At 39.8% G+C, this 288,358-nt stretch overlaps 1 protein-coding gene across 1 annotated transcript; it reads left to right on the top strand.

Annotated features, from left to right (window-relative positions):
* Positions 1 to 93,583: 93,583 nt before the first annotated feature.
* On the top strand, positions 93,584 to 270,157 carry ADCY1 (adenylate cyclase 1; the record flags this gene model as incomplete). The annotated part of the gene is made up of 20 exons (XM_082015514.1): positions 93,584 to 95,299; positions 141,700 to 141,849; positions 172,901 to 173,019; positions 186,954 to 187,065; positions 205,556 to 205,683; positions 216,268 to 216,426; positions 217,865 to 218,006; positions 230,789 to 230,944; positions 234,670 to 234,864; positions 236,299 to 236,396; positions 241,402 to 241,486; positions 245,429 to 245,518; positions 251,349 to 251,605; positions 252,231 to 252,357; positions 261,260 to 261,376; positions 262,517 to 262,663; positions 263,050 to 263,148; positions 267,092 to 267,206; positions 268,818 to 268,942; positions 269,819 to 270,157. Exons 1-20 carry the CDS (start codon positions 94,637 to 94,639, stop codon positions 270,155 to 270,157), a joined length of 3,423 nt encoding a protein of 1,140 aa, XP_081871640.1. The 5' UTR covers positions 93,584 to 94,636.
* Between the last annotated feature and the right edge of the window lie 18,201 nt (positions 270,158 to 288,358).

Below are 288,358 nucleotides of genomic sequence, written 5' to 3'. Positions count from 1 at the left end.
ATTCTGAGGTAGTGCAGACTGAGTTTTGTAGGAATAGCTGTTGAATTTTAATTTTGGATTGTGTATCATAGTGGCATTTTAGAGCTACATTCAAAACTAGTCTGGACAAGTAATTGAAGTGCGAGGAGATGTATCCAGAGCACCCACTTTTGGGCAACTAATTTAGCTACCTAGTTTCCATTTGTTCCTCCTAACTTCTCCAGGTCAGAATCCCCATATAGGGTGTCTGCACTGGATTGCATCCTGGAGAAGTTTTGTTCTCTCTGCAGCCCACGGGGAAGGTGGAGATGCTCCAGCTGGGGTCCTGAAGGCTCTGCTTGCTAAGTATGGGAGATGTGCTCAAAGCTGCACCTGCACCACGTGGGATGTGCACTTTCCTGAACCCGCATGAGTGCTCTAATTGCATAAAGACTACATCCTCTTGTAAAACTCCTATGCTTGAGAAGTAACCATCTACCCCAAGTGTGAAACCTGATTTCCTCATGGAAGAAAGGACTTTGGTTTTGAAAAGAAAAAAGTAAGTACTGTGAAGAGAAGACAAGGCAGTATAGTTCCCAAGGTAACTAATCTTTTCTCTTTTTGTTAAACCCTAGAGCTCATGTAGGCAAAGAACAATCCTCACACCTCCACAAATGTATTCCAATTTTTTTGAAGAACAATCTCAGACATTGGATAACATTTTTGTCCAAGATAGAACTTGTCTGTTTAAAGTGGGAGAGATTGATATTTCCAGTGATGAAGGATTATGTACCTTATGACTAGTATGCTCTCTTTAATCCATTTTATTTCACATCTTGAAATTGTACTCATTTTAGTGGTACCTCCCAGAAGCCGAGAGGGATTTTAACAAAGTAATATCAGAATGCAAAATCACAATTACTCATTCAGGTATTTTAGTCTAGTCTTTTTAAAATATAAGCCAGGTAAGTCCTACTACAAAATCCCATGTGTAGAACAGTGCTAATGTTAATAAGGTAGATTACTCAAATACAGTATAGTCTTACCCATTCTGTCACCTTAAACTAGGAAACATTATGATTGCTATCATGAATAGGTAATTCTATTCCTATTCAAAACCTCAGCCCCATTTCTTGAGCTACTTTTATTTCATGCAAAGTGTGTGTGTTTAACTTGCAATGGAGAAGAAAGTAGTATTCATTTCTGACTGCAAAACCACATTCTACCTGCATAAACAAAACCTTACTTTTTGCAGTGTGTTTAATGTAAGGATAGGAACAAAAGAAACAAAATTCATTGATCTTTTTAAAGTTACCTTAGTTGTTCCTGTTGAATGCTTGCTTTTAGAAACTAACTTATAAATGTAGAGGACACATGTAGAGTAACTGAGCTGGCAGCAAGGACAGTTTGGAGCATCCATCTCAAGAAAAAGTAATGAAAGGAACTAGGATGAAAACAGGTTTAAGACAATAGGAAAAATCTGTCTGAGAGAGTTATCTGGGGGTTTTTTGAAGTTCTTGCATATGTCTTTCCAGCTTTCTGGAGGACAGATTGACTTCAGTGTGAACTTGTAAGAACATTGAAGTGGGATTTTGGTCACTCATCTGTTGTTTGCAAGAACCCTTAATTTACTTGGTGGTTTCTTGCTAGATTTTAGCTCAAGACATTTATATTTTAATGGAGAAGACTGATCCACAGGGAAATGAGTGAATTGTCAGTGTCAAACTGTGGACAGGCTATAAAGTGTAGAAGGTAATCAACTACCTTGAACTTCTAGTCCTGGTCCCTGATCATTGCACAACATAGTTTTCATCAGTTTATACTATACTTTGGATTTTAAAGAGACACATACTTTTTTTGAGGTTTTATTAATAACAGGAACTGAGTAAAGGCATCCTCACTGTGGTTCATTACACTAAATACTTCCATCCGCTGCTGATTTTCCTGGACATTATTAAATCTGACTACAGTAATATAAGTCCATCAAATGAGCAATATTCTAGTGGTAATCCACTAACAATATTTATACCTCCATACTTGTGGTTACCTTAGTCCAACGCAGTGAGCTAAACAAGTAGTAAAATCACAAGACTTTCCCTGCCAAGAACCTCTGGCTTAGAAAAATGTCCAACAACTCATGATGGATCTTAAAATCTATTACTAGGAGCCTGTAGTGTTGGTTTACTGCACCATTCCCATCAAAATTAGGAACACTATTTAGCATCATCTGCTGACTTCCATTTCTATATGAACCTTTCACACACTGCTGAAGAGATACCTTCAACAGTAATGGGCTAGATGCTTCATACTGTTCTTGCAGTACCAGGACAGAGTAATAACATGAAGAGAGTACTAACCAATTAATAATACAAAGTTTTTGGACAGTGGGATCAGGGTTGAGAGACCAGGAGCCATCTAATCCCATTAATTGTCTTCATTTGGTAATATGAAAATGTTAATATAAATAAAGAGAGCGATATATGTAGGAAGAGCAACATTATTGCTTACTGCTTAGGGCAAATTTGTGCTGTTAAATTTTGTGTTTGTACTTGGCAACAACCTTTCATATACTCAGCAATTTCATGATGATATTAAATCTACAATTAACCAGATCACACAGTGTAATGAAAAGTTAGAAATTTATGAGGACCTACACCATGGATCCTTGAAATATATGAGGGTATTTTCAACAGCTTCTGTGGCCTTAGGGTCAGGTTGTGAATGCAGAGATGTATTCAAAGTATACTTGTCCCTTTTGTTATGGTTTTAAAAGACTGCTGTTACATTTCCTGTTCTATCATTTTACCCTGTTATAGCCTATGTCTTATAATAGAAATGCTGTTTATTGAGGAAGTATCCAAAAGCATGGGGTATTACAGGATTTTTGTTATACTAGATCTTGTGATAGGACAAGGGCTAATGGTTTTAAACTAAAGGAGGGCAGATTTAGACTAGATATACGGAAGAAATTTTTCACAATGGGTGTGGTGAAGCACTGGAACAGGTTGTTCAGGAGTAAAACTATCACTTGTTAATCTAAGCTGTTAAACATCGTAGTGTTATGTGATGATACAAGAAGGCTAGAGGGCAAGGAAAGGTTTTTCACTGACTGTCAAAGTATATTTAAAATACAGAGCAATCTGTACATCCACAATTTTTATTCATATATGAAAGGCGGGGATTTGCAAAAATTAAAAACTATTTTTAGATCTGCTTTTCTCTTCAAAATAAGACAATAAGCAGGGAATAAAATCTTTGAAAATTTCATGTTCTTAAAATTAAAGGAAGCAAAATCTTTATAGAACTCTCAAGCTGATTGTCTTATGGAAAATGTTTAATTTGGAAAGCAGACATAATTTAAAAACAAAAATTATTTTGGAAATTAAATATTTTTCAAAATCAAGTCTGAATTGCAGATTCATATCTTTTGTATGTGGCGTTTATATCTGACTTAGGTTAACTTTATTTGGATTTTTGTTGTTGTTGCTCTATTTTTCATTTTCTAACACAGATATGGCCTAACATTTTGCTATATGAACATAGCATTATTTTCTCTTTTCACCTCAATAATAAGATGACTCCTTTTTCCTTCAAAAAACTCAACTCCTGGTTACAAATTAGCATGATGGTTAAAGCTGCATTTCTCCTAGGGGCTTTTTTAACTGGAATTTTTCCTGAAGTTAGTTGACTGCCAGGTAAGTCACAGTAGAAACTGTGGCTGGAACTGCTAGGACATTCCTTAGTAACAGTAGAACCAGGACACAAATAAAACTCAAAAGTTTGTATCACGGAATGGACTTTTAAAGAATTTCCAGAACCTTTATAAATGCATTAATTGGCATTTCACTAACCTGTGGTAGGAAATGCCAATGCTAGGTCTTGTCCCAGCTTCAGCCTTTAACCGCTGACGTCAGGTACTGCATATGGTGTCTAAGGCCACAGGAGGATGAGGTTGTCCACAGGTGCCTCTGGAGCCTGTTGGCAGGGCTCTGCTCCTCCTGGACTTCCAGGACAGCCACATGGTTTCATAGCTGATCTGATATGGATAGTGTCCTTGCACATTTGCAGGTCACTCATTTTCACTTGCAACCTAAACCAGTGTAGAACAGGATTTCTCATAATCCAAAATAAACTCATACATCCCTTAAAAGGAGTGCAGCTGTAACTTTGTTTATTTTTTTCCCACTAGTTCTTAGTAGAGAAACAATTTACCATGACTACTCTTTGGATCCTCATAATTCATTGTACAACTATAAAAAAGCTGCTTTTATAAATGACACTTAAGTGGGACAGCAACCCTGAGAGACTGAATGCTGGTGACTATGGTGAGTTTGAGTAATTTCAGCATTGAGAAATAGCCAATCCATTGCCACAGGGAGACAATTTTTTAGTGCTGCTGCTGCTTTCTAAATGCTGTGACCTGGCTCCAAGCCTGGCTGCAAAGGCTTCAGGATTTTGGCAGCCGTGCTGTTTTGCTGTAGCTTTCCTGGCATTACTTTCCCAGTGGCTTTACCTATCATATGGACTAGAAATCAATTTACATTCCCACTCTTTCCAAGAGGGCAATTCAGAAAAACGGAACCTGCAAATGGAACCATACTGTTCCTGACCTGCAATTTGTAAAAGTCCTTTGGTTTTTCATATGTTCTTGTTTGTTTGTTTGTTTTGCAGCTCACTGTAGCAATTTCATGAGAACGCCAGACTTTAGGGATTTTTTGGCCCCATCTCCCAACACTTGAGAGGTTTGGATGGCTCAGATAAACATGAATTTCTGAGGTCAAAGCCTCCTACACTCACCCACTTAAAAATTACTAACTGAAATACAATATTGCACTGACAGAAGACATTCTCTTTAAATGTCACAGAGATTAGTGGTGATGTTACATACAAGTAAAGTCAGTGGGGAAGCAAGTGAGTAGGCTCCTTGAGCTGTGTAGGTCTGTAGGAAAATGTTATAGCTAAGTACATGTTTCATTAATGTTTATTGAAAGTATTGTACCCACCACATTACTGTTAATTTCTTAAAATGAAACTAATCATAGTTCTGTATTTGTGGGTCATCTTTGCCTGGAAAAATGCCTCCTTTTTTCCTACTCACTCTATTTATGAAGCAGATGACTGACACAATCTGCGTGGAGTAAAATAGCGCTTTCAGTTAAAAACTCCATCGCCCCTCACTGTTAAGAATAAAAAATTCCATTAAACTTGCTTTGATTTGAACATGAATTCTTTGTAAGTTCTAAAGACTTTAGTGTTCTTTTATATTTCCTTGGGAAAATGACAACTGAATTTAGATGTAAAATTTCTAACCCTCTTATTGCACAAAGAGGCAATTTTAAAGAAAGAGGACAGCAGCTCAGTAGTGACAGCCTTTACTCTGTCACTATATAGGTCAGTGGATTATATTTGACAACAGATGTCTGTAGAGAGTGTACAATTTCTCAGTGTTTTTGTGTTTTTAAACAGAAAGACTAAATGCGTATGTGCATAAGGGTGAAGGTGGTTACACAGCCATGTGTATATAACAAGCACAGAATCATGGTATGCATTAGGTTGAAAGGCACCACAGGAGGCCTCTAAACCAACCTCCAGTTCAACCTCCAGAGCCAACACTGACCTGAGACCAGGTTGCTCAGGAATTTATCTGCTTGAGTCTTGAAAATCTCTAAGGTTGGAGACTACATAACATCTCTAGGTAGCCTGTTCCACTGCTTGACTGTCCTCACAGGGAGAAAGATTCATCAAACTGAACCTCTCTTGTTTCAATTTTTATCTGTCGTCTCTCATCTCATAACAGCAGCAGAGCTTTTCCATAGCCTTCCAGTCCCCAGCCTGTACTGCTGCAGGGTTAGTCTACTCAAAGTTGCCAGAAATGTCATTTGTCCTTCTTGACTTTCTTGCAGTTCCTGTTGGCCCATTCTCCAGCCTGTCTTGCCCTCTCTGAATTTCTGCCTTGCCTCTGAATGTACTGACAGTTCACTTCTGTTTGTAATACTCTACAACTTGATGAGAGTACACTCCATCTCCTGCAGGTAACTGGTAAATATATTGAAATACTATAGGCCCCTGTAGTACTCTGCTTTTAACCAGTGTCTGAGTGGAGTGCAAACTGTTTACCATTTTGAACCATTTTTTACCTGTCTAGTAGTCCATCAATCTTGACCATAGTGTTCTAACTGGGTCTTAAGGATGCTGTGAGAGATCATGTGGGAAGCCTTGCTAATGTCAAGGTAATCGACATCCACTGCTCACTCCTCATGCACAAATATCATCATTTTCATCGGAGAAGGCAATCAGGTTGTTTTTGCCTTATTGATCCTTGGTAAATGGATGTTAGTTATTTCCAGCTACCTTTTTTTTCCTTCATCTGCCCAGAAATGTGCGTCAAGAGGACTCATTCTGATTTTCTGGACACTAAAGTGAGACAAAGAAGCCTGTAGGTCCCTGAGTCATCCTTTTTGCCTTTTTTGAGGATGAGTGCCACATTTGTTATTCTTAAGCCATTGTGGGCCACTCCTTTCAAAGATCATAGTGTTGCAGCTTTCTTAGCACCCCCAGATACATCTCATCAGCTGCCACAGATTTGCATAGGTTGAGATTTCTCAAGCAATCACTCACTTGTTTTTTTTCCACTCCTGGTAGATTGTCTCTTCCATGAACCTTATGTCTAGGCAGAAAGGCCTGAGAGACTTTGTTGGTGAAGACTGAGACATAGAAGGCACTGAGTACCTCAGCTTTAACTGTGTCATTTGTTATATAAATAAATATTGCAACAGATATATATAGAATAAAGGGTGAAACTGTTGCTAAAAGTCTGACTCTAAGTCTTTATGGTAAAATGTGTCCATGCTACAAGAAAATAATAACTATGTTATCTGAAGCTTCCATGTTTCTAGAAATAAGGAACAAAAGAGGGCAACATTTTTAAAGATTAAAAGCTTAACAAAATCCTTTTTTCTAGGGATTGAAAAAATCCTCTTGCTGTCGTGTCCAAGCCATACTTTTCCAAAGAGGGACATTCTCACTACGTGTAGGTTTCAGTCAAAGACAGAACATGTTATTGAGTACGTTGTCTTCACATATCTATCTGACCTATTGTCTGCATTATTTATCCACGTGTATTCATGTTTACATATATAAACGTACACACTTACATGCATATATACACACATACAAATTCCTATATACTTGTATATAAAGGTGGATCTTTTAGGACATGCTGAGAAGCACAAGGAAGGTAAGGTTTGAGCATGTTTTGAGTCACGAATGTGTTCTGAAGGGGTTGAGCATGGCACAATTAAGGCTTTTCATGTTATGACTTAATTTGTCAATGGGTATTCTGAGCTTGTATCTCTGTAAACGCAACAGGGATGCTTGAAGCCCAGTCCAAGTTAATCTCATAAGTATAATAATGATAGACAGGCACTGGCTGTGGGACTTAGCATGCTTAATCATTTTCTTAAGACCACCCATTAACACTGCAATATAAATATAGCAGAAGATCTATATTCTTATACAGTTCTGAGGGTCTAAAAAAGAGTAGAAAAAAGCGGCAATGGAGAGGAAACAAAATGTTCCAGCCAAGTTAATGTCAATATATCCTGTCTGCTATATGTGGGGAGAGGGGAATTTAAGACACTGGAAATTCTTTCTCATGTGACTGTTAATTTGTCCACCTTTATTCGCTGGCCCCTTCTCTAGGCCTCCACAGTGTCTTAATGAAATTTTTGCGAAACATTTCCAAACTTTTTTTATGAGGAATATTTTTCCTTTTCCAGCTACATCTGAAAATGATTGTTTGAAAAATACGGACTAGCTAAATTATGCAATCTATCTCCTATATTACTGAATCTGTAAAATATTATAATGCTTTTATAATGAAAGTCTGGCATAGTTGCAATAAAGTACTCCTGTTGCAGTTATATTGCCCCTGTGTGAGAGGTTTTGACAATAAAACAATACATTGAGAACATATCTGTGTAAAAGACAAGATGATGACATGTGTAGGGCATGACTGGGATAAATGTGGAGATTAAATTGGTTTGGCAGTTTAAAGTCAAGCTTCAAGGTATGTCAGAAGCTGAACAGTACACCCAGGAACCATGAATTTGTATTAAGATTCATGTCAAGATTCAGATCTCAATGAGGTTTTTCCTTTTCAGATGACAAGAGAGCATCCATTACAAGGTTCAGGAAAGCTTGTCTATCTATCTGCTAAGTTTTGTGCATCTGTATGCAAAAGAAAGTTTCTAACATTGGATCAGAAGATTTTTTCTTCTTATTGCAATAGAGAACATACTGCAAAGACTGACATTGTTGTTGTATGACAAGCAAAATGTGGGTTGCAGAAAATCTGGAGTACTACTGTGTCTTGGCTTATCCATACTCTGCAACCATCTGCATGCACAATACTGTGGTGTTGTGAGTAAAGAGAAGGAAGCAATTTGGGAACTGGATGGCTTACTGTTAAAGGAACTGCCAGAGAGAGTTGCATATATACTGTCTAGGTAAACTGAAGAGAACAAAATAGCTTTCCAAAGAAGAGGACTATAAAGATAACCAAAAGCGTCATGCCATTCAGCTCTTCGAAAAGACATCCAAGCTCAAACAATGAATGTTTCCGTTTGAAGTATTTGTTCTGTGTATGAGAATGGTTTAAACTAAAAAAATCTCTTTCTGCAGAACAACGGGAGCCTTACCATCTAAGCAGGAACAATAAATATACATTTTGTTTATCAGTGTATATGCCTATTTTGGTTTTTGTTTTCTTACTATACCTTTGTCGTGGTTTAGCCCCAAACAGCAACTAAGCACCACGCAGCCGCTTGTTCACCTTCCCCTTCACCAGGTGGGATGGGGGAAGAGAATAGGAAAAAAAAGACTCATGGGTTGAGATAAAAACAGTTTAATAGGACAGCTAAGAAAGAAGAATATTAATATTAATAATAATGAAATATACAAAAACAAGTGATGCACAATTTCTCACCACCTAGTGATTGATAGCCCATCCCTCAGTGATTCCTGTCCCATGGCCAACTCCAGTTTTATATACTGAGCATGATGTTATTTGGTAGGGAATATTCTTTTGGCCAGTCTGGGTCAGCTGTCTTGGCTGTGCCCCTTCCCAGCTTCTTGTGCTCTTCCCTGCTGGCAGAGCATGGGAAGCTGAAAAGTCCTTGACTTAGTATAAGCACTACAACTACTTGGTAACAACTAAAAAGATTAGTGTGTTATCAACATTATTCTCATACTAAATCTAAAACACAGCACTATACCACCTACTAGGAAGAAAATTAACTCCGTCCCAGCTGAAACCAGGACAGCATTTTTTTATTTAGCTTATTAGTATGGAAGAAAGAGCAGATATCGAGGCAAAACAGAATTATTTTCTTCTTCTTAACCTATAACTTCCTGTACTTTTGCTCTCATCTCTTCATATTCCATTACTCCAATCAGAACAAAATTGCTGCTGTTATTGCAATCAAACAAGAAAATTGTGGAGGTTTAACCTGCTGGTTTCTTCTAGTGGAAGAGTGGTAAGATGCTAATAAAAGGCTCTCAACATAAGGGAAATCCCTTTTGTGTGCTGGTTTTAGAAATTAATATGATGACCTGTCCTAAGGTACCACTACTGTTATGTATTAAGAATGTCCTCATTATACTGTTTATTTACAATATTCCTCAGTATATCTAGGGATTATTAATACCTGCAGAGCTACCTTCAGCAACAAGAGATTGCTTCTGAGATGGAAAAAAATGGGATGTGAAAGCAAATGTTTCATGCAGAAGATCTTGGCAGAGAATGAATCCCATTTGTGCACCAGAAGAACAAAATTGCAAGCTACTTGTGCAACAGCAACAAAAAAACCTCCTATTTAATATATACTGAATTTGATGGAAGGCTTCTGTTGATTTACATGGGCATTGAGATTGTGTTGTCAGTTTTTCTCACATTTCTGAGTCTGTGTACTTATAATAACTATGAAATATGTTTTACTACCCCACATTTGCAGTTGGCATTGGAGGCATTCTACCTGGGCTTACTTCTTGGGCAAAATGCTAAATGCTATTCCAAGTTCCTTTCTTCCATGAGAACCAGTGATCTTCTAGTACTTGGTATAGTCTCTTCTTAAGGCGTGTTTGAAATAACAGGAAAGGGAAGAAAGAATCAAGGAATGGTAGGAGCTCTGCTGGCACGCAAGCTTTTTTTAGCGCCAGTGCTATTGTTACGCTTTAAACACCCTGGCAGATCTGGCAGGCTCGGAACTGTATGCAAAGAATTGCCACCAGTGTGAGGTTTACAACATGAATGGTCAGCAGATCCGGGTTTTCTCATGGGTTTAAGTGTGATCCTACATATCAGTTCGATACACCTGACCGCAGAATTGTTCTTCTTACTGTTTCTTACCTTATACACAAATTCTAAGCCCAAAGCACCAAGAAAAGTAGCAACACTAAATTAGAAAACATTTGAAAGGTCTACTACTTTTAAGTGTCAGGTGATCCAGAAATTTCAGCTCTGCCAGGTTCCCAGCTTCAGAAGCAGGCTGGTGTTTCAGTGGATGTTTAAATTAAGCTCCCTGTTCTTATTCATTATAAACCTTCTGCCAGAGATTTTTTTCAGTCTACTCAGAGGTGGAGGTAGAGTAAATTAAGGACACAATATCTCTTCTGTTCTACACCCTGAGAGACTGCTTGTCCCTGACCCCCTGGAGTACACAGAGTGGGGAAAGTGTACGTACCTCTATGTACCTGTTTTTTCCAGTTCAGATAAACTGTTTGTTATAGAATTTTTGGAATTAAGGTAGTGATAAATAAAATGAGAAACCCATTATACCTACAGCAATTGTACTTTCACTGCCCAGTGAAGAATTATCTGTTCCAAGTAAGTTAATGTGAAACCTGTGGAAAAGCAATTAATTATGTGAAGATGAGAGCGATCTAATCTGCGAGAATAACAAACTGTATACCAATTAAGAACCCAAGCCATCTGGCCCTTCAACAAGACTTGCTTTGTCTCCACTTGCTGCAATAAATGGAAAAGCTGATTCTATATGCATAGTCAAGCCAAACGTATTTCCTTCAAAAATATCTGCTGTCTTAGCCACTCATTAGGTCAAACAGGATTTTTTAATCTTGTTTTGGTTACTGTTCTGTATGCTTCACATTCTCAGTTGACATCACCTCATGCTCACTTAGATAATGATGTGAAACTCATTGCTTTCTTTTCACAGTAGAAACTGTCTCTACCTTTCCATAGTGAGAAGTTACAGCCCTTGACTTTCACTGTTACAGAGTGGGAATTTCCTAGAACTAGCACTATGATAATTAAATTACATTCTCCCTGAATAGTTATTCACAGCTCCAGGTTCCTTCAGCAATTGAAATCTTTGGATATATATGGAAGCTATACTCACCTCACTGCTGCATGTAACATCCAACCCCAAGCCAGGTATGCTTTCTGCGAGAGACTTGCCTGAAGTAACCAGTAAAAGGTAGAAGTAGGACTTGAGTAGCCAAGTGCAACCTGAAGTGGGATGCCTCCTTTCCCTCAGTGTTGACAGCCAGCATGTTTCTCCTTGACTTACAGATCTAAGTCTTTCTTACACAAAACATAATGTCAAGCTAGCACCCATTAATCCTGTAGTGAGAGAAACAATCTTGCTGTGTTCAGAGAAAGAATTTGAATTTGGCTTTCCATTAAGAGCGCTATAGTCACCTGCTGACAGATACGTGCACACCAGGCTCTACTGCTAAAGCTCTTTGATTCTGTGTAGATAGTTAAATATTCAGCAGCCCAGAGAAAAGAAGAGAGAAAAGAATTCTAACTTGGTGGCTAAGTGCTGATGTGGGTGAATCAAATTCTTGTTTTGATGAATCTTCAACTGTTTCTGAAATGAAGAATGGTTTCAGTGGTTTTGAGCTGTATATTAAGTAGCCTCATGATTTCTGGCACTCTATCTCTGGGTTGAGAACCTTGGCCCAAAAGGAATTTTGAACAATAACTTGAGAGGCATGATTTCAGTGAGATCTGTAATGCCTGAGCTATAAGTGATGACACGAGCAGCTTTTCCTAGCTCTGTGTCAGTGTGGGAGTGACTGAGGGCAATGGAGCACCAACAGTGGAGAATTAGGGCTAGCTTTTATAGCTCTTCATCCAGGAGCAATAGCTATTCAAAGGACAGCTAAGCTTGTATATCCACAGCCAAAATCAGCTGTCATAGCAGACTTAGGTCACAGAATTCAGCATCCAGTAAAACTAAAATCTCAGCCCAGAACAGACTGGTAAGGCTGCAGAGCCCAAATTACTCCTCCCATTTCCATCAGCAGTGCAGTACTGATTACCCTAGTGAGATCATCCCAGATCTTCCATTCCCTGAGGCTTGCAGTGGGGCATTTTGTGGTTCTTGGCTATGCAAAAATATTAGCCTGCAGGTCAGATCAGGAAAGCTGGTCACCCTTCTGAGAGTGTGCACACCAGCTCATGCCCCACAGATGTCCATTGATCTTTCTCACTTCATTGGTGAATTCTGCCTGAACTTTAGGAATAGGGAAGCTTAATGTGTTTGGAGGATGACATACTTACACATTGAGAGCAATGTGTCTGCCCTGAGACAATTCAAAATTTGTGCCTCAGGAAATACATCTAAATGCTGCCGGGGCATTGCCTGAATAGGAGTGTTAATGTTTAAATTTTGAATATTGGTATTTAAAGGGAAAGTTAGTTATTATCTTTTTGTTTATCCATTTCAAAGAGATTTTGTAAATCAGGCAGGAGGTCTGATTTAAAGACTCAGGCTGCTGCTGCTTTTATCTACCTTAAGTGTGCCTTTAAGTAATTTTTAACATATCTCCCAAACCTCCACTACTCTAAGTCCTCTTGGGCATACTGTGTCTCTATGGAAATAAATATTTCAGGATTTAGAAATGTATAAAAAATTGTTAGGTATGATTCCATTGGTTTCTAAAAAAGGTATTTGGATATCAGCAAATATTTGGGCTTGCCCTGCCAGAAAAGGTGTGGATTCAAAACTTCTCCTTCTGTGCCACTACTTCCAAAAATAATTAATAACATCTAGAACAGTTTCCCACTAAAACTGAGATTTGGGACTTGTTGCTCATCCCTAGTAACTTTACATTCATAGGAGAAGTTTAGAAATTTTTATCTCTTTCTCCTAGTTAAACGTGTCTGTTGAAGAAAAAAAACCAAAACCCCACAAACCAATAACGCTTCAAGGAAACTGTAACAAAAGGAGGCTGTGGTGTCGTGGTTTAGCCCCAGCTGGCAACTAAGCACCACGCAGCCACTCGCTCACTCCCCCTCCCGCAGTGGGACGGGGGAGAGAATTAGGAAAAACCTCGTGGGTTGAGATAAACATGGTTTAATAGGACAGAAAGAAAGAAGGGAACAATAATGATAATACCAACAAAGGAATGTACAAGAACAAGTGAGGCCCAATACAGAAATTGCTCACCACCCCGTGATCGACAGCCCGTCCCCGAGCAGCGATTTCCGCCCCCCGGCCAACTCCAGTTTATGTACTGGGCATGACGTCGGATGGTAGGGAATATCTCTTTGGCCAGTCTGGGTCAGCTGTCCCAGCTGTGTCCCCTCCCAGCTCCCCATGCACCCCCAGCTTGCTTGCTGGCAGGCCAGCACAAGAAGCTGGACTGTCCTTGACTGCTCAGCAGCAACCCTAAACATCAGCACATTATCAACAGTTCCTCATCCCAAATCCAAAACACAGTCTCACACTGGCTTCTGTGAAGAAAACCAGCTCTATCCTGGCTGAAACCAGGACATGTGGTCATCAGCCAAATAGTTTACCAAGGCATGTCAATGCAGTCTTTAAAATTTCCAGCTTTAAACTTGGCTAGATTGCATATTTATGATACACATACCGCTCTTCTTCCCTTGCTCTCATCTTCATAGCACCAATAGTCAATCTATTATTATGCCTCTGAAAATAATATGCATGTAAATAGGAACTGTATGAGTAGTTCAGAGGGTGTAATTTTTCACCTTAGTCACTGTTTTCTGGTGCTTGGACATGACTGTCTCAGATTTCTTGTATGGCATGTGCCTAATTGCCTTAAGTCTGCTTTTGCCATTATCTTCAAAACAACAGATAGGAAGTAACCTCAGAAAAATAGATTAATTCCCAGTCATTCTCTTTTACTCTTGACATGCTGCAGGTCATGAGTTAGTTAACAGTATTAGAGGTAGGTATCACCATTGTGAAAGGTTGGAATCAAGTGGAAACTCTGAACCTGATTGCATGTAATTTTCAACTGAAATACCCATCTGTGCCCTTGATTTCCTTAGAAACATTTTTTCTTTTCTAAATGTCCCTTTCCCCATGTCCCACTAGCATGAGATGAGAAGATGGATATATATTATGTACCAGTGAACCATCTGCTTATTTTTCGTTAAGAGCCTCTTCTGCACTGACTGGCCTGTTCACCTAAATCAATCCATAACATTTACATAGAGTAGCTTGTATGAAACTGTTTTCTATAACAAAATATCAGTTCTATTACACTGTAACTATACACTATAGTCATCTTTCACAGCATTTCTGCTTAACTTATGGAAGATGCTTCTACATTGCTTGAACATGACCCAAAGCATGTGGGATGCTGGAAATATCAAAATCTCCATTTTAAATCATACTCACTGATGTAAGTGTGGTAGAATTGTTGTCCATGTGTTTCCAATACTTTTGAGAAACATGTAAGCCTTGTTTGCCTGTCATTAATGTATAATTTTGATTGTGTTGCATATGAGAAAGGAGTATGTTTCACACAGGTGTATAGGAATATGTGTTAGCATCAAATCTCTGATTTTATTCTGAATAATGTCAATGGAAAAACTGAATAAATAACAGAATATTTGCCTTGAAACTAAACACTTGTTACTTAAGAAGCGTGTTTTTGAAAGGAAATGCTCTGAGAGGTTTGGTCTTAGAATAATCTTAAAACACAGTGAGAAAATGTTGGCAGCTGGAAGATAATTAAAAGTGCGTACTGGAATATAGTCAATATAAGTAATTTCATTTGTAATAAAGACAAGAAGGGAGCTTTTAAAAAGATAGATAGTAAATTATTTCTTACAGACACCCGCATTACAAACATGAAACATGACTTTGTCCCTGTTGAAGACAATGGCAAAGCTCCCATTGGCAGCTGTGACAGCAGCTTTGAGGCTGCGAGCTGTTACAACAGTATGAAATTCCTCATATCCACACTGCAAAATGTACTGCTGATATAGTAAGTTAGGTAGAAATTATATATTAAAAAAATACATATTTGCTTTATGCTGTACATCAAGAAAATGAAAAGTGAAAATAAAGATTTAGTTATTCTGCACATAAATGACAGACAAGCATGGATCTTAGCATGTCATTGCCATTATCTTCAAAACAACACTTCAACAGATAGAAAGTAACCTCAGAAAAATGGATTGTGTAGAACACTGTGATAATGTGCAGAGTTCCAGAGAATTCAGAAGTCAAATTTGGCGTATGAATTGTGCAGTAAAATCTACACCTGTTGCCTGTTCAGGAAAGCTAGATCTGAGGGTAGATGGGAGAAAGCATACAAAGGAGGCAGAAGGAAAATAAGGCTTTTCAGGCTCTGATAGCACAAGTTTAAAATGACGAGGATACTTATGCTAATGAGTCTGTTGTACTACACATGCTCCACTTCTGTCTTCTGTTAGAGCCTGTATTTACTCTTATGGCATCATAAAATGTTGAGAGGGAAGGAAAGAAGAGCTTGGTATCATCTCCCCAAACCAAAACCATACGTGAGCATTTCTGTCACCGAAATAGCTTTACACTCTAGAAGATGTTGCTAGGTTTGTTGTGCTGGACTCCATGTTTCCCAAGTCTTCAACCAGCTCTGAGCATAGAAATAGATACTCAATGCACACCACCAATGACAAAAGTGGATCTGTCCTCCATGTGGTATTATGAGTAGCAATGCCTTCCTTATAATATTGACAGCATTGCCTGAAAAGAGGGTCTTTGATTTCACCATCACCTGTGATAAGATCCTGTTATGTCTCTCCTAGAGAACCCTTGTACTGCAGTAAATTGTTTGGGCAATACGTGCACAAAACAACAAAGTCTGGGTTTTATCACTGTTCGTAAGTTGTTACGTAGGCAGCGCACATGCATCTTTAAGTTCCTTTGCTGTCACATATTCATCCAGTAGATGTTTTCAGTTGGAGCATTATCTGCAAATCTCAAAAACAGAGATTAAAAAAAGAGATGGGGAGTGTTTTGTTACTTGTATGCAGGGTCCCATCTTTAGCTGTTTGAATAAATAAATAAATAAATCCTGGTTTGATCTTTGAAAGCAGGTGGCTTATTTATATTCAACAATCTGAATTACTCTGAGGGGGTTTTAAAATGTTGACAGAGCTATTGATAAACAGGCAGCCTTCACTGAAAAAAGGTAATTGAAGCAGGAATAAGCAGGCCTGTTCAGGCTGCTGCTTTTGTAATTCAAGCTTTCTAGCTTGGCTCAATGATTTCATCAAAAATAAGCCATCAAGGGAGAGTCCCATGTTGTGCTTTGTTTGTTCAGGAATCAGGTGTGGCACATGTTTTTAATTTTAAAGTGCTGATATTCTGCAATTTCTGCAGTGTAGGTAAAATCTGCTGCAAAACAGACCTCACTGTCTAACTTGTTTATCTTTCTGCTAGTCAGTATGGTGCCTTTCTATCAGCTAGGGTTCTCTGAAAGAGCTGACTCTCTAAAGACACATCACACAGAACAAATTATTACATTAACATTCTAGTTTTGCTGGATATAGATATTCATGGCTTTTGTATTCATTTTCTGTTCCCTTATTAAACATGGGTGACAAATCATGTCAAGTCAGTGAAAATGTTAAAATGTTCTTTTTGTGGAAAATTGAATGATTAACCTCTGACATTTTAATGATAAATAATCAAATAGTCATCAATAGTGATCAATAGTGATAAATAATCAAATATTCTCAGTTTCTAATTTTCTTCACCTTATAATTAGTACTGACAAAGCTGGCATGTATCTCCAGCTAACATAAAATTGATATTGGCTCTTGAAGTCAAATAGTTAATTTCTAGCAATTAGTCAATTAAGAGTCCCACCACAATAATGTAGAGCACGTATTTACAGAGTTATTGCCAAGAATTATTTCCTCTTGTTTATAATATACATCTTTGTAATTAAAAAACACATACAGATGTTCACTTACGGATTTCTTTCTTCTAGACTAGAAATTATTAAACAAGGAAAATGAAGGCTTCACAGCATCAGGGTGAAATGGCTCTGCAGGGGAGGAGGCAGGAGGGAGCATATGAGACAGCCCTGTGGTAAAGCCAATGTGCAGTGTTTGCTAGTTGGCACTGGGATCTCAGCATCCTTTGGGAGCCATGTCCACCTCTTTGTTTCTCAGTAGTGTGAGATGTCCTCAGCACAAGACGGATGGGTTTAGGAATGAGGAAACCAGAGCAAAGTTGTACACCAAGGGCAGCTACATACCACTTGTGATGTCTTTCACAGCACATTTTGCTGCACTTGCCTTCAGTTTTCCTACCTCTAAAGTGGAGAAAACTGCTACTTTTATCATAAATGATGTCTTTAAGAGAAAAAGATAAAACATCAACCTTTACTACTAAGTATTGCTATTAGTTACTAAGTTTGACTTCAAAAAACTCTAGGTGTACAGTACATTGTAAACTGTAGAAAAGGTAAGAATGCCTGCTTTCACCTTGTGAATATTTATTTATATTGGTGTTTGAGATTCTCTGAATGAATCTAGCTTATGAGAGTAGCACAGTTGGATGAGCTTCTTTTTAACATTTACAGTCACCAGGATACCATAGAAATAGCTTTTCTAAGGGTGCTTGCACCTTGCACTAGCTGCAGGGGTTTGAAAAATATTACAGAAGCAGTATTGAAAAGTGGATTCTGGGTCCTCAGCATTTTGCTGCTTTACTGTGGGGCACGCCAGCTTAAGGGTTTAGCATTTCTAAGAATGTACCAGAAGGGTCTGCCTAAATCCACAGTAAATCACCTTATGTGTAGGGTACCAGGTATTTTTATCTCTGACCTTATGATGATCTTGCTCTGTACCAGTCTGACATGCTATTGAACTAAACTCTTTTCTTTCACTTACACTTTGCCAAAATATCTCTTGATTGTTTTGTTTCTTTTTCTATTTTACTCACAAATGCAGACATACATAATCAATATGTGCCTTGTGTTAAGAACAGTATTACAACACACCAGGGAACATTTAAAATTAATTAGGAGGTAAACATATATTTTAAATTTTCTAAGAAGGATCATCCAATGTGAATAAATCTAAGTATATCTTCTACCATAAGTACTATACTAAGTATATATTCTACTGTAAGTACTACTATAACTATTTCTAGAAAAGTTGTATAATCCTAAGGCTACCAAAGTATGTACAATTAAAGATATGTAAACATTTTGCAAAATGGGGAGCTAAAGGACAAATGATCTGAAGCATGTATTTTCATGGTCATTATGCCTGTTTAGTATCTGTTGTGAAGGATGTTGGTTGCAGGTGCTTAGTGAAGCCAAGCTATGCCCTAAATATTTACTTAGATATTGTAAGAATCTTTAGATTTTTGAAACATAAGACCCTAGAAAGTTTCTTGAAAATGTTAAGTCAGCCAAAATACCTACTGATCTGTTACAATCCCATTAACCTAGCAGTTAAGATATCTAAGATTCAGGCAAGTTACCTAACTATTCAACTCTTTGAATAGTTTTATCACAGGTGTGTCCACAGGCAAGAAAAATCCTTTTTACACCTCTTTATAAGAGCTGAAGTACAGAGACAAAAGGCCCAGTCTTTGAGACTGTTGGGATGTTGAATGTGAAAGAAGGTGTGAGACTAAGGTCTTCCAAGCTTCAGGCAAACACTGAATTTCCTTGCCTATTCTTTAAGCAGATCTTTTTAGAGTACTGTTATTATTTTCATTAATGCTCCTGCAATAAATAAAGGAGAAAGTTCCATGAAGCCTTTTATTGCTGCTTTTCATGTACATATATTTTTTAAAAAATTCTTCATTTCCTTAGTCGTTCACTCTATTGAACCTGTACAGACTATGCAGGTGTTATAGCCTGTAACTAGTAAGGAGTTGAAACATTTCTAAGTAAAGCACATCATATTGACACAGGTTTACATGATTTCCTTTATGAATGAGGAGTATGACCATGCAGAATCCTTTGAACACTAGGTACTGAAGTAAACATTGTGTGAGTAATGACTCAAAGTCAGAACATTGCCTGTAAATTCTCTAGGCCTTGAGACAGTTGTGGGTTTTTAATCTAAATCAAAGAAGTTTGTAATGGGGTAAAAGAGTACATTGCAGGGAACCTAACAGAGATCTTGGAGTAACGCATACTCTGGGGTCAGAAGTTACCCTTCCCTGTAAGGTTTTTGGGTTTTTTTGTTTTAACAAAAGGACAATTTGAGATTCTTACTTCAAATCAGTCTATGTATACCTGCATCATTCAGAAACTTTAACTTTCATGACCTAGAGGACTATTTCGATTTTCCTGGTAGGATTCAGATGGAGTCCAACAAGTCCTCTCTGTTTACTAGGAGTAATTAGTTGTCAGCTCTCTGCTTTAACAAGGCAAGCTGTTGAGGAGAAACTTAGGGAAAAAAATTTAATTTCTACAGTGTTTTGATATTTTACTTTGTGGGTGAAAATAAATATGTTTAAAAGCAAAGTCGATAGTCAGAATTGATGTTTTTCCCTTCCTAAGTGAAATACAGTAGTGAGGTCTTCACCATGACTCTTAGAATTTTCATACATAAAGATGAAAGTCTGACCTTGCATTGTTGTGTTATTAAATCACTGGTACACAAACATGCATCCAGAAAGCATCGTGTCAGTACTATTGCATTTGTTAAAATCAAAAGTGGTTGGCTAAAGCATAGGCTAATACACAAGCTGATGGAGGCTAAAGCTAAACATGCATTTTTTTTTTGCAGGGTGAACTGAAGAATGTCTCAACTCTTTTTATCTTCTCAAATGCTAATTAATGTATTAGTCTTTATTATGATAATTACTATAGTTAGAGACAAGTGAGTTCATCAAGTTCTGTCTGGTTTCATCCCAAACCTTTGATCTGGCTCTGCTCCCTGTCCCTGAACAAATATAAGCTGAGGACAAGAAGAACCAAGCCAGAAGAATATTCAGACATTGTATTGATAGTCATAGATGAAGAGTGTGTTCATGTACCACACTCAGGACAAGGTTGTCCTCAAAGGTCTCAGATCTACTCTACTTTCTGCCAGTGTTAAGATTTTTTTTCTTTGTATTTAGGGCTTTCTGAATAATGCTATGTTAACAGGTGTGACCTCCATATTCTGTCCTGATACCACTCCCCTCCTCATCTGTGACTGAGCCAGATGAGTATCTCTCTGCGAGGAGGACCACCTCACAAGTTTGCAGTCAGGAAAACAGCAGAGCTGGGGTCAGGGCAAGAGCATCCTCGGGGAAGAGATGAGGGAAGAGGTGGTGTGGACAATTGTGCAGGCTCTGGGTCTTGTCAGCAATGTATGGAGACACTTTCAAATCATTATCAACAGAACATCTTTTTAAGACAGAGAAATATTATGCTCCTTTGATAAAGTGAGACCTTGAGGCACAGAAGTAAGACTAGACTCTTGAGTTTCACTGAGTACAGTCTTCCATCTCAGAATACAAGCAGAATAGCTTAGCTTTCCAGTATTCCCAGTTTAGCATGCCTGTATAGCTAGTTTAGCACCATAAGCACTAGTAAGAATTGATGAACTCTGTTTTTCTTCCATCTGGAAACAGGAATTCAATTATGCAAAATAAATGTAACATTTTTTATCAACTCAACTCACACATTCATGGAAATAAAATAATAATTACATTTCCTTCCAAGTCCCTGTAAGTTGAAGTCCCACATAACGTATTGTTAGTGCTTTACTGTCATTGACCCAAAAGTCTCTCAGACATTCAAGGAGTTATATTCAAAATTTCTGAAAAATATCTGACTGTCTTTCTCAGTTTTATGCTGACAGCCTCCCCTTAGCTGACATTTCTTTCTTTGGATGTCACTATGGGGATAAGTTGTCATGTTTTCACGTCTTAAAGAACTGTAGATAGTGGAATGGGAAGCCTGTTCTCTCCTGTGTCTTGCCCTTTTTGAGGAGGTCATAGCACAGAATGCAGGAAGTTGACCTCCATGTGTAGGAATCTCCTGTACTCTGCTGATTTTAATTTTTTTTCTTTTTTTTTTTTTTTCCAGAAATATATTCCCCTGCAAACTCTTAGAACATTTAGAACCATGGTAAATATTGAAAACAATTTTCATAAGGAAAATTGTTTAATATATTCTACTTGTTAAATCAAATCCTTCTTTAGCTTTACTCACATGTGCCCACATGGGCAACAGAGACATACTGTAGTAATTTTTACAATGTGTTCATCAACAGGAAGTTAGTGAGACAGTAATATTGAAATCTAAAGGTTACATGACTTTTAAAGTATTCACTCCTGTTTAAGGTTACAAACTATATTCAGAGAGGAAACAAAATGGTGTATGGAAATATCTGGATATAGAATTTTTTTTTTTTTTGGCTATTAAGTTTGTGTGGTTTCCTTGGTGGTTATTTTTGTGTGTTGTTTTTCCCATAAAGTTCATTGCAAAGCATGTGGATCTGAACACAACATGTAAGCCGAGGGTTTTAGTTACAGGAGTTAACCTGCAACTCTATAGGCTGCCTGTTAAATATCAGTTAAGTCAACTGGTGCGTGCTTGAATGTATTTCCTACCAGTAAGCATTCCAGACTCTAGTAAATGAAGAGGATCTAATAAACAAATTGCACATACAGACAGACACACATGGTGTGTTATATACAACAAAAGCAGGAAGTAATGTATTAATATTACAGCAGGATGAGAATTGCTCTTGATTTACATGTGCAGAATGTTGAATGATACCTTGTATACATGGTATTATATTTAAAATTATCACCTTTGAAATATAAAATGAGATCCACCAGGAAGCAGACAAATTACACCTTGCATGGAGGATGTGCAGAAGAAGGGGATATATTTAGACTGACAATCACACAATATAAACTGTTATTGTGGCAAATGAGCCCTAGCAGTTTTAAGTGTCTTGCTGGTTGTTCTGATGTTGTATGCTTACAGTCAGTTAGTTGTGGATTATGTTGCTCATCACAGGTAATGATTATCTATAGCTATAAAATCTGCAGTACACCAGAACTCTCTAAATAGCTTTCTGCAATGGACACCTGAAGGAACCCTTTGTTATTAAAAGAAAATTTTAGTCTGACTAATTTTCAAAAAATCCTAAAGCCTTTCAAAGAGATGCATAGGAAATATGTACCACAGTGACATTCTGTATCTTATTCCTTCCATCTATTTGTAGCTGCTAATCTTTTAAAAACTGTGTTTTGGTAAAGTCCATTTACACATTCTGAAGTTCAGAACTAAGGCAATTCTAAGAAATTAAAAATATCTGCATTTTTTTCCATTCTCAGGAACTCTTACTGAATTCTGCTGGCAGTTCCAATTTGTTTATGAGGCCAAGACTTTAAAAAGAACAGATGCTGGATATTCATGCATAGTCATTTTAGACCAGCTCTTGTAGGTCCCACAACTGAACACTTAACATTCAGGAATCAGACAGCCAGGTTTAAATATAGCAAACCTCAGTTCTGTGCATGTGGTTATATGGAAATACTAGCTACTAGGTATTTGAGGGTGTACTTGGTAAATGATAGCTTGCCAAGCATATTACTTGCATAATATTTTGTGGCAGTGGAATGAACATAAAATGTTTTATGGACTGTATTGTATATGGTTAGGATCACACATGCTCTGAATGAAGTGCAAACCCGTTTGGCAAAGTTGGGCATTATCCAGCTGAAAGTTAGTTGGACATTTCTAAGAACACTTTTTTTTTTTTCCCTTTCTTCCCTATTCTCTACATTGATGACACACAAAAAATGTAGCTTTTTTTAGTACCCAGACATTTTAGGGCAATCTACAAGTTGCTTAAAGTATTCTCTCCACTGTCTTCATTATGAGGACTGCAGTGCCAAGTCACTGTTGTTGCTGTGGCTGGAGTCTCACAAAAATCATGAGTTGTGTTCTGAGTATAAAATATACAGTAGAAGTACAAGAATACTTTTGGGCAAGGTAAGAGGACCATTATGATGTCTGCTGCTGGCATGCCTGATGTCTGTGCAGGAGAAAAAGTTCCAGTCAACAAACATGGTCTGAATGGTGAAGATCAGTTCAGCTGTGTCCAGTCTGGGGAAAGAAACACAGTAGGGTTTCCAGCTAAAGTCTTAGAGCTAACACAACATTTCTTTGAGAAGAGGTGCCTTCAGATATAGTAGCCAGTCAAGACTGAAGAGAAAAATGCAAAGCCAAAAAGACTATATTTAACAACCTGCCATGCAATCCCGAATGTATATAATCATACCAGTGCGTGTAGCTGTGCAGAAAGGGTTATGACAGACTCGCCAGTAAATTAAAATGCTTTGGGGGGAGAGAGGGAGAGAAATCTATCTTTCTGCGTGTCAGCCTTCAGTATACCCTGCATGACTGGCCTCATATGCTGAAGAACCAGAATGAAATCAGACTTCCAAATGTATTTGCAATTGCAATGTTCATGATCCAGAGAGACACTGATTTTTTTTTTTTATCAGTTTGATCAGTTTCAGATTTTAAGTACTGTTTTAGAGATGTCTTTTGCTTTTTTATCTTGGATCTTGCTAACTTTCTAAATTGCAGCAAAGAAATTGTTTTCCATTCTTTGTTGTATTAAAATTAGCAATTAGCTACTGGAAAAGAAGCTAATTTTTCAAGCACATCCATTTCAAGGGGTCACATTCAGCATCGGAGCTGTGTTATTTTCTCTGTAACCTCGCAGGGCCTTCAATATGTAGCTCTTACTAAAGTTTTAATTTCTCTTAGGACGATGCAAAACACATATTTGTAATGATGCAAAATATACTCAACTAGGATTTTTGGTCCTTCCATAAATGTGAAATTAGACTTTACTGCCAAGAAGGGATGGTATAAATAGCCCAGATTTTCACTCTGGTTGTCTGCCTGAAATCCCATAAATTCCATTTAGTTGCCCACCACAATTATTATTCTAAAATAAAGTAATCTCATCCTCATCTTCTCTTAGTGCCACCTTCTTAACCCTGCTTTAATCAGCTTCAGTTCTGTGGGGTTATTTAGCAGCTGGTAAGGACTGACAAATATGAAGAATACAAAAATGATGTTGTAGACCTTACCACTGAGCTTAAGAATGCATGATGTCATGAAGTGCACATGCAGAATTTGGCCTGTGAACTCAGATATTGGTAGCTAATAAATGTCAACAAACGTTCAGATAAATTGTCAGCAATTAAGTGGTAGTCACTTGACATGTTGGAAGCACTGTGAAATGAAACATTTCTTGGAATGTATAATCTCCAATTGCCAGGTAGTTCAAAGTTTTTAAAAAAACTAATAAATTGTTGTCTACTTTGAATTTTGAAATCCATTTTGCTTCATAATGCTTTGCTATTTATCTTTCGATATGAAGAATGTCAAAAGGGCTTATCTGTAAGCTATAGAAATTCATCTTTAAAGAATCACCAATAGTCAAAGGTAACCACAAGCATGGTTAAGGAAGGCAAGGGTGTAAACCAAGAATGTCTCTGATATCACAAGATGAACCAGACTAGGCAGTCATGATAGTCTTTTGTTAACCCCCCACTATAAATACTCATTTCTGGTATTTAGGAAATTATGAATTCTTTTTAGAGAATTTGGAGAAGTATCTCAGCAGGCATCTCTAATAGATACTAATTTTATAGCCTTTATGATATGGAACCATATAACAACTAAATTAAAACATGTTTGATGGTGCAAATAAAGAGAATTTTTTTCCATTGTGGGGATTATTCTAGCCAACGATGTGCAATGTTAAAATGCTCTCAGTGCTATAATTAGTATAGAAAAGTACTCTTGTTGCTTTAGTTACAAAATGCAAAGCCAGTGATGACAAGGGTATCCAAGGTACCTCTATGTTAGTGTTTTAGTTTTGCTTGGGTGTTTGCTTTTGAAACAAATCTCCTGATCATACTCACCTACTGTGCTTTTGCAGAGCAGTCTCATGGCACATGCACTGGCTTTCTTTGGGGTGAAACCTAACACCCTCCAAACACCAGTATGAGTTCAGTGAAAGGCACCAGAATACATAAGTCCTAAATAACCCTTCCCTCTCCACACCCAAAACATGTGTCTGTGTTGGCATTGTGCTGAGAAGATCCAGGGCTCTCTATTACCTGCTGCACTGGGTCAATGAATAATATAATTGTAATATTATAATGATATAATGATATTGTTGTTGTTGTTGTTATTCCGCAGCCACTTTTGCAACATATTTTGCACTTATCTTATTTTTCCCCATACATAATGTTTGCAAATTCTTTTTGTCTTCAGCAGTACCTGCAGAAAGACAAAAAGTAGCTTCTTCCCCCTCACAGAATCCCCACATATTCAAGCGTTTTTGTTGTTTTTCTACGGTTTTCATTAGTTTGTATCTGAGCGCTGGGTGACTAAACTGTCATCTTCCTGTGCCTTGTTTAAGCACCAAAGCACTAGAATTTTCAGATCGTAAAAGGAGCCACTGAGAAGCATTCAGCTTAAAGGTGCAAGGGCTTCAGTGTGGGACTCTGTTCATTGGAACTCGGTAAGATGTAGCACGAAATTTTGAAGGAACTCAACAAGAAGTATTTTATTTAAATGGATAATTTGACATTTGGTATTGATTCAAAGAAATCCAAATGCAATAACTTCAAAGTGTTATTAAGGGGACATCTTTATTGCAGTGCTGGACCCATGGGGGATATTTCCTCCTAACATGCATGCGCTGAAACAAAAGTTCATCCTTTATATACCTTAAAGACATGAATATTCACACATTTTCCAAGAAATCATTGCCTCCTTGCTCATCTATTACATTTTACATTTACATAATGCTGGCATTGCAAAACTACACTACGCATGCGCAGGGGTCTCAGGTGGTCATTGGTGGTCATTTGGGGAGTTAGCCCCCTACTCCTTTTTCCCTTTTATGGTCACAGGTCTCTTGAGGATAATTTCTTCTCCTTGAATGTTCACCCCTTCTGTTGCTCAGCCAAGCAGTTCCTTCTTATCACCCTTGTTAGACCACTCCTGCCACTCTGTCTCTATACTCAAGGTTAAGATATCTTTGTTTTCTTCAATCTTTCAGTCCTTGCTCTTAACTCTTCTTTGTTTTAATTTTCAGGAGGCCTGCTTTCCTCATGATTAACCATTTACACATAGTTACAATGTTAGCATTGAGGCAAATACAGCCTAAGGACTATGAGAGTAGGCCGTTAAACATAATCACACAGTTATTAGGCTAAAGAATTCTATACTAAAGTCAAACTAATCATGTAATCAATAGCCTTCCATATATTAAGAAATTTGCAAAACTTACAGTTGATTAGTGACACATGCTAAAACCTTATAATTGTTTTAGATCCCCGTTTCTTTCCCCCCTTTTCTATTATCCTTGCGAATTCTTTCGCAACCTCTCACAACATACCATTATTATTTGTCCATCGATTGAAGTATCTCCCTGTTGTGACTTCATGTTTGATCTTATTCTTTTTCCAGGTAACATAATCATTCACATTCTTTTGACAATACCATATTGAACATTGAATCATACAACAAGTACATAAAACAAATATGCTATCAACTAATATGAGTACAAACCACTCTTTGATCCATTTAAAATTTGGTAACCAAGAGGTTAATTTGTTCCAAACATCTTCAAATCCCCAAGAGGTGTCATCTAAAGTTATTCTTATCATGACCTACTCCGTAATGGGGGTTATTAAATAGAGAGATATTAACCGAAACCGGAACTCCTATTAGAGAGAATGTCTGGCTAGAATCTCTAGGTATTTGCAATCACTCTTGTTTAGAATTTTCTAGCATTACTATGTATTTCTGTAGATTATGTTCATTTAACTGGGTGAGATCTTCCCCTTGGTATTGGGATTGGTACAGTCTCTCAAACAAAATTGCAAATGGACTTAAATTCTCTTTAGTTCTCTGTTTTACCTTGATTCGTAATAGAGTTAGTGGGAGTGTTTGGTACCAATGTAGATTTGCTTCTTGACTGATTTTAGCCAGCTGTTGTTTAACTAACTGATTAATTTTCTCAACTTGTCCACACGTCTGTGGCCGATATGGGGTATGTTGCTGCCAGTTTGTTCCTAAAATTTTACTAACTTCTTGCACTATTTGTGCAAAAAATGAGTACCCCTGTCAGAAGATATTACTGCTAGCACTCCAAATCCGGAAATCATTTCATTTAAAAGTACTCATGTCACTTCCCTAGCCTCATTAGTCCTGCAAGGGAAAGCTTCTGGCCAGCCCAAAAAGGTATCTGTTAATATTAACAAATACCGAACCCCCCCTCTTTTCTTGTGAGTTCAGAAAAGTTTATTTGCCAATTTTGTCTTGGAACTTTCCCTTTATCAATGCTTCCAAATTTTACATGATTTTCTACCTTTGGATTATTCTTTAAGCATATTTCACATTTATTAACCGTGGTTTTTAAAGTTTAAAACAAATTCCTGGCTATTATTTGCTTCATAAGGTAATTATATAAGGTTTCAGTTCCCCAGTGAGTCTCATCGTGTTCTGTTTTTACCGATTTCCATAATATTTTAAAGGGAACTATTATTCTGTTATCTTTTAATTTTGTTCAACCTGATGATTCAACTTCTGTTTCCAAATCTTTAATTAATCTAAGATCCTTCTTATCATAATCAACCAAGTCTGGTAGTGGTAAAGCTTTTTCAGGAATCAAACTTAATACCTCACCTTGTTCCACAGCTCTTTTTTCCTCATAATCTGTCAATTTATTCCCCTCTTCCTGAGCAGTGTTACCTTTTTGGTGCCCCTTGCAGTGTTGGGATCACCCTGCATGGCTTGACCTTAAGGGGGGGGAGCTGTGGCGTTGGGAAGCTGGTAAGCAGCTGGACATCTGCACGGCTCGGCCTTGAGGAGAAGGAGCTGTGGTAGACAACTAAGAAGAAGCGAAGGAGTGCAGGAACACCTGCAGGCAGCGAATCCTGACTGTGTGAGAGGCGCATGGACAGCGCGTGATATTTTGAATATAGCCAATTGCAATAATGTGTATAACAAGCTGTAACCAATCATGAGTGTGTGCGCAGTGACTAAGCGAAAATTATGATATATATTGGAGTCAGACAAGACAATAAACGGCTTCGGAATATAACTCTCATAGAGTTGTGAAGTCCAACCTTCTCCCGCAACTGGTGACCCCGATGTGATATGATCTATGGGATCTCATCGTTGAACATGGTCGCGCGCAGAGGATGCCGCAGGAGAAGCCCGCTTGGAAGAATTGCAGTCAGCAGGACTGACGCAAGGAAAAAGCAAAAGGAATATGTTGCAACAGAGGAACACCCAGCGAGGTGAGGTGAGCAACGGGGGCGGCATGGGGCAGAACACATCGTATGAAGAAGGGGCGATAGTCAGACTCCTGCTGCATATGCTCTCTAAGAGAGGACTGAAATATGATGAATATACACTTAGAAGGCTCCTAATTTGGTGCCGAAAGAAAGGGTACCTCCCCTATCCGTCTGTGGCGTTTAAGGCAGAGACGTGGGAGGAGATAGGAAAAATGTTATGGGAACATATCGAGAATGGAGATAAAACCGCCGCAGAGTTAGTGACGGCGTGGGAATTGATATTAACCACATTAAAAGCCTTGAAGGCAGAGAGAAAAGCTGCAGCTGGTATGGAGGAGGCTGTTAAACCGCCTTCAACCAATCCCTTCTTAACCGAGTCAGAGAGTCCAGGACCTTCAGCGACTCCAACTGCACCTCCTGAGGTGCCAGATGCACCGGGTGAACCGGCTGCATTAGATAAGTCAGAGAAACAGGTCTACAACGATATATGTGAGGGCAAGATGGGACAAAGTTGCCCAGAACAATGTACTCAATGTGTACACACATCCCCTGTGTGCCCGTGTGAAAGATTGATGGGGCGGGCTTTACCACCCCCAAAACCACCCAGACTTAACTGATCGAAAGCCGTAGTTTTGAAGCACTCAGCCGAGCCCCTACCACCTTTACGGCCCCCGTTGCCTAATAGCCGCAATGAAGAAGAAGAGCCTGTTGTAGAGACTATAGGGAGGCAAAAGCCTAGAATGAAAGGCGACCGTAGAGAGCGACGGAAAGATGTTTTTTTAGGAGCGATGAAAGACGAGGCAACTGAGTTACTGATAGCATTCCCCGTTAGTGTACAGCCTCACGGGCCCAATCGCTGGGACTTGATTAAGGAAGTGCGGAAGGCAGTACAAAATTATGGCTTGCATATCTTTCACGCAAGCTCTATTAGATAACATATTCATGGGAATGATTCTTACACCATGGGATTGTCGACAAATGATAGATATGTTGTTTACACCAACCCAAAGGTTATTGTGGGCAGACAGATGGTATAAACTCTGTATGCAAGAAGCCCTGAGAAACCTGGAGTGTCAAGACGGCGATCCACTTCAGAACATTACTATGGAACAAATGACAGTCCAGGGACCGTTTGTGGATGTTAGATTGCAAGCTCAGCTGCCTTTAGAAGCCTTGCAATTAGTTGGGCGACTAGCGTTGAATGCATTGTGAACAGTCCCTGAGGAGGGAAAGAGGTAACCATCTTATACTCAAATTAGACAAGGGAGAGATGAACCATATATGTCTTTTGTTGATCGTCTGAGAGATGCTTTGAATAAAGTGTATACCAATGAAGACGAAAAACTAGCAGTGTTGTTGAATTTAGCGGTAGAAAATGCCAATGTAGATTGTAAAAGAATTTTGTTAGCTTTGCCAAAAGAAGCAACGTTAGTACAAATAGTAGAAGCCTGCAACAGAGTAGGCTCTGCCACACATCAGGCAGAGACACTCGCAAGTGCCTTTGGAGCAGCAATTAAGCCATTTATAAATGGAAAAGGGGAGAAAAAATGTTTTAATTGTGGAAAAACAGGCCATTTTAGAGCTCAGTGCAAGGCCACAAGGAAAGGACCTAGGCAGATTGAGACAGGTCATAAATCCTTCCAACAAGGACCCTTTCAGCAAGGAATAGGCCCAGCAGGAGCACCATGTAGTCGATGTCAAAAATTTGGTCATCAAGCCTCAGAATGCTGTTCAAAGTATCATCAGGATGGTATGAAATTGGGAAATGGGGGACCGAGCGCGAAGGCACCCCGTGCAATGACACAAATGGGGAAGCACCACCAGGCTGCTTGGCAAGCCTTAGCACCCGAACCAGAGGGAGCGCCGGAGTGGACGTGGAAACAACAGTAGAAGTTACTTTATGGGACACATCGGTTTATGATGTCCCAACTAATGCGAATGGACCATTAGGATATGGATTGAGTGCTTTGTTATTAGGACGATCTTCAGCAACAAAGCAGGGTCTTTTTGTTCTCCCTGGAGTCATTGACGCTGATTATACGGGAACCATCAAAATAATGTTGTAGACTCCATCTCCTCCTGTTGCGGTTCCTGCAGGCACACGTATTGCACAATTGGTGCCTTTTACTGCCTCTGTACCTCAGGCAGCACAATCAGGGAGGGGGAATGGAGGGTTTGGCTCAACAGGAAGACCATAAATCTTTCTAGCATTAGATAACAGCAGAAGAAAACCGACTTTGAAAATGAAGTTTAGACATCCTGACCCCACCGTGCGACCGTGACAATGGACCATCGATATGTTAGTGGATACAGGAGCTGATGTGACCATAATCAGTCATCAAGAGTGGCCGCCAGGCTGGCTGGCTCAGTCTCCAGCTCACGGACTTGTAGGGGTCAGTGGGTTTTCTGCAACACAACAGAGAGTAACAACTCTAACCTGTGAAAATCCAGATGAGCTAGTGTGTTCAGTATGACCCTATGTAGCCGTATTACCATTAAGTCTGCTTGGGCGGGATGTACTGAGTCAAATGAATGTATCACTCTCTAGCGATCCACAGGGTTTTCGGTAGCGGTCATTGAAACGCAACCTGTGCTCAAACTGAAATGGAAAACCAATGATCCAGTGTGGGTAAATCAATGGCCGCTGACCGCAGAAAAGGTTGCCCACCTGGAAGATTTGGTAAAAGAACAGCTAGAAAAAGGCCATATTGTGCCAGTTACTAGTCCTTGGAATACATCTGTTTTTGTGATTCCAAAGAAAAGTGGAAAATGGAGACTATTACATGACTTGCAAGAAGTCAATAAGGTTATAGTGGACATGGGAGCCTTGCAACCAGGGATACCATCTCCCTGTGTGATACCGAAGTATTGGAAGCTTTTGATTATAGATCTCAAAGATTGCTTTTTTACAATCCCTCTGCATGAAGACGATGCCAAACATTTTGCATTCTCAGTCCCAAGTACAAACAAGGCACAACCCATGCAAAGATACCATTGAACAGTATTGCCACAAGGCATGAAAAATTCACCCACGATGTGTCAAATTTATGTAAATTGGGCTTTACAGCCAATCAGAAAAAGGGGCCTCAATATTTCATCTATCATTATATGGATGACGTATTGTTGGCCGGTGATCAATTAAATCTGGAGGAAATGATCGGGGAGCTCGTTGATCTTTTGAGGCAAAGTGGGCTGCAAGCGGCACCGGAAAAGATACAAGCTGAAGCACCTTGGAGGTACTTGGGGTGGATGATCACTGAAACGTCGGTGACCCCCCAAAAGGTTGAATTAAGAATTCAGATTAAAACATTAAACGATGTACAAAAATTGGTAGGAGATGTTAATTGGATTCGACCTATTTGTGACAAACCAAGATATGGAGCCCTTGGTTCAGCTCTTGCGAGGGGATAGCAGGTTAAACTCTCCTTGACAATTGACCAAGGAAGCCCAGGAAGCAGTAGCAAATATTTCTGAAACGGTAACTCAAGCATTTAGTTCTAGGATAGACCCCTCGATAGGGATCACTTTGGCAGTAATCAATCACAAGCAACATCTCTATGCGCTTATAATACAGTGGATAGCAAAGCTAGAATCAAAAGCGGACCCATTCAGAATTTTAGAGTGGGTCTTTTTGCCTCAGCAGCAGAGAAAAACCATCACCACGAAAGTAGAGTGTTTTGCAAATTTGATTATGAAAGGGCGCAACAGAATTATTGATATATTGGCAAAGGACCTGAAAACGATTTTAATACCATTACAACAAGAATATTTGACTTGGGCTTTGCAGCACTCTGTTCCCTTCCAAACTACATTAGCAGGATTTGAAGATGACATTCAGATTAATTATCCATCACACATAATGTTTACCTTTTTTAAAAACCATGAAGTAGAAGAAAAATCAAAATGTAGTCAATATCCAGTTCAAGGTGCTACAGCATTTACGGATGGTGGTGGGAAAACAGGCAAGGCAGCAATAGTATGGCGAGAGCACGGAAAATGGAAAGAATGGGTACTTGTCGTGCCAGGATCAGTTCAAAAGGTAGAACTACAGGCAGTAATTGAAGCCTTTAAATTATGGTCTGAAGAACCTGTGAATATAATTACTGATTCTTTATATGTAGCTGGAGTACTCCAAAGATTGGAAGTTTCAATCCTCAGACAAGTACAGCAGGAATAGCTATATCAACAATTTAGAACGCTTTGGTTTTTATTGCAGAAAAGATGACATCCTTATTACGTTATACATATACACAACCATACCAACCTTCCAGGGGAATTGGTGGAAGGAAATGCAAGAGCTGATCGGCTGACTGCCGCAGTATGGGCTGGACCTGCCCTGGACCGTTTAGGTCAAGCACAAGCCTCTCATGCCTTTTTCCATCAATCTGCCAAAGTTTTAGCGAGACAATTTAATCTAAGTGCAGGTGACGCTAGAGCTATCATACAGACTTGTGCTGATTGTCAACAAATAGGCCCAGGTATCGCGATTACAGTAAATCCCCGAGGATTGCATTCGTTACAACTATGGCAGATGGATGTGACACATGTCACTGACTTTGGAAGATTTAAATATGTTCATGTTTCAATTGATTGCTATTCTGCAGTAGTTTGGGCCACTGCACAAACAGGAGAAACTAGTAGGCATGTACAAAAGCATTTGCGAGCTGCATTCGCAGCCCATGGTATACCGCTACAAATTAAAACCGATAATGGTCCTTGTTATGTAGCCCAGTCAACTCAATGATTTTTTGCTCAATGGGGAGTGATGCATGTTACTGGAATACTGCATTCCACAACTGGACAAGCTATTGTTGAACGAATGAATCATTCCCTGAAGTGTTTATTGCAAAAACAAAAAGGGGGAGAGGCTACCACACCACCCCAAGAACGTTTGAATAAAGCCTTATATGTGTTAAATTATTTGCGTCTAGCAGAAGGAGAAGCAGTGCCTCCCATAATAAAACATGTAAAAGGAATGACAGGAAGTCTGTTTGAGTTAACACAAAATGTGCAAGTAAAAGTTAAAAATTTGGAAAAGAATATGTGGGAAGGACCTTTTCAACTGTTAACCTGGGGACGAGGTTATGCTTGTATCATTACAGATTCTGGAACTTGTTGGGTACCTGCAAAATGGGTAAAACCATGGGTGAAACAGTCACCATCGTCATCATCGGACACATCTTGACACTATCAGGTGTCATCGCAATCTGGATGCCACCTCAGCCAAAAGAAAATGTATGGGTAACATTAGCAAATCAAACAGGACAGGACACCATCTGTCTGTCTCTTTCCTCCCTGGGCAATCCCTTTTCAATCTGCCAGAAGGGTTATGGTGGCTGTGCGGAGATCAATTGGCTGGGAAACAGCTGCCCGGGAACTGGTCAGGGGACTGTACCATGGGCGTCCTATTTCCTAATTTGCAAATAATTAATCACACTGAAATTAGCAGTATCATTAGATGAACATGGAAAGCTTTTAGGGCGAAGTGCTCTATAACTACAAATCCTTTGGTAAGATACAATGACGCGGAAGTCTCGGACACGACGCGTACGACCAATGGTCAATGCCATTTATTGTCTTGTCTAACTCCAATATATATCATAATTTTCGCTTAGTCACTGCGCACACACTCATGATGTGTTATATTCCGACAGCTTCTCTCAAGGAGTTGTGAAGTCTGTCCTTCTCCTGCATTGCAGTGCATAATTGCAACAACTGAAGGCGATTGTACCACATCCAAAAGTCTTAGGATCATGTCAGTATGCTTATTATGTTTTCCTTGGGCCGTCAAAAGTCCCAGTTCCTTCCAGATAACCCCATGGGCATGAACTACACCAAAGTTGTATTTTGTTCTTTGTGCAGATGTACCCTGAGGGAGTGACTTTGCTTCCACCACTGGGTCTGGGGTGATCACGGCATATCCCGCCGTTCGAGCTCCATCCTTTACAAAACTACTCCCGTTGGTGTACCAAGCGTGTTCAGCTTCCTCCAGTGGCTCCTCCTTCAAGTCAGGCCTGCTTACATACATGGTCTCAATGGTTTCTATGCAGTCTTGTACAACAGTCTCCATATCCTGCTTATCACTGTAGAAAAGAAGCAGGGTTTATAACAGTAGATGTGACAATTTCTACATCATCCTGTTCCATCAGGACTGCTTGATATTTCAGGAACCTTGATGGAGAGAGCTAATGTCTTCCTTTTTGTTCCAAAATGGAAGTTACAGCATGGGAAGCGTGCACAATCATCTTTTGCCCCAAAGTGAATTTTCAGGCTTCTTGAATAATCAAAAAAATGGCACCCCCTGCCCAAAGGTATCCTGGCCATCCTTTTCTGACTTCATCCAATTGTTTGGTAAAGTACGCTGCTGCTCGCTTGTGAGGACCCAGCCTCTGGGCTACAATTCCCAAATCCACTCCTTGCCTTTCATACAAGAACAGCCAGAAGGGTTTTGTTATATCAGGCAAGCCCAGAGTTGGAGCTATCTTTAGCTCCAATTTCAGTTTTTTGAATGCCCTCTTGGCTTCATCAACCCATATTAATTGTGTTCAGCTATTTTTCAGTAGTTCATACAGATGTTTAACCAGAAGTCCATTATTATAGATCCATAACTGGCACCAACCTGTCATTCCCAAAAATGTTCAAAGCTCTTTTACTATGGTTGGTTCTGGAGTCCTGCAAATAGCTTCTTTTCAGTTATTCCTGAGCTGTTTCTGTCCCTTAGAAATCACAAATCCCAGGTATATTACTTCTTTCTTCAAGATCCGAGCATCTCTGTAATGACACTCAGTAGCCACTTAGTCCAAGAAAATCCAACGAACTCACAGTCCATTCTTTACATTCTTCATCCTTTTCTGTGGCTATCAAAATATCATCTACATACTGCAAAAGAATTCCATTTCCCAGGAATGGTCTTTCCCAGGTCTCTAATTCTTTAGCTAATTAATTTCCAAAGATAATGGGGCTGTTTTTAAACCCTTGGGGTAGCACTGTCCAGGTTATCTGGGTTTTTCATCCTGTATCAGGGTTTTCCTATTCAAAGGTGAATAAATTGCAGCTTCCAGGGACCAAGGTGAGGCAAAAGAATGCATCTTTCAGATCTAATACTGTGAACTATTCATAAGTTTCTTTTAAGTTAGTCAATAAGGTGTATGGGTGTACCACCAGGTGTAAATCTTCAACTATCTTATTTATTGCCTGCAGGTCTTGTGCCAATCTGTAGGCTTTGCCATCGGGCTTTTTGACAGGCAGAACAGGAGTGTTACACTCTCAAGAGCATTCTATTAATAATCTAAATTTTATAAATTCTTCTATAATGCTTTTCACTCTTCGCCTGTCTTCCAATTTTCAGGGGATATTGCTTCACCCTAACAGGTTGTGCTCCCTTTTTGAGTTTAACAACAACGAATTCTGCATTTTTAGCCTTTCCAAGTATTCCTGAAGCTCATACTCCTGGGTATACCTGGCCTTTTATTTCTTGTATAATTTCTTCTTCCCTAATTTGGGGTTAAATAAGAGCCAAACTTAGAATTTTAACATTGTTCTAATAAGTCCCTTCCCAAAAGTGGTTTAGGAGGAGAGATCTTAAGATTTTAAGCAGAGATCTTGCAAGGTTTCATTTGACCTACTCCTGCAGGTGTGTTCTGCTGGAAAAGGCTTTCCTCCTTCCAGATTCCCCCAAACTTTCTGCTATTACAGTGATACCTGAACACAAGTCAGAGGAGAACCAGTAAGTGATAGATATTATCTCAGCCTCTTAAACTAACTATGAAATTCTGGCAGCCCAGAAGCAGAAGTTGTACACCTGCCCTCTGCTATGGCTTACTGATAAAAGAAATACATTATGATACTTACTTAGCTTTCAAGATATAATACTAATATTGAAACATGAGAAAATAGAATTTTCCAAGCTTCTGTAGATAACTCAGTATGGTTACCCTTTAAAGCAAAAACTGCTAGCTCTTTAACTGTTAATTTACCAGAACTGGGGAGAGGAATAGTGATGTTGGGTGACAACAGAATATATATAAGCAGATGTGAAGTTTATGTTACATTGAAGTGAAACCTTTTAAGATTAAATCAGTACTTTTGCTGTGAGCTGCAATAGCAGCTCACCAATAGACACAAGCTAGTGATGGAGGCCAAATTATCTCCTTCATGAGTAAGCCACTTGTTTCCCAAAAGGCTTTGATCTCTGATATATGTTTAGGCACACGTGCACTGCTCTGTCTGGAGAAAGTAACTTTACTCCTCCACCCACCTCTCATTGTAGCACAGGTAGACATTTGGGCTGTGTAATTGCAGTTCCCCTGAGAAGTGTTGATATTACACCTAGAGAGCAAGTCTGAAATGATGTAAATTTTTTGTAGCACATCAAACTGTTTCTGTTTGTTTTATTGCTTTTGGAACAAATATTTGAGTTATTTCTACTTCTGAACAAAATACAAACTTCAGACAGAAGCAGAATAGCCATTCTGTGCATTTTCACTGTTCATTGCAAGCCAAAGTTTTGAGAGTGGTTATTGAATGTCAAAGTAGTCTTTCAAACCCCTGTGGAGTAAAAGATTGCTGACTATAAAGAACTAAAAATGTTTTTTCAAAGTAGGTTGAAATGCATCTGGCTAGCACAGTCTGGATTAAAAATAAAATTATGTTTCTAGATATGAGTGAGCAAACAGGAGAGTAGATAAAACAAAAAAGTAAAATGTTATTGTTGCCAAGGTGATGCATCTTCATAGAGCCAACAATTTGTGACTTGTGCTTGCCATCTAGGAATATTGTTGGGCCTGAGCTATAATGAGATGAGCTTAGCATAAATGTTTTGGGGGGATTTTTTTTGTCTTCCTGCATATCCGTAAGAGCTGTAACAGCTTGTGTACTGAGCTGGGGATAAAGGAATTACTGGCCCTAGCTACCAGAGCTTCACTTGTCTTGAATAAACTGGTGCCTGCTTCCCTTCAACAGACAATTCAACTGACTATCCCAACAGACAGCTAACTTGGAAGTAAAATAAATAAATAAATTCAATAAAAGAGAGAGAAAAAATAATATTTTGTTGGTGTTGTTTATTGACTTGAATAGTATGAGAAATAAAATATTTGATAGGATGGGACCATGTGACCAAGATAGAGGAGCTGGACCAAGGGAGGACTAGGGAAGAGACAAGTGTTTGTCTAATTCAGTCCCTAGACAATAGTACTTGTTAGTTCTTCAGCCTACTCAGAAATCAAAACTTAGACTCATCATTTTTGAACAGGGAAGTTATCTCAGAACTTCTGTTGTTTAAACTTGTTTCATCTGCAACTGGACATATAGTAAGTCTAGCTCTCATGATGAACCAGTTCAACTCACTGACCAAACAGAAAATGATCTGTAGGGTTTTGGACTTTTTTCTTGTATTGGTTTTTGTGTAATTAGTTTTAGTTAGTGAGCTGTTTTGGTTCATCAACAGATCCAAAGAATACCAGAGCTCTTACATAGTTAGCAGTATTTATTTCTCTACAACAGCAGAAAAGTAGAAATAGATATCATATTATCTAACTTTCTTACACAAGTACAAACTTCTCTTTTTGCTCATCCTTTTCATACAAAGGATGTTTGTCAGACAACTCTGCTTTATAAAATTTAGTTTAAGGGTTATAGGTGATGTAAGGAGTGTAATGCTGTAATAGAATCTTGGGTGGAATAAGCCTGTGGGACCTGCTGTTTGCTCTGGTACAAGCCTAACCTGGATGTTATAATTATTCTATTCTATTTCTAATTGCTATTATTCTACAGTATGGAGAGGTCAAATGCTGAAGTAAATCCAGCAACAGCTACAGCATGTGAAACTGATAAAGTGTGTGATAATTTGAGGAATAGAAATATTGAAGCTACGGTTCATTTTTATTCAGGTCATGTTTCTGATCATATCATGTTCTGTATTTATATAGCGATTTATATATTTATTCGGTGATTTATATATTTATTCATTCACTTATTAAACAGAGCGGTGTGGATATAAAGTCTCTCCATACAAAGGAAAGTCTGCTGAAGATCGGGAGAAGAATGGGAAGGAGCAGCTAATGCCTGACTGCTCACATGGAAAATTATTAATGAAATCAGAACAAACTTTCCAGGACGTCTTAGCAAAGCTCAGAGAGAAAGCTAGGCGAGAGGGAAAGACAGCCCATTACTCAGGATTACTCTAACATTGTCTTACTATCCAAATGACAACAAAGAATTAATCTGAGCACAGTGGGGCTGCTGAGGGCCAAAGAACAACAGGTGCCGATCACTACCACAACAGTGCACAGATGGCACAATATTGCACAAACCAAGGTTTCCTGATTCCCATCCATAAGCGGATTCATCAGGTGGAGAGCCAAGGAGTGATCAGCAAGGCTCACTCACCCTTTAACAGTCCCATACGTCCAGTGCGAAAGTCCAATGGAGAGTGGTGACTAAGAGTGGCCTGACTAATAGACTATCATGGCCTGAATGAAGTCACACCACCACCGAGTGCTGCCATGCTGGACATGCTAGAACTTCAATATGAACTTGAGTCAAAGGCAGCCAAGTGGTACGCCACCATTTATATTTCTAATGTGTTTTTCTCAATCCCTTTGGCGGCAGAATGCAGGCCACAGTTTGCTTTCACTTGGAGAGGTGTCCAGTACACCTGGAATCGACTGCCCCAGGGGTGGAAACACAGCCCTACCATTTGCCATGGGCTGATACAGACTGCACTGGAACAGGAGGAAGCTCTGGAACACCTGCAATACATCATTTATATCATGTCAGACTCCAGATGACTGGGCTAATCACAGAATCACAGAATCACAGAATTACAGAATTACTAAGGTTGGAAAGGACCTTCAAGATCATCAAAGTCCTCCTTGTGTGGGGCAACACAGCAGAAGAAGTTTTTGAGAAAGGGAAGAAAATAATCCAAACCCTTTTGAAAGAAAGTTTTGCCATAAAAGAAAGTAAGGTCAAGGGATCTGCACAGGAGATCCAGTTTTTAGGAATAAAATGGCAAGATGGATGTCATCAGATCCCAATGGATGTGATCAACACAATAACAGCTATGTCTCCACCAGCTAGCAAAAAGGAAACACAAGTTTGCTTAGGTGTTGTGGGTTTTCAGAGAATGCATATTCCAAATTAGTCTCTATCAAGTGACCCAGAAGAAGAATGATTTTAAAGGGGTCGCTGAGCAATAACAAATCTTTCAACAAATAAAACAGGGAATAGTTCATGCCATAGTCCTTGGGCCAGTCTGGGCAGGACAAGATGTTAAAAATGTGCTCTGCACGGCAGCCGGGGAGAATGGCCCTACCTGGAGTCTCTGGCAGAAGGCACCAGGAGAGACCCGAGGTCGACCTCTAGGGTTTTGGAGTCGAGGATATAGGGGATCTGAGTCCCGCTATACTCCAACTGAAAAGGAGGTATTGGCAGCATATGAAGGAGTTCGAGCTGCCTCAGAAGTGACTGGTACTGAAGCACAGCTCCTCCTGGCACCCCGACTGCCGGTGCTGGGCTGGATGTTCAAAGGGAGGATCCCCTCTACACATCATGCGACCGATGCTACATGAAGCAAGTGGGTCACAATCATCACACAGCGGGCTCGAATAGGAAACTTGGATTGCCCAGGAATCTTGGAAGTGATCATGGACTGGCTGGAAGGCAAAGGTTTTGGAATATCGCCAGAAGAGGAGATGACACATGCTGAAGAGACCCCACCATATAATAACGACCAGAAAATTAAAAGTAATGTGCCCTGTTTACTGATGGGTCCTGTGGTACTGTAGGAAAACGTCGAAGGTGGAAAGCTGCTGTATGGAGTCCTGCACAACAATTCGCAGAAGCTGCTGAAGGACAAGGTGAATTGAGTGGGTTTGCAGAGGTGAAAGCCATCCAGCTGGCTTTAGATACTGCTGAAAGAGAAAAATGGCCAGTACTTTATCTCTATACTGACTCTTGGATGGTGGCAAATGCTCTGTGGGGGTGGCTACAGCAATGGAAGCAGTGCAATTGACAGCACAGAGGTAAACCCATCTGGGATGTGGAATTATAGCAAAATATCGCTGCCCAGGCAGAGGACCTAGTAAAAGTATGCCACGTAGATGCCCACGTGCCCAAGAGTTGGGCCACTGAAGAACGTCAAAACAACCAGCAGGTGGATCAGCCTGCTAAGATTGAAGTGGCTCAGGTGGATCTGGACTGGCAACATAAGGGTGAATTATTTATAGCTCGGTGGGCCCATGACACCTCAAGCCATCAAGGAAGAGATGCAACATATCAATGGGCTCATGATCAAGGGGTGGACTTAGCCATGGACACTATTGCACAGGTTATCCATGAATGTGAAACATGCACTGCAATTAAACAAGCCAAAAGGTTAAAGCCTCATTGTTATGGAGGGCGATGGTTGTAATGTAAATAAGGGAAGGCCTGGCAGATTGACTATATCACACTCCCATAAACCCATCAAGGCAAGCACTATGTGCTCATAGTCGTGGAAACAATCACTGGACAGCTGGAAACATATCCCATGCCACTGCCAGGAACACTATCCTGAGCCTTGAAAAGCAAGTCTGAAGCCGACATGTCATAAGAATTGAGTCGGACAATGGGATTCATTTCTGAAACAACCTCGTAGACACTTGGGCCAAAGAGCATGGGACTGAGTGGGTAACTCACATCCCCAATCATGCACCAGACTCCATGGAAAATTGAATGATACAACGGTCTGTTAAATACTACACTGAAAGCAATGGGTGGTGGGACCTTCAAACACTGGGATAATCATTTAGCAAAAGCCACCTGGTTAATCAGCCCTGGAGGCTCTGTCAATCGAGCTGGCCCTACCCAATCAAAATCTTACTTATTGTAGAAGGGGAAAAAGTCCCAGTGATGCATGCAGAATATCTTTCTAGAACATGTTGTATGTGCTCTGCTTCTCACAATGTGAGACATCTGTCCATCTGAGTAAGCTGAGTCTTTGTAGTTGAAATAGTGATAAACAGAGAGAGAGAGAGAAAGATTGTGATATGTTTTGCTTAATTTGTCAAATTTCATAACTGATTTAATTGGACAAAATGCTTGGTTTAGGATTTGTCTCTTTCTTCAGTTTGGAGGAGGATTGATAAAAGTTCTTTGAAAATTACTTACAAGAAATATTACCTTGAGAATATCTTATATAGATAAACACAATACCTATATCACTTCTCAGTGGACTCTTCGTACTTAAAATCCTGGTAACTTTTGTCTCCCTATTTCTCCCACTAGACATGAACAGAACAAGCTTATTAAGCAGTCAATAGGGACATTTCTTTGACTTTTTTAGGGCTTTGTTTTCAATAAGTGAAGATTTTTTTTTAGATGAAGGTACTTGTACTTGTAGTAATTGTGTATATGTGCAGTTGTGTCACTTATATGACCAAAGATAAAGGGTGCTATGGGACTCCTTCTTGTTTTTTCTCATGTGTACCTCTTTTTCTGTAACCATAATTTAGAAGATCAATTAAATTAATTCATCGTGTATATATATTCTACTGAAGATGGTTGACACGCTTTGAAATACTGTGTAATAGCTAATAGGTCCAGCAAAGAAACTAACCAAGAGTTCCCATGTCTGCAAACACTGGTAGCTTTTTAGAAGGTGTTTACAGTAATTTTAAGCAGATTAATAGAAATGAAAATGTGTGTCTTTCTGTCTCTCCCTTTTCTGTTCTCAACCTATCACAAAATCTTGCGCAAGCACCAGCAGAAGAGTAGGAAGCTCATATGGATCAGAATTTCCAATGGAAAGTTAAACTTTCATATCCCAGCATAGATAGAAAACAGCGTGTGGTTACGAGGTGCCACTGTGTCATTTCGTCATCTCTGTCAGACTGATGCCCACATCTTCTCACCCTTTCCAGTGCCCCACCCTGCTCACAACTTCCTTTTGTCATACTCCTTGCACAGTCCCATATTGTTCTTCTCCCTTTCTCACCCTACTTAGGATCCCTCTGTAATTAAGTTTTACCTCCCAGAACTTCATGCTCACCTTTTCTAATTTTTCTGGTGGTGATTTACCCATGCAGTTTTATTCTGTTTGAAAATAGACCAAAGGCCTTCTGAATGTACTCTAGCAGCAGAAAAACAATTCACAAAATTAAACCAGAACCAGTAAATACTGAACAGGAAGATTCAACAGGACACCACAGATATTGTTCAACTCTGTTCTAAAGTTAGATTCCAGTTGGCTGTATATAGGTTCGGTGGGTGATGGTTAGTCTGGGCTCAGTGGCAGCCATGTGTGTTGCCAGAATACCCAGCTCACATCATGTGTGCTTGGTGAAATCCTTTTAGACCATTCAGCTAGTCCCTGAATACTTCAGTTTTACTTCTCCAAAAAAATTTATATCTAGCCACATCTGTAGCAGAAATCCTGCACACTGAGGCATTACTTCAGCTCCCTGTGTTACTATATCTACTGGAAGTAAATGTTTGAGCAACTGTGGCCAACTTGGTCACGCTGAAAGATGCAATTACTTCCTAAGACATAAGAAGGGAATAATAATGAAATAAATAATGAAAAGAGGTATTGTTTTTTAAAAATATTTTATTTGAATTTTATTTCAGAAACCCATTGATCAGCTGACTTTTGGACCCCTCTACTCTACATCTTCCCAAGATATGCTAAATATCACCATGGACCAAAGAGAATGTGATTTGAAAGTACTCAGCAATTAACTTTTTAAGTGAAAGTGTCTTCAGCCTTTGCTATTGCAAAGCAGAGCTCTGCGATTGTGCAAAAAAATGCTCCAAGGTGTCATTATGTTATATGTTCCTGACCTGTATCACTGAAATCACAATTATAGCACACAGACTCCCAAGTGCAAGCTGAAGAATGAGAGGCTCTCCACGGTTTTTATTCATGAGACACAGACAATTTTGTGAGATGAAAACATTTAGTTTCTCTTATTTCGAAGGGAAATAGCTAGCTACAAAAGTTTTGGGTTCAAATGATGCTAGTTTTATTTTCAGAGCAAATTTCTATGTGTAAGAGTGTTTGAAAGCACTCACAGTTGCTTGAGTTCATCCTTCCACACTTTCTCATGGTGAGAGAAACATAAATTTAAGCTGAGATGATAAAACACATTACAATGTATGAAGAAGCAACCTTATACATTCAACAATGCTTCCAAAATAAATACCATTAAACTGTGTTAAAGATAATATTTAATTTTGATGCATAATATTTAATTTTGAAGCATTTCAAAAAAGGTGTGGCTTTTTTCAAAGTAGAAAAACATCAGTGTATGTTTTATAATTCAATGTTTTTGTTACTACCACACTTCATGTCAGGGATGTGATGGATTGAGCCAGTCCATGATGAAGAAGATTTTAGTTCTGTTTTTTAAAAAATGTTAAGGGAATTTAGTGAAGACTTGGTAATGTCAAGGAGAATGAATTTTCCCTTGCAAGTCAAATACATTCAGGAAACAAAAACTAACAACCTAGTAATGTCTTATATATGTGCATATCTGACAGCTGTTGTCCAACTGCAACATTTTAATTTCTGAAGACAGATTTCAGCAGAGCTGTACTGACTTGGAAAGAATTTTGCAATGGCTATGTGTCAACTTCATTGCACTGCAGAACAGGTACTCTTAACCTGGATATGTTAATGTTAGAACTGTCAATTTGGCCATGCTGTAGAACATCAGGAGACCGAAGGAAAGGCATGCCAACTTTCCTCATTTCTGTGCTGTGAGGCCTGGATGATATAAGACTTGGATGACACTGACTGTCCTGCGTCAAGAATGGTAAGAAATCTGGGCAGGTTAGAGGTCTAGTTAAATTCTCCTTTTGCCTGAAGCATCTCCCTTTTGTCACTCTTGTAGTAGGATTTCTTGCTTAATCTAAAGAAATCACCAGAACTACAATGTTGCAGAAGCATTACTCTTCCAGGGAAAAAATAGTGTATAAATTTATTTTTGGGGGGAATGTATGTGTTCTTCAGGGAATTCTTCCATCAGAGAGATGTAAAGGTTTTGTGAGACTTAATGGTGATAAAGGAACACTGAGACGGTCTAGGGTTGGTTAAAAATCTCAGATGCTATAATACAAATAGGATGTATTCCATAATGTTTCAACCTTTAGTTTTCAATTGAATCCTATACTAGGACACTCAATACAGATGTAGGTTCTCAGGTGTTTGGTTTATATGTTGTCATCTCTATAACGTCATTTGTTTAAAGACAAACAATGGAGAGGACAGAGATGTACTGAATGTGCAGCGTCCTTAGATATGTGACCATTGGCTTCACTGTTAAACCTTAACAAAGACTTGCCTTTTTTTTCTTTTCTACACTTCTTTCTGCTGTCCCTTACTTCTTCACTCTTCAAACTGTCCCCTCAAAAAAAAAAAAAAAAAGAAAAGAAACAGAAGAAAAAAAAAGAGTAAAGTATTAAAACAGATCTTCTTGGTCACTGTGTCCAGTTTCCTGCTAATACATGAATGGGAACAATTTATGTTTTCATTAATGTTTTCTACCCCTTTCTAATATGCATATACACATATGCTTACCATGGAAAGGTTAGTTGAGAACATCACTTCGTTTAAGAAAATACCAGATTTCTCTCATTTCCCGGCTAAAGCAGTTCATTGTCATTTGTGCATTTCAGTTATGTTCATGTTTGCATCCCCTGGTAGTTTAAAACTTATTTGCTTCCCTTTTATTTGCCCAGTAACCACTTACAGAGAGTGTTCATTTCAGTAAGCTGGTGTGGTGTGTTGAGCCTGGCTGGACACCAGGTACCCACCAAGTCTCTATCACTCCCCCTACTCAGCTGAACAGGAGAGAGAAAATGTAATGAAAGGCTTATGGGTTGAGATAAGGACAAGAAGAGATCACTCACCAATTACCATCACAGGCAAAACAGACTCAACTCAGGAAAATGAATTTAATTTATTACAAATCAAATCATAGGAGGGTAATGAGAAATAAAACCTAAATCTTAAAAAACCTTTCCCCCACCCCTGCCTTCTTCCCAGCCTCAACTTCACTCCTGACTTGCTCTACCTCCTCGCCACCAGCGGTGGAGGGGGATGGGGAATAGGTGTTGTGGTCAGTTCATCACACGCTGTCTCTGCTGCTCCTTCCTCCTCAGGGGGAGGACTCCTCACACTCTTCCCTTGCTCCAGCATGAGGTCCATCCATGGGAGACAGTCCTCCATGAACTTCTCTGATGTGAGCCCTTCCTGTGGGTTGCAGTTCTCCACGAACTGCTCCAGCCTGGGTCCCTTCCACTGGGTGCAGTCCTTCAGGAACAGACTGCTCCAGCATGGGTCCCCCATGGGGTCACAAGTCCTGCCAGCAAACCTGCTCCAGCCTGGGCTCCTCTTTCAATGGATTCACAGGTCTTGTCAGGACCCTGCCCCAGTGCAGGCTTCCCACAGGGTCACAGCCTCCTTCAGGTGCATTAACCTGCTCTGGTATGGGTCTTCCATGGGTGGCTAGGTGGATATCTGCTCCACTGTGGAGCTCCAGGAGCTGCAGGGGGACAGACTGCCTCACCATGGTCTTCACCAGAGGCTGCAGGGAAATCTCTGGTCCAGCACCTGCAGCACCTCCTCCCCCTTCTTCTTCTCTGATCTTGGTGTCTGCAGAGTTGTTTCTCTCACATATTCTCATTCCTCTCTCTGGCTGCTCTTCCCCCCAACAGTTTTTTTTTTCCTCCTTAACTATGTTATCACAGAGGTGTGATAATCACCATTGCCAATTGTCTCAGGTTTGGCCAGTGGCTCTGTTGGACATAGGGGAAGCTTCTAGCGGCTTCTCACAGTAGCCACCCCTGTAGCTGCATGGCTACCAAAATCTTGCCACACAAATCCAATACAGCTGGAAAAGCTTCCTTCTCCTACCATGGCTTCTCCATTCTACTGACAATTTATGATGGTTTCTTCATAATTTTTCCAGCTTCCACTCTTCCACTCTACATTACCAGAATTTGTGATGTTCTAAGCACAAATATTGTGCAGCAGACATCCCTCATTCCCTTACATCCCAGAATTAGTCTACTCAGGCTTATGGTGTGAGCAGAAGAGAAACATCTTCTTTAATAGATGTGGTTGCTTTTTCTTCAGGTTTCCAAACAGAGCTTTTGTATTTGTTCAGAAGACTTCCTCTTGACTCATTAGCAAGTCACAGCAGTGCAAGAGAGTCTCCTTTTAACAATAAATTTAATTAATTCAGTAAATAAGTACAAAGATAGCAAATGAAAAAGATGCTCTACTGTCTCTACAAGGGTAAAAAGTGAAAATTTCACTGGGGCCATGTCTTCCCTCCATTATCAGATGTGATGCAGTGAAGCCATAGGATTCCTGGAGGTAGAGATAATGCTTAATACAGCCAATTAAATATAACATCAGAGGATTATCTAATCTGAATTTGAACTTTACAGTTTTGGCCAACAGTAATAAAACTCTTGCCTGAACTGTGGTGTTCTCTCAGTAGCTTATCAGATTTGCAGCTCTGAGAAAGGCAAAAGGATAAGTGCATTTACTTTTATATATCTCAATTAAATAATGTTCTTGTAATTTGTAGTAAAAGATAGTATAAAGAGTTTAACTTTTCATTTGGATGTCCATTTTCTTTGAAAGTTCAGGGTTCATGTTTTCTGTCACAACTTGCTCTAGCTTTTAGTAGTTAGAAATATTCATGAAAAATGTCTCCAGACTGAAATAATTTTTATGTCTTCTCTATGTGTATTAGATAGAAAAAGAGAATGCTTAAAAGTAAAGTCTCCTCCTATTCAAGAATAAGATTTTGGGTATCTAAATGTTTTAGACATTAAATTATCACCTACATTTTTCTCATTTGCATCATCTATAATAATTTCTGTAATCAGGAAGTTGGGTGAAATACATTTACATAAACCAGTATAAAAGGGCTGTTGCTGGGAATCAGAGCTGGTTTCTAGCACAAGATGATGCAGACAGTGTGAACTTACAGGACAGGACACAAGTAGGTTGGAAATCTAGAGAGTTGTGTATTTGTAGCCAGGAAGCTACTGTTAAAAAACATCTTTTGTTACACTTATGTGAAAAAAAGGAAGAAATTTGTTATCATATTGTTTAGACCAGGACTATCTCTCCAATGCTTAGCCAAGTAAGTGGTGTTTTCTTCAGTGGGTAGTTCTAGTAATTTGAACAGGACAGTTAATATGAGTGTTATTTGCTCAGTATGTGAATTTCAGATAATTTAACATAGCATGATTAAACAGCTCTAGATGACAAATTTTTCTGTGCAGCTTTAACTTTCATTGTAATGCTGTGGCTGAGATTCTTCAGTGAATAAAAAGGAGAGTAAAGAGATGCTTTTTATTGCTACATACAGAACTGAAAATGCATTGGTTAGGGTAATGCTGGAGTAACCTATAAAATCCCTGTGTTGACATTTGAGAAAAATATATTAAAAAGCTCTAGCAGATGAAGAAAAGATATTCACATGATTTGAGGTTTGAAGAAAATACTAACTTAAGAAGAAAGACTTGAAGAGTATCATCTGGAGAAGATAAAGTAACAAGATTAGATTGCTGCATTCAAGGGTATTGTCAAGCTAAAAGTAACTAGAGCACAAAGTTAAAATTGAGGTATCATTCCTGGACACTTCCAGATCAAGTTTGAGTAAGTGGAAGAAAGAAGAAGGTAGAGTGCCTACTGTAAAATGACACTTCCTAGAAGGGAAACAGGAATGCTGGGAGATGAGTTTGTTGGAGAAAGCTTTTTAAGCAGACCTCTGCATGAGCTAGACTGGCCCTGTTTCCATGGGGACATGTCATTACCAAAGGCTTTTTGAATCTCTCTGGAAAAGATATCTGAAACCTTAGAAATTCAAAAGGAAAGATACGATTTTTTTAGCAGTGGTGATTCTTAGCCACAGGAAGAAATGTTGAGAGAAGTGATGGATTCTCTATCATTTGATATATTCAGAAAGAGACTGGCTACCTTTCTGAAAGACATGCTTTAATTAGCAAAAAGCTCCTGGGCTTAGTGTAGAGGTGACAAGATGAAAATGGCCTGACACCAATTCACCAGGCAGGATGAACTATATAAAAATCGATCAGCTCTGGACAACTAACTAAAGTTTTCAGTACCACCTTTTTCAGCTGGAAGAGCTAGTGCTTCATCATTTAATAGAAGTATTGAGATGTTCAATTCAATTATGTCTGTAAGATACATGGACTCCTTCCTGTGGAAACTACCTCAGAAACAGAAGACATAATTAGCAGCAGATGATTGCACTATTTGTGTGCTCAGGAACACATCTCTCTCAGTGTTTCCTCATAAAGAAAATGCTGCATAAGCAGAGTTCGGATGATGAACAAATCATACAGAACAATTCTTCCCATGTCTTCAACAAGACACAGATTATTATGGAGATTACAAGCTGCTCAGTGACTTTCATTTCACCTTTTCAACCAACTGTTATATCTATGCAAGGGGAAGGAGGCATGTTTGCAAACTCATGCTTAAGAAAAAAATGTGTGAGTGATACAGCAGCTATTGTGGTATCATCTGTGCATTTGTTCCCCTTGTACTCTGCTTAGGGAAAATGAATCATGGGCTGGATGATTTGTAAAGGATATTTTACATAAAATTATAAAGGACATTTTGGCTTTCAGATAGAATTACTGTCTGTCTTTCATTCAATGCAGAATATTTACCTTCTCAATCATCACTAACCACAGCAGTATATGAACCTCTGCCTTGAGAACATCCTGCCTTTTGCCCTCAGTTTGTTTGGGATTAAATCTGTCCCTATGCTCATGCCTACTAACATACAGGAAAGTAGATTACTTGATGATGTGAATGTCTGGAGATCCACCTGCCATCTGACCAAGAAGAGAGAAATATATGCACACGTTAGTTTCCATCCTCATTCAGTCATTGGTCATTTTTTGTTCTATTCCTTCCTTTCTACATGTTGCTTAGATGATAAATTTTTCAGGCCACATTCGCGGTGCTCATGTGTGTCTGTAATGACAGAAGTTGGTATTGATGTTATTTCAGTAACAAAACCTCTTGTCTGCTTCAAAACTAAGACAGTGGCCCTTCATACCCATGACCTTGAAAAAAGAAAGGGAAAAGGACGGACATGTTCTATGTCCTTTTGTCCCTTTAATGTGCAAGCTCCATAGCAAACTAATTTATCAATATTCAGTTAAGTAATTAAGTAAAATAAGTGTTTCATTTCATACATGTTATAAAGTTATCTCTGCTGGATGTAGATTGAGGTGGTCCAGCACATGCTTGGAAAAAAGAGTTAAGTCTTAGCAAGGCTTCTGCTGAGTGCTTTTAAAGATGCCTTAGAGAAAATATATTAGAGGCATGACTGCTACTAATATTTCACAGTATGAGGCAAGGTTATTACCTTGCTGTTCATGGTAACTTCTGCTCTTTACAGAAGGCAAGCCAAAAAAGTAAATGTGAACTTTAATGAATACTCTCTCCTGGAGGCTCCAAATCTGAGTGCAAGAGCATGGGACCTACGGGGAAAAAACCCAGAAGTTACCTGGCATTAACATAGCCTACCTCTGCATTAGAACCATGTCAAAAGGAAAAGTGATACACGTTGCAGCATTAGTGCAGACATCAAAACTGCAGGGAAAGAAGTTGAGTGATGGAGTAACGTATTGTAGACATCAAAGCAAGTAGATTTTTCCCCAGATTACTTTAGGAGTATTTAAAAATGCTTGAAACAACTCAACCAGCCAAGCACTAAGATGGAGATAAAGTATGAGTCCAGGAAGGCAGTTTGTGTGTAGGTCTCGGTCCCTGTAATGTTTTCACTGAAAACTCAAGCCTCTCCATCCAGCCTGCAGCAGCCTTGGGTGTACAGGAAGGAATTGGACTTCTAATGTAGGGTGCCTGTCAAATCTCCTTCCGCAGGGATACAGGAGTTTGCTGCCTGTACTGTATTTTACACATGTCCCTAGTTCTCTGCATGCACCCTCCAAGGCCCTGGCAGCATGGATGACAGAAGAGGCAGCTGTGAAGCAGCCTTTTGTTGTATTGCTAATGGCCTCTTTGGTATCACCTTTTTGGGGGGATGTTTGGATATAAGGTACCATTCCTCTAGGCATTTGTCCTTGAAAAAAAAATATGCTACCTATACCAGCTCCACTTTTTATTTATTCCTGCTGCAATTCCCTGTAAGAAGGAGGCTCAGTGTTCTCTTTTAAAGATTTAGGGCAAAGACCTCACAGAGAGCTCCAAAACTGCAGGAGAAATGTCCTTGAACTTAAATATCTGGATAAAAATAGGTCTTTCATGCAGTGAGGCAGCCACCTGAAATGTGCTTTCTGACTGACACTTCATCAACCAACCTTGAACACTGCTGCCACTGCCTCCCAGCATCCCGCAAGCAGGCAATGGGGGATCCCTTCCACCTCCTCCTGCCAGCGGCAGTGCCAAGGCCAGCAGTGCCCTGCACAGAGGTGCCTTACCCCTCCATGCTTGATACCTAAGAGCAGTGTTTCAATTCCCTTCCTGCCCAAAATATGCTCTCGTGATTTTCAATCTCCAGGTTAAATCACCTGAGAATAACCTAGGTAAAGATACAAAAGAAACAGAAACCCAACCTAGTTTATTCAAAGCCATGCAGACAGAGACAGGCAGAAGCTGTGAATAGATTCCAAGTCTTCTTGCTCATATTCCTGTGTCTGTTGTCCAAGACCTTGTTGCTTATGTTTTAAAAAAGACAAAAATTTTTGTCTTTTGGAAGCCCCCCTGCATTTCTCCTTTCCCTTCCCTTCTTTCCCCCACCCTGCTTTCTCTCCCAGATGCTGGAAGAAGTGAAACTCCTGTACAAACTGTCCCTGCACATATGAGATGTAGAGGAGCATGATCCTACATGAAGGAGATGCTATCTGATGTGCTGGCAATGCGTAGGTCTTTTTCTGTCCTCTACCAGAGTTCAAATGGATTACCTTGGCCAAAGTGAAGGATCTTTCTGGGATCCAGTTTCCCCTTCCAGGGAAGATGATAAATCATAACACTGGGGATATTTTGAAGCTTAGTTCTGTTACATTCACTGCAATAGTTTGTGATTAGTGGAAGTAAAGACATGAGAAGAAATTAATCAGTTCTAATGCAGCTGTCTTGTTGGCACAATATTAAAGCAGCTTATTATGGAAACTTAACTGAAGGAAATGACAATTATGATCAGTTAGCACAGAAGAAAATATGTGATTCACAGCCTGATGAGAATGTAACTCCATACTTTTCTGTTCTGAAAAGAATACTGAGCCATGACATGTGCATATTTTCTGTGTGAGTTGAAGATGCTTTAATAACTAAATCTAGGATTTCCTTTTTGTTGAACTTTTGCTTTGGAAGAACTGTTGAGGTTCTGCAAAGCACATCCTGCCCCGCACAAAGAACTTGAGCTGCAAGTACTATTACTAGGCTCACCAAAGGCTGATGAGAGAGAGACAGACTGAAACTGCACCTGTTTGACAAGAAACATTGCTCTTTGATATGCTCTTCACAACCTGACCCCCTGTAGGGCAATCAGTGATCTTTGAGGATGATGGAACAGTCTCTTCCACAAAATAGTTTGTTTTAACCAATATGTTCTAAAACCTCCTTTGCTTTGGTAGTTTCTGTCCCCTTATTTGCTTTCTCTCTGCCTGGCTAAGCATTTTCTAAAGGAGAAATCTCTAACAGAGAAACATGTCAGTGTGTCAGTCCTGTTTCTGGATATACCTGTAGGGTACTTCAGAGCAATGTTTATCACTATATAAACATGGTGGTTTGACATTCTTCCCTGAGGTGAATGCTTGGGAGAAATCAGAGCAGCATTTTGGTTTCCCTGAAACTATTAGTGAACCACGGGCCTCTTTAAAGAGCATAAGAAGTTGTCTTTGAGGATGGAAGGAGGACATAAAAAGTCATAGTTTGTTTTTTTCACATCACTTTTATCAAGTAAGTTATGAGTAGTGATGTTTGGCAGGTTGGGTGTGCTTGACTAATATATAAAGCATGAAAGCACTTCATTAGCGTTTTTCTTCTCATGGGCAGACACTTTCTGCCTCTGTGCCTCTTGCCTCTTCCTACTCTCTTTCATCCCCTTTGTTGCACAAGGCTATTTATTGCCCTCCTTTCCTCATGCTCCTCTAAACATTAAGCAACGCTGTAAAGCAGGGGAAAAGGGATGGCCACTTTAATAGTTCCATGCTATATGTTTGCTTTTAATTAGTGTTATCCCAGAAAATTGTATAACATCTTCTATTCCACTTGTGTACCATCTACCAAAGATTTCTGTCAACAAGGCTTGTATTATACCCAGGTGAAGGCTTCCAGACACTTGCTGGTATTTTATAGCAAACGATACAGAGGACGAAGGAAGAAAAGGGCATTGTCACCAGCTTACAATGATGTTAATGACTTATTATCATGTTAAACTTGAAATAATTTTTAGTCTTGAGTCATCACAGTAACTATTGTATCTGATAGCTAAAAAATCCTGGGATTTTATTTCCATAGTGTTGTCACCTTGTTCACATTAATTTTTTATTAATGCACTCTCAGAATCCCACATCTATTTCCTTCAAACACCTGAAGACCTGCAGTCCCTCAATCTAATTTCATGATCATCCTATCTGTCTTGCATTGTTTCCCTTTAACATTGATATAAGTAAGGAGGGACCTTGCTTACGTTCTGTAATTCTTTTTTTTCAAGTATACATACGAGCAGGGATGTTTACTTAAAAGCTTTTAAAGCAAGGCACTGAAGTACTGGTAGCAGATGTAAATCTAGCAAAACCTTGCTATGAATTGAGTGTGACAATCCTTGCTGTTGTGCTGCAAGTTACAACAGTAATTCCAGGGAGATGCAGAAGACTGGAGGCTTTGATACTGTGGTCAGAGAGATGTGCATTAGGTGACATCCACAGCTCTGAATCCCTTCCATTATAATCAGCATGTATGACTGTAAAAGATGGAGGTAGATTAATTTTTTCTTCCAAAACCAGCAATGATTCAGAGGGAAGTTTCTGAGAGTCAGTATTTCTTGGGCCTTGTTCCATATTAGTCCATCTTGGTCAGTATTCTTTGCTCTACATTGTGCAAGGACAGCTTAGTACTAACAAAACAATTAAATTTTGACTTGCTTAGAAGTGTTTCATGGGCAAAATAACACTTGAAAATAATTCAAATCCAGCCTTATTTCTTTAATATTTTGCTTCACTTTCATTGGTTGGATTTTCAATTAAGTTGAACTTTTCAGGTGAGTAATATATACCTACTGGAAGATGAATGCAGAATACAAAGATGCAACCTAATTCTGTCTGATTTGCTCAGGCTACCAAGTACAGAGGGGTGCTAGAAACAAACCAAGCATACTACCTGAACTAGATCAAATGGTACACCTTGGCATAGGGGTAGATGGGAAACTAGACTGCAACTGTCTAGGTTTGAGGTTGATTTTGTACTTCATAAGAGGGTGATGGAACACAAAAAAGATTTTGTTAAGGCTCAGATGAGCAAACTGGGCTAATTCCAAGTCTAAGAGTTTATTTTCTTCAGAAAGCTGTGCTTCCTTTAGAAATCTGTGGGAGTTAATTCCCCATTCACAGAAGATATTTGTCCTGTTCCTCAAATCTTGGCACAAATACTGATAAAATAGAGATGCCCAATCTAACTATCGAACAGAAAACATTACCACAGGTTAAGAAATTCACTGGTTTTCATCGCTTCTTTAAAAACTAGCATGTGAAGTGGATGCATGTGCATAAATCCTTCTACGAAAAAAAAGCTTGCAAAAAGCCACCTTACAGCTATTACTGAAGAAGGAACTTTTTTGCTTTTATCTGCTTCCTTGTAAGTAAACTTTAACTACTACTAACTACATTTTGGTGCCAGAATATCTCTGCAGTGTGACCACCATTTTGGTCAGCTCAAATTGGAAAGCAACATTCTGTTGAAATGCCTGAATATCAATGGAGAGCCTTCCAGCACAATGCCTGAGCCTTCTACACAGGGTTTATTTTGGGTTGCTGGGTTTGTGGAAAGCAAAGGAAGGGACAGAGGTTTCAAGTGTCATTCACTGTTTGTTCAAGAGAAAAGGAAATAAAATAAGGAGGGAGTAATTATATTGCTGATGATCATTTCTTAGCAGTACAATGTGGAGAGCTGTGACAAATGCAGAGTGTAGTACCACTGAGGCAAAGTAACCTCTGTCTGGAAGACTAGCTGCCTGCAGTCTATGGTTCTAATTTTAGCCTCTCCAGTGCCTGTGTATAAGACATGTTTTACCATAAGCTTGAGATGAGACTTTCAGGTTCCCAAATCAAAGATAATTTATGGTTTTCCCACTCCCCTTTATCATCTCTCCAACTAAAAGATCATTCACTTTCTCCACCATCACCAGCCTTTTGCAATCAGGGAATCTGGATCTCTCACAGCACTCTGAAGATACGGAAAACACTTTATGAGCTGCTGCTTTAGTGGCAGAGCTGGTGATTTGTATACTCTGACAGACTGAAAGCATATTGATTAGGTTTGTTGAAAAGAGGCTGAGCATTTAATTATATTACAGATGCATAACTTCCTCCCCTAAGCCATACCTCTCTTGCTGGGTTGTAAATAGGAGCTATTTAGAAGAGGGATTGTCATTCTGTATAGTTCCTAACTATGGTTAGGTGCCTATTCTTAGTTAATAACAGTAGTCTCTGAGTACTATTAAAAAATTTTATTTAAGTCTGTTATATCTTGGCCCATTGTCATGGATTTGGAGTGAGGATTATTCCCTTCCCCCTCTGAAGCACTCACAGAGAGATTGTGTTTTTTCTCCATTCATCTTCAGACTTTTTTATAGTCTTTATGTTTTATGCCACTTCCTTAGGCTGTTGAGTTTCCTCCTCTGGATTTCTTGACTTCTTCCACATCTTTCTTAAAAATGCATTTTCCCAAAGTAGATATTGTTCTAGCTGAAATGGGCCAGAGATGTCTCAGGTGTAAAACTTTTGTTTATAATTCCAGTCTCTAGGAGGAAACTTGGTGAAAATATAATAGTGTTAATTCATCCTGGGCTTCTGTTCCACTGTAAACCCTGGCTGCTTTTTTTTGCAGAACTACTCCCTAACCTCATCTTGTATTTATATAGCCGAAGATTCACAGCAACCACAATTTACAATAATACAGAGACAGTGAAGAGCTCAAACATGATATAATTTCAATTAAAGAGAATAGTGAACTATCACAATCTTGGATCTAAACAAGGATATCTGCAATGTAGATCTATCTTGCATTGTAAATGTGTCATCTGTCAGTGGCTGAGAAGAGTTTAGTAGGAAATAAAATTTCAGAAATCCTCTGTGAGCAGCAAGCAGTACAGTGTACATGCAGAAAGGATGAGGGAGGAAGTGGGTTCAGTAGATATTTCAGCATATTCTCTTCCTACTCATTATAAGCAAAAATTTAAGGTGTCTTTTGCTAAGCTTCCTAAAATTGATATCCCCATTCTGGTGTACTAAGTAATGATTAAGCTATAATGCTGGTGAGGTACTTCAAATTAAAATTAAAGGTTGGACCAGATGATCTTTCAAGGTCCTGGGCTTGAAACCAACCTGGGTTTTTCCAATCTGGGCTGTTCTATGGTTCTATGTTTTTATGAAAATAGAGAAAAAAAAAATCATTCTTTAAAATTATATTGGTCAGGAAGGAAAGGGGAAGAGGGAAGATCGAGATAATCATTGTGCTCTTAAGCCATGTAAAATCTTCTTTTTCTTTTTAACCAGAAAGCTTTCTAGTTGTATCAGGTTGTGCACAATAGGAAAAAATAGAAAACAGCACATTGGCTGTGCTGAGCAAAAGTACCGGTGTACTGATGAATGCAGAGTGGTTAATAACCCTGCCCAGCGGCACACAACTAGCAGCATGTAGGTCAAGCACTGGTTAATAGGACCCAGAAACTGAAGCTCATCTATTATATAAGTAATAGATATGAAGGCACCTGGCACAAAAGAGATAAAAAGGACTTGAATACTTCTGGAAAGTGTCTTGGACTGCACACTCGCTAGGTATCTCAAGACAAAACAGAACTTACTGCTGGGCTCCCAAATGTCATGGTTTGTCCGCCAACATTGAAAGAGTGTACCCAGCATAATAATATTCAACTCAGATCTATTGCTCTCTGCCTAGACAGTATGGTGTTTGTTGTTTGGCAGCATCTGTAGAGGGAGGAAACAAGATGCATGGTTCTGGAAACACACTGGACTGGAGCTGTAATGGCTGTGTGTGTATGGCAGCTGCTGAAACAAAGGCACAGTCGTTACCCCCACTGCAACTTAGCACAAAATAAAAACCAAACAAAATCTCCTTCCCCAAACAGTGTAACCAATGGAGTTAAGAGAGGAAATCTCAGTATGACCTTTCTACCTTTGTGGTCTGCAACATGCTGCATTTGTAGGTGTCTTGGTTTCAGCTGGGATAGATTTAATTTTCTTCATAGAAGCTAGTATGAGGCTATGTTTTGGATTTGAGATGAAAAGAATGTTGATAACGTAACTGATGTCTTCAGTTGTTGCTAAGCAGTCAAGGACTGTCCAGCTTTTTGTGCTGGCCTGCCAGCGAGAAGGCAGGGGGTGCACGGGAAGCTGGGAGGGGACACAGCCAGGACAGTGACCCAAACTGGCCAAAGAGATATTCCCTACCATATGAAATCATGCTTGGTATATAAAGCTGGCGGGAAGAATGAGGAAGTGTGGGGGACATTCAGAGTAATGGCGTTTGTCTTCCCAAGTAACCATTACACATGATGGAGCCCTGCTTCCCTGGAGATGGCTGAACACCTGCCTGCTGATGGGAAGTAGTGAATGAGTTAGTTGTTTTGCTCTGCTTGCGTGTGTGGCTTTTCCTTTACCTATTAAACTGCCTTTATCTCAACCCATGAGTTTTCTCACTCTTACTGTTCCGATTCTCTCCCCCAGTCCACTTGGGGGGGAGTAGGCAAGTGGCTGTATGGTGCTTAGTTGCTGACTGAGGTTAAACCATGACAGTAGGGAAAAGAAAAACCCAAGGGGTGTTTTGAGGTTGAATTTGTCAGTTCGGTGGCATTTCAGCAGTAAGTGTGATCTGCTGCAATGAAGAGGATATGTTTCCTCTCAGTTTTGAGATCCATTACAGTGCAGCTCATTTGGTTTATATATTCTGTTTGTTTCGATTATTTTTCTTTCTCGCTCTACTTCTCCTATTCTAGAGTCAGCTAGGATAAAACTGTTCTTTTCTCAGGTAGTTATTGATGTTTTATTATGGTATAATGAAGCTAGTTCTGCTTTAGGAAACATAGGGAGATTTTTCCTTCAGGATGTCAACTAGAGCCTACCTGTATATTTTTGTGGCTTGCTGGTAAATCATCTCTGGGACAAAAGCTGATAAAACGCTTCCACAGAAGAGATGCAGATGGAGCAGCAAACTTGTCCTGCAGATGGATTGCTTTGATCCTTAGTGACAATGATGAGAGCGCTGGCCATTTCTCATGCCTAACGTCCCTCTTCAGAAAACTTGCAAAACTCGTCTAGTCCTATAAATTGCTACTGAGCCCTCATGCTCGCCAAGCAGCCACCAGGAAAGCAAGTGCATGAAAACCAGCAGGCCCAGATCATTGCCTAAACCCGAAGTTTCCCATTGCAGCTGTTCTTGGTGAGTGCATAAAAATGTTCAGATGAGGTCTTTACAACTATATTTCTAGTGCCCATATTTCAGAAATTGCTTGCGAGACTGCTCACAAACATAATTAACATGTTTTTTCACTAGAAACAACGCATGCAGATTCTGAGGCCTGAATGAGAATTAGAAAAAGTTAAGAATACTGGAACCCAATTAATAGTAATTAAGATAGTAATTAAATAGTAATTATATAATTAAATAGTAATTAAGTAATTAATTAGGAACCCAATTAATAGTAATTAAGAAGAAAGATATTTGCAACAGACAAGATTTTTTTTTAAATCAAGCTACAGTTCAAAAACATTTTAAATTTTATTTATTTTGATATTATGTCACTGATATCAGAACATTTATATTCCACAAAACTTATTTAGACAGTAAGGGATGAAAGTATACAGCACACAGATTGAAATAGACTAATTGTTAACACAGCCCTGTGTCCCCTTAACCTTACTGACTATTACTTGTTTCTAATACCAATCTCCAAACTGTAATCTTAACTTAAAAGAACAATTTATGATACTTAATGTGAATGAAATAAAGGATTTGTGTTCCTATGAATATAATTGCATAATTATATTAATACACATAATTATATTATGTATATAATTATATTAATTATATATTAATTATATTCATATATACGACATAGTTATCAAAGACTTATAAACTTAAGGATCAGAATCTGGAGATTTCTTTTCCATTCCTTTCCTGGCTTCTGCCATCTTCTTAGCTTCTCCCTTTCCTGCCCCCATAAAAGGATAAAACCTAGTATACAACTGCTAGTAAAACACTGCTTCATTATATGGAAACCAATCAATGACTCTTGGATGCTCACAGGAAAGAACAAGACACCTAAACTGCACTTCTGTCATGACAACATACAAATATACTTTCAGGAAAACTCTATCGTCATCCAAAGGGAGTTAGCCAACTCCTCCTTTCCCTTTGTGTAGGAGAGTGCTTTTCCCTGCCCTTTATTCTTAGAGTGTTGTGGGCTCTGCCAACACTGAGTGCATTCACTGTCTCTGTGTCATTTCGTTTGAACTGGTTGTTCTGCAGGCTTTCAGGCAGCAGCAGATCAGCTGGTATTGCTGGTGCCTGATTGCCTGATAACCCTGGGAGCTGAGTTAGTGTCTAATTTCGTACACCCCTTTTGTGTACACATATCTTTATGAAGAATGCAGTAGCTGACCCCAGTGCTGAATAAGAGGAATAAAGCCAAAGTGGAAGGACAGGCTGGGCTACTTGGGGTAGCATGTCAGACAGCACTTTGCAGCCTCTCACTAGCACCAACCATTGTGGGATCCATTCCATGTTAGGTGAGGTGGATGAGCAGTTGCACAGCGCACACCTATGGCTATGGCTGCATCTGCATCAGGACAAGAAGCAGAATTGGACTGTGGCTTGCACAGTTATAGAATTGAGGGAAGAAGGAAGAAGACTACTTGTCACATGTTTGCATAAAAGAAAGCTGTAAGAGATATTTAAAAGTATTGCCAACTTGGATAATTTAAATAATATAAATTGCACCTGAAATCAGTGATTGACTTTTTTCTGTTGTTGTTTATTTTCTTGTCATTTCCTTCACCTTCATTTGCAGAGCTTTTAGGGCAGGTTTGCAAACTTCTTTTGACACTACGGAAGCTAGATGGGTGTTGCTTTGAATAAAACCTAAGATGTTTATGCAGTCACTGGACTCCAGGATCTGTAGCTTTAAGAAAAATATAAAAGAATTCCCAATGGCTATAAAACCTTGAAAGAGGAAATGAGCAAATTTTTGCTTTTGTGTTTTCTGTCTTTTCATGGTAGGTAGTCCAAATTAAAAGGCAAATCCTCACAGCTCTGAAATTAGTAACACAGAGATAACACTACACTTCTGACGGCAGTTTTATCTTTTGCTCAACTTCCTGGATGAGCCAGTAACTACTGTTTCAAATTTTCTCCACATCATCTTTTACTATCAGGTGGAAACAGAGGATGTTGCAGAGGAATAAGCAAGGGAACTTTGCCTTTCATAAATCTGTGCTATTCAATATCTGCATAGCATAGTGTTGGCAGTATCATAACAATGATGTGCCAATTTTTTTTTTTAAATCTTTTTCTTCCATCCTTAATTTCTGTGACTGATTGTGGGTTGAGCTAGAAAATAAGAAGATTGCAGTATTTCCTATGTTACGAATAAAATCAGAGTTGAATTTACAGTGTTTGCTTGGTCCATAGCTCAATTTTACAATATCTAGGAACCAAAGGAAGAACTGACAGGGAAAAAAAATATTCTTGTTGCTTTTTCTCTGGGGTCTTGTTCAAAACTATGCAATAAGTGTGCTGGGCTATGCAAGAAAACAGCTGATCTCCATATTTTGTTCATTTTTCAACTTCAGTAGGTAACCAGTGTCACAGAAACTTACATTATAAGACAATCTGTGAACAGAAAGGTTGCTGCAAGCAACAGATAGTTGCTCCTGATGTTTTTTCTTCTGTAACAGAAAATATCACAGACTTTTCTTTCTGTATCAAAAAAGAAAGAGCTTGGCTTTGGGGAAGGCAAGCAGAAAACAATTACTGTGCACTTTTCTATGTATGGAAATTTTCTTTTAATTCTGTACTAGCAGTAGTTGTGTAATATTGGATAAAAATTTAAAAATAAGGAACAGCTGCCTTCAGGAACAGACTGTCCTTTTATGCATATGGTAGCAGCATGCTCGTAAAGGGCAAGAAAACACAAGGAGCATGTTTTTGGATTGGTACACCAAGTTAGCACTGTGCAAAAATTTCATACTTAGCTGCAACACATTGCACTTTAGTCAGTATTAACAATGTGTTTTTCTTGAGCTCAGCCCCCTTCTGCAACAGGTTGACTGAGAGGGCTGGAGAGTTTGTGGTGTGCTTGCCTGAACACAAGACCCTTTCAGAATATCCTGCCAGGAAATACAGCATTTTCATTTGGATCAGAGGCAGACTATGAATAACGTGACAAGAATACAAAGCAAGTGGGGAGCATGTTCCTCAAAGTATCTTGAAAGGATCAAGACAGGAGCCTTTTCTGGGGATGGGAGTGTCCTGGAAGAGATTTCATAAGGGATTGTGAAGATTACAGGCAGAGGGGAAAAATTAATGATTGACAGCACTGATTGTACTGCCATAAACAGCTCATAATTATTTGGGGAGAATATTTATTTGATATATTATCAACAATGGAAATTTCTTTAGCAGGAAATTTATTTCAGTCCAGTGATGAAGAAAACATGGATATCTTTCTGAAATGAGCAGGAAGATATGTTTTTGTCCTTTAAGGATGACATACATTGTTCTGATGCATCTGTAATTCAAGAAAAGACAAAATGCCTGTCCAAGATGGGCATTTGGGAATGATGGATAGCTTGTGCCTCAGACTTTCATGCAAGTTGGCTGAGCAACTTTGTGGCCTCTTGAGGAAATACTTTAATACTTTCATAAATCTTACAATAATTGGTAAATTCTGGAATACTGGAAGACAGCTACCACTGTGATTATGCTAAAAAAGGGCAGGCAAACAATACAATGAATTAAAGCTTGTCACCAGTTCAGGCAAAGAAAGCAGTAGAAAAGCAAATATGGGAGTAGTTTGATAAAAAATTAAGGGATCAGACTGTAGCTGCAACCAGCAACACAATTTTATGGAAAACAAGTCTCCTCAAAGAAACCTAACTTAATTCTTGCAACTGCTTGGTTAATTCAGGTACCTAAAGGCAGATTTTAATAAAACATTTGAACAGGAAATTCTGAACAAAGTGCTGACTTTGATAACTTCTGTAAGCACTAATGAAGCTTGTGTACCTAAGAATGTGTGCATGTTACCTGAGTTTCTTCTCTCTTTTGTATATTCTTTGATGTCTACTAAAATATGAGTTCACATTGAGGTTTTTTTTCCTCAACCAAACATTTTAAACAAGCTGTCTCTCTTGCCACCAGGGAGCATGTTTCCAGAAAGCTATAGGAAGTTAACAGTCTTTGAGCCTTTCAAACCAAAGTTAAAAATGGTTAAATGATCCAGAATTACTACAGGTTGTAAGCACACAGGCAGATGAACAACACAGACAACACAGAAGCCATGCTAAAAAAAATGAAATTAATTAAGTAAGCACATTTTGATGAATTTAAAAACAAGTAAAATTAAAGAACCAAATGTGTACCCATACCTGAATGGGATGCAGGATGGCAAATGAAATAGTTATAGTAATAGCAATCTATAATCTTTATAAACCTGTGATAATTTTTGTCCCTTTACAGGTCTTCAGCTACCATTTTCAAATCTATTTCTATGCCTCACATAGAATCACAGAATCACTAGGTTGGAAAGGACCTTCAAGATCATCAAGTCCAACCATTAATCCAGCGCCATCATGTCCCCTAAACCATGTCCTGAAGCACCACATCCACACGTTTTTTGAACACTTCCAGAGATGGCGACTCCACCACCTCCCTGGGCAGCCTGTTCCAATGCTTGTCCACTCTCTCAGTGAAGAAATTTTTCCTAATATCCAATCTAAACCTCCCCTGGCGCAACTTGAGGCCATTTCCTCTTGTCCTATCACTAGTTACTTGGGAGAAGAGACCAGCACTCTCGTCTCCACAACCCCCTTTCGGCTACTTGTAGAGAGCAATGAGGTCTCCCCTCATCCTCCTCTTTTCCAGACTAAACAACCCCAGTTCCCTCAGCCGCTCCTCATAAGACTTGTGCTCCAGACCCCTCACCAGCTTCGTTGCCCTTCTCTGGACACGCTCAAGCACCTCAGCATCCTTCTTGTAGTGAGGGGCCCAAAACTCAACACAGTATTCAAGGTGCGGCCTCACCAGTGCCAAGTACTGGGGCACAATCACTTCCCTGCTCCTGCTGGCCACACTATTCCTGATACAGGCCAGGACGCTATTGGCCTTCTTGGCCACCTGGGCACACTGCCAGCTCATATTCAGCCGGCTGTCAACCAGCACCCCCAGGTCCCTTTCCACCGAGCTGCTCTCTAGCCACTCCTCCCCAAGCCTGTAGCGTTGCATGGCGTTGTTGTGGCCAAAGTGCAGGACCCTGCACTTGGCCTTATTAAACCTCATACAGTTGGCCTCTGCCCACCGATCCAGCCTATCCAGATCCCTCTGCAGAGCCCTCCTACCCTCCAGCAGATCAACACTCCCACCCAACTTGGTGTCATCTGCAAACTTACTGAGGGAGCACTCAATTCCCTCATCCAGATCATCAATAAAGATAGTGAACAAGACCGGCTCCAGAAACAAGCCCTGGGGAACACTGCTTGTGACTGGCCGCCAGCCGGATTTAACGCCATTCACCACAACTCTCTGGGCTCGGCCATCCAGCCAGTTCCTCACCCAGCGAAGAGTAAACCTGTCTAAGCCACAAGCCGCCAGTTTCTCCAGGAGAATGTTGTGGGAGACACTGTCAAAAGCTTTACTAAAGTCCAGGTAGACAACGTCCACAGTCTTTCCCTCATCCTCTAGGCAGGTCACCTGGTCATAGAAGGAGATCAGGTTGGTCAAGCAGGACCTGCCTTTCATGAACCCATGCTGGCTGGGCCTGATCCCTTGGTTGTCCTGCAGATGCCCTGTGAGCACTCTCAAGACCAACCGCTCCATAATCTTCCCCAGTACAGATGTCAGGCTGACAGACCTGTAGTTCCCAGGATCCTCCTTGCGGCCTTTCTTGTGGACCGGCGTCACATTGGCAAGCCTCCAGTCTTCTGGAACCTCCCCTGTTAACCAGGACTGCTGATAAATGATGGAGAGTGGCTTGGCAAGCTCTTTCAGTACTCTTGGGGGGATCCCATCAGGCCCCATAGACTTGTGCGTGTCCAGGTGGTTTAGCAGGTCCTTGACTGCTTCCTCCTGCATTATGGGGAGTTTATTGTGCTCTCCATCCCTGTCTTCCAGCTCAGGGGGCTGAATATCCTGTGGATACCTGGACTGGCTATTAAAGACTGAGGCAAAGGCGGCATTAAGTACCTCAGCCTTGTCCTTGTCCTTGGAGACAATGTTCCCCGCCATATCCAGTAGGGGATGGAGATTCTCCTTGCCTCTCTTTTTGTTGTTAATATATTTGTAAAAACATTTTTTATTATCCTTTACGACTGTGGCCAGACTGAGCTCTAGCTGGGCTTTTGCCTTTCTAATTTTGTCCCTGCTTGACCTGACGAGTTTCTTGTACTCTTCGTAAGTTGCCTGCCCCTTCTTCCAGAGATGATAAACTCTCCTCTTTTCCCTGAGTCCCAGCAAAATCTCCCTGTTCAGCCAGGCCGGTCGCCTTCCCGCCAGCTCTTCTTACGGCACATGGGGACCGCCTGCTCCTGTGCCTTTAAGATTTCCTTCTTGAAGACTGTCCAACTTTCCTGGACCCCTTTGTCCTTCATGACTGTCTCCCAAGGCACTCTCTCAACCAGTGACCTGAACAGGCCAAAGTCTGCCCTCTGGAAGTCCATGATAGCAGTTTTGCTGACCCCTCTCCTTACTTCACTCACAACTGAGAATTCTATCATGTCGTGGTCGCTAAGCCCAAGACGGCCTCTGACCACCACATCTCTCACCAGTCCTTCTCTGTTTGTAAACAGCAGGTCCAGTAAGGCACCTCCCCTGCTGGGCTCACTCACCAGCTGTGTCAGGAAGTTATCCTCCACACACTCCAGGAACCTCCCAGATTGTTTCCTCTCTGCCGTGTTATACTTCCAGCAGATGTCCGGTAGGTTGAAGTCCCCCACAAGAACAAGGGCCAGCAAACACGAGACCTCCGCCAGTCGCTTATAGAATGTCTCATCTGTGTCTTCATCCTGGTTGGGTGGTCTGTAACAGACTCCCAGCAGGATATCTGCCTCATTGGCCTTCCCCCTCATCCTTACCCACAAGCACTCTACTTGGTCTTCACAATCTTTGATTTCTATGCAATCAAAACACTCCCTAACATACAGAGCCACCCCACCGCCTCTCCTTCCCTGCCTATCCCTTCGGAAGAGCTTATAGCCATCCATTGCAGCACTCCAGTCATGAGAAGCATCCCACCATGTTTCTGTGATGGCAACTACGTCATAGCTGTCGCGCTGCACAATGGCTTCCAGCTCCTCCTGTTTGGTGCCCATGCTGCGTGCATTGGTGTAGATGCACCTGAGCTGGGCTATTGATTTCATGGTGGACTATCTCTGGTATTACTACTAGGTATAATTAGGTGATACTGAAGATCCAACATGCTGATATTACATGCACATGCAAGCATTCATGCGTGTGATACTGCCATTAAAGTTGTGCCCAGGGGTAAATACTTGATTGATGAGGCTTTAGCTACTGTTCAAGGTGAAGGCAAAAAATTTACCTGAGGTTTGTCGTAGTTTGATATGTGAAAGTGTTGATGATGTAATTTCACATGCACATTGACTTCAAGAATAGGAGGGATTTTTGGTTCTTTCACCTTTGGCTTTTTGTCTATTTTATTAATTACTGTAGGAACAGAGCATCCTGGCATCTTCACCTTGATAACATTATAGTTTTTCCACAGGTTTGCACCCTCAGATTCACCCAGAAGAAAGAAAAGGTGCTGCCCTAGTAACATAGTCTGGTCAGTATCAGTAAAATTACCAGTGAATATTCAGTAAAAAAAGTAAAATAATGCAATAAGAAAGCTTTTAAAAAATATCGATATCACTGAAACTGTACTTCAAGCCTCTGTGAAAAAAACAAAACATTTGATACATATACATACACAATATGTGTATATCTTTATCATTTATCAATCTTTTGTACAGGTCTATGCCATGATTCCACATCATGCTGTCAAACAAGAACATCTGTGGCATGCTTTGTGCATGTGCCAAAAGCTCAGTGTAGGTTTGTGTGTACAGTAAAGAGGTGATCACATCTCTGACTCTCTGGAGGCTCCTGTTTTCTGGTTTGAATTATCTTAGTCTTGTCTATAAATTGAAAGAAATACAAGGCTTAGTTTACATAGGTTTATCAGTTCAAACTTATTCTGGCAGTCAGAAATAGCTGTGATTCAAAGTTTATGCTCTTTTCCCCTGCTCAACTGTCCTTGCTGTATTGCACAGAATACAGCACAGAACAGGGTTTGTTCCTGCTATTTAGGGAACTTTCTTCTGTTATTCCAATGGAGTCAGCAAAACCAACTTTCTGCCTATTCTTCACAATCTGTGTTTTTTAAGCAGCTGGCTCCTAGATATATTTTATAGGCTAGGCATGGAAGGAGAGGCAGAGGGGTGGCTCTGTATGTTAGGGGGTGTTTTGATTGTATAGAAATCAATGATTGTGATGACCAAGTCGAGTCCTTATGGGTAAGGATGAATGGAAAAGCAAACAAAGCAGATGTCCCGCTGGGTGTCTGTTATAGACCACCCAACCAGGATGAAGAGACAGATGAAGCATTCTCTAAGCAACTTGCAGACATCTCACAATCGCTGGCCCTTGTTCTTGCAGGGGACTTCAATCTACCGGACGTCTGCTGGAAGTCTAACACATCAGAGAGGAAACAGTATAGGAGGTTCCTGGAGTGTGTGGAGGATAACTTCCTGACACAGCTGGCAAGTGAGCCTACCAGGGGAGGTGCCCTGCTTGACCTGCTGTTTACGGACAAAGAAGGACTGGTGGGAGATGTGGTGGTCATAGGCCATCTCGGACTTAGTGACCACGACAAGATAGAATTCTCGATTCTGAGTGAAGTAAGGAAGAGGAGTCAGTAAAACTCCAACCATGGAATTTCGGAGGGCAGACTTTGGCCTGTTCAGGTCACCGTTGAGAGAGTCCCTTGGGAGACCGTCCTGAAGGGCAAAAGGGTCCAGGAAGGCTGGGCAGTCTTGAGGAAGGAAATCTTAAAAGCACAAGAGCAGGCAGTCCCCATGTGCCATAAGACGAGCTGGCGGGGATGACAACCGGCCTGGCTGAACAGGGAGATTTTGCTGGGACTCAGGGAAAAGAGGAAAGTTGATCACTTTTGGAAGAAAGAGCAGGCAACTCAAGGAGAGTACAAGGATCTTGTTAGGTCAAGCAGAGACAAAATTAGAAAGGCAAAGGCCCAGCTAGAACTGAGTCTGGCCACGGTCATAAAGGATAACAAAAAATGCTTTTACGAATATATTAGCAACAAAAAGAGAGCCAAGGAGAATCTCCATCCCGTATTGGTTGTGGGCGGGAACACTGTCACCAAGAATAAAGAAAGGGCTGAGGTACTTATTGCCGCCTTTGCCTCAGTCTTTAATAGCCAGACCAGGTCTCCTCAGGGTATTCAGCCCCCTGAGCTGGCAGACACGAACGGAGAGCAGAATAAACTCCCCATAATCCAGGAGGAAGCAGTTAAGGACCTGTTAAGCCACCTGGACACCCACAAGTCTATGGGGCCTGATGGGATCCCCCCAAGAGTACTGAGAGAGCTGGTGGAGGAGTTTGCCAAGCCACTTTCCATCATTTATCAGCAGTCCTGGTTAACAGGGGAGGTCCCAGATGACTGGAGGCTTGCCAGTGTGACACCCATCTACAGGAAGGGCTGGAAGGAGGATCCCGGGAACTACAGGTCTGTCAGCCTGGCCTCAGTATCGGGGAAGATCATGGAGTGGTTTATCTGGAGGGTACTCACAGGGCATGTACAGCATAACCAAGGGATCAGGCCCAGCCAGCATGGGTTCATGAAAGGCACAATCTCCTTCTATAACCAAGTGACCTGCCTAGTGGAGGAGGAAAAGGCTGTGGATGTTGTCTGCCTGGATGTTAGCAAAGCCTTTGACAGAGTCTCCCACAGAATTCTCCTAGAGAAGCTGGCAGCTCCTGGCTTAGACAGGTAAAGAACTTTGCTGTGGTAAAGAACTGGCTGGATGGCTGAGTTCAGAGGGTTGTGGTGAATGACGTTAAATCCAGCTGGCAGCCTGTCACAAGCGGTGTTCCCCAGAGCTCGGTTCTGGGGCTGGTCTTGTTCAATATCTTTATTGATGATCTAGATGAAGGAATTGAGTGCACCCTCAGTAAGTTTGCAGATGACACCAAGCTGGGTGGGAGTGTTGACCTGCTGGAGGATAGGAGGGCTCTGCAGAGGGATCTGGATAGGCTGGATCGGTGGGCAGAGGTCAACTGTATGAGGTTTAATAAGGCCAAGTGCAGGGTCCTGCACTTCGGCCACAACAACGCCATGCAATGCTACAGGCTTGGGGAAGAGTGGCTGGAGAGCTGCCTGCCGGAAAAGGACCTGGGGTTGCTGGTTGACAGCCAGTTGACCACGAGCCAGCATTGTGCACAGGGGGCCAAGAAGACCAACAGCATCCTGGCCTGTATCACAAATAGTGTGGCCAGCAGGAGTAGGGAAGGGATTGTGCGCCTGTACTCGGCACTGGTGAGGCTGCACCTCAAAAATGGTGTTCAGTTTTGGGCCCCTCATCATATGAAGGCCATTGAGTAGCTGGAGTGTGTCCAGAGAAGAGCAATGAAGCTGGTGAGGGATCTGGAGAACAAGTCTTATGAGGAGCAGCTGAGAGAACTGGGATTGTTTAGTCTGGAGAAGAGGAGGCTGAGGGGAGACCTCATCGCTCTCTACAACTGCCTGAAAGGGGGTTGTGCTGAGGTGGCTGTTGGTCTCGTCTCCCAAGTAACTAGCGATAGGACGGGAGGAAATGGCCTCAAGTTAACCAGGGGAGGTTTAGACTAGATATTAGGAAAAATTTCTTTATGGAGAGAATGGTCAAGCATTGGAACAGGCTGCTCAGGGAGGTGGTGGAGTCACTATCACTGGAAGTATTCAAAAACCATGTAGACATGGCCCTTAAGACATGATTTAGTGGGCATGGTGGTGTTGCGTTGATGGTTGGACTTGATGATCCTAAAGGCCTTTTCCAACCTCAATCATTCTGTGATTCTGTGATTCCGTGATTAGCAGAAAGTACTGCTCTGTTGAACCCACATGTAGCCAGCCTGTAAAATGCAGCTACTAATCAGGCGTTAGTGCTGGCAGGATCCCAGTGGATTTCTTCATGTGAATCACTAATGACAGTCCTCCTTGCACCAAACAGACACGTTGAAATGCATTATGCAAGTGCCAGTCACTGGGATGATGCTTTGCATATAATGAACTGTTTCCCAGGCCAAAGGTTGAGAGAATGGCATTTGGCATTCAAAAGAAAACATATTTTAGTGATATGTCAAGTCTATTCACTACACTGTGCAAAAAGGAAGAGAAGTACTTAATACTATGCTATATAGAATTTCCCTTCTTAAACTCTATTCTTCTCTCCTTTCCGTAACCTCTTTTCTGAGTGTTTTCTGAGTGAATAGGTATTGCTAAAGTCTGCTTGGCTTGTGCTGTCATAGTAGATTAGTAATGTCAGTGAACTAGGCTGGCTGCTTTCTTCCTTCTAATGAAGCATATGCTGAATACAAAGATGTAAGACCTGTGTCCCGGGGGAATGGGTGGGATGTGGAGGAGCTCAGTTTTGCTCAATGATTTTGTGTGTTGGCCTGCACCTGGTGTAACTCCAAACTGAATAAAAAATGCCACATAGTTTCCCCAAATTTTGAGCATTAGAGAAGAGATCTGAATAGTGTGTAGTCAGCTGAGGTGCAGTGGAGAGTTTGCTTTTAAGAGCAGGGGAATTTGTGCTGAGGGAAACTTTGTAAGTGACACTTTTGGGGAAATTTTCAGCAACACAGAAGTTGTCTGAGTTTCTGTTCTGGCCAATGTCTACAACTTCTGTGCAGTTTATGCATGTCATTGTGTGTTTACTAGCAAAACATCTCATATTTTTTAACAGCCTATGCCTAAAAGGAATCCTTAGGGCCAAACTTCCTCAGACCTTCCTTTCAACTTCTCTTCCTCCCTTTTCCAAACTGTGAGCCAGGCTTTTTCTCAATGTTTTGACACTCTGCCCTAACCACACTTTCATTTTGAACCAACCTTATCCTTGGGTTTTATTCTGTTGGTTTTGGATCCCTGGGTTTTATTCTGTTGGTTTTGGGAACTGTTTCTTCCATCATTGTTAATCTGTAAGTAAAATGCTCTCCTTACTTTTTTACCCCCCCTCCCCTAACTCCGTGAAGATAATATAAGAAAGGTTATGACTCCCTATCCTGTCTCATACAACACATTTCACTGCGTTTGATCCAGGAAAATTACTGTCTCCCTGGCTCTTGTCAGAACACAAAACATTCTTCATACTATGAAACTTACAGTTTGGGCACACTGTTCCACATTTTCTACATGATAGACTGTTAGCTGAAGTAGCATGTATCTGAAGAAATAAGGATGATATGGTACCTTGAATAGGAAATTACATTAAAATGCTTCCTAGTACTTCTCTTTATTGTCAAAGCCAATATTTTCTTTTTTTTTTTTCCAAGTGAAAAATGCCACCCTTGTCATAAGGATCGGTCCACTAAACTCACTCCAAGGATGTCAAGTGTGAACAGAGTGTTTCTGAAGCTTAAACAGAGTGTGACCAAGCTGGGTGCTTGAGGAAAAAAAATCTTTGACTGATGACAAATCTGGCTCCATGGTGCTTCTAATGTTCTCAAATGCATACCCTAGATTCCTTCTGACTATGCATTTGAGTTAAATTGAATTGGTGTATCTTCCTCTCTGGTACCTCTGCCCATAGTAGACACTAGACCAAATTCCTCCCTGTGTAGCCACACTGATTTCTGTTGTCTACAATCAAGGTGCAAACTATACCATCAATAGCAGCATGCCATTTGTTACAGATATCATTTTAGTCCAGGTTCATCTCTCTGCTATGCCTGTAAAGATAAATTCAGTAGCCTTGATGCTGCAAGTCATCATGTGATACTCAGCAGGAAATGCAAATTTGTAATGCTCCAGGACTAATCCAAATCAGACACACACATAAGCCTCCCCCTACCCCGCCCCACTCCCCAAGGAAACAACACACAACACACAGCCCCCTAACCTGTACCTGTGCTGTGAAGAATAAAGCCCAAGGACAAAGAGATCTTACAGTGCCTTTGATTCTGCAGCATGTGATGACTCCTGTTAATTGTTGTGTGGGCAAATGACATCTGTTCTGTTAGCCAACAAGAGGCAAGTTGTTTATGTCCTTAGAAATAAAGCAAGCATGTAGCCTTATGTCCAGGACAAAATAAAACTTCAAACAAATGGGGACATTCATAAAATTCCCACTAATAATAATGATGATAAGTATTCTAACAAAATTCTGTTCTTGGATCATAATGGAGAACAAACAGCAATATAGCTGGAGGTATTGGGGTGGGGGGGAATAAAAATCGAAGGACCTGACTGAGAAAAATTAAAGAATCACTTTTAGACAGGATAACAGAGCAAGCAGGAAAGCTCTGGAAAATTAGAGATAAGTAAGATAAGTAAGAGACTGATTAGAAGCTTTCACCTCCATGACCAGAGAAGTTACCCACCTTTGTTTTACTCAGCCTGCTTCCAACTTGCGCTGCACTTGTGGATGCCTGCACTCAAATTGCTTTGCAGTAATTCTTTTCCAATACCTACAGCAGCAACCCTGCAGCCTGAGCAATCTTTGTCCTCAGATATCTTCAGGCACTCCCAGATACCCTGTTCATAGGCTTCCTGTGTTTACAGCTGTGTGTACAGCACACAAGAAGAGAAAAGCATAGGCACAGCCTGTGTAAGGCTGTAGATACAGCCCACCTGAGAAATTATCCATACTCTGAACATAGGAAGGATTTTAACTAAAAAAACCTACAAGGATATAGAGAAAAGCAATGGTGTGACTACAACTTCCAGTCTTTTTTATTTTTAATGCTAACTGCACTGTCTCCCAAATTCATGGATTTTCCCAAAGGAAATATGTCCCACTGCCTCGAGGGATAGGAAATTAAATGCTCTTCAGCTCATATGAGACTGAAAGAAAAGGAAGCTACTGTGAACCTGTTGTGGAAGGAGGCTATCAGTTACCATCAGAAGAGAACTCTTAAATTTTTAGCCTTCTTGCCTTGTGATTTTCTGATGATCCTTTTTAGAGATGAGCTGTAGGATATTATATTTGTGTCTTCCAACCTGGTGGTCAACTCTGCATCATCAAATGAAGTGGTGTAGCTACAGCTCATTAGGGACACTAACAACACCTGTAGCTATGTCAGTAGGCAGTTACTTGAAATCTTGTGCAGAGTTTTCTGTTGTTGCTTTAGACCATGTTTAAATATCCCAGATGTGAGACAAGCTGTGTATCTCTGCTCCGATGAGACTGGGTGGGCAAAATGAGAACCTTTTAAAGATTTGGAAGTTGCAGATTTTATTAATGAAAATGAAGAGAGGGCAGCAGGGCAGCAGTTGTGACATCCAAATTTGGACTGCAATGATTTGGTTCTTCCCTGATGCCACTGACTCATTTTTTTTCTTTCATTTTCTTTCTTTCCTACAGGATAAACTATTAAAATTATAGACATCATAACATTCTGAATGTATTTCAATTTTATTGACTCCCTTTAGAAACTATAAAAGAAAGGTTGTTCCAGATTTTTGACATGGCTATGTGCCAGCCAGTGCAAATGCATGAATGATGTTGTCATGTTAGTGAGTCAAAATGGCCATTGCCATATAATTTTTGCTGTCTATGCTGTAACCCCAGGACCTGCAGCTTGGCAAGTTACTTTCAGTAGTGTGGGCAAGTTAGTCTATGGATTTTCTTCTGACAGCAAAGCTTGTTTCTGATTATCATGTTACTTCTTTGTCAAATAGATTCAGATTTAACACATTTGAGATTCAGGTTTAATGAAATCTCATTTGGCCATTTTACTGTGTTAATACGTCAACAATTAAGACCCTTTTTTCTGACTTGGCCTTAGCATCTTGAGGGAAGTTTCTAAGGAAGAGAGTTTGAGTGCAAAATTGTGGCATATTGGCAAGTGGCATCTTCAGCAAGAACAGCATAACACTCTAGCTGTTGTACCAGGGTAGACAAACCAGGTAGCAGACAAACCTTTAAAGCACCGCCAAAGCCAAATAGTTGTAAGCAGAGGGAAGAATGCGTCATTCTCCAGTTCACCAACGAATATATGTAGGAGTGGGAAGGGAAGGAAAGGAAGACAGAAGGAAAAAAGTGTTTGGGGGATTTCTAAATAATATTGGTCTTAAAAAGCATTATAAATTGAGGAGGAGAAAACTTTGAGAGAGGAATGTGTGCTGACCTCTTTGTTGTCTTTGCCAGCAGACATGAATATGAAAGCTGTCAGTCTTTTATATTCTGAGAAATTCATAAAGAATAATCCAACCAATGTCAGCACTTAATTATATGATACATCCAATTACAGATAAAATAATAGCATAAGAGGTTTTGTGCCAAAGGAAAAAAAGCTGCTGTTTTGAAGAGAGGCTGCTTTGTTGTCTGAAGTTTTGGAGATGAACTAGAGTAATAGGCATGGACACATCCCTGCGGTAGTTTTCATGTAATTGTATGCACAAAAAGGGAAGCTAAACCATCTCTTTATTGCTGGTAATAGATACCAAAGAATGCATTTTAAAAATTGTCATTCTATCAGAGTCAAACAAGTGTCCAAATATTAATGGATTCTAATTTTTCCTACCTTTCACTGAATATCTCGATACATTTGTGAAAGCACACAGTAAAAGTAGCATAAATCACGTTGCACATTATTCTACTTGTCTGTGATACATCTCAGCACAGATCTACACCCCTTTCCCTGTGTGGCCCTACCTATAAACATAGTTTCTAGGTAGCTGCTTCTGGCAAATGCATGGGTGTGTATGAATTAATAGAAGTAGGAAGCATTTTTGGAAACCAGGGAAGTGACATTGAACTAGATCTGCAAGCTGAGATATCGGCGTGAGGGGCTGCTACAGCAGTCTGAAATTGTAACTTTCGTATATTGCAGGAATGTGAAGAAAGATCAGGCAGTGGCCAGCCACTACCTGTGAAATCACAGATGAATTTAAAAAATCCTGTCCCTGTATCCAAAACTTAAATTGCAGTAAATTGCTTCCTCAGTATAAATTAAATAAAGGCTTTCCCTGTGTCAGGTGACTTGGAGGACAGGATTGCAAGATTTGTTTTATTCACAGGTTTTCCCACATTTAGCAGGTGCTATTGAGGAAGTCATTGCCCCTCCCAGTGTTTTATTTTATCCATATTAGGAGGAGATTCATTTACTTTTCAAAACACTGTATTCTTATGAGAATTATAAGATATTTTCCAGTTTGGTCCTGTATTCTTAAGGGAAGTTTCTGAGGAAGAAAGTCCAAGTGCAATATCATGGTAATTATGAGAATATAATATAAGAAATTCTTCAATTATAAGAATAAAGAGCAAGGTAGTGGTATTGACAGTGCTTCTAAAAACTGCTGCATTTTTTTTTATTTCCTGTAATTTTGTTTCTTCAGTGCATGAAAAAGACCATATTCTCTAAACCTTTCTTTCCTCAGTCATAATGCAATTGACTGCAATGAAACTAGACTTCACTGGAAGATATTATTCGGTGTGAGTTAGTATGGCAAATTTCACTCTTGCTTACTCAGTCATTCTAAACCATGTTTTTCATCTATTTTAGCATCCAGACTCTAAACCACACAGACATGGAAAAAAGAAAGGTAAGTTATCTGAAATCCCTTTTACTACTTTTTTTTTTAACAAAACCATTGTTTTAGCTGAATATCCCTTTAGACACTTATTAGCTGTTGCAAACTGGTAAGGGGCAACTTAAGCTGGAAATATTTTTGGAACATTTAGATAGTGTTATTTAAAGTACATTAAAGTATGTATGACCAACACCTACTCTAACCAATTGCTCGTATCTCTCTTTATATTCTTGCTTTCTATTATATGTGACAAGATTTATAGACCCTGTCTGCTGCCATTAGGCTCTGGAGCATTGTTTTACTAGATATACACAAACAGCATGTTGCTAATTTTTGTCTTTTCTTTTTCTCCTTTACAGTCTATTATTTTGTAGGACAACATTCTGAAAAGTAAACTAGTATCACTGGGGCCCCACCCAGCCTTCAGCATCTCAAATTCAGTGAAAACTCAATGCACTTAATTGTGCTTTATATCTGCTAATTTCCATCTATTATTTTTTTTTTCTGAAGATAAATGCCTTTTTAAAACACAGTTGCCTTAGACAGTATGCAGTAAAGTAGTTGGTTTTGCTTTACTAATTGGGAGATTTAAATTACTTTATTGCATGTTTAGCTTGTTTACTTCTTTTAATAAATATGGCCAAACTTTTTGGATATTCATTACACCTTTCCTGGTTGTTTTCTGTATTTGCTACCTTTGCAGTGACAGTGTTTCCTACTCCTTCAAAGTTCAAATCCAGTAATTTTTAAAGGAATAATGCACGTATCTACACCTGTGAAATATCAATTGGTAATACCTGTTTCTATGACTGTGCTGCCATCATACCCACAATATGGATGGTATCTAGGACGAGGAAGGAAGAAAAACCAGTATGCATCAGCTATTATACAGCTGTTGTTACCAAACAATGATTGGGCATATCAAGGATATTTTGAAAGTGAAAATGTCTCTGCTTCAATCTGCGGTAAACTTCGAGCCCTGAGCACATTGCCTATCTCTTTTTTGACTCCATGAGAAGGTGTAGTGGAAGATTGAAGCTGTTTAAATGTTAGACAAGAAAGCCTTGTTACGAGGTACAAGTGCTGCATCAACAGGAAAGACAATTCAGTCAATGGAGACAACTCAGCTCTTTGACTTTGGCCAAGTTACCCCCCTGTATCAAAATGAAGTCTGTTCTGAATGTGAAGGTAAAAAAGCAATCAAAAGCTAGGTTTCTTTTCCTGGAGTTGTGAAAAGAGAGTCCAAGACATATTTTCTGTGCCAACAGATTTTTGTTCCTGGTGGGTGATGATTGTGTGATCTGTGTTTTTTCTAAAGAAATCTTTACTTACACCCTCGCAAGAAATGCAAACAACATGTTTGGGAATTTGGCACAAAATAGACCTTTCTATCCCTGTTTCTTCAAATTCCACTATCTAGGATCCAGCAGTCACTCCTGAACGCTACTCTTCATCTAGCTGAAGTCTACTTCAGTTAAAAACAAAAGATGTCATTAAAATACTTTCAGTGATGGGGCTATTAGAACAAGATTTGTTCTAAGTATGTCTACAAATGCTTCCAAAAACCAGAGTATTTGCTCTTGGAATTTCATCTACCAGGGTGGGAAAGGAGAGCATAATGAGTTCTTGTGTCTGTGATAAAGAAGTGCAACAACTCTGCTGTGTACAGAGCATTAGCACACTGCACAGTGTCCTCCAATCAATGTAAATCATATTTTTTGGACTATAAAAGGGCTTTTTTTTTTTTTCAGAGTCACCTCTCTCATAATTATAGCCCATGAGTTTGGGCAGGTTTTTTGATGCATGCTAAGCAGCTCCTATGTATAGGTGGGGGTGAAATCTTTCTGTTTCCAAATTAAAATCTGATGAGAGATACAGTTAATTAAGTTTATACTCTGAGTCACCAGTGCCCCATCTTTGATTTGTGTTCAATGGTTTCATACTTTTTTTACAAAGCGAATACATTTTTTTTCTTTAAAATCCCTTTATTTTCATCAGTACTTTTTTCCTGCTTTCATTTGCAAACCAATTGTTCTCTCAGCTGGGATATATTTTTTCCAATGATATGCAGTTAACTGTGCTTTTCATATCTTTCAAAACTTCTCAGATTTTCTACATATTCTCCCTTAATGCTGAAACCTTTTGGTGAACTTCCTAACAAGCTTCCTTCTAATGTTCCAGATGCACTTGAGAAGGTATTAGCCTGACAGTTTCTTTAGATTTGATCCAAAACCTTTCTAAACCACTGAAAAGATTTCTAAAGATTGTGTTCTTCCTGATTTCTTTACAACTTCATGAAAATTCAAATTTTGCATAAATTCTGCATGTCTTGTGCCTGAATGTTCATGAATATTGCCCAGCTGTATTTTAGGCTGTATTGGTTTCTGGTTTGATTAGTGTTAGAGAATTTGACATCGAGAAGTTTTTTCACAGTTTCTTGAGCAAGTTGCTTGTTGTTCAAAGGATGTGGATCTTGCTCTTCTCTCTAAAGATAACTAGGTTTTTTGCAGGTATATTCTTCTGTACTAAAATGTCAGAGCAACAGGTATAAACCTTGGAGGTGGGGTTTTATGTCCACTTGAAAATGACAAATTTAGTGCCTTTTTTTCTGACAAGGGTGTCAGCACAACTATTGCTGTCCACGTGGTTATCGAACTGGTACTGATGGTCTCTCAGTTCAAAAGCTACAGAAATGTTGATCTCAAGTGGAACAGCCAACATCCAAGATAAAAAATGTTTTTTGTCTACGTATCAGTTATGTCAACCGAGAAGGATCTTTCTTTTGTAAAATAGTACTGACTAACTGGATATAGAAAAAGGTAAATGGATTAGGGTTAAAGGTGGAGGAGATAAGCAATATTATTATATATTCCAAATAACTGTTTTACTGATTGGAAAGGTTGATCTTGGTGAGGGCTGAGAAGGAACAGAGAGAGGTTAAATTAGACCACTTTCAAAAATCCTGTGCTTGAATTTTGCTTATGTAGACCTTAAAATCTTCACTTTGGGGATCCATCATACTGCTAAAGTACCAAGTGCATTGCTGGTACTACCTACATTATTACTCTTCTTCCTTTACATTTACTGACCATTCACAGTTAGTTGAAAACTAGTATTTTTAGATGAGATGTAACCTAGCCCAGTGCAATGGGGTTTATCTTCTATGGTCTCCTTCATTTTTGTTTATTTAGGCTATAAACTCTTTGGGAATAGAATTATTATACAACATACTTTTACAGAATTTTGCACAACTACATTTTAAAAGTGCTTATGGTAGAAATTTTTTATGGTGAGGGTAGTGAAACACTGGAAGAGGTTGCCCAGAGAGATTATAGGTGCCCCATGCCTGGAAACATTCAAGGTCAGGCTGGATGGGGCTCTGAGCAACCTGATCTAGTTGAAGATGTCCCTGCTCACTGCAAGGGTGTTGGACTAGGTGACCTTTAAAGGTTCCTTCCAACCCAAACCATTCTATGATTCTATGTTTCTATGGTATTATGTTGGTATTATTAAAGTACAAGCAATTAATCCTAAAGAATAATACCTGTAATAATGCCGTAGTTTAATGCTAACATTTTTGTATGAGTAAGTAATATTTTAAGTCCTTTTTTCCCAAGAATGAAAAACTAAAGTTCATTTTTGCTGCATTTCATACTTCACATCATCCCTAAGAAGCTACGACTTTTTGTTATCCTCATGTTTCATTAGTTCTAGGTGTGGAAGCAAAGAAAGTAGAGGATTTCCACCCTTTCACTACCTTGAACTAGTTGCTTATTGTCATGAGTCCTTTGTATATTTTAAATGGGTAACTGTCGCAGAGTCTTAAAGTGGATCATGGAAAGGACTATATGCATAGAAAAGAATATATGGCAGCTAGCCTTAGAAAATCTACGAATGAACATACAAATAGACAAGTGTAAGCAACAAAATAGACAGGTGGGAGTTTAATGGGCCATTAAAATAAACCTTTAGGCCAAAACCCAGCTACAAGAAACAGATGCAAGCTCCAAAGATTCACAAATGATAAGCACAATATCATTTAGCAACTACATCAAATATACATAATCTTGTTCCTCTGCCAAAAGCTCCCAACAGACTGTTCTAGTTCCCTACAGGAGACAGCAATGATACCAAAACAACTGGAAGGATAGAAAAAGAGCTTTGCTCCATTAAAAAGAGTTTTTCAGTTCCTGTCCAAGGCTATATGGAGTTGGGTGTCCAATAAATGAAGACACCTAAAAAGGTAACTGAAAAGCTCTTCAACTCGTCTTCTCTATTCTTGTCTCGGGAAAAAATATATTTTACAGTTAATCTAGGCAGATGAAGTTTACAAATAGAAGAAAAAAGGAATAGCAAGGTCTAATACTGAACACTACTTTTGGAGAAACAGAAAAGGAAGTCCTTTTGGAGCAATCTACTTGACTCAGTGTTTCTATATATATTTTGCATTTCCCTCCACATCATTCTGCCATGGTTCAGTATCCCAGGTATGCCTGTTGATGGTCTCACAGGATACAGGGTACTGAATTTGATATTGTCTTTGCTGATTAGACTCATCAGCTGGAACATGGAATCTCAAAATCATAGAATACTTTTATCTACAATGTACATCTACAATAGTTCATCTACAATCATACAATAGTTTCATCATCAATAGTTTTCATCTACCCCTTTGCCATTGGGCGGGAACATCTTTCACTAGATCAGGTTGATAAAAGCAATGTCCAAGACTGGAACTTGGTTGCAGTCTTCTGGGAGATGTGGTATGTATATATTATCATAGAAACTGTGTTTACACTGTAGGAGAAAAAATTGTTCCAAACTAGAAGTGAGTAAGCTGATCTAGTTAAATTATGTTAAAAATGTAGTGAAGAAAAGACATCTTAGGTTAAAATTCTAAATTCTAATTATCTCTAAACCTAAGTTTAACCTGCTAACTCAAAATAAAGCCCAGGTGTCTCATCTTCACTGCTATTTTAACCAAGTTTATCTAGGTGAAGATCACATAGATTTTCCCTTTTTTTAATTACTGTACTGGAATACCCCTAGCCTACACTGTAGGTGTGCCAGCTTTTAAATATTTATGAAAATAATACCAGCTGAATTGCTTTGTATTATGACAGGCATAATAGCTTGTACTCATTGCCATAACTGTATGCATAAAACTCCTTAGGTAAAAAAAAAGTTCCCCTTGATAAATAGGTTTTGAAAATCTATTCAAAAGCCAAGCTGATCCATTTCAAATACTGATATTTTAAAAGGGCATTTAATCTACTGCATGTAACTGAAATACTATATAAGGTAAAGAGAAATATTAAATGTAAAGAGGTTTGTGAAGAGTTTCACTGAAATCCTAAAGACACAATAATATGAGGCACACACAAGGATGTTACTGAACAAATACTGTTCAGATATGGTGGGTGAATAGTATCTCATGCTGTTCACATTTTCTTTCTTTCATTGTTTTGTTAGTTTAATCATGTGAATGATTAAAGATGGGTGAAAAACAATATTGCAAAATCTGCAAGTTCCATAAATCACAATATATTTAAAAGAGAAAATAATACTCACTTTTGTGCAAAATGCAAAGGCTACAAAATCAGGTCATTACACGTGATAACTTTTGAAAGCTATGCTACGGAATAATTTCCAGGTAGAATATTTCAAAGTTTGTGAAGAAGGTCAGCTTGATAGTGCATAGTTTTCTTATGTCTCTGCTCATGCACATAAATCTTCACACTCTAGGTCAAATCCCATGAGTGATCTAGGCAACCTAGACTAAGAACCCAAACACAAATTACAGTCCTCAAATCTCCCATTCAACTGCTGTATAAAACTGGAGTGCTAAAATAATGTTTCCATACCTCTTTTCTTTTGGCATATTTTCTAGGGACCTGGGGTTTTCATCTGTTTTCTCAGAACTACCCCAGTTTTGACAGAGTTGAGGGTTTTTCTCTGTAACCCAAGTCATGGGTATGCCCAGCTGGCATCTCTAAAGTAATTATTCCTTTAACTGTTCTGTAATCCCATGAGAAGCTTGTAATACATCTAACCTCTCTAACATTAGAAAATGCAGTTATACTTCTGTATTTTGCAATCATTAGGTACGTTTCTTCGGGCAGATCTTGCACCTCATGGTGGCCAGCTCTGCTCATTGCACCACCTAAGAAAAATTCCTGTGATTTCAGTGGAAACTTACCCTACAGGGCTGAATCCAGAGGTTAAGGAAGCCAACAGGATATTTTCCATCAGCTCTACATGGTTTTATGCCTGGCTTATAACTTTTGGGTCTTCATGATATATGTGTGACTGACAGACCTCTTTTGTGAGATTTGAACAGCCCCCGCAGTCAGCCAGGTGCTTCTGGAGGTCACTGTGCCCACAAGACAGACATCCACCAACCAGATACTGAAGAGAAATGCCCTATTGACTAAGCATTCAAAATTCTCACCTGTAAGTAATTTTTTTTCCCCCAAGAGTCCCAGGGGACTTTCTCCAAGGACCTGGTGGGAAGAGGTAGTAGAGATAATACAAAAAGTGATGAAAGCACTTTCTGAGGATGTAGTAAACTCAAGTACCATCCCTGATGGTGCAGGGATTGCATGCACCATCTCATGCACCAGTATATGTTAGGGGCCACCCAACTAAAAAGCAGCTTGGGAGAAATGGACCTGGGGATCCTGGTGGACACCAAGCTGAGCATAAGCCAGTGATGTGGCCTTGCGGCAAAGGCGGCTAATGGTATCCTGGGATGCACTGGGAGAAGTGCAGAAACCAGCAGGTCGAGGAAGGTGATACTTTCCCTCTCATCAGCACTGATGAGACCACACACAGAGTACTGGGTTCCACAATACGAGAGAGACATGGATGTATGGAAGATAGTCCAGTGAAGAGCCACAAAAATGATTAAGGGACTAGAAATCTCTCTTGTGAGGAAAGGCTGAGAGAGCTGGAACTGTTCAGCCTGGAGAAGAGAAGGCTCAGGGGGATCTCATCAATATCTATAAATAACTGAAGGGCGGGTGCAAAGAAGAGGGATCCAGGCTTTTTTCAGTGGTGCCCAGTGACAGGACCAGAGGCAATGGACACAAACTAAAACACAGGAGGTTCCTTCTGTACATCAGGAAACACTTTTTTACTGTGAGGGTGGCTGAGAACTGGCATAGGTTGCCCAGAGAGGATGTAGAGTCTCCATCCTTGGAGATTTCAAAAGCCATGAGGACATGGTCCTGGATAACCAGCTCTAGGTGGCCCTGCCTGAGCAGGGGTGTTGGACTAGATGACCTCCAGAGTTCCCTTCCAATCTCAACCCTTCTGTGATGCTGCAATTCTGTGATATCTGTGGGGAAGGGACTGCAAACTACTGTGGTGCAACCCCACTCCAAGTGGCAGGCTGTTTTATGTGCAGGAAATGTCTCCTCCATTTTCTACATTGTGTTAAAAAAAGAAAAATTATTGTCTGTCAAAGAAAAAGCAGATTGGACAATGGCAGAACTCATCACTGGGCACCACAGAATGTCAATTTGGGCTATAGGGAGTGGAAGGGCTCCCCAGCTTTTGGTGAGTTCAGTGCAGGGCCAAAAGAATATGTCAGTGCTGGACAAAACTGTGAAACCTACTCGCACAAATAAACACAAGTTTCATCACTGCGATGATAGCTGAATATTCCTACAGATTTTTCATCTTAATATTAGTATTTCCTTGCCTTCCCTAACATCCTTTGGAAATCCTTTAGAAAAATGCATTTGTCCTTCAGCGTCACCTGATACCTTTGCAGTAATCTTGCAGTGACCTTTCTCCCACTTAACTGGAATATTTAAAACTGCCCAGACTACCATGTTGTCTTGCTAAGCAGAATTAAGAGAAGAAAAATAGCACTTAACCTTGTTTAGAGAAGTGAGATATATTTCAGACTAGAGGATAAGACCCAGTCTATAATAGATGTAGTCAGGCTTGTACATACTCAGTCTAGAGTTAAAAACAACAGTAAGCTTTCCTTAGAGTAATGCATCTCTGTGCTTTAAAGTGCTATCAGTGCTGACAAGGGGAAGCATTCTCAGGGATTAACAGCTAAGTTGCTACAAAAATAGCTGTTCCGAATATACAATTAATTTTTTAGGCATACAGACCTATGTTTAAACTGCTGTATTCTTTATGATTTTTGCAAACCAGATTTGTGAGAAAATGTGCTTACTTTTAAATAAAATCGAAGCATCGCTTTTATTTTGTTTTAAAAAATCGAGATAATCTTTATGAGTCCCTTCCAACTAGAGATATTCTATATTCTATGAGATTTTTAATTTAATCTGTAGGTTTTTAAAGAAACAACCTAATTTTTAACTGTAATCTTGACTGATAAGCGAACAGGTTGTTAAGCAAGTAAACGAAGACACAAAAAAACAAAGGAAGACTGTGTGTGAAACAAGATGTAGTGTTAGTAAGATCACCACCTGAGTACATAACTCTCAACTTGTCTCACAGGAGGAAAAATGTAAAATGTTTCCCTTTGTTGTCTTCAAAAAAAAAAAAACCTGCTTCTCTACCTTTACAAACATACATACTCACATGCACACACACACATACACACACATATACAGGAACCCCTGTAATATTTGGGGTTGTTCTTAAGGCTCTTACTTTTACATCAGCTCAGAAAATTTTGTGTTTCTGATCATTAGTAAGGGCAATAATATTTATCTCTTAAAATCCCTTTCGAGTACATGCTCTCTCTTTCACACCTTTAAGCATGCAAACACATGCACAGCACGTAAGCAGGAAGAAAGAATGAGACAAAAAAAGAATTAAGTTGCCTTACTAAGCTGAATTTCCAGCTCATCTATTTATAGTAATAGTGGGGCATAAGCTAAATAGCATTATGCAGGTTTATGCAAATTATTTAGGATGAAAGGGGAGTGCAGGTGACGAGAAAACAAATATAGCATTGAAGGCCACTGGAAATCCGTCTTAATGTTGAGCAGTGGTCTAACTAAAGGAATAGTAAACATAGCACAACATAAAGTTGTCTTTTTACTTTTGATACCCAGCAGCTGTTATCTTAAAGAGGAGGGTAGCTCCATCTTGAGGGTTTAAACTCAAAATAGATCCAGTAACGTATGTGCTGTTAATTTGACCTAATGAGTTGTTGCTCGTTGCAAGACTTACATAAAGAACCCCATTACATATAAAACAGAGGGGATCTTGGCCCTTGGTGGAGATCAAGCGAACAGCAGTTTAGTATCCAATACATGCTGTTTCTGGGTATGCTGGTCGGTGTTAGAGGAGGTAAATCTCTAGTGTCTTCTGTGACTTAGCCTTCTGTAACAAGCTTATCTGTCTATTTGAGAAACATCATTAAGATTTTTATTTAAAAATCCACTGGTTTTGGAGATTGTTTCCTTGGGTTTACAAAAAAAGCAAAACACTAGCTGTATTCACTTCAGTGATGAAGTGCAAATGCTAACTGACAGAGACCACACTGGTTGTAGTATGCTATGTCTTGAATCTATTGTTAGCTTCATACTTATCATCAGAAAACACTAAAATTAGTACAAAAGAGCAATTTCTTCCTCCAGTGGGAACTGACTATGAATTTATTATTTTTTGTTGTTGTTGTTATTAAATTGATATTGTCAGTCTACTTTTCACTCTTTGACAGGAGACTCTGAAATGAAAATATGCAGGCTTTTAGAACACTTACTCAAGAAAAACTCCCAAATTAAGTCAATGTGGAGTTCTGCCCAAATGAGAAGTCCAGAAGGGAGCCTCACGTCTGGTGCTTGAGGAAGCTACTTACAGAACTGCTAATGAGTGCACTGTGATGGAAAGTCACAGCAGAGCATGTCCTGAATATTACCAAGAGTGAAAACTTAACAAAACAAAAACATATATGGGATAAAAAAAATCATAAGCAATGAAAGTTTTCATTTAAAACAAAAAAAAAGGAAAAAAAGCTGTTTACTAAACTTTCAGTTTGCAAATAATAATACCATGCTTTAGCACAACTGATCCAAGTATATGTGTGCAGTCTAACTTAGAGATGAGCAAAATAAGAGGAGACCATATCTGGTGAATATGAATTACTATTTAATGTATATTTTTAAAAAATGGATGTATCAGAAATATGGCTAGGAGTGAACTGTGGAATTCAGGTATAATTTCTGTCTTTATTCTTGCTTACATCTTGGCTTTTCTTTTTCAAGGAATCACACTAAGCAAAATGCTTGTCCTTACACACACTCTGAAATACATCTAAACTACATTACATTAGGTAATCAAGAATGCTATAGGCTCTGAACAGAGCCATGCTCTTACCTTAGAAAATGGCAATAGGAATATAAAGAGTAACGGAAACCTTCCTTGGGAAATAAGCACAGTTATAATATCAGGGCTAATATAGCTGCAGTGGATATCAAAAATTCCCTTGATTTCATGGAACAGGATCAGAGCTGTGTAATGTTGTCAAACACTGCCAGCACCCTGATGCTAGGCATTCGCAGAACTCCTAAAATGAGAATTTAATGTGTGACATGGAAGCAAGGAGATTTAAAAATATTTTCTTCTAAGTGGTCTCAATTTTACTGAGTATGTTTTTATAGCTAAGGAATTTTTAAAAATACCTTGGTCAATCAGATCACCTGCATAACAGAAATTGCTACCAAATCTGCTGACTGGTTTGGGAAATCTTCATAGTTCTGTTGCATGGATGAGTATTGAGATGTTGGGGGATAAGAGACGATAATACTGAGATGTTGGCTCAGAAAAGGTCTGTTAACCAAGCTAACCAGGAAAGATAAAATAATAGCTTTACTGAAGCAAACAATCAAACACAACTGCTTGTGTTATATGCTGGCCTTGGATGTGCATGTGATTCTGAAGACATGTTGAAAGATCTGCCTCACTGAAAGGAAAGAAGGGAAAAGCTTGTCAGCTGCTGCAAACTAATGTGATATTTCTACTCTCTAGACTGCAGTGCAAAGATCCCAAAGCAGCCCCGAAAAAGCTGTCTCCAGACCTGGTTAGTGCACAACCATCTAAACATAATAGGAAACCTGAGCTGGTAAGTTCTGACACAAGTGCAAAGCCATGTAATGTGCAGCTATATGGGTTTCAGTAACTGATCTGGTACCTCTGTATGAAGCTGCATTGCACTGTGAGGGTGTACCAGAACATTCATAGCCACCTCAGAAGTAGCGCATCATACCTTCTTGTGCACTATTCTCCACTGAAAAAGAAGAGGCTAACTTACACATCTAAAATGAAATAACAAAAGTAGATGGTGCAAGTGCTGTGTACATTTTGCAGGTGGTTTGTGATGTCTTCTTTTGCTGTTGTTTTTTTTTAATGAATATATATCACTGTTGTATAACCCTTGCAAAGTATGAAGTAAACTGTTTTGAAGAAGCTTTGAAGCCTTTCCTGTGTCATTTCCATGCTGTTAACTGTCCACAGGCTCATGAAGGCAAAACCCTGACATTTCTCTGAGCTAACAGGGAGGATGAAGTAGGAAGTGGTGAGACAGAAGCATGGTCAAATGGGGTGTGGTATTTGTGGAAGCTCCTGAGAATTGTGACTTACTAGAGATCATAAAAGAAATTAATTCCTTATAAAAACGCACCAACTCCCTTTCCTAAAATTTTGCCTATATAATAATAGTCTTTAGATGGCTCTAATTTTAGATGAAGAATAGGTAACTCAAAGTTGATGCAGTACTGATGGAGGAAATTAATGACTTTTCAAAAGCTGGAAGGATGCAGCTGACCTGCTATAAAACCCTGCTGGCTGAAAAGCACTTTGCTTGCCCACTGGAGAGATTCATTAGTATTAATATAGAAGTTTAGTAGGTCATGGAAGTCTCATGCTCTCCTGGAAGGCTTAGAATAGAAGAGAGAGGTAAAGGATTCAAATGCTCTTAATGTCTGTACTCTCTGCTCAAAAAAGGACTGGAGAAAACCCATCCCCATTGTCTGTTGGCAAACTAGCCACTTCAACCATATTATTTTTTGGTCAAATCTAATTGTTTCAGCAGCAGTCTTGTCTGACAAGTGACTTGAGGTCAAGAGCTTAATGTAATTTTCTCCTCATTTGACTTTTTTTTTCTCTACTAGATTACACAATTAAATAGACTTCCATACAGATAGAATTGTTATTAAAATAGTCTGAGCGCAAAACCACTGTGTGGTCCAAAGGAAACTGTGTGAGCAAAAGTGCTGTTGTTGGACCTGAGCAGGAACAAAGGCACAGATTTGTCATTGAGTGATTAGTGTTATAACCTAAATTTAGCCTTGAAGGACTCAACTCTGTTCTGGGTGCCTTAGGTAATTGCTTATCTTTTAAAACTAGTTCTTGTATGAAGAAGCACAAAGGAGATGTTTAAACTAAGAAGTTGCTTTGGAGAACAGTGCTGAGGTTAAACGCTAATGTTTTCTAATGATTGAACTTGTAGGTGTTATAAGGCTTTCACTTCCTCTCCCTGGGCAAAGTTTATTTCAGGTCTGTAGCAAAACCTCTTTAGTTAGGTGAATTTAAACTTGCAGCTAAAGTTGTTTAACTGTGGAAGTAGTATATATCAGAACTGTTTCATCTGATCTTCATCAGAATGCATGCAACATAAATCAAACTTTAAAATCACAATTAATTTTAAGGAACAGTTTTTATGATGCTCATGGGATCCATTCAAACAACATTTCAGTATCCTTACAGAAATCTAGTTTATATTTCTTGAAATAGGAATGTGAATGGAATTCCCATACTGATTCCAAAATCCCATACTGAAGTCTGCATTATTTGGAAAAACATATCTTCACTTCTGCCAAACCTTGGCTTTCCTCAAAGTCTAGAAAAAAATGTTGAATATATTTAAGAGATCCATGAGAGGAGGAAAACACTTTGTTGAATTTTTGTCTTTAAGCCTGGCCATTCCTACCATTCTCTGCACGACCTCTTCTGTCCTGCCCATGTCACTACTTTTCCCTCTTGAGATACATTTCTGTGGTGGCATTAACAAGCTGTGTCTGCTACAATGAGTCTGCAGAAATTTCTCAATAGCTTTATGCAGAGTCCTTGCTCTTACTCTCAGAGGGGGTGAGGAGAAAAAAGATTTCTATCCCTGTCTCAGATAATAGATCATAGCATTCTGTTACAAGAAGGCAATACTAAATGTGGATAAAAGATTAAGATCTTTGAAATCCTTGCTCAGATAAAAATTAATCTAAGACAAAAATTCTATTGATGCCAAAATTTCATTAAGCTTAATTCTAAAATTTTCATGAATCTGAAAAGCTCTAGTTCTATGAAAAGTATTGCTTCCAAAGACAATCTTCAGCCAATGCATCAGGCATTGAGGGCCTGAAACTGTTGGAGGTGAGGAGATGCAAAACACACATGCTGAGTTCAGTAAAGTAAAACAAGATGGACAGTGAAAAATAAATAACTGTTAAATAGATAATCTATATGCACAAAGTAAATAAAAACAGATGTTCTGAAACTATGAGTAGTGTTTTAATTTGAGACTACTGCTAAGGTCTAGTAAAAGGTAGAGAGACCTCTGCATAATGTAACCTAGATCATATACTGCCCAACTCTGCATGAAGAACTGTTTTCCAATTCCAGTGACTCAAACAACCAAGTCATCTTGCCTCTTAGGAAAAGGCTGAAAAAACAGATAGCTTTTGCAATGTAAAAAGTGATAAAGCTGGACTCTAATCACCCTTTCCTGTCAGTACTATGTTTATTCCCAGAGTACTCTCTGGTTACACTCGCAAGAGTGTTCAACAGGAAGAGCTGGCTTGGATCTGGCCAACCACATATCTTCCTTAGAAATGAGCCAGAAGTGCACTACAGACCACAAAGTGCTGTTCACAGTTCACAAAACCCCAACCAGGCTGCTGTCACGTGCAGCAGGTAAGTTTGGTCAGAAAACACAACATTGTATCAAGTGCATTCCAGCAGTTTTATAGCTGGTTATTTGCTTTAATAAGATGCCTGTTTCAGACAAAGTTTCTGAGGTTTCTTCTTTATATTTGTGACATCAGGTGGTAAACATGGGACTCTTCACTATGGAGGGCAAGATGAGGTACTTGCCCTGTGATGTGAAACAGTGTATAAAACATGGAAGCGTTTTATTAATCACTGTGTGGCATTTCCATATTCCTGCAGTGTCTGAGGAAGATGAAGCTTCAATAGTTCACTGCTTCTCCTTGACCTTACAAGAATGGAGATGTGTATGTCTCATGCAAGTACATACATACAGCAGAGAAGCCCATATGTACTCATCTTCCATTTTCCCAGCAGCAAGCTGAGAGCCAGTAGAAAGAAATGGTAACTGCTAGCATGACAGCTCTTTCAGTGTATTGTTCCTAGGACTGAGTATCTAGGTGCCACCTCTCACAGAGTGTGAGATGTGAAATATTAATTTATCCCTCAGGATAAATGAGCTCAGAAGAAAGCCAAGGACAGGTGAAAATATAACTGTATATTTGTCTAATATATGTGTGACTGAAGAGAATTTATGCACCAAAGTGAACAAGGAGATGAATTTTATTAGCTTTCCAAACACACTAGATATACTACAGAAGAAACGAAGCCCTCTTTTGTTAGATTTAATTTCATTTCAGCTAAACATCTCTTCCCATTTCCAGCACTCGGGTCAGAAAATCCAATGCCTTTTCTTTCTTCCTGAAGTTACAGAAATCCAAATACCAGCTATTTTTACAGTTCTGAAGTGTTTGAGGGCCTAAGTCAGTGTCTAGGAACCCACCATGAATGGTGTCACATGAACACAGGGTAGAGTAACAGTCATTGTGTCAAATGTGAAATACTTTGAATCTGTAACAAACTCCAGCAATGTTGACTCATTCCCTTTTCCTAACAAGGTCTGTAAAGGTTCAAAAGAACAACTGCATATTGAGTCTGGAAGAATAAGACTAACATAAAATACTAACATATTAATGTAAAAAAAAAGTGCTGCTTTAGATCATGTATCAGAGGGGTTTTTTTTAAGCTACTTTACTATCCTGAAGTCAAATACCAATATAATTCACAGCTGTAACAAATCTTAAAGAATCCCTGCCTGCTGTTGATTTTAATGGTCTTCAACCTAAATCCAGAAGCAGAATCTGACATCACTGACACAAAAATCAGCAATTAGACCTTCAACATACCCATGATAGTAGGATTCTTCTTTCATTCTGGAAAGCATTCCTGAACTACCTTTGAAAAGCCAAATGTTGACAAGCTATTGAGTCTTCTATTTTCACAGGATCACGGGACCACAGAATCACAGAATCATTAATGTTGGAAAAGACCTTCAAGATCATCAAGTCCAACTGTTAACCCAACACCATCATGCCCACTAAACCATGTCCTGAAGTACCATGTTCACACAATTTTTGAATACTTCCAGTGATGGTGACTCCACCACTTCCCTGGGCAGCCTGTTCCAATGCTTGACTACTTTCTCTGTAAAGAAATTTTTCCTAATATCTAATCTAAACCTCCCCTGGTGTAATCTGAGGCCATTTCCTCTCATCCCCTCATTAGTTACTTGGGAGAAAAGACCAACACCCACCTCACCACAACCCCTTTTCAGGCAGTTGTAGAGAGCAAGAAGGTCTCCCCTCAGCCTCCTCTTCTCCAGACTGAACAACCCCAGGTTCCTCAGCCGCTCCTGCTGAGACTTGTGCACCAGCTTTGTCACCCTTCTTCAGACACACTCCAGCACATCAATGTCCTTCTTGTAGTGAGGGGCCCAAAATGAACACAGTATTTGAGGTGTGGCCTCATCAGGGATGAGTACAAGGGTACAATCACTGCCCTACGACAGGATGCTGTTGGCCTTCTTGGCCACCTGGGCACAATGCCGGCTCATATTCAGCTGGCTGTCAACCAGCACCCCCAGGTCCTTTTCTGCCGGGCAGCTCTCCAGCCACTCTTCTCCAAGCCTGTAGCGTTGCATGGGGTTGTTTTGACCCAGGTGCAGGACCCGGCACTTGGCCTTATTAAAACTCATACAGTTGACTTCAGCCGATCAATCCAGCCTGTCCAGATCCCTCTGCAGAGCCTTCCTACCTTCCAGCAGATCAACTCTCCCACCCAACTTGGTGCTGTCTGCAAACTTACTGAGGGTGCACTCGATCCCCTCATCCAGCTAATCAGTAAAGATATTGAACAAGACCAGCCCCAGAACCAAGCCCTGGGGAACACCGCTTGTGACAGGCCGCCAGCTGGATTTAACTCCATTCACAACAACTCTCTGAACTCAGCCATCCAGCCAGTTCTTTATGCAGCAAAGGGTACACCTGTCTAAGCCACTAGCTGTCAGCGTCTCCAGGATAATGCTCTGGGAGATCCTGTCAAAGGGTCAACTGGTCATAGAAGGAAATCAGGTTGGTCAAGCAGGACCTGCCTTTCATGAACCCATGCTGGCTGGGCCTGATCCCTTGGTTATCTTGCACATGCCCTATGAGTACCCTCCAGATAAACCACTCCATGATCTTTGCACATGCCCTATGAGTACCCTCCAGATAAACCACTCCATGATCTTCCCCGGTACTGAGGCCAGGCTGATAGGTCTGTAGTTCCCAGGATCCTCCTTCCGGCCTTTCTTGTAGATGGGTGTCACATTGGCAAGCCTCCAGTCTTCTGGGACCTCCCCTGTTAACCAGGACTGCTGATAAATGATGGAAAGTGGCTTGGCAAACTCCTCCACCAGCTCTCTCAGTACTCTTGGGGGGATCCCATCAGGCCCCATAGGCTTGTGGGTGTCCAGGTGGCTTAACAGGTCCTTAACTGCTTCCTCCTGGATTATGGGGAGTTTATTCTGCTCTCCGTCCGTGTCTGCCAGCTCAGGGGGCTGAATACCCTGAGGAGACCTGGTCTGGCTATTAAAGACTGAGGCAAAGGCGGCAATAAGTATCTCAGCCCTTTCTTTATTCTTGGTGACAGTGTTCCCGCCCACATCCAATAAGGGATGGAGATTCTCCTTGGCTCTCTTTTTGTTGTTAATATATTCGTAAAAGCATTTTTTGTTATCCTTTATGACCGTGGCCAGACTCAGTTCTAGCTGGGCCTTTGCCTTTCTAATTTGTCTCTGCTTGACCTAACAAGATCCTTGTACTCTCCTTGAGTTGCCTGCTCTTTCTTCCAAAAGTGATCAACTTTCCTCTTTTCCCTGAGTCCCAGCAAAATCTCTCTGTTCAGCCAGGCCGGTTGTCATCCCTGCCAGCTTGTCTTATGGCACATGGGGACTGCCTGCTCTTGTGCTTTTAAGATTTCCTTCCTCAAGACTGCCCAGCCTTCCTGGACCCTTTTGCCCTTCAGGACGGTCTCCCAAGGGACTCTCTCAACCAGTGACCTGAACAGGCCAAAGTCTGCCCTCCGGAAGTCTATCGTTGCATTTTTGCTGACCCCTCTCCTTACTTCACTCAGAATCAAGAATTCTATCATGTGATGGTCGCTAAGCCCAAGATGGCCTACGACCACCACATCTCCCACCAGTCCTTCTTTGTCCGTAAACAGCAGGTTAAGCGGGGCACCTCCCCTGCTGGGCTCACTTGCCAGCTGTGTCAGGAAGTTATCCTCCACACACTCCAGGAACCTCCTATACTGTTTCCTCTCTGCTGTGTTAGACTTCCAGCAGATGTCCATTAGATTGAAGTGTCCTACAAGAACGAGGGCTAGCGATTGCAAGAATTCTGCTATTGCTTATAGAATGTTTCATCTGCCTCTTCATCCTGGTTAGGTGGTCTATAACAGAGTCCCAGGAGGATAACTGTATCGTTGGCCTTCCTCCTCATCCTTACCCATAAGCACTAGTCTTGGTCTTCACAATCATCGATTTCTACACAATCAAAACACTCCCTAACATACAGAGCCACCCCACCGCCTCTTCTTCCATGTCTATCCCTTCTGAAGAGCTTATAGCCATCTATTGCAGCACTCCAGTCATGAAAGTCATCCCACCATGTTTCTGTGATGGTGACTAAGTCATAGCTGTCCCCCTGCACAATGGCTTCCAGCTCCTCCTGTTTGGTGCTCATGCTGTGTGGATTGGTATCGATGCATTTGAGCTGGGCTATCGATTTCACCCCCAACATCAGCACGCCACCCCTAGGCTCCTCTCTAGTGAGCCTGGTTTTATCCCCTTCCCCCTTCAAATCTAGTTTAAACCCCTCTCAGTGAGGCCTGCCAGCTCATAAGCTAGAATCCTTTTCCCCCCTGGAGACAGTTGCACTCCATCTGCTGCCAGGAGGCCCAGTGCCATGTAAAGTGCCCCTCAAAATGTCAAAATTCCTAGCCCTGATTCTTACAAACGCTTGATTCAAAGCCAAAAGAAAGATCCTTTAGTCTTTGGCGACTTTGGAATCAAGTCTCATAATCCCAAAATTAGATGTGATGGTTACAGAGAATATTATATTTTATTCTTCGGTGGCAACTTGGTAATAGTGGTATGTGATAGCAGTGTTATAGGCAGAACTGGAAGGTCTTTTTCAAAAACAACACATGGACGCTCAACTCAAGTTTTTGATGAGACACTGAGTGCAATTTTATGTGGGATGATAATTAACTCCTCTCACAAGAGTAGCTCTCCACAGCCACTAACTTATTTGGACTTCCAGACAGGCCAAAGTGTGCAAAGAAACACGTTTTCTTGAAAATTTTCTCATTCTCTGCACTTTTTCCAACTGCTTCGTAGTCCCTGAGGCAAAATGAATAAAATCAGCATGTTTATTCAGGCAGATAAGACTTTATTTCTCAACAGAAGCAGGTTTCACCTAGATTTATAAATATGTATTTTTATATATTTAAGTATGTATGTATGTATATTTATATGTGTTTCTATGTCTTTATACATAGATTTTGTATATTTATATATATTTAAATGGATGTAAAGGCGGGCAGGCCACACAAGGCTGTCAGAGTGCAGCCGCAGCCCGAAGGCTTGTGTAGCAGGAAAGCCGGAGGACCCTGGGCGCCCAGCGGGGAGGGGCGCTGGGCGCTGGGCAGAGTGCGGTCTGTCCCCCAGCTGCTCCTGAGCCGCGGTGCCCCTGGGGGGGACACGTATCCGGCTTCCCAAGCGGGCGGCGCACAGGCGCCTCTCACTCCCAAGTCCCGGCGACATGCTCTCGGACATGGGAAGTGGATCGCCCTGCCTTCCCCTGCCTCCTGCTTTCTTTCCTGCCACTCTGCCCCACTTTTCCTCCTCTTAGCCCCGTCCACTGGCTGTTTGTTTGTTTTTTTCCTTGTCGTTATTTTTTTTTTTTTATTTTTAATGTTGCCCACTCCCCGGGAGCCCGTTCGCTACTCGCTCTCTGTAGCTCCTGCTCCTCCAAATAGCGGTATCTGAAGGGAGACCCGCCTGTTGATTATCCCCCACTCCCCTTCTCTCCGTTTCCACCCACGCTCTGCCCCCTCCCCCCCCCCCCCCGCTTGATTTCAAACCTTTGGATGGTGTTTTGGTGTCATTAGGAGATTAACATCCCTGGAGCACCAGGGGAGGCGGAGGAGGAGGAGGGTGGAGGGGAGAGAGAGACAGCAGGCAGGAAGGTTGGCATATTAACACCAGTGAGGCTCTCCTCCCGTCGTCCCAGCCATCCCCGGCTCCTTGGTGGCAGCGGAGGGGGGCGTTTGCCGGTGCCGCGGGTTGCGGGCGGCGGCTGGCGGGCTGCACCCGGTGCCCGCGTCCGCGGAGCTGCGGCGGCGAGGGCCGCCGGTAGGCGCGCGGCCGCAGCTCCTACTCGCAGCTCCCCTCTCTTTTATGAGCAGCAAAGCAGAGGAGCGGCAGCGGGGGACACCAGGAGGAGCATTTCTTCCCCGGGGTTTATGAATGGCACTGACATGGAGGAAATACCGTTTCAGAAAGTCAAGACCAAGAGGAAGAAGTGCTGCCGCTGCTGCTGCTCCCCGCCGGCTGCCGCGGCAGCGGGAGCCGGGCTGGGGGATCCCCCTCCCTTGCTGCTGCTGGATGCCATCGCCTGCGAGGACGAGTTTGACTGCAAGGAGCTGGAGGCTCTTTTCCAGAGCTACAACCTGAAGCTGGAGCAGACGTCCACCCTCAAGGCGCTAGCCGTCCTCATCGTGCTCACCGCAAGCCTGGCTCTGGTGGAACTGCTCTCCGGCCCCAGCCTGACCATCTCCAAAGGTTCGCACCCAGTGCACTGCATCATCTTCCTCTCCCTCTTCATCGTCACCAATGTCAAGTACCTGCAGGTCACCCAGCTGCAGCAGATCGTCAAGCTCACCTTGCTCTTCAGTTTCACCTTCTCCTTCCTCTGCTGCCCCTTCTCGCTCGGCGCCTACGGCATGGAGCCTCCCAACGCCCCCGAGCAGGGCATGTGGCAGCTCATGCTGGTCACCTTTGTCTCGTACTCGCTGCTGCCCGTCCGGACCCTGTTGGCTATCGTCTTCGGGCTGGTGGTGTCCGTCTCCCACCTCATCGTCACCGCCACCTCCGTCAGTGCCAAGCGGCAGCGGCTCTGGAGGACGGTGAGAGAGGGCCGGGCCGGGCCGGGCACTGCAGCACTAGCACAGCCGAGCGGTGCGTGCCCGGCAGGCGGGCGGGGAAGCGCGGAGGGACGCGCGGAGCCCGCGCATGCAGGGAGCGGCGGAGGCTGCATGCTGCCCCCCGCGCAGGCAGCCGGGGTGGCGGCGGAGCCAGGCGGTGTCTGGGGTGATTCAAAAAAGGATCCTTGTTTCAGGGGAGTGCCCGGTGTGTCCCCGGCGGGGAACGGGCGAGCACGCACCTGTGCCTGTGGCAATGTCTGTAGTTCCCGAAAGTTTCCGGGAGGCGGGGGGTGGATAGGGCGGCTCCTGGGAGACGGGACCTCTCGGCTTTGTCTCTCGAAGGAAAACCATAGAGGAAGGGAGCCAGCACTACAGTTTCCACGGTGTGGCAAACTAAGAGGCACCGCATGCACACTCAGTGCAAATCCAGTGCGTATAAATAACACTGCTTGACTCTGTACAAACTTGTCATAGACAATAAGCTGTGTGTGCTAGTAACACTACGATCGAGTTGATTCGTATCCTCCCTGTCTCTCTCTCAGCCATGGACCCTTCGTGCCCACATCGCATTTCAGGGGGCCTCTGCAGAAACCATCTGAAATAGGTGGGACGCTCTAAGAGGGAAACCCACCTCGCTGTTCTCGCAGCGAGCGAGGCATTCCCCCTTGTTTCCCCAGGGCAGCTGCTGACCCCTCTCCACAGACATTACCAGCTATGCCAGTGAACTTCCTAGCAGTTCCCTTTCGCCTCTGAATTAACCCAGAAAAACCTCCCTCTGCAGCAAGCGTCTTTGAAAACGTGCTGCTGCACTCTCCCCCCTCCCCCGAGTAGCTATTTATAGCCCTGCAGGGCTTTCTCCGGCTCCCGTGGCCTGATGGGCCGCACTGGCAGGGGGAGGAGAATGAGGAGATGCACTCATGGGAAACGCTGGGGCCGGGAGTCCGGGTTTGCTGCTTAAGGCTCCGTTATGTGGCGCTTCTGAACCACTGGGAAATAGAAATTGAAAAAAAATTTGTGTCTTCCCTCCTATTGCATTGATTATATCTGTCCGCAGGGGAAGCATACAGGTTCTGGTGTCTAGGTAGGTGTTAAACAACGATTTAATGCATAATTGAAGTACTTAGTACATTACTTCTGCTGAATCCTGCCCGTGTAAGACTGTGTTGTGATGCTAGGATGCATACAGTTGGCATGGGCATAAACACTGCTGTAAGCAGAATTGTGCCCAGAACTGTGAATTCCTTCTTCCTCCTTCCAAGCTCGCACGGATACACACCCTAGCGTGACATACGTGCACATGATGGAGATACACAGGGACAATCAAAACAGTGAGGTTACTGAGAGAAGCAGGATTATTCAGTGGCTTCATGCTGCTGAGCTGATGGACAAAATAAATTGTATATTTTGAAGGGGAAGAGAGAGATAAGCTGAGCTTTATGATTTACCCAGATAATCTGATGGTCTATTTTTAAATGCATGATTCTGAGTTTCCATGAGAGGGACAGCTGATGAAATGTGTGACCACTCAGAGGAGCCTTCCTTAAAAGCATCCAAAAGGATGCTAAAAACACTAGAGTATTTCTCTTTGACTAGGGCTGAAGATAGCTCTTTTTACTGGACTACCAATTAGTCCTTATGGGAGTATAGGCTATTCTGGCAGCCTTGACACAGAGGCAGATTTTCCTTGATGCCAAGTTGCAGCTCAGTGTGGTACCTGCTGTTCCAGATGAACAGCATAAAGAAACCAACAATAACGGCTGCCCACTAAATTATCTAACCAAGGGCTTGAATGTGAAACATTTTGATGAGAGGAAATCTGCTAACTTTCTTTCTTCACACTAGTTTAACTCAGTTATTCAACAGGCGAGAAGATGGCTTAAAAATACATTGACATAGTTGACTATCGGCTGATGTAACACACATATGTTACTTCCTCACCACCTCCTCCCCCCACTGAAGTTATTTCAGTAATTTGTATGCAGTCCTCAAAGTGGCATATTTTGCTGATAACAGGATGCAGGAACCATCTCTGAGTTAAGCAAAATAACTGGTCTGTTAACATGTGTTGCACGGAAATGCACATTGATTTGTTATGTATTTGCAAGCAAAAAGTCTTGTGATTTGAAGACTATCTCTGTGTATGGAAGGGAATCTTCCCTTACACATGAGTTGTTTTTTTCTTTTCCAAAGAATAATTTCATGGTGATTTGGAATTTAAAGCCTTGTAAAGGCCGCATCATCTGAATTTTATTTGCCTGGTCTGAGGGTAGCCTCAGAGTAGTTCAGCCTATTTTGCAAAGGCTAGAATGGATACTGGCTCGCAGTCTGGATCTGCTTCCCAGCCACTGGATTTTATCATGAACATCCCAGTGCTTGTAGACACCACATGCAGTCAGCCTGTCAGGGAGGCAGGACTGCTCTGTGCAGAGCCTGCAATAGCATGAATGGCTCTGTTCTTTCTCTCAAACCCTTGCCCCCTAGCCCCAAGCAAATGAGTGAATTTAAATCTTTAAATAGAAATCTGCTATGTCCAGAAATGCAAAAGAACCCACACCAACCACAGAGGCCAGTGTTCTGTTAAAAAAGCCTTTGATTTTTGGGTGATTCAGGCAGGGAACCAATTTTATTTTTCTTTAGCCTGAGCTTTAAGAGAGTGCAGATCTAGTAAGTTCCATTGAAATTACACTGGCAAGTTAAGTTGTCATCAAGACTAAGCATTAAAAATGAGCATAGCTAAATTAAGAGGTTTATTCTAAAGTGGGCTTTTGGATGCACATCTTCCATTCTATCTGAGGAATCACTATATGCAAATCTTTGAATGCTAAAAGCCTCAATGACTTCAATAGTGCTGAATCAGGCTGTGTCCCATGTCATGCTTAAAATATGCATTCATATAAAGTACAAGCACTTCAGCATATTAAAATCAATATATCAGCTCATTGTGGGAGAAGTTTGTTATGAGATCTACACAGTAAAGCACATTTAATTTTCAAGTGATAGTTTTGTGTCAACACAGTGGTCTGTAGAGATCACAGGCTCATTTCTTGTAGCTCTCTCCACCATTAGATGTCGTGTCATGTCATGTCATGTTGGAGTTGAGACACAGGTGAAAAAAAAAGCAAACGAGAGGACAAACGCAAGTGTAGGGAGGCAAAGAGAGCTGGGGGGAGTAATGCAGAACTTGAGTTTCATCTTTCCACTAAATAGCTGTTTTTTCTTCAAATGAAAGATTCTAATCTGCTAATCCGTCTTGCTCATTTCTTAAGAGAAATGTAGTAATAGATAAAATATATATATGAAATTGAGTGGACTATTAAAAACATGCAAAATACTTGTGGGCAACCTTGACCCCATTTGGAATAAGTTAATGGCAAAAGGCATGCTGACTTCACAGCTGCTTTTGCATGTCTTATTTGACACTGTGATAAGGTTGTAAATAGTATATATAACTGATAGTGTATTGGTCAGGTTAGTCAGACTCTTTTACTTCTTTTGGAGTCATGGAACAAAATGCTCATGCCGTATAATGTGACAAGATATCCACAGGCTGATGAATCTACAAGTGAAGTTTTAACAGCTTGGACTCTAGTATTTTTTTTTTTCCCCTACAGATTTCAGATGTATGTTAAGGGCTTCCGAGTAGTTGCAGAAATACAAAACCCTGCCCCAAGGAGCTTAGTCTAATTTTTGTTGTGATGTAGTGAGTGGGTGTTAGAGACATTAAGGCCAGATGGGTTGAGGAAGACAAAGGCTGCTCACAGAAATGACTCAGTGGTGGCATGTGTAGTTTCATGACTTACTGCTAAATAACATTTTTTGTCATTCTAAATATTTTTGTCCCCTTGTTTTTTAAAAAATATATGCTTAATTCCTGAAAATTAAAAAGCAATCATAAGCCAGCAAAATGCCCTCACACATCACAGAAATCTTTGTGAAAGAGCAAATCTTCTGTGAAAAGCGAAGTTCCAACATGAATAACAAAGAGCAAAAGAAAGATACTATCACAAATTAGTGTGTGTGTGTGGGGGAAATCAGCAGTGTGGTGAAATAAATGTTGTAGTATTTTTCTGGCTGTATTTAAAACTGGGTTTTTTTATTTATTTATTTATTTATATGATTAGCAGTTTTATTTGTTCTGCAAGTAAGGAAATTGCAGTGGGGAATGTGTAGACGATGAAAAGGATAACATGGAAAAACTGGTAACATTTAAAATCATTTGTTTAATACTTACAATTTTATTTTATCTTAACTCTTTGTGGGTTAGTGTGGTAGTAGTTTGGAATATCACAAGGAATTATCATTATCATGCCAAAGTTAATCTTATTTCTACTAGTGCTTAAAATGTAATTAATGAACACATTACTGACAGAACTGTTAACCTCCACACCTTTGTCACCTACACAGAAGGTAGAGTCTAGCAGCCTAATAAAAAGGGTTGCAAATCAAAGACAGCTCATCTCTGTTGTTGTTATTATTCGATGCAAAGCTCAGGTTTTCTCCTTCATGCATACAAAGCACTGCTGAGGGATTGTACTAGTTCATTCTCTGTGGTGCTTTTCAAATATTAGTATCAATATATCTATTATTGCAAACATATCTACGCACTAATAATCTCTTTGAATTCACTGTTTTCCTCTCTTTCCAAAGATTGGGACCACTGTTCTTAGAGATTCTTAGTGTCTGTGTGTAACTCTAAGTTGACATTTAGTCCATATTTAAAAGATTGGTAAAACTTCTTTTTTTCCACCTAGTTAAAGTGGGATTTTAATCTTCATTTGTGGCATGGGGATTGCCAGGTATTAATCAGTTTCTTTACCTAGGGACTGGAGTATAGGATTTTCTATGGAATGTAGAGCTCAGTGTCTTTTTCCACAGAGATTAATATGCTCATGGCTTCCTGAGACCTCAGACTGCTGACACTGCTACTCTTCTTGGGAAACTGGCAAGAATCATACAGGCTTGGAGAAATAATAAATAACGAATAATTTATCCGATAAGTTTATCTGTTTTTCCTCCTACTTAGGGGAGAATGCAGCTTCCCTCCAATGAATGGCACCATATTCACAATTTTATAAGAATTTCATTTTCTTGGTAGCAGTTATTTGCAATGATTTGTCATAATATGACCTTCATATGGGCATCTGTGGCTAGTGTATTACTGTTTGTATTGCAATAACACCTGTGGGTCCCCATGATGGACCAGATGTCTGTTAACTAGTCCAGTGAATAAATACATGCCAAAAGCACAGACTTTCTCTTTGGCTCCAGCTCTTCCTCTCCCATTCTGTACTTTTTGTTTGAAAAAAACTTCCCATGGAAATGTACATTGAATTTGATAACGGTAAGCTCTGCCTGACTTGTTAATCATCTCTTATCATATTTTAGTCTTGTTATCTTCCAAAATCTTGTTTATGGACAAAGAGGAAATGCATCTTATATAAACATTGGGATTTTTTTTGTGTATGTGTAATTGGAATTTTAACTGGCTAATCAAAGAATCATTAACAGGTTAGATCCCATTATTACAAAAGAAAAAGAGGGCTTCTATGCTGAAAATGTTTTAATAATAATAAAGCAGCTAACATTGTTATATACTCACATAGTTTCTACCCTCTTTCCCTGATGTTATGCTCACGCTGCTTCTCCAAGTCTTAAGGTTGGTAGCTTCATTCTGCTGGTGATGTTACCTGTGTTGGCAGCATCTGCCACTGGAGTGAAGGGAATGTTCATGTTAATGGTTTCTTCTTCTTTGCTCTAGGGTCCACTTGGGGACATTTTTATGTTTGCTAACATGCATTTCTCTTCCTTTATTGGTCTACAGCTCCATGTTGCACCCAAATTTACTATACATGGTTCTGTTTATGTATGTTAGGTACTTGGGTTTTTTTCTCTTCGTTACACCTAAACCCATTTTGCCTGTCTTCAGTTCTGCATTTCTTTAACTGACCATTCATTGGTGATTCTTTTTTGATAGCTATGGGTGTTGTCTTCAATATCAAGCCTGTACCCATCTTTTGTAATCCCATGCCTGTACTCTTCTACACCATCTCCTGTGTCTCCCCTTCTCAAGGCCTCTGCTATGTTTCCACAGGCCTATATTTCTGCATACTGCATCATTATGCTGTAGTCATAAAACTGTTGTACTAGCATACAAAGATAGGCAAAAATAACACATATTAGCTACAGACATCTAGTCAATTAGAAAAAATTGCTGTTATGTCTAAACCAGGTAAAACAAAGTGCAGGGAGGTCAAAATAAGTGTAGCCTGAGAAGCTAAACTTTTAGAGACATATGAGAAAATTTTGAGACAAGGGAATAGCTGTTCTTGATGTGATTTGCCATTTCTACTTCTGGATTCAAACTTGTAAAATTTTTTTCCCTATCTTGCTTTCCCCAGTTATTATTGCAGTGCCTTGCTGGACAGAACCAGAACATCTAGGTAGTGCAGGTTTCAATTTCTTTTCATCTACTTTAAATGCAGCTCTGAATGCCTGCATCTCTATGTTAGATGGCCCTTATTAACTGGAGCAGAAGTTTCCTTTCTAGCTTTTTCTTACGGGATTCTGTCAGTTTAGATGCATTGTATTCCTATATGTTAAATTCTACTGTCATCATTTAAGAAAACATCAGCTAGCATAAAATAACATTTTCTGTCTATCACAGTGAGTTATTGTCTTGTACTTTCTTAGATTCAAAGGCCATATTGTCCTGTCTTCCTTAGAGGAATAAAATAGTACAAAACATAACTAAATGCAGATGGCATATGTGGAAAGGAGATGAGCCAGAACAGCATTGTTCCTTGTTGCTTGTAAGCTCTTGTTTGTGCCAATATGGAATAATTGTTAGAAAGACTTTTATGAGTGTGGCAAAAGGGTGGCATGGTTTCATGCAGGTTTCATGTTCTGATTGATTCATAGTATGTTATAAGAAAATGTCATCTAGGACTTAAAATGTTTGTGGTTTACAACTCTCGAACATTGCTGACAGAAAGAAGTCAGGCAGTATTAACTCCTGCAAGACCCTTGCTATTAGGAAGGGGTCAAAACAGTGCAAGTGGAAGACACTGCTTCAAGCTTTGAGGCTGAGCTGTCTTTGGCTTGCTATGATGGATGAGTCTGAGAGACCCATCAAAGAGTGTAACGTAACCATATGTTTTATTTTAAAATTTCTGAAGTATGTGATTTCCTTTCTTACTTTCTTCGTCTGGGAAACTTTTATTGTAAGAAATTGGATTTGCTTCAAATTTTTAAGATACGTATTGGGAGGAGTTTGAGGAAACAACATTGTTACTACTCTGTCCACATGTTTGTTCTGTATTTGGAATAACCAAAGACAATAGCATTACCTTTCATTTACCCAAGTGTAATCTGGGCAAAGCACTTCCCTTCAATGCAGGTTAATATAGTAGAAAATTTAATTCATATAAATTACAATAAATATAATACAGCAGTATTTATTCTGTATGAACCTTCCACATGAGCTGATCCCTCAAACAAATAAATTCACCAAACACATTATATATACAGAAAAGCTGTTTTCTCCAGCAGGATTTGAAATAGTGAAAAATCCCAGGAATGAGGATCTAGTGTGGCTCAGGCAGTAAGGTGTGACAAAGTTTTAAGAAATATAGTTATTTCTTTAGTTGTGGTTCACGAACTACAGAAGTCCTTTGTCATCCTGAGATGCATGTTGCAAAAATCATCTAATGTGAAAAATATTATAGAACAATGTTCCACTATAAAACCTCCTTTCAGACGTTTGTTCCGGAGCAAGGTGTTCATTATTCGATTCAGTAACAATTGGTTGTGCATCTTCCTATACAACTTTATAGAAGTAAATATTAACTAACTGTTCATTACAGTGGTTAGCACATAAAAGTAAGGGGTGCTTATAGCCAACCTGACAGTTTTTCTTTTTGCATAGGTTGCTTATTCATACACTACAATAGCATAGGAATGTTTTTCGATTTACATAAATCTGCTTATGATTCTCTCTTTGAAGAGGAAAGTAATTATCCACGCACACAAAATTAGGAAATGAAATAATAGTATTAAACACAACTGTAAAAGAGATTTACATAAAATATAGCCCTAATTTGAAGTATCAACATCCTGAAGAAGAACATTGTGCTTGAGCAGAACTTGTGAAATTTGTTCATAAGAAGTTGAGAATAGGCCTGTGCCTTCTAAGTAAAGAATGTTTTTCTTTCTGAGTTAATTTGTATAAAATACAATGTGGCAAAATGAAGCTTTGAGGTAAATTTATCAATGTTCATCCAAAGGTGAAGGATATAGTCCTGAGCCTCATTTCACTTTTAAACACCTAAAACCATCTCACAGCTCTTTGGGGAGATTTATGTGATGTGCCAAAATTTCTTCTTGCCCGTAATAAATTCATCCCAGCATGACTTAACTAAAAGGTCCAACCATTTAATGTGAACTATATAGGAAGGCAAGATCTGTTTGCTTAGCTCATGACAGGAAAGTAGTAAGGGCAGTGGCAAGGAAGCTCTCCTTATGGGCAAACAGGCCCATGAGAGAGAAGCTGTATCAGGATCAAATTCCCACTGTTGCAGGTTATCCCTGGAGTCTGCTCTGAAGACTCCTGGTCACTGCTGTCATGGCTGTCAAAAATTTGGATGCTATACCTCACCTGGGATTATGAGTCACAGAACTTAGATTCTATGCTCTGGAATTTGAGGATGACCATTCGTGGATGTCCTGTGTGATTCCTGGTACTGGAGTCTGTAACTGTTGTGCTGATGTCCCTGCTGATCCATGCTGGCTTAATGCCAATGAGTTGTAGAGGGGCTGTGGTAGTTGAAGAAGCCTGGTTTTTAAGTCTATGGTTGAATTAGGTATGATGAGTGCTCTATCTGTCATCCATCTATGTCTTTAAATATAAGGAATAATGATGCTTTTCAAAACAGAGAAACAAACTGAGCATTAACTCTGTGTTCTGTATGTGAGTTTCCTCTTCCCACACCCGGTTATGTAAATGACAGTGGTGAGCGATAGCTGCTTGAGTTCCCCCACATGGAAAGTTTACATTCGCTTATTTGGCCTTCTCCATGCAGCCCTCTCTCTATTTTAGGCAGCAGAAGATTGAGGACATTGCAGTGGAGTTAATTTGCCTCATCTCTTAGTCAAAATAAACTGCTTTATCAATAGTCCATTTCTTCTTGCTTACACTGTTAAAAACATTAGTCTGATTTTGCCCTTTGAAGAGACCACAACCTGCAAAGGGGGTTCCTATTCTAAACTGCACTTCACAATATTGGTTAATATTAACACAATGGCTGAAATGGCTTTGGTAGGAATGTAACGTGCTTTTCTAACTGGGAGTGCATGTTCTTATAACAACTTCTTGAATATGCTTCACTGAAAACTATGATGATGTTTAAGAGGAGAGAGTGAGCTTCATTTGCTGGGCTGTTAATCAGTTCCATTACTATTGTCAAGTTCAAAATCTAGAAGAGGGTTATTGGTAAAATTGTTTGGCATGGCTTTTTTATCTCAACAGCATTATTTCTAAGACTTATTTGATGTCTGACAGAAACATTAAGGAAATCATGAATGAGTTCCTGAATACTCACTGACTAGTGCAAATCTTATGTGTAGCTAATATATTTATTCAGTGGATGATGTATAGGGTAAGCTATATGATTTTCTTACATATATTCTTATATAGGGACATGAAAAATGCACCTTTCTTACTTTGGGTCTTAGGAGAATATGCTGAAAATTTTACAGCTGGTATTTTACAGTTACAGCGAACAGAAATACTGAGATGGGCAATGACCACTTGCAAAGCTATGAATTAGTCTCTATCCTTAACTGATATTTTTGTATCATTGCCAGTTTATCATCAGAGGACCTAATAATTTAAAAAAATTTTTTGCTTGTGTGTTTTTTTTCTTTTTCTACTGATGCTTTTGTGGAACTAGTCCCTGTCAGTTTTGTGACTACTGCAGTTCTTGGTGCAGTGACCTCTACTGAACTTCCCCCAAAAGAGAACATCAACCAGATACGAAAGAGGGGACATTATCCCTGGGGATGACTGCAGAAAGGAGGTTGATCTTTCCCAATTTCCCTAAGGGTGCACAACATTCAGTCCCAGAACATCTTGTCTGGCTTAGTGTCTTGTTGGTTAGTGCGTCTACACTCATGAACCTTAGTCCCAAATCTCTATGGTATCATTTGCAAAAGCCCCATTTCTCCGGCACGATCATATACTGAAGAACTGAGCTTGGCTACTGGTCATGATTTTTGCTTCTATTGGGCAAAAAATATAATACCTAAACTAGGGAGAAATTTTCTTTCTTACAAAATATCTTACATGCCCCTGAAGTTTTCTTCTGAAGTTTACTTAGAGTTTCTGATCCTTTTTCAAGGTAAGGATTTGACACATATATAATCCATTACCTAAAGTTCTTGATGAAATTCCCTTCACAGGGAAATATCAGTTGCTATCTTGGCTTCTTTTCCCTTCTGTATGATAGTTGCTGCCATTGTACTCATAAAGAAAGAAAAGACTGAAAAATCAAAGTCTTACAAATACTTTGTACAAGACAGTTGAAAACCTTTTTCTGAAGTTGTAATTAAAAAAAATAATCCTAAAGCTGATATATAATGCAATACTGAGTTATGATAATCCTACTGTGGACAGTCCTAAATGTAGATGATTTTATTAAATGGTACAAATCTTGGAAAAGATATATATATATGTATTTCCTTATTGCAACTAAGGGGTTCAAAGAGTGGAACTGTATGAGGGAAAGGTCTTTCTTCTTTAGAATCACAGTTCAAATTTAGGTTGCTAAAGTGTAAGTTTCTTTACTATCTAAAGATATTTTGATGACCTACAAAAATGTGTAAGAAAGACTGATGCTGATAGTCCAGTTTCTGAGGTCCAAACGTGAGTTTTTTATATAGCATTACTTGGTAACTCAGCAAGCCCAGCAAACTTAAATTTGTTTTCTCAGTCTGGGGGCAAACACGAGCATTTTGCTAAGATTGCTTATGACGTAGTATGTACGTCTTACATGGAATTGTAGTGAAAGTTCACCGGGCCTCTGCACTGGTGGTATTAACATGTATAACAACAGAATGTGAGGCAAACATCCACCGAGGGTATTACAGAGTCTGCTGCTGTGTTTGACTTTTAACATGTTGGGTAAATACCATGATTCTTACTGTGTCAAAAGTCACATTGACCCTAAATTAGCCCCAAGGGAGAACGAAGGGCTTTGACTTGTCAGCAAATGAAAGCAGTGAAACATATAAGTAGCCACTGGCTATAGCATGAGCTCATTCTGTGGCATACTGCAATAAATGCAAAGTATTTTGAGGGTGTGGGTTTTTTCCTTTAAGGAACCCCTAAGTCATCTGGAAACTACAGGGTACAGTAGTTCAAAAGCTGGCACGTAGCAGGTTGTCTTGGAGTAGCTAAAGAAGGGAAAATCATTAAAGGTCAGGTTACTCATCCTCAGGAGAAATATTTTTCTCTCTAGCATCTGGAAATTTCACAGTTGTTTTCAGATCTGGTTAAACTATCTCCTGTTGGAAAGATTCTTGGTATCTGTGTAGGTGTCAAATATCTACTGGTGGCCTATACATAATACAATACTACTGTATTATATACCTAGATGTAATATAATCAACAACTGTAGATATTGATTGGTATTATCAGTCTGTAGACTGAGCAGTTTCTGGGTTAAGTTCGTTTGGGGAGTTTCATGTGACAAAGGGCTACAGTAGGGAATACAGGATCTAGGTACTCTTCTCAGTCTTTGTCCAGTAGGTATAATGCTTCACGTCTTACACCTCTCCTGGCCTTTCTTCAGGGGTGAATTTCTAGTCCAGCACACAATTCCATGAGCATTGTGAAGAATGGAGGAAGTTTTTTTTCAAGACAAAATTACTGAGGTGTAAACAGATACTAGACCAATTCATTAATGATTAATGAACACCAGAGGCTTGGTTCACCTTCCATTTTATGGATTATTTTAGTCCTTATTAAACTGGTGGACACAGAAGACTGTCAGCATCAGTCAAACATAATGCCAAAGACAAGAAGCAATCTGGTCTTTGCACCAGACTGTTGATGATGCCCTTGAGGTCTGAAGCATACTGTTCCAGTGTGGGGTGATCAATGTACAAACCCTAACTCATATTTGTGCCAACTCTATGATGTGTGCAAACAGAACAGGAACTCCAGCTAATATGTTTTTTCCCTCTGACTCAAGGAGACTGGAACACAAGTCTTTGTATTCAGAAGAGGAGAGCCTTGGTGACACACCTTGGTGCACCATGTTCTGGTGCATTCACTTTCTGCACCATGGAGTCCTTCCTTCCATTCTAGGTCAGTTGTGCCTGTGCCTTTGGTAAGGGTCGGAAGCACTCCATACCATCCCACCGGAGGCAGGCTTTTGGGAATCAGTGAAGCTTAGTTGTGTGAGCTTACAATGCTCTGTCACACAGTCGGGTTCATTTTGGCAAGACAGCCTTCTCTGTTGTAGTCTCATCTCTGTATGGATCATAAAGTGGCATAAAAGTGCTAACACACAGGTCAAATAACAGGAGAGGTTATAAAGCCTGGTCATAACTGGTGATATCATCTCATCTGCTGTTTATGACCTGAATAGTAAACCTGGAAACCATTAGCAGGTGTGATGATGTGTGATGCTCAAGTAATGCTCTCTGAACAGGAATCAGAAATCTCTAGTGTTGAAAGGCAGTGCCTAGACTTTGTTCAGATGCCAGGAACATCAAATATCCAGTCTACTAGGAAGAAAGTCTAACAGGTGAGTGATTAGGGTTAGACAAATAATTAAAAAGCCAGTTATTTCTTTCTGGGTTTCCTAAAGCAGCTATTAATGGCCTAGTTTTACTCTCAGGATGTGTTTTAAGTCATCATTACCACTGAAAAAAGTAATCCTGTGGATGTGGATACACACCCCTGTTCACCCATTTTTACCACCTAAACATGGTTGAAGGCCTGCACTGAATGGACCAAGGAGCTAATGCAGGTTAAAACCAGCCTGGTAGGATGGGCTCCTGCATGGATGGGTCTCTAGTCCTGTTCACACCTGCATGGGCTTCTGTGCTGGCATGAGGAGACTGGGAATAGGAATGAGCAACCAGTGTAAAAAAGTGGGCAGAAATGTTTTTTTTTACTGTTCTGTCAGTTTGTGTCCTCATGGTGTAACAGCAGCCATGTTGTCTTCACAGCTACATGAACTTCAGTGGAAGTAGCATTATCCCAATGACATCTTTTGTAAATGCAACTTAACTTTTCACTTTATAGATAATCAAATGTACATTAATTTAGATATGGATGTTTGCAAAATAGGTAAATCAGGTGATATGACTGAAGGTTGGGTTGATTTAGTATAGCTGTTAAAACATTGTTTTTCATTGATGGATCATGGAGCAGCTTTCAGCATAGGCACTAGAACTTTGTAAGAAATTTGCAAACATAAATTACTGTTAAGGATCAACAATCATATTTTCTTATGTTTCTGTTGCGTTAAGAGGCAGAGCAATTTGGCAGAAACTAAACCCCCTTGTGTTCCAGTCGATCCTCAGATATCAGAGGGACTGGGGGCGGCTGAGCTTAGGTTCCCAGTGATGCCCAAAGTCAGCGTTAGTAGTCCAGTCGCGCCCAACACCTTCATTGGACTATCATGGGTCGAGATGCACTACTAACATCACACGACCTGCTCAGCTGGACACCTCCTGAACTCACATGGCCACACTCAGAGGTACAGTCGCATTCAGGGACAACACACTCGGATGAGTCAATCAGTAGTGTGATTTATTGAAGCAACAGATGCACAAGTTCTTTTAGATTGCCAGTGATAAATGAACTGTCTGCAAAACACGTGCAATAAATTAATTATTGTTGGGTTACACATGCATGGGGTGATGAAACAATTCTATATAGAGATTCCTAAAGTTCCCGGGGATCCACTAGGGATAGCCAAGTGTTCGAATCTTACCCAAAGACGTCCCAATGAGAGGGTAAGAGAGGGTCAGCCCATTGGTGGATCCTAAAAGTCAGGAGTGATGGTGTCTTCCCTGACATTCAGCTCTTTTCAAACTATTTTATGGTGTTTTACTTTGCAGGTGGAGCTTGAGTGACTCTAGTCATATATACCTTTATCAGGATTGGTTCAAATTTGTCTCGCTTAGTATTTAAAGGTACAGACTAGGAAAAATGCAGTGCGCAAGCTCACTGAGGGGTGGTCGCACCTTGGGAGGTGGGTAACTTTTGAGAGGGGTGTGCGTTTTAGTATTATAATGATATTACAATAAGCAAAGTTCACTCCAAGTACAGCATTTCATCAAAGTTGACAGGTCTCTGACCCAGGACATTGCCTGTGCAGCTTATTAATGTACACACTGTGTACCTTTAAATTCCCTTGTTCACAGAACGTGGCCGTGATGTCTCTGCTCCGCTCCACCCTCCATGCAATTTCTCCCAGGGTCAGCACACCAAGTTCCCCTGATGTTGCCAACATCTAGGGTTGCCTAGGGTATTGCCATGGTACAGACTCATTGTACATTAGCTACGTTCCACCCTGTCTCAATGCTGTTCTTAGAGTGTAATTTTCTAAATTGCCCCTCAGCGATTATTCCACAGTTTCAAAAATGCTTTAAAAGTAATTCATTTATATAGAGGAACTAGTTTGTTAAATGGTGCCAGAAGAAGGCAGTGACTTTTTAAAGTCACTAGAAGCAAATAAAATTTGTTTAAAGGTTTTGAATTCCTAGAAGTTGCTATTTTAGGCACCTTTAAATGCCCCAAAACTTTAAGAATTGCCTCAGTATCCATACAAAAGTTCTATATTTATAACTAGTATGGTAGACTCAATGAGTGAATCATGGAACCCATTAGTTCTGGACTAGGTAATGATTTGTCTGGTGCCAAGTACAGAAAACACTATAGAGGATTTTGATATGGGAAATCAATGGGCTTTGCGTGTTAGCATGGAAATGTTAGGCAAATATGTTATTTCTTTCAGAATGGATAGAAACTGTCTTCTCTGCATACAAAATAGGCAGTTTCTATCTTATACTATTACTTTGGCTATATTTGGTTCTGAATAGCTGAGTTACAAAGCAAGCACTCAAAAAAATTTTAATTTTGATAGCAAAGGTGATACCCTTTAATAATCTGTGCTTTTCAGCACTGCTCCATGCAGTCACAGTCCAGAGCAGAAGGAGATTCACAATATATTTAAATTTGTCTTGCAGTGTCTTTCAGGAAGAGGCCTTGCATAGTACTGTAGTTGCGTGTATTAAAATAAAGATGTCTTGCAGCAAATTAATGGAAAACGCAAAAGATTGCTTGCTGAAAATTAATGGTGCAGTGCGATAAAATACAACTAGTATATCCTGAAACCAGTCTCACTTTGCAATAGTGTCTCAGGGAGGTACTGCTTGCTTTAGATGCTTCTCTTTCAATGACTGTTTTCTCATTGCAGCTGAGAAAACAGTAACACAAAGCAAACAAGGGATTGCTCACGAGCCTTACATATCAAATTCTTGGCTGAAATTCACCTTGTCTTATTATTATTTACCATTGATGTTATGGTAATGCCTATAAGTGTCAACTTTGATGATCTTCTCAAGTTGATGCTTTCTGTACAAGTGTACAAATAACAGGCAATCCACTGTCCTCTGCTAGACGTGGCAAGCAACAGAAAAAGGACTGGACATAGAGAAGCAAGATGATTTTCCAAAACTCAGAGGTTAATCAGAATAGATTTTGAGTCTCCTGACTCCAGCTGCAGTTTTCTGGGATAAGAGTTCCATAAAATAAAGACTTCATATTAAGCATCAAAACCCTGCAACAAATAGTTTAATATATTTCCATTTACTCTGGACTAAGCTATACTGTCATTTCTTCATCTTTGAAGAATAACCTTTTCCTGGGGTCTACATGACTGGGGACGGGATGTTCATAAGAGTGAGGAGTTTCATGTTACAGTTAAATGAACATGTTTATGAGCCACTTAAGCTTTTTTCAATGTATTTGCCTCAGTAACTTTGTTATTAACTGCAGAAGATATAGATGAAAGGTTGATTTTGTTTACCCAAAGCAATGACATGAACGTACACAACCAAGATTAGCTATTCATCTATATATTTTCCAATAATGGAATTGTTTCACTTCATTTTTTGTCTCTTAGGCAATGGAAGATACAAATATGTTTTTGAATAATTTTCCACCACATTTTAGAAGAAAACAGCCATGATTTGTACATTTTAATCGCTGTTCATTATAATTCCAGAGATAATGTTGAGATAAAGATGAATGGAGCTATGCCAGAGCATATTGTAATTCTGATAACAGTAAGAAACTAACACTAAGCAATGGGATATCTGAAAAACAAACATGGACCTTGAATGCTGTTTTCTACAAAGATTATTTTAATTTCTGTTTGACATTTCAAAAGAAATATTAACAGGCTTTTTGGAGGCAGTACATTGGTTTACCTGCAGAGGATTTTGACTTCTTTTCGCTCCATGACATAAAAGATATGATATGTGTACCTGGCAGGTTGAGTGGTAGCTTGAGGGAGTCAGTGGTTAGTCAAACCAAAAAGAAGAGGGAAGCTGTCCTGTAAGCCTTTGCTGACTGATGATAATACCCAGGAGCAGCTTCACAAGTATTGTGAGTTAGAAGAAACTTGCCATGCATATTATGGACTTCTATCTGCAGCTGTATATTTGACAGCACATGGTTGAAGCATACTTTAGGAGAACAAATCAAGAATAGATAAAAAGTTCATGATGTGAAGAATATAAGTGGCTTTGTTTTATAAAATATTGTGAAAAATTACCATTTCCCTCCTCTTGTCTGCTTTCATTTGCAAAAATTTCATTGTGCTTCTTTTTTGCTATTTGAATATTACATTTGAATATTGCAAATGCTAGTCTAAAGTATACAATCACCTACACAAAAATAGAGCAGATTTATTCTGAAAGTTACTGAAAGAAGTATCCTGCCTATTTTCTATTTTTTTCCTTTCCTCATTCAGTTTTTCCTTCCCAAAGGAAATGAGTCAGAGCACTCTTAATTTCTCATTCTGTCTGTCTCTCTTCCTCATTAGTGTTCTTGCACAGACCTCTCAAACATTTTTCCTCAACTCATCTCTAACTATCTCTATGACTAGGGGAAGGTCTCTTTTTTGAGATCTTTTCTGAATTCTTTTATGACACAGGCCATAAATACAAATTTCTGCATCTTGTCCTCAAGTCCTGTTTGTACAAGACTCTCAAAAGAGGAATTCATCTTGGTGCAGCTTCCATTTCTTGCATTTTTTAAGAATAGAAATTGGTGCATAAATGAGAAATATCAAAGAGTATCTCTCTGACTGTTCTGCTTCATGCTGGAATAAGTAATTCACCCAGTGACTTCAGTGGTGGGTTTGCTTGGGTATGAGCATGAAGACTTCTCCATAGACAGTTTTTTGGTATCTAAGTTCTGAAAGCAATAGGAAGTGTATTGGCTCTTTCAGCACAGTGTTTTGTACAACTTAAATTTGTGAACCTCTGATAGTAGCTTAAGGGTTGGGTTTTTTCAGAGTTTTTAGAAAAAATAAAGCTCCCCTGCTCCTAGAATTAAGAGTAGTTTATCAGTTAAGTGAACTAAACTCAAGTTTTCCTGTCTGCTTAATTTTAGCTCTTTGCATTTTACGCTTTTTCTAAGGAGATGTCCTTTACTCTGTGATTACAGTGTAGGTCTTAATCTGATGGAGTTTTCTGGTTATAACCTCAAAGTCATTACTGAACAGTGGTAAACAGAAAATGCTGACAGTACTTAAACTGTTGGTGTTCCTTTTATTTTTTTTTCCTTCTATTTGATTAGAAGTTCTCTGTATAACCTTGACCAGCAAGTGTAACATCCTAAGTGTGTTGCTCTTGACGTTCCATAAACACATCACAAAAGTACAACTTCATGGTTTTTTTTGGTTTGCTTCTTGAAAGATCATTTATCATCAGCCGAGGGAAAAAAATATACCACTCAATCTTCTTAAGTGAAGTTTGTGGTTTTTGTGAATAAATACTCACTGACAGTTCTCATCTTCTGAAGCTTTGATGGAAATGTTAAAAGCCTCCAGGACAATATAAATTGTGGCCCTTTACAGCTATAGTTTTTAGGGCAACTAAAGGGCCTGCTGTTTCATAAACACTGTGCTCTCAAACAGAAGCATTTGTCTGTCCACTGGAAGATTATTTTACATTTAAGCTTGTTAAATTTAAAATATTCTCCCTGTGAAAAAATACCTCTATTGTCCTCATTCAGGTCTGGACTATTTGAAAGTAAGGCATGGAAATATATTGTACAACTGCACTTGCAAGTGAGGTTTGGGCTGTAAATATGACTAGGGTGACATAAGAAAGCTGGCAGATTTCCTCATGTGCTTCAGCAGTATCCTTCCTCTACCACCCAGCCAGGGACTGACACGCAGCCCCCTCTCAGTGTGGTGTGCTTTGCCACTCCTGTCTGTTAGAAGATCACTGTTAAATCCCAAGTGAGGCTTTTATTGCTGTTCAGTTGTGGAAAGGGTGATTTTTTTGGTTGACAATATTTTTGGGTTGTAGCTATGAAAAACTGTATACTTTGCTATTGACTTCAACACATGTACTTTCCATGTGAAAAAAGTGATTGTGTTAATAAGCTTGTTTCAGAAACTCTGTATGCACTCATATACTGCTTGACTAATATACTCCTTGAACAATTTAATCATTTGTAATGGTCAGTACCATTTTCAGCCTCTAGGCTCTGAATCAAATTCTTTGTTATTGTTCTGCTTTTTTGTGATATACTACTCCATGTGACCACAGCATTACAAGCCTGGCTTTTGCATGTCCTATTCAAGTATTAATGCAGGACAAACAGACAGTTTGTAAACCCTACCCTTCTTATATGGTGTAATCAATGTAGTATATGAACAGCTAATTAATTGACTTGGCTGTACTTAAATGACTTGTCAATAGATTAAAAGTCAAGTCCAAAACATGCAAAAATATGCAAAATATTATTTGAGTGCCTTTCTAATTTCTAATATTTTCAGCATTTGCAGTGTGATTAGTCTTGGTGAGATTTAGGGAACATGGTAAATACTGCGGTAACATTTAGTTTTCTTGTGCAACTAAAGAGGTGTTTTAGGCACAGTAATTTTGGAAAACGAAGCAGATCTTGTCTCAGATATATTTGCATAACTCTTCCTGATTTCTACACCAAATGCATTCATGCATATCTGAGTACTATACAAAACAATGACCTAGATTAGAAGCTTATTTTAATTATGTATACTCAATTTAGTACTTTTTAAAGAATTACTCCATTTTTTTACTGATTTTAAGTGAGATGAGAACTTGTGCTTATTTGTTAAGACATCTGTCTCCAGTGAAGCTAGTTCGCACAGGTTTAGAGACTCCATTATTTGCTATTTTTTAATCTGTTTTCTTGTCCATTCATTTCTTTCTTTCTTTTTAACCTTTTTCTTTCTTTTTCTTTCCCTTTTCCCTTCATGCTTTTTTGTTCTTTTTCTTTCCTCTTTCTCTCATTCCCCATTTCCCTCTTTCTTTCATTCTCTCTTGCTTTGATTCCATCTTTCTCCCTTTCCATATTTGTCTCTTTCATGTTCTCATTCTCTCTTTCTCAGGTGATAGGAGAAAGAAAATAAACACTATTTATTTTCTTAATTTATTTTCTTCCCTCAGGTACAAATGTTGACTTCACTCTGTTCATACAGACTGCTCAGATGACTAGCACACTGGAAAATCTGTAGAGAACTGTACAGGGCTAGAGCCTGTGACCTTCTGTAGGAATGTGTTCTATATCTGACTTCACTGGGGATTTTGACTAGAAAAGCCTAAGGAAAAGTAAAGTACAAGTTTCAAGATTTGCTCTTCTTGCTGCTTGTAGCTTTGTGTGGATTAAAGCATTTTAACTTCTGAGTCTTGAAACAAATTCTTAGGCTTTTTTTGCACAGATCAGCAGTGATCTGCTCAGGTCTTATCACCAAACTTGTCAGTAAACGTAAAGACATTTAAGCATAAAGTAAAGGTATCCTCTACTCACTGTTATGAAGGCCAAATAACCCTTTAGAAAGAATTTAAGACATAGTGGTGACTATATTCTATATTGAATACTACGTTATCCATATATTCAATGAGGCTTGAATTGTGAGGCACAGGTCCTCGCAAGTATTGATGTCTCGGAGACTCTAGGTTGATTTTAGAGACAGGTAGGCACCTAAATACATGTGTGGGTTTGCATCCAAATCAGCCCATGGTTGGTTGCTTTCAGCTGCCTCATAGTAGTTTCTCCACAACCAGGCCTTTACTAGCAGGCGCCCTGAAAACCTTGGGTACTGATGGAAGCTCTGGTTCACATGGAAACAAGGGCTAAGAATAGGTAAGAAATAACTTTTTTTACCAGTAGGGTTTAGTTTGATTGATGTTGACCCAGGAATCACTTGCTATTTGCCAGACTCCACGTCAGGAGGGACACATACAAGTTGTGAAGTACAAACGAATGCAGACATAAATGATTCAGTGTGTTCCTATTACCTTGGGCATTAACTAGGCACAGCAAAGCAAAGATGGTTATACTTAGAAATGGCTTTAAATGCCTTTAGTCTGCAGAAGGAAGTCCAACTCTCCCTGTTCCAAGACAGAAGACCTTGGGCTTCCAGCTTGGGCCTGAGGTGGATACCCCTGGATGTCTTGTGCTGCAGAAGCTGTATTACAGTAATGCTCCAGCTGTGCCAGGGCTACTTGTTTGAACACCTTTCAGGATTGCGTACTGAAAATGTCTTAGCTGTTGAATTCAGTTTGGGCTGAAATAACCGAAAGGTACCTAGTCATGCAACTCCCCATGATCTCAGTAGAATTAAGCCTCTAACTCTAGGCATTAGTTCTTACAACTGGATAGAGTGGTACAGAAATAACTTTGTAAGCCTGAGCTCTTGTTTTGCATAGGAAGGTTGTGGCAGCTTCACAGGACTGAGTTCCTACTGCATGGCCATTTGAGTCACACTGTGGTCCCCATGGGCATCTCCATGAGCACCACAGTCTAGTGATTCCCTAAATATGCACATGAACACCGGCTGCGCACTGCACAACTAGTCAGTTTGTGATTGGCCTTTGTTAATTATTAGACTATAGTAAGATGTTGTGTTTCAAAGGTCAAGATAGAAACCACTGGTACCAACCAGACAATCAAAAATGCATACTGAAATGGTACCAGGGTAATTGTGCAACTGTTTGTTCAGGCACTGGCAGTAAATACATTGTGATAGGTGCTTCATTAATTATGAGAGCCTACCCAAACAGGAGAGAGAGGTTTATTTATACATTCCACAATTAAGAATTGAACTTTATTCTCTGATCCAGAGTATACTTACCAGCATAGCTCCAGTGACTTCAGTTTACATAAACTGAAAACCCATCTCCTGATGTTTTTTGCTTTGTTAGTTCTGTGTTTGATTATAACTATTTATCAAATAAACCTAGAATACATTTACCATCATTGAATTAGTACTCTGACAACATTTTAAAAGAGGCATTTTAAGACTTTTCTTGTAGCCATATGCTCAGTAACAGGAATAATATAGTTTGCTATGATGAGATCATACACAGAGGAGAAAGACAGACATGATCAGACAGAATCACACAGATAAGTGCGATCTGTGTTACCAGGAGGGATCATGGCGGGGCTATCATATGGTTGTAACTGCACAGCTTAGGTTTTTGTTCTTAATCACACTGATGAGCACAAGCAACACAGCATCAGGGCTGGGGATTTCCAGATCATTAACAATCACTGAAAACATAGCATGAGAGAAGCACATGCTAAGTTTTCATGCTAAGAAGTCTGACACATCTGTGGGAACTGGAGGTCTGGATGAGTTAAGATGGTATGAAGATGTTTTACCTTTAGAAATAGAACAGAAAATATTCTTAGAATTTTCTTTGGCTCCACTTAAAGGCAGCATTATTGCCTGTATACTCCTGAAAAAGAAAGGTTTCTTAAGCTATGATACAGGAAAGATAACATGTCATGTAGGTTATCTTAAAATAGAGTCTGTTCCTTAGTCAGCCTCCCACTCAACTGTCAGAGTATATAGCACCACCCTTCATATTAATAACCTCTATGAAATATATGTATGAATGCCATGCAGAGAAATAAAAGGGGAAGGAAGGGTCAGGCAGACCTTAATCAGACAGACAAATCAACCCCCCAAGCCCGTCCACTCTCCTTTCTCCAATATCTCTTTAACACTTTTGCCCAGAAAACTAAATTTAATAAAATAAATTAAAAAATCCCCCAGCAAAGATGTGCATCAGGGATTTTTGAAATGGGTGGTGTGTTAGTGTAAAACAGAAAGATGGTCCCTGCATCCTACCAAATAAACCTATTATTTTTGTGCCTGATAAACAGTAAATATTAATGCACTGAAGCAGGATAACAAATTATCATAGTAAGCTTATCATTAATGCATCCATGTTGCCTTAAGGTACATGTACATACATTTAGAAAGAAGCTGATTTCAGGGAAGGTAGGGAACTGTCCCATCTGTTCAATAGCTTCCTGTGTCTTCTGGAAATAATTCTTTCTGCCTTTATTGCCAGTCACTGTCACCCCATCTCTGTTACCTTCCTCTGAAGGTATGCTTTTGGTAGTGAGTGCTTCAACAGAGCACTTCTAGTCGTGTTGAAGGGTTTGCTGGATGTGTACATCTCTCGCACCGATCTGTTCCAGGAAAAGAGTTTCTCTTTGTGGCTCGAGGAATGGCCACAGTTGCCTGTCATAAATACAGAGATTTATACAGCAGAAAGTGAGGCCAAATAGAGTATAAAAGTGTTGTAGCAGAGAGAAGGAAAGCTGAGCTCAAACTGACAGTGGTGTAAGGGAAGCATCCAAGAAACGCAAGGCACCTTCAGTGATGTTCTCAGTAGAGCTTTTTCCTAGAGATTTTACTGATGACCATGCTGTTGGTAGTAGGTTTTGGAAATTGCTTCCCATCCCCTTATTTTTTTCTTTCTGTTCCCCTTTTCTCTACATCAGAGTGGGATGATCTCTCAGTAAAGTTAGTTGATGCCCTTGAATTTATGTCAAGCTGTAGGAAACCATGCATTGTGATCTACAAAGGTAAGAAAAATTAGATGCAGTTCTAGTTCTGCATATCTAATAGTAAGAAATAACTGATTTAATGCCCATTAATCATCACGCAGTTACCACTCGCTAGCCATTCAGACCAGTAATTAAAATGAACTGGCATTCCCCTTGCAGACTGGCCACACTGGTGCTGGTATCAGCAGGGAGAGTGGGGCAGAGTGTGACCATCAGACCCGTGGTGCCAGGTTGCTTGCCATGTTTGTTGCTGTCCCTCAGATGGAGTTCAGTGGTGGGGCAGATACTGTCTATGTCCTGCGGTAGCTCAGCTTCAAGGACTACCAAACCAGCTCATACTTTTGACATGCTGTGAACTTCACTTCTTTTGCACTGTGGATTGTATTCTGTTCAAATTCATAACAAGTCCTTGGAAGGGCCAACACCTAAGTGCAACAAACTCAAGCTTGGAGTGTCCGCTGCAGACAATGCTGCAATGCTGTTCACTTCACCCTGACTAGACGTCCTCTGGTTTCCAATGTTAGAAGCAAGGGTAGAACTTACAGTCATGGTTCATTTGAGTGAGTACATAGTCGCTGTATAAAAATTGGACCTTATTTAATGATATGTACATCATAAATTGCTTGGTAATGTGTATATCTTTGAGTAACTGTTTAAAGCGAAACTGCATGAAGATTGTAAATTCACATTACTTCTGGTTCTAGTTCAGCAAACACTGCCCTTATTCCAGCCATTTTTTTATTAATAATTAGTAAAGAAGCATGTTGATGAAAATGTTAAATCCCTGTTGTAAACATTTAGGTTCTTCCTGATAATTAATACCATCTGCATTTGGGAGGTAGGAGGTTGGCATGTATGTTTCCAGGAAGGTAGGATTCATTTGCAGGAGAGGAGACATTCAGAGTTACATGTGTCCATGTGTGGATTGGCTAAGCATTTAGTAAGAAAAACTAATAAAGCATGTCAAGGGTTATTTTGTACGGAATTACATCAAAGCGTTAGCATCTCTTGCTTTCTTGCAAAGCTGTGAAACATTAGCTATATGAAGTGAGCGTGGGCAACATGGCAGGGCAACATGAAAATTTGGGTTGAGTTGTAATTAGAAGTAATCAAGGGATATTGCATTGATGTTTTATATTTTATACATTTTAATTTTATGATAAAATTTGGGATGACTTTTTCAGTCATTCTAAATCGGTATTAGGGACATATATGAGTAGATATTATATATGTGTATATATAAAAATGTATATATAAAACATATATATATATATAAAAACACATACAGATGTCACACATATGTACATATACATGTATCATTTTGCAATATATGATTTTGGAAATAACTTTAAATTTATACTCCTTTAAGTAGGTTAAGATATTCCAGTTATCTGATCAGTGGAATACAGTCACTGACCTACATTTGTGAGGAAATAATTTTTCTGAAAATGCTGTTGTAAGTTTAAAAGGATCATTAATGGAACATATCTGAGAGCCTAATTTGCATTTTAGATAACTCAGAATTATTAATAATCATGTTATACTCAGGCAAACTTCTAATTTCTGCAGAGAAGTATCCAGGCTTTTACAGCTGAAAGGAGATAGCCAAAAACAACTATGTAACAAGGGATAACTGTACGGGATGAAAGGGATTTGCTCTCCTATGGATTTCCTACTCTGCTATTTCAAATCTTTTGACAGGGTTACAGGGCTAGCCTCATTTCTTTCTCCCGGATCTATTTTTGGTTTTGGTCTTGGTCCTTTGCCATGTAGTGTCTAACAGTGGAGTTTTGGTATTCATTCATATATTTGTATATATATGTACATACAAATATCCCCTCAGTGAATACATCAGGTTGGCTATACAAAACACTGTGAAACCAAACATGTTTTTTTTCAGAGCTAGTGTCTCACACCTCTTCATTGCAGTGCTTTGTGCAGTGACACACAGGTAGGTATGTGCGTAGCTGCCTGGTGTGCATCAGCCACTTTTTGCACCACCAAATTAGCCAAGATCTCTTTCCCACATCCCCTTGCTCTATGAATGGCTTCTCTTTTAGGTGATGAGAACAGAAGAGACCTTGTATTTTTTCATAGATTATTCTTCCCACTTAATTATTCTGCAGAGCATGGCATGCCACTATTCCCAGGGATTGCTTGTGAGAGCCTGGAGAATGCTCTGACTGGCTATGTTTGGTTCAGTCTGTCCCACCGGTGGTTTGGTTCAGATTGTTTTTTCTCACTCAACAGAACTGTTGAGCTGGGGCTGTGTAACAGAGAAAACCAAACAGGACAACCTATCACAGAATCACTAAGGTTGGAAAGGACCTTCAAGATCATCAAGTCCAACCATTAATCCAGCGCCACCATGTTCCCTAAACCATGTCCTGAAGCGCCACATCCACACGTTTTTTGAACACCTCCAGAGATGGTGACTCTGCCATCTCCCTGGGCAGCCTGTTCCAATGCCTGACCACCCTCTCGGTGAAGAAATTTTTCCTAATATCCAATCTAAACCTCCCCTGGTGCAACTTGAGGCCATTTCCTCTCATCCTATCGCTGGTTACCTGGGAGAAGAGACCAACACCCTCGTTGCCACAACCCCCTTTCAGGTAGTTGTAGAGAGCGATAAGGTCTCCCCTCAGTCTTCTCTTCTCCAGACTAAACAAACCCTATCACTTGAGCTGCTAGATCCATTCAGTCAGTTTTGTCATCAGTGCTGTGATGCCTGCATCCTTCTTGGAGGCCAGGATGCAGAAACAGTCTCATCCCATCTCAGGAGTCAAATGCATAATGATGTTTTGGACAAAGGCAAAAATACAAAGTTCTTGCATGTACTCCTGGTCATATTTCATCATAAGCCCCATCAACAACTTTTAATGGCACATGACAAAATAATAGCTTCTGCAGTAGTTTTAATGCCACAGCTGGCTTGACATTAGCTTTCTTTAATGTTTCCAAGCCAGGCTCTGTCTCACAGCACATCTGAATTCCTCACCATGTTTGCCAGAGTGCCATTGCGGGTAAAAATTTCCAGATCAAACTGCTGTTTGACAAAGCCAGCCAGAGGTGTGGGAAAAAGTGGGTTTTTTTAAATAAAAGTTGTTGTGCAGCAGTTAAATTAAATATTGCTGAATTGGGACTGGATGACATATTTGCAAGAGATTTCAGACTTTTGACATTTGTACTCCTCTCCTGGGATGCTTATTTAAATAAAAAAACGTTATCAAAATACTGCACGATACTCATAACCTTCAGTAACTGCTGAAAACATTGATTTTGAACTTTGATCTTTAGTAAAGAATTATTCTACCTGGGAACTATGGGCTTGGCTATTTCATTTCTCAACTCTTCATGTGATTTCTGTGGTGAGTAGACACCTGTTCACTAGGCACTGCAGTTAGCTGGTTCATCCCTTGGTCTTCTGGTCTGTTCTGGTAGTCCTAGAAAGTGATGGCTGGCTTGCCTTGTTTCCTAGCTGGAATGCTACCAATACTGTTTCCCTCATCTATATTGGATGGTTGATTTGTGGTTCTTGGATTTTGGTTGCCTGATTGGGTTTTTCAAATGAACACTAGCTAACTGGCAGTATTGCTATCTGTCTTTAGGTCTTAAAAGTAGGCAGGCTGTCTACTGCTTGTCTTCCTATCCATGCTTAGAGCACAGACATGAACATTTATTTGTTTGCAGCTGCCTCTTTTACTTCTTTACTTGCACCTTCATGACTGCAGACTTGATGGTAATCTGTAGCTTTCAAACACTTTTGTCTGTAATTTGTGCACCTTTAATATTCTTTCACTGAACTTGTAAACTTCATCATGAATATTATAGTATGACCCACCTTTATTAGAATGGCAATTCATGTGTATATACTTTACAATAATGGTGTGAAATATTTAGAGTCTTTATGAAAAAATAAAATACTACCCAGTAGCTTTATTTTGCCTTTGGGTCCAAACATATTCTCCCTTGTAATCCAGTGATGAAATTTCATCTGTTTTCAGCTGGAGATAAAAAAACCAAACCAACCAAACAAAAAAACCCCAACAGATTGAAAACCTAACATCTTTTCTCTGAGCTTTCTTACCTGAAGCATCTACCTTTTTTAAAGAAAATACTATTCAGTTTTTCTCCCTTGTAGTCTAATTCTGTGCAATTTCCCAAAGCTTTCTGCTGTAGCCCTTGGCACCTTCAGACTGCACCTCTGATACAAACTGTTCTTTCTCCTTTGTAGTGAACTATTTTGTTGCATTTTTAGGACCTTTAGGAGAGCCTTTAACACCTTTCAGAGCATGGTTCCAGTGCAGTGAATCCCAAACTTTCCCAGTCCATAGGCAACATAGTTGGCAGTAGGCAATTACAGTATTTAGTCCATAGTTAGTCTCCATTTGGAGGCTGGAGGTATTTACCTGCCATACCTCTTTCTGCATGGGAAGAACTGGATGAGAGCTGTGTGACTGAGGGACCAGATCTCTATGAAATCACTGTCAGGTTCAGAATGTAGGTTTATTATGTATCCAGGACAGCCTGGACTATTCTCTGGAAGTGGCTGTTCTTGACCTAGCCCGTCTTCTCATGAGGGACTTCAACTTACCAGACTGGTAATTTTAACTGCTGGAAATACAACACAGCAGAGAGTAAACAGTCTAGGAGGTTCTTGGAGTGTGTGGAGGATAACTTCCTGACACAGCTGGTAAGTGAGCCTACCTGGGGAGGTGCCCCGTTTGACCCGCTGTTTACGGACAAAGGAGGACTGGTGGGAGATGTGGTGGTCATAGGCCATCTTGGGCTTAGCGACCACGACATGATAGAATTCTCAGTTGTGAGCAAAGTAAGGAGAGGGGTCAGCAAAACTGCTACCATGGATTTCCGGAGGGCAGACTTTGGCCTGTTCAGGTCACTGTTGAGAGAGTCCCTTGGGAGACTGTCCTGAAGGGCAAAAGGGTCCAGGAAGGCTGGGCAGTCTTGAGGAAGGAAATCTTAAAGGCGCAGGAGCAGGCAGTCCCCATGTGCCGTAAGATGAGCTGGCGGGGTTGACGACCGGCCTGGCTAAACAGGCTGATTTTGCTGGGACTTAGGAAAGAAACGAGAATTGATCACATTCGGAGAAAAAGACAGACAACTCAAGAAGAGTACAAGGATCTTGTTAGGTCAAGCAGAGACAAAATTAGAAAGGCAAAGGCCCAGCTAGAACTGAGTCTGGCCACGGTCATAAAGGATAACAAAAAATGCTTTTACGAATATATTAACAACAAAAAGAGAGCCAAGGAGAATCTCCATCCCTTATTGGATGTGGGCGGGAACACTGTCACCAAGAATAAAGAAAGGGCTGAGGTACTTATTGCCGCCTTTGCCTCAGTCTTTAATAGCCAGACCAGGTCTCCTCAGGGTATTCAGCCCCCTGAGCTGGCAGACACGGACGGAGAGCAGAATAAACTCCCCATAATCCAGGAGGAAGCAGTTAAGGACCTGTTAAGCCACCTGGACACCCACAAGCCTATGGGGCCTGATGGGATCCCCCCAAGAGTACTGAGAGAGCTGGTGGAGGAGTTTGCCAAGCCACTCTCCATCATTTATCAGCAGTCCTGGTTAACAGGGGAGGTCCCAGAAGACTGGAGGCTTGCCGATGTGACACCCATCTACAAGAAAGGCCGGAAGGAGAATCCTGGGAACTACAGGCCTGTCAGTCTGACCTCCGTACCGGGCAAGATTATGGAGTGGTTCATCTGGAGGGCGCTCACAGGGCATGTGCAGGATAACCAAGGGATCAGGCCCAGCCAGCATGGGTTCATGAAAGGCAGGTTCTGCTTGACCAACCTGATCTCCTTCTATGACCAGGTGACCCGCCTAGTGGATGAGGGAAAGGCTGTGGATGTTGTCTACCTGGACTTTAGTGAAGCCTTTGACACCGTCTCTCACAGCATTCTCTGAGAAGCTTGCACCTCATGACATAGACAGGTTTACTCTTCACTGGGTAAAGAACTGGCTGGATGGCCGAGCCCAGAGAGTTGTGGTGAATGGCGTTAAATCCAGCTGATGGCTGGTCACAAGCGGTGTTCCCCAGGGCTTGGTTCTGGGGCCAGTCTTGTTCAATATCCATGATCTGGATGAGGGGATTGGGTGCTCCCTGAGTAAGTTTGCAGATGACACCAAGTTGGGTGGGAGTGTTATCTGTTGGAAGGTAGGAAGGCTCTGCAGAGGCATCTGAGCAGGCTGTATGGATGGACAGAGGTCAGTTGTATGAAGTTTAACAAGGCCAAGTGCTAGGTCCTGCACTTGGGTCACAACAACCCCATGCAATTTTACAGGCTTGGGGAGGAGTGGCTGGAGAGCTGCCTGCCAGAAAAGGACCTGGGGGTGCTGATTGACAGCCGGATGAATATAAGCCAGCAGTGTGCCCAGGTGGCCAAGAAGGCCAACAGCATCCTGGCCTGTATCAGAAATAGTGTGGCCAGCAGGAGTAGGGAAGTGATTGTACCCCTGTACTTGGTGCTGGTGAGGCTGCACTTCAAATACTATATTCAGTTTTGGGCCCCTCACTACAAGAAGGACATCGTGTTAGTGGACCGTGTCCAGAGAAGGGTAACAAAGCTGGCCAAAGTGTCCAGAGCACAAGTCTTACAAGGAGCAGCTGGGTAACTGGGGTTGTTCATACTGGAGAAAAGGAGGCTGGGGGGAGACCTTATCACTCTCTACAACTACCTGAAAGGAGGTTGTAGTGAGGTGGGTGTTGGTCTCTTCCCCCAAGTAATTAGCGATAGAACAAGAGGAAATGGCCTCAAGTTGCACCAGGGAAGGTCTAGACTGGATATTAGGAAAAATTTCTTTATTGAAAGAGTGGTCAGGCATTGGAACAGGCTTCCCAGGGAAGTGGCAGAGTCACTGTCCCTGGAGATGTTCAAAAAAATGTAGGCATGGCACATTGAGACATGGTTTAGTGGGCATGGTGGTGTTGGGTTGACGGTTGGACTTGGAGACCAGATGTCTTTTCCAACCTTAATGATTCTATGATTCTATAACATAGCTTGGGCTTAGCTAAGACTATTGGTTCCATCTTACTGTTTCGTACCTGTACTTTAAATAACCTTGCTATTTGAAGTCACTTTCTAGGTTATTTTGCCACTGTAATTTACTTAAATGCACTGTGCATCTTCAAAGTTATAATTGTCAGCAGCCTCCTTGTGAAAAAAAAGGCCAACATTTTATGACAATATAAATACCTGTGGCATCTTGCTTTATTATTTTTTTTTAGCTGGAACAAGTTTCCATGCAGTGGTGCCTTTCATGTTGCTTACTGTTGAAAAACATGCGATCTCTCAAGGGGCACAATTTTGAAAAATAAGATTTGCAAAGAGTGGGTTATTTTGGCCAGGTGAGTTCCCAGAGCCAGTTAAACCTATGACTGCTGGCATAGGATAGGAACAAGAATTAGCAGAAGGGAAAATACCATTAGGGCAGTCTCTGTTTCAGCTGGTTCAAGCTGCCTTTGTGCCCCATGCCTCCCACTCCCCATTTAATGCGTATGTAGCAGCACACATGAAGACATAGTGCAGAGCTTACAGAATCCATTCAGGCACTGAAATGAGAAGAAATATGGCCACAATAGCACAGCGTTGCACTGGGAACAATAAACTCTCTTAAAGAGAGTGTTTCAAGTCTCAGCCAGAGAGACTGCACTGTTGTGGATAGACGGTTTTCAGAGCTCAGCTGGTGTTGTCTTTGTAGCACTGTGCTGTGCTCAGGAGATGTACAAGCACTGGTCAACCTTAGAACATGTGCCTTTGAAGGGTGTTAGGTGACTGACTTTCTGTTTGGACTGTGCAAAGAAGTTTAACTCCTCAAATAAACTATCTCATTATATTATGCAATATCTTTTACCAAAAAGTTGCATTGTTATATCAAATTACTGTTCCATTTATACTTGTATCCTATGCCTATCAACAGTCTTGTCTTGATTACTCAAAATCCTATGCCATATTGTGCATACACTACTTACTAAAAAAGTCACAGAGAACTGATGGTGTTGCCTACCAGTAGCTCAAAGGACTGCAGTGGTGAGCTCTAACACACTGAGTTGTTGCTGCATAATGTTGTATTACTGGAGATAGCAACAGATAGGTTTCATTAATTGTGCAGCTGTACAGATGATAAGTTAGATTTTGATGTATAATGGTCTGTTCAAAAGCATAGTGAGACCTTACAGAGTTAGAGGAATTATTTTGCCCATCGCTGAAAAGCCACTACTCGAGGTGAAACACAGTAGCTGCTTAACAGCTGGCAAATTCCTATAATCAGCTGAACCTACAGGGGTAATTTAGGCAGGCAAAAATGTAATTACTTGGTATATTTCCTACACTGAACTAATTACATAGTGCCTTACACTGGAAAAATATCTCACTCTATGTCCCTGCCAATACAGGTCTCTAAGACTAGAATTGTATATAATTTATATAATCTGAACACAATTACAAACATATATTACATGTATAAAACTGTTTAGAGTTCTTCCTAAAACTTTAATCTCAGTTCTTGCCTCAGTTCTTGTGCTTAGACTATAAAAATAGACCCTTTAGTTACTCACTATGAGAATCTGCCTATTTTAAAGAAATTAGTTTTTTTCAACACGCCAATGAAAGACAATATAACAAATGCAACAGTGCACAACACAAAATTTAAAATAAATTTCAAAATATTAGAGATATATAGATAGGCTGGCAATAGTGACATAGGTGCAATAGCTAAGTCTTTAGATGACAGTGTGGAAGCCTAAGCTATTAAGGCAGAAAGCATGCTATCATTCTGATTTTCACATAGATATGCAAGTGAACCAGATTGTGTGAAGTGACTACTGGCAGAATTTAGTCCACTTATTATAAACTGTGCATTTGGGATTTTAGAAGTAGTCCAAATAATGTCACTGGGGCAATCCGTATGTCTCAATGTAAAGAGTAGCATTGTATCTCTAAAGTTGTCAGAACTTTGACAAACCTCATGGATTTTGTCTCTTACTAGTGTTTTAGCTGGCATTTGGACTTACTGAAAAATACTGCTAGAAGTTGCTGGAGACCCCCTAAAAAAACCCAGAAGTAGCATTACTGTGATTGGTGCTTGTGTTCGTTCAGATTAATTCTTAAATAAAAATACCTAGTGAGACAGACTTCATGTTCACAGACATAGCTTTCCTCTAAAAGCACTGCATTCACTTTTCCCTGACTATGCTTTTTCTACAGATTCTGTTGTTTTTACCACTTTATCCAATATAAAAGCAATTGGTCAGTAATGTCTCGCTAGAATTTTGTAGGAATGGCTAGCAGAATATGGCCTGGTCCCAGCAATCTGATCCCCCTCATTTAGGGATTTGGTTTAGAACCTGTTTTACTGATCATTCAATCTAAGATAGGCTCCCTGATATGTTACTTACAAATAACAATAGTTCTTCCTTCTGAAAGCAAACACTACTGTTTGTTTTGTGGGGTTTTTTTTCTTTTTCCCCTGCAAGGGTATCTCTAAGTACTTTGTGCTTACTTGTACTTTGACGGTCACATTTTGAATACGGTATTAGGAAAGAGGTCAGAAAAACGTTAAGGAATGCTTCTCCTCCTGTTAGTTCCCCATTTAGCTGCTTCAGGAAGCAGTCATTTGTGGGATCTAAAAGTTTGCCTCAGTTTCACGGTCCAGTGTAATAGTTACTGAGTCTGCATGGCAGGAGCCTCCCTTTAGTCTATATTCTGCAGCAACAGCCTCTCTGAGAGCTCCCAGGTGAACCATACTCTTTTCCATCCTCCTCAGCCTGTGATAGTATTGCCCTATTAATATGCTTTTCCTACATAAGTATCAAATTTTAATCCATTCTGTTACATCTCAGTACAGTTAACAATCACCTGGTTGGGCTGCATGCTTCCTTTAATGCATAGCACCACTCCTGTGACCTTGCCTCTTTTTTTTTCCCCATCTATTTTGCACCTCAGAAATACAGTGTCCCACTGATTATTTTCTTCCTAGTGTCCTTCTAATATGATATTTCTCATACAGTATTCAGTTTTAATTCATCCCAATTCCTCCTTCTGTATTGGAATAGAAGCACATACCCATTTGGTCTAATTACCTACTTTCTATGCTCTGTTTAGATTGGACTTGACTGGTTCAAGCTGTTCTTCATTGTTTCTCCCTGCAGCTGTTCTTAGTTTAAGTAATCTTCTGTTACTTCATCTGCAAAGGATGTGTACTCTTGAACTGTGTGATCTTCTACCTTGTCAAAACTCCTCAGTTCTTAGTTTTGTTTTGACCCATTTGTTATTTCTATGAAGCTGATCCTGCTTGCAGAAACTCATCTGTTCCAAAATTACTAATTCAACACCTCAGTTTTTTCAGGGTCTTCACTAAAATTCTCCTATCACCTCAACTTTCAAGTACCCCATGAGGCAGTGCTTGATGCCATGTTCTTTTAAGAATTATTTCAGACTACTTCATTGAGGTAATTAGGATGAGATCACTGGTATTTAGTTCTGAAGGCAGGAGAACTATCCTTAATGAATCTGTGTAAGTTAGGATTTCTTACAAAAGAGTTTGTCAACAGCTAACGTGAATACTTTGTCAGAGCATTTGGGGCAATCATCCAAGGGATACTCAGTGCATCAGAACTTGGCCAAGAAAATTTTTGAAGGATTTGACATAAAAGATTTTTTAAAATTTTATTATTGTTATCTTCACATCTAAAACATATGTTAAAAAGAGTTTAATAATGATAACAGTAAAGCAAACTCTTCAGTAGCATAATCTAATATGTACAATTTTTTACAGTCATAAAAATGAATATATGCCATTGTTGCAAGAATGTATGTTTCACATCTATTTTTAATTTTAAGTATGGAAAGGGGGGGAAAAAGGAGAAAAATGGAGGGTACTGTGAAATTACGCTTTCATACTTACATTTCTGGGCTAAAAAAATTCTAAATATTTGCACAGTTGTTATGAAGTTTGAATTCAATACCACTCTCATTTTTAAATCTCCTCTTACAGACTTGTAATTTCCAGGGTTGTTTTTGACATCATCCTATAATGATTTAGGAACTACTTATTTCACGAGACTACTATTATCAGGACACATTAGAAAATATTAAAATGGTTGTCAAGTTATTGAATGAATAGATTATTAATATTTTAATCTTTCTGTAGTAGGTAGTGAAGCTTTGCCATGGAGTAATAAACATCTGTCAGAATTTTGTGTATATTGTAGCTTGCTCGCATACATATAATATAATTAACAGTGCTATATTTGCTTTTGTTATGGGTTACTATTATACCCATTTATGCTTAGCATGATTCAGCACGTATCTCTGTGATGTACGCGCCACCTTTTCCTGTACCTGTGCAGTCTTTATGATACAAGTCCTTTGAAATTTACAGAGTAGTGGATCATTTCAAAAAAAGTAATCTCTATTTTTTGCTGTATTGGGGGTGGGTGTGGGGTGTAAGCCTGAATCACTCATCTGTATTCTGGTAATGCATCTTGTGCCTTTAAGACCAGAGACTTCAGTGGAAAGGGGGCTAATGGGTGTTCGGTCCATGGGACCAAACCTCTGCCAAAATGCACATAGTGTGGACATCCTGAGAACCACCACTTTCCAGCTGCAAGTCCATACCTCTTGGGTATTTTTCTTGCTGTTGTAAATGTAGTCAAATACAGTCCTTGATTTATCTTGTGTCTCTGGGGTCAGACAAAGAACATGCAGAGCCCTCACCAGAAGAAAACTACAATACAGTAGCACTGAAGAGTACATGTCCTATTCCATACTTGTTATTTCTTAATTTCTTGATGCAAAAAAGAGTGCAGTCAGCAAAGCCTTAAGAGAGGATTTGTGTACAGTTAAGAAAGATGTAACATGGCATAATATGACATATTACAGTTGTTGCAATTGACTCATTATTTTTTATCAGTGAACAGCTTGCTTTGGGGCTTGACATATCGTCTCCCCTGTCTCATTTTTTTGGAAGCAGAACAAGATATTACTGATTGTCATAGTTTAAACCCAGCCTGCAACTAAGCCCCATACAGCTGCTTGCTCACTCCTTGCTGGTGAGATGGGGGAAAGAATCAGAAGAGTAAAAGTAAGAAAACTCGTGGGTTGAGATAAAGACAGTTTAATAGGGAAAGCCGTGCTCACAAGCAAAGCAAAACAAGGAATTCATTCACTCCTTCCCATGGGCAGGCAGGTGTTCAGCCGTGTCCAGGAGAGCAGGGCTCCATCACACATAATGGTTACTTGGGAAGACAAAATGCAGTAACTCCGCACATCCCCCCCTTCCTTATTCTTCCCCCAGATTTATATGCTGAGCATGATGTCATATCGTATGGAATATCCTTTTCGTCAGTTGGGCTTAGCTGTACCAGCTGTGTCCTCTCCCAACTTCTTGTGCACCCCCAGCCAACTTGCTGGTGGGGTGGTGTGAGAGCAGAAGAGGCCTTGAGTCTGTGTAAGCACTGCTCCACAATAATAAAAACTATATTTATCATCACTGTTGATAATATCTCTATATTATCAACACTGTTTTCAGCACAAATCCAAAACATAGCCTCATACTTGGCTACTATGAAGAAAATTAACTCTATCTCAGGCAAAACCAGCACACTGATGTATTTTGTTTTCCTCTGTAATTTTCAGAATTCTCAGTAACACAGTTAAATCCCACTCGTCTTTTCCAGGGCATAAAATTCTGCTGTTTGTAATCTCTTATAATATGTATATGGAAATAACACCATTTCTCTAAAGACTGCACATTCTTAATTTGATGGACAGCCTTAAGCTAACCAGAACTGACAAGACTTTCAAAGCAGAAAATAGACCCACCAGATAGTTTGTAGGAAAGAGGACTTCTGTTGTTTAAATGAAAGTTGGAATGAGTTTCTGAGTATTTTGGTAGCTATAGGAGCAAAAAAAATCCTATGAAGGCACCTCATTCACAAGTCAAAGAATAGCAGTTCATGATCCTTACCTATCATCTCTTTAATTCAAATAAAAAAACCCCACAAACGTCTTTCTAAGCAGGGTTTGAAGAGGAATGAAACATGACATTGGCAAAAGAAAGAAAAAAAAATTAACAGTGTTTTCAAGATTATGTTAAATTTTCTCAAAATTTGTCATCATGTCTGTAATTCTAGCCCCTTTATTTTTCTTTCACTCTTCTGATCAGATTAGGCATGTTTCAATTCCACTTTTTATCATTATTTTCCTTAGTTTTTTTTCATTTACCCCATTTATTCCTCATCCTCCAAAAACATACTTGATTTATGTCCAGTTATCTCTCACCCTCCTCCAGGTTTGTGATTTAACACACTGATTTTTTTCTGCAGTTTAACTCAGTGTTTTTAAATGCTTGGAATTCACCATATTTTCTAAAATAGTTTTTTTTTGCATTCAAATGACATTATGTTAAAACAGAATGAGAAAATCTATGCATGACAAGAAGATCATATAATCCAAAAAGTTATTAGTCATGTGCTCTCATGGTATGTCTTTAAAAGAATCCTATTGCTCACAAAATTGGCATATTTTTCTTTGTAAGGTCCTGATCTAGCAATGAGGTTTGTATGAATCAGTATGGAACACTACCCAAATTCCCAACCACAGAATCATGCCTCCATTTTTTAGCACACTCAGACTATTTTTAATCACACAGCATAGAGATTCTGACAAGAAACCTGATTTTTAGGTTCAATAGCTGAAAATGAGTAGAGTTTGGACCTTTGGTCCTAAATGTTTGGAATTTATTTGGCTTTTCTTGAAATCATTAACTGATGAATTCAATTGTTAAATAGAATCATTAAACAGAGGTATATCCTCTTGTTTTCCTAATAAGTCTCTCGAGTGCAAATGTGACCAGAAATATTTTTTCAAAATCTTCCATCAATTTCTTGTTTGATCAGTTGCTTAGTAACATACTGTGTACCTGGTTTCTCTTTGCAAAAATAATTTTCAAAGTTGGACAAGAAAATGGCTAGCATTTGCTATCTCTTCTGCTTAAATTGCTCCTTTGCAACTTTGACAGTATTAAAGCTCTCAAGTGCCAACACTGACAGAAGATACCATAGCTCAAATGACCCTGCAGATCGAAAATCTTATTATCTGCAGAGACAGCTCTTGCAAGTTGTAAAGCACAATAGGAGAAAAGTAAGTGGGCTCTGTGTAATAGAACATAGTTTCCTCAAGGCAAACACTTATAACCAGAAGTAACATCATTCACGAACTGCTTCAAATATCTGCATGGAGAGGAAAGAATGAGAAAAGAGATACAGGAGGACATTTATCAGGTCTAGCAGGCAATCCTTCTGGTGGAAAGGGAAACCGAGTGAGATCAGTTTAGTCCTAATGCAGTCATGTTTTCATTTAGCAGTACACAGGCAGCCAGAGGTACATGGTATGCACTTTTCCCCTCTCTTTATCTCCATCTGCCTTCATTCATCTGGAAAAGGACCGGGTGTTTTGGCAGTGAGTGAGAACCAAGGCCTCATAGTTTAGTCATTCAATTTAATTCACAGGTGACTTGTTAGAAGACTTCTGCATACTTCTTGACATTTTGGGGGCAAACTTTTCTTAGTGGCATAAAATAAATATGAGGTTCCATGTTTTGTATGAAAAATGTGTACCTAACACCGCTTTGGTCACCAAAAATGACTTGAATTTGCTATATAGGACCTTAAGTAATGCATTTCAGCATGATTTCCTAACGATTAATTCTTTATAGTGTAATATATCTGGACAGCTGCTTGAACTTAACTTGTGTTTATTTTCTCACCTGTGATATGCCTGTGATCATACCTAACTGACATACATTGACTTGGGAACCTGGTCATTTCCCAGAACTTGAGAAAGTCCCTTGAAGTTAAATTCAAAAAAGGTACTTAGAAGTTTTAACCACAGGTGTTGCATTTCCTAGGTTTTATGCACCCAACCTTCCAGGAGCAAAATTCAAGACCTCTTTTGGAAGTAGCCTGTGTACAGCACAGGAGAGAACCATTTCAGTACCAAATAGAAGGTGCAGTGTAAGTGTAGCATGTATAATAAGCCCTGGGGACAGTACTTTGTTCCCAGCAGCACAGTTCCCAGGCTTGACAAGACTTGAGCTTGAACCACTGGAGAACAGAGCCGGGACTTGGAAAACCCATGTTTTGTCACCAGCTCCATCACTGGCCAGCAGAATGAGCCCTTTGCCCCAGCACTGTTTATTGGCAAAGTTTTGCAAAGCACTTTTGAGTTTATACAGAAAACACTTTGACAGCTTTGAGAGGTCTTGAGTGAGAAGCTGGAAGCGTGTTCCAGCTGCCAGAACGTGCAGGAGCTCAGTACATCATAGCTATCAGTCTTCAGTAAGCCAGGTACCTTAAGAGGCACATTATAGAATATGTTTTATGGATATAACCAAATCATGCCACAGGAGCATGAGACAACAGTGAGTTCACTCAGACAGTGGCACACAGTGGACTGCAAAAGGAGCACAGGTGGGAGCCTGGGAAGGAGGTTGTCCCACTCAGACTGGACACTCTTCCTCCTGGGTCGTTGCAGGAGCAATTTGAAAATGTGGTGCCCCTTGCTGAACTGAAGCCAGGGCTTTATTTTGTGTCTCTGTTTTCTAGAGCTGCACATTAGATAAGAAATGCTTCCTGTCTACGGCAGCCAGGCACCAGACTGAGGCTGTTACATGTTGTTTCTCAGCCATGCACAGGACTCAATGAAGAAAAATTGCATTTAAGATCTGAAGGTCCAATCACCTGGCAACTGTAGTGCCACCAAAGGTTTCAAACTAGCTTGCATTGTGTATTCCCACAAGTCTTTATTTTTATGTATTTAATTCCTGCAGCTTTAAAAAAATGCATTAAGATGTTAAAATGGATTCTTGTGGGGCAATAGTACTGGAAGAGAACCACATGTTGCATACAGCAAATGCAAACAGGTTTTGGACAAGAGATTATTGTACTAGGCTCTAATTGCACAATATGGCATTATACTAACTAATAGCAAAAGGGGGGAAAGCTGCAGATATTTGGCTGATGTAGAACAGCTTCGGGGGTTGATCACCTGGACTCTGTCAAGCAAGGAAATAACATGCACAAATAATTAAAAATGTTGACCATAATTTCTATAGAAAGAATTTCAAGTGGCTTTGGCAACATATTCCAAGTTTTTTGTGATAGATAACAGCTATTTATAATGCTTGGGAACAATTGCAATGTCCAAAAAATCTCAAACCATAACAATCCACCCCAAAAGCACAGAAAAACTGAAGGCTTATTTGTTCTATGGTGACTTACAATATACCATGAAAGAATGCAACAGCTAAATCAGGAAAGAAATATAAGTAACATTTGCCTCTCTGTTCTCAGTACAAAGAAATTTGTGTGATGTGGTATGTAAGCCAGTTATCAAGAATATTTTGACTTTTTTCTAGGTAGCTCATTGTGTCACTAAGTTTGTTGCCCTCTGTAAAAGTAACCTCCAATTACCTATCTGTAAGGTCTGGTTTGACATATGGAAAGATTGCTGATACTAACTTCAGCTGGGCTTAATGGATACAAATATGAAACCAAGAGAAATAATACTGTTCACATGCTGTCAAGAACCAGCTCACAAACCTGTATCAGTACGTACATATTATATATGGAAGTATGCTTTGGATGGAGACAAATCAGGGCATTTTCTTACAGCTTTTTTTTGATTTCTAAAATGCAACAGCCTGGTGCTATACTTGGCAAGTTTCAGACATTGCTGTTGCAGTTGCAGCAACTCTTTCTAATATAATACTGCTATGTGTTTAAGTTTGTTTTTTGTTAATACAGCTTTTATGAAGTCATTCATTATTGATAACAGTTTGAAGTGATAGAGAAGTTATGCTTAAAGATATTTCAGCCTGCATGCTGCTTACATTATTTTCCATCTAGTCCTTTGTTTCTTATTTCTAAAATTTCATGTATCAGTGCTTTGTTGTATATTACCTGCAAGTCCTCTGTCTGATATTTTTCCTATTCCCTAAAAATCATCTGCCTTTTTTTGAAGTTAAAAAATGCAGATAAGAACAAAAGTTCTTTCACATAAGTGCTTCCTTCTGTCTTCCTAACAAATAAAACATAAAATTAAAAAATCCAGAAATCCTGGTACATCAAAAAAAGGATTTAATTTATTGCTAATATGAAAGGTAAAAATTACGGAATTGTGAGTTCCTTTCAGAAATTCACTAAGAAAGGCACAACAACACAGAATCTCAAAATAGGAGCCTGAAATTAGTGTAATAGATCATGTCACACACCTGAGTGAGAGTATTGATGGGCAGGCAGTTGACACTCTGGGACTTGAGCAAAACAAATATTTGGTATCTTATGTAATCACAGACATCTTTATCAGAATTATTTTCAGCTGCAGTACTACATAAGGTTTAGGATTCAAAATTTATCATTCAATCAGCCCTGGTTCTTATATTCCATTATAATTCTCTGCTACTTAATCTCAGATTCTTCTGGCACCAGATAAACAGCCAACAGTGTATAACGTGAGAGGGAGATGCTCTAACTGTACTCCTAATGCAAGTTTCCAAGTTAAAAGGACATGTCTTTCTGAGAAACATGCAACAAATGAACTTTTTTAACACTGGGGAGTTCAATGGCTGTCAATGACTCTACTTTTGTAGTGCACATTTTTTAGAAAGTTTTATGACGTATTGTAAACGGTGGTTATAAACTGTGTCTTGTACTTTGGTCAAACAAGTATGCAAACAGAGGGAGAGACACAGAAGGGATTTCTGCAATTGCACATTGAACATGTACACTTCAAAAAAAAAGGCTGTAGTTAATGGACATAGCATCCTAGATATCCTAAAAATCTGTTTTCACTTGTATGGTTATAGACACACCAATGCTACTGTCTTTTCCTCAAGTGATATCTGCCCTCATTCAACACATTATCACTGAAATAACTAGTTACTAATGCCCTCTTAGAGTATGCTGTAGATTGAGGAGGGTTGCAAATGAACACAGAAACCATGGAGAATAGCACAGAAAACAATATTTTCTTACTAATTGGCATAAAGCAGTTAGGACAAAAACTAACTAAAATAAGAGAGGGACATTTATTCAAAATGGGCATACATTTATTTAATCTGGAGAAGATTTCTTTGGCTGCTTTCTCTGGTAGGAAGGTGTGCTTTTTGGGATGCAGTCAGGAACTAAGGAGAAGTTCTTTGATCCTGTGTTATGCCACTTCAGCAAACAGAGGCACCAGAAGTTGTAATTAAGTGTTCTCAAAAAGTTGCAAAGTGAGCTGATTAAGTGAATTATTAAACTTAACAAAACCATGTCAGGATCGAGAAGCAATTGTGCATTTTCTTTTATGCAATCTTGTGCTGCAAATAAAGCACTGCTCTAATAGTAACATTTTTCATAAGAGAAAAAGAGAAACTTTTGTTTAAACTTGTAAAAGGTCTTGTTCATGATATCAACAATTTTCATAATCAGCACAGTCTTGCCTTGCTTTTCAAGAGTTTTAATGGTGGAAAAGAGGCATGCCTCACAACAGATGTTCATATTTTACAATAATGCATTTCATTGCCATATCTCAAGAATTTTGACAGAATGAGTAAATGTTACATGGTCTGCATAACAGGAACAACAACAGATATTACCTGCAGTGAAATTTAATTAACAAAGAAAACTGGAAGTACGATTCAGGCCCTCCATACCTCTTGTCTTAATCAGGTATCTGAGGGTTAAGACATACACAAACTGCATTGGTCTTGCTTTTTCTGCAAATTTCAGCCTTCACCTGGAAATGCTGGCCACATTTCCTACATATTCCGCTCCTCCATTTCATGGGATACCATGAGAACTCATGCTGCTGAGAATAAATCGAATATTGATATTAGCCACTAAATTATACTCTTTGGAGTGACAACTATTGAAATCCCTTCTCAGTCCCATTCACACCACAAGCCCAGCTTTTAGAAAGCACAGTGGAGTTCTGAGGGAGTCTCCTGAATTTTTCTTCTCTGGTAATTTATATTTCTCATTTAGTCTACTTCAGTTGGGTATTTCAATATCCATCCACATGGATGCCACTTCGTAAAAAAGTCTTTGAGTGGTCCAGAAGTCATTTATACCTTTGTGAAAGAGCCATATTTTTCTATGAGGCAATTTTTTGAGACAAACAGAAAGCTACTCCACAATGAAAACCTTAGGTTTGAACCATCTATTATGCAACTGTTTACCTGATAGAAGAATTAGTCTGCTGAGTACGCAGAGTCTTCTCAAAAGGTTAATAATAACATGTAGAAGAATTTTTCACCAATTGTTTGAGAGAGAGCAAGTGTATGCATGAATGCACACATGAGGATTCTTACTTTGAAAGAGAAAGAAGTAGAGAATAAAGCCTATCTGGAATAGAAAGAAAAGTTTCAAGAGACTCTTCAAAGAGTCTCTCAACTAATATCAAGCTTCACTCAAGAAGTGGGAGATCATTCTGGGGATAAAAAAGGAGATCTTTAATTGAACTCTTCAAGCCCTATATATGTGTGTGCATGTTACATGCTTCTTAACTCCAGAATTATTTTCTCACTCCTTGAGTGAGTACTGTATTGCACAATTTGACTTCCCTACCAAAACTAACTTGAGACCCAAAAAAGTCAATGGAGAAAAAAACAGGAGACAGAAATTTGGTTGAAATACCTGCTGGAGATGCCAGTCCCTCTTCACTGACTAGGCAGCCCACAAGAACTATCTCTCTGTGTTGGAAGTCTGCCTTTTGTAACACCCTCTAGAGCCAGCACAAGGAACCATGCCAGAGTTCATCCAGTGATAGAAAGTGTACAATAATAAGGGTTAGACAAGCCTAAAGCTCAGGATGCTAGTACTGAAGTGCAACAGATATGCAGAATGCGCAATATATATAAAAAAAATATTTAAAAAAGACTTTCATGACCCTGATGCCCTCTTTTTTATTCTAGATGACCTGTAGTCTCATTATGCAATGAGAGAATAACATTGTTTGAAAGAGGCTTCAGCAAAAGATATCTTTGAGTCACTTTGTGTTGCATTAAGTAAACTCTTTCTTTGGTAATTCTGTAAATAGAAGGTGATGGTGAAAGCTGAAGAGCACTCTTTTTGCTACTAAGCAGTACTATAGTGAATAATGTAGGAATTATTTAAAATTAAATTCCCTGATATTTCAGCAACTCTGGGTGCCTCAGTAGCTCTTCAAAGGTGCTTAGTTTTAACAGCAAGTCTCTCAATATGTATGTATGTTATGGCACATAATGTAAGTTATATATGTATGTATGTGTGTATATATAGAGGTATATATTTACATATTATAATGAAAGGGACCAGGAAATGGCATGCGTTTCGGAAACCTAGAGAGAGAGATGTATGCAGCTTGCAGTTGGGGAAAAAATAGTAATTAAACAGAAAACGGGTTGTGGAGGGAAGGAACTCTTACCTCAGGAGACAATCTGCCCTACTTTCTTTTCTCACATTTTGAAATCTATGAATCTTTTACTTGCTTTATCACTTTTCCTAATTCCCTGCAGGCCACAGCTGACAGCTAAGCCTCTGTTTTATCTTAAACTGTTCAAAGCATGTCAGAAAATGACATACCTCGCGGAGTCTGAAAGTGGCTGCGTGATTTCAGGAACCCACCTACTGGTTACCCCCAGTCCAGGTGATCGACATTGCTTGGGTGAAATTGTAACAATAGTCCCAGAAGAGCTGGCAGATTGTTACAATACATGGCCTTTCACTGCTTCCAGTTGAAGACAAGAAACTGAGTTGACTCTTTTTTTTATTCTCTCTAGAAATAATTATTTATATCTTTGGCCACTCTGATACCAGCGCATAAAGATAGTATTAGTTTTTCACCCTGTGTTATTAACAGCTGTTTTGCATCCGGACAGGGTCAAGCAGTTGCACTCTCTTGACTGTTTATTCTGTGGGCTCTCTCTACTGCCTTTGAATACGGCCTTTACAAATGCTTTCTATTTTTATTCCATTGCACTTCTAAGAATTAGCTTTAAATTACACTGTTGTTACTACACTTCAGCATGATAAAATGCAGGGATAAGGTGAGTACGGCCACATTCAAATCTCTAAAAATAGAATTCCACTAGAATTTCTAGTGTCATTTCATTTTAGTAGGCTTTAACTTGTGCTGAAAATTTATATACCTCACACAGTTCTCTGTGATGAAGAAAGATAAAGCAGGATAAGAATTGCAGATTGTTTATGCTCAGCCTGTGTCATGAAATTATATGCTTGTGTACTGCTTATCATCTTCAAAGTTTTACCATCTGTATTACCATCTCTGAGAACTGACATGTAAGTAACATATATGAGATTCTTAGGTTGAAATTCCTCTGACTGATGACACCTGAACCAGCATTTTGCAGTTCTCAGGAGCAAGCCGTAACACCATTCTTCATTGGTGTTAGCTCTTGTGTGATAACTGTTTCTTTTTGGATACCTGAGGAAAAAAAACCCTAGCATTAGGCTAGGCACAGGTCCCTTTGTTGTCACAGGGTATCTTTTGATTTTGCACTGGTGAGAATATCTGCAGGGAAGTTGTTGTTGATGTCCTGCTAACTAGTAACAACCAGGTATGAAGGTAAAAGTTAGAGAACTTTTGAGTCTATGAACATCTGGAGAACACACCCAGAATTAATCTTTCAATTCTCCCCACTACACTGAGATCATAGGAGATGGAGATGTATACTGCCACTAGTTTGTAGTGTGAAACATTCCCCAAAGGCTCTTGAAATCAGCAGGTAGTTTCTGGATGTCATTTTGAGTCTTTGCTTGCCGTATTTGCTGAATTCAAACCTTCAACCCTAGTCCTGTTAGTCAGTAAGCATTCTCTACAATGATGTCAGTGGTTTTATTTTTTTTTTAATTTGATTGTGTTGTTGGCACAGCTGGACTCACTATGCAGTGCAAACAAGAGCAGTGGTCTCCTCTGCAATTTACACTCATGCAACAGTAGAGATGTATTAGCTTGAAAGGTATACCTTGAATTGAGAAATAGATGTCAGTTACATGGTCTTTATGAACTATTTTAGTTGCATAGGAATTTAACATGAACTGTGTTACTTGCTCTTTCTTTGCTCTTATTATACAGAATCTTGGCCAATTTATGTGCCAGCTGATTTCTGAAATTTTGGAATTTCTGAGTCCCATCAATCCTTACCATGATGCTGCAGTAGTAACTAGAGTAAATATGGAGAATGAGACTGAAAAGATATTGGGTAAACAGGCCTTATTGCCTCCTTTCTAAACACACACTGCATTGCACTGCAGAATTTACCATCTAAAGACATGTTTCAGACATCAGACATGTGGTGAGAAACTTGCACAGGATTGTCTTAGGGAGGTTGTATGCAAGCCACTGTTGAGTTATTTAGATTAGTTAACTATCACATATTGTAAAAACATTAAAAAGAAACCAAACAGAAGGGCAATTGGGTCATTTATGTGTCCTTCATCAAAGCACTGTTCATAGAAGTAATTCCAAGGTAATCCATTGTTCCTGCTTATAGCATTGTGGTGGGGCTTAGTTTGTGCCAAGGGGCATCATTTTAAAGCACTCAGAACCTTCTGAGAGGTCTGCTGCAGCATAGCATCAACAATATTTTGGAATATTTCTCAAAAAATACAGTATGGTCGCTAACAGTATAGATATGGGAAGAGAAGCAGATTTTCCAAGTGCAAACTGCACAATAGGAAAGCTTTGATTTAGTCATAGATTTTGTCAGTGCTTTGCTTCTCAACTATAAAAAAAGGGACAATAATATCCCTACTTTATGAAAGCAGAGGAAAGTAATTTCGGTCTTCCAGGCATCTCACAATTGAACAAATGAGGAAGATACTGCTCTCCTTGTTAGATGGACAGATCTGCCAATGGGCTGATGGAAGAACCGATGCTGAATGAAAGTGATAAGCTACAGCTCATTGTAAGAGAAATGACTTCAGCAGATGCAAAGTTCTGTATTATGCAGTATTGCTGGCCAGGACTTATGGTATCTGCTATAACTGGGTCACTGCAGTTGGGTTGTGGGAAGGGGTATCAGTGACATTGCTAGAGAGGCAGATTTTGTAAAGATGGTGCTTTTTTTTTTTTTAATTTTGCTGAGTAGAAATGTAAAATAAAAATCTGTATTTTAAAATATTAATTTATTTTTCTTTCTTTCTTTACAGCTTGTGGCCAATGCAATCCTTTTTGTCAGTGTAAATTTGTATGGGGTCTTTGTGAGGATTTTGACAGAAAGGGCTCAGAGGAAGGCGTTCCTTCAGGCCAGGAACTGCATTGAGGACAGGCTGAGGCTGGAGGATGAAAATGAAAAACAGGTCAGTTTCTAAGCCTTATTTCTTTTTCTCTGTTTCTTCTGAGATGACTGTGGATATGTGAACCACAGGTCAGGACACTGTTGCTGAATGCATGGTAGGGTGTGTGTGCGTTTCCATTGTGAAGGAAGGGTGTTGCTTCCCCCCACCTGCTTCATCTCTTCCTCCCCAATGCATGCACAGTCTTTGCTGTTCATCTGCAGTGCACACAGAAGGTGCAGGCTGACCCCATGGCTATTGTCAGCTCCAGCACCAGAGAGGATGTATTTTAGGGCTGAGGCAAAGCTAACATACTATTGCAATTTAAGATCCTGGGTTTTTTTCTGCATGGATATTTTTGGGTGGGTGTTAGATATGCTGTAAATACTTCTCTTCTGGCTGTGTGTGCTATAACCTGTTCATGTTCATGACACCTATAAACAGAAGTCTACATTTTGGGGAGAAAGGGCTGCACTGATATACATGAGTAACTGTGATAACAATCTACTCCTTTTCTCAAAAGGATGACTTATTTAATGCAATTTTATCAATCAATCTTCCAAGCAGATTTGGACACAATGGGAAAAACCACTATATTGTGGAGCTTGCTGTTGTTACTCACAGGTCTGAATCTTAAACCAATTACAATCTGTTCATCTGTAAGGTTTGGACTAGATTTTTCTTTCTGTCTAGGTGATAATACAGGGCCACATTGGAATACGTAGATATAATTCCATTGACCTCTGTGGAATGATGGTAACTTATGCCAATAAAGCACTTAAGTGGTGTTCAAACCTTGCTCTACAAGATGTTGGGATCCTCAAAGCTCGTGTACCTCACACACATTTTTACTTCCCTTCACTTACAGTTTCCCTAGCAAGTCTATTCCTATGTGTGAAATAACGCAGGTCCTTAAGTATTTTGTTATTAATTGAGTGAATGCATTTTTATGACCTGAACATACTCTGCTATTGCAGAGTATGTAGATGTCTTCTTTGAACAATTGCATATTTTTGCTAGCTATGTAAAAATGTTATTAGGATCAAAGCCTTTAGGTTTGATTCTGGTCTTCTGCAAAGCTGCAGATTTTTAAAGGTATAAATGTGCCACAAGTGAATTTTCATGACATTTAGGCAATCCTGCCACTTGTGCCTTTGAAAACCTGCTTCTGGGATCCAGCATGAAAATAATACTGATTTTTGTGTTTCTTTAGTTAGCACATTAGCAATCTGTCTTATTTTATATTTTATCCATGCATACAGAAACACAAGAAAGCAAAAACATTACACATAAGTACCATTATTGTTGATAGTGTAACTAGATAATCCACCAAATGTTTTTCCAATGCAGTATGCAGGTCAGTGAAGGGAACAGACTTTTCTCCTACATTTGTGAAATTAACTTTATGCAACACGATATAAAACTCAAAACAGTGGTGAAATATGCTAACTAGCTGTCAAAAGTACCACCAAAATACTTTTTGTGGTTGTTCTCACCACTACATTATAGTACCTCTAAAGCCAGGATGAGAATTAAGACATGGTTACAGTTAAAAAACTATTCTGCAATTGCTGTGGCATAATGTAGCCCAAGTTACCAGCTGGCAATACTCAAGAGTGTTTGAGAGGAAAAGAGATGTTGCTGACCTAGTTCAGTTTTTGTGATCATTCCTGTATTTTTGTTCTCTGAAGTACCAACATCACACGTTAAAAAGGACTAAATTTTTTCATCAGACTTTCTTGTCTCATTCAAATGCTCTGACCTAAATACCGTAGCTCTTTTACATTGAGAATTGTAATCCAAAATGCTGAAAACTTTCCCTCATATTTCTGTGCAACTCTCTAATGGTAAAGGAAAGAACATGCTCTTCGCTTTCGAACATACACAGCTTTCTAGAGTTAAAGTGTAGACTGTGTGAGACAGATACCACAGATGAAACTGTGAGATTTCTTCCTTTGTGTCCTACTTACAATGATTCTCCTCACATGGGATGCATTTGTAGTAATAGTCCCGCATGATAATTTTGATAAATCTATTTTTATGAGCAAGAACAAAGATCTCATGTTGTAGAATTTTCGGAGTCATCATGCAGGAGTTTACATGTAGGCTTTGAAAGTGTTGCTGGGGAGAAGGGGAGCAGACAGACTCTGTTAATTTTAAAATTCAGTTTAATGTTCACCCTGTTATCTGTTCTCTGTGGTCACAACAAATAACGGGCCTCGACGGTGTCATCATCCATTTGTTATACTGCTGAATGTTAGACTACAATTCCAGAGTAACACCAGAAACGAAGGCCAAGAACCAAGAAGGTTTTAGACCATGAGTGAATAATTCTAATCATTCACTTGGGGATAAGCTGATTCTCTCATTGTCTATAAACCTCAGCAGCAAGACCACCCTCTGCAGAGCAAGCAGTTAAGAATACATATTGTGAGGTGGGTCCTGTTCCCTGAAACTGCGCTTGTTCTGTTTCTGCTCAGTCAGAGCACCTGAGCACTTACCCTTTACTCCCACTGCACCATCTGTCTGTGTCCACTTCATCAATTCCAGATCTTCCTTTGCCCATACAGCAAGCAAGGCATTGTCACCCTGCTCCCTGGAGGACTTCCAGTGTTAGATGTCCCTACCGATCCTGAGAGCAGCCTCAAGGCAGTGCTTCACCCCTTCCCAAGTGAGCAAGAAAGGAGCAAGCAGGGATGGGGAGTGGAGATCCCCATTGTTCAGCCTAGAGAAAGAAGTTATCTGATGCTGTTTGAGGCTGCTTGCCATCTTATTCAGAGGGGAAACCAGTAAGAAAGTTCTGTCTCACCATGTATTAATTCCCAGCATGGTGGCTCCTGAAATTGTGCGGTGCTCCAAGGATGTGGTAGCATTGTAATACTGAGGCCATGTTAATTTGAAGTGCAACTGTACCACTGTGTTTAAAGGCCTGTAGATTCTCACTTTCCATTTTTCTAGTCTCTCTTTCAGCATGTGTATGGTTTTGTCCTCCCCACAGTTTTGTGATGGCAAATTTCACTCTAATTACACACTCTGTGAAACAGAACTTCCTTTTATTTGTCATAGACTTGTTGTGTGATGACTTGATTGGGTGCCCTCCAGCTCTTGTTTTATGATAAATTATGAGTAATCATTCTAGAGTAATCTTTTCCATGCCACTCACAACACTGTAGACTTCTCTCATAACCCTGCTCATCTCCTTCCAAGCTGAAGAATTGTAGCCTGTTTAGTCTCCTGATGTATGGAAGCTATTTCCTACCCCCATCTTGCCAACTTTGTAACAAATCTTACTCACATTCCCCCCACCCCCAACACTAAGAATCATAGAATGCTTTAGGTTGGAAAAGACCTTTAAGATCATTGAGTCCAACCGTTAAATCAGCACTGCCAAATCCACCACTAAACCATGTCCCTAAAACAACACATTTACATTTCTTTTAAATACCTCCAGGGATGGTGACTCAACCACTTCCCTCCGCAGACTGTTCCAATGCTTGACAACGCTTTTGGTGAAGAAATTTTTCCTAACATCCAGTCTAGACCTCCCCCGGCACAACTGGAGGCCATTTCCTCTTGTCCTATTGCTTGGTACTTGGGAGAAGAGACCAACACCCACCACACCACAACCGCTTTTCAGGTAGTTGTAGAGGGTGATAAGGTCTCCCCTCAGCCTTCTTTTCTCCAGGATAAACAACCCCAGGTCCCTCAGCCACTCCTCATAAGACTTGTGGTCTAGACCCTTCACCAGCTTTGTTGCCCTCCTTTGGACACACTTTAGCATCTCAATGTCCTTCTTGTAGTGAGGGGCCCAAAATAGAACACAGTATTCAAAGTGTGACCTCACCAGAGCCAAGTATGGCAGTCTTGATCACTTCCCTACTCCTGCTGGCCACACTATTTCTGATACAGGCCAGGATGCTGTTGGCCTTCTTGGCCCCCTGGGCACACTGCCAGCTCATATTCAGCTGGCTGTTCAACCAATACCTTCAGGTCCTTACCTACCAGGCAGCTTTCCAGCAACTCTTCCACAGGCCTAGAGGGTTGTTGTGACCCAAGTGCCGGCCCTGGCACTTGGCCTTGCTGAAGTTCATAGAGTTGTCCTTGGCTCATCAATCCAGCCTGTCCAGATCCCTCTGTAGAACCTTTCTTCCCTCAAGGAGATCAACACTCCAGCCCAACTTGGTGTCATGTGCAAACTTACTGAGGGTGCACTCACTCCCCTTGTCCAGATAATTGATAAAGATATTAGACAGAACTGGCCCCAATACTGAGCCCTGAAGCTAGCTTAATTCTCTTTATGCAATGCTGAACTGTGCATACGAATGTCTGCGTGTATATGTGTATGCATTCCAAGTGTCTGCTGCATTTTAAGGCAATATTTTTAACATTGTGTACAGTAACTGGGACATCACTGAGTTAAAGATCTGATTAATAGCTATTCATGGAAAATGAAATCGTGTCAGGAAAAGATACAAGTCTCAGTGCAGAATACTTGAATTGCTGCTTAGGGCCTTTTGGGTTCAAATTCCCTGCTGGCTTCAGTTCCACCTTCAAAACAATTTAATCTAGATATTACATATTTTGGAGATGTGTACCTTTGGGAAAAAAGATGACACCTGTAGCAACCCTCCAATGGATTTTTCCGTTATGTTTAATTTCAAGCATTTATGAAAAAAGAAAAAAAAATACAACATTATATTTGAATAAAGCAAACCATGTTGGACTTTCATTTTGGTAATGGATAACAGGTTGCTGGGTCTTTTTTCTTCCAATTCAGCAACCAAACTGAAGGATTCGTTATTTGCACAGCCTCAGGCAGAAGTAATTTCTAAGGTGTCTTACAGCATGCTTATCAATGCATAATCAGGGTCTCCTCATGTTTCTCATACTTTTTATTGTCAGAATTTTGTATCTTTTTTCACTGCAGTGCAGAAGAAAATGTGACATTTATCATTAAAACACAGGCCCTATTTCCATAATCATTCATGCTGTCTCCGTGCATCTGCAAATCACACTGCAGCAAAAATTTCATCTGGATCATATGTGGGCACAAAAACATGTTCTTATCAAATTATCTAGTGTGTAATCCTGATTTTAAACAAATTGCAGAGCAAGATATGATACCTGATCCTCTGCAGATTGTAGTCAGTGTAATCTTTGAAAAACATAGGTGGACTAACTAATTTTAGATGACAGGATGAGCCTGTACCACATTAGCACTCTGTTAAGTTACAGAGGCTTAAGATTTAATTTATTGTGTCATCAAACCACAACCTTACACAGGAAAGTCTACCTTCAAAAATCTATTTCTTCTTTTGTAGGATTAGGGAAAAGAGAGAATAAGGAGTGTTACAAATTCAGGTTCTTAATTTGAACTGCTGGACTTCATGCCCACTTCATACAGTCTGGCCAGCAATGCCTTTTAGACAAATAGCAGCAGCAGAGATGGGAACTTGTTCTGCTCTCTGCTTTGTTTGCCACCTTTTGCTTAGATCCTTACACAGACCTGAGAAAACTATTGGCTACCTTTAACCTGCTATGTGGCACCCGCTGGTCTGTCTTCCACCTTTCTCAGGTAAAAGGAGTCGTGAAGAGGTACATTTCTCTCTCCCACAGAGCAATAATTGCCAAGATTTCCATCGACTAGCATCTGTTAGTCCCCAGTCCTGCAATAGTCGTGCATCTGTCTATCCTTAATACAGCAAATAATAAATCTGAGGGCTACTCAGATTAAATGCAAACCTTCAGGTAGAAGGCTTCAGCTTCGACCTGAAGCCATTAGGAACTGCTTGTTACCCCTTGCAAGGCAGGGTATAGCAAGGAAATAAATGTGTTCCAATTTTACAGCTCTATTGCACCTCTTTTTATGCAGAATAAACATCTCGTGTGAATGTGGTTAGTGCCAGAAGCTGCATTGTTTGATGTACCATTGGGATTCTTCTTACCTAACTTTGGCCAAGTAAGAGTGAGGCCTGTAATCTAACCTTTTAACCTACTAACAGTAATCCTTAGGAATAATAGACATATACAAGGATAATTCATCCTTCCTACCCTGAACACCTTGCTGATGGTGAGATGAGGTTTTATCCTGGGAGTGGTTACAGGGGGACACTTAAGCTTAGGGCTACACAGCTGTATGGTAAGACAGAGAGATGCCTTACAATTGGACTTGAAATGTCAAAGTGTAGAAACTCAGTAATACACAAGAAAAAAAAAAAGAAGTTATAAATCAGACAAAGTACATATATTTTAATTGCAGTGTAACTGTATTACTCTACCCACATGACTTTAATTTTCAAAATGTAACATATGTTATTATAGAAAAATATAGAAAAGCCTTTAAAAAGTCACACTTAACAACAGCAGGCCAGATCAGTACTATAACATTTTGGTTTAACTTTATTTCAGCCCCTGAAATCTTCCTGATGTTAGTAAGTATGTTGATGAAATCAATTATCAGCCATTTCACTTTTTGACACAAGGTTTGATCAGATTTCTGAACAGGCAACTGAACAGATTTCTAAAGAAGAAAATAGGGCATATGAACTGTGCTTTCTACTATAAGTCTATGCAGTCACTACATTCAATCTAAGAAGGGGATGTCATGGGCTCCTGTTGCAGTTTGTTTTTTCTCATAGATGTATGTATGACATATAGTATGCCATCTACATTAAGCTTTTATATGTTGTAATGGATGCTGGCTTACATTGAATAGACAAACATAAATAGATTAAGTCAAAAAACAGTAGTTGTATCATTCTAAAACCTGTTGATACTTTGGCTGTTAGGAGTTTTGAAACAAATATTGGGAAATTTCTAATATATCCTGCTTCAAACAACTATCAATTAAATATGCTGATGATGTTTGACTCTGTGAATTTTTCAGTTTACTTATAAGCTCCATGTATTTTCCATTGGAGGGAATGGAGGAGGAGCAAATAAGACCACACAAGCGTGTGATGAGATTATTAAAAATACACTACCATACAGTTTTCAAGAGATAACATTTGTGTGGATAATAGTTCCTAAAGCAAATTATCATAGGTAAGAACACTGGCATAGAGCATCAGATCATTAAGTTAAATAGTAAGACAAGTACTTCAAAAGTACTTTCTTATGGCTGATTTCTAAATTTAGAGCAATATCGATGACAGCAGTGCTGTGTGGACACTCAAGCAATGTTTTTACATGTTTTAGTAGGATGCCACAGTATAAAATACTGCAACCTCAGGAGGGTTTCCTGATGTTCTTCCCTCAGCAGTAGGAATTCATAGGGAGATTTAAAATATCATTAGGAAAGTTCTCATACATATATTTGTACTGTTGACCACAGAATTGTTTTCACTTCTAGAAATGTCTTAACTATAACAAAAAGCAAGCTAATACTTCAACAAAAGCTTGACACAACTTGTCCTGTGCCACTCTTCAAACTCAAGATGGTTCCACCATTGACCAGCTGCTCTGCCACATAGGTGCTCCACATTACAGCAGCTGGCCTAGCCACATGTGCAGTTTGCCAAATGGCTCCTGAGTTGCTATGTTACTGCTTAAGTACAGATTATCTCCATGAATAGGATACTGAGCTGGGCGCTTTGCTTTCATTCCACTGTGTGAAAGTGTATGTTGTTTGTACACACTACTCTCATAGACATTATTCCTGTTCTTTTTAGCCAACCTTCTGTGAAGGAGAAGAGCTAGACCACACCCCATTAACTGGCAAAAAAAAAAAAAAATTCTAAGGTTTGGGGTTTTTTTCAGATTTGTCATTCTAGAGCGAACTTCCATCTGTCACGTAATTTAAATTCTTTCCAAGGTTTCTGTTCCCTATCACCTCTTCAATATAAACGGATTTCATTTGGAGTTTAGCTTCCCTTCAGGAACATTTGATTAGGAATTTCCTAGTTTGACAAGGTAATAATGAACTAAATCTGAGTCACACTTGTTATTTTAAGTGAGTGAATACAGCTTTCTTAACATGTTTGTGGTTGGTCCTTGTTTTCCCTCTTTGGAAGGCAATGAGAATTTCTGCTGATGGGTTAGGCTCTGTGAAGACAAAAGGAGGACAAGTACCAAAGGACAAAGGCTTTTAGATTTTTCTAACCTAGATTAGAAAAATTCTAGATTTTTCAAAGCAACATCTTAATCTCTGGAGATTTTGGCACCTATTCCATATTACTGGTTTGAGCTGTGATTTGCTTTCATATTGCTGTACTAAAGGCACCTGTGGTTTTTGTAAAAGGAAGTGCTAACTGCTTACCACTTATGTCTTGCTTAGGTTCTAAAATTATTACTTTTGACCTGAGATTCCTGTTTTTTTAAAATCTGTAGTCTTCTTACACCCACTACCGAGCTCAGTTCTATCACTAGTAATCAAAAAGTTTATCTTTACTGAAGAGTTCCTGCTTATTCCACCACTGGCAAAAATCTGTAATAAGAAAGGACATGTACTGATATTGAGTGGCTACTGCAACTCTAAATGTATGCTGTATCAGACAACAGCTAGGTTGTGAAGCACCAGTACTAGTGCAGCAGTGTGTCCTTAATGTTCCTCTGATTCTTAACCTGTTCTGGACCCTCAACTGCAGAGTGTGTCTGCTCCAAGAGCAAGATGTCTACGGCCTTTCTCCCTCTGCTTCCCTACACTGGCCCCATTTCTCAACAAGGTGGCAGAGCAGACCGCAGCAGGTTTGCCACATATCTATGTGGAGCTGGTGGAGATATCTGGGATTTGGAGAAGGAGTGTGCTGAGGGAGGATGTTATATCTCATGGGGCAGAGGAAAAGCAGAATGCCACGGTCCCAGCACTATCTCATGCTGTAACATGTAGCACGTTCTTTGAGAAAAATCCCACTAGCTGGGGACTGAAGGATTAATGAAGGCAGAAGAGGGGGGATGTGACTACCTTGCTGAAGGTTGAGCTGTGTGATTTTCACTTCGTGAGGAATACATACATACCTAGACCAGGTATTTACTGTTATATTGGTGGAACAAAGCAGACATGTTTGTGGACTGAAAGGAGGTGAACCTGTAACTGTAGAGGAAACATAGTGCAGCAGGGGTAAGCCAATCTGCTGGGTAAGCTCTGTCTGCTCTTTCATTTTTACTGGAAGGGGGTAGTGTTGGTGAAGCTGATGCTGCTTGTGATGTCATCTTCCTAGCATCTTCAGAAGAAAAAGAGAGATACAATGACAGGATTGTTGTCCCATTCCTGTTCATGATAGAACACAGTGCTCTGTTGTGCTTCAGCCTCTAGGAAACCTGAGCTCACATATGTCTCTGCTGCAGGCCTGCCTAGGAATTGCATTAGCCCTTCGGAGTTCCTTCTGATCATGACATTGGCAGATGATTGGTACTCCTTCTGATCATTTTTAAGGCCCCTCTTTATTTGAATCAGAAAATCCTTTTTATAACAAATTTTTTTTTAACTTTTGCTTTAAGTGTGTCTTTTTTGTTTTTCACATATATACTCGACACATATGCATACCCTCAGTGCTCCTTATGAGGGAATCATTTCACTGAAAGATGAAACCTGGCCTGCCTGACTCTGCAAGAGAATGGGCAAAATGTTTTGTTTCCACGTAGGAAGATTTAGAACAGTATCTTCAGTGGCTGTTCTGTACCAAAGAAAGTTCATCTTCATTGATATACCCTCAAGAAGCCACTTATTAAAATCTTACTGAAGCTTCATAGATAGAAACAAGGACATTTATTAAACTAACGTAATAAATAAGAAAAAAATTTGAAAACTCCAATTTGACTTTTTATTGGTTTTCCTAGCAGATATTTTCAGGTATACCATAGTGGTATCTTCCTATACCCACTAACCTTCCCTAAATGTTTGCATGATTGGTAACATATCTTTGCTGATCCATCTTTTGAACAGAACAGTAGACTAAAATAAGCAGTTTGTGTTGAGACTATATGCTTTACGTCCTAACTCCAGTTCCTCAAAAGAAGAACATCTAGTTGGAGTTTATTTGAAATGTGTGTTTTAAGGATATGATTCCATAATTGCTGATCATTCCGTCACTGGTGGTTGTATCCAGGGAAGTTTTCAGACCTCTCTTCTCCTTCCGCAGGTTCATTGCAGAAAGGCAAAGACTTTTGCTATTGCTTTGTTTTTTCCCCGCCTTGTCTTGTTTTTCTCCATCTGTTTCTGCCTGCACTGAGCAGAAAAGACAAATAATGCAGTGTTCCACACCTAGTCTGAAGGGGTCATGCTGAAGAGTTATTTGCTGCTGGATGCAAGTGTCATGACCAGAAAGGAGCCATTTAGGATGACCTCCCTCCCTGTGGGACCAAAGACCAAGTTTGTGATCCCCCTGGACTGAATAATGTGAAACGACACCAGCCAACCAATTCAACAATTTAATAATACAAAATGCAAGGCATGAGGCTACATGAATGACTAGACAATTCAACTAAACAAACAAGTCCCGTGCAACACGTCTTTTACAATTCGACAAAGAGAGGAGAAGAAAGAGAAAGAGAAAAAGAGAGAGGGAGAGCGAGAGCAAGAGCGAGAGCAAGACAGGGAAGATACCACCACCTGTGGATCCAGCAGCATCCTGTTGGTCCTCTTGATGTTCCTTGGTGGTGGGTGTGTCCCCCTTCGCTTCTGACAGTACCATTTTTATACAGTCCAAGTCCCACAATCTCCGCCCGGTTCCAAGAAACTTCATGCATATGCAACAGGCAACGGCATGTCTGCAGGCTTTGGTGTCCACATGACGATCATGTGGTGTCTCTTCTCACTGTGCCTGCACCGTAGCTCTGCTCTATAGGATCCAGTGTCTTGTTCTTTCTTGTAGTTTTTCGAGCCTTTGTACCAAGAAATGCGTGGTTTCCTTAGTACCACAAAATGTTTAGGACAAAGACCGCATGTTGGTCCACCACACCACCCCGTGGCTTAAACATTGATTGGTACTGTCTAACACAGTCGTTGTCAAGCCTCATCGACGGGGGTGATACGAAGATAAGATTAGAAGGGACAGAAAAATAAAAGGTAGAAATGACAATACATGCATATGGTAGCTACAACTATTTAACTGAATCACAGAATCACTGAGGTTGGAAAGGACCTTCAAAATCATCAAGTCCAACCATTAACCCAACACCACCATGTCCCCTAAACCATGTCCTGAAGCACCACATCCACACATTTTTTGAATACTTCCAGAGATGATGACTCCAGCACCTCTTTGGGCAGCATGTTCCAATGCTTGACCACTGGCTCGGTGAAGAAATTTTGCCTAATGTCCAGTCTAAACCTCCCCTGGTGCAACTTGAGGCCATTTCCTTTCATGCTATCACTAGTTAGTCGGGAGAAGAGATCAACACCCACGTCGCCACAGCCCCATTTCAGGTAGTTGTAGAGAGTGATAAAGTCTCCCCTCAGCCTCCTCTTCTCCAGACTAAACAACCCCAGTTCCCTCAGCCGCTCCTCATAAGACTTGTGCTCCAGACCCCTCACCAGCTTCGTTGCCCTTCTCTGGACACGCTCAAGCACCTCAGCATCCTTCTTGTAGTGAGGGGCCCAAAACTGAATACAGTATTCAAGGTGCGGCCTCACCAGTGCCAAGTACAGAGGTACAATCACTCCCCTACTCCTGCTGGCCACACTATTGCTGATACAGGCCAGGATGCTATTGGCCTTCTTCACCACCTGGGTGCACTGCCACCTCATATTCAGCCAGCTGTCAACCAGTGCTCCCAGGTCCCTTTCTGCCGGGCAGCTCTCCAGCCACTCCTCCCCAAGCCTGTAGAGTTGCATGGGGTTGTTGTGACCGAAGTACAGGACCCGGCACTTGGCTTTATTAAACCTCATACAGTTGACCTCAGCCCAGCAATCCAGCCTGTTCAGATCCCTCTGCAGAGCCCTCCTACCTTTCAGCAGCTCAACACTCCCGCCCAGCTTGGTGTCATCTGCAAACTTACTGAGGGAGCACTCGATCCCCTCATCCAGATCCATAAAGATATTGAACAAGACCAGCCTCAGAACTGAGCCCCGGGGAACACCGCTTGTGACTGGCCACCAGCTGGATTTAACGCCATTCACCATAACTCTCTAGGCTCGGCCATCCGGCCAGTTCTTTACCCAGCAAAGAGTAAACCTGTCTAAGCCACAAGCCACCAGTTTCTCCAGGAGAATACTGTGGGACACGCTGTCAAAGGCTTTACTAACATCCAGACAGACAACATCCACAGTCTTTCCCTCATCCACTAGGCGGGTCACCTGGTCATAGAAGGAAATCAAGTTGGTCAAGTAGGACCTGCCTTTCATGAACCCATGCTGGCTGGGCCTGATCCCTTGGTTGTCCTTCATATGCCCTGTGAGCACTCTCAAGATGTACTGCTCCATGATCTTCCCTTGTATGGAGGTCAGGCTGACAGGCCTGTAGTTCCCAGGATCCTCCTTCTGGCCTTTCTTGTAGATGACTGTCACATCGGCAAGCCTCCAGTCATCTGGGACCTCCCCTGTTAGCCAGGACTGCTGATAAATGATGGAGAGTGGCTTGGCAAACTCCTCCGCCAGCTCCCTCAGTACTCTTGGGTGGATCCCATCAGGCCCCATAGACTTGTGGGTGTCCAGGTGGCTTAACAGGTCCTTAGCTGCTTCCTCGTGGATTATGGGCAGGTTATTGTCCTCTCCATCCCCATCTTCCAGTTCAGGGGGCTGAATACCCTGTGGATACCTGGACTGGCTATTAGAGACTGAGGCAAAGAAGGCATTAAATACCTCAACCTTGTCCTCAGCCTTGGAGACCATGTTCCTCCCCACATCCAGTAAGGGATGTTGTTAATATATTTGTAGAAGCATTTTTTATTATCCTTTACGACTGTGGCCAGACTGAGCTCTAGCTGGGCTTTTGCCTTTCTAATTTTGTCCCTGCTTGACCTAACGAGATCCTTGTACTCTTTGTGAGTTGCCTGCCCCTTCTTCCAGAGATGATAAACTCTCCTCTTTTCCCTGAGTCCCAGCAAAATCTCCCTGTTCAGCCAGGCCGATCACCTTCCCTGCCAGCTCTTCTTACGGCACATGGGGACCACCTGCTCCTGCGCCTTTAAGATTTCCTTCTTGAAGACTGTCCAGCCTTCCTGGACCCCTTTGTCCTTCAGGACTGTCTCCCAAGGGACTCTCTCAACCGTGACCTGAACAGGCCAAAGTTTGCCCTCCAGAAGTCCATGGTAGCAGTTTTGCTGACCCCTCTCCTTACTTTGCTCACAACTGAGAATTCTATCACGTCGTGGTCGCTAAGCCCAAGACGGCCTCTGACCACCACATCTCCCACCAGTACTTCTCTGTTTGTAAACCACAGGTCAAGCATGGCACTTCCCCTGGTGGGCTCACTTACCAGCTGTGTCAGGAAGTTATCCTCCACACACTCCAGGAACCTCCCAGATTGTTTCCTCTCTGCCGTGTTATACTTCCAGCAGATGTCCGGTAGATTGAAGTCCCCTACAAGAACAAGGGCCAGCGAATGCGAGACTTCTGCCAGTTGCTTATAGGATGTCTCATCTGCCTCTTCATCCTGGTTGGATGGTCTGTAACAGACTCCCAGCAGGATAACTGTATCGTTGGCCTTCCCCCTCATCCTTACCCATAAGCACGCAACTTGGTCTTCACAATCATCAATTTCTATACAACCAAAACACTCCCTAACATACAGAGCCACTCCGCCGCTTCTACTTCCTTGCCTATCCCTTCGGAAGAGCTTATAGCCATCCATTGCAGCACTCCAGTCATGAGAAGCATCCCACCATGTTTCTGTGATGGCAACTACATCATAGCCGTCCTGCTGCACAATGGCTTCCAGCTCCTCCTGTTTGGTACTGATGCTACGTGCATTGCTGTAGATGCACTTGAGCTGGGCTATCGATTTCACCCCCAACTCCGGCATGCCACCCCTAGGCTCATCTCTAGTGAGCCTGGTTTTATCCCCTTCCCCCTTCAAACCTAGTTTAAAGCCCTCTCAATGAGGCCTGCCAACTCGTAAGCAAGAATCCTTTTGCCCCTTGGAGGCAGTTGCACTCCATCTGCTGTGAGGAGGCCCGGTGCCATGTAAACTGCCCCGTGGTCAAAAAACCCAAAATTCTGATGACGGCACCAGCCCCTGAGCCATGTGTTGGTCAGGTGTGCTTTCCTGTTCCTTTCAGTGTTCTTCCCTTTAACTGAAGGGATTGATGAAAACACTACCTGTGCTCCTGCTCCATCGACCAGTTGTCCCAGTGCTCTCAAATCCTTTTTGATTGCCTTTGGGCTTCTTAATGCAACCTCATCGTTGCCAACCTATAGGACCAAGAGCGGCTAGTAATCAGTGGGCCGAACCACACCAGGGAGTCTCCTGGTGATATTTCTCACCCGGGCCCCAGGGAGGCAGCAGACTTCCCTGTGGGTTGGGTCCGGTTGGCGTATTGGGCCCTCTGCACCCCTCAGAAGGGAGTCGCGTACGACAATTACCCTCCTTTTTTTTTTTTTTTCTTTTGTTATGAACTGGTTCATAACATCTTTTTCTAACTATAACATATATAAATCTAACAGATTTTACAAAACCGAAACATGTCCCAGGCCGAGTTTCAGAACCTGTTTATGGATCAGGGGGATTAGAAAAAACAGGTGATTGTCCACAATGGTATTCATAAGGTAAACACACATATATCAAAAGAATAATTACAGCAATAGTTAACAAAATTAACGTCCCAAAATAAAGTGTCACGATTATGTATATTTCGGCCATTTTGTCCTCTCCTCTTGCGATTCTTCTAGCAGTGCAGTTCACAGATGGTGTCTTTGTCATGATGGGACAGTATCTTTTTTGCGTTGGTCTTGGGTTTCCAGCGATACAAAGCCGGTCATTGTTGTTGGTTGCGGCCCTCATGGTCAGTGTAGAGGCTGATGGCCACGCTACCCTGGCGTGCCAGAGTTGGGGTCTGCATACACAGCAAGAAGAATGGATTTCCACGCCTCCAGCCCAGAGTGCATGTGTGGTTTGGGCCTGGGTACTCTCGTCATGGATTTTTCCTGCCTGCCAGTTTTGTTGTTTAAATTCCAATACAAATTACCGATAATATTTGCTATATTCACCTTCCACCACCCCATGAGTCCATCTGATCTTAAATAGCTATTTCAGAATTAGGGACATCGATTAAGCCTTCCTCGTCTTACTGTAAGGGGGTGTAGTTAGTTAGCTGGACCATTTGTATGTTAACAACTTTCATTATAGTTGACTTCATACAAGATATTGCTACACCTATGATAATTACAATTACAATAAACATCATTACATATTGAATCAAACTTTGCATCCAACCAGTGACACCAAATCCAAACCGGCTAAATACCTTTGAAAGCCAGCTAATGCTCATTGATTCTTGGAGCTCACGGGTGTCCTTCCCTACTTGTCATATCTTCTCTAGTTGGACATTAAGGTCCAGTGTAACATTAGGGGTATGAACACAACAATCAGTATTCAAAAGATTCAAATAACCACAAAGACCATTTTGGCACACCAACATTAAGTCTAGTGCCATGCGGTTTTGAAGAGCCATTTTCGATGTAGCTTGCAATTGCCAATTAAGCAGCTGTTTACTGGTTTCAGTAGCATTAGCTAGTTTTTCTACTTGATAAGCTAACTTACTTAACCATAATTGCATCCGCACGGTAGCACTCCCAAATCCCCAGAATCCTTCCATTCCCCAGGCTATGCAAATTGTGGTCCCTGGGTCTTGCCACCCCTCTACCTCTCTGTCCAGTATCACTTTTGCCCGCTTCATGCGTGTTATCCAGTGAGGTCAAATAGGGGTTTGCTTCCATATGGGACATAATGTCGGGAGACCCAAGGTAAGTTGGAGTTCGAGTAGTCCTGCCCATAGAGAAGTATACATATCATCATTGTTAGAGGCCCAAATCAAACCAGCTGGAGCGTCACCAGAGGCAACATGACAATCATTGTGAGGTGCAAAATCTGCACTCACTGATTTATATGATATACTATGATTTTGACACAAACAGCCCATTTTTAAGGTAATATAAACTGGCCAATAATATTTGACCCAATCATATTGTTTCCAGTTTGAGCAATTTATTACATTTTGACAGGACCACAACACTGACTTGTTCGATACTGAACCAAAAGAAAATCCTGGTTCAAATAGCGTGAAACCCAACCATTTAATCTGAACCAGATGCAATCCTTAATGGGATCTTTTTTCTTGGGACAATCTTGTCCTCTATTCCATTGTATACACCAAGTTGTATTTGGGGGTTGATTATACTGTAGGATGTTAGTTACTCGTCCCCAGGGTCACAAATCAGATGTTCCCCATATGATCTGATTGCAGGTAAAAGTTACGTTCCAACCTTCTTCATAACATGTATAGGTTGTGCTATCAATGGCAGAAAAACTAAGTGGCTGATTTATTTGTTCAGAAACTCGCCTTCTACCTGAGGAATAAGGATTCACTATTTCAATGATACACTGGGTATTCCACAGTCGTAACAAAATTCCTGCTATGTCCGTAGGAAGAATACCCATCGGAAGGGGATCTTCTACAGATTTAGGCAAAGGCAAGCAAGCGGTAATGTATTATACTACATATTATAACTACAAAAGATAGTATCCCTTGAGGACACTCTAGCTCAATGTGAGACAAATCTTTTTCCCTAGTGTCCTTTTCCTTTCTTCTCCTGATCTCAGGATTCCACCTGCAAGAGATCACATAAAACAACTTGGCTCGACTTTGAACTGGTTAAAAGGATGGAATGATCCATCTAGTATGGATTTGATGGTCTTTCCCATGAACATCAGTGGCTAATCATGCGTATAGGTTTTTTTGAGTTTTCAGTACTAGAGGTATTTGACCCACAGTGCATAAATTCAATAAAACTGGTTGTCCTGGATAATACAATGGATTCCTCGGGTTCTTATTCTCCTTAGTTCCAGGTAAGAGGGAAGGGGGTTTAAGGCAAAAAGTTGTGAGTCTGGGGCAACCATTTACTCCCCAGCATCCATTGACTTTAGTTACTGCATCAGATACTCGTGCCCCTCCAGGGTCATGTGGTCTTAGGGTTTGTTTAAGGAGTCCATTAGTACATTCTACAATACCATTTGCCTGAGGGTAATATGGGGTATGGAAAATCCACTGTATCCCTTCATCTCGTTCCCACTCTTGGACCACCCTGGCAGTAAAGTCATTACCGTTGTCTGATTGGATAACTCTGGGTTTAGGAAAACAGCTAAACCATGATTTCAGACTGCTCACTGTATACTCTCCTGTTGCTCGTGGGACAGCTTCAGCTTGAGTTAGTCCAGAAATTGCTTCAACTCCTACCAATACATACCTCTTTCCTTCTGAGAGACAAAAAGGACCGATGTAGTCTACTTGCCAGTGTCCCACAGTCGCTTATTGTCCCTTAAGTGTAAGGGTTGATCCTTGAGAGGGTTATGTTCCCCTAATCGTGTACGGCATAGGCCGCATGCTGAGGTGACAGTGTTACATAGCTCCCTGGTCACAGACCATCCCCTGCTAATTGCCTCTTTATAAAGGTCTTTACTTTCAGAATGGCCTCATTTAACATGTAACCATTCTAACAGATGTTCCCATTTTTCCCCTTCCGCTTCCGCTGCTAATGTGGCTAAGCGGGTTAGAGAATCTACTTGATTATTCAAGAGGTGAGAAGGGTGGTCTCCTTTTTGGTGTGCAGCTAACCATCCTACCAGGAGAGGCTTCTGTTTAGCAATGTTTAAAATTTCTTCCCATTTTTCTCGCTGCCACACTGGTATCCGATTAACTTCCCATTGGTTTTGTTCCCAAAATGGGAGCCATTCAGTACATCCCTTGAATACAGTTATGAATCGGTATAAATGAACACTGGTTCTTTGTTTTCTGCTTCTTGTTTTATCACACTTGAAACTGCTATCAACTCTCCTACCTGAGCACTTCCCTCCCCTTCTGTTACTCTCCGGTTCCCTGAATCAACGTGCAGTGCTACTGCTCGATACTTCCATACCTTACCCTCTCTTTTAGAGGATGCGTCAGTGAACCATACATTCTTCAGTTGGGAATCAAAGGGAGGAGCAGGTTTTATACCTGAAGGAGGAGGCTCCTGATCTGGGTGATCAGAAGTTGGATCCTGTATTTGAAGCATCTCAGGTAATCCTTCCTCTATCTGATATGTATGACGGTAGTGGCCTAACTGTGCATACCATTTCCTTACTGTTTCTCGCTGTGCAACTCCAACAAGAGGTGGGGTTCCAGCTAATATCGGTTTCAAAACCTCAAAAGGTCCTCTTAAAATAATTGACTATTGTCATATGATTTTTTCAGCTTCTTGCAAGGCAAGGTTAACTACAGAAAGGCCTTTCTCCCAAGTTGAGTATCGCTTCTCCGCATCTTTAAAACTGTGTGAATAAAATCCTATGAGGCGAGCTGGAAAGTCAGGTCCACATTGCCACATGTGTATGGATAATCCATGGCTTGCAAAATCCCACTTGATATGGAATGGATCTGTTGGGTGTATTGACCCTAAAGCCTGATGTAGTCCAGCCTCAAAAATTAACAATTTTAAGGCTTCCTCAGGAGCTGGGGCCCAGTCCCAAGCAGCTTTTTTGCATGTCAAATCATACAAAAGACATACTATGACGGAAAAATCTGGAATGTGTTTTCTCCAAAATACCAGCAGACCTAGGGTATGTTGTAACTCTTTCTTGTTTCCAGGGATTTTTTGTTGTTGAAGGGTAGTTAAAGTCTCTGGGGGAATACATTTTGTTCTTCCCCTCCGCCTAGGAATTTCACTTCAAAAGAGGGAAGCTGTACCTTTTCTGATGGGATTTGGAGTCCTAAATTTTCCAAATAATCAATTATTTCAGATTGGGTTTGTCCTACCACAGTGGCATCAGAGCCACCAATCAGGATATCATCAATATACTGATATATTTTGACTCCTTCTTCGGGAGCAATTTGAGTAAGTTCTTGTGTCAGTGCACAGTGAGCAATGGTTGGTGACAATATTCCTTGGGAAGACAGGTAAAGGTGAATTGTACGTCCTCCCATGTGAAAGCAAAACAATTTCTATCTGCTTCCTGCAGGGGAACCATGAAAAACATGTTCTTCACATCAATGGTTGCTAAAATTTGGTGAGTTTGCTCCTGTATAGTTGCAATTAGTTCAGCTATATTAAGTACAGCAGCAAAGGGACCTGTATTGGCATTCAGGCGCCGATAATCAATTGTCAATTGCCACTTCCCATTTAGTTTGCAGACTGGCCACACAGGGGAGTTATAAGGTGAGTGAGTGGGGACAATTATCCCTTGTTCCCATAATTCAACTATTACAGGAGTAATTCCCTCCCTTGCTCCTAACGGCAGGGCGTAGGGTTTGACATTGACTATCTTTGAAAAAGGGAGTGTGGGTGCTGATTGAAGCAGTCTCATTGAGGCTGTGGGGAGTCCGAACACCCACTCTTTTCCTACTGAATCTACCCAGGCGCAACCTTTACGTAAATCGAGCCCCATAACGTTTGTTGGTAAATCTCCCAATATCATTGTGGTCTCAACAGGAAATTAATCTCCCAGGAGCCAACATTTAACTCGAGCTGTTTGTTGTGATTTAGAGTTGCTGAAAACATCAGTAACCCAGATTAGTTTCTTATTTGTGACTATGCTGCTGTTATTAGCGACGTCTGTCCAGAAAGATGTCATTTGGACTCCAGTGTCTACTAGGAAGTTAACTGGAGTTTTAAGGGGTCCCAAAGGGAAAGTTATCAACAATTCTCCTTTGCTCTTTTCTATGAGCCTTCTTAAGTCAGCCCACCAGCCGTCCTCTGGCTCACTTAAAAAGGATGGCGCGGGGGGTTTCCTGACTCTGGGGGTTTTAAACCAATTAAATCAGTCTAACAAGGGTGCAGATAGAGTTGCTGTTCCGGGTTCTTGACATAAGGAAAAAGGATCTTTGGGGTTTGAGGGGGATGGGATTCCCTTTATTCTGTCCCAGCTCTTCACCAAACTTTCCAGGTTGGGGGTGGATAACCTGTCCATTACTTGTCTAGGAATGCCCTTTGAAATGCCCTCTGCCCATAGTAACTGTCTTTTACTTTCGGTACCTGTACCAGTTTCTCAGAATGTGGGGGTCATGATGGTTTAAATTTCCTCCCACTTTCTTTGACTCTCCTTATCTCTGCCCTATGCTTTGTTTCCCCTGGCCAGTGATTCCCATGCGTCTTCTGTAATTAATTAGTTCTTGCGTCACTTCCTCCCAGGTCATTTTGGGGGGGCCTCCCCTTTGCCTCGGTTGGGGAGTTCACAACTGATCTTGTAGCTGAACAGTATACAGTTTTAAAGCATCAGGAAGTCCCCTGATTAGAGGATGAAACCTCTCGGAGTCTGCCACACACTGCATGGGGGAGGGCTGTTGTGGAAGCAACATTGGAGGCAGGCAGTTTCTGCATGCTTTCCAAAATGTGACTTGCTGCAGGTGTTTTGATAGAAAAAGGGTTGCCTCCCTCCATTGGGTCTAATCCTCCTGCCCAATAAGCCACCCTCTGGGTCAAGGACCAAGGTTGCCTGTGATCATTGGTAGTTAAGAAAACTCCAGGTCCCCAGTATCCTCTAGCCTCATCTTCGCTCAACAGAATGCGATCTCACTCAGTAAGGGACACTCTCCAGATATACTCGGTTTCAGTTTCTCGGGGGTCCCAAGAGTATTTTTCCTGTATTTTGGCCAAGACTATTGGGGAAAAGGGGAAGGTACATGTGGTATGTTGCTGGACACCCCCCTGACCAGTATGAACAATTTCAGTTTTGATCAAGGGTCTCATTACCACTTCCTCATCTCTAGGATAAAAGAGGTTCCTACTTTCCTCTAGTTCTTTAATTGTATATATAGCTGTCTGTTTTTCTCCTAATTTTGCCAAACTCGAAAATCCCAGTTCACTCTCCAGGTCTGAGCCTGTTTCTCTCCTATCATCAAATACCTGTAGGTTTTCTTGGAATTCATACCGTAAAATTCTCTCTCAAGTCTAGTGAATCTGACAAAATTGCATGAAGCCGCTGAGTAGTGCTACACTCAGCAGTGAGCTGACTTTGCAAGTTTCTCATCTGCTCTTGCAAGGACTCAATTGTCTCTTTCTCTGCTTGCTTTTTCTCTTGAGTGGCAATTAGTGCTGCTCCCAACACAGCACAGGCTGTTCCTTTCCTTTCCCCAGTCGCAGTTTTCGTTCCTTTGCCAAAAGAGTGATCCGGTCAACCACGGCCTGCGAGTCATGCCAATTCTTTTGAGCCCAAGCCATGCCAGGAAGAGAGGGTAGGGGTTTATAGCCCTTCAGGGAGGGGATTCTCAAATCGATCCCGACAACAACTGTCACACAATGCAAAAGGAGTACTCCAAAGTATCTGGCCTATTGTAGGTTCACATACCCAGTGTGGACCTTTACAACAAGATCCCCTCTCCTCTCTCTCCTGTCAGGCACTTCCCAAGGAAGGGGCTGCACTAAGGGCCCTGGTCCCTTCTGGTTGGTTCAGTTTCACAAGGGGGGATCCTGTCTGTGATGCTAATTAAGATGTCACGGCCTGAAAGGAGACATTTAGGAAGACCTCTCTCCCTGTGGGACCAACGACCAAGTTCGTGATCCCCCTGGACTGAATTAATGTGAAACGACACCAGCCAACCAATTTAACAATTTAATAATACAAAATGCAAGGCATGAGGTTACATGAATGACTCAATGGCAACTACTCTAACTAAACAATTCAACTAAACAAACAAGTCCTGTGCAACACGCCTTTTACAGTTCGACAAAGAGAGGAGAAGAAAGAGAAGGAGAAAAAGAGAGAGGGAGAGCGAGAGCGAGGGCGAGAGCAAGACAGGGAAGATATTGCCACCTGTGGATCCAGTGGCATCCTGTTGGTCCTCTTGATGTTCCTTGGTGGTGGGTGTCCCCCCGCTTCGCTTCTGATAGTACCATTTTTATACAGTCCGAGTCCCACAATCTCCGCCCGGTTCCAAGAAACTTCATGCATATGCAACAGGCATGTCTGCAGGCTTTGGTGTCCACACGATGATCATGTGGTGTCTCTTCTCACTGTGCCTGCACCGTAGCTCTGCTCTACAGGATCCAGTGTCTCGTTCCTTCTTGTAGTTTTTCGAGCCTTTGTACCAAGAAATGCATGGTTTCCTTGGTATCGCAAAATGTTTAGGACAAAGACTGCATGTCGTTCCGCCACATCAGGAAATACCTGTTCCTAGCAATGTACTGCAGAAATGCTATTTCTTCTTTCCAGCCAAGAACAAGGAAGTTTTCAAGTTATCTGCTCTAGAGAATGGACTGATTGTATCTGTATGGCTACTTGTCTGCACTATAATGAGGCAAATAAAGATGCCTTAAGTATAAAGGCATTGTTTGGTTGTGTGAATTTAGCTTCTTCTCGCTCAAGTTCACTTCCAGTAGGAAGATTTCCATTGACTGAAATGAATATCATCCTTTTCCTGTCAAGTTTTGTGTGATGGTTTTGTGGATGCATTAAATTTTGCCATCTGGGTTTCAGAAAGAGTGAATACTAAGGATATGGGATGAAAATAAAAAGATGAATGATAGTCTGATGTTGCATTCATTTATTCATTGCCAGTTTATATTGAGTGTCAACACTGTTAGCTTGCCTTTCTGAAGATTAATCATTACTGATCTATTTCTAGAGCGTTCTGATTTAATAGATATGAAAGCAACCAGGAAAAGAGGCTATGCTTTTTCTAGGGTTTTTTTTTCTAGTTTTCCTGTTTATCCTTGTAGCCTTTCTCTTGTTCTTGTTTGAAGACTCTTTGTTCAAATCTTTCGTGGAGCTGATCTCAAGTTATCCTACTAGCAATCTTCCAGTCTGTTCTGAAATTGCACTTTCCTTTTTAGGGTAGCGTCACATAAATACTCCATAGTCATTCAGTGGTCAGTGAGTATCTGGGGCTTTTCTACATGCAGAAGTTTCCAACTCATTTTATCTCGTATTTTTGTGGATGGTACCTAAAAAAAGGCATAATGTACTGCTGAGTTTTTCTCATTCTGATTATTCCACTTCTTGTATGCTGTCCTGTGAACTTTGTACCTTCAAGCAGTTTTATGGTCTTTTGATGCCCACTCTCCAGCCCAATGCTTCTGCACTCCATGCTGCCCATTGCTCTTTTTGTTTTAGCCAAGACTTCACCCTCCCCTAATTCTTTCACAAAATCTTACCTTCTCCATTGTAACTAATAATCTTCCATGTGGAACCTATCAATGCCTCATTAAACACTATGGTGATGATATACTCTGCATTTCCTTTATTTAAACAAAAAACAAAAGTTAATCATAGAAACAAAAAACAAAAGTTAATCATAGAAAGACAAATCAGTCTGGTATAGGTCTACTCATCTGAATTCATCCTGCAGTTCATATATAATATATTGACCATCTACCATAACCGCATGTTGTTAGCCATCCTCTTACTACTCAAAATTTGTGCATTAGATGGAAGCTTTATCAGTAGTCTTTTATGATTATGATTGTAATAATGACTTACTGATAAATACAATTTTTCAAGAAAACTCAGGAACATTCTGAAACATTGCCACCTTGTAGCTTTTACAAAATCACCATCTTTAACAGTGCTTTTTCTTGTACTTAGTTGGAAGAAAGGGCATAGCACAGCTTAATTTAAAATAATTCGCTAATGAAATCTGCTGGTTTTGTTTTCCAGCTTACAGGAAGTATAAATTAATCCTAGTAGTTTTACACAAAGTTGTTTCTCCATGCATTGCACTAGGCTTCTTTTCTCTCTCTCTTTTTTTTTTTTTTTCCTTGCAGGGAATTGAAATGGCTGTGCAATGTAATATAGCGATGACAGAGACCACAAACATAATAAGTAATAGCTTTTAAAATTATGCAAAAGTGAACTTATCAAGGTATAATTACATAACAGGTGGTAGTATTTAGGATGTACTTTGGAGTCTCAGCTGACTAAGTAGAAGCTGAATCTCAAAATTATATAGATGAGTTGACTTTGAAACAGTCTTATTAATACTTCTAATGCATGTCTGATGCTTGTCTTCTCCAGGAAAAAAATGCTTTTTAAATATGGGAGCATTTTCCATTTAAGTATAGCAATAACAAAAGAAGACCTGATTTTGTTACATGCTTCTTTTTTTGTTCTTTCTTTTTAAATTCCCAATAAAAATGCAAAAAGCAGTGGACCACGAGCATGCAGTCTATTGTGAATAATGTGGTTCAGTGCCAGGGAGTGTAAGGAAGAACCAGGATCTGGAGTGTTCATCCACAGTTACTGCTTTCCCCAGCGTGAGCTTGGGAACCTCTGAGTCCCATTTTGAGCAAGCTCCAGAAGACAGAGCTCTCCGCCAAGACAGGCGTAGGGCCCAGGCTCCCTGGTACGTGAGGGCAGCAGTGCCAGCAGACTGGCTGTAAGAAGCAGTTCATGAGGAACCCAGCAAAGCTGACTGAAAGAGACTCAATTGCATCCATTACAGTCCTTTGCTCATAGGATTGAAAGACATGCAAAGTAGTAAATTTTTATGCATGACCCTTCAGCAGGTCCAGGCTGTAACTTCATTCTCAAAATGAATTCCACTAGATGTGCATATACAGTAGCATGAGAGGACAAGGAGCAATGAGATTCAAAGAACCAGAGAAACATGACAGCCTGCAACTTTGAGGCAATGTTACAGTTCCTCTGATTGCTTCTCTTCTGTATTTCAGAAAAAATGGAAACAACTGTTTCCTTTGATAAAATGGTATGCACTGACTATAAATAAGTTTTCCATTTTGTTTTGTATTTATCTCATATGATAAACTACAGGAATACAATTTAGCATGGAGAAGCACAGCAAGTGCATTGTGGGTAGAAAGTTGTAAGGGGTCATCCAACTTCACAGCTGGCAATGGGAAAGAAAGGAGAGGATGCTGGCTGGGAACATTAAGACATTTTTCTGCATTTCAGTCGTCTTTTCTGATGAAGGGAGAGTGGGTTCATAAATGAATTACAACTTGCTGAAGGAATTTGAAAATGCATCACAGTCATTTCCCATACAGATGTCAAAATAAATTATTTTGTGCAATAGGAATAGAATGTGGTATTGGACTGCATAGTATTGTTTGTGGAGCTGCATGAAATGATTATAAATCAAGGTGAAAATTTCAAAGGGACTTTGAGATAGTCATAAGTGTTTGGAAGAAGCAGTAAAATAAGAAAGACAATGATTTTCAAAACGGCAGGGGAAAGGCATATTCATTTGGAGACAGGCGCAATAAATGTATTAGGAACATGCACTGGGGACTCCCACAAAAGCAGAGGTGGGGTGCAGGTGAGAAGAGCTTTCCAGGCCAAGGATGGGGATGGGAGAGGCAGAGAAGCCTCAAAATTGAAGAAAGCTGAGGAGAACGTTGGGGCAGAATAGAGCTTGCAACATGACAAAAACTGTTGCTTCAGTCTCTGTTGCCTTCTTTCTTCTTTCCACTTCCCCTCTCAGGAAAGAGTAACCACAGTACTGCTAGAGGGTGCTGAGCCTCAAGCTCCCCTGCTATTTTAGGAACCACACTTGTGTGTGGTAAATTGGCAGGATGGTTCAGGCCTCCCCAGGAAGCCACAGGCTCCCTCCACTCCTGATCATTGTGCTGTTGTCCTCCTTGGTACGCAACAGTCAGAAGGGACCTCTGGAGATCATCCAGTCGAACCACCCCCTCAAAGCATGATTGCCAGCAACACCAAGTCTGGTCAACTGTGTTTTTGTCTAGCCAAGTCTCGAGTAACTGCAAGACTATTAAAGTTCTTCCCCACGTCCAACCTGGAGTGAGAATTGCAGTGCAGGAGCTTGTATCTGCAATTAGGGTTGAGAATGTTCCAAACAACAAGTAGTAATATAAGGTCTTTTTGGCCATTAACAAAGGGTAACAATTTTTTTTCTTTTTTCATTTCTTTGCCTTTGCATATTTTCCTTCTTTGTCATGTGCATAGTGATGCTAGTTGTTGAATAGTGCCAAGATAACATTGAGCAATTCCTAATTGTCTTGTTATTCACAGTTTGACTTGCCTTGGAGTCAAATAAATGTTTGTTCCTTCTCATATTTCTAGCAATGCTTCATTGCTGTGGGAGAAAGAAATCTGGATGTTTTTCTAAATCGAGTGTCCTTTCAAAATTAACTAAGTGTTCATTAATAGTGCAGAAATCCTCATTAATTAGGATAAGACAGTTGGCAGAGGCAGCCTAGTTTGGCATTCCAAGTCCCAGGCTAGGACTGGCAATTTAAAAGACAAATTAATTAAAAATGCTGTGAATGAAGGAGATACAGGTCCTCATCTGTCATTTTCTCTTCTTAGTGAGATTTGTGCAGGGAATGCAAAATCATTGACAGACAATTACAATCTCTGAAAATAATCTTTTTTTAGCATATGATTTCACTTTAGACCATGTTAATGCTGAGTGAAGATTTACAGCAAGAGAAGAGAGTACAAATTCCTTATATAACATAAGTTTGTCGTAGACCTAAGATTTACATTTCTGGGTAGAAACCAGCTGTAGTAAGCCTAAACAGCATTGTGGATCAGTGAGAAATGTGAAAATGTGGAAACATTTTTCTCTCTACCAGGCTCTGTGTTTTGGAATATGCCACATACTGAGGCTACCTCAAAACAACATATTTGTCACCAATAAGAAGACCTGCAGCATGAGCGTCCTTTTATGTTAACCAAAGTTGCTGCTAATTGATTAGTGCTCCCTGTTTCACTCTTTCAATTTTTTTCCGTCACGACCAGTACCCATCAGAGGCAACAACCACTCAAGCATGAATGTCACCACAAATGTGACCAACCTTGCTTCAGTGCTGTCACTTGTTCCATTCAATGCACTATGCAGCCATGCACATCTAGTTTTCCTTTTAGTCTGGTTTTCAGATTATTTTTATAATCAGATCAGCCATACAGGAGCAAATGAAAAAAATCAGACAACGATGGTAGGACTTGCTGAACAGAGATCCAGGCAGAGCCCTTTCCCAAACCTTCCAACGGCTGTATTTGGTATACATGAATTCACTCATGCAGCTCCAAACCTCTGAGTCCTTGGTCATTCCTTAGGCTGACCTGAAGGGCAATACTGCTTTGCTTGACAGATGAGATTTTGCCCAAAATAAGAGAGATTTTTCTTATATTTTTTCTAGAGAGCTAGATGCCGTCTTCCATTTATTTTCAGTGCTTTGATACTTTCCATTGTGCAGTTGTTTCTTACATTTTCCAGTCTCTCCTGCAGTGAAAATTTTTTACAGCCACGATGCTGCTTGCCATCTTGGCCTGAAAAGTCAGCAGTGGCTGCCCTTTGAGAAAGCCATAATTGAGTCTTTCCTTGCTCAGTGAGTCTGAGGCTGCTAACCCTCTTTATAAAGACTCTACAATTCTTCCTCAGTAATCCGTCTTCCCCCTCCCCATCCCATCTCTAATGAAAAAGGCAAGCCAAGCCACCACAACTTGATACAGGATTTTCATAAGCTCCCTTCAGGTCTTGTAATAGTCAAGCTAATGTGTCTGGGAATCACCATTTTTGTAGCCTCCCTTAACCTATCTGACATCTGCAGGTTTCAATGCTGTCAAGTGCTGCATCCTATAGCCCTCCAACGCTACCTTCACAGTATTGATTGTTATTACTTCCCTGGCTTCTGTGCTATTTGCCATGCACTGCAGAAGTTATCTGTGGGGTTGTGAGGTTTTTTATTCAGTCCTTGCATTATAATTATGTTTACAGATCATAGAAAAACTATTCAGTCAGCACTGGTCTCCGTAAGAGTCTGTCAGTATAATTTTCGTTTGTTTGGTTGTTTGTTTTAGTCTAACTTTCTAAGAAACAAACTGAAACCCCACTCTTTCTCCATAATAGCTTTGGAATTTCAGCAAAATGACAAAGATCTCGTTTAATATGCTCAATTAAAGAGAAGCTATAGTGAATATTTAGTCCTTATTAGACATCATAAAATCAACATCCAGGATAATACCTATGAAATTCCAGCATCCTTTGGATTTTATACCATCTTAAGTGGGAGATAATTTAACCATCAGTCCCAACTTCTTTCTTGTGTGGATTCTGTATTGTCTGATAGGTGGTAAGCTGATTTTACAACTTCAGTACATTTCAGTTAAAACAGTAAATCAACTGTAAGACAAGTTGTGAGCAATAGAGCTTCATAAGATCCACTGCTGACAAAACTATTTGTTTTGGATTTTAACTAAAATTTTGGCTTACCTGACTATAATTCTGCTGCAGAGATACGAGCATACTTAATTAAATTAACATAAAAATGATAATAATTAACCATATTGTACCCAGATGTGAGGCTTTTTGATTAACCTGAAATTGATATATGCTTAAACTGTTTACAAATATTTAATTCCATCATATTTTTTGCAATATTCTTAGTATACATATGAGAACAATAGGAAATAGACTTAGTTAATGATCCTTAGCCTCAAGTCCACATGAACTGCCACAAACATAGGAACTTCAATCTAAAGTAAGTACCAGGGCAGTTCTCAAAGTTTAACTTATTCCTTGGTGACAAATATTCAATGTTTCTTCTTCATGCAGAAGAAACTGTAAAATTAGAAACGCTTTGAGTATTATTTTGCGGGTTTGGCTCATGAATGTGTGCATGTGAGCAACACAAAGCACTTTGTGCAGATACCCTCTTCTCAGTGTTAATTGCTGCTCCTTATTTATGTAAAGTCATTTAAATAAAAGGAGGATGTGATTTGACAAGATCTGCACTTCTGTGGTGTCTTGCAGCTGCCATTATTGTGGGTTTCGATCATTAGGTAACAGAATCACAGAATAGTTGAGGTAGAAAGGGAACTCCGGAGGTCATCTGGTCCAACAACCCTAGTTTCCAGGATGAGCTGCTCCATCACTTTTCCAGGACTCAAGGTGAAACAGATTGGCCTGTAGTTCCCTGTGACCTCCTTCTTGCCCTTCTTGACACGAGTGACATTTTCTTTCCTCCAGTCTTGCGACATTTCTCCCAGTCACCATGTTTGATCAAAGATTATCGAGAGTGGCCTTGCAGTGACATCTGCCAGCTCTCTCAGTGCTTGTGGGTGTGTCCCATCAGGGCCCATGGACTTACTTTTCTCCAGTTTGCTTAAGTATTCCTTGATCTGATACTCTTCCAACAAGGATACATCTTCTTTGCTCCAGCCTCTCCTGTGTTCTCTGGAACCTGGGATTCCTGAATCAGATCAGATGTGGTTAAGTGAATTCATTCAGACTGTTGCCATGGCTGAAACTTGCAGGTCTGACAGATAAGCTTGGAACTGCATTTTAAATGCAATATGGTTTTTGTGTGAAAACAAAACTTAAGTAGGTATCTAAGGACACCTTACAACACCTAAGAACACTGTCTGCAAGTTTTCCAGGTAGTACCTGTGAATGGACCAGAATATGTGGAAGAACTACGTAGGCCTTTATAGTTAATACTGACAAGATCCAAAGGGGTCCTTTTTATGCAGGTCAGTGACCCATGCTAAAAACATCTCTGTGGATGTACCAAGAAGAGATGTGTTTAACCAGGGGGTTGTACTGCTGTATTCCATTACTGAGCTGGCTGGAACAGACATTATCGCACTGCATAAATGCCATTAAAACTACCTTTATTACTGTTCCACTAATTCAGACTCTGGATAAATCTCTCATCCATTCTCGCTGCTTAATAACCAGCTGTCATAGTCCTTGTAATGTAACATTTACATTAGATTCACTAGTAGGACACACAAAACAATAGCAAATGATCCTGGGAAGTCTTTCCCAGACAGGTAAATGCTACTAACAATAAAGTTGTTATTATTAGCATTGTGTTGTAAATGAAAATTATGGACAATTATCTGGTCTTGAAGCTGGATCTTCCCTTTCTGTATAGGTTTGGTTTTTTTTTTTTCTTTTGTGCAGAAATCTTAAAAAAGATACACAGGCTGCAGAAGTTTGCCAAGCTCTGCCACACTAGTGGTCCTTGTCTAGGAGATGGTGGGTGGGTGGCCTTTTGGTAAGTTTAGCTGGGTTCATTACTTGAGGGGTTCATTACTTAGCTGGGTTCATTACTTCATTACTACTCTTGCAGAAGAGAGAAAAGGTTCATATTATTTACACAGCAGAAATTCTCAGGAAGTAGACTAGATTAGGAAAAGATTGTCTAGTTTGTGAGCTCGAGGCATGGGCTCATGTGAACCTCATGAGGTTCAACAAGGCCAAGTGCAGGGTCCTGCACCTGGGTCAGAGAAATCCCCAGTATCAGTAGAGGCTGAGGGATGAAAAGATTGAGAGCAGCCCTGCCGAGAAGGATTTGGGGGTGCTGGTGGATGAAAAGCTGGACATGAGCTGGCAATGTGTGCTTGCAGCCCAGAAGACCAACCATATCTTGGCCTGCATCAAAAGAAGCGTGGCCAGCAGGTCGAGGGAGATGATTCTGCCCCTCTACTCCGCGCTGGTGAGACCCCACCTGGAGTTCTGCATCCAGCTCTGGAGCCCTCAGCACAGGAAAGACATGGACCTGTTGGAGACAGTCCAGAGGAGGGCCAAAAAAATGATCAGAGGGATGGAACACCTTTCCTATGAGGACAGGCTAAGAGAGTTGGGGTTGTTCAGCCTGGAGAAGAGAAAGCTCCAGGGAGACCTTGTTGCAGCCATCCAGTACTGAAAAGGGGCTGTTAAGAAACATGGGAACAGACTTTTTACCAGGGCCTGTTGTGGTAGGACAAGGGGTATAATGGTTTTAAACTGAAAGAGGGTAGATTTAGACTAGATATAAGGAAGAAATTTTTCACAGTGAGGGTGGTAAAACACTGGAACAGGTCACCCAGAGAGGTAGTAGACACCCCATCCTTGGAAACATTCAAGGTCATGTTGGATGGGGCTCTGAGCAACCTGATCTAGTTGAAGATGTCCCTGCTCACTGCAGGGGTGTTGGACTAGATGACCTTTAAATGTCCCTTTCAACCCAAAGTTTCATGATTCTATGAATAACGGTCACACACCATACCACAAAACTGATGTTGTTTACATTTTCTTTTAGGAACGTCTCTTGATGAGTCTTTTGCCCAGGAACGTTGCAATGGAAATGAAGGAAGATTTCCTGAAGCCTCCTGAAAGGATTTTCCACAAGATCTACATTCAAAGGCATGACAACGTTAGGTAGGATTCATGTAGCCCATGAAATAATTTAAAGTAACGAGTATTTAGTACAAACACAGTGCAATTGCAGTCAGGTCTTACAGAAAAAAACCCCAAGCAGTACAGTGAAGATTTGTCATTTATGCAGAGGGGAAGAATGGGCCCAGTAGGAAGATGGAGATAATGGTGAATCAATAAATGGCTTAGAATAGTAGTGCTAAGAGGCAGACAACTTTTTTCAAATGACTAGTCATTCTTTTGATACTGTATTATGTTTTGGGTGAATAGTATTTATTTTGCATGGTAACTTTTTACACATTTCTATTTTCCTGATATTACTTGATATTACTTACTTACTTACTGATGGATTACTTTTAATGCAATAGATTATCTGGATAATAGCATGGAAATACAGAAAGAGTGATGTAAACTTTAAAAAAAAATGTGTATCTGTCCCCATCATATGAGCATTCCTCCTCAGAGGTTATTGACTGAGGCTCAATTCTACTTCTTGCTCTTGTTCAGTAACAGACTGTTGTGCAAGTGCCCTCATTTATACTGGTTGTTGTTAAACTGCATTGTCATTTGCTGTTCTTCTCTGCCCTCCCAGAAAAATTCCTTAAAGGCCTTGTCTGAATGATGTTGTTTTATCATACTGCCTCTAGCTACTTTTTCTCCAAGTGCCTTCCTTCCACACTAAAACAGTGTCAGAGGTTTCTTGGTGCCACCCTTGCACTAAGCAAGGTATAAGCTTAATAAGTAATGCTACAGAGCTGCCTTTTGTCGTACCATGTACTCATGTGACAAAGGAGTAAACTCCCTTAGCACCTTCTCCTCTCCCTCATCCACTGGTAAGTTCCTTCTCTTGGGGTTCAGTTTATCTCCCCTTGAGCTGACTCTATTATTTGCAAGGACTACTTGCTAGTGACTAAGCTGTTGCAACTAAAGGCGTTTATGTCAGTGAGGGAATCAGAGATGGCTGTGATGGGAGTGGTTAGAAGACTGGCAAATTAGGTCAGTTTTAAACTGTAAAATTAAACATTACTGAATTTATTCATTAGCATCTCACTTTTTGCTAATGGCTAAATCTTACATACTGTTGATCATCATCACTATGTATACAAAACTCTTAGTCTTTAACAATCAATTTAAAGCCAGCTGTAGGTGTACAGTACCCCAGAGCTGATGCTGCAAAGTTAGCATTTTTGGTTACAGTCTTTGACGGTTCTCAGTTGCCAAAGTCAGACTTGAGAGCTCCTGAAGGAAAGAATTCAAGGTCAAAGTGGGCTGTCTTCCTCCTTCTCCAATTTTCCTTGTTTATGCTTCATGATTTTATGCTGTTGCCCCCCACCAATGCCATTTGCCTTTTTTTCTTTTTCTTGCCAATCTTCCATCTTGGGATGATGCCTTGTCTATTTGCAGTCACTTGTGCTTATCTTGTCTACTGCCTGCCAGATTTTTGTGGTTTGAGTGCCTTCTACTTATCTTTCTTTGTCCCTTTGGTGATCACATTGCTTATATAGTTGTAAAAATTGTTTCTACTTATGCCCTCACAGTGTTATAAAGTACATGTATACTACTGTTGGTTGCACTTATATTCAGGTTCAAGGCAAGCCAACAATAATTATACCCTGATCAGTCCATTTATACCTTGTATGTATCACAGGTGTCTGCACTGGTTACAGAGTCTTCTTAAATGGCATTGCTTTGCAGGTGGACTGGTTGATTATAATGCTTCTGAGTCCTCTCTTGCACTGAGATATTTTTGAAACATAACCTCAGGAGTATCTTTTTTTTTTTTACATAAAGTGGTGTTTCACATAACCACTAAAGCTGCTGTGGCTTACTCACTGCTTCGATGTGTAGTCCATAAAAGATTTTGAACCTGAACACCCTATCTGAAGAGGTGAATTAATTCTCTGACATTAAGAGGATACTTTTGGGCCAAATGGAGGCAAAGTAAAATGGTGTCATTTTAATGTCAAAGGAAAGATCCTCAGGGAAGAGAACTGTAAACAGGAGACCTCCCCTCACCACATGTATTATAAGAAACTGGATTACCTTTTATTTCAGTAATGTAACAACTGTATTAAAAAAAAGATGGGGGGAGGGCATAGTGTCCCAGTAAATGCCCAGCAAGCTGTTGCTAGCAGGTCCCAGTAGACCAGAGTTTCATTCAGGAGCTGTGTGACTTTGCAGACCTGAATAATGCAGGGGAACTCCCTGCAGGTGCCACCCTGACATCATTGTAGAGGACAGCACTACAGCATCCCTCCGGGAAGTGCTACTGGTGGTCAGTGCCAATAATAAATGCTTTACCTTTTTAAGGGGATGAAAACAACTTTTTTCTTTTGAGTAGTGGCAGTTCAGTGCTATATTAGGCAGACCTAAGAGACCATTCCCATATTCTCATGACTTGCCCTCTTCACACCAGCCTTCTGTAAAACACCACTATTAAATCAAACAAACAATAAGCGCCTCTATTGTTCTAAATTCCTGGAGTTTTTAACCCAAAGCTACACAGTGAAAAACAGAAAATGAGCTGCACATTTACCTTTCCTATTGCAACGCTTTCTTTTTCTCCCAACAAATATCTGGAAGTGTCAGAGCATTATCCTCCAGAAAGGATAGGCTGGAGGAGGTAGGCATGCAATTAGTAAACTGCATGATTTTTCCACTCCTCAACTATTAAAAAAAAAACCCACAAAAAATCCCCCTTCAACAAGAAAAAACCCTCATTAGCAACAAAACCCATCTGTTTCAATCTTCTAAATACCTGCCTGAAAAAAACCCAGAGTCTCTAAGCACTAGATCTTGCATGTGAAAAACAAGAGATTCATAGAGTTATCTTCTTTACCTTCTCCCAGACAAACACAGGGGGATCCATTACAGTGGATATATACATACCCGTGTAAGAAGTGAATGATGGACTGGGAAAAGATACTGGCATATTTCAGATACACCATGGCAATAGCCCTGGTTTATCAATTCAGTATTTACCAACTATCAAATAGCTGATGAATGTGGCTTAGACAGGTGTACTCTGCGCTGGGTGAAGAACTGGCTGGATGGCCGAGCCCAGAGAGTTGTGGTGAACGGCGTTAAATCCAGCTGGCAACCGGTTACAAGTGGTGTTCCCCAGGTCTCAGTTCTGGGGCTGGTCATGTTCAATATTTTTATTGATGACCTGAATGTCAGTAAGTCATCAGTAAGTTTGCAGACAGCACCAAGCTGGGTGGGAGTGTTGATCTGCTGGAGGGTAGGAGGGTTCTGCAGAGGGATCTGGACAGGCTGGATTGATGGGCCGAGGTCAACTGTATGAGGTTTAATAAGGCCAAGTGCCAGGTCCTGCACTTCGGCCACAACAACCCCATGCAATACTACAGGCTTGGATAGGAGTGGCTGGAGAGATGCCTGGCGGAAAGGGACCTGGGGGTGCTGGTTGACAGCCAGCTGAATATGAGCCGGCAGTGTGCCCAGGTGGCCAAGAAGGCCAACAGCGTCCTGGTCTGTATCAAAAATAGTGTGGCCAGCAGGAGTAGGGAAGTGATTGTGCCCCTGTACTCGGTACTAGCGAGGCCACAACTTGAACCCTGTGTTGAGTTTTGGGCCCCTCACTACAAGAAGGACGTTGATGTGCGCAAGCATGTCCAAAGAAGGGCAACGAAGCTGGTGAGGAGTCTGGAGCACAAGTTTTATGAGGGGCGGCTGAGGGAACTGGGGTTGTTCAGTCTTGGAGAAAAGGAGACTGAGGGGAGACCTTATCGATCTCTACAACTAGCTGAAAGGGGGTTGTGGCGACATGAGTGTTGGTCTCTTCTCCCAACTAACTAGTGATGGGACGAGAGGAAATGGCCTCAAGTTGCATCAGGGGAAGTTTAAATTAGATATTAGGAAAAATTTCTTCACTGAGAGGGTGGTCAAGCATTGGAACAGGCTGCCCAGGGAAGTGGTGGAGTCACCATCACTGGAAGTATTCAAAAAACGTGTGGATGTGGCGCTTCAGGACATGGCTTAGGGGGTATGGTGGTGTTGGGTTAACAGTTGGACTTCATGATCTTGAAGGTCCTTTCCAACCCTAATGATTTTATGATTCTGTGATTCTGTAATGATTGCCTGGAACTGCCTATGCCTCTGGAAGGGAATGGTAACGCGTCTCTCCATGTTGAGGGCAGAGCCCACGTGTTGTGTCACCCTTTGATGAGCTCTTCTCAGATCTGTAGTGAAAAGAGGAATTTGTTTTGCTCACAGATAACTCTTTTCAGTCAGAAATCACTTCAGACCTCTACCTTAGTACCCAGGATTTTATTTTTCTTTCTGCAGTACAAAGCATTAAACTCCTTCAACATCAGTTGAAGATTTCATTGTGGAGAGGGAGCCAGTTTAAAACTTAGTTTATATTTCCATTTGAGACTGTTCTAAGGGCGTCAATGAACACGATCCATAAAAGAGCACTGAATTAGATGGCTTCCTACACAGAACAACATTGCCATCAAAGGAACTTACAAGGGCTGTGGGAACTGTAGTGGTTTGTGCGGAAAAACCCTTTTGTCTTCCAAAATACTCACATTTAGCAAACAAAAAACTCTGCTAGAAAGACATGTACAAGCTCCTAACTTGGAGAAGATCTATTATATAACTTTACTGAAAGTGCCAGAAGCTCAGGGGAAGGCTGAAACATTGAACCCTCCACGTTCCTCCAATTCCAGAGCTTGAACTTTTATAATTTAGTTCCAATAGAAGCAGATACTTTGCACAATGCTTATGCTTACTGCTTGAGCTTTGCAGAAACAAATACTAACAGTCCACAATTTGAAATGTTGTTTGGCCACTTGAGATATTTATTTTCTTGTTCTGTAACTTTATTTTTCATTTAGCTTTCATATTTTTAAATTAATTGCTCTGAATATTTTATGTCAACTTTTTATCACATTTAGTTGCATTTTTTCCTTTTATTTGGTTTCTTCTAATGCAGTTTTGTGGTTGTTCTGTCATTTTTTTTGCATTATTTGAAGAAAAAGTGAAACATATGGAAAGAACTGCTTTTTCCCTCTCTCATAATCCATTAAATATTAACTTTTGAAGAGCATCAAAGCACTCTGTTGAACAGCAGTTTCATGTCAAAAAAGAAAGATCACTAGGCCCAAATTCACCTTAATTTTGGAAATCAGATAATGGTACAAAAAAAAAAGGTTGTTATCCATTCCAGCACTCTGTATGTATTTGTGCCTGGGCAAAAAGGAACAAATCTTTCCCAGGCAAGTTTTGTTGTCTCCTGGGTACACTGTGTAAAGGGTAGTGGCTAAAATGGAATATATTTATCTATGGAACCTTCCCAAAGAAGAGGTCAAAAGGAATTGTCACAAGTTAATGAAAATCAGTCACAGAATCACACAGAATCACTAGGTTGGAAAGGACCTTTAAGATCATCAAGTCCAACCATTAATCCAGCGCCACCATGTCCCCTAAACCATGTCCTGAAGCGCCACATTCACACGTTTTTTGAACACTTCCAGAGATGGCGACTCCACCACCTCCCTGGGCAGCCTGTTCCAATGCCTGACCACCCTCTCAGTGAAGAAATTTTTCCTAATATCCAATCTAAACCTCCCCTGGCGCAACTTGAGGCCATTTCCTCTTGTCCTATCACTAGTTACTTGGGAGAAGAAGTCCTTTGCTAACAAATTCTTCACTCTACAGATATACTGCTTCTTTTCCTGTTTTGTGTGGAATACCTGAATATTACCCAATGATCTTGAAGAAGATGCAACTTTTTTTGTCAAAGAGGAAGAAATGAGGCTTCTTGTATATCTTCTACGTTGTAAAGTTTTTGAACAGAATCGCTGTACAGTAGAAAATGAGTGCATGTGTTTTAAATGGAAACAAGCAACTTAATGCAAATGCAATATGCAAAACAGGACTTGCAAATATACATCCAAAATTATTATACTGTGAACCCAGTGAGGACACTAAGTTCAAGCATGAGGAAGGTAAAATAATTGCAACCAGTATAATAACTCTGCCTCATGAGAAGGAAATAATCATTATACTGAACAGTTCAGGAGCCATTTCAACACAGTATAAGTGTTATCTTACCGGGGTAAACCCAGCCAAGGTCACAATGGAGGATGTGAGGACCAGATGTCAGCTTACATGTAAAGATGCCCCAACATAACAGCTCTTCTGTGATCCTCAGGAATATAGTTTGTAACATACAAGAGACAGCTCTTTCCTAAGATTAGGTTAAGTAATCTATGATTAATATTTCCTTTTCTTATCCCTTGTCTGGCCCTACGGGGGGGGATTTATGTATATATGTAATCTGAATTTACAGATTACATATATATATATGCACAGTGGCTACTGCAAAAAACCACACTACTCCTGGCTGAATTTCTCCATGCAACTATAATTAATTTAAGTAATTTCAAGTTGTGTTTCAGCTCAAATATTTGCCCTGTATGGCGCCCTCAACCCATTTTGTTTTTTGTCTCTTTTGAAATGGACTTTTCCCACTCCATTAGATATTAATGAAACTGTTTCAGTATGTGCATGGATGAGGATATGGCTGACTTGGTATGTTAACATACAACTTCTCACTGCTCCATAACTCAAATACATTCAAGAGGTGAACAGAAAGTGAACACTGAATTGCTACCAATTTATTGAGCTTCTGGTACAGCAATTTCATTTAGTCTAATTTTTACAAGTGTGAAATAGAACCAGCTGCTTTTTAAGAAGAGATATTGGATTCAGGCAATACATGGCCTGATCCAAAGCTACCAATAAAAAGATTCCTCATGGCCATTCTAGGGGTTGTTGTGACCCAGTCTGAGGCCAGAGCACAGTCTGCAGCTATTTATGTTCAAATATTTCTGATCTGTCCTGTCTCCCTGAAAGCATCAGAACTCAAATAATTCTTGAATTTAACTTAGCAGTTCCAATGTTTTAAAAAGCTGTGATCATGACGCCTATGAACAGGCTTTTGTATGTAGGCTTTCTGAGCTCATAAGACTTCATAGTAGTTTTCATGAATGATTATTTTGTAAAATAACCCTCCCTTTATTCTTATTTTTAACAGCTCTCTTTAATTTTTTATTCCACTTGTTTCTTCATCATTGCAGTGAGTTATAGATAATATTATTAATATTTTCCCTTATGGTTGATATTTAAGAAAAAAAAAAACCCTACAGGTTCCTTTCTGAGGCAGCATGTGCCATTAAAATATCATTCTTATTATAAGTTATACTCTAATTAAACAAACAACCCAAGTGGAAAGAAAAAAAAGGGCATACAACCCCTCCTTATTTTGCTGAGTATTTGTTTATACAAGTGGCACCACTGAAACCAGCAGGACTGGTGCAGTGCACAAAGCACATGAATGAACACTGTTAAAAGTGAACATTTACCGCCTACAAGCTCTCAAATTTCTTGTGTAACATGTCAGGATTTCTCCTTCTGAACACCCCATAGAGTGACATAGAAAAGGGTTGCTCCGTCCATACTCACAGTCGGGAAGCAGCTTAAATCTCTTAAACCAAGCCACAGGCTTTCCACACTTGGTTTTAGCAGGTACAGCAGCTTCCTGCAGTGCTGCGGGAGGGCTGCAGTCACCAAGCAGGCGCTGGCTATGCCTGCCTGCAGGGATCACAGGAGAGAGACAGGGGAGAAACAAGGAGTACAAGGGGTCCTGAGGGGATGACTCAGGGTTTATCAACACAAAAATGCTTCAGAGAGTCAAGGAGTATGAGATAATGACGTATATAACTTGTAACCCTGTGCTGAACCAGCTCAGCTCCTTGTTTATGACAGAGATGAGAGAAATGGCAGTTCATAATGCTTTCTTTCCTGAAGTTGTTCACTGCAGTGTTGCTTTGCTTTTATTTGGAAGTTTTATACCAGAGCAGATAGAAATAGCAAGTAGGGAAGCGGGATATTTGTGTATTAGATCAAATACTCCAGGTAACTAAAAAAAGTCCTTAGGAAACCTTCATTACAAATTAGAATCATAGAATCATAGAACCCATAGTTTGGGTTGGAAGGGACCATTAAAGGTCATGTAGTCCAATCCCCATGTCATGGTCAGGACATCTTTCACTAGATCAGATCTCTCAAAACCCTGACCAACCTGGCCTTGAACACTTCCAGGGATGGGGCATCCACAACTTCTCTGGGAAGCCTGTTTTACCTTCATAGTAAAGAATTTCTTCCTTATATCTAATCTTATATCTACCCTCTTTCAGTTTATTTATTTATTGGTATTTACACACTAAGATACAGGCATCTATCATATATGCTTTGTTGCAGTAGTCTGTGGGGCATATAGTCTTATACTAAATTCATGTGGCTATTAGAAATTAGGCATGTTGTCCGTGTGTGGAATGTCTAGCAGGAACAATAATTAATCATTGTCAATTTTAGATGTAATTACTGTACACTGTATTTGGAGGAACTGTTTTTTCAAGCTTTTTTTTTAAAGTTCTTTTTAGATAAAAACAGATCAGAGGGAAAGATGCAGTGCATAACATCTGGAACAGGAAATGTTCTGTAGCAAACTAAACCCCTTTGAAGAAATTTATTTGCAAATTTGGTAATTTTTGCAGTGGCAAATAGCTTCTTGAGATTATATATGTTTCAAAATGTTTTGGGTATAATTGTTGTCATTTAGTATTATTGGTAACTAAAACCATTTATGTATAGAATATTATTAATGAAAAAAATAGGTATCTTTCTGTGAGAAATAAGCTCATTTTCCTTTCAAATGTAGAAAGGTGACTACATTAGAAAGACAAGCCATGTTTTCAGTGGGGAGTATTTAAACTACATTCTAGCAACAAATACATTAAGAAAAGTTAAAACTAAAATATTATTATACAAAAACCCAAGTAGTTTTAAGCTTGTTTTATTAAATGAGAGTAAGGCTGGTTGAAAGTTTCATAAAATGGCCACAGAAAAACTGGATTCAAAACTGGGTTTTAGCCTTGTTCTAAGAGAGCTCCAAGAAGAAAGGCAATACTAACCCAGGTGCAGCTGCACCAATAGTTATTAGCTATGAGCAGGTGTTACTGGAGCTATGGGGTTTTTAAGTCATGGAAAGGCAACAACTTTGAGAGAGAAAACCAGTAACAAAAGCGTGTCTTGCATCTCAAAGAAAGTGATCAGAAGGAAAGATTTCCAACTAGTCTCCTTCTGCTGCTGTCTTGCACTTTACTAATACTCAGTTTATGTTTCTCTCATATTTTTTAAGCAAGCAGGAAGCGTTAGGAACAAGAAAACCTCTAATCGTTTGCAGCAAGCACTGCTCCTGCAACACAATGGCATCATGCACTTTAAAATCAAGAGCAGAGCAATAGTTTAACAAAGCTCTGCTCAATAATTGTTTATTTTTCCCTGTAGGATTTAATTAGAATATTGACATGCTGTTGTAACTTGTGATGCCAATAACTTGTCTGTCTAAAAGCCAAAGTGATTTAAGTTTTCACCAGGTTAGCCAAACTTCTTGATCCTGTGAACTTACTGGTAAAATCCTGGTATGATTGAAAACTACAGGACAAATGTTGAATATTTCAAAGAGCATAGGATTGCAGAGGTTTTGGTATAGCACACAAGCAAAGAGAATGGTAGCTCCTTGAGGTCCCTTTGCTCAGTTGTGGAACAGAGGAATAAGAGCATTGCTGAGCCCCTGGGCAATGAGGTAAGACCGGGCTTAGCACTGTAATAACTACTTAGCCTTGCTAACCATCATGTTTACATCGCTTGTCATGGAGAGCAGTGCTTGAATCATGTGCAAGCTATGCTCTTGAACAAACAGAAGTAACCTTTGTCCTTTGTTTTCACCTTCTTTCCACTTTCATTTTTCTTCTTTCTTTAACAGTTGCAGTTTAATTAAGATTGGATTTTTTTTTTTTTTTTTTAACCAGTGTGCCCCAATGGCATTGTTAAGATTTCTGTGGCATTAAAGCAGGAAAAGTCATATCCCTGAATGGTCATTAAGAGAAACAATTGTTAGTGGGTAGCTTCTCAATTCTTGTTTCTATATATGCTCATTTTTTTTTAATAAAATTACTTAGCAATCACTGTGAAATGTCCCTTTGTATACCATACCATTATGAGAACTTTTTCTTGCATAAATAATGTAGCCCTAGTTTAGTAAACTCTGAGGCTGTGAATGCTTTCTGAGGATGTGAACCTCCATGGCAATTAGTGATTAAGTTACAGTGAACCAAGGCTACTTTGGTCTTGAATGAGATTGATTAATGTGCCTTAACAGTGACATCACTCCTGTAGTTTCTTTGTCTTAACTTTTCTAAGTATATCAATGTTAGACATGGCATACGTTTAAGACCTTCATTATTTTAGTGTGAATAATATATCCAAATAAAAGGAAAAGGAATTTCAGTATTAATTTGTGTTCTGCTGAGAAACAGGAGGGTACTTGGACTTTGAAAATAATAGAATATGTTTTAAAATATGGTTTGGCCCTGGAAACACTTCAGACATATCACTGCTATACTGGCACTGTATATCTTACAGCTTCTCTCTTTAGTACCTTTATGATTTTCATAGCCATAGCAAGACTTATAAGCTCTTTTCTGTTCTCACTCCCTGTGGCAGATTTTGCCACCTCCTGATGGCATTCTGCATCCTTTACTTTCCAAAAACTTGAGCAGGATATAACAGGGGGGGAAAAAGGTTGTTGCATCAGATAGGTGATTTGACTCCAGAGTTAAAACCCCATGACACAGACCAAGATGCTGCCTAATTTTTTTTAGACATTGTACAATAAAGAGTAAGCATTGGCACTGCCCCACAATACTTGTAGTCCAAGTAGTAAGGGAAGAGGCAACAGATGGGTACAGGCAGGCGAAGAAGTACAAGAGGTAATAATGGTTAGTGCACTAGCTAAAATAAAATTAACAAGCTAATGAGTTTCAATGCCATTTTTAGAGTATCAGAGCTTTGTGTGTGTGAGAGGGGGGTCACCCTCCTCAGGACTGCCACCCCTGAGTCGCAGGAAACCATGAAAGTAGCAAGTTCACAGTCCCAGTTGCACTTTGGGTCTGCAAAGCTCCCGCTCATCCACTGGCTGTTTCCTACTATCCCTGACGAAAACTCAGGTTTGGTCGTTTGTATTTCAGCCTACTTTCAAAAGAAATGCAACAGCTGCTATGGTTGTAACATTTGATGGTAACAGAAATTTCTCTGAAAAAAGGCAGGGTTTGTACTCACAGCATTGCCCCCATCTGCTGTGCTATGTCCAGGCACTGGAGTTATACTTTGCACATTTTAAGAATATTGAATTAAAGCAGTTACAAATTTTGTAAAAAAGTAGTTACAATTTTTTAAAAAACTCTTATGCCAAGAAAGTGTAACAGTAATCATATTAACTAACCTATTCCATTAGCGTTAAAAGATATACATGCAGTTAACTGCAGTATGAAATAGTTCACAAGCATAACTGAACTACAACTGTGTCTCAGCACACAGTAATTATTTTACCTATATTTTATATAGGTATAAAAACCACATATTTTACCTAAATTTGCAATTACATGTTCAGTTATGTATTGTGGATACTTTTATGGACTTCACTTTTTTGTAAGATTACCAGTGTTTTGAATCAAATGCTGAGGGCTAAGCATTTTTAAAATGTTTAAAGGATTAGCAAGGATCCCAAACTCACTTATTAAGGTAGTCATATGTAAAATAGCTTTCATTTTAACTGAAAAATTATGCTCGAATGTATTTCCTGTGCTCTGTGCTTAACTAATTGAGAGGTTTTGATGTAAGTGTACATGTCAGCAGTGTAATGGTTGCTCTGTTAGTTGTTAAGACATTGTTATATAGCCTCCACAAACACTGGACATTTCTGGTTTATGTGTATGTGTATGTTCTTCATTGTTAAAGATCTTGGTAAACAGATAACATTGTTATTACCTTAAATTACCTTAAATTACCCAAATGCTAATTTTTTTCAAGTGGATGTTGTTGGTGATGCAGGAGATATTACTGTTACTGTAAATGTGGTTAGACAGGGAAAAAGAGTGGAATACCATATTTAAAAAGGAAATAGAAAAGTAAAAACAATCAAAATGTGGAATGTGCAAAGAATGAGATGTAAAATGACAGAGAAGCTAGCAGAAGCTGTTATTATAAAACAGTATCTACACTCCTCCATACTAACAGTATCTAACTAAAACCTGGAAACCACACAACATGTTGGATTGCAACATTTGTAGTTGTTGTTTCTTCTGTGTCTTTTTCGACTGTATGAATTCTGATGTGAATTTAGGTAATAAAGCAAATGGGTCATAAAGCAAACTGTATGAAAGACCTTGATGCACATTTAAGTACATTTGAAAATCTTCAAGGAATTTAGGAGGATGATTTTATATTAACTAATGAATTTTCAGAAAGACCAGCCCAGGGCTGTCAAACAACAAGGATGTCAATCCAGAATTAAGAGAATAAGTAGATCTTCACAGGCAAATATGCAGAGCACTTTACTGGTGTTATTGCACTCTGTTAATGCCTTTTACCTTACCCATCACTTGGTTGGTTTACATTCATGCTAGCAGAGACACAAATCAGTAAAATTAACTAAATGCTGAATGTTTTATTTTAAGAAGCCCTTTTGTTGTGTTTAAACAGCATAGGAATGGAATAGCTATTTTTGCCCTGAACCAGGGCCATCTTGTACAATGTCCTCAGAAAGCGCACTCAAAGGAGAAGAGCGTGGGGAGATAGCCCCAAGGATTAACATGACAACATAGAGGCTTTATTTGTAAATTAAAGCCATTGCACTTTGGATGAGTTGGTTTTGTGCTGGGATATGTTACCTAACCTGCCCTAGTGGACAAGAGATTTTAGCAACTGGGTTAAATGAAAGTATAGGAACAGGGGCTGAGTCAGGAGTTGTATTTGCCCTTTTTTGTAGCTTATTGGGAGAGTTCAGACTTAGTTATGGTGAATGGGAAACAATAGACTTGTTAGTACTGCTTTTCTAGCAATTGCTCTTTTATCTATAGAGTGAAGGTTTGTTGAGGGGAAGGGGAGTACATAATGCTTAATTTAACTTAAAGTTTGCAAGCTAAGTTTTACACTATGTCAAGTATACCTAGGCCGTGTAGTGTTTGACATTTACAGTCTGGATGTTGAAGATAAATGCATTAGGTTCCTGCAGTGGGCTGTGGGCCTCTGCCAACAGATGAAGGAATCTAAATATTTAAAAGGATCATTGTTCCATACTCGCTCGAGTTTCAGGATCTGCACAAGAATTTTTATTCTCTCTGTTTCTGTGATTCTTTCAACTATCTCCCTTTATCATCACAGGTGGGTAGGGATCTTTAAGGCAGATTAAACTGTTAGACATTAAAAGTTTGCTAATATTGACAGAAACTGGACACTTACCTGAGCCACACAGAACGGTACAGACAAGCCTAGCCTGACTCTGTGGATGCTAGCTTCTCACAGGGAGCAGTAAGACCAAGTCATGGAGCTACGGGGATGCAAGTTATTAACTCCTGTCTTTCAGTACTTAGTAAAACTCATGCAAGGTTTATCAGTTTGGCTGTGGGACACTACCGGTGCAAAAATTGTCTTTGAAACCAATCGAGCTGAGAAGATCCCAGCTGTAAAGAGGAAAAGCAATTGTTCTTTGTACTCCTGGAGTGCTCATGGGGGAACCTCATGAATGAGGTGCTTTGCCATACCTACACTGGGTAAGTACATAGGCATTGAAAGTGTCCCAGGGTTCTCTACAAGAGTTGACAGCACCAGACTGATGCCCATTTGTCTGAATCTTTGCCATTTTTATTTCAACTACCACTTTACTGGTAACACTTCAGGGCTTGTTTGAATTTGTGCTCTGGGTCACAATCATGCTATAAAAGAGGATAACGAGAATTTGAAGATGTCTTCTGTACTGATATCTCTGTCTTTTTGCTTCTTTACAGCATTTTATTTGCAGACATTGTGGGGTTCACTAGTTTGGCATCACAGTGTACTGCCCAAGAGCTGGTGAAGCTGCTGAATGAGCTCTTTGGCAAATTTGATGAATTAGCTACAGTAAGTACAACATTCTTATTTCAATTTAATTTAAATTCCCTTATGAAAAAAGATGCATGAGTTACACATGTTAGAAATCAGTAATAGACTGATTTAATCCTGTGTGTTCTGAATTTCTAAAGCTTCCGTTTTATATTAATATTCTGGAGACAAAAGAGTCTATTTTATTTGTTTAGGAAAGAAGCTTAAGTTGCTATTTTTAAATATACTTTTCTTCCCCCTGCTTGGAGGCCATCAACATTCTACATTGGTTTTGTTTGCACAAAATAGAGGAAATATTTCAATATTTACATTTCTATCCTGCATGGAAAAAACAGGATAATGGAAAATATGAATACTGTCAGTACAGCATAAAACTACTTTCTATGATAATAAGATTAAAACTAGTTCTTCACAGAGAGCACTCCTTGTTACAGAAATGACGGTAGCTTTTCAAAGAGGCTATTGTAGGCAAAATAGGATCCATATCATAACTGATGTTTATATTTTGGTTCTTGCACTTACAGTGTGCCCGATTCCCTAAGGAAAAGAAAATGAGAGAAATGTTCCTTGCCTATAACTCCTTGCAGTCTAATGGTACCACAAACATTTGACAAGAAATAAGAGGAATGAATGTGCCTGAAAATTTCACACATCTTGTTTCAAATTACATTTAACAATATGCTGAAAATGTGTTTTTTCCCTTGAACAAAGCAAAGCTTCATCAAATCTATCTTGTTTGCCAGCCATATCCTCAGAGCCTTCATTGCTGAGACATATCGCCTCCACATAAATTATGCTTCTCCAGTATCTAGCTGTCTTGTCTTCAGAGCCTGTGCAGTAGCCTAGAGAACATATTTCTTCAGGTCCCTCAACATAAACAGAACCCACATTTTTTCAGTCCAAACTCGCTTCTCCTTGATGTAGTCTTCCACATGAGAGATCTGAAGCCTGTGGACACTTTGCATCTACAACTCCCTCTTGATAAATAGCTCTCAAAAATCCCAAGGAGAAGGAAATCTGCTCCACAAGATGTCGTGGTTGAGGAGGATTAAAGTTAAATATGTTACTGTTTGATCAAGTACTATGTCCTGATTCGCACTAGATGTTCAAGTCATAACAGAAAAGAGCGGTTGTGCGTTCCCTTTTTCCAAGAAATACAGAAGATTAACTTAAACACTGAGTAGACAACCAATGGAGGTGCATTTTTTTGGTATGGATTTGTAAGACACTCATAAGCCTTTGTGTATCCAATTCATTACTGGAACTACTGGCAGTGCCTCGTAGAGACCAGAGGAGGGGGGGCCTTAGAAATACAAGGGCCTGCCATGTACATGATGATTGGCAAGAGCATAAATGGCTGACAAAGTTTACATAGTCTCCTTAATTTAATTTCATTACTGAATTTCATCCTCCAAATGTCAGCCAGCCATCTAATAAGCTCTTTCAAAACTTACAATGCTGTCGTTTGTGGAGTCATCCATGAAACACAAGGCAACATAGTAACATGGGAGTACTGTGACTTGCACCTTGAGTACTGCGTTCAGTTTTGGGCTCCTCACTACAAGAAGGACACTGAGGTGCTGGAGCATGTCCAAAGAAGGGCAACAAAGCTGGCTGAGGGAACTGGGGTTGTTCAGTCTGGAGAAGAGGAGGCTGAGGGGAGACCTTATTGCTCTCTACAACTACCTGAAAGGGGGTTGTGGTGTGGTGGGTGTTGGTCTCTTCTTCCAAGTAACTAGTGATAGGACGAGAGAAAATGGCCTCAAGTTGCGACAAGGGAGGTTTAAATTGGATATTAGGAAAAATTTATTCACCAAGAGCGTGGTCAAACATTGGAACAGGCTGCCCAGGGAGGTGGTGGAGTCACCATCACTGGAAGTGTTCAAAAAATGTGTGGATGTGGCACTTCCGGACATGGTTTAGTGCGCATGGTTGTGTTGGGTTAACGGTTGGACTTGATGATCTCGAAGGTCCTTTCCAACCTTAATGATTCTGTGATAACACAAGATCACACATGTGCACACAGAAATGCAAATGCCTATGACATGTGACTGAAGCCAGGGAGATGGCTACTGCACCATGCTTTCTCCCTTAGCAGTGGCCAGGTGCAGCCAACTGGAGGTGTCAGTGACATCTGAAGCCAGGGTACCAGGCAGATACCAGCTTTTGGTGCGAGGTCAGTTGTTTGTCAGGGAAGAAGCAGATCAGAGATAGCAGAGGAGCTAAAAAGCCTTAGCTTTTCTGTTCAGTCTGCATGCATTCTTTTTCCAGATTTGAAAATAAATCTCATGGTTTCTTTCAATTATGTGAGGAAGATTCATTATTTACTTGTCCTTCTAGTTCAGACTGTTCTGCATCGGGGTGTGATTAGGGACAAGAATGTATGATCTATCTTTGGCACCTTCTGATGTGGTAAAAGGAGACTTGTTATTGTGTCTCCTGCAGTCAGAAGAAATGTGCTGAGAAGTGTAATTTTTCAGAAGGATTCTGGTCTTTTGGTTAAAACAACTTATAGATATTCATTATTAGGTCAAAAGAGAGGACTGGGCTGATTTTAAAACAGTGCTGTGCTTTAGTATTCAGAATGATGGTGGAAACTGCAGGGACTTTAAAGAAAAATGTAATAGTGATAGGTATGTTCCCTGTGACTACTAAAGTGTGATCTGTGAACATGCACACTGTGTACTGCTGCTTCTTAGGAAGCAATGTCAACTGGAAGGGGAAGTTTATGACAACCCTTGTTAAAACAATTGTCCTGTCTTAAAACTTAAAAAAAAAATCCCTGTCACCACTGTGGGAGTGTAGTATGTATAAGGCAGCATATATCTGCTGGGAGTCTCATGATGACCAGTCTTGGCATTTGGGCACATTTCACACGTTGCAGGAATAATGACTCTTTGCATTTTTCACCAGAACCAGGTGCTTCAGACGAACATTAAAAATTCTTGTTGAGAGATCTGGGACAATTTAATTCTAAAATTTGTCCTTCTGACACTTAGATGCTGGTTTATGCTTTTTAGTGTTAGATCTTTCTCTCTTTCTATATGGTGTTTGTTTTATTTTCTTGGTAAGGCTCTTTTTGAGAGAGTTTGGCTCTTTTTCAAATGCTACCTCTTCTTTTGAATCACAATAGCTTCAAATACAGTTACATCTCATGACAGGGAGTTCTGAAGGCAGGTTTCAATTTACTGTCACTCAACTCCTTTGAAAGTTTGCTTGTGCATTCCGTTAATAGACAGGGAAGAAAATTCCTGATCCTTGTATTCCCTATTAGAAATTATTTGTACTTTTATCATGTCCTTTCTTTTTTATTCACCACTAGATAAAATATTTTCAAATGCTTATCTTGTACAGGTTATTTTACCTTATAAATCACTGAGTCTTTGAACTCTGGTAGGAGAAGAGGTGATCTGAATACAGTACTTAAAATTATGGCATGTTTTCTGTTTTCACAATAACACTGTTTGGTTTCTTAAAGAAACAATCTTAGGTAGTCTTATTTTATATAGGACTTTGTGGTCCCCTTAATAACTTTTGAGCCTATGGGCCAAATTCAGTCAGTCTGAAGAAAGGAAAATGAGTCTCAAAAATATAAAGCTAAAGAAAAATGAGTGACAATATTAGTATCCTTGTGGGAGTGTAACATCATCCTACATAGACATCAGAGAATCCACATGCAAAGGCACTGTTATGAATGCCTCAGAGTTCCTTTGTATGTCTCGTTACTGAAGTACTTGTAATGTCACAGTCTTTAGGAACGCTGATTTTCTATAAGAATTTTGGATAAGTTTGCCCATTCTGCAGAGATTCCCTTGGGATTATACACAACAATAACAAGCCACCTTCCTGAACATATAGTTAAGTTTCTCCTAAGGCCTATGAATAGTTCAAATAGAAAGAATGATTTTGCATTAATTTTCATTGGATTTTATCTGCTGTTCAGGCTTAATTTACTTAGTTCAAGCTGTTACTTCTGAAGTTTCTCAGTTTCTTCCAGTTTTGGTTAAGCAGAGTAGCTTTGTGCAGTCTCAGATTTTGCCCTAATGATAAACCATTATATACTATCAGTGAATGCTTTAAACAACTGATCTTTGCATGACATCTTCAGATGCCTTGCAGTTAACCGCCAACACTATAGCTAGCTTCCAGTTTGTCATTCTTCAGCTTACTTGTAAGAGTGACAAATTTTAATGAGATATAATCATTTATTGTTTTTACTTTCCCAAGGAATTCTTGGACACATGACACTTAGGCTGGGTGCCTTGTTGCTTTAATACACTATGTATTTCAGTGCATGTTCTCTTCATGCCTGACCCAATCCAATGTCGGGGGAGGTTTCGATACGATCCCAAGAGTGAGATTAAGACACAAACGAGGTCAAATGCCATATACCCAAGACAACTTTTATTATCAAAAGTAAAAACTTAGTAGCGATAACTTATTATGAAAAGTAAGAAATTAGTAGCAATAGGACAAAATAGAATAAAAAGACAGAAATCAAGCAAACATTTGGGATAGAGTTGCAAGGATAGCCACCACCATGGATACGCAGCAACCTGGGGTCCAAGTTTCTCAATGTTTCGGAGGTGGGCGATCACGCAAAGGCTTATCTTAGCAGTCCCTTTTATTCTCATTCAAGGGCTGCAATTTCCATGACAATGACATGTACTTGCCCGTCTGCATGCGCATACTCTTCAAGACACTCCTCATGGGACTATCATGCGACTATCGCATTACTCAATGGTGCATGACTGGGCCTTGTCACCAGCCAGAGGTCTCCATAGCCCTGCTGCCTCTCCCATCGCCAGCCAAAGGAATTCTCGCACACACAAACAATCTTTGAGACAAATGCCCCACGGTTCAGTCTCTCACAATGCTTTAGTTGTGGCATGGATTTACTGTAAATGAGAGAGGTTCTCAAGGCTGCAGTTACCCAAGTAGCATCACTCAGAGTTCCACATGTCCCAATCGGGTACTGTCATGGTCAGAGCTACACTATCTTGTGATACAGTTCAGCTATACCCTAAATATTTTACCTGTAATAAGTCATCTTGATAGAAAGGAGGAGGCATTTCTCCAGCATCCTGCACTGTAATGAAACAGGTTTGGTGTTTACAGAAGTTTTGATCGTCTTTAGTTCTTTGCTTTGGTAGGTTTTTCTCAGATACGTCCTGCACCTGATCTATGTGGAGGATTAATTATTTGTGTTTACAGATTCAGTTATTTCTCTTTCAACTTCCATGTTACTGCATCTTGGACTTCTAAGACTTTCCATTTACAACTTGATAAGGATAAATGAATCATAAAATGCTTTAGGTTGGAAAAGACCTTTAAGATCATTGAGTCCAACCATTAAATCAGCACTGCCAAATCCACCACTAAACCATGTCCCTAAAACAACACATTTACATTTCTTTTAAATACCTCCAGGGATGGTGACTCAACCACTTCCCTTGACAGACTGTTCCAATGCTTGACAGCCCTTTTGGTGAAGAAATTTTTCCTAACATCCAGTCTAAACCTCCCCTGGCACAACTAGAGGCCATTTCCTCTTGTCCTATTGCTTGGTACTTGGGAGAAGAGACCAATACCCACCTTGCTACAACCTCCTCTCAGGTAGTTGTAGAGGGTGATAAGGTCTCCCTCAAGCCTTCTTTTCTCCAGGATAAACAACCCCAGGTCCCTCAGCCACTCCTCATAAGACTTGTGGTCTAGACCCTTCACCAGCTTTGTTGCCCTCCTTTGGACACATTTCAGCATCTCAATGTCTTTCTTGTAGTTAGGGGGCCCAAAACTGAACACAGTATTCGAGGTGTGGCCCCACGAGTGCCAAGTATGGGGGGCATGATGACTTCCCTGCTCCTGCTGGCCACACTATTTCTGATACAGGCCAGGATGCTGTTGGCCTTCTTGGCCCCCTGGGCACACTGCCAGCTCATATTCAGCTGGCTGTCAACCAATACCTTCAGGTCCTTTTCCACCAGGCAGCTTTCCAGCAGTTCTTCCACAGGCCTATGGGGTTATTGTGACCCAAAGGCCGGCCCTGGCACTTGGCCTTGCTGAACCTCATACAGTTGTCCTCGGCCCATCAATCCAGCCTGTCCAGATCCCTCTGTAGAACCTTCCTTCCCTCAAGGAGACCAACACTCCCGCCCAATTTAGTGTCATGTGCAAGCTTATTGAGGATAAACTCAGTCCTTGTCCAGATAATTGATAAAGATATTAGACAGAACTGGCCCCAATACTGAGCCCTGACAAACACCACTTGTGACCAGCCGCCAACTAGTTTTGACCCCATTCACCACAACTCTTTGGGCCCAGCCATCCAGCCAGTTTTTTACCCAGTGATCATTATGGCCATCTAAGCCTTGAGCAGCTAGTTTCTCCAGAAGATTGCTGTGGGAGACAGTGTCAAAGACTTTACTAAAGTCCAGATAAATGACAACCACAGCCTTTACCTCAACCACTAAGTGCGTCACCTTGTCATAGAAGGAGATAAGGTTAGTCAAGCAGGACCTGCCTTTCATAAACCCATCCTGGCTGGGCCTGATCACCTGGTTCTCCTGTACATTCTGTGTGATGGCTCTCAAGATGATCTGCTCCATAAGCTTCAGAAATCACAGAATCACTAAGGTTGGAAAGGACCTTCAAGATCATCAAGTCCAACCATTAATCCAGCACCACCATGTCCCCTAAACCATGTCCTGAAGTGCCACAGCCACACATTTTTTGAACACTTCCAGTGATGGCGACTCTACCACCTCCCTGGGCAGCCTGTTCCAATGCCTGACCACCCTCTCAGTGAAGAAATTTTTCCTAATATCTAATCTAAACTTCCCCTGGCGCAACTTGAGGCCATTTCCTCTCGTCCTATCACTAGTTAGTTGGGAGAAGAGACCAACACCCACCACACCACAACCCTTTTCAGGTAGTTGTAGAGAGCGATAAGGTATCCCCTCAGCCTCCTCTTCTCTAGACAGAACAACCCCAGTTCCCTCACCCGCTCCTCATAAAACTTGTGCTCCAGACCCCTTACCAGCTTCGTTGCCCTTCTTTGGACATGCTTGAGCACATCAACATCCTTCTTGTAGTGAGGGGCCCAAAACTCAACACAGTATTCAAGGTGCGGCCTCACCAGTGCCGAGTACAGGGGCGCAATCACTTCCCAACACCTGCTAGCCGCACTATTTTTGATACAGGCCAGGACGCAGTTGGCCTTCTTGGCCACCTGGGCACACTGCCAGCTCATATTCAGCCAGGTGTCAACCAATGCTCCCAGGTCCCTTTTCGCCGGGCATCTCTCTAGACACTCTTCCCCAAGCCTGTAGCGTTGCATGGGGTTGTTGTGGCCGAAGTGCAGGACCTGGCACTTGGCCTTATTAAACCTCATACAGTTGACCTCTGCCCATCGATCCAGCCTGTCCAGATCCCCCTGCATAGCCCTCCTACCCTCCAGCAGATCAACACTCCCACCCAACTTGGTGTCATCTGCAAACTTGCTGAGGGAGCACTCAATCCCCTCATCCAGATCATAAATGAGGATATTGAATAAGACCAGCCCCAGAACCGAGCCCTGGGGAACACCGCTTGTGACCAACCGCCAGCCAGATTTCATGCCATTCACCACAACTCTCTAGGCTCGGCCATCCAACCAGTTCTTTACCCAGTGAAGAGTAAACCCGTCCAAGCCACAAGCCGCCAGTTTCTCCAGGAGAATGCTGTGGGACATGCTGTCAAAGGCTTTGCTAGAGTCCAGACAGACAACTTCCACAGCCTTTCTCTCATCCACTAGGCGGGTCACCCAGTCATAGAAGGAGTTCAGGTTGGTCAAGCAGGACCTGCCTTTCATGAACCCATGCTGGCTGGGCCTGATCCCTTGGTTGTTCTGCACATGCCCTGTGAGCACTCTGAAGACGAACCACTCCATGACCTTCCCCGGTACGGAGGTCAGACTGACAGGCCTGTAGTTCCCAGGATCCTCCTTCCAGCCTTTCTTGTAGACGGGCATCACATTGGCAAGCCTCCAGTCATCTGGGACCTCCCCTGTTAACCAGGGCTGCTGATAAATGATGGAGAGTGGCTTGGCAAGCTCCTCTTCCAGCTCTTTCAGTACTCTTGGGGGGATCCCATCAGGCCCCATAGACTTGTGGGTGTCCACGTGGCTTAACAGGTCCTTAACTGCTTCCTCCTGGATTATGGGGAGTTTATCCTCCTCTCCATCCCCGTTTTCCAGCTCAGGGGGCTGAATACCCTGTGGATACCTGGACTGGGTATTAAAGACTGAGGCAAAGAATGCATTAAGTACCTCAACCTTGTCCTCATCCTTGGAGACAATGTTCCCTGCCATATCCAGTAAGGGATGGAGATTCTCCTTGCCTCTCTTTTTGTTGTTAATATATTTGTAGAAGCATTTTTTATTATCCTTTACAACTGTGGCCAGACTGAGCTCTAGCTGGGCTTTTGCCTTTCTAATTTTGTCCCTGCTTGACCTAACGAGATTCTTGTACTCTTCGTGAGTTGCCTTCCCCTTCTTCCAGAGATGATAAACTCTCCTCTTTTCTCTGAGTCCCAGCAAAATCTTCCTGTTCAGCCAGGCCAGTCACCTTTCCCGCCAGCTCTTCTTACAGTACATGGGGACCACCTGCTCCTGCTCCTTTAAGATTTCCTTCTTGAAGACTGTCCAGCCTTCTTGGACCCCTTTGTCCTTCAGGACTGTCTCCCAAGGGACTCTCTCAACCAGTGACCTGAACAGGCCAAAGTCTGCCCTCCAGAAGTCCATGGTAGCAGTTTTGCTGACCCCTCTCCTTATTTCGCTCACAATTAAGAACTCTATCATGTCATGGTCGCTAAGCCCAAGACGGCCTCCAACCACCACATCTCTCACCAGTCTTTCTTTGTCTGTAAACAGCAGGTCAAACGGGGCACCTCCCATGATCTTCTGGGTCTTCCTGTTTCTTCCCACATCATTCTTTGCAACTAAAAGTATAGAGGAGAACACTGCTTGTGCTTCTGATCCCTTAACTGGTTGTCCCAAGGCCCTGAAGTCTCTCTTGATTGCCCTCGGACTTTTTGTTGCAACTTCATTGCTGCCTACCTGGAAAATAAATAATGGATCTGAGGGCCATATCAGGGTAGGAAGTTTTCTCTTCACATCTTTAATCTGGGCCCCGGGGAGGCAGCAGTCTTCCCTAAGAAGTGGGTCCAGTCTGCATATTTGGCCTTTTGTTCCCTTCAGAAGGGAGTCTCCTATGGCAATGACCCATCTTTTTTTCTTTATGGACGCAGTTTTGATGCAGGTTGTAGGCTGACTTAACCTTGGCGACACCTCCAAGGTAGATGAAACATTGTCCTTGTTGCTGTTCAGTTTCACTTGCAGAGCCTCATGCTTATTCTGCAAGGGCACCTGGGAAGGGGGGGTAGTCACAGAGGAGACGCACCTGCTGCGCCAGGCAGAAACTTGTCGCCATTGTCCCCATCCCTTAAGTCACTGTGTTCAGCCAGGCAGAGAGAGGATAGGTAATCCTTCGTATCATGTGTCCTGTCTGCCTGTTGGGCCTGTCTCATGGAAGGCAGGGTGTTCAAAAAACTTGTAGACGTGGCACTTTTGGACATGGTTTAGTGGGCATGATGTTGTTGGGTTGATGGTTGGACTTGATGATCTTTTCCAACCTTAATGATTCTGTGATTCTGGTTCTATGATTCTAGTAGTCTGTCTCCCACTCGTACTCCCTGATACTACTCAACCTACTCGCCTCCTCCTGGAGCTCTGTCATTAAATGGAAGAGTTCCTCTACCTGGGCACACCTGTCACATATGTGCTCACTGCTGCCATCTGATACTGGTATAAGAGCAGAGCACACCTTGCAGCCTGACACCTGGGTGAGAGCATGTTCCCACCGGAGCTCTGTCTGGGAAGCTGTGTTGGTCATGGTGGGTGCAGAGCTTAGAGACGCCATGGCTTTCTACCAGTTGGGTACCATTACTCCCTGGTTGAGCTGTCAGAGCTTCAGCCTGCACTGATGCACAAACTGCCACGCCAACCACCGCACCATGCCCTGTTTTCCTGCCCTGGTTGCTAACATTTGCTAAGGGCTTCTTTCATACATGGCGGGCCTTGGCTGCCATTGCTCCCCACCCAGGCCTCGTCAGTGAGCTGAGGGCTCCTGGTGGCTCTCTTGGCTCCCCTGGAGGTTCCCCCGATTCAGGAGTGCCCCTGTGCCCTGCGCTAGAACGGTCCGCTGCGCATCGTGCCGGCACTGGAGCTGCTCACCTCAGTGACTGAGTGTTTAGGCTGAAGTTTACTGTTTTCAAAGAACATCACTAGAAGAGAATTTTGATATTCTGAAGGAAAGATCTTACTTGTTCATGCCACTTTTGGTGTCTCATCTATTAGACAGACTGACACACACCATTTCCTTGTTATTTTCATTTGCAGTTATGTATACCTTCAGGCTTTGTCAGTGTTTTGTAGGCTGAATCTATTTTTATTTCTTTCCATTTTCATTTAGTATCCTTTCTGATTACCTCCTTATCTTTTAACAATTTTCACTTTGCAAATTTCAATGTTACTGAAGTGGCTTTTTGTACCTGTTCATCCTTGAAGGTATTGAACTTCACAATGTTGCTGCTGAGCCTTAGGGAAAGGGTCAGTAAGTAATATTTTTAATCAATCAGTTCTGCATTGTCTTTTTAACTGTGTCAAGAACAGTCAGTCCTTTGCTGTGCTTTGAACTAGCTATTCATAGAAGCAATCTATTTAAGAAATTGATTCTATTGAATCTATAGAAACCTTTTATTTTCTATGAAAATAATTATGATATATTTTTAAAATATAAAATGAAGTTTTGTGGGCTGGTTAAGATGGGAAAGTTAGTGCTGGAAAACATAGATGTAAACTTGCAACACGTTACCCTTCATTGTGGAAATTGGTAAGTGTGCACTAGGGGGGGATATTTACAAAGGCTAATTTTAAGGACACTTGTCTCCCCAAGTTCCCTTGATAGATAAGGCAGACACAGGATCCCACTGAGGCAGATCATGCATGTAAGCTTGTGCCCAGTTCTCACCAGCCATCTGGAGAGGTGTCCTAGAGAGACCAACAGAAGTAAGCTCTCTTAAATTAAAGTGATCTCAATAAATATGCCTGTGCCTCTATAGGATCAGGGAATAATGATGTGTGTATGGTCTGAAGCTAAAGTAAGTGCCTGTGGAACAGTTTTCTAGGGAGGAAGATAATGTCACACATTTTAAGTATTGTAGGAACATATGAATGGACAGGTACCACAGACTCTTGGTCTTGTTTAACCTACTTTATGGTACTTTTTGGATGAGAGGATACTGTGCTTAGTATGCCGATTCTCTGTCATAACTCCTGTCATGATTTGAATGCTTGTGGAAAATTACCAAATTCATCCTGAGTTTTTATTCGGTGAATCTGAGATTTGTGTCTTTGTATAGGACTGTATTAGATTATTCTGATCAACTTCAGATACTTGCAGTGTGGACATTTGTACTGAAACTAATTGTTTTGACTCCTTGTGCAGTTAGCATAAAGGTGTTTCTGGAGTTCAGTGTTGTGTCATCCAAGGAGGATGTCTAGTTGCACTCCAGGAGGGCCTGTTTCACTTCATTGTTGTAGAGGCAGTTTGACTGATAACCCAGCTGCATGTTTTAGCTGTCTAGTGCACTCTGCATACACAGTCCTACCTGAAGTCCTTTGCCCATGCGCAGATCTGTGGGGCACAGCAGTGCATGAGGGAAGCAGCTGTGAGAACATCTCCTCAGCCTTGGGGGGACCATGACTCCTGCACTGGAGTCCAGAAGCACTATCCTCAGAGCAGCCAGATTTGCTCTTCTCAAGCCAGACTTTTTATCTCCTTGAAGTCTATGGAAATCTTTCTGAATACTACTTTCTTCATAGCCAGCTGTATACAATATCTTGCCAGTTCCTCTCATGCCATCTTTTTCAGTAATTCTGTGAAGCGGAGGGGAATGGCCATTTCCAGCAATCAGGTCTTGAAGATTTCCCATGGGGTTTTTTTTTTTGGAGCATGAGTGAATTTCATACTTCTGTTGGTGCACAAATGTGACAGTTTTTTTAAATCCTCTCTATTGTGTTGTTTCCAGAAGAAACTTGAAAAATATTAATTTCCTGAAATTTAGAGCTTAGTTTTTCAACATTTTATAGTGTATTCATTTTATGTTTGTTTCTTCTGGGATATTTCTCTTCATAAAAAGGCAGCATCTTAGAGGATACTGAATGAAAGCTGGGAAGGACACAAGCACATGTATCAGTCATGATAATTGTGTAAAATATTCTTGATAAAATCCTTTTCATTTCCAAGTAAATTAACATATATGACTGTTAAATAAATTCTCATTCTCCAGGACTGAAAACATTTAACCTTCTAGTTTTGTAAAATTACTTTGCATGTGCAGTAAGGAAGGAATTTATTGTGAGAAAGGGAATGCATAGAAAAGGTAGGCCAAGAACCAGTAGGTTATTGCAGGTTGTCATGTATGATTGCCAATAAAATCAATGGAAAGCATTTGAAGCAAAATGTCTTCCTTTTTATAGCTATCCTGAATAATTCTACATTTGTTCATGTATGATATGGCTCCCATGATGGTAGACTATTTGTCATGACTTCACAAATACATTACTAAATTACAAGCTGGAGATGGCCAGCTTTCCTCAATCAGAGGAAGCCCTACTAAGCTGTTTTCTGTTGTACTTCCTATACTGTAACCAGATGTTTCCTATTATTTCTGTCACTCTGTAGAAGCTCTTCTTGTTAAGTCTATACTAACTGTTACTGCTATGAGTGTGTGTCTCCATTACCCTGTTGAATTGAACTCTATGGAGTATTGCAGTTAGCTCATGCTCAAGGTTTTTTATACTGGGAATAGCAGATGTATAAACTAGTGTAAATAGGTAAAGTTACTATTTGCAGGCATTATTCCAGGTTATCAAAACAGTTTTTTCAATTTTTAAACCCACAGTCCAAAACCTTGGTGAAAAGAAATGTTAAAATGTGTGTGCAGTAAATTACATGATTCAACGAAATGGGATGAACAGTTTTCAAAAGTGTACTATCACTATTGGGACACTGCAATGTAATGGAGCTGGTTGTAATGTCCATGTCACTTCATTACACTCAAGATTTGACTATGAAGTTTATCTGATAAACTGGCTTCAATAATCTCTCACATGTTGTGGCCCACATTCAGCATAGTTATTGTAATAGATTTGGACACTACGCAGAGAAACCATGTTGGTAAATCTTTTTGTTTTACTGAAAAAAAATTAAATGCTAAGCAAAATTACTGATTGTCATTAATGAAAGTTGCAGATGGCTTGAATAAACTCTGCATCCAGCTCTGGGAACACCAGCACAAGAAATACATGGACCTGTTAGAGTGGGTCCAGAGAAGGGCCACAAAAATGATCAAAGGGCTGCAACACCTCTCCTGTGAAGAAAGACTGAGAGTTGGGATTGTTCAGCCTGGAGAAGAGAGGCTCCAGGAAGACTTCACTGCAGCCTTCAATTTATAATGGGGGCTTATAAGAAAGTCAGCAAGAGACTTTTTACCAAGGTCTATAGTGATAGGAGAAGGGCAAAGGTTTTAAAATGAAAGATGGTAGATTTAGATGAGATAGAAGAATGAATTCTTTATGATTAGAGTGGTGAGACTGGAACAGGTTGCCCAGAGACATTGTGGATCTTTGGAAGTGTTCAAGGTTAAGTTGGATGGAGCCTTGAGCAACCTGATCTAGTGGAAGATGTCACTGCTCATGACAGGGGGGTTGGAACTATACGATCTTTAAAGGTCCTCTCCAGTCCAAACCATTCTATGATTCTGTGATTCTATGGTTTTCACAGATTTAGCTGTCAGAAGTTAGCCTAGTACGCTCACTTTTCATGAGCGCAGAAAGAGGGCCCTTTCAAAGGCGATCCAAAGTAGGGTTCTAAGGAGTGTTTTGCATGTGAATCTAAAATAATTTCTTCATCTTTTTCTGCACCTAGCTGCATATTTTGTGAATACTGCTCCAGTCTAGGAGACTTTCAGTGGGTTGTCCTTCCGGACGTGGAATATTTTTTGTTTTGTTTTTCTTTAAAGCTCTCTTGTGCACAAAACAGCATTATAGAGCTGAGGGAAAAAAATAGAAAGATCTTTTAAGTTTTATTTCATTTTATAAGGAAATTTAATATAGTAGAAAAGTCTAAATATAAAAAAATATAAACTGATCTCTTACAAAAGATCTCTACTTCTCACCATACACTAAAATTAATAACTTGATATGGTATTTCCTTAGTTGCACTGTACAGCCTTCTCACTAACTCCATCCAATTAACTGCCTTTTATTCTGTGACCCTGAAGGAGGGTGGCTTGTCCTTCACCATTTCCTTAACAGCAGAACACTGAACTATGCCCTTCCAAAAGCACCTGAAGCACTAAGGCATTCGCTATACCTCTGCCTAAAGGAAGGAGTGGACTAGTAATGCTGGGAACAGGTATCAACATGCAGGTATCTTCTACCAGTCTGTGCTCAGACTGTACCAGACTGAGCTCAGAACTGGTGTGTGGCCCATAACTGTTAGGCTTATCCACCTTGGTTAGTACATTAGTAGTCCAGAGGATGAATATTAAAATTTGCATTTATCACATATGTTGTATATATATGCAAGAGGGTGTGGGTAAATGTTGTACATGCACACATGTATGAATGGATGTATATGTTTATATAGCATGATAGCCAAAACATAGGGTTTTTTACACTTCTGTTCCAATCTAATGGACAAATTTAATGAAATTGAATAGAGACATCTTTCTCGCTTTAGAGGATATAGTAGAAAATACTATTCTTTCTGCAAGTTTCTTTTCTGTCTCTATACACATCTGTAACATAGATAAATTTATGTTAACTTCTAGAGTGATTCAAAGCTTTCGAATGCAATTTTCTATTGAGATAAATAGCACTTTGGCATAAAGTACTATAAAGGTTAAATGTGCTGCACATTCTAAATACATTGAAAATGAGCTGCAGTGGTAACAGTGGTGAATCTTATCTTGTCCTGTCTCAAGACCTCTTTGGAAGCAGAATGAAGTTCAAGGTTTGTGAAGAGACATGTATAGGGAATGCATTTTATTGCTGTTTTACATATTTGGGGAGTTTTAGACGTGCTTTGCATTCCCGCCCCTTCCCCTTCCCCCGACAGAAATTTTATATTGTAATAACTAAGCAAGGACTGTAACTGTGATGTGGGTAGTCTGGATTATTGAATTATGTCTTGGGATCCTGAGGATTAGAAGGACAGCTGGTATGAATTAGTATAGTTCCCCTGAAACCCATGATGCCATGCTGATTAATAGGAACTGGAAATTTGTTCCCCTTTGCCTACCTCACACAAACAGTTCAGCTCAGCACAGCAGGCTGCTCAGGAGAGCTGTTGGAATGGGCCTTTTCAAAAGAAATGACCAATAAATCAAAAAGCAATGAAAACAAGATGAAAAATATGAAAGAGAATAAAACACAAAAGTACTTCTGCGATGGGTCCTTTCCTCAGGGTCACTGATTTTCCTTTTGGCTCACTGAATGTCTGTAAGGGACAGTGAGCATGCCCTGCTGTGGCACTGCCTGGCTCCAGTGATGAAGCTCTTGACAGTGGGCAGGGCCAGGACAGTAGTGTATATTCTTTTGTGACTAGCATATGTAACTATCACACTTGCATTCGTCACTTTCACAAATGTGAAATACATTGCTGAGTCAAGGGATTCTTTTGAAGTTACTGAGGAAACAAAACAAAGAGAGGGAAAGGGTTTGTTTTGTTAATTTGCATATAAATCCTTAAAAAGGTTGTTCTTACAAAGCTGCACTTCGTCTCCTTCCTGGAAGTCTGCCTCACATGTCAAGAAAAAGAAAACAAATGACTTTACTAGAGATTACTGTATATTAATTGATCGTTATAAATAAGGACAGTGAGGAAAACATCTGGTAAGGAACAGAGTGATGGGTTCAAAAACAGCCGATGATTTAGCCATATGTCTTCCATCAAAATTAATAATGTCTCCAGAAAATGCTGTAGTCCTATTTTCTTTTTCTTTTATTTTTCTTCTGCACAAGTAATAAACTGACCTGGAAAAGTGGTAACGGATCAAGGTCCATTCTGGTTTTTTCCTTTCTTAAACTATCTAACAGGCTGCTGGACTGTGCTGTGACAATCTGACAGTAATTTTGTGTATCCCGTTATAAAATGTGCAGCACTACTCTGTAGCACAGTAAGCTCTCTAAGAAAACCAAGTAATTAGAAATGAGCCATTTTGGAGGTAGACACTGAACAATAGAGAACACTGATCGAATAACACATATGTATTGCCCACCCCAGTTTACTGAAATGGATTTTCTGAATAACTTTCTGCTGGGTCAAATAATCATTGCCTGGCCACAAATCATGCATACCAAATTTGAAGATGAAAAGAGCTTTATACAAGATTGTAAGATATGGGCCAAAACTGGATTTATTTTGGAAAGTGGGTTCTGGCTTTAACTACTGAGTACCCTCTACTACTTCAAGATTTGCCCACAATTTTTAAAAAATGGCTTATTTTGGCAGTATAGTATAGAAACTTAGTGGTTTCTATTAAAAAACTTAGTGGTTTCTATTTAAAAACTTAGTAGCTTCTGTCCAAAAACCTGGAGTTGGAAGGCCTGTTTTGTGTCAGGATAGATATTGAGGTCTGCATATTACTTTGTGTGCATCGATAATTATTTTACTCATATAATACCATTTAGCCAATGATCTCAAAATACCCAATTAAAACTCTTAAGTAAAATTGGTGAGGCATTTTGTGGCTACAGACTGCGGGAACACTCTGAGGCTTCACTGATAATGCTTCTAGAATAATTATGCTCACATTCATTAAAATAGACATTAGCAATGATAAATAGTGGTATATTTAAAATCCTGCTGTACAGTAGAAGAAATGTTAAGTGGTCACTCTTAGAAAAGCCTTTTCTACTAGTTAAGCACACCCAAAAAGATGCTCTCTTCTTTGATTCAAGATCTGAATTTACTGCATAATTTATAAAAAGAAGTAGACAAGCCAATTTTCCCAAACAGTGTTAGCATGCCTTCTTCCATGCCTGAATACAGGTAATTCACATTTTATAATATTTGTTCAATACTCATAAACATTTCCAAAGAAGACAGACATGGGAATGCCTGCAGCTGGAAGAGGGTGTAATAACAAGCCCTGAGTGCTGGTGTATGACATGTCAGAGAGAAAAGGATTGCTGTAGGCATAACCATCACTTCTGAGCTGGAATATGGGTAATAATGTGGAGAGTGTGGTCAACACAGGAAGGCTTTGATTCTTGTATGTAGGAGACTGGGTGAGAATATGTGCCTGTATGAGAAGCTGAACCAGTATGATTAGGTATTTTTTTTTCCGAAATTTTAAATTACTCCACCACCATCCTTTTTTTTTTTTTTTTTACCTTTCTGTGCCACTGAAGTCTATATAGTGCACTGTTGGGGGAGGAATCAGATTTTTGTTAATCCTCTCTCATCATATTCACAACAGCTAATTTTCATGGCACTTACTGGCCTAGTCCCAGCTGTGTAAGTTTGATTCATTTAATCAGGTTATTTACCTTTCTGTGCTATGCTCTAAAAGTGTAGAAGTTGCCATAGTCTAGCTTTAAGGGATACCAACATCTCTTCAGGTCTCATAGTTTATTAGTTAAAGGCAGTGCTTCGTTAAAGGAATTTTGTTATGTGCTCTTGGTTTAGAAATAAACTTTCTGCTCAGACTGATATAGCAATCATCATATGCTGTCATTAGTTTTTCAAAATGGAGACAGATTTAGCCATATGTCTTTGGCTGTAAAAATTAAACTGTATGCAAACAGGAGATAAATCCAATGGTAATGTAAACTGTCTCTGTCTTCTGATCTGCAAGTGTGTCATATTTACACTGATCATGCTGTATTGTAAATTTTGATTTATAATTGTTAATGCACAAATGGTGTACCTTTACAGATAAATACATCAACTTTCCTGGAAAGTTGGAACTGGATTTTGAAATAAAAGCTTCTCAGAGTACAAACATTTCCTGATATTCAGTATTTTCTTGTTTTGTCCTTTAGTTTAGATTCATACAGGAATGAAGTCTCATTGCAAATCTTGAATTCATACTGACCTAATGTGAGGGCAAGGGAATAGTATTTGTTCAGAACCATAGTTTTAAACAGTGTTACCCCATGTGTGTTGAACAATGTGGGACTGATCTCCAGTATGTGTGTGTGTGTTTATAAATAAACAATTATGTGTATGATCTCAGCTGTTCTGTGCAGGGAACCCAGATTTCATGAACTGTAGATTACTTCATTTGACCACAAAAGGATTCCCTGAATGATTGCATAGTGTTGGAGAAGATTTTATCCTCTAAATATTGGAATATTTATATGAATAGTAAAACTTCTCCCATTTTCTTTTTATTAAAGGAAAACCACTGCAGGAGAATAAAAATCCTAGGGGACTGTTACTACTGTGTATCAGGATTGACCCAGCCCAAAACAGATCATGCTCATTGCTGTGTTGAAATGGGACTGGATATGATTGACACCATCACGTAAGTACTGTGCACAGTGAACCCAGACAAGAGTGCTACAACAACTTCTATGTGGCTGTCGTGGTTTAGCCCCAGCTGGCAACTAAGCACCACGCAGCTGCTCGCTCACTCCCCCTCCCGCAGTGGGACGGGGGAGAGAATTAGGAAAAACCTCGTGGGTTGAGATAAACACGGTTTAATAGGACAGAAAGAAAGAAGGGAACAATAATGATAATACCAACAAAGGAATGTACAAGAACAAGTGAGGCCCAATACAGAAATTGCTCACCACCCCGTGATCGACAGCCCGTCCCCGAGCAGCGATTTCCGCCCCCCCGGCCAACTCCAGTTTATGTACTGGGCATGACATCGTATGGTAGGGAATATCTCTTTGGCCAGTCTGGGTCAGCTGTCCCGGCTGTGTCCCCTCCCAGCTCCCCGTGCACCCCCAGCCTCCTTGCTAGCAGGCCAGCACGAGAAGCTGGACTGTCCTTGACTGCTCAGCAACAACCCAAAACATCAGCACATTATCAACAGTTCCTCATCCCAAATCCAAAACACAGTCTCACACTAGCTTCTGTGAGGAAAACCAGCTCTATCCTGGCTGAAACCAGGACAGTGGCGTTCAGGAAGCGTGTTCTCAGAAAAACGGCAGTGTCTGCTAGCACTGCCCACCTAGCAATTCACACGCTTGCATTCAGGTCACAGGATAGGAAAGGTCATTCTAGACACCAATTTTCCACTACATTTAATTGCTGTGAAGAAAAAGTAAAAAGTAGAGGCACATACACATACTGATTAGGGCACAGAAATATACTGGGAAATAACAAAATATTCCTATGGCCATTTACCACAAAGAAAGGAGTCCAATTTCTTGTTTTACAGGGAAAAACACTGCTCATTTTGCACATCAGTATGTAAACTCAAAGCCAGTCCTGATGTATTCATGTTGTGTATGTGTTTGTATTCTTAAAATGATAGCTTGATGATTTTTTCTTTCTGTATGTCATGTTTAAACCCTTAATTTATACTGATTTTCAGAAATGTAATGGGAAATTCACTTTGCTGATCAGAAGATCTTTTTGTGCATTGATCATTATTTTAGCAAGGTGAAAAATGTGAATGTGAGACAACTGTGAAAGGACTTTTAGCAAGAGCTGAAGATCTATTTCACTACATAGGAGGGAAGGGATAAAAATGGGAAATTTCTTCACTACAGTATTGCTCTGTGCCTGTGTGCACACGTGTTTTATAGGGAAGCTATAGGAAGTGCACACATGTATTAATTCTGAATATATATAAAAACTGATCAGCACAGCGCTATTACATTTGGAATGAGCTTGCACAAGTGTGTCACATCAGTGGCCTTAGCCTGTTCTGTAGTGGAAAATGTTTGGCCACTGTTTCCAGTAGCCAGTTATTCTTCCTCTCTGTTGTCATCTGGACTGTTGGGAATATGGAGTTGTCTCAAGGTTCTGCTTCCCCTACTTAGTCCTCAAGTTTTTGCATTGTACACAGAGAACACCTACCTTTTCTGTGAAGGTGAATAGACCACAGTGTAATCTTAATTTAAAAATTTATAGTAAACTAGTAAATAAAGAAAAAAAATTATAGAATGAACAAATATAAGGCTTATGAATTCAAATTATGCATTTTTATTTGAAATATTTAACCTTCTTTCTTGTTTCTAATAAAGCTTTTACCACATCATCCATTTCATGTCTTCTATTTGTATGTGAGGATGTTTGTGCACATATATGTACACAAGGAAGTTGTTTTTCCAAAACCAAATTGTGCTTATTTGTGGACAGTATTGATGTTGTAGAAGAATGTATTATGATCCTCTCACAGAGTTCACTGTAAGTTTTGCTCAAGAGAGTTTGGTTTATCTCTGTGGAAAGAATGGTTATAATTGTTCAAACCCTGCTAATGCAATGGGGAACATGGACATTACCACACATTTTTGCTGTTTCATATCAGCCTTAAACTTTTCTATGAACCTGGATTCGTTGAGCTTTCTTTGCAGAGGACTTGAAGGCATAGAAAAAAGGAGAGAAGTACTTAAAGCAACTGAACGTTGATTCTCATTTCTAGCTCAACCCATGTGTTTTTATTATAATGGTCATTCATAAAATCTCTCAGAATGTGAAGAGTTGGGTAAATGAATCCATATTCTCTCTCTCATTCAATGCAAACTTGTCATCTTTGTAAAAATTGTAAAATTGATTTGTAATTTGTAATTTGTACAATTGACTTTGTGATCTATGATAACATATGATAGTCTATGATACTATAAAATCCTAAAAAAATACCCAAGGTCTGCAGATTATGTATATGTGCATTCTTCCAGAAGTATATAGATACTCCATTTATAAGGAAGCCTTGGCTTTAGAAGCATAGTTAGATATACAGGCCTTGTACAGATTTTGCAAAGTCTTTTTTTTTTAAAACCCTGGAAAGCAGTAATTGATGTTTTTGTCCTCTTTTAAACCTAGCATTAATCTTTAATTCATTCGCTGTGCTGTGTTTCATGTATACAAATAAGGCAGTGATATAACTGTCTTCACTTTCCTTTTTTTTAATGTTTCAGTTTTACTAATATTAAAAATGAAACAAGTTCCCTTTTTATGTTGTCATTTATTGACTGCTATCGTGATAACATAAACATGAAAAAGGAGTTGAATTAAAAAGGAAGGAATGAACTGGGACTGTTCAGCCTGGAGAAGAGAAGGCTCAGGGGGAATCTTATCAGTACATACAAATACCTGATGGGAGGCTGTAAAGAGGACAAAGCCAAACTTTTCTCAGTGATGTACAATGTCAGGGCAAGAGGAAATGAGCACAAACTGAAATATAAGAAATTCCATTTAAATATAAGAAGAAACTTTTTTACTGTGGTCAGATACTGGAGAGGTTGCACTGGAAAATTGTGGAGTTTGCATCCTTGGAGAGATTTAAAAACCATCTAGACACAGTCCTGGGCAACCTTCTGTAGCTGACCCTGCTCTAAGCAGGGGGGTTGGTCTATATGATTTCAAGAGGCCCCTTCCAGCATCAGCAACTCTATGATTCTAAGTGCATAGGCTGTAGTGTGTTATCTAGACATGTTTGGTCAGAGACTGTGGTAGAAGATAACTAACTGACAATTTCAGCATTTTATTTGTTAAAGAATTCATAAATCGTAAGTCTTTAGAGTGTGTAGTCAATGGTTAGAGCACAATGAGAGGACAAGATGGAAAAGAGGTAAGGTTATAAGAAAGTGCCAGATTTATTTAGGGCTGTTGAATGGCTAGAGACCTACTCTGCATCCTTTATACATAAGCACAATTAATTAATCCAAATTTTTTATTTTCAATGAGGAATTAGTAGTGTAAGGACTGTAAGATCCAGGCTCAACACATATTTCTTCTCTTAGTTAAAAAGAATGTGCCTGTTCTGCTTATGTTAGGAAACAGGAAGATGGTACATTCCAAGTACCATTGGCCTTGATGGCAGTACTGGATATTTTTCTTTTTCTGCAAGCAGAGCATCATCTGTTCAGATATTGTTGGATTCTGGATGAGGTTCTTTTGGTGGCAGAAGCACGTGCCTAAGCCAATTGCACAAAGAACACCAAACCAGGAAAATAGGTTCTGCTGAAGATTAGGAAAAAATTCTTCACTCCTTCACAGAAGATGGATTCCCCAGATTAATTTGTTAGAAAATACATTAAGCAAATGAAAAGGAGAAGTGAAGGACTTATGGTGGTTAGGTTGGAATGTAACATTTTATTTTTTCTTGGTATGATTATTATGTGTTGCTGTTTATCAGTCCCATGAGATGCAGAGTCATTTTTGTTTTTAAACTTCCTCCTTTCATCCAGAGTTGGATGCCAGCTGGTAGTTTTCTATAAGTCTATTCACTTCACTGTAGAAATCAGGTCTTGGCATTGTAAATTTATGCTTGGAAGTCATGATCCCTAGTGACAAGTTTGTCACGTTACCTGTGATAAACTTATAAATAAAATCACTTGAACAGTGATTCAGCTGATGGATCTCTGAAAAGTGCCTGTCCCAGCGATATGTACCACCAAGATGCACTTTTTGCAGGAAATCAAGGAATAGAAGCTGCTAGTGGCTGGTTGATGGATCTGTGATTTCACTGAGTTGAATGTTATAATGAGTTCATATAAATTGATACTTTCTATTCTCTTCATGTTCTCTGTAACATTTAAGTATCCTAGAATATGGTGCTGCATATAAGTATCATCTGAGAATGTTGCCTCATTGCATTTAGATTGAGATTTTCAGGGTACTTTTCAACAATCATTATAAAATACTTAAAAGTTTCACAATTTCATCTGCTATGTACAAAGTATTTTTTTCAAGGGCACAGTTAAAGTCAACCAGAATCATCATCTTTTTTTTTTTTTCCTAAAAGAACCCAATAAAACAGATAGTGTTACAATCTGTTTCTATTCCAAAAAAATTTCTGCTGCCAATGAGTTTTGTGTCAGTGCCTCAGTACAGGCCAGGTGTTTGTTCTACTTCAGAGTCACTTAAACCATCATGGCAGTATTTAATTGGGAGCTAAGTGTTGGATGCCACTGATGTTGCTTTCATCAGGTGAGTTTTAATTGTCAGATTTTTGTTAGTAATATAATTAAAATGATCATGTTCATTAGCACCTGTAATACAACAGATGTTGCTCTAATGTGGCAGATGTCCTCACCTCAGTTTTGAACACTGTGTTAGGCCAAGTATGCTCTTCACCTTACTTAAATTGCTTGCCTTTGAAGGTTCCATTCTATTTACTACAGTATTTTACTTTCTAAATAGATATATTTATTAGCTCATTGTCATGTAGAAAAGTTTTGCCCAGCTACTCAAGCTCTTCCCTCTCTCCCCCACAAACCTGCTAGAGTTCTGATTTAAGCTAGCGTTACAGGTACAATTTTATACATTCTTAATAATAGTTTATCTTTCCTTACAGAGGACTTCATCAACTGGTATAAATTATATTAAACAATTCATTGGCTCAACCCAGAAATGTAACCTCTTAGGAGATGAAATGTGATGAAATGAAGGAGTTCTTTAAATGCACTCGATAACGCCACAAGGGCAAGAAGTGAACTGTAATGTTGCCAATTGGAAATAAGGAGGCAATCTGGGTGAGCAGGATATAAATACTAGATTTGGGACTGGGCCCGAATACTGGGGTAAACATTCATAAACTTGTCAAAAGTGTAATGGGATCTTGTCATCATTCATGTCGTCACATAAACAGTACATTTTCACGATACCCCTTCCCTTGACATCTTACTAGGATGTTGTTTTAGTACTCAGAGAGAATTGCACCACTAGCTGCATCACTGGCCGTGTCTACATCATCAGGTAGCATGGCACAGTAGGAGCACATCTGTAGATCACAGCAGCTGGTGCTGACTACTTCAGTTTAACCCATACATACTACAGAGGGAGGAGGGTGGGAGGGTTACTTTAGAATAGGTCTCGTCTGCCCCCCTGTATTGAACATTCCTACTGCATGTGGAGTTTGAGGAGATCTGAAGGAAAGAGTCCGTGAAAGTTTGCTTCTTGAAATCTGGGCATCACAGTGGGGTCTATCAGGAGGTAGATCAGCTTTTCTCTGTGTCACATAGGTGAGTTTATCCCATATGAATAACTCCACCTAATATGGATGACTCTACCAGTCATCTATGTAAGACCTCACAGATGGAAATTGGGCTTGTTTTGCACCTGAACATTGTGTTGCTGCCTGTTTGCATGGGACATTGTGGACGCTGATACTTGAACTGTCTCTTTCCCATGCGTTCGGTCATCGGCTGACCAAAGGCACTGGGGAAGGGAGAGGAACTACAGCAACAAGTTTGAGGAAGCCCAACTGAAATGTCAAGTTTTCTTGTGTGATATTTTGTCTGAGGAAAAAGACAGAAGCAATAGCTTTCCTGATGTCAACACTGTTGATACTTCTCTCCTGGTCGCTCAGAAGTCCGCGTCCTGGGAAAGTTTGGGCTGGCAGGAGTGAGTTGACCTTGAATTCTGGGAGAACCAGCAGCTGCATTTTCAGCAGCGGAGAAAGCTGTCTACCATGATCTGACTTCACCACCATTGGTAAAATTTTAGTCAGCTTGCATCTCTGTCAAAGTAAGCCTTTTGACTGCTGAAGCCATCAGACCTTCACAGCCCAGGCTCTCTGCCATAGCTCTCTGCTCCCATGCTCCAGGTGAGCAAAGTAGTGGGAAAGCATACAGCTTTGGTCAATATTTATAAAAGAACCGCCCCCTTCCAAAATCCCAAACAAACAAAAAAAACACCACAAACTTGACCTGGAGAAACAGCTGGTGAAAGAGGACAGAAAAGGTTTTCAAGCAACAAAAGTGACTTGCCTGAGAAGTCTGTTCTTCAGTCCCTGCCTTGTGGGAAGACAAATCAGAGAGAGGGCAAGGGGGCCTAGCACACAGGTGTTACTAAGTACTGTAGGCCATGGCCTGCAGCCTCTCCTCCCATGGCCTGCCAGGCTGACAGAGCGGTCCACAGGAAGATAGTATTTGTCATTAACATCCAAGAACTAACCAATTCCTGATGATGTTGAAATGGGACTGACACAGAAATATTTAGGCAGCCGTGCAAAATTAAAGGGCACCTTAGAACTGTGCATATATACAAAGCAAACATATGTAACTGAACCAAAAATCTTGTCAATGCCTTTAACCGGGAAACATCTATTTCTATGCAGATATTTTTAGACATAAAGAAAAGTCCTAAATAACTTATAAGAAACAGGATGCAGAGGGGTTTTTTTTCCTTCAAATGCAGCACAGGTCTGGAGCTGTTCTGCAGGTGATCTAAATGACTTTGATGGTTTGTAGCAGCCCATGAAATATTTGTTGCTTAGGAGAGAACTGAAATTTAAAGGCTTGGTAGGATATTTGAGCTGTCAGGGTAGATGTTTATCTTACTAGTCACTTAAATAGACTCTGCACGCTTCTAGTTTAAAAAGAAAATATTTTTCAATTTCTATTTGTTTCTGGGCCTACTTTTCTATTAACCTTTGGAAAACTTTTCAGTATATCTGAACCAAGGAGAGAATAAGTTATAATGAATAATTTATTTGAGAAACTTCTATTCTATTTCCTATTCATGGCTTGTTTATGAAGTGCTGATATTTTTTTCAGAAATGTATTTATAATTTAAACTGCATCATTGGACACTTTTGTGATATTTTAGTGCAGAAATGTTGATGTTGTTTGGGAATATGATTGTGGTACTGCTCTTATTTGAAGTCTATTCTTTACATATTACTTAACATTCCTCATTTTTGATAGTTCAGTGGGGTATATTCATGGAAATTAACAACATAAAAGGCACACAGGTCTTAAAGGTAAATTAAAAAATTTTAATGAACTGGTTTTTTCCTACTCAAATTTAATAATGGTCAAAGCACCCCTGAAACACACTGTAGTTTCTAGGGAAAATGTAGAAATGTGTTCTTGATTTAGATTTTTTACTAAGTGACTACTTCTGGAAGTCTTTTGTTCAAAACATAAAGTGTTTTCAGATTCTGCTTTATGGTTCATTGGTACATAATACAGTCCAGCTTATTTGACAAGGAGTGTGGTCAGCCATGTTGTATTTCTTTGCTCATTTCTTTGCATTTACTTTTTGTTATGCTGTTCAAATTTTAAAAAGCAGATGAAATTTCCCCCTCTCTCTCAAGCCAGTTGAGACAAAGCAAGGTCGAGAGTCTGGAGTGGTCTTTATCAATGTCTGAATTTAACTGTCTTTCCACTTACACTTAACCTGAGGTTTTATATACTGTTTTAAATGGGAAAAAAAGTAACATTAGTTTGCAAACAGAGAAACTCACACACTTGCAGGTTCACCAGTGAAGGTAATTACAGAGGTACTTAGTTATGCAGGAGAACAGAGACAGGCAAGCAAGGTATAATCTGGAAGGGCTTTGGTTTGCAAGGTATAGTCTTAGTGTAAGATCAGTCTGTTAATGGCACAATGCACACTCACAGGTGAAGATACAAAGGATAAGTTATCATTAAGTGGTTTATATTATTAGCTCCTTTAATTTCCTCAAGGCTTTGTCAAGCAGACTGTGTGAAGAACAAGCCCCATAACACCCGAGTCCTTTTAGGACTCCTTGGAGTCATTTTTGAAGCTTGACTGGGAACAGTTACTGAATAAAGGAAAACTGACCTGCAGTGAGTAGAACTAGGACAAGGAAATATTTCATCTTTCAGAAAGCTGTGCATAAGCCTTTCTGTGCTGTTGCATAAAATATGACTGAAAAATGTGGTATGCCCAGATTCCCTATGGGAACAAAAGAGATCTCCATGTTACTCACATTAGTGGTGGTTGACATGGTATGTACTTCAGCACTTCATGGCTGCAGAGCTCCTTACTTAAATTGAGCCCAGTTATCTTGTGCTATTCACCCCACGTCTTGACCTATGCTGCCCCTTCTGTTAACTGTATTTAAACAAGTACAACTATACAAGGGACAAATACAGTGACTACTCCTGAAATAGTTGAAAAGTCCTCCTAAGGACCTCTCTGCCAGATCCAGTGTAGCTGGACAATACTTTAAACAAGATAATAGTCGATGAAGGTCAAGGGAAAATTATAGCCAGAGCCTTAGTTTAAGGTTTTCTATTAAATGCATTGGAAAAAATAAATTTAAAAAACTAATGAAAGTAAGTCTTATAGTGATTAGTCAGTTTCATATGTTCACCGATATGATCTCATTTTGCACTGCAACTTAATTGCGGAATAACAGGTGTCTCTATAACAGAAAAAGCTACAAAGGTTTATGCACAGTTTTATCTCTAATGTGTAAGACTGTTAGCTTCAAGGCTCCTTTTCAGTGTTCAGAAGTCAGCACAGGGTGCGAGTTATAGCATGTTCTGCATTCACAGAAATGAAAAATCCTTCCTTACTGTGGCACCAAAATTAAGAATGCTTTTAATAATTACTTTGCCGATTAATTCCTCCTTTCCCAGCTACACAATTAGAATCTCTGAAGGTTAGATTTAATTTACAGGTGCAAGTCCGTACTTATAGATGGTTTCTGTGCCACTCTTGCAGGAACTTCGGAAAGATACTACTGTTTATAATCATGTTTCATCTGCTGTTCTTGCACTGATTTATTGGTTTCATCATTTTCTTTGTCCTGTACTCCTGTAACTGGGTAATTGAACCTACTAGAACCTTCTCAACTAGTACCTCTCCATAACTCTTTTCTCACAGAAACTGTAAGAGCATTTAAGCATGTCTGTGCCCTTTCAGTCTCATCATGATGATTAGCTGACCATATCATAAAGGTAAAGTCGCAGCACAACTCTATGTAATTACTAGTAGATGCAACAGTTTCCTAGCTGTAGCACAGGCTGAAAATACTAATCGAAAAAATATCATAAAATATTAAATAAGTAACATCCAAGAAGACTGACAGTTTGAGACACTTGGGAAAAAAGTGTTAATTTTTAACTGAGTAGGTTTTCATTCAAGTTGAATTTTAATTAAATGGCAAACTTAGAGAACATCACAAATCTAAGCTTTGACAACATAAATGAGACAATAACTTTTAAAAATTATTTTTAACACTCTGTGCTGCACAGAGAGGAATGTAAGGGTCCAAACTACGCTCTTTTTCCAGTTTAATTTATTTTAATTAGAAATAAAATGTTTTTCACTATTAACTTGAGATCAAGCTACTGCAAACAAAAGGAGTAAGGAAAAGAAAGTATCATTTTATATTTTTATATTGATTGATGGAGAACTGAAAGAGGATAAAATTACTTTGAGTCACAACTAACTGAGGTAAAAGAGAAGAAAAATTAAATGCAAGTCTTGAGTGACTCAAGTTTATATTTTATTCACAAGACCAATCTTTTCCTTAATGTTTAATATTAAACTCCTTCATGATGAAATTCATTTAGTCAACATAGGATCAAACATGGTGTTTATACAAGTGAAGTGGGGGTGGCTAAAAAAGAATTAGAGAGAGAAAAATCCACCAACCAGTAAACCCAGTGCTAGGATAAGGAGAAATACTAACAGAGATTTTGGGTAAAAAGAAGAATTCAGGTAGCGCATTACAATACTTCGTCAAAAGCAGTCTGGAGTAATGGTAGAATTGAAATATGTTTGCTTATTTACATGTCAGGATAAAATTAAGCCTAATAAGACAGTTTCAAAAATCCTCATTTGATTCCAGCAACCACTTTGTGGTCACTTATCATCCTGCTGAAATAAGTAGGCATTATGAAAAATGGACATTTATGACAAGTAAATATGAGACACAAGGTAAACAGGAAAGTGCAGGATTTAAACTGTTTGTTTCTGAGTGAGTTAGAGCCAGGAAGTTCTTTGTTTATCTCCCAGTAAAATATTTTTTGTAGCAAATACTGCAAAGGTGGCAAATAAAACCTAAATGTTATAGTCTTAGGGACGTTTTGTGACAAAGCCATTTACTACACATGATTTGTTGTCTCTTTTTTCTTTTTTTATTTTATTAAATGTAATGAAACATGTAATGAAAATCAAGGGCAGTGTTACTGCCTAAAGACTAATATTCTGATGCTGTCTATTCCAGGTCTGTTGCAGAAGCTACAGAGGTTGATCTCAACATGAGAGTTGGATTGCATACAGGCAGGGTGCTTTGTGGGGTCCTGGGTCTCCGAAAATGGCAATATGATGTCTGGTCAAATGATGTGACTTTAGCTAATGTAATGGAAGCTGGAGGACTGCCTGGGTAAGTCTGAGAAAGAACCACAGAAAAAGAAACGGAAACCTGTCTGGGTGAAGAATTTATTTCCTTCTTTGAGGCATTTGCAATGGAATTGCGTTTGATAAGAAGGGTTGTGTTCAGTAAGAGCAATCAATGTATTATGTGATTTATCCCATGGAATTCTCCAAACAGCCTTGATATTTATGTTAGTAATAGGTTAGATTAGAAGCAATACATTTCCTTATTAGAAGCTGCCAAATACAAAGAGTAGGAATGAGGCAATGCTAGGAATGTAGGAATGCTAGACTTGTGCCATTTCAGGTTATAAAAGTAAAACCCTGTAGTTATTCCAGGAAATTTTTACCCTTGCACCTCTACACATGGTGGTGGGGTGCCCTACTCCTTTTACATGGCAAGATTTCCAAAACTAAGCGTGCTATAGAAAAAAAATACCTGTTTATGTACTCAAATATTGATGGTGTGTGTGCCAATGATACGGTAGCACATAAATCTGCAGCCAATCCATGGGCCACATCTTGGAATTTTAAGTACTCTTTGGACAGCCTTGGATCTGATTTAAATGCACACTGCACTTTCACAAAGATACATGGGTGTGCTTCTGTGTGCAACTGAAATTTGTACTGGAACCTACCATCCTCTGCTGGATTTTTACAAGATCATGATTTGCTGAACAGGAGGACAATGAAACCTCTTAATTTTTATGGTCAAGATGAGTGAATTTCTGTTTCTTAGGTTATTTTGCCTTAGAGAGTTTTGGCACTGTATTTTGTATGTTCCTTATATTAAGGCTTTCCAGCGAAAAAAATCTGAACATGTTTAATAGAGGAAAGCAGTAATAGCTTTTCAGATACCTTCTGTGAAGACATTTCAACTATAAAGGGTCTTTCGGGAGAAAATATGAAGACAGTTTTTAGGATAAGACAACTCACAAATAGTGTCAAAGATGGCTGTGCTGCCAAAACAACATGAATTAGAAAGCTGCCTAGAAAACAGAGTAAACGAAATTAGTCAGAGACATGAAGGGGAACAGAAAAAGAAATTTCTCCTTTATGTAGGAGAGATTTGGAGTGTGAAGTCACAAGTTTCAAACAGCAGCATGTTTCTCAAAGCAGGCAGTGAGGTAAAATCTTAAAAAAGCCAGTGGAAGATGATGTGCAGATTTCCACTTTCTACAAATCAACAAATCTGCACGTGTTTGGACAGTCAACAGTTATCTTTTTGTTCACTTTCTTCAAGTTTAGAAAATGCATGTAATTAATAGAAATATGTCTATGTTCTATTTGGCTGAAAAGACAAAACAAAACTTTATTTTTATATAAAAAATAGGGTTTTGCATGTGATTTGACCTCTTGATGATCTTCTGTGCAAGAGTGTATTTCAGTAGCAACTAGCTCATAATATATCTTTGCTTCAAATAACAATGCAAGATTTTTCTCTCCAGGAAAGTTCACATTACAAAGACCACCTTAGAGTGCCTAAACGGGGACTATGAGGTAGAACCAGGATATGGTCATGAAAGGAATAGTTTCTTGAAGAAGCATAATATTGAAACATATTTTATTGTGCCATCGCATCGTAGGAAGGTAAGCTCCAAAAATTCTAGCTTATTTGGTGATATATTTTTGTAATTTAGCAACTGTTCTGTGATATCTTGAAAGCAGAGGCAATACTGGTATTTCTTATTTCTAAAAGCTCTTCAAACACTCTTGAAATAAGAACTTTTGGTTTTGACTGAATGCTAAAAAAGCCAACCTTGAACATTACAGAGAAGATGATCAATTTACTTTTGAAGTTGAAAAATAAAACTATTTTCCCTTTACCCCCAACAAAGAAAACTGTTGTTTATTCAGATTCTGTAATTATGCTATCAGAAATGATATAGTATGTTAGTCCAAAATTTTAATTCACTCTTCCTCCTCCCTTCAAAAGAGTATTTCAGAATATTAATGCTCACAGCTTGGCTATTTTCTTCTAGTTTTCTTTACTCTTTCATTCCCATATTCCCATGCCATTTTACTCATGCTCTCCTAACCCTTTATACAACAACTTGTGATGATGGTGGCTCCTTTACTGGGCCTGGAGGATTCCCCAAGGAACAGATATAGAAAAAGTAGTATTTACAGACATTTCATGCCCACAGCAGAAAAGTTACTGAAATGAATTCAGTAGTGATTGAACTAACATCCCCTGGAAGCCTGGAAAATCTGCCATGTTGCCAAGCTGTACAACACAAGCCCTTTTATCCAGGTCAGAGGAAGAGGCTGCAGTCAACCATACTGCTTTTGAATGTATATACCACTGTACCACAGATCAGATGTTTATGCTGAAGCTGAGTAAATTTTCTAATATTGTTGCAACGAATAATATATTCTCTGTCCAAAACATGCATGTTTTTTCTCCTGCTACATTGAGTTGCTCGTAACAAATTCAATGTTTCCCTTGCTTGCTCTGCTACTTCAGACTCCCACAATGATTTTCTTCATCCCCCTCTTATCTTAGCTGCCCTTCCCTCCAAATTTTCTCCCTTCAGCTTCTTCCTTTTGTCAGACCCCTGGGGAAAAAGGAGTAAGTCAGCAGTGCTGTTGAGGGACAATAATGTTTTCTGCTCTTTTCTTCTTTTTGGTGGAGAACAGAAAATGGAAAGTGTGGAAAGAATAAGGTAAGAGAAGATTTTAGCTCATTTGAGCAGGAACTTCATTTCTTAGATGTTGCTCATGATTTATCCACCCCTGATGGAGATGAAAGTAACTCTTCATTCTAACCAGATTTTCAGAATAAGGAGAACAGAGGCCCAGCATTGCAATGGTTATATCTTGAGTCTCAGCACATAGGCAAAGTGGTGACAGTGGTTTTCCAACAGGTTCATACTCACACTTTTGTTCCTCAACCACTTACTGAGTTTAGGGCAGTCTTTTGTTCTACTACAAAATGTGACTTCAGTAGGAGTCTTGAAAGTCCATAATCATTGTTTAAACACATTTGGTTTGTTCCAACCCTTTCCACATCAAATGAGGTTTATCTTAGAAGTTATCTGCCATAACACGTTTACAGGCCAAAAGGAACTCCATTGCTCTTTATCTCAGCCAGACAACTCGGGATACACAGTTTTGCACACTTATCTTCTGAGATTCTGCCCAAACAAATTTCATTCAGCGATTTGACCTTTAGAGGGAAAATTATAATATCCAATTCTGAAAGTAAGTATGAAAACAATACAGATGAGGCTTAAAGTGATGTGAAAGCTCCATGTGTGAGGGTGTTAGCCAATGGGTGTTTGACAAAAATGTAACTGGGGAAAAATAGGTAATCTTAAATTCCATGCCTGCAGTCAGTTTTGTGGTCTAAGTTTGATGACATGGAAATGTTGGGAGTCCAGTCACCTGGGGAATTTGATTCTGAAAATGAAAACTCCTGTTGTTTTGTCCCAGAAATGCTGCTGCAAGGGTGATTTTTTTATGCACTTCCTCTAAAGCATCTTGTTATTAAAGAGATGGAATGTTCTCATCTGCTGTGAAAATCATGTGATTTCACATTTTCTTCTTCTGCTGGTGTATATGATTAATTTTAGGCAATATGAAAGAAAACAGGCAGGAAAAACAGTGGGCTAGATTGTGTTTTGGCAGTCAATGAGAGATTTTTCTGGTGGCTTTCTTGAAATCAGAATTAGTTCCTAAATTAGTCTATCCCAATAAAGAAGAAAACATAAGGGAGGGTTTAATTAAGGTAGGTGTGCTGCTTATCGCTGCTAGATTTGTTTGTCTTGGTTTTCTGTGGTTTTCACTCCTGCGACATTATGTGTAATTTCATTCCCTATGTTATTATGTATCAGGTTTCATTTCCTCTTGAGAGAAGAAATAGCTGAATTTCAGGAAATTGTTGATAGGTTGGTGCAGAGAGGCAAGTAGAGAGAAAAGGGGATAACTCTGGCTAGTACATATAGAAACTGTGTTGTGTCAACTCTGCTGCATAGATCAGTGATTGGGGAACAGAAGCTTGACATTCACATATTAAAGTAAACCAGGTCAATGCATGTTTAATGTGCAAGGATGACAGCCTACAACTGTGTGAGCACACATTTCTTCATCTTTGCAAGATTGCTGAGAAACTGCTGGTGACTGCCAAGAAACAACTGATCAGTTTTTCATTAGCTACATAAACCAAATGCCATCTTACCCATGGGTGTCCCTGATAGGTCTGTGGAAGCGGCAGATACTGCAGTACAGCTTGGTTAATGACATTATCTCTCCAGCATGTATCAATGGCATGTCAACCAAACTGGCAGAAAGAAACACATCATGAATTTTACTGGTATTAACTGGCTTCTCCACTGGGCTCACAGGTCAATCAGCATGTCACTTCACTGTTTGTCACAGTACGTCACAGCCGTCACCAATCTTCTTGCATACCGATCATTGGACCCTGAGCTACATAATAGCATAGTTACCTTCAAAATAAACAACTTCTGAACCCTCCTACCCTGATTCAGCCATTAACTCTTCATAGACATAGAAACAGCAGGCTACCCATGAAACACAGACAAGATGGAGTTTCTTTAGGTGGATTCAAGTATCTGCTGGTTTTATATTGCATTCCTTCCTCCGCAGCCTCAGTAGCTGAAATGCAGACACATTTTTTATTCTTTATGTGACATCTCTGACATTAATATGAACTGACTTTAGCAGGTATGATGCCAAAAGCAATGAAAATCAATGTTATAAGCAACAGATGGCCAAGAATATGTTGAGTTTGAAAGGTAAATAGGCCCATATAGTTTTTTAAAAATTTTTATTTATTCATTTAGAAGACACATACCCTGCATTCTTCCATATTTGGTCTAACAGGAAGATCTTTCATCATAAATATCACAAGCCAAAAATAAGAATAACAGTATAAGAAAACTCATTCATGTACCAGGTACATTTTAAATGTGAACAAATTATAAATTATTCCCAATTTTTTAAATCTTTAATTGAATCAGCTAACAACAATTTTGTGATCTGAACTAACTGCTAGTTTAGTGTATAAGTTAATATGTGCAAGAGCACTTCTAAGTGTCCACTGAGGAAATACTTTTTTTGTTTTGTTGCTGTTTTTATTTTGGTAGAGATTATGTCCACCTATTATTTTTATTACTATAAGCAATAATTATACATGTTTGACTAGATAACACTCAGCTTCTAAACAGACTTAGATAACTCATCTGACTTCCAAAGGCATACAGAATTTTTTTTAATTAAATTATTTTTTTTTGCTGGCCATCATAGTTAAAAACTTATGTAAATATGCTTTTTAAATATAATACAAAATGTTATAATGCCCTGAAAAACTTTTTTTGTTCTGAAAATGCCAGCACATTTCTTTGAAATAAAGTTTATGTCTTCTTTATATTTTATATTGATACTAAAATTTACAATGATATGACCAACTTATTGCACTGAGACAAGATTTGAAAAGTTTGATTAATGTAACCAGCCATGAGTCTGACCACATCCATGAATGTCTTGGACTTTTAAAAGAGGTCTGATCCAGTTAGAAAAACACATCTCTCTCTAATATGTGAAATGTTCACAAGACTCTATGCTTTAGACACATGGATGTTCTCTTACTTTCACAATGTCCTAGCTTTCTGAAGTATTGTAAATATTACTGTATGTGGTTGTTATTTCAGAAAAAAGAAAAATCTAGGCCAGATCTGTTAATCTCAGAGCCTGTACAAGAACTTTGTAACTCTGCCTAAAGCCAGCTAAATAACTTTTTCCATTAATGTTTCCTTGATAATTGTTCTGACTAATCGTGTTCTGACTTTCAAACTGTATGCTTAAAATTGAATTTATTTCTTTTAATATAGTGGCTCTGGCTTTCATGAGAATTCTTTGTTCTTTTATTGTCAGCACTGATATTAGTCAAAGCATCTTTGCCTCAGTGTTACAGCTGGCATAGCTGGCTCCCAGAACCATAGCAGAGGTAGTGAGCTTAGCTGGACTGTCTATTTCACTTTTGTGGTTGCTCTAGAAAGTATAATTCCCCTGCAGTATAACACCTCCTAAAGTTTGGACACAATCTTGGTGATAACTGCATGGTTTTGTATTTGGGCTTCTTTGTATTTTTGCTGCAATTTACTCTCTGATGGCACCTCTCTAGTTTTGAAAAGGATCATTAATTTCACCATCTGAGATGACAGCCCAGCACAGACGATTAAGCAAAATTCCTAAGGTACTTTACAGATAGCCAAGCAGTGATCAGAAGTGATCAAGTCTTTGTGAGAGGAAAGACTTCTCAGAATGTGTTAGTTTTCACATTTACAAAAATGAGCCTGCCATCACTGTTACTCATTGCCACCTTAAGAGAACCTGCTTCACTGAGTAACTTTGCTGGCTCCAGAACTAAGGCAAAGACAAATAATGTTATAGACCATTAACAGGAAGCAATAGAGCTGTGTCCAGGAAAGGGAGTCATAAAAACTATAAAAATCATAGGGAAACACTATAGATACAGCTTATGATTCCTGTATATTCATAAGTGTTTCATGGATTTTACAGCATACCTCAAATATAAACAATAATACTCTTCCAATAGGTTGCTAACCACCATCTGCAAAATTTCTACTAATGTACTAGTGAGTTATTCACCAACTAACTGTGTATTCAAAGATATGAGTTATCTTTTTTTTTTGTGGCAAGGTAAATCACATGGTATCTGCAGCTAATATTTGAATAGCACACAGTGATGGACATTAATGAAAAGTCCGTGAAAGTGAGTGCCACATCTGTTAACCCTTTTTGAAACTAGCTCTTTCTCTGAAAAGGCCAACATTTCTCATTCCTACCTTACCATATACATAGAAGGCCATGCTAGGCAGTCTCAGAAGATGTTTTCTGTAGCTTGGACAGCACTGCTCTATTATCTGGAGTCTCTAAGTAACGCTATGACCATCCCGAAAATCACAGGAGAAAGGTCTTTTTTTCTAATCCTTGTTTAGTTATCCAGCCAGAAGGAAGCGGATGCTGGTTAGAGGTATGGCTCTCTGTCTCCTGCCTAGTTTGCTGTGTTGAATCATGCCGTAAACATTCCAACACAGGCAGCTAAAATTTCAGTTTTACTGTTGTCCAAAAAATAGCTATACCCAAACCAAAATGCTAGCACTCTATTTGAAAAGTAAAAGCAATAGTTGAGGAAGAGGAGAGCACTTTTGTCAGTCTTATGATTTCAGGAAAACTCAGTTGAAAGCCTGAAGGTTCAAGAACCCTCTCAATAAAAATACACAGCTCAGGAGCATCTATTTAAAACATAAAAACTCCTGCAAATGTCAGAAAAATCTAGAGCAATTATCTACACCACACACCTGTGACATAATTTATTGTGAACTGCAGATGGATTTTAAAGCTCAAAGGTTGATTGGTTAATTTCTTTGACTTATTATCAAATAGGAAACCTGAGACTTGTTCTAACTTGCATGACAATAGTTGCAAGAAAAGTGGCAAAGACTGTCACATCACTTTCATATGTTGATGTTTAATCTAGCATGAGCAGATGTGATTTTAAACTTCCTTCATTGCAGTGCTGTCACCAAGCACTAACAGGAAAATAAATTTTCTATGGCTCTGCTGCTCGAAAAGGCAGCGTTTTTTTGACTTGGAGTACAACATTCTTCCCTACTGTTGAGCAGAGCTTTGTTGCATGAAACAGATGATCTGCCTTCTATGTTAAAATAAATTAGAGACTCCATATCTTTCCACCAACAACCAATGTTTTTTTTCTGTTTATGTCTTTCCTGTGGCTGATTTGATACTCTTTTTTTTTTTCCCCAGTGTGGAATGAACTTTATGCAATACAGCACAGAGAAAAATAACATAGATTCATGATGGCTTTTTTGCTTTGTATAGATGAAATGCATAGTAACTACATGTGCTTGCCTTTTAACTTTATTGGTGAATCACTTTTACGTGTGAATGATTGTTAGCAACTCGCATGTTTCAAAAGTATAACCATTCATATACACTCTTGAGATGCTTTCTATCATGTCTCAATACTTTCATCTAACTTTTTAAAGTGAAGCAAATTTGGTGTATATAATCCATGTATTACTAGGATTTTTGATAGCAGGTAGTTGGATTTTGTCTAACCTGATTAAAAGATGTCATCTTGGCATCATCATGTGAACAATAACAAAAGAAAAAGAAGGCTACAGAAGGAAAAAAGTAAACTGAGTGAAACAATAGGTCTAGAATTACTGCACTTAATTCTTTTTAATTTATTATTTCCATTCAAATTGAAGTTCCATCTATATTTGTAGGAAATTTCCTTCTGTGCAAAGTTAATTTTATTTAGTCACTCTGGTCTATGTGAACATGCCATACTATTCTCAGATTCTCCTTTTTTTTCCAAACGTGTAAAATTTGTGTTTTCCACAGAGCACTTATGGCCCAATATATCCATCCATACAGCTAGCAACTGGATGGTTGGATATTTTGGATTTTTTTGCATCTGACTCTTCTAAACATACCCAGTCCACTTTGTCTCAAGAAAGTTTTCATGGTCATTGTAAGTTGTCAGCTTTCTGGACTAATTCATTCTGAGGATATTTTTACTTAAGTGACCACATGCTTACCAGCCCTTATGGAGTGCTAGAGCTCTGACTCTTAAACTCTAAGTAGTAACAGAAGAAGAAGAGAGCTTTACAGTTAATGCAGGGCATGTGAAATTTTTTCCAACTACTCAAACTGTCTCCTTTGCTAGCATACAGCAAACAAAAATATGTTTGACAAAATTGTTCTAATTTTAAATTCCCCAAGTTACTCATCTGAGTCCATAGCCGGGCACACACGGATTATTTCTGTTTTCAGATTGATGACTACCTGCAGTTACCACTGCTGCTATGCCTAGGAGAGTCCAGGGTGGTCTTTGCTCTCAGTGGCTGACAACTCCTACTGAGGAGGAACTTAACTAGAGATATGAATGCATAACTTGGGCATTTCAGGTTTTAACACCTCAGATATACCTTAGCAGATCTGATTTAATGGGTAGATATACCGCCTTTTGATGGAGGGTCTAGCTTGTATCTGGACAGGGACTTCTCTGTGCCTGAGACTTTGCATTGCACAAGTTGTTGGAATATATGCACCCTGACATGGGGAGTAGACTGCTTTGTGTTACCAGCCAGCAAACACAGACAGAGGAATGATGCTTGTGTTGCAGTGTGTTGTTCTAAATCTTCAGGATTGTTTCTGCAGTTGCTGTGAAGCTGCTAGTTCATCATTGTGATTGTGACAGCCCACAGCTTGTGCTGTCAGTGGTGGTGGAATTAGTTATGCACTCTAACATCATTCTCCTCCCTTTCTTCCTCCAGTAATGTGGAATATGTAGAAGGGAGAAACATAGGGCACTGGTATAAGGTTTTGTCTGTTATTGATCTCCTAGAGATTGTTTTATTTTTCACAGCTGATAAAAGCTTTTTCTACATCTGCATCAAGAAAGTGGCCACACCATTCAGAATGTTAAGAATTTGCCTTATAAAAACTTATAATTTACTAGTAAAAATCACTAATATACTTTTGTGATCGACAGTTGAGGTGCAATAAGCAAAATGTGTCATAAGGGCAGTAGAAAAGGATGGAAAAGCAAATGTCTGATGATTTTAACTCTAAAAACTAAAAACGAAATAAGATTTGTTCACCTATCTCAGGACAAAATCACTTGTAGATAGTAATGGAACAACCACTACTACCAAGAGGCATGGTCCTGCCTGCCTGAAGATAGAGAGCACAGACTGACATAGTGCTACAGCATTTATGGTTTCTGTAAATGTTTTTTGAATGTCATTAGTATCTTCTTTCCCATGCCATTTTAAGCACTGTGGTTGAATAATGAAGAGAACAACAGTCTGCTGCTGTTTCTGAGAATCCCAGATAAGCATCAGTGAATCCCTTACCAGACAATTACTTGCAATTCAAACACTAGGGTGTTTTCCCAGAATTTTAATCAGCGCTTGCTTGTTTTCTGCATACTTAAAGACGCTCACAAAGCTGTAGATAATCTGGCTGCTCTTAACCTTATTTGCCAGTTGTGTTGCAGCAAACAACCAACCTTTCCTAAAATTATGAAGCGAATGAACAGTGAACAGAATAAAAGATGATCCCAAGGGTCAAAAAGAATGCTGCAGTCCATCTTTCCTGTAAGGCCGGCCTGGAGCAAGTTCAGAGAAAAGGCAGAGTGAAAGACACTGGGGTTGGATTTTTTGTTTTGGTTTGTTTTTAAAGTCTGTTTTAACAGACTGTACTGCATTTCTTGCCTTTATCAGAAGCTTACAGAAGACAGGGAAATTACTTAAATATTCCACTCAGAAGTTCAATGTGTCAAAAGTGTTATTCTGCTGTAAAATTAACATAAAAGAGGGACGTGATTTGTGAGATGAAAGTGGAGAGAATTCCTTTGTTTGTATTTTTGATATTGTGTATATATAATAGTAGAAAGGAAAATCGTCAGTCCCAGTGCAGAATCTATATGTCCTGTAACCACTACATTCTAAAAAAAAAGAAAAGAAAAAACTATATATAAAATTACATTATCTGAGAACTGTCAGTTTGCACTGCTTGTGTGTATTGCAATGTTGTTTCAGTGGTGAGTTCTTGGAAAGCCGTGAAGAACAGTAGCTACATGTGTTCCACGTATTTTCATAGCATCACATGGTAGCTGAATTTGGAAGGGGCCTTTGGAGGTCATGCGGTCAACCTCGCTCCTCAAAGCAGGGCCAGCTTCACAGTTAGATTCACTTTTGAAATTGCAGGTTGCTCTGGGTAACTCATCTGAGTGAGTGCTGAATGTTTCCCTGGCTGGAGATATGGCAGCCTGCTCCAGTGAGTGATCATCCTCATGGTTTAAACTTCTGTTCTTTGTATCAAATAGGAATTTCCCTTGGTCCAGCCTATGTTGATTGCCTCTTGCCTTTTTTCTGAGCATTCTTGGGATGAGTCTGGCTCTCTCTTCTCTCTAATTACTACTTAGGTGGCTGAAGACAGGAATTAGATGCCTCCTTAGCCTTCTCTTCTTCCAGCTAAATGAACTGAACTCTCTCAGGTTCTTCTCATATGTTGTATGCTTTAGAACCCAAATCGTTTTTGTGAGCCTTTGCTGAACTCACTCCTGTTTGTCATTGTTTTTCTTGTACTGGGGAGCCCAGAAGTAGACACACTACTCCATTTTTTTTTTCAGTGACCTGAGTGGAAAAACTTCTATTTGACTCCAAGGCAGCTGGAAAACTCCCCCATAATTCCAACATGCAAAGCGTATACACTATTGATATATTATCTGTCAGTAAGATTTATAAGTGAAAAGAGCAGTTAACGGTATGAGCTAAAAATATTCCACCTACTTCTTTGAAGTTATAATCAGGAAATGGCATGGAAGTATGTTTGAGAAAAAGTCATGTTGGTGGCAGGGCCACACTGCCTCAGCCAAACTGTACCATGCCAAGTTTTCAAGTTGCAGGTTGTTCTCAGAGATGCATCTATTATGAGAAGTTTGCATCAAGGAAAGTCTAAATTCTTCTCTTTTCACAGGACTTCAGTTCCTTGTAGGATGATATAGTCATGGCCATGTGCTCACCTTTCTAAGTCATGCCCTCTTGAATCTTTTGCTAGTAAGATGTGCAATCTTCCTGCAGCATGAGAATATGATAGTTTTTCTTACAAACGTGTTTTCTTTATTTGCTTGTCAGATTTTTTCCTTGTATTTTGAACAGGTAATAAATTAAGTGCTTAGAGTTATAAAAATGCAGCGTAAAACAATATCTTTGAGGTCAATAGAATCAGCTTTTGTTGATTGAGTTCCAATTTAGCTTCTCAGTGATGGGCTGTCTAAAATTTCTACTTTAATAATGCACACATCTGATACCTCCTCTGTTCTTTGGGCTATAGTTCAAAATGACCGATTGATTTATGAAAAAGCATGTGCTATGGAATGAAAGTAGATCTTCACTGAACAAACTGTCACTCCATAACCTTGAAAATGCAGAACAAGTTTTTCTGGATTGGCACAAAAAATGGGAAGGAACCCCTTCATAGGTTTCAAAGGAAGATGTGAATGTGAGCTAGTGGGCAGGCCAGCTGAGTTCATGTGTACCATTATCCAGGGTTCCAGCTGAAGTCAGTTTGCTGACCTTTTTATGGTCAGCATAAAAAACCTATTCTATGCCACCCTTGCACCTTTACTGTGGCATATCCATAAGGAAGGCTGTCAGGCAGCTTTTGTAGCTCTCTGTACTTATTTAGGAGCATCTTTTCCAGCCAATCAGATAGAGACATAAAACGAAAGTTGTTGACCTAGTTAAATGCAATGTCCACAGTGAAAGGTTTGAGCAAAGAAAGAGCTAATGATCTCTTGAGATATGGTCCACCTGTAAATTTCTGTGTATTCTCTTTTTATCTCCATCTTAAAAAAGTGAAGCGAAGTGCAAAACTGGAGGGAGTTTCAAGAAAATTGTTCATTTTTGTTATATCAAAATATTGATAGGGAGACTGAGTAAAATATATAGTACTTCTAGAGAAATTATGGCTAAATTAGCAAATTCTGTCAGTGGAGTACCTGTCCAAAAAGCAAGTTTTAGCTGTTGGGAATGGTAGCTCAAAAGCTGATTGTATCTGTCATACTCAAACCTAATGACTATCTACTTGGTATCCTTAGGAACACCTAAAAGATGATTAGTATGTGAATATCCTTGTACAGTATCTTCTATGCGATTATTGCAATACAGTTGTAAGTCTTCTGCCAGAAAGCCCTCAAAAGAAAGGGTTCATATTGGGAACCTCTTCATGGAGACTTTTGCTAAATTGTCACTTATACAAGTGATTATACACTAGATACACTAGTGTCCTTTTAGATTCCAGCTGATGACCATGCAGTACAGTGCTGGTGATGCTAGCTGGCTTCAGCTAGCATCAGCCTTTCAGTACACAGTAAAACACATGTGCATACCTAGGCACCTTTCCACATTTGAAAGATGACACGTGTTTATAACAAAGCCATTTGCTAATAAAAAATGTGCAACTGTTTATATACAAGTCGTTTGTGTGTTTCATAACCACAGGTTAACTGACTAAACAGAGTATTGGTAGATCAATAGCATATATCCTTGATTCTCCAGAAAATGTAAGTGCATAGCTGTATGCATTAAACAGCATAGCAAACCAATACCTGACATGCCATTCAGAATATAAGCAATGTCATTTACCCTGTCCCTATAAATTTAGATATCCATAAAACACGCATTAAGTAAATGCTTCCAGTTTACTTCCTTCTTCATTCCTTGATTATTGAAGTAATAATGTAAACTGCTCTAGAAAATCATAGTATTTTGAAGGTTAGACAGAAAATCCTCAGTCCCATTTGTGGGTTTTAGAGCATTTGAAAAAAGGTTTTGGAGTGTGATTTGCTCTGTCTTTTGTACCTAGGAACAGTAGGGACGAAATCCTCTGTGCTTCTTTATTTTGCTGTTCCAGAAAAGATTAAATTTACAAGTTTAAATTCTGATACTGTGGTGGCATGGGGTCCTTCCACATTTCTCATGAACACTGCTTTACACATTCCACATGCCAGAAGCATGAATAAGATTGGTATAAATACTGAGGGTAGAATAAAGGATCACTTTTATTCTGATCTGTGAAAGCATCTTAACATGTGCTAGGGGTTTACTAAAGTCAGTAAGAGTTAAATATATGCTTAAGAATTAACCAAGAAAATATTTGTCCTTGCTGAACTGGGAGCCCTGAGGTAAAAGGAATAGATTATACCTAACCCTTTGAGAATATTTCTCTGTGGTGTAATACTTCTTGCTTTGAAGAAATAAGATGTAAGATATAACCTCAGTGTCTCACAACCTCCTTTTAGGGCATGTATATAAGTGTATCTTTAAAGCAAAAGCTATCCTCTTCTGATTTTAATGGGCTTACCAATGGCTTATGTAATAAAATGAGGAAATAAGAAAAGACTGAAATTGTATTTTTTAACATCAATTAATAAAAATGCTCATTTCCTCCTTATTTTTTCCTGTGTTTTTCCAGAATTTATTTTAAGGTTAAAGAAATACAAATATTGCCTCTTTTATGAGTTTTTCATTAATACACTTTTCTTATAGTCTACATTTCTATGTAGAAAACAGTTCCCAAAATGTTAAGTACATGTTTAAATACTGTCTGTTCAACAGATTCTTTATATCTCATGTTAAAAAAAAGATGAAGTAATCTTCATCTGCAAATATACATTTAACAAAATATATTGCTTCTTGATTAAAATATTGCTTTGTTCTGACCACTAAATCATGTAAATGGGAATGTAACGACACAGTTATAAATATTATTTTTCTAACCAACAGATATTTCCTGGACTGATTCTCTCAGACATTAAGCCTGCCAAAAGAATGAAGTTCAAGACAGTCTGTTACCTGCTTGTTCAGCTCATGCACTGTCGTAAGATGTTCAAAGCAGAGATCCCTTTCTCCAATGTCATGACGTGTGAGGATGATGATAAGGTAATCCATGTGGGCTCCTTGGGCATTAGTTCCAAGGCCACATCAAGCAGACCTGCTCTGAGAACATATGGGGTAACCTTGACCAACTGATAGAGGAGTTTCTGTTTTTCTTGCTGGAGCTAGATCTAATGCCCACAGCCTTCTCATAGTAAAAACAAAACTTAATTATAACAGGCCTCAAATTTGGAGCTCCTCTTGAGCAAGCCAGCACAGGTGGCCTGTGTGGCTTCTATCAAGGGCTTCATTCACAGAAGTTAGAGTTTCTGAGGCTTCTTCTGCAATAACCAAGAGCTGTTCTTTTGCATCATGAGTCCATCACAGTCTGAAGCTGATGGCCGCAAATACAAAATAACAGAATAATTTTGTATCTCTAGATGGTTCTCTAAAAAATGAAAGACAACTGATTAACCAAAAAACCTCTTAGTCTCTAATACAAATCCTAAATGCAAAAGTACCTAATACAAATATGAATACCACTTTCTTGAATGGCTTGTAATGCCATAACTCAAAATTGCTTTACATACTGCTAGCCCAGTTTACCTTCTTTTCTGTGTGTGGATCTATCGAGAAATTTATGGAGAAAAAACTTTTGAAGCTCATTCCATTTTCTTTGCCAGCAGGTGGCAATATTACATAGGTCACTCCACCAGTGCTCCAAAGCAGGGCATGTGTTCATTTGAATCAGTAATTCATCTTGACTGATTGCTCCACCTTTTTTTTTTTTTTAATAATATACATTTACTGAAGATTCAGTCTAAATCTTAGTTTCAGAAAGTATTCTAACTTTCATATTTTTGATTTTACATGTGCTTGTGTTTCTTCTGTGGGAAAAGGGGAGAAGGGTCCATTAGTTCCTTTAAAACACAGTTTCAGTGAAGACTATCAGAAACGCCAGATTTTATTTCGAAATTGGCTATGTACAAGGCTTTCCAATTCTAAATTAGTACGGTTCCTTGAGTATTTAAAAAAAGTAACTTACACGTTCTTTGAAGCATATGTAATACTTTAAAATGTGTCTTGTGTATATATATGTATAAATATGGTAGTATATGCAGAAAATCCTGTTATGGGTTTGCTAGGAGTCTGATGAAAATTTTCTCATGTCAGAACATTTGCAGTGAAGTTCTACAATGCTATCTTTAACTGAATCAATTGTTCTGAGCTTTTTTACCTAATATGTAACACTTATCATGGAGCATGGTATATGATTTTAATATATATACATGATGTTGCAATGCAGGGTTTCTTTAGAGATACCAGTCCTCAAATCATGTAAAACAAGCTACAGCTGTAAAGGCTTTGAAGCCAGCACATTACTGTAGCATGTGTTTCTTTATTTAATTTCTGAAAAAAATAAATACTAGATCTTGACCACACATAAGACATAGTGTAAGTCTACTGTGTGAAATAATAATAGAGATAAAAGTATGAAATCTAGTGAAAATAATTTTATGTAAGAAACAGCTATTTTGATTTAGCACAATATCTTTAACTCTATTTCAAAATGGCAGAATAGATAATATAATTTATTCCATATATCAGAATAACTCCCATCATCTACCCTTATTCCAGATTTTAAAGCAAAGGAGCATTTTCTTTTTTTTTTTAATGTTGTTTTGTTCACCCCTATTATGATGCTATAGGCTTAAATTTGGATTATAAAAAATCCCCAAAGATGTACTTTCTGCTGCACTTTAAGCAAACATATGTCAACTAATTGTTGTTTATCTTTAGGATGACCAGAATTGTATATTCCTGAAAGCACTCAGTTCCCCTACAAATTTGTGGGGCAAATGTCTTCTGCAAGAGAACAACTTTATCTCTGTTTAAAAACATTTAGAATAGTTGTTTGGCTGGCAATTTAAGATTTCTACTATGGCTAACAGAACCCAGAAGTTCGGACTTGAAAGCTGTAATCCATGTATGTCCACAAGATTATTTTTCATGTTGAAACAATTAGTTCTTATACGAGAGACAACTTAACAAGTAATGGAATCTGATAGTTTGAAGAAAAAAATGTTTCAAGTAGCCTCATAATTGTTTAATGCTGGTATAACCTGCTCTCTACATATAAATCCAGCAAAATGGGACTTGGAAAGTTATTCTATCTTTGCTAAGGTCCATTCTTCTTTACAATCAGAAAACTAAAGTATAAGTCAGCAGTTAACCCCTCCCACTGTTCATAAGTATTTAGGTGTACATATAACATAAGCTACAAGTAATATACATATAAGCTATGTAAGCTAATGAACTGCTGTGGTCCACTGTTTCTTTACTGATGAGGATCTCATGAGAACTACTTCTTGTGGAATAAGACAGGAAACTGTCATTCTGCAGAATTACTTAAATAGCAGTCACCACCTCTTTTTACCATCTGGTTTAAAAGGATATTTTGTAGTATAACCTTTAAAGAGTGGGCTATTAAGTAGTGACTGCTCTGAAGAGAGGAATTTTGTGTGCTTCTGTAACAGCTCACCAGACTCTATTGATTATAGCCTGAGCCGATGTTGTCCTTATCCCTGAGCAGACTTGTCATTTCATAATGTTTCAAATTTTCTTCCTGAATACTGCAGAATTTAGATAAAAATGTATTTCTTTAACTGTATAAAAATAGTACAACCTGCCTGAGCTTCATTGTCAAAACTCTTCTGGGAAGCAAGGCTTGACCCCTTTTGAGGTGAAAAGGATATGCAATTGATGTGTCTTTCTTCCTACTCAGTATGCTAACCATTAGGTGATTGTTTTTTCTTTTACAAGATTGGCCTACATATTTCTCATTCTGTGTTTAAAAAAATGCTGCATTCTACAAGAGTATTTTGTGAAGGCCCTGATCCTTTCAGTGTTCTGCGGCATGGGCAGTCATACTAGTGCAGATCTAGCCACAAACATTTAGATTACTATGCCCTCCACAGAGGTTTTCACCAGTGTGTCTAAGATGTTGCTCACCATCTTCTGATTGCTCTCTGTGAAAAGTGAGACAGATTGTCTGAAATCCCTTTTAGATATGCTCTGTGATAAATCCTTTGCACTGAAAAGGACTATGAATGATCATCTTGTCAGTTGTGCTATCTTAGCCATGGAGGAGTTAACCCCAGTGAAGCACAGGTTAGCTCTGATTATTTATTGGACTGCTCCATCTGGATCTGCAGGCATACCCAAGAGGTCTTAACAAGAGAGCCAGCTGGTGAGTTAAAGATAGGAACACCTGAGATTTCAGACCCTCTGAAGTCACATATAGTCATTGTGCAAGAGATTAAGAAAAATTACCTTTTCAAATTCCATAGTTACCCAGACAGTCTTGGACAGTAGGACTTCTCGTGTATCATGAAGAGCCTGGTTATCTTGTCTTCAAGATGTCCAGAATCCCTTCCATCAAGAAAAAAATTCTAATTATTTTTCTATATAAAATCACACTGGTTGGGATCAAACTGATTATTTCCTCAGTGGTGGAGGACTGTCAGGGCAATATGTGAAGAGAATTTCTGCAGATGAGAATTGAAATCCTGGAGTGCAGTGGGGGTTTTCTCATTGGTTTTAATGAGATCAGGGTTTCAGCTAAGGAGTTTTTAAAAGATGGCAGTCACACAGAGATAAGATCTCAGTCTTTTGTAGTTGCTTTGCTTAATTAATTCCTCCTCCTGGCTGTGAGCTTGAAATGATATGAACAGCAATGAAAAATTTCAGTGTTAATAAAATCTGTGCTTCTTTCTTCATCTGTGCTACAGAGGAGAGCATTAAGGACAGCCTCCGAAAAACTCAGGAATCGTTCCTCTTTTTCTACCAATGTTGTATACAACACTCCAGGAACTCGAGTAAACAGATACATCAGCCGTTTGATAGAGGCCCGGCAAACTGAGTCTGAGATGGCTGACTTGAACTTCATTACCCTGAAGTATAAGCAAATTGAGCGTGAAAATAAAGTAAGGGGTTTAAAAATTATTTTTACTGATTTCACTGACCATGAGCCAACTAACATTGTTTTTTTGTTTGTTTTAGACAATATTTAAATTCAGCTTGCTACCTTTAAATAATCATGTGCACTGTCTCTCAGATAAGAGAGAGACATTATCTCCACCTTCTATGGAAGACTCAGTGGATAAAGATCAGTATTTTTCTACTCATCAAGATTATCGCCCCTAAAGTTACACATCCTGTGTTTTGGCCTTCCTTTTGCTTCTCCAAACTGCCTGACCTGTGTCACCTGTTTGATGCTGTCTCATGGCAATGTGGCTGCCTACTGACACATCTGCTTTGGAGAAGCGTTAATGACAGGAGGGTGCTTCCCTCTGCATATGTAGCCTGATAAGTACCGATCCCATCGATCCTAGAAAATATTAAAAAAATCTTAAACCTCTGGGCAAGGTTGTGATCTTACACCAGTGTGAGTGTGCTGAAAGCAGTGGACATACTCCAGACTTATAAGCACTCATACAAGCTAACAAAGTAGAGCTGTTTGTTCCTACCTTGTATGGGTTTTGTTTGTAAACAGAGATTGTTTTAACTGAAAAAAAAAAAAGCCTTTGGTTTATGTATTTGAAAAAGTAGAAGTGATATGATATTGGATTAATTTGTCAGTAGCATTTATTTTTCCACTGTAAGTCACTTCGTAGTCTAAGATTTCATGTCACTGCTGTTTCAAGTCAGAAGGCTGCATTTTTTTAAGGTCTTGAGCATTAACTTTGATTTCAAGTTTCCACAGTGATTTATTATTTAATTGTAATTGTTTTCTTTCAAAATAAGAAAGTTTTTGGGTGTATACTAGATTGAAATTTGGATCTTTCTGAGAAAACATTTGTGCATTTCCAGCAGTGAAAAGTATTCTGTTGTAAGGACTGTGGCTTAGTAGAATCGGGGACAGTAGCTGCTCAAAACTGAGTCTGTGTCTCTCATTAGCAGCTGCCTCCAGCCCACACATTAGTGTCCTGCCCTGAGCAGCTGAGGTGAAAGGACTCCTTGAAGGCAGCACCAAGAGGGTTTTGGCCTTTTTTTGTGATGAATAAGTGGAGAGGAGGGAGTGCCACCTCCTTCTGGTTCAAAATGGCTGAAACCTTTTTGCTCCAAAAGATAAACTTATGTCTGAGCCTAATCCAGATTTGACTAGTTAAAGGGTAAAAATTAAACAGCTAGGCCAACAGGAGCAGCTGAAACAGAAGGCTGTCAAGGAAAACGTTGTGTTGACTTGCCTCATCTTTTTTGCATGTGTGAATTAAGCAATGATTATTTGTGTGTTTGCAAAATGGGTAGGGGCTAGTTTTATTTTAGGCTATAGTTTTTTCTTACTTAGAATGGACAAGTGTGGGTGGCTGGGTGCATATAAAATGCTCACTGCCTTCATTTCTTCCTTTCTTTAACAGTACCACCAGCTTCAGGATGAGTACTTCACCAGTGCTGTAGTTCTCTCACTAATTCTAGCTGCCTTATTTGGCCTTGTCTACCTTCTAATAATACCACAGTAAGTTTCTGTCTTTTGCCATTATAACTGTGGTGGGTTTGTCTTTGACTAGATTCCAGGTGCCCACAAAAGCCGCTCCATCACACCTCCTCCTCAGCTGGACAGGGGAGAGAAAATTTAATGAGAAGCTTGTGGGTTGAGATCATTCAGCAGTTATTGTCTTGGGAAAAACAGACTCAACTTGGGGAAATTAGTTTAATTTATTGCTAGTCAAAATCAGAATAGGATAATAAGAAATAAAACTAAATCTTAAAAGACCCTTTCCCCACCCTCTCCTTCTTCCCAGACTCAACTTTGCTCCCAATTTCTCTACCACCTCCCCCCAAGTAGCTCAGGGGGGACAGGGAATGAAGGTTGTGGTCAGTTCATCACACATTGTTGTTGTTCCCTTCCTCAAGGGAAGGACTTACACTCTTCCCCTGCTCCAGCGTGGGGTCCCTCCCACAGGAGACAGTTCTCCACGAACTTCTCCAATGCAAGTCCTTCCCACAGACTGCAGTTCTTCACGAACTGCTCCAGCCTGGGTCCCTTCCATGGGGTTCAGTCCTTCAGGAATAGACTGCTCCAGTGTGGGTCTCCCGCAGGGTCACAAGACCTGCCAGCAAACCTGCTCCTTTCTTCACAGGTCCACAGGTCCTGCCAGGAGCTTGCTCCAGCATGGGCCTCCCACAGGGTCACAGTCTCCTTCAGGCATCCACCTGCACCAGCGTGGGGTCCTCCATGAGCTGCAGGTGGATATCTGCTCTGCTGTGGACCTCCATGGGCTGCAGGGGGAAAGCCTGCTTCGCCATGGTCTTCCCCACGGGCTGCAGGGAATTCTCAGCTCCAGCACCTGGAGCACCTCCTCCCCCTCCTTTTCCACTGACCTTGGTGTCTGCAGAGTTGTTTTCACATTCTCAGTCCTCTCTCCAGCTGCAAATGCTGCGTGCCCTTTTTTTTTCCCCCCTTCTTAACTATGTTATCCCAGAGGTGCTACCACCGTCACTGATGGGCTCGGCCTTGGCCAATGGCAGGTCCGTCTTGGTGCCAGCTGGCACCGGCTCTATCAGACACAGGGGAACCTTCTAACAGTTCCCCACAGCAGCCACCCCTGCAACCCCTACTGCTACCAAAACCTTGCCGCACAAACCCAATACAATAATTCAAACTGGAACATCTCCAAGCATCCTTGAGAGGTCAAAACATTAACATCTCTGGAATGGGAATTAGCACCCAGGTCAGTGTCTTCCCAAACAGGACATTCTCTGTTGGTATACTTTCAGTCTAATTACCATCTCTTCCATTCGTCCAAAGGAGCAACGTTTTGTTATCTTATTTAAAAAAATTTCTTCTCGGTTCTCTCTCTCTCTTTTTTTTTTTTTTTTTTTTTTGGTGGAAGGATGCACTTAGAAGACAAAAACATTGAAATCTGCTAAACATATTTAAAGTATTTCTGCACTACAAACAAAGGTGTTACTGCAGCTTTTCTAAAGGTATTTGTGCTGACTTTGGACAAGGTACTTCAGGTATTGATAGCAACACAGACAAAACTATACAGAGCTTACTGGGAACTAAGTACTGAAGTATCCCTCCAGCTTTTCAACCCAAATTTATAACCTGCATTGAGGTTTTTTGGTATCAATGCTATCACTACACAAACTGCCTAGTGCATAGTTTGCCCATTCCCACATCAGTTGCAGTCAAACTTCAGCTGCACTAAAGTAAACAGAACCAAATACTCGTGATGCATTTGGGGGGTGTCTGATGCCTATTGTTGAGTGATATAGTTTAGTGATTACTTCAGATTTTTTCAATTCTATGTGAATGCTTACTAAATAAAAAAAAAATAAATAGACTTCATTTTGAAATCTGGGGGTTCTAATAAGCAGATATAATTGTGTTCAAGATATATAAATGATTAGTAATAAGCTTTTTCAGATGAGAATATCAAAACATTCAAAATAAGCTTCACTCACTTTTACTAATTATTAGGATTTCAATGGCTATACAACTGGCCACAGGATAACGATTTTGAAAATCCCATTTTAAATTCTGGTCTTTTCTATGCACAGATCCCCAGTCAGAATAATATTTACCCTGATATTTTATTATTTTTAATTGAAAGTTTGAGAAACACCTTTTTTACTTTAATAATAATAATAATAAATTAAATTTGTTATATAATACCTTTCATTTGACGAATTCAAAGTCACTTTCAAAAATCATCCAATTTCAAGACTAATGACCTCTGCTGACTAATTGGAGCATAGTTAAGACTCCTTCACCTACTTCTGAAGTAAAGCCCAGCTGCAGTACATGGCAATTTAGAACAATGAGAGACAAAGAGTATTAGTGTAATTGAAACTAGAATGAATTTCCAAGAATCATATGGTATGATAAGTTGGTAACCTTTCCAAAAAGTACTATCACTTAAAAAACAGCTGGACAGAGATTCAGTTTAAGCTCTGATCTGATAGACGCACAAGCTCCAGCAGAACATAACCACTGAAGGCCACGGAGATGGACTCGTTCATCACTGGGTTAGTTAAAAAAAAGCCACCCACTGAATGGTCTTAAGTCTTCTGGTATGTGTTGGTGGTGGCTTCATTCTTCTTGTGCTCTTCCTTTGCTGTGACACAAATGCACCCATGAGCTAAGACTAAAACTTTGGAAGTATTGGAAAATTTCCCCTCTCTGCAGAACTTGGAGCTATAATTTGCCCTTTAGGTTGCCAAAGTAGTTATAAGTATGACAAGAGAATGCAAAAGCCAAGATAAGTGTAATGTGTTACTATAACGGGAGAAGTGACAATAATGGTGTTTGACATGTATCACAATATTCCAAGGAAGAGGTTCAAAATCTAGAGAAAATAAAATGTTGTAAGAAAGCCAGTTGCTGCATAAATACACAGAAAGCAATGGGCTTGACATTCTCACAATTCCTATGATCATCTGAACAAAACAGCTTCTCAGCTAAAGACATATTTTTTATCACCAGCTGGACTTGGTGAAAGCAAGGCTATGTTCCTGTGAATGTAAGCTGTCCAATTAGGGAGGCACACATGCAGTATAGCCACTAAAACCCCTGATGTCTTATGCTGGGTTTATTTTTTTTAAAAATGTAGCCCTTTGCTACTGGTGCCAGCCCAAACCTCTGTCAGGGTCCCACTCAGCACTAGTTTCGGTTGTTGGCTCTTGCTGCCTGAAAAAATGCTGTTGCAGTCATGTCCCCTGCATTTTTTTCTAGCATTCTACCATCCTGAATACAAGCCAATTCTCTAAAAGCACAGGAGAACCTGCTGTCTATTAATACTTGTATTCAGAACCCACACTGACAGCATCTAGAATTACCTCCCCATTCTGGATACACATACTACACCACAGAATTTTCCCCATTTGCATATTGGTGGGAATTGTTAATTTTAATTTGAAATCAAAGCACATGAATTTGAAATCAAAACCAAATACTGAGAAACTCTACAGCAGCAGAACTGTACTCTTCTCTTCTACTGTTAGAAACCCTATATAAGCAATCTTTCCCAGTCATGGTCAAGCGCACAGATATATATATGCCTGCAGCCATGGCTCACATCTTCTGGACCAGCTGGGTTTTTCTCACAAGACTAGAAAAGAAGGTCTGAAGATCATGTTATACTGCTGTCATATGGCCCTAGTTCCATGGCTGGCTTGGGGCCAGGCTGTCCCTGAGCATAAATCAAAGCAGCAATGCTGGTGGATTAATTTTTGCCAGCTTGCTCACATCCATAAGGTACTGTTCCAACAACACAGGTTTTCCGTGTTATTGGAAACAGGAACACAGGGAATTACTTGGTCTGCACCCTGCTGTTCATGAAGAACAAGCCTATTCTGAAAGATCAGGAGAGGGAAGATTAAAAATTAAAAGAACTATTACAGCATCTTTGTGAAACCTAAGATTTTTCTAACCATTGAGGAAGACTCAAAAGGAGGGAGTTGCTGTGTTTCATTAGAAGAAGGTATCGCGATCTGATTTCATTTGACTTGATAAGTGACTGAGTTGACTGACCTCTGATTTCTGAATCTTTGAGAAGGAGAGATTTGAGGGAAAAGCATCTGGTAACTTACATAGCTGCCAAGGCCAAGTAATTGGGTTACCCACTCTACCTATAAGAGTCATCATGCTGAATATTCTGCATTAGCCTACAATTAGAAAATGTCTCTCCTGACACCATTCAACCATACAGTTGAATTTTTGAGGTGTTTTCATCTCCTTGCTGAGGTCAGAGTGGGCACCATATACAAGAGCATTTAACGATTTCTCATTCTTCAGAGCAGTGCGTTTCACTGTGAAATTTCCTCTGTGACCGTTAGTATTACAGCAAAGGTGAGGGGGAGATCCTTCACCATTCATCCAAAATACCATTTGTCCTGGTTTCAGCCAGGATAGAGCTGGTTTTCTTCACAGAAGCTAGTGTGAGGCTGTGTTTTGGATTTGGGATGAGAAACTGTTGATAATGTGCTGATGTTTTGGGTTGTTGCTAAGCAGTCAAGGACAGTCCACCTTCTTGTGCTGGCCTGCCAGCAAGAAGGCTGGGGGTGCACGGGAAGCTGGGAGGGGACACAGCCGGGACAGCTGACCCAGACTGGCCAAAGAGATATTCTCTACCATACGACGTCATGCCTAGTACAAAAACTGGAGTTGGCCGGGGGGTGGAAATCGCTGCTCGGGGACGGGCTGTCGATCACTGAGTGGTGAGCAATTGCTGTATTGGGCATCACTTGTTCTTGTACATTCCTTTGTTGGTATTATCATTGTTGTTTCCTTCGTTCTTTCTGTCCTATTAAACCGTGTTTATCTCAACCCACAAGTTTTTTTTCCTAATTCTCTCCCCCGTCCCACTGGGGGATGGGGAGTGAGTGAGCGGCTGCACGGTGCTTAGTTGCCAGCTGGGGCTAAACCACGACACCATTTCAGAAGGACCTCTGTGCTGTTCTCATCTGCTGCTACGGAGTTGTATTGCTTATATTCTATTGTGTTTTGATTCTAGGAGTACCATAGTTCTTGTTCTCCTGGTGTTCTGCATATGCTTCCTAGTGGCTTGTATTATGTACCTACATGTCACAAGAGTACAAGTAAGTGATTTAAGACTTTATGACTGTTCTTTCTTTTGGTGGCTATGCTTTGCTTGTCCTTTGGAATATGAAGCCATCAGCACATGCTTCACAGATTCATAGTCTGAAATCTATGTACTTTTCAAGTCATTGCTAAGTAATGCATTAGGCACTTCAAAAACGAAGATGATTCACTTGAAAGGAGACTTTACATGAGTAATCATTATAACAGTGTAGCATTCAGTGCCATCGATAGTATGCTTTTTGTCTTTTCTGCTATGTCTTCCCTGAACACCTACCACTAGCTACTGAATCATTCCAGTGTTCAGATAAACAGCTGCTTTAACCTGACTTTTTCTCCTTTCTGACTATGGAGCACACTAGTTTTCCCTTCCATTCTGACTGGTATCTGGGTGTAAAGTCCTGCCAACTTCCCCACTGTTTTCAAAACTTTTCTTGCCAAAGTAGCAGCTGTCTTGATGGTAAAGCACAATGTTTTGCACATGCAACCCTTGACCTTTTCAAAACCTTTAGTAACGATTAATTCTCCTGCATTACATGTTCACACAATAATGATACAGAAGGACATTTGGTTGTTGGAGAGAACTAGGTCTGCCAGATCAAAATAAACCAACTACAGACTAATTTTCTGATTAAAGAAATCTGTAGTGACTTAATCTAAGTTTAGTCTTTGTAGACAAATATCAGGAGAAAACACCTACACAGTTAATCAGCTTTGCTCATTAACACACACTAATTTTTAGGTAAGAAAAAGTGCCCTTTGGCAGGAGGCTGTAATTGTTTTCATGGAAACAAATAGTGTATTAGCAGAGTATCTGCTACAGAGCAGATCTTTATTTATAAACCTACACAATTACTTGGGACTAATTTTGATGATCTCTTTTGTTTCATAAAGGCACAGTAGTTTATCATCTGTTGTACTGTCTATGGATGGTAGAAACACAGATGAAGAAGTTTGTAGGAAATGGCTCTTCTTTATGCCATTTCCCTGGGGTTACTGCAAACTTAAGGTTTGTTCCAGCTGTTTTGGCAGTCAACAGAATTTTAATTTATACCAGATTCCTCTAGATATTCAGTACTTACAGGATGAAATCCAGCATTAGAAAAATAAAGAAATATGAAAACTCAGAATATCGCAGTTTGAAATTTTGTGGTGAAAATTTGTCTTATATAATAAATAAAAGATAATGAATATGCTATGTATAAGAAATATAGAATTGTAAACCAGTCATTCCCTTACGTTAATCAGTCTTCTGGCACTTACTTGCTGTTATACATTGGACAAGTGACTCAATTTCTACATGTTTTATCATCAAATAGCTCACTCATAAAACCACTATAATAATGTTTTACTGTACCAGTTACCTAGCACTTTGGGGATCTGACAGTACTTATTTAGTTAATAAAAATTCCACAAATAAAAGAAAACAAAGATAATTAAGCCCAAAATTCTATGCTATCATAAAAAAGCAGATGCAATCTTAGAATGACCAAAAAGTCAGATGTATAAGTCTTTCCAGTGTCAGTCAGAGTTTTTATTCAGACATGTCTCATACCTTACCTTTTAAAGGTTTATTTTCTCTGTTGACCCAATAGCCTATCATGTCAACATTCAGAACATATACGTATCACACACAAAAAACCACACGTCCGTGCAATGTGTGAGGACACATTGTCTTTGAACCTGCATTTTGCTTTGTCGTTTTTAACCATGAAGCATTATCTTCGAACTATGAGGATTTTCTCTTTAACAAGCAGTAGATAGCTTATTTGGTTGCAAACTGAACTAATGGAATATATATTTCCTGTAAACAAAATTATTATTATTATTTTGTATTTTATTTATATGGATAAACCCACACATGTTCCACCTCATGTGTGCATAGGATTTTGGTCTAGTTGGGTGGACAATTTGATGGGTAAAAAAAATGTCTGGATGATCACATTCAGAGCATAGCAATTTATAGTCATACTCTACCTGGAAGCCAGTAATAAGAGGGGCACCACAGGACCTTATCTTGGGACCTGTCCTGTTAAAGATTTTTATCAACAGCCTGGAGAGGGACATGGAGTATACTCATGTCAAGTTTTCAAGTGACTCCAATTTTGGCATAACAGCCAACACACTGGCAGTATGACCATTGAGGGGGACCTAGATAGCTTGGCAGAATGGACCAAGAGGAATCTTATGAAATACAACATGGATAAATGCAAAGTCCAGGCCCTGAGAAGGAAGAACCCCCTGCAATGACACAGGCTGGGGACTGATCAGCTATATAGAAATGGCCCTCGGGGTCAAGTTAGATAGTACTTTTGGGCCCCTTGAGGTCCCTTCCAAACTGAACTGTATGATAACTATGAATAAATGCAGAAATAGTCTATCTCTTTTTTTTCACAGTGTAATTTTGGACTCTGCTATATCCCCTCCCTTGAGACACAGCTTTTCAACATGAGATTCTTAAAATTTGAGATTTTTGTTCTACAATATGCTCACTGTTTTATTAAAGGTGATATACCTTGGGTGTCCTGATATATTTTACTGATGCTGACTAACAGTTAAACTGGTTTCTGGTGTAGCCAATTAACTCAGGTCCATACTATGCTTATATAAACCTACTATTGATACTACATTGGTTGTTCCCCACCCCATAGACTTAATCCATAATGAAGCCAGAATGTATTTGCAGATCACACTTTTTTTTTCTGTAATTACAGTAGTCTCATGTTTCACAGTCCAGATGAAGTTGATGCACCTATAACTGTCTCAAACTTTTAATTCATGGTCACACATATAGGGGAAATGCCTCTGCATATGTGAAAGGAAGGGGAGGAGTTTCAATACATGATTTCTATTGTGCCAAGGCCACAGAAGCCCCTCTCTATGGGTACTTTACTGCCCTCTGGAAGCTATGTTTTTGATGTTGATGATACCCATGAAATGAACAGCTTTTTTCAGGACTAGTGACTTTCATCCAAAAATTAGGTGTTTGCTTGTTCCATTTTATCTTAAGTCAAATCCGGACTTGGTAAGTCTGAGCCCTGTCCTTTTAAGGGACACAGAATTGTTCCTCCTTAAATATCATTGTTTCCTGGAGTTCATTCTTGCCCCTTGAAGTCACTGGAAGAAGTCCTGTAGTCTGAAAGATGTATCCTGGATCCAGTAGGTAGTAGACACCCCAAACATTCTTAATGCAAGGCAAAAGAAGGAAAGCAGCTTTCCCTGAAATCAGAGTAGATCAGTATGACTGGAACAAGCATAAGTGCTAGAGCCTGACAGACTTATCATTCCTCTCTCACCTTCTGTCCCTGGCTTCATGTATGCTCACAACACTAAGCACTTCACACTTCACAGTGATGGAATCAGGGTAAAAATGGAGATTAGCACGAGATTCACAAGACTCCATTCCACCAGACATTTTTGTTCTCTACTGCTCTTTCTGCTCTGACAAATTTAATATTTTTTAATGAGTCCTGATAATTAAAACTACCCTGGCATTTAATGTGGCTATTGTAGCAGAAGACACAAATACCACTCCAAAATTCTATGCTACCACAGTATGTTCTCTTGGATCACTATTTGTAGATGATAATATGCAAGGCAAAAGATACTTTGGGTATTTTCCCCATGAGAACAAAATGAAATGCCATCCTAATTTATTATTTGCATTATAAGCAGACATCTTACTAACCTTTCAAGGAGTTTTAATTATGATGAGAAATAACATATAATAATAATAATTTCATATTTATTATCCCCCAAAATGCAATTACCATTAAAACACATGTTCACAATAATATCTGCATGCTTCTTTCATAATTTGCAGTGCAGGCAAAATTTCTATATCCCTTATTCACTTCTTTTTATAGGCTACTAAAAAAAAACAACCCCACTTTAAAAAATATTTTAAACCTTTATCCATGAATCTTTTTCTTCTTCCTTAGTGTTTTCCAGGGTGCCTGACAATACAAATTCGTACCATTTTGTGTATTTTTATTGTGATCTTAATATACTCTGTGGCTCAAGGATGTGTGGTGAGTATTTAAAACAAGTATTGTTTAATTTAGCATTCTGTTTAAAGAACAACCTGGTACGGATCCATTAAATACATACCATATTCTCATCTGGTGAATTCCTACTCTTTTTATTATTCATACTTGCAGAGCATGTTTCTTCAAAAATAAAGCCCTTTTCTATAATTTGGACTTTCACTGCCCTGAGTCAGGGTCTTGAATTAGGAATGGCAAAGCTAATAGTAAATTACACAGGTAATACCTAGTCAACACCTACAGAAAATTTTATATCAAACCTTAGTATCACGTAGTCTGTTGAGGTCATGTACTTTATGTGAAAATTATTTTTAAATGTTCAACTTGCTTGCTAGTTCAATCGCTAATATTTTTTGAAAGACAAGGCATGGTGTCAAACAACATCACTTATTTCTATATGGCACCTTACAGAACATATTTCTGTGTAATAACAGGTGGATATTTTTGGTCCAGGCAGATCAGAAAGGATAATGAGATCTTAAAATATGCATAGTATTGCGTAATGAGAGTAGGTGCTTACACTGTGCTACTTACATGATCCATTCACATCTAATGTTTAGGAAGCTTCTCTTGTATGAAGTGAACTTGCTCAATACATCTGAAAATTGAGCTTCTTTTACTGTAGATTAGCAGCTAGTTCTACATGGTGGACTTGCATGTCAAATGGAATTTAAACTTCCACCTAAGTATTTGGCATCTAGTTGCCTTGTCAAACTCCTAGCACTCAATTTCAGCATTTTGGCTGTTAATGCTAATGAATTAAACATGTTAGGGTACCCAAAGGAAAGAATACACACAAAAATAGCACGCTAAACACAACTGGAAATGCTGAGAAGGCAGATGCCTCAAATCATGCCTCTCTGCGGGATTTAGGCAATGTGTTCTGACCAATAGGAACACAGTGATTTCACGAGCAATTCACGGTACTAACTAAGATGCCAAGCCCCTTATTTTGTATTTTGTGTATTCACTCATCCCTGGACCTGCCCTGAGACCATTTACAAAGCTGATCCCTATGAGCTGAATGGGCAGAGGATCCCTTGTCTAAAAATTCCAGTGTCCTGAAAGGCATCAAGAATTATTGATGTTCAGACATTTCTGGGAATTCCTGAACATCAGTTGTGTGAATAACACACAACCCTAATAGCACGCAGACATATATGTGATTCTTACTCTCCATATATGTGCAAAAGGCAAAGAGATGTGCAGTGCCTCCAGGCTAGCTAGCATCTCAGCAAGTTCTGTGTGTCTGACTTTGTGATTGAGACGAATATTATGATAGCTGGAACCTTTGTGGATCAACCCCCATAGCTCACAGAATCACAGAATCACAGAATCACTAGGTTGGAAAGGACCTTCAAGATCATCAAGTCCAACCATTAATCCAGCGCCATCATGTCCCCTAAACCATGTCCTGAAGCGCCACATCCACAAGTTTTTTGAACACTTCCAGAGATGGCGACTCCACCACCTCCCTGGGCAGCCTGTTCCAATGCCGGACCACTCTCTCAGTGAAGAAATTTTTCCTAATATCCAATCTAAACCTCCCCTGGCGCAACTTGAGGCCATTTCCTCTCTTCCTATCACTACTTACTTGGGAGAAGAGACCAACACTCTCGTCGCCACAACCCCCTTTCAGGTAGTTGTAGAGAGCGATAAGGTCTCCTCTCAGCCTCCTCTTCTCCAGACTGAACAACCCCAGTTCCCTCAGCCGCTCCTCATAAGACTTGTGCTCCAGACCCCTCACCATCTTCATTGCCCTTCTCTGGACACGCTCCAGCACCTCAACATCCTTCTTGTAGTGAGGGGCCCAAAACTCAACACAGTATTCAAGGTGCGGCCTCACCAGTACCGAGTACAGGGGCACAATCACTTCCCTACTCCTGCTGGCCACACTATTCCTGATACAGGCCAGGACGCTGTTGGCCTTCTTGGCCACCTGGGCACACTGCCGGCTCATGTTCAGCCAGCTGTCAACCAGCACCCCCAGGTCCCTTTCCGCCGGGCTGCTCTCTAGCCACTCCTCCCCAAGCCTGTAGCATTGCATGGGGTTGTTGTGGCCAAAGTGCAGGACCCTGCACTTGGCCTTATTAAACCTCATACAGTTGTCCTCTGTCCATCGATCCAGCCTGTCCAGATCCCTCTGCAGAGCCCTCCTACCCTCCAGCAGATCAACACTCCCACCCAACTTGGTGTCATCTGCAAACTTACTGAGGGAGCACTCGATCCCCTCATCCAGATCATCAATAAAGATATTGAACAAGACTGGCCCCAGAACTGAGCCCTGGGGAACACCGCTTGTGACCCGCCACCAGCCGGATTTAACGCCGTTCACCACAACTCTCTGGGCTCGGCCATCCCGCCAATTCGTCACCCAGCGAAGAGTAAACCTGTCTGAGCCACGAGCCGCCAGTTTCTCCAGGAGAATGCTGTGGGAGACGCTGTCAAAGGCTTCACTCAAGTCCAGGTAGACAACGTCCACAGTCTTTCCCTCATCCACTAGGCGGGTCACCTGGTCATAGAAGGAGATCAGGTTGGTCAAGCAGGACCTGCCTTTCATGAACCCATGCTGGCTGGTCCTGATCCCTTGGTTGTCCTGCACATGCCCTGTGAGCACTCTGAAGACGAACCACTCCTTCCCTGGTACATAGGTAAGGCTGACAGGCCTGTAGTTCCCAGGATCCTCCTTCCAGCCTTTCTTGTAGACGGGCGTCACATTGGCAAGCCTCCAGTCTTCTGGGACCTCCCCTGTTAACCAGGACTGCTGATAAATGATGGAGAGTGGCTTGGCAAGCTCCTCCGCCAGCTCCCTCAGTACTCTGGGGGGGATCCCATCAGGCCCCATAGACTTGTGGGTGTCCAGGTGGTTTAGCATGTCCTTGACTGCTTCCTCCTGGATTATGAGGAGTACATTGTGCTCTCCATCCCCGTCTTCCAGTTCAGGGGGCTGAATACCCTGTGGATACCTGGACTGGCTATTAAAGACTGAGGCAAAGAAGGCATTAAGTACCTCAGCCTTGTCCTCGTCCTTGGAGACAATGTTCCCCGCCATATCCAGTAGGGGATGGAGATTCTCCTTGCCTCTCTTTTTGTTGTTAATATATTTGTAAAAACATTTTTTATTATCCTTTACGACTGTGGCCAGACTGAGCTCTAGCTGGGCTTTTGCCTTTCTAATTTTGTCCCTGCTTGACCTAACGAGATCCTTGTACTCTTTGTGAGTTGCCTGCCCCTTCTTCCAGAGATGATAAACTCTCCTCTTTTCCCTGAGTCCCAGCAAAATCTCCCTGTTCAGCCAGGCCGGTCACCTTCCCCCCCAGCTCTTCTTACGGCACATGGGGACCACCTGCTCCTGCGCCTTTAAGATTTCCTTCTTGAAGACTGTCCAGCCTTCCTGGACCCCTTTGTCCTTCATGACTGTCTCCCAAGGCACTCTCTCAACCGTGACCTGAACAGGCCAAAGTCTGCCCTCTGGAAGTCCATGATAGCAGTTTTGCTGACCCCTGTCCTTACTTTGCTCACAACTGAGAATTCTATCATGTCGTGGTCGCTAAGCCCAAGACGGTCTCCGACCACCACATCTCTCACCAGTCCTTCTCTGTTTGTAAACAGCAGGTCCAGTAAGGCACCTCCCCTGCTGGGCTCACTCACGAGCTGTGTCAGGGAGTTATTCTCCACACACTCCAGGAACCTCCTAGACTGTTTCCTCTCTGCTGTGTTATACTTCCAGCAGATGTCCGGTAGGTTGAAGTCGCCCACAAGAACAAGGGCCAGCGAATGCGAGACCTCCGCCAGTCGCTTATAGAATGTCTCATCTGTGTCTTCATCCTGGTTGGGTGGTCTGTAACAGACTCCCAGCAGGATATCTGCCTCATTGGCCTTCCCCCTCATCCTTACCCACAAGCACTCTACTTGGTCTTCACAATCTTTGATTTCTATGCAATCAAAACACTCCCTAACATACAGAGCCACCCCACCGCCTCTCCTTCCCTGCCTATCCCTTCGGAAGAGCTTATAGCCATCCATTGCAGCACTCCAGTCATGAGAAGCATCCCACCATGTTTCTGTGATGGCAACTACGTCATAGCTGTCGCGCTGCACAATGGCTTCCAGCTCCTCCTGTTTGGTGCCCATGCTGCGTGCATTGGTGTAGATGCACCTGAGCTGGGCTATCGATTTCAACTCTGGCACGTTGAACCTACCCCTAGGTTCAACTCTAGTGAGCTGACACTTACTTTGACCAAATGAAAAAAGCACCATTGTTGCCACTTAAAGATGGTGAAAATGAGAAACAGACATCATAAGGCCTAAGGCAACGTTGAACATCGGTGGAAGAAGTCAGATTAGAATTCAGAAGTTCTGGCCTCCAGCAAGGAAGTGATCATTCAGTTACAACTTAGGATAGGTCACAAATATAATTTTATTCTTTATTGAAACAAAAATAACCTGTAACCATTGAAATGTTTAGGAGAAATGTTTAATAGGCAGAAATTTTTAGTTCCTGCAAAGTAATGCCTCTAGAATTCTCACCTAGCAGAGGAGCTAGGTGCTGAGAATTCACTCTTAGTTGTAGAGCACATGGTGTTTTCCTGGATGGATTGCACATCATTTATGAAGCCCTCATGCATGCCTATGTTTTCGGATGAGTTTAGTATGAACAGCATCCTAAGGATATTGAATAAAATCACATTAAACAGATTTTTCACTTCACTCTTTCTCATCTCATTTCATAATGTTAGCCATTATGAGTTTAACTCACATTTTATCGGTTATGTCTCATCTTTTTAAATGACTACAACCCCCTGTAAAATATATTGCTTAATCACCTTTCAGGTTGTCAGTTTTCTTACAGCATGCTATAAAATTTCATTATCAGTGGTTAAGATGAAATAAAAAGCTCTAATAACACACTTCAAAAGAGAAGCTTAAGTAACAGGGCAGGACTTATGTGGCAGTGCCTGTTAAAATCAATTTCACACTACCATCCCACTCACCCCACTTATGCTAACTCTTATCCTTTCCCTTCATAAGAGGTGAAGGTTGGAGTGCAATTAAAACTGGAGCTCTAGAGATTTGCACTATTTGCCAGAAATTCCCCCTTCCTTGAGTAGCAGCTCTGAGATGTGTACATGACATTGCCTTTGGAAGAAGTAGGTTAAATTTCCTCAAATTTCCCACAGGAAATGCACTAAAACATTTTTTTATTTCCCAGTCTAGGGAAGAAATGGAACTCCTTGGGTAACTGAAATGGCAGGGATAATTAAAGATGAGGCCTTGTATTTGAATTATATGTGATAGCAGAAGTAAGTCTGAAGTGAAGAAATTATTCATGTTTAGCTTTTCAATCAAAGATTAAAATATGTTTTATTTTATATTTGATTAATTGAAATTAATACAATTTACATAGCCAATAAAACAAACATATTTCTTTCTGTGTTCTGTGCACCATTCTTACCCGCATGGCCACATAAAACGTTTACTGAAGTTCCTGAATTTTGTAGGAATATGTTGGCTTGAGAATCTCTTGGTTTTGAACACTGAGAGGGAAAGTATTCTACTAATTTTTTAGTTCCAGACTTTAAAATTCAGAATTTAAAATTAAAATCAGACTTTAATTGGTTGGCCTTAGTGGCATCTAATGAACGAAGAGTGTGTCCCATCTGAAGCTGAGTAAAATGTTACAGGAAAAGGAGATAGATTTTATGGCCATATTTTCCCAATTAGAAACAAACTACAGTCAGCCCCCATAGCAGCTGCATTTCTGTTTATTTCATATTTAACTTTCTCCTGTTCTCACCTCTCCTGTCTTTTCTAGGTTGGCTGTATGCCTTGGGTTTGGAATACCAATTCCAGCAGTTCAATAGTTATCATTTCTCCTGGTGGAACAAATAAAACAATGAATGAACTTCCATGTGACACAGCCCACTATGCTTTCCTTTCCTGTGTAGTGGGGACTCTCACCTTGGCAATATTTCTACGTGTATCTTCCTTGCCAAAAATGATTCTCCTGCTTTTTGTTACAATTTTGTACATAGTTATTTTGGAACTCAGTGGTTACAGAAAAGCAGTGGGGTAGGTATCTTGAAAAGATAAGCAATGGCTACTTCTGTATAGATAGTCATGACATTGACTACTCATTTGTGAATTGTCCTCTAGCATTCAATACTGCTTAGTGCTATACAGTCAGTAAAACATAAGAAATACTTAAGCCATCCTCTCCGCAGCAACTGTAGGATCCATCAACAGGAGATCAGCTTTTGGGAACTAGCAGCTGTTGCCCCATTATTCTGTAGTTTTAGGCTAACATACCTCAGCTGAAAACACTGCAGTCTAACTATAACATGAAATAGAAAAACACTGTTAAAAATTTCACTTCCATATTTCAGCAGCCCTCAATCAATTCTAATTTCATTTAAGCTTTTGAGCTTTTGAATGTTTTTATATTTTCTAATTAAAACCTTGCACACACATTACAATAATGCATAGCAGTATAAAATCCTCAAGAAATTGAATGTTGGTGTGATGCAGCGATCAGATTTACTGTCACCCATCTCCCTGCTCATATAAGCCTCTTCAGAAAAGGCTAGTGGTTAGGGGATACCCACATGTTCTAAACTAAAGATCTGATATTAAAAGTATGAAGTGTTAGGTATTAGAAAACCTGGAATAACCCATTTACTTTCCTTTTATTTTTAAGGGGTGGCTCCTTTTATATGCGTGGCTATGAACCGATACTGGCGATTTTGCTATTTTCTTGTGCTTTGGCACTGCATTCCAGACAGGTGGACTTGAAGCTGCGTCTAGACTACCTCTGGGCTGTGCAGGTAAGTCGTAGGACATTTATTTCTAGTATCCATGCACAAAAAATGACGTCTGACTTTTTGAATTGGCTTGCAAACACTTTCAGGACAAATTAGTTGGTCTAAGACACTTTCAAAATTTTTCATGTCTGTTGCGATTTACAGAGAAAAATTATTAGAGCTTTCTTTCCACAAACGTATAAAATTCATTTGCTCTGGAGAAGTGTTTTTATTTGCTTTTTTGTAGTTGTTCCATAACAGTATATCATTAATGAAGTAATATATTTATATCTAAGGTGCATTATGAAAAGAAAGAATTTCAAACATGGGAAATTGACTGTTAGCAATATAACCTTGAGATAAAGAATTTAAATCCATGCAGTTTTTTCATCTTATAATACAAAAAATGGTGAAAATAAGTTGATGTTTAGGTAAACTGAAAAGAAGCAAAAAAAACTCATAAAAGGAAATACTTATATTATGAAATGAAACTCTGGAACTCTTTCCCAAAGATCAGAAATTTATTTAGATGCCAAGTGCGTGGACTATTTTGGGAAAATATATTTCCTAACTATCATAATCACAGCAAAACCTATAGAAATTACATTAGCCATAAGCAGGGGCATCAGGAAATGTCTACCTCCTGTCACGCCTCTCAGCAGTCCTATTCCCACCTCCAAAGTGTTTCACAATGGCCCCTGAGGGAAGGAGAATGTTGAAGAAGATAAGTTTGTTCTGGTGGAATTTGGAAGTTGCCTTTCTGATAAATCTTACACTCTTACACTCTTATAGTTCACAGAGGTCACATCCTGTTCTCACCTACACCCTGTTAACGATGTTGTTAAGAGGAATGTATAAATCATCACAGTGCTTGCTTTTATGTGTAAGACCAAGACTGGAACACATGGGTTAAACACGTCCTTGTTACCTAGAATGGAGAAATCAGGAATAACTTAGCTATATTATCTTCTACTTTTAAAGTTTTTCAACCTAACAGTTCAGCTCTGTTGGGATTCTTTGTTTGTCTTGATGTCCAAGACCATGTCTACCTCCTTTATGATTTCAGTATATCTTGTTCTATAAATTTGGTGGACTCTGTGCTGTTTAACTGAGTCAACAACGCGAGATCACTTCATTTAATTTTTGTCCTATGACCTGCAGTATTGATAGGTGCTGTGCCTGTCAGCCTCAGAAGTTTGTTTTGGACAAACTGATAATAGTTTCCACTTGCTGTGGTGCCAAAAGTAGTTTTCAGGTGCAAAAACAAATCCCCTGACTTTGAAACTCAGAGCAGCACATGACTAGCTATATAGTGCCTATCATTGGATATGTTGGCACATGGTGGAGGCATGTGAGTGCCATATGATCCATGAATACGAGACCTTCTGTACATTATTCCTAGCCATGAAATAGGGTAGCAACCAGGACAATACTGTCTTGCTATCCTGTGGCCTTTCAACAGGTCAAGAGTGAGTTCCAGCATCTTAAATGCTTTTCATCTTCCCAGCTACCAGGACTTGCATGGTGAATTGTGCATCCCTAATGAATGTATGGCTTAAAGATTCTTAGTTTTACATTGGCTTTTAATCAGCAATCAATTAGTTTTAAAAATTCAAGTACAGGAAACTAATGGGATGCTTGCCTGCTGAAAAGACTGGAGCTGGACAATACTAAAGGAAGAAATATAAATAACTTCTGTTTTCTTGGGGCCAGGTTTTACAGAAATACCTAGTCGTCTACTACTATCATTAAAACCATTGTGCCCTTAATCCAAAGGACAATAAGGGGAGTTAAGACATATGGATGCCTATCAAATTTCAGTAATGTCCAGCGGCATCTTCAGGTACCATTTCAAATAGCACTTTTCATCTGAAAAGATCAAATGCCATTTTCAGATCTTTTCAACTGCTAATCAGATACTTATATGGTACCATCTTGTCTGTGAGATTTGCATGATAATAATCAGAAAGGAAAAAAAAAGTCAGTGTAGGCAGAAAATTCAGAAATTAGGAATCAACATATCTACCATTCTTTGAAATCAGTCTGCTGCATAGATGCTTGGCCTCTTTGATGATCTGGGCATATACCCTTGTTTTTCTCGATTCCACATGGAGCATCTATTCCCTGTACAATAAATAATAGTGGATAACATGTTTATGGAATGTTGTCCTGGTTTCCACTCTGTGTATTGGTTGTAAATGATACTGAATACAAGAGCTAATTAACATAACATGCAGAAGTACTGTAGTGATGGATGTTACCGAAGTGCTTATGGTGCTTACCTATTCAAATGGATAAGTAAAAAACACCATTATCTTTGTACTTATTAGACTCTTTGCAATAGTAAAAAATTTGAGTATTAGAAGTTCTGGGAAGCCTGTTGGTTGGGAATATCTATATGTTAAAACTGCCTTTGAATAGTTAGCAAACTACAAGCTACTAATTGTTTAACAATTGTTAAGAGGAGACACGGTTAAAAACCACCTTCCTGACGGACAATATTCTCTAGCTGCTGGACTGCAGGAGCCCTGTATATGGTTAAACAGCTTTCTTGGACATGTTTCTCTACAGCCACAGTATTAATTACCATTGAACCATGTTGGCTTAACTCGTTACATTCTCGGTAGCAGAAGTTTTAGAAAGATCATTGACGTAGCGCACAGGGACTGTGGAGATTTTCTGCTGTTCTACAGAGTGAGTGTGCTGGTTTTTTGTGCAAACACTGAATTCCATTTAACTACTCCTAGATCTGGAGACTCACATCTCCCAGTAGCCAGCTGCTGCTGTGTGAAAGATGTGCCTACATGGTACAGCATGTATTTTTAGGAAGCTTCTTGGTTGTTGGCTTACAACTGTGACAATTTCAGACTCAAGGCCTGTTCTGGAAGATGTAAGCACTTTGTTTACAGACTTTTAGTAAGCCTCATTGTGGGGCTAATCCTGTAAAAATGTTCTCAGATTAATAAAACCATTTGTGGAATAAGCTGCAATAAAAAGGATTTCATAGATATTTTCATTTACTTCATTAGGAACAACAAACAGTCTAGTACTAACTAAATGATATTTTAAACACTGAAAGTATCCTGCAATTAATACCTTTATTAAGGTCTATGCTAAGGTCTGAGGAATTTTGTCTGCCACATCAGAGGAAAAATGGGTTTTGAGGAAAAGCAGATTTCAAACAAGAAAAACCGATTTTGAAAAAAAATACAGTTTCAAGAAAAGTTAATCTAATTTCCATGCATCTAGGTTACATAACCAGAAAAGAGATAATACAGCATGGTTTATGTACATCATGTGGAAAAAATAGATTTTTCTGATTGATGTTAAGCTGTTGTAACATTTATATTTGTACTTACTGTTCACACGTCAATGGTGTTACAGGTTCTTGTTGATTTTGCTTTGTTTTTTCTGTGCCAAATTTAACCTTTCTGAATATCACAGTATTTCCAGAAAATATCTAGTTTGGTTTTTTTTAACAGGCAGTAGGAGGAGAGTTTTCTACTTAACACTGTTGAGTAACTCTGTGTTCCTCATATGACAATAACTGTGAATAGCGAATATAGGAGCATTTAACTTATTTGTGACTGATAATCACTTTTGCCCATGCAAATTATTCAACAAAACGGGGAGGGGCAGGGGAGGGCAAATAAATATAAGCAATAAATTTATGAAGAAGCTAAGACTGCCAAAAACATGGAGTTGCTCACTTACCCAGGATTTGTCAGGGGAGGAAAACAAGAATAATACAATAATATGACTGTTTTGCATTCTTTAGGGAATACTAGAATAACATTTAGCTGTCTTTTCTAATCCATGACACTTGTAAGAAATACGTATTTTACAGTTGGCAGGCAACAAATGCCAGGTGTGCTTGCACTTCCTCTTAAAAATCTGGCCCTGTAGAAGCACTGTGATGGGTCTCTTCCCTGTGGTTTTAGTGCCACCTTCAGGTACAAAGATGATGTTTCTGCCACACTGGTGCCCAGCTACTTTTTAGCTGTATCGAAACAATGGATTTTCATGTGATAACTCTTCAGTGAGTGACACTGGTACAGCATTTTTATGCTTATTAAACAGTCACCTGATAGCTCAGGTGACACAACAGTCAGACCACTTCCTGGATAGAGGATGTGTAACCAGTTACCAGCATTGTAAAAACTGTGTGATGCTGTGTAACTTTGTAAAATACAGTAGCTGTTAATTACATTGATGTCAAAAGCCATAGTACCACAGAACATTTTAAACTTTGTCACCAGGTCCGAAGCCTGCTTTTAAATACTGCAGCTCTGCAAATACAGTTAAGTTCTGCAAAATGACCTAGCTGCCATGAATACCAAAGAAGTATAAGCAAAAAGCAGAATATGAAAAATTGTATTGCGCATGGCTATGTATTTTCTTTCTTGTTTACTGTCACAATAATCTGCCTTGTTTTTTGAGCTAGAAGCTAATGCATAATTATCATGCTTTCCTTAATTAACCAATAGGAGTAGGTTAATTCAGTGGGAGACAAAGGTTTGGATGCTATTTAGCTGTCTGGATAATATTTCCAACAGGAATATAAATACCTGTGATCTGTGCTATTTTTACCTTCTTTCTCCAGCCCCAAGTACTCCTTCTTCCTCCCCAGTGTCTGTTTTGCCCAAGAAAGGGTGATGCCTACACATTCTTTTATCTCAGCTGCTGAAAGAGTAGGCACTAGGAGTTGTTGAGTCACAAGGAGGAAAGACATTTTCATTGCATTCCTCTGAAGGGCAGGAAGCTGGAAAACGGTCCAGAAAATACCAGTAATTGGTTTACTTCTCTTCCCATACAGCCATGTGATGGGATAGTTTGAGAGTCCTTGCTGCTGAACATGACCAAGCCTTTTACCTCACCTTCACTCCTTATCTTCCCTTGCAAGAGACACAAGGAGATCTTTCCTCTTTCCCCAAGCCTGAGGAGTTGCATATATGAGAGCTGCCTTAGGCAATGCAAGGGCAAGAGGACGGATACTCCAACTCTGTGCAGTAGTAGCAGATAAGGTACACTTCAGTTCATATTCCTAGCAGATCACCTTAATTCAGGGTCCTGCACTTCTGCCACAACAACCCCATGCAACGCTACAGGCTTGGGGAGGAGTGGCTAGAGAGCAACCCGGCGGAAAGGGACCTGGGGGTGCTGGTTGACAGCTGGCTGAACATGAGCCGGCAGTGTGCCCAGGTGGCCAAGAAGGCCAACAGCATCCTGGCCTATATCAGAAATAGTGTGGCTAGCAGGAGTAGGGAAGTGATTGTGCCCCTGTACTCGGTACTGGTGAGGCCGCACCTTGAATACTGTGTTGAGTTTTGGGCCCCTCACTACAAGAAGGATGTTGATGTGCTCAAGCATGTCCAAAGAAGGGCAACGAAGATGGTGAGGGGTCTGGAGCACAAGTTTTATGAGGAGCGGCTGAGGGAACTGGGGTTGTTTAGTCTGGAGAAGAGGAGGCTGAGGGGAGACCTTATCGCTCTCTACAACTACCTGAAAGGGGGTTGTGGCGACAAGGGTGTTGGTCTCTTCTCCCAAGTAACTAGTGATAGGAAGAGAGGAAATGGCCTCAAGTTGTGCCAGGGGAGGTTTAGATTGGATATTAGGAAATTCTTCACAGAGAGAGTGGTCAGGCATTGGAACAGGCTGCCCAGGGAGGTGGTGGAGTCGCCATCACTGGAAGTGTTCAAAAAACATGTGGATGTGGCACTTCAGGACATGGTTTAGGGGACATGATGGCGCTGGATTAATGGTTGGACTTGATGATCTTGAAGGTCCTTTCCAACCTAGTGATTCTGTGATTCTGTGATTCTGTAAAAGCAGGTTTTTAGACATTTGGTATGGCTGGATTGTGTGTAAGTACAGTCCATGCAGAGACTCCAGCTAGGGTACCTGCAACAATAACAGCAGTATTAACTCTATGTGTGGTCCAAGCTAATATACCTTCCTTTTTAGCATGACTAAGTAGCTCAGAAGGAGTGCTGTGCTAATTCCATGAACGTCCTGCTTCTAGGTCTGGGGCTAGGTCAGGTAGAGCTAACAGAGCTTATTCTTCATGGCACTGCCTTACCCCACATAGGCATTGCCAGTGAAAATGTCTCCCTGAACCACAGGAAGAGAATGCACTCCTCTCTCCCTGTTGGATAGGAAGTGCCTGACCTGAAATAGGCCAGGGCACAAAAAGCTAAGGGCACTTGACCTACATTCTGCTCATTATGCTTTTTGCATAATTTATCTCCATTTAGGGTTTGCTACCATTACCCACCCTAGTATTATTCAAGGGCCTTCCATGACCTTAGTGGCTTTCATCTCATTTCTGCCAACTGAACCTTCTCAGAGTCAAACTGTTGTTAATAGTTTTGCATCTGAAGAGGGGAAGAGACACTTGCTAGGTGTGTTGGAAATGTAGCATTGTACTGTTTCTTCACAATGGTGACGTCCTTGATGCCTTTCCCTGCTCTTAGAGGATTTTGCCAACCCTTTAGTCATTACTTTAGTGGTTTGATTTGAGCCACTAGCTTTCCACTCAAGAGCTCAATACTCAGCTGTGACTTTTTATTCAGAGCATGAATTTTATTCAGAGCATAAATTCAGTTTGCAAACCTCTTTGCTGTAGTCAGAGTAAAATTTCCCATATTTCCAGTATGGTGTAAAAATGGAGTTGTAAGCTTGGTTTGGATTTTGAGCTGGAAAAAAGTTTTTTATTTTTACTGCTAGAACATTTAAATTCCAACATTCATACTAAATGCAAGAGGCCATTACACTTGTTTAAAGACAGAGACAGACTTATACAGAGTTATACAGCCAGAGGGTAATGGTCAATGGCTCAATGCGCAGAGACTGGTGATGAGTGGTATCCCTCAGGGGTCCATATTGGGACAGGTACTGTTTAATATCTTCATCAATGACATAGACAGTGGGATCAAGTGCACCCTCAGCAAGTTTGCAGACGACACCAAGCTGAGTAGTTCAGTTCACAGGCCTGAGGGATGGGATATCATCCAGAGGGACCTGGACAATTTTGAGGAATGGGCCCATGAGGTCCAGCAAGGCAAAGTACAGGGTCCTGCACCTGGGTTGGGGCAACCCCTGGTATCAATACAGGCTGGGGGATGAAGGGATTGAGAGCAGCCCTGCTGAGAAGGACTTGGGGGTACCGGTGAATGAGAATCATAGAATCATAGAATAGTTTGTGTTGGCAGGGACTTTTAACGGTCAGCTAGTCCAACCCACCTGCAGTAAAGCAGGGACATCTTGGACTAGATCAGGTTGTTCAGAGCCCAATCCAACCTGATCTTGAATGTTTCCAAGGATGGGGCACCTACCATCTCTCTGGGCAACCTGTTCCAATGTTTCACCACCATCATTGTGAAAAATTTCTTCCTTATAACTAGTCTAAATCTACTCTCTTTTAGTTTAAAACCATTAGCCCTTGTCCCCTGAGGGACACCACTCGTCCCTGATCTCTCTCTGGACATTGAGCCATTCACCACTACCCTCTGGATGTGACCAGCCAACCAATACCTCATCAACTGAACAGTCCATCCATCAAATATATAACTCTTCAATAAGAGAATATTGTAAGACTATACAAAGGCAAGAGGTGAATGGTTTTCTCCTACTTAGACAGGAATGGGTAGTGAGAAAAGTATGTGGACTTCATAATAGATCAGGGTAGCAAATTCTAGATACAAAAGGGACACCAACAAAGATTAGAGCAGATTCTTCAGTGGTTTACGTGATTCTAGTTTCTCAACTAGAGGCCTGAGAATTTGGCTTTCCAGTCTTCTGCTGACTGTAACTAGATAAAAAAAATCATATTGGGATCACAGAAGAAGATTTGTGTTACATTTCTGTGAGTGTGATTGAAAAGCAAAAAACAAGCTGTGATTTCCATGAGATGAATGACATGGTACTGATCAAATGTTTTCTATTTGAAATCAGAATATGGGGCCGAAAGTCACTCTAACAACAAGGAACAAATTCCAGAGAAGTAGTTTTGCAGAAGAGTCTACTAAGGACTGTGCTGGAATTTGCAAGCCTAGGAGTCCTGAATGACATCCCTATATATTCAGTATTTTTCCAATACGGGATCTGATTTTTAGAATTGTTTCCTAATGTGTGACTCCCACTAACTCCTGTGAGTCAAGACACTTGTAATAAGATACCATTATCTTGGGTTAAGGATCTCAGCTGTGTTAACTCCTAGGCACTCTTTCTGAATGCTGACATTCACATGACTGATAGAATTTCTGTTGCAGCTGCACAGAGAAATTTCTGTGTGCAGGAACTGTATATGTTTTCATGACAAATACCAGAGTAATTAAAACCAACTCTAGAAATTATAATTGTTTTTATATTAAAATATTTTTTTAATTCCATATAATTCTTAAAGATGTTCAATTTTAAAACCTTTTTCTCTGTTGAAGTTACTGTCTTACCAGGTTTGTCGCCATTTTGCTGCATAATGATGTAGGTTTTCTTTAAATATTGGTGATTCTCCAGGCTTCTCTCTTGAAAGTTGGTTCAAACACTGCTGTCCCTCTCTCCACCTACCTGGGAAGTAATTGGCCTCCAAGGCCAATGTAATTTAAATGGAATTATTCTAGCTTTTTACTCTGTAAAATATCAAGGGCCTATTTAAAAGAACAGAGAACTACAGAAGTCACCAATACACTTAGCTGATCAAGCCCTGAAAGTAGTCATTGGCCCAGAGACTTTAGCTTGAATTACTAAAGACTTAAAGGGATTTTGCCCCAGTGTAAAAACATGGTATAGGACAATTCTTCCCACTCTACTTTACAGGCATTATTTTGCTCAATTTAATTCAAAGGATGAATTAATACAAGCTATATGATGGCTTCAGCTAATTTTTTGCTTTTTTGGAAAGGTTTTTTCTTTTCCTCTATCCCCACAGGCAGAAGAAGAGAGAGATGATATGGAGAGAGTCAAGCTGGATAATAAAAGAATTCTTTTCAACCTGTTGCCAGCGCATGTTGCACAGCACTTTCTTATGTCTAATCCAAGAAATATGGTAAACCAAGATAAAATGTAATACATGGTGATGTTGTATGGGTGTGACTCTGTGTAGTTTGGGTCACCTTTCAACAGTATGTTTTCAAAAAAGGCTTGGACTTAGAAAATTTCATTTATGCTAAAGGAATAGTTTTGTAAAAACCTATGTTCAAGAATTCAATTGGGATTTTTTCTTTCACTGTCCTCCTTCTCTGAAGAACTTTAATATACATTATGGAATGTTGTGTCATTCAACATGGATGCAGCCAAGTGCCTGCATGCAAATCACTAATTTTTTTTTTTCAATCAAATTAGAATGTTGGGATTTATCACAGTGTTTCATGAGCTCAGTTTGGCTCTGAATCGTGAAGTGTATGCACTGCCAGACCTTTCCATATGAACCACTCTAGTTCTGGAAACACACTGACATTACCAAACCAAATCATTTAAAGTTTATAAAAATAGAGAATTGTACACATGCAAGGAAGATACAATAGCTTGTAACATCAAAGGCTGCAGTGATGAAATAAAGTGGGTCAGGAAGCCCTTACAAGTGTCCTTCCAGTGCAGCTGCAATACCTGCAGCACTGGAATAGCCTAATGGCCATGACACTGCTCTTGAGAGTTTGGACCAATGTATTTGAACCACAGAAGAGTGGTTTTACTTTCTATGAGCCCTCTGAATTCTTAAGCAGAAACTCTATGGTACAGAACAGCATTATATTGTTAATGTTGAATACAGGACTCTGCAACTCAAAGAAAGGAGTGAGGCTGGTTTTGTCCTGCAGGGTAAAATTGTTCCATCTGCTACTTTAGTTAAAAAACAAAATTGAGAAAAAGCAATTATATTTCTTATACAATAAAAGTTCTACAGCTGTTAAGACTTTCTAGAAAAATTTTACTCACTGCTTCCATGTCTAAACAGAGAAAAAGATGACATTGTTTTAAATGGGTTTAATAGCTTAGGTGTTCATTTTCTTTTGTGTTTTTGAATTAAGAGATCTTTCAACTTTTTTTTAAAAAAGGCTGGCTTTCTCTCTACCAAAAATTATGGCTTTTGTACTAACTATTGCTTAGCAGTAGAATAGGTATCATAATAATGATGCCTGGTTTAGATTAATCTTTTAAAATAAAAATTATATCTGCTCATGAACTGCAGGACCTTTATTACCAGTCATATTCACAAGTGGGAGTGATGTTTGCTTCCATTCCAAATTTCAACGATTTCTACATCGAATTGGATGGCAATAATATGGGAGTGGAATGTTTACGCCTGTTAAATGAAATTATTGCTGATTTTGATGAGGTAAGGTCTAAATACTTTGTCTTTTGACCATATCAGTTCTACCAAATTACTATCAACAGAGATTATCTGTAGCAGCTCAGCATATCTTTAACTGCCTAATGAAACAGTACCATAAACTTCCTATTTAATTATAGGTGGTGTCCACTGGGCTTTTCCAAAGTACCCAGTTTGTATTTTTAGGCACATGAGTTGGACCTCAAATTCCTCTAATATAGGAAGAGTATTAAAATGCAAGTTAACATTAGTTTTTCAATGGCCTCAAAGTGGGCAAGCCTCAACTTACAAAAAATAATATGGTTTAATCAACTTGCACATATTATCTGATAACTATGCTTGCTTGTCTAAAATATTATGTAATATTTAACAGTTTTATGTTTTAAACAAAGCTTATGGACAAAGAATGCTATAAGGACATAGAAAAGATCAAGACAATTGGAAGTACATATATGGCAGCTGTGGGACTTGTACCTACTTCAGGAACTAAGGTAAGAAGATCTTACCTGACCGTCATTTGTGGAGGAACCATTCTCCTTCAATTTCCAGAGGAACATCAGAAACACAGCTAATTATGTGACTACAGATAACTTATATTACTTCTTTACAACAATATTAATCTGAAATTCAAAGAACAACTGTAGTCTGAAAAGAAAAATTGCTATCCTAGCAGTTGCTCATGCGGCTTCATTTGGAACTTCATTGCCTGCAGCTCTGGTTTCTCTGCAAATTGGTGTATAAAGTCCCTAAGTCATAGTGGTGGTGTTTTAAACTTGGTATCTTAGATGACCTTATAAGATCCAGGAAAGGGGAGACTCTAGGTGTAACAAATGGCTGCAAAACTAATACAAGAGTATTAACATGTAATTATTTTTTTCTGTTTTATATCTGGGTGCAACCTACAATCAAAACAAATAGCTTCTCCCAACCTCCATCATGGATAGGAACTTGGTGCTAGGTACATTGCTGCACCTTACCCTGGTCCCTCCAAATCAGATCTTCTTTGTCTCTACTGCTAGAATTCTTTTTACCCCTTTAATTACTCAGCAATAAAAAAGTCAGTCATTTCAGACCCACTATTTATGGGGCACAGTTGTTTTTCTGTATCTTCATTACTACTCCTGAGTGTGTTTCTCACCTTAAGTTTGTATCTTGGGACAGAGATTTCCTAGATTTGCATGCAGCATCTGGAAAAACAGAGAATCCTGTAGACAGTGTACTGAATATATTGTCTACAGAGTACTATGCACATTAATAATTATCTTAATAAAATTAATCTATGAAAAAATAATAAAATTAATAATATAAGGAATATAATGAAAATGAAAACAATCCATGCACCCAGTCTGCCCAGAATTTCCAGACATCTGTCCCATGCTCTGATATGCATGTACGTGTGTTGTAGGGGTACCCTCATGCATATGGTTTAGCATTGCAGAATAACACCAAATGACAGGGCAAAAGCAAAAAGGACCAAAACATGGCCTGTGAACTTTCTAGCAACAATTACCCGTGTTAAGTAAATAAAAAACAAGGCCTCATTGAAATCAACTGTTAGAATCATGTTGGAGTATATCACATGCAACTAATTTTCTGGTCTGCAGGGTATTTACAACTGATGCTTTCCTTTGTATAATTCCTAGAAATCTACATATTACAAAAACGTGTTTTTAAAACCCTGTTATGCTGAAATGTCTGACTCCTGGGTCCTGAGACACACAAAAAAATTGATCCTTTGAATTTTGGTCGGTGTGATCTCAGGCAAACAGGCAACAACATACCTGTGTGTCTGCTATAAATGTTCTTCGAACTATAATCCTGAAAACGTGTGTTATTGGGTAACTTTGGCAGCATACGTTCCAAAACCTAAACATGTTTATCCCTGGTATTGTATAGCCGCTAACTGAAGGGTCAGCTGAGTTAGCTCAGTACTGAAGATTCTGCTCTGAGCTTATGATAAGTAATGCATTTTAAATCACAGTAGAAGGTCTTGTACAGGACTCTGCCTTTCTCTGAAATCTTGGGGCAAATTTTTATCTTTGCTATACAGGTAGAATTTATTTAACATTCTGTATTCCAGAAAACCTAAAGATCTTGTATGAAATAGCCAATATTTTTTACTTTAACCTCGTGTTTCAGTTCTTCTGTGATTTCTTCCCACTGCTCGTCTGATACAAATGAGTAGAAATTATTCACATCCTCTGGGCAGTTTCCCACTAGGTCTTCAGCATGCAGCTGTGCATTAGAAGTCTGATTATCCTGGATATCCCGTCATGTGCAGATGATCACTGCCAGCCATCACACAGTCCCTGGGCTGTCCTACGGAGTCATATGTGTCCATGGGGAGCCATAAGACACTCAAGTGTTTCCGGTCTCCCATCTGCCAGGGGTGTCCCAGCTTCATCAGAAAATGTGGCACTGCCTCTGATTGTGAGCCACCAATTTCATACTAGGATCTAGACATGAGCAGAAAGCAGTGGATGGGGTTGACTGTACCCTTAACTGAGGATATTTACACACATAAGAACCCAGTACCCTGATGAAGTTAAATATTTAAATCCCATATTTTATGACTCTTGTTTCTGCGGCTTGACTTCAGCAGGTGACTATAATAAATGCATATTGCAGTTATTACATTGTCAGAGTGGTTTTGCTGTGATGCTCTGGGCAGTCTTTCCAGTAACTATCCCTCTGCTGTTTAAATAAATAATTGCTTGCCAGTTACATCATCAGGGCAGCACACAAACCAAGTTTTTTGTAGATCTTTTGCACAATATAAGTTCATTGTGTTTGTGAAGTCCTTTGAAATTACACCTGTGATTTCACCCAGGGTCCTGACTTTGTGATGTTCTTCTGTGCAGGTTCAAAAGAGTTTGCCAGTAATCCTTTTGAAGGGCATTTGTCACCTGCAGCGCATCCAGTATTTGTCACTAGTCCTCTCTCCTGCAACCCTGAGGGGCGTTGCAGGAAATCAAAACGTTCATCAGGAAGCAAAGAAATGGAAGGATAAGGAATATAAAGAAGATTAGAGGGTTAAATAAAACTATATACTCCTCCTTCCCTTCCTCCTCCAGATATTCAATATTCTTCTCCTTCTCTCTTGGAAGTGTAGCCATCAGTTCTCTAAACTTAATTCTTGTTCTTATCCTTCCTAAAAATTGGGACTGGTCTGAGGATGACTTTCATAATTTTTTGTTAGCACTTTCCTCTATTTTTTGTAAATTTCCCAGCCACATGAAGGAACCCTTTCAAACCAAGCCGAATAAAACAAACAGCAACCTGTTTCTCAGGTTTCTCAGCCACTGTCAAGTACTCCATTTATACAGTCTCACTATCATGATAAAAACCCAGCAAGCTCTCATCTCATGCCAGCTGCCACAGCCCTGTTGTGCAACACCCCACTGAAGCTAGACTGCCACTGACCCTGTATTTCTTTCACCATATCCTACCTTTAGCCCACTTTCACTTTGAAAATCCATTCAAGAATTCATATTTATTATTCAAATAAGAGCACAACATAAGAACAACCACACTGTAAGGTCAAAGGTCTATTCTAGTAACCCGTCTTTAACTAGTCAACGGTAGATCCTGGGGGAAAGGCATGAGTTACAGGACAAACATGCAAACCTCTCTTTTCCATTTTCTAATGATATGCTGCTTAAGAAATTCTAGAACTACAGATAATATTTTTTTACTACTTTGTAGCATACATTTCTTCCATGAGTTTGAGTAATTAATTATGTTTGAATCTAGCTAACTTTTGGAATCCACAATATCCTCTGAAAATGAGTTCCACAGTTTAATTAAACTAAAGTTGTAAAAATTATTTTCTTATATTTTGGGGTTTTTTTACAAGTTGATATTTCAGCATTTCATTTGATCTCTTCTGGTTCTTTTGCTTTAGTTCATTTAGATACCTTTTATAAAAACTCACTTCAGCTTGCCTGGAAAGGAAAGAAACTAGTGGTATTCTGCATCTCACAAGATTAAACCTAACAGGAATTTTGTAAATGGGAACAGCATGCACCCTATGGAGCGGGGAGCTAGCAAAAGCTCCAAAAGGAGAAGAGGGCAGAAACTATAGTTATTAATAATCATCAGGCAAAGCAGTTTTGTAAGAAAGCAGGTTATATTCCCTGCCACACTCACAACAAACATCTGCAGCTCTCTAGCAACAGAACCACTTTACCACGGGAACTTTGCTTTTCATTCTTCCCAGAAGTCAAAAAGAGAGAAGAGAAAAAAAATTCAGTACTTGAGAAAAGAATGCATGTGCTGTAGCCACCATCAAAAGTTTATTTTCACGAACAGCAAAATGGGTTAGATTCTTTTCCTAAGCCATCCACTCTGAGCTCTTCATTGTTTTTCACTTCAGTATTTCATCTGCGTATGAGTACTATACAAATGTAATGTGCAATACTATTTTGTTTCTAGGCTAAAAAATCAATTTATTCCCATCTGAGTACACTGGCAGATTTTGCAATAGAGATGTTTGACGTTCTTGATGAAATTAACTACCAGTCTTACAACGACTTTGTCCTGCGAGTTGGTAAGTCACGTTTCTACAATTATCACACAAGCAGAACATTGTTATTTGTTGTTTTTCCCTGTGCTATCTGCGAAGGCTTACCTGTCCTGTACTTATGATTAAAACTGAAAAGCCTCCTTTAGCAGGAAAGTCACATCCATGTAGAGGTCAGCAGGCTGGATGGTGAGCATCAGTATTAAAGAATTATTGTGTCCAATTCCAGTGTGTTTACTTAATCTATGCACTCCTAAAAGGAAACTGGACCAATAATTTTATACAATAATATTAGTGTACCCAGTCTTGTGGCTTACACTGCTTTGCATTGCTAAACTGCTGAAAACTGGGTCTGACTGTACTTAACTAAGTTAAGTTGCATGTGCAAAAGCTTTGTTGGCATTAAAAGTGTGATGGGAGCTTGTTGTCCACAGATGCCAAAATCACCTCAACCAGCCCTGTTTTCTCCAATAAATAAAATCCTCTGGTCTTCACAACGCAAACCTTCCTTTACATGTTATTACACGTCTTACCTCTCAGAGTCCTTTCTCGAGACTTCTTAGAAAGCAAGTTCCCCTCTTCCCTTCCTTCCCTGCATCCCACTCCTCCCCAGTGGTACTTCCACTGCTGTTCTCATTTCATTGCATATTCTAACACAGATAGATAGTTTTCACCAGCTTTTTTCTCTATGTATTTTCATGGCTGAATTGTGAGAATGGGCTGGAAAAGGAGAAAAGTGAGGTTGCTAGCAGCAGAAGATTGAGAAAGACCAAAGACATCAAGTGTAGCAATAGGAGAGTTATTAATCTTTGCCCTCCTGTACATTCTAATTAATTATAAAAACCCCAAATTCTCTTTGAACTCTGTTATAATTGGTCTTTCCAGGTTCACAAAGGGGCAGAAGACAAATATCTAACGCCCATTCTTCTGCATAACTTTCCTGGGAAAGCCTCTGCGCAGAACCTCATGCAGAGTTTAGCATCTGCAGCCCTGCAGGGCACTCAGAATAAGGAACATCCTCTTTTATCTTCCAAACAAGGTGTCAAAATCAGTCAGAAATGTAGAATCGAGCCCTGTGGTTTCCCAAAAAAAGATGCTTGAGCCATTTTCACATACTCTTGTCTTCTTCCACTATCTCCCTGATCTGAGTTGTCTAGTACTGACAACCAATGTGACATACTTCCCTTACCCCATTCCTCATGTTTTCTAAGCCACTGTTTCTGTTCCACCTGGAAAGCCTCCATTAAAAGGCTTTATATGAGCAACTACAGTGGCAGTCGTAGCAAACAATTACAGATCTTTAACAATTTGTCCTGAATTTTCTACAGCTAAACTCCACACTACCACTGTTTTTCTTCTTTTCTTAAAACAAACAAAAAAAAGAAAATCCAGAGATAAGCCAAATTTTTATGTTGTCTGTAATATTGAATTTCCAATAAGATATCTCAGTGTATGTCTTTATTTTGTGTTTAAACCTTTTACAAATACAGAAGTCCAACTGGCATTAATTTAACATATATTATGTCCTATGACCAGAAAAATTCTAAGGCACTTGTGTTAAGTCTATTTTGTGGATTCATGTTTCCCTTGGATAATATGCTGTAGTGTTTCAAACCAAACTCATTGTTTTGATTTTAGGTATTAATGTTGGGCCAGTAGTGGCTGGAGTCATTGGAGCCAGAAGACCACAGTATGATATCTGGGGGAATACTGTAAATGTTGCCAGCCGGATGGATAGTACTGGTGTACAGGGGAAAATTCAGGTGAGTGCATTCTGAGACAATTTCACAAACTTTACATAACTCCTGTTTTATATGTGGTTACATTTTCAAGACCACTTAGAAAACACATCCTCACTTGAACTTGTGGTTCTTATGAAAAGGGCAATATTATCTAGATGATTCAAGCATCAGAGATAAAGTTGTTTTCCATTATGTACGCTTCACTACTTGGAAGCAACAAAATCCTCAAAGAAATCATTTCCCATCAAAGAAACAGAGTTCTTTGCTGCTTTGCACACAGTTGGAGGCAAGCCTGGGAATGCCAACACTGCATTGGCTGGTCTTTGTGCTGTAGGAATTTTGCTTGAATAAGGACTACAAGGAAAGGATCTATGTCCATTTGCATCCTGCTGCATTTTGTGCAGCTTTAAAAATTCCTTGGATACTTTGGATCAGAGAGGCTACAACAGACAGAGAACATTGTTGTTCTACTAGAGGTTAGCTAGAAGCTATGCTGCACCTCTCCAGATCTCAATGAACTCTTGCAGTCCTTTATCCAAAATACCTGTCTAGTCTCCAGGGATCAAAAGTTTTTCTGGAGTAAATTAACATCACTGGAACTAATCCAGCTTATAACAGTGGATGATTTGGTTACACATTTCTGTTGGACAGAGCTTAATCTGCCTATGTAATTATTCAGCTCAAGACCAGAAGTTCTGCTTCTTAGATTCCAGTTTGGTCAGTGTTTTTTAATTCCTTAAGAAAATTCTAAGTGAGCCCGAGAGCAGCAGTAGGTGCTAAATAAGTCTGCATATGCATATTTCATGACAGAGAAGTAAAATGGGGAGGGGTAGGCAGTTCTAGGATTAACCTTATATGAACAGAAGAAACTAAAAGTTCTTTTTTTTCTGTCTTCAGGTGACGGAAGAAGTTCAGCGGATATTAAAAAGGTGCAGTTATGAATTTGTGTGCAGAGGTAAAGTCAGTGTAAAGGGAAAAGGTGAAATGTTGACCTATTTCCTGGAAGGAAAGACCAATGGAAATAATTCACAAACACAGTCTTTAAACTTAGAGCGGAAAATGTACCTTTACGGGAGAGCAAACATTCAAACAAAACTGGGCACCAGCTGCCCCTTGGTGTCCTCAGTTGCTAGCTTTACTGCAAAAGCTGGGCTTGGAGCAAGTCAAGCGTCTGCCACTCACACAAATCAAACACTGCATTATCTTCCTTCTGTGCCAGCTGTGAAGGAGGCATAGAGCAAAGGAGATTTGGTTGTGCCATTTGCAGTGAACTTGGAGAGCAATGGTTGCCTGAATTTCTACCAAGAGATCAGAGGTCAATAGGGCATAAGTATTAACCATGGACCACTACAACCCAACCAAAGAGAACTTGGGAACTGTGTAACAAACTCTTGGGATGGAACATATAAGGGCTAGAAATTCTGTTAGGAAAAGTCAAAATCTGATTTTTCTGGAAATGAGGAATATTTTCTTGGCATTTTTAAAGGGTGAAAAAAACATGAGATAAACGTGCAAGCAATTATTTATATGTGTGTGTGTATATATATGTTTTAATCTATATATGCACATATACAAATAGTCCTGTGTAGACTTATAGAGATTTATAGAGATAAACATATAAATATGTGTTTGTTTACACATCCACCTGCAATGACATAGCAAAGAGATTTCTCTTTCTGTCACAGCCAGCCTTGTTGGGTCTGGGATTAGAAAAGCTTCATTTAACCATGGAGTGTGGGGCAGCTGGAGACTCTCCAGGGCTACAGCAAGAGTTAGAGAAACTGTGCTCCCAGTGCATGAGTTAAAGCAATGAGAACTGTGTTCATTCTGCTGTCAATGGCAGATTAATGAAGGCTGGATTCAGCTAATTGCTAAACCCTATGTATTTTTTAAAATTCTCCTTGCATGCTCCAAAAACTTCAAAAAAATTCCAATTCAAACCATAACACTAGGATATGAAGTAGATAAACCAGAGAGTTTAAAGGTTTGGCAAAAGAACAATATATACTCTTTCCATTAAAGAAAAAAGGGTGGTAGAGTTCAGAAGTTGCTGCCTCTTCACAGGTCATTTGACTCTGCAAGACAGAGGAGCCACCCTGCAAGCACAGCAACATGCTTATGCAATATAGAAACATTCCTTTGTACAGTGCTGATTTTACTGAAGAGCAGAAAGATGGTATTATTTCAGGCTTTTACAAATAGCACAGGTCCTGTGGCTCAGTTCCAGGATTTAACTTTACCTTTCTAAACAGCTTGAAGAATAGGCCTGTACTGGTGACATGCTGTTGCTACCTTTGTGACATTTGTATGTTTGCCAACATAGTCTTATGTCTTAACTGATTTTTAAATTTATACCACAGTTTCATTATATCTTGATTCTACCCAGGCTCATTCTTCTAAGCTGTACAATTATAGAAAGCTATGATTCTTAAACACAAGCACAGTCAAACTTTGCCCAAATGAGGAGCACACTGGTAAACGTGCCAAGAGAGTGAGGCCTGCTTTTAATCTGCATAAAAGGGAACATATTTTGACTGCTTTTTCCTTTAATGCAGCCCGCATCCTATTGTTCATGGTTACATCTTGAAACACTGATCGGGATGTGAAATATGGAGTGCAGCTCCGTACTCGAGGTGGAGGCAGTTGGAGGTCATGTTGCTGAATGACATGTGCTCCACGGACAGGTGCCATACTGACCTGATAGGGATGCACAAACTAACCAGCCTCACTGCTTTCCAAAAGAGAAGCAAAACTTTATGTTGTCTAAAAATCTTCTTTAAAAAAAAAAAACAAAATACCACGTCCACCTCTCCAAAAAAACAAACACAAAAAACCCACCCAAGACTGCAGAAGTTGTCCAGATTGTACAACAGAAAATTTGTGTGTACTAGATGTCACATTTCCCTTTGGTGGGACTATTTATTACCAATTTTGGTGTCAAGAAGATTCTGAGTCATTCTCCTGCAGTCAGCAATTTGCTTTGGAGCAGTCACTGTTTCTGTATAAGGACAAACACTGTGTCAACAGATGCAAATTGTTAAAAAAATGCCACAGGAGTTTCTGTTCTCCATATCAGGCTGCTGTGGGACTCCAGTGGTTTTCAGCAGGGTTTTTAATTTTTATGTACCCTGTAAGCTAAGTGCTTCATTACAAAACTAGCAAAATTAGTGTTGTGATTAAAGTGACAATAAAAACTGAGAATTACTTCCTAACTGTACTAGGTGTATGCAGCCTGGCTGATCTGTGTAAGGTCACTGCATTTTGTTATGTCCCTAAAAGCCATCTAGTTCACAAGTATTCTTCTAGAACAATTTAATTCTGGTTTTGAGGCACTCAAAGCCATTTCAATAAATACATGTAGAGAATACAGATTTAAAAGAACAAATATTTACAAAATAAACTGAATAAGTGGTATCCATGTAAAGCACACTGCATATTTATATTTTCTAATAGGTTTGTAAGAACTAAATCATCACACAGGTAAGTAAAATATTTAAACAAAATTGAAAGCATTATGTGCAATAGCGTTGATCACTCAGTTCCACTCACAAAACGCCCAAGTTACACAATTTCTGAATCAGTGAATTTGGTATAATTTCACATGTACTGTTATTAAAAGCATCTTCAGATCCTAGCAGTAGATCTGGTAGTATGTGAACACATAGACCAAACACAGCCATTGACTTACCCCAAAAACTTACAATAAAACTATTTCTTTGTTACTTTCTTAATAGGTCCCAAGATATATGCATATTGCCATTTTTTCTTTTATCACTAGATGGACAGTGAGCAGAAATGAATTGTCTCCTGTGCTAACATTTTCGGGACTGTTCTTATTACCAGACTCATTCGTAGCTTAGTCTTGGAGTAATGTCAATGGAAGATCATGTAACAAGATAAATTTGGGTTATTCATTTTAATATTTTAAAAGATTAGCAGGTGCTAGTAGAATTATTCCAAAGTTTTCCTAAGCCTGGTCCTCCTCTCCAACAGTCAAATGAGGCATGTGATTTTTGTAAGAATGTTTTCCATGTTGAAGGGAAAGGACCAAACAGGTGCAGTCCATCATTGACTTCTCATTTGGCCCTTTTGCAGGAGGTCTGTGCCTCTGGAGCAGGCTGAGTGGTCCTGGATGGCTTATCGGTGCTGCACACAGTGTGTGTGTGCTAGCTTACAGCATCAGTGATGGTGTAACTAGAGTCAGTTTCCAGACTTTGTTTAAGTCCTACCATTAACATTTTTTGTATTTTTATTGTGGTTATTGTTGGTGGTTTTACTATGGGGAAAACTGTATTTTTCTATGTAGTCCTGGACTGAGCAGTACAGAATCATGAAGAAAGTTCAGCCAAGGCACATTTTAGTAAAAAGCCCTGTGAAAATGATAGGCAGTGTTCAGCAGCCATTCCAAAAGGGAAAACTAAATACCCATTGAAATCATGATATAATGAAGCTGTGCTCTTACTTTTATGCTTTCCCTCCCTATTCATATCATTTTTACTCATTTTCCTTTTCTGTGTACATTTGGTTTATTTCAGCTCATGTGTGATAGCTTCAAATTACAGATTCAATCTCTCTGCTCTTCTGCATTCTTTGATAAGTTCAGCAAGTTTTGTACATGGAAAGAGGTAGTAGTAATACTTACAGTAACCCCACAAATGCACATTTGCTGCCAAATTAGAGAAGCTTATAATCAAATTTTTATTGGCATTTGGCTGAAGAGAATATGTGGCCCACTCCAATCTCCCTGAAAATCATCAAAAGATTTCCTTGGATTTCTGTGGGATTTGGGTTGTGTCCACCTTACTGCATGCAGTTCTTATCTTGCATTTATTAATTTTCTGGTCAAGCTCTGTAACTTTTGCCTGGGTGACCTTGCTGTAACCCCAGCAAGGAGCCAGTTCTGCCCCACAGTACCCAAAAGTCCCTCACGTTTAACTGAGGAAAGTAACTTGTTGCATTGTGGGCAGAATAGCCTTCTGCACATCTGTTGACTGTTTTGTGCAGCTGTTAGCTTGAAGCAACTAACAGGTATGAGCCCTATAACAAAGTGATGCCATTTTGGCATGTCGATATCTGTCAATAGCAAGCACAATATTTCACATAGGTTTGCACATTTTTTCTTTCAGATAATAGTAATAATCGAAGTCTTTTGTTCTTTACATAAAGAGATAAGTATCACAGATCTTCAGACTTCACTGTCTTGGGAGCTAATATCAAAGTGTTCCTATGCTACCTTTATCTTTAAATTATTTTTTTAAATTATTATTCTCTGCTGAGATTATGTTGGCAACTGAATGATGGCATTCAGTTGAATTACTGGCTAGATATTTCCAAGCATTTTCCATTTGCATTGACTAGCAAGCTATTTTATCAAGCCTGTAAAACGCATTGTTTTTTGTAGCTGCTTCCCACTGTGGCAAGTCACACTCCCTTGTCTTCACCAAAACACATACAAATTCTCTCTTGCTTTATCTAGGTGAGACTGTGAGCCAAAAGCTTCAGCTTATTAGGGCTGAATAGGCATCCCTGATGTACCCACAAGGCCTGCAGAAATCACCAGGAGTTTAGCATGCTTATGAAGGTCAGGAGTTGAGCTTCTGTAGGCCAAGTTCTGCCTTGGGCTACAGCAAAGTTCTTGTGTCAGTACTGAACTGAGTATTTTACAACATTGTAACCGAGAGTAGGTCGTGCACCTAAATCTCTTTCACACTTTTGCCTGTAATTTATCTGTAAGGCAAAAGAAAGTACTTGGGAGTCACTGTTCAAATGGAAACAGTGTATGACCTGTGCCATTTCAGTGCTTTGAGGAGTCTGAACACATTAGTAAGTAGAGTGAATCATTTTTATGTGTTGAATTCCTGCTTGTAACAGAAACAAAGTGTTTTCTTTACATCAGCAAGTCCAGATTCTGTATGTGTTGTCCAGGCAGGAGGACTATTTAGCCATAATGTTCTTTCGAATTAGAGTTTTGTATTACAGTGAAAACCAACTTTTTTTAATTTGTGATAAATCTGTATTATAATGCCTTATTTATTTTTAATCTTGTACAGTGTTACAAAACAACAGAAAACATTGGCCTTTCATGTATTATTCACTTTCAAAGATGTATTGTATTATGAAATTTTGTAAATAGTTTTAGCTCGGACAGGTAATTGCATGTACACTTGTATAAAAAGAGGCAAAAAGGCACACTTTTAACAAATGTTAATGATTTTTGTAAGACACATTTTACACATGCATGGAGATTATAAATCATTTGGAAATGTATGTCCTTTTGCTTTTCCTTGCAATCTACTGCATGCCACTCATGTCTGACTTCAGTAAACAAAACAAAACAAAACAGTAAGTTTTCCTAAATGTTTTTGACGTATCACTTCTGGCACAGAATTAAATCCACTAGTTGCATGTGCATTCAGCAAAGTAAAATCAAAATGCAAACAGCAAATAAAGAAGAAAAATAATTTAATGATTGTGATCTGCCAACCTCAGTGTTCCAAGATCCATAATACAGTATACAAAAAGTGCTATCAACATCTATGCTGTCTTCATAAGATACCTTCTGGTCATTAGAAGCAATAAACTCTATTTACTGTAATATAAAAAGCAAGCAGATATTCTAGTTCATAATGGTGTAATATCTGACATTCAATGGGTATTCTCTGATACTGCATTTGATGTAGTATTGTCATCAAGAAGAACAAAGTTTCAAATCCATCATTGCTGTATGCAGGTGCAACACTATGGAAGGTAAAGGAGGTGAATTCGGCCCATTGATGTTACCCAGAGTATATTTCTAATGTGGTAATAAGTTATTGTATGTGAAAAGTACACAATGCAAATAGATTGTTTCCTAGATATATACATATATATATATGTATGTATATATATAAAAATTAATTTTGTTGCCTTATTTTTGTTAGCTTTTTTGACTCATTTTCCAAATAACTTCTCTTACTAAGCAGAAGGTATTTAACAGAACTATTAGGAGAAGTTTCACTGAGTTCTCTGGCTTCGAGCCACCTGGGTTCTGTGCTGATGCTAGTCCTGCTCCCACTAAAGCCATGCTTACAGGGATGCGTCCCTTAGGCCTAACCCACAGCTTAAGGCCCATGTCAATTAGTGACATAGGAATAAGAAATCAATATCCAGTTTTCTGGCTGATTTTTCCCATATTGCTGCGGAACAAAACTAAATTCTGGAGGTATTTTGCATGCATCGTTTTTCAAGTTGTCATATCTGTGTCACTACAGCTTGGGACTACTTCTCAAATTACTTATATAATTACTGTATGATAAATGAGGAGTATTGTAGGAGCATAACACTGAGGTTGGTGGCAGAGGAAAAAGGGTGTGTGTTGTGAGTACTTTCTACTATGGATTAATAAGAACTCCATGTATTTTACAGATTTGAGCTAGTTTTATAATAGGACTTAGAAAGCTGTTAATTTGTTTAACCAGGTGACTGTGGGGTTAACTATGCTGAACAGCTTCTGCAGGTACTTCTGTCATTATAACTTAAGATGTAGATTCATACAACATATCCCAGTTCCCTCATACAAGACCATTACATTGTACTGATAATTGGCTTCATACAGCAGTTAAGGGTTTCTACCAGTCATAAACTAACACATCTCAAATTCAGTGGGTTTTACATCTCAGTGTGGCATAATGGTTGTGACTAATGACAATCTGGACTCTGCTTCTCTACCCAACCTTTTTTATGATTGGGTTTTTCCAGAGCACTGTGTAGGTTTTTTTCAGCATTTTGTTCTTTTTAATACCATCTCTCACTGAGTTTTCAGGCCAAATCTAAATCATTAATAAATATGTAAATGTAAATAAATGGAAAAAAGTACACATTGCGGGGGGAGGGTCTGCCTGTTGCTTTTTAATTACTCTTCAAAATGTTACACTGCTTGAGTGGCCTGGTGTGACTCATAATATGATTGGTGCAAAGACAAAAACAGGAAAAGAACTAAAAAAAGCACCCAGTTAGCAGGAGTATAAAATACAAAAAGAAAAGAAGCTTGTGAGATAGAAATTGCTGAAAGGGAAAGGTAAAAAGCCAATACTACTTTTGAAGTCAGTGGTAAAGCTCTCAGTGACATGGGACAGGTCTTCAGTACCTGAGCTGGCAGACTACTCACACAGATTCCTAGTGCAATAAAAATAAGGTTTGTGTTCAACTGCATGGCCAGATTAATTTCTGAGTCTCTGTATCTCTTCACATTCACAAGAGTGTTCAAGATCTCTTGGTGAACTGCTTTCAGAATATCAGAAGGAATTATTAGAAGTGGCTGGGGGTTTTCACCTTTAATTCCTATTTTCTGATCATGAGGAAGCACCTTGAAATTTGAATTAGCATTGGTTAATGTACGTAGCCTATGTGCTGAAAGGACTTGGTTTTGTTTGTGCCTTACTGCATGCTGGAGGATCTGCTTCTTTATATTAGGAACCCCATTTTATGCCTTCTGTGGTATCAGACATGTCACACCTGCATAAAACTGAAGGAATAAACAGTGCTGCATCACTCTGAAGCTTTTTTACTGCTTCCTTTCCTGCTTTGGTTTACTACCAGAACAGCTATATGAGCACAAGGAGTGCTCCAAGTGTTTATGGAGGGAGGCTATACACAGGTATACATAGGTCCAAGCTAAATAAGAACAGATTTCCTAGAAATTTCAGCACACACAGTGAGCTGAGTTCTGCAGAAAATCTGTCCAGATAGTCTGGAGCTCCTTTGAAAAAAATGGCTGCCCTCCTCTTTAGAACAGGCTTACACAACACATTGAGTAACAACATCCAGAACACTTACCTACAGCTTGTAACTGCACTGCTATGTTTATTAGATGTAGATTAGATGGCTGGTGGTAAAACAGCTAATGGTTGTGGGCAAGGCTAAGGTGTGCTTTAATTACTGCGGTTGTGCACACTATCGTGTCTTACTTTCAAGTGCCTGACCTGCTACTTTGATCCTAGACCTTTGATGCTGGCATCAGTTATGAAAAATTTGAGCTGGCACACTGAAGTTATCACCTAAATGGTGATTTCTCATGTCTTTTACTCCTTAGTGTGCATGGGTGCACAGGTTGTCTGCTCTTACATTTCAAATGCCATTCAAGCAATATATCAAGAATATTCAGTGAAATGTAGATGAAAATGAATTACCTGTGCCATCACAAAATTGCATCATGGTTATTACATTTTTAAATTGTTGCAGTAGAAATCCTTCTTCACCTAGAATTCCTGCTTTTTTTAACAGTAACATTACTAGGGTTCAATTAAGAAAAAAAGAAGTAAAATGATTGTGTAACTTGCTCTCATTTACAAATACAATTGTCTGCACTAATTTGGACTTGGACAAAGCAAATGGTGAGTTTCTTTTCTGCATTCAAGCAGCTGGTCATTACACAGAGGTAGCTTTGGAAAATGTTACAGAATGCAGTAAGAATGAAAGTAATGCTTTCAGAGTTACTGGTCTAAAAACCAGAGTCCAAGAAAAGCTACCATTTCTAGAATAATTTAACCCAGTACAGAAAATTCTTGAGCAGTGATGTTATTTTCAGTGAAATTCTGTCAGAGGTTAAAAACCTCTTCTTGGACCTTTTTTTTTCGTAATATACTTGTGTGTAGATTTGTCTGTGTGCAAAGCATTGGTTTGTACACAGAATGTGGATAATGGTGCAAAAGAGTAGTAATACACATATTTCACATTTTCAAGCAGATTCAGACAAATTTGACCCACCTCTTAAAATTCCTGCCACTAAAAGTTGTGCTGCAACTCACATCTGTCTGCATTTTATCCTGCTGATTATTCCTTGTACTGTCTGCTGTCAGGAGGTTAATTTTTGCCCTTCTGGTATGTGTCCATATGTTCTGCTTGGAAATGAGAAGTTAAGTATTTTTCTGATCTGTTAACTGAAAAGATTTAAAAGCATATGTGATTCCTTTTTTTAATAATGAAATGTTCCAACTTAGCAACCTAAGGTAGGAAGCAAAAAACCAAATGGAGCATATGTTCTACATTCAAAATTGGTCTGCCTACACATATCACAGTGTCCATTGTAGGTTTATACATAATTTTAAGCATCCCAGAAATATTACATTTAATATTTAATGTATCTTTTAGAATATTTATTTAATATACATTTGTTATTTATACTATTTAATAACTACATTAAATATTTAATTACAAATAAATATTACATTTAATGTAATAAACACCATAGCACTAAGAGGAAAAGGAGCTAGGCATGCCTGCCTGCCTCTTAACACAACATAATTCTTCTTTGGATGTAAAAACATGACCTGCAGCTCATAAAGCACTGCTGCTTAAGAAATCAGTGCCCCTGCTGCCTTTAATTCACCTTCAGTTGTTCAGTGCCACCACATTTTTATTGCAGGCAGTTACTGTCTATTCAGGTCTGCTTGCTATCTTCCTCCATAGGTCCTCCATCACATGGTTGTCAAACTACTTATTTTTCAAAAATAAAATATTTTTTCAAAAAGCAGTTTTTTCATATAACGGGTGTTTAGGGGAAAAGAAATAGAAAAAATAGAAAAAAAAAAAATTGACACCATCTGGTTAGGAAGCAGTACATGTGACAGCAAACCTGAAAGGGCAAATAAACATACCCTGTGGTGGGAGTGCAGGCACCAGCAGCCGGCAGCAAGCTGGGCAGAGAGGCTTAACTCTGCCAGCTACAGGCAGAGCAGCATCTCTGCTCATGTCCCCGAAGAAGAGACACAGATAAGCAAGAGTGGGGTAGCCTAATTCATGTTCCCTAGCAGTTTACTAAACACTCTTTATTAAAAAATAAGAGCAAGGAAAGGTAGAGTCTTGAGGTTTTATAAGGCTGGTTGAATTGAACTATTCAGTAAGAAGAACATGCAAGAGGAATCTTATCAGCTGCTTAACCTGCAGATGTTTGCAGCAAATTCTGCACTGCTTCCAAACTAACTTGAATATTCTGCTTAGGCTTTGGAAACAAAATGTATTTGCATCAGGTGGAGATATTCCATTCCTCAAAGGGAAAACTAAATTTATTCTTCTCTCTATTTAATTGGCATATGAGGTTTCAGAAGATCTTTTAGTCTGATTTACAGGCCAGTAAAGTTAATGGGAATATTAACTTCAATGATTGTTGAACTGTAGATCAGGCCTTATTCTAAGGTCTGTTCCTCTCCTACTGATGATAAATGGGTTCTTGCCAGTGACTTCAAAGGGACCAGGAGGAGGCCTACTGTATCACAATAGAAACACCTACACAGGTAAATAAAATGAATAGTCCTAACTTTAAGGAATGAACTAGTAAGTCAGGATGTCATTTTTCCAGCTATTGTAGCCCACTGAACCTATAAATAATTTTTATATCTATATAGCTATACATATATATGTATGTAAATAGTACAATACAATAACTTAACACTGGGTAACTTCTAATGATAGATTTGCATTAATAATACGGGTCTATTTTTATGTAAATAGAATATTGTAGAGTATCTTCCAGTCTTTTTCAGGATTGTTAAATTGAGAAGAGCAATTGAATATTTGTCCTATTTTTATGTTAAAAAGTGAATGGGAAATGTTAAATGTGAATGTAAATTTCTTATTGCAACTTTTATACTGAGTGTTTGCACTATTATAATTTCTGGAATCTAATTAAAAATAAAGGATAAAAATTGCTTGAATAAACAGTTGTTTGGGATTGTTGTTTTGATTTGGGTTTCTTTTTTAAAAAATCAAGTTGCACTCATTATTCTATATCAAATTGCCTTTCAGAAGGTCCAACTACAGCTTCTCAGTTTTCAGGCTAAGAACATGCATTTAGAAATCCTGCAATTTTACTTTCACAATTGCTTTGAACCAAAGAATCTTATGGGAACAATACAGCTCCCTTGTGAGTCTTGTTGACTTTCTGCATTGACCACAGTGGAAGCCAGCTTCAGCCAAGTGCTCCATCGATTGTGCAAGCAGAGGAAAAGTAAACATATGCAAATAGGGGCAAAACACTGGCCACATAGACCAGAAGATGGGAAGGGGAAGCTCATCTCTCCCTCTCCAAAAGCCAGAAATAATTGGCCAACTTGGGACAAGTGTAGATTTTATAGGTAGCTTATATTGTGCAAGATACAGAACCAACCTAAGTGCAAAATAGCATAGGTTAATTTAAAATTGATTTGAAAACTGATAAAGTTATATCAGGTAACATGCCTCTCAGAAGACTCTGTAAGCTTGGGCACAGTACCAAAGTAATTTGATAGTACTGCTTTCAAATCACAGCAGACTCCCATCTGGCCAGCTCAGAGCAAAAGCAGAGGTCCTTCACGCTTGTCCATGCAGATATGCCCTGAGATAACTTGGAAGTGCAGAGCCCCTTTTGATGGAAGACAGCCTAGGCTCAGATGCAAGGGGTTTTATTCCAAATGCTAGACTAAGGCTCCCCAGCTGTTTCTCCTGCAGGTTAGCGAGCACAGTGTGAGTTGTACAGAATTATTGTGATGACAGTGAGTGTGATGGAACTGTTCTTGGTTTGACCTTACACCAGTGAGAAGTTTTGGAGGCCTTATGTAGCCACTTTTTGTTTTCTCCTTACCCTCTGAAAGACAGCATACCAGATCTTCATAAGTGTCAATCAGAACAGCTCCACTAAAGTCAAAAGGACATAAATAAACTGAAAATCTGGCCCTCATCATTCATTTGATATATTCTGCCACATTGGTATTTTAAGTCTTTTCATACTAAAATGTGCAATGCTCCCTGTGTTGTTTTGGGGGATTTTATGTATATAAATACACACAGAGCTATATATAGTTGTATATAAAATATGTACATACACACACATATGTTAATGAGACAGTGTATGTTCTGAATTAATGGCCCAGGTCAAGTTCTTGGAAACATTTTTCTGCCATGCCCCATTACACATCGGAATCACTTGAGAGACATAATCACACAGTATGAGAATTCATTTTGCTTTAAGAATGAGGTAGTATCAGTGGTGGGTTGCTTATATCCACTGGTAACATTTTTGGACAAGAACACCAGTTCCTGTCCTGGATGGTTTATGCTATAGAAATGCAGTACCTAAATGAGAAATCCCAGAGAGACTGCATTTCTCTGGAGAGACTACTTCTCTGGAGAGTACCTATGTCAAAGCCTTCCAGTTTTGCAGCCATTCCCTAGGGCAGCGAGTCACCTAATGCACTGTTCCTGCTGGTGGAACATGATGCTCAATGGAAGGAAACAATTACACAGGTACCCGTCACGGACCATATTCTCATTTGGGCCATCCCGATGGAAAAAAAAGCCATAGCTGGAAAATGACCCATGTAGTGGAAACTGTCTGTGACAATTCTGTCTCTTATTAAACCCACTGAACTGTGAAGAGAGCATTTGAGGATGGGGACCTTGAGGTATAGCTAGGCTGCTTAGGACTCTCGATGTGATCCTAAACATCGAGTTCTGTGCAGATTATTTCTCCTATCAATTGCAGTGGTAGTTTGCGTAGGTTTTCAGGCTCAAGGCTCAGAGAATAGAAACTGGCTTTTAATATTAAGTTAATATGAGCATCCCAGGCTTATGCTGTTTCTATAGTTATAAACAGACAATGGTCCACTATTATTAGATTTAGCCATAGTGAGCTAACAATGAAGCAGTAGAAGGAGCTAATGATGAAGAAGTAGTCATGATTATCATGAATGTTTACCTTTCTATTTACTAGGCATAGTCTGAAGATGCCAATGAGGGCTTTCATAGAGACAGTGTAACACATCAATTACTACAGTACCACAGACGAGGCAGATGAACTTCCCTATCACCAATGCTTTGCTTCACTAAGTCAGTGGGACTCCAGTGACTTCATTAGCATTCCCGCATCTCAGACCACCTGGGGGGTTTGTCTGCATGGTTCTAATATGACAAGAAAGAGCCATTGATATTCATCTGGCCTGACCTCCTGTACAGGACTACACTCAGTCTGGCCATGCTACTGCACTGCATAAAACCAGCATTTTTTGTTTATTATTAGATGTAATAAAGTAAAGCAAATCCATCATTTTCTGGCCACTGAGAGATTTGAAGTTAGACATTTGTTTGGCATGGGCCAAACTGTGCTCGTGCTGTTGCCAAAGGTCATGAAAGCACCACCGGCTGTTTTCCCCAAAACTCTATAGTTACTCTGTAAGTTTATTGAACTTTGGCAATAATATTATGTGTTCCTCAGCAGCACTGCCAACATAATTAGAAAGGAGCAGTCATATCAGAAAACACACAGCAAGTTACTGAGGAAAGGTTCCAGTTGAATATTAACTCAGATTGACTTCTGGGGTGTAGAAACACGTAGAAAGTGTATAGGACACCGTCTAGTGAATAAACAACATGCAGATAGAACACATTGTGGTACTCTGGTAAGACTGAAGTGGATAAGCATATAATGAAGAGGAGTCATTGACGTAATTACAAAGGCAGGTGGTGGCACATTGATTTTATCAAGGTCAATGACCACTACTGCTATTAAAGTGTACCTAGTTTCTTACTACTGAGGTAATTAGACTTTCTGAAGTCAAATATTAATCTGCCAGACCTTTAGATAAAAAAGATACTTTTCTCAATTTGGCATTCCCCACAATGACTTGAAAGTGGTTACTTGTATATTAGAACCTTGTTTAACCAAGAGAGGCAACAATTTTTAATGCCTTAAGGTTTTATAATTGATGTCAAGATAGTAGCATCTTTAAATATGTACAGTCTAATCCTCCTCTCACATAGACACCAAGCACTGCATTTGAGGGCAGAGCTGGTCCATGCTGTTGTAGGATGTGGTACTGAACTTGTCTATAAGGGACAAAGGTTTGTTCCTTAAGGCTTTTGTTTACTCAGTCCTATCATTACATTAAAGCAGAAAAAAAATTTGCTGTTAGAATAATACTTTCAATTCCCTGCAATTGGTAGACTTAGGTCAAAATTTTATAACATTAATATCTAAATTAAAAGCATTAAAGAATATTTGCAATGTTGCAGAGACAAAGAGCCAAGTGTCATTGTTCCTCAAACTCTCACTGAAATTAATCATACGGAAGGTAATTTAGACATTTAAATAAGGGTTTGACTTTCTAAGCAGCCGTGAAACCCAGTTAGTATATTAAGATTGTGGTTTTGAGTGCGCAAAATCAGATTTGTTGTCCAGCTGGACAGATCCAGTCATAGCAGAGGTACACTACCTAAAATCTGTAGAAATATATAACCTGAAGCACACATCATGACTCAATGTATTGCTAGTACAGAACCATTTTTTCTGATAGCTTATGACACTCCCAAACCATCTGTCCTTCCTCTCAGGCTGTTTATGGGATGCTCCTATGACAGGAGTTGGAGTGGGAATTACATCACACTGAGGTCTGTTCCTGGACACTGTAGCCAAAGACATTGACCTTGCCTCTGGACAGAAAAAAGTCATTGCCACACTGAAAAATAGGGTATTCCAAAAGTTGCAAAGGTACCACTTCCACACTACTGCCATAAATAATGCCATATCTTTCTCCAGTGATCATAATATCATAATTCAGCAGAATTCTACCAACTCTGAGGAAAGTCTTACAAAAGGCAAAAACTTTAAAGGTGCTGGAGAGCAAGTTCATAAATGTTCATAAGTGCTTTTCAGGCACTTGAAAAGCTTCTTTAACAGACCACAAAGGATTCATATAGTCCTTGGTTTCTGAAGGTTTCAGCAAAGTTGTTGCTGGTGAAAGGGCTGGGAGGCATGTCCTCTGAGGAGCATCTAAGGACTTTAGGCTTGTCTAGTTTGGAGAAAAGGAGGCTGAGGAGTGACCTCACTGTTCTCTACAGCTTCCTGAGGAGGGGAAGTGGAGAGGGAGATGCTGATCTCTTCTCACTGGGATCCAGTGACAGGACATGTGGGAATGGTTCAAAGCTGCACCAGGGGAGGTTTAGACTGGACATGGGGAAACATTTATTTACTGAGAGGGTGGTCAAACACTGGAACAGACTTCCTAGAGAGGTTGTTGATGCCCCAAGCCTGTCAATGTTTAGGAGACATTTGGACAATGGTCTTCATAACAAGCTTTAACTTTTGGTCAGCCCTGAAGTGGTCAGGCAGTTGAACTCAATGATTATTGTAGGTCCCTTCCAACTGAAAAAAATATTTTATTTGATTTGATTCAATTCGATTCTGTTCTATCCTAAAGAGTCTTCAAAACACATATATAAAATGACTGTTCCCATTGCATCCCCTACCATGAATCTCAGGATTTTCACTAAGTGCCCAGACATGTAAATCCTACTGAAATAAGTGGAAATAAAGTGCTAAGGTGCTTTTGAAAAGTCCAACGGGGTTCCTCTGTGCAGCTTTATGTACCTAAAGAACCTAAGTCCAGAGGGAGTGTTGGACTGTTTCAATTTCAATGTCTGTGGCTGCCCAAGGAGCTTACCATTCACTGGCACAGAGGTTCTGCTCCTCTTGCATGCCCCAGTGTACCATAATGCTGGAAAGACCAAGGGAGGCACTACATCTGCTGAGGTTAGTTCATAATGAGGATGCCTGCTTGTTTCAGCCTTCATATCAACAAATGAGATATTCCACTTCTGTTTTCACTGAGTTCAGCCTGATCAGCAGTCTTAGAGCACTCCTGTTTGACTTGCCTATACACAAAACTCAGACACAGGAAGAATAGGTTACAAGAATTTGAATCAGATTTGCATTTTAATCGTGCTTCATCCATAAACAACTCATAATCTGGGCCTAAGTCTACTAAATCTTTTAGAAAATACATTTTAATTTCCTTTTTTTTCCCTTTGTCTTGCCCATTCCTTTAATCTTTCTTCTAATTTATTCTTTCCACACAGCTCTAAATTTAGGAAAGCATTTTCATCCTTGTGTCCCTCTCTTCATTTCTTCGTCTTCTTTTTAGCCTCCTTTTACTCCCCACTACTATTTGTATTCTTCTTCTGGCTCTTGTTCTTCCTTCCAATTCTCCAAACAGGGTCACAGAATCACAGAACGGTCATCCCACCATTGATCAACAGACAGAATAGAGTGCTGAGCTCCACTTACTAGCTCTTACTGCCTGTTATGTAGTTCTTTGTGGAATCACCTTCTGCACCAAAAAAACGTCAGACTAGTTGCAAGAACAGGAAGAAGGCCTGATACTGTTCTGCCTAGGAAAGACTGCGCCTAGCTCCTAACTGCTTGGACACTTTTGCAAGATTTGTGACTTCACAAACTAGAATTACATATCCAATTCAATATAATATGTTAGGTAAGCATATGAGCTAAGGGCTTGTTCAGAGTCCAAGTTCCCTTCAGGAAATCTGTTTGGCAACATCATCAGAGTGGGAAATGAAGAAATGAATACAGCAGCAATTGAAGAAGCACAGTCTCTCAGGTTAGATCAGAAAACTAAGGGAAAAATGTGTCCCTTTGCATCCCTCTATGTATGTTGTTCCTTGGTAAACTGAAAATAATTTGTTTCATCCTCTTCTAGATGAGGCCTTCTCAAACTTCCATGTTTCTGAAGTGAATTTGCAAATTTGAACTCAAATGAAAGGGCTGAAATTTGAACAAAACACTGTGCTGTTTTTGTTTTCCCCACTTTTGTTGGTTTTAGAAGTAAAAATATAAAGAATTAATGTTTTCCACAAGGGAATGCAGTAAAAACTTTTAAACCATTTCCTATGTGTTCATGCTGCACAGCTTGCTTTGCATCACTGCTCACTGGGACAGGCGATACTATGTCCAACTGACACAGACAGTGCAAACATTGCAACACTATGTCAAGACATTACTCTCCTTGGCTCTGAGCTATATAAGGAACTGGCTTGCTGAGCTCTGCAAGGTACAGTATGGTTGACCTGGTGGGTTTGCTCACCAAGCCACACGGCCACTAGTTTGAAAACTAACTACTAATATTCAAAATGAGGTAAGGGTTGGTCTAGCCTCTTCTATGTTTATAAAGGACTAAGATTTATTTTTTTTTGCCCAGCCACAAATATCTGAAAATAGTTTTTGTTTAGTTCTCAAAATATTCCTGTAGGAACCTCCCCTGGGAGTTCAGGAAATAAATAGTTTATCCTGGACAGACTATTTATTTCCAGGATGTTTACTCACGCAATCCATGTGATTGTAAAGTGCCTCCATTTCTCAAGCTCTCTTTCAGTTCCTTAGGGGCACATAATTTAAACCTAGCAACTTTCCCCATATACTGACAGACTGTTATTCCTAAATATTGAACTTGTAACTCAAATTCTCTATTCATAGTGCAATTATTAATGTGGCAAAAGAGGGTGGTTTATGATTGGGTTTGAAATGCCCAGACTCCCTGGAACCACAAGTTCAAATCCCAGCAAGATCAGTCCTTCACCCCTCTGTCTGCGCTAGATGCACTCTACAACCTCAGGTCACTCGCATAAAGCCCTGAAATTTGGTCTGTCTGATCAGCTTAGATTTTAAAGGTCCACAGGTCATGTTTTGTCAAAAGGGGCTACCCCAATATTTGTGCACATGCTCCCCAACACCTGTGCTCGCTCTATAGTGTTGTGATAGCAGCTACCCACCACAGAGCTGACTTGCAATTCAGCAGGGCTGGTGCAGTCCAACTGCTTTTCTCTGTCAACAAAAACTACAGTTCTTTACCTGAACCATACCATTTCAGACCAATGCAATTCTCATCTAAGAGGTGATATGTTGAAACCACTTGCTTCAAGATAAGATGCTGCCGTTTCTAGAGCTGTTAGCTGCAAACACCATGAAATTCAGACTGCAGTAAAATAATGTTCAGTTTATTCTCACTACCTGTTTTGCTAAAAGAAGAGCTTTTTCATGGCAGATTTAACATTTGTTTTCTTATTTATATTTTGGGCAAGAGAAGCAGTGAGAAAATAAAATCAAGATGGGAACAGATATACTCCATCAACATACATACACCCATCAACATACATCCATCTTGTGACAGATCCTCAATGTGCCTTAAGGAGCCATGTGAAACCAATGAACACTAGATGTAGTTTTGTGATTAAATTAGGCAGCAAGCAGCAGAGATTAAATAGCAACAAACATAGCACATAGATATGTTGGCTAGCCCATTTTCCTGTGATTAATTCATCCTACATTTCTACTTAGTAGTTTATTCAGTTAGCAGAACTGCTGAAACCTCTAAAGAATACTAAATGTGTGATTTAGGGAGTCTCTGCAGCAAAGGATGTTGGGAGAGTAGCAGGGCTATAAGAAGTGAAGAGCAGCTGAAGCTACCTCACCTGAGAAGCAGAAGATATCAGAGGAAACCTGGTGGGTCTGGTAAGGCTGTTTTCCTGTCAAAATTGCCATATGATACATTCTCACATGATAAGCGCTGATGTTTTTAAATGGTTTCTCTTCCTCTGCTGTTTTTAGACTTCTTCCTTCCTTTATCTATAATGATGTTA

This window comes from Phaethon aethereus (genome assembly GCF_964289735.1).
Source record: "Phaethon aethereus genome assembly, chromosome: 2".
In the NCBI taxonomy this organism is placed as follows: domain Eukaryota; kingdom Metazoa; phylum Chordata; class Aves; order Phaethontiformes; family Phaethontidae; genus Phaethon; species Phaethon aethereus.
The sequence above is the reverse complement of the archived record's forward strand: the minus strand, read 5'-3'. Positions and strand labels throughout refer to the sequence as shown.